The sequence below is a fragment of the Neofelis nebulosa genome, chromosome 1 (assembly GCF_028018385.1).
Source record: "Neofelis nebulosa isolate mNeoNeb1 chromosome 1, mNeoNeb1.pri, whole genome shotgun sequence".
In the NCBI taxonomy this organism is placed as follows: Eukaryota; Metazoa; Chordata; class Mammalia; order Carnivora; family Felidae; genus Neofelis; species Neofelis nebulosa.
In genome coordinates, this window is record NC_080782.1 from 49,254,804 (window position 1) to 49,514,326 (window position 259,523).

At 43.4% G+C, this 259,523-nt stretch overlaps 5 protein-coding genes, 2 long non-coding RNA genes and 1 other non-coding gene across 18 annotated transcripts; 5 read left to right on the forward strand and 3 right to left on the reverse strand.

Annotated features, from left to right (window-relative positions):
• Positions 1 to 1,773: 1,773 nt before the first annotated feature.
• Positions 1,774 to 8,259, reverse strand: MED7 (mediator complex subunit 7). Of its 5 annotated transcripts, XM_058721368.1 has the most exons (3): positions 6,716 to 7,302; positions 5,109 to 5,251; positions 1,774 to 3,086 (listed from the first exon to the last, which is right to left on the reverse strand). In XM_058721368.1, the coding sequence occupies exon 3, from the start codon at positions 3,067 to 3,069 to the stop codon at positions 2,368 to 2,370; it is 702 nt and encodes a 233-aa protein (XP_058577351.1). In that variant the 5' UTR covers positions 3,070 to 3,086; positions 5,109 to 5,251; positions 6,716 to 7,302; the 3' UTR covers positions 1,774 to 2,367. The 5 variants fall into 5 exon arrangements, with proteins under 5 accessions (XP_058577351.1, XP_058577342.1, XP_058577373.1 ...); XM_058721359.1 differs by lacking the exons at positions 5,109 to 5,251; positions 6,716 to 7,302 and adding an exon at positions 8,142 to 8,259; XM_058721390.1 differs by lacking the exons at positions 5,109 to 5,251; positions 6,716 to 7,302 and adding an exon at positions 8,037 to 8,058.
• Positions 8,260 to 22,839: 14,580 nt separating this feature from the next.
• GARIN3 (golgi associated RAB2B interactor family member 3) lies at positions 22,840 to 34,179 on the reverse strand. 2 transcript variants are annotated; one of them, XM_058721401.1, is made up of 5 exons: positions 34,107 to 34,179; positions 30,908 to 30,985; positions 26,209 to 26,384; positions 24,934 to 25,586; positions 22,840 to 24,134 (listed from the first exon to the last, which is right to left on the reverse strand). In XM_058721401.1, the coding sequence occupies exons 3-5, from the start codon at positions 26,210 to 26,212 to the stop codon at positions 22,950 to 22,952; spliced, it is 1,842 nt and encodes a 613-aa protein (XP_058577384.1). In that variant the 5' UTR covers positions 26,213 to 26,384; positions 30,908 to 30,985; positions 34,107 to 34,179; the 3' UTR covers positions 22,840 to 22,949. The 2 variants fall into 2 exon arrangements, with proteins under 2 accessions (XP_058577384.1, XP_058577394.1); XM_058721411.1 differs by lacking the exons at positions 26,209 to 26,384; positions 30,908 to 30,985; positions 34,107 to 34,179 and adding an exon at positions 26,150 to 26,167.
• Positions 34,180 to 38,550: 4,371 nt separating this feature from the next.
• ITK (IL2 inducible T cell kinase) lies at positions 38,551 to 99,428 on the forward strand. Its single transcript, XM_058721423.1, has 17 exons — positions 38,551 to 38,845; positions 58,872 to 58,976; positions 60,689 to 60,770; positions 62,561 to 62,689; positions 65,967 to 66,007; positions 68,310 to 68,461; positions 72,704 to 72,769; positions 77,269 to 77,323; positions 84,608 to 84,690; positions 85,524 to 85,657; positions 86,066 to 86,140; positions 88,491 to 88,662; positions 89,044 to 89,260; positions 90,173 to 90,237; positions 90,328 to 90,446; positions 93,656 to 93,813; positions 96,504 to 99,428. The coding sequence occupies exons 1-17, from the start codon at positions 38,708 to 38,710 to the stop codon at positions 96,573 to 96,575; spliced, it is 1,863 nt and encodes a 620-aa protein (XP_058577406.1). The 5' UTR covers positions 38,551 to 38,707; the 3' UTR covers positions 96,576 to 99,428.
• A 7,802-nt stretch (positions 99,429 to 107,230) lies between these two features.
• Positions 107,231 to 236,797, forward strand: CYFIP2 (cytoplasmic FMR1 interacting protein 2). 6 transcript variants are annotated; one of them, XM_058721446.1, is made up of 32 exons: positions 107,231 to 107,356; positions 128,151 to 128,290; positions 129,795 to 129,884; positions 135,374 to 135,451; positions 137,144 to 137,245; positions 140,641 to 140,822; positions 142,620 to 142,716; positions 144,036 to 144,164; positions 146,604 to 146,708; positions 148,863 to 148,954; positions 150,778 to 150,895; positions 153,216 to 153,335; positions 153,878 to 154,003; positions 157,649 to 157,815; positions 158,487 to 158,634; positions 160,804 to 160,878; positions 161,800 to 161,953; positions 162,915 to 163,071; positions 163,609 to 163,705; positions 167,578 to 167,654; positions 170,766 to 170,874; positions 173,059 to 173,178; positions 179,154 to 179,353; positions 181,167 to 181,254; positions 196,664 to 196,807; positions 198,275 to 198,365; positions 199,729 to 199,859; positions 222,304 to 222,376; positions 222,841 to 222,935; positions 228,863 to 229,101; positions 230,648 to 230,795; positions 233,896 to 236,797. In XM_058721446.1, the coding sequence occupies exons 2-32, from the start codon at positions 128,174 to 128,176 to the stop codon at positions 234,061 to 234,063; spliced, it is 3,837 nt and encodes a 1,278-aa protein (XP_058577429.1). In that variant the 5' UTR covers positions 107,231 to 107,356; positions 128,151 to 128,173; the 3' UTR covers positions 234,064 to 236,797. The 6 variants fall into 6 exon arrangements, with proteins under 6 accessions (XP_058577429.1, XP_058577443.1, XP_058577436.1 ...); XM_058721460.1 differs by having other exon boundaries at positions 107,244 to 107,356; positions 128,156 to 128,290; XM_058721453.1 differs by lacking the exon at positions 107,231 to 107,356 and adding an exon at positions 107,620 to 107,754.
• Positions 154,960 to 155,061, forward strand: LOC131489854 (U6 spliceosomal RNA). The gene has a single exon (XR_009250775.1). It is a non-coding gene; the product is annotated as a U6 spliceosomal RNA (small nuclear RNA).
• LOC131507128 (uncharacterized) lies at positions 163,712 to 167,158 on the forward strand. The gene is made up of 2 exons (XR_009259345.1): positions 163,712 to 166,868; positions 167,114 to 167,158. It is a non-coding gene; the product is annotated as an uncharacterized LOC131507128 (long non-coding RNA).
• FNDC9 (fibronectin type III domain containing 9) lies at positions 181,378 to 186,368 on the reverse strand. Its single transcript, XM_058721484.1, has 2 exons — positions 186,017 to 186,368; positions 181,378 to 183,990 (listed from the first exon to the last, which is right to left on the reverse strand). Exon 2 carries the CDS (start codon positions 183,981 to 183,983, stop codon positions 183,270 to 183,272), a length of 714 nt encoding a protein of 237 aa, XP_058577467.1. The 5' UTR covers positions 183,984 to 183,990; positions 186,017 to 186,368; the 3' UTR covers positions 181,378 to 183,269.
• Positions 222,946 to 226,584, forward strand: LOC131507133 (uncharacterized). Its single transcript, XR_009259352.1, has 2 exons — positions 222,946 to 226,113; positions 226,366 to 226,584. It is a non-coding gene; the product is annotated as an uncharacterized LOC131507133 (long non-coding RNA).
• Positions 236,798 to 259,523: the final 22,726 nt, after the last annotated feature.

Consider the following 259,523-nt stretch of genomic DNA (forward strand, 5'->3'; position numbering starts at 1 on the left):
TATTCATTATAACTAGGAATGCAGAGATATATTTTGACCCTCACAAGATTGAAAGACTGTATTAACTTTTAACCTTGTAACAATTATCAGATCACCACTGCTCCTTCATCTCATTGTAATTGCAGTTCACATTAGAACTCTAATTTAAGAGTTTTGGTCAGGTGCCACCTAGACCTGCAAGATCAGATCCTCCAAAGTCAGAATTTAAGATTCCTCATGGAATTTTAATCCCTAATCCTCCCTAAACACACACACACACACACCCTCATACAAATGATGTTGTGACTCTTATAATGTTATGAGACTCATTTAGTTTTTTCCATGCAAACAATTGCAAAGCAAGCCAAAATTGGTTTAGTACCTCTTGGCCCAACATCTGCAAGGTTAACAAAAGGTTGAGGTCAAAGGAAGATTTCTTTGGAGTTTCTCAAGTGTTATGCACTTCAATTTAAGCTTTAAAGAGCCTGGAATGTGTTCCCTGAGCCCAAACATCTATACCAAACACATAACAGGGAAAAAAAAAAAAAAAATTAGACTGGCCAACTAGCTGTCTAATAGAGAAGTATCTATTTGGCAACAGTCTACATTCCCAAGATTTTTAAAGAAAAGGATGCATGAATGTTCACATACAGAATAGGCTTGTGGCCACATCAAACTGGACTTTGCCAGTTCTAGAACTAGAAACCTTCATAGAGCAAATCCCTGAAGGGTGATATACTGGAAACCAAGAACTGAGGAAAGACTCAAAGGGGACACCTGGGAAAAAGCACTACCTTTATCAGTGATTCTTAAGCTTGAGTGTGTATGAGAACCTGAGAGCTTTTTATTTTTTATTTTTATTTTTTTAATTTTTTTTTCAACGTTTTTTATTTATTTTGGGGACAGAGAGAGACAGAGCATGAACGGGGGAGGGGCAGAGAGAGAGGGAGACACAGAATCGGAAACAGGCTCCAGGCTCCGAGCCATCAGCCCAGAGCCTGACGCGGGGCTCGAACTCACGGACCGCGAGATCGTGACCTGGCTGAAGTCGGACGCTTAACCGACTGCGCCACCCAGGCGCCCCCTGAGAGCTTTTTAGACCACAGCTTTTTGGACCCTACCCATGGAGTTTGATTTAGTAGATTTAGGGTGAGGCCTGAGAATCTGCATTTCTAACAAGTACCCAAGTGATGTAATGCTGCTAGACAACACTTTGAGAACCACTGGCCTACATAAAGAGAAAGACCAGCAGAGAACTTCAGGAACAAAGAAGATTCTTCACCAAGGCCCTGGTGGAAGAGAGGGTGGAGGGCAGAAAAGTGCAGAAATAAAATCTCAGTGCTCAAAACAAGCTGACTTCTTGCTCCTGGTCAAATCAACTAGGGTGGGTGGGTGGATAATAAAAGAAGGGCTTAGTCCTAGTCACTCAAAGACCCAACTGACTGAACCTTTATCATCTTCAAGTGGCTTCCACAGTCATCCGAGGTGCAGCCATCCAACCAGCAGATGAGAAGGGAATGGAGGAACACGCCAAGAAATTTTTATGTAAATGGCCTGAATTTTTGTATCCATACTCCATTGCTAAGAACTTAGTCCCATGTGTAGACCCAAGAGGAGTGAAAAAATGTAGGCCCTGGCAGGGCAGCCACATCTTAAGGGAACAAGAATCTCCAGCACACAATCCAATAGTCTCTGCTATCAAATCCCCTTCCCAATGCAGGCTTCCAGCCTTATCAAGTCTTGAGCATAGCTTTAAGGAAAATGCATAGCTAATTAGACATTTACAAAAATGAATGTTTGTAACTAAAAGCGATCAAAGGATTTATTATCTGAGTAGAAAAAAATTATGAGACCTATCCAGGGTAGGGTCAAGTAGCTCAGATAGTGTGTTTACAGAAGCAGTAGAGAGGAAACACAAAACTGCTGTTTTATAACTCTATGGGGTTCCTCTCTTTTAGCATGTTATACTAAGTTTTTAGAGATTAAGTAAAATAAATCTAAAGATTTTAGAATTTCACATTTATTCAGCTTGTTATCCTTTATTTATCAATCATTCTTAAAGCAAATGACAAATCTACTTTTCAAAGATGAAGGAAGGCCAGCTATTACTGAGGATATCTCCAACATTCTATGCAACTCCAAAACCAGGAATGTTTCACACAACTGCAGCACTCTGCTTTTTAAGGCGATTACCCTTAATGTATGCATACTCATTTGCCTATATTTGTCACAAAGTGAAATGGCCTGTGACATCTCATGATTGATAAGGCTGGAGTCAAGCCATTTACATGACTTCTAGATATACCTCTTTTAAGACTCTCCAAGAGCAAATTAACCAATATACGCCATTTACTGAAAAGGGAAAAGAAAAAAAAGAAGAAACGTCCTTCATGGTCTTTCATTCATTTCATCAATGAGGACACACAAGGCAGCATCTTTCTCTATAATCTGGTCTCTCTTATGACCTGAATTTTCTCTTTGCTGTTCATTCTGTCCAGTACAATTGTTGCTATCATCAGCATCCATTGGTTCAGTTTTTACTCTCATCCCTGCTTCTGAATGGGGCAAATCATCAGGCAAAGAAGCCAAGCAATTCTGAATCATCTCAATGACTCGCTCCAAGTGCTTTTGAAACCGTTCAGCTGTTTCAAGGCGTTGACGTTTCTGCACCTCCATCATGACTCTCAATGTCTCTCTTGCTTGGTGGGGTCGGTATTCATTTATGAGATGATGCACATGCACAAAAAGCAGCTTAAGATCTTCTAGCTTCTCTTCTCGTTTTATACTCCCAGGGCTTCTTATCAAGATATCTAAGAGGTCTAAGAAATTAATAAGAATAGACATATTGAGTTTTCTCAGTTCTTTCTTGTGATCAAACTGCATAGGATGAAGCCGTTCGATGCCCTGACTTTCTAAAGGGCGAATGATAAGATCGTCACATTGAAACTGATTGCCAAACATCATATAACTGTCTTTTATTGGAGGTGGAGGCTTGGGAGCTAGGCCTTCCTGAATATTTTCATCTGTATATTCCTTGATGTACTGCATTGGAGGTGGCGGAAGGGCACTCACTTGTTGTGGCTCACCCATTGCGGAAGATCAAAAATCTATGGAAATAAACCAAAAATTTAGAGTCGAGCTACAAAACAAACCTGTCACATTGTATACTACAGACAGAGTATTTTCTTTTTTTCCTTGGCAGTTTGGGGCCCAGGACAAAATGATCTCCTTAGTTTCTAAAACAACAGGGTAAGGCTGCCATCTTTTTCTAATTAGCATTACATCTTCAATCATCTGATAATTTTTCCTTCTCTGCTTAAGGTTTTCATCAGCACAAAAAAATGTGTAGTATATTTTCATCTATAAATAAAATCTGGATTCCTCACCAGTTATTCCATTTCTCTACTCCTCTCTACAGCCAAATTACACATGCTGCATATTCATTTTTGTCATTATCCAATTTGGCCTCAACCTACTAACTCCACAAAAACCATTCATCAAGGTCATCAGCAATCACCAAACAAGCAAATCCAATGGATATTTTTCAAAGGTGATTTTACTCAATGATTCTTCAGCATTTTCTTCTTTTTCACCACACTTCCCTTCTCCCTTGGCTTCTGTGAGCCTACATTTATGTTTCTCTCCTACCTCGCTGGCCACTCCCTGTCTAGCTCCTTCACTGCCTCTACTTCACCCAAATTTTAATGTTGGCATGCCTCAGAGGGTTTCTCTGGGGCCCTCTTCTCACTCTAAACTAGGGCATCACAAACTCAAGTGCCGAAGGGAGAAGGCAAGCAACGAAAACAGTGAAGCACTCTGGGGCAAGGATTCAGATGAATTAAGCACATGCATGCCAGCCAGATCTCAAAGCCTCCAGCCATTAGATTTCACGTGGGAATGAAAAATCATTGTTCCTCAGTTTCCTGATTTCTGAAACGAGGGCAAAAATCCAGATTTTATGCAGAAACTCTCTATTTTTAAATAGTGGTAACTAATTTCAGAAAGTGTCAAGTTCTGTGGGGTCAAAAAGAATTTATCTACAACAATCTTCGTGGTCTGCAGTTTTAGACCTCTGCTTTACAGTCTCCCTTGCGTAATCTCAGTCAATTCTACAGCCTTAAACACCAATTCTATCACTGGTTCTCAACCAAAGTCAATTTTGCCCACTAGGAGACGTATGGCAAAATCTGGAGACATTTTTACTTGTCACAACTGGGGGATAGAGTGCTACTGGCATCTAATGGGTAGAGGCCAGGGATGCTGCTAAACCCTTACATGACAGCCCCCAACAAAGAACTATCCATCCCCAAATATCAATATATTGTGCCAAAGTGGAGAAACCCTGGTCTATGATTTAGGACTCTGTACTTTCTACCTCCAATGGAGACTGCCTCAGTTTCTTCTGAATGTCTCATAAAGCATTCAAAAAAAGAATTACCTCCTCTCCTCCCTATCACAAATTTATCAAGTCCTGCTGATTCCACACCTTCACTATCTCAAATTCATCAGTTCTGGGCAAACCACCATTCCTTCTTGCCAGAGATATAATGGCTTCCCCCAAGGATCCTTCCGCTTTCACTACTGTTCTTCCACATAATAGCCAGCATTAATTGTTTTCATCCCACATTCCTTCTCCTTCACTATATCCTAGCAGAACTGTCTTTAATCTACTATTTTTACACTATTCTTTAACTATACTATACTATTAACTATAACCTCTTCTTTCAGTCTTTCCACATGCTTTTCTTCCTGCTTCAGGCAGTAGCTTAAAATGTCACCTCTAAAGAAAAACTTACTTAATTATTCATCAAAAGCAGATCCTACCTTCTTTTATTCTCTGAACTGGTATTTGATTTCTCTCCCTGAGCAAACTACAAGCTCCATAAGAGAAAGGACTCTCTATCATAGTTCTATGTCCACAACCTTGTACACAGAAGTTTCATAGGCATTTGTTGAGCAGCTTCATCCATTTCAAAACAACTCCAAATCAATGGGAATTTGGAAGTAGGTACAAGCATCTTTAATGTGTATTCACTCTTTTGGTTGTTTACGGTTTGTCTGATATAGGACAATGAGTATCCAGGGATGACGATTATGACAACAGATAATATATGAGACATACTACGTGCCTTTTCTTGTGGTTGTGAGTACTTTTCTTGTGGTTGTGAGAAAAGCTGCTTCTGTTTTGGAGAGGAGACAATTGTGGCTCAGAAAGGTTGAACCACTTGTATAACGTCACCAAGTAGTAGAGGAAGGATCCAGAACCTAAAGACTTCAAACAGTACACCATACTATCTTTCAATGATAAACAAAAAAAAAACACTACCTCCATTATAGTGTTGCTTACAATCTATCAAGGAAAATAGATTAAAAAAAAAAATAACTAAATAACTAACTACAAGTTTTAAGGCTACTACAAAAGACCAACAGATCAAACTACCAAAAATAAATCTAAAAATTCCACACTGGAAAATATATCATAAGCAAAATTAAAAGATAATCCCATTCTTCTGGGAGAAAAACACAAGTCTAAAAAGGAGCAAATACTAGCAATTTTATTTTGACTTTTTAAAAACATATTTTCTCTGACTCCACCCCCACTAGAAGGAAAGCATTAGGACTTCAGGAACTGCCTGTCTTGTCCACAGCTCTACCTCCAGCACTACAAGACCCTCAATAAAAGTCCAATGAATGAGATTTTTCAAAACCTGTGTTTTTTAAAAAACAGAAAAATAGACAAAAGAGGACAAGGAAAATGCAAATGCCGAATAAAGGCAGGAAAGTATTCAGACTAGTACACTTTTAGAAGCAAATTTTAAGAATTTTCATCTAACAGACTATGAAGATTTCAAATAACCCATCGTTCAACAAATATCAGAACACCTTCTATGTGACAGGCACTGGCTTCCACAGAGGTCATACTCCCTTTCTCTCATTTTCTTCAGTGCCATCCCAGTTTTAGAAGCAGCTCTTAGCTATTCTGGCCCCAGGGAAACCTGTTGGGGTGGAGGGGACCCACCTCAGTTCTCATAGAAGCCATCTTCACAACCACCACATAACACTCGTGGCTGGTGGGCCAGTACCACCCAAGAGAATATGGGGCAATTCTCATACACAAGTAACAGGAAACATACACATTTGGAACTTAATTTGGCAGTATCAAAATTTTAAATGCTGATATTCTCTGAAGCAACAATTCTACTTCTAAAAATTTATTCTACGCAAATATTGGCACAAGTACATAAACTTGTGTGTTAAGGGTGTTTAATGCAGCACTGTTTGAAGAGTATAATCCATGACTTCATCAATATGAGCGGTGGATAAGATATTCCTATGTAATATAAGACAGCCCTAAAGGAAAAAGGGGTGAAACTACACAGGATTGGAAGGTTATAAACACTGTGTACTGGGGGCGCCTGGGTGGCTCAGTCGGTTAAACATCCAATTTCGGCTCAGGTCATGATCTTGCGGTTTGTGAGTTCGAGCCCCGCGTGGGGCTCTGTGCTGACAGCTCAGAGCCTGGAGCCTGTTTTGGATTCTATGTCTCCCTCTCTCTCTCTGCCCCTCCCCTGCTCATGCTGTCTCTCTCTCTTCTCTCTCTCTCTCTCTCAAAAATAAATAAACTTAAAAAAATAAAATAAAACAAAAGACACTGTGTACTGTTTCACTTACAACACATGATAGCTGCAAACAGTAATAATCAACTTTTTAAAAACAAATATAAATTCAGACTTACAGAACGTTGTGTGAAAAGTACAAAGAACTTTCCATATTCTTCACCCAGATTCTCCAAATGTTAGTAACATTTTCCCTCATTTGCCTTATTGGTTTCCCCCAACACTCTACCGCATACCCCCCAAACAAGAATGTTCCCTTATAACAAAATTATTACCAAAATTACAGAATTAGCACTGATCTGGTGCTTCAAAATCAATTTTAGACCGCCCAGGTTTCACCCCACTTAATCCGTTTTCCAAAGGCCAACTACATGACAGGTACGTTTTATATCCTTAGTCTTCCTAACAATTCTAAGAGTTAAGTACTACTGTCAGTTTCATTTTCGAGAGGAAGATCCCGAGTCTCATTGAGGTGAAGTGTTTGCACCAGATCAAAAGGCTAGCAAAAAGCACAGCAGGAATTCTTATCCTAGGTCCTTTTAGCTGCAAAGTAGCAGCTCTCTTAAATCAGTAAACGATGAATCTTCTAAATGTACAAAAGGAAGCTGACATATTACAGACATTATTATTTCCCTATCACTTCTCTAGAATGAACTTTTCAAGGGCAACGTCTTTAGTAAAACCAGCGCCAAGCGTTACACACGGTTATCAGATTTAAGAACCACCTTCTAGTGTTTGATCCACGCTGAGGGCTTGACCAAAAAAAGGAAGGTATTCCAGGGTCCCACCCCCAGACATATGATTCATTTCGTCTACTGTGAATGGCACCGCGGCAATGTAGCTTTTAAAACATCCCCAGATGAGGGGCGCCTGGGTGGCTCAGGCCGTTAAGCGCCGGGCTCCGGCTCAGGTCATGATCTCACGGTTGGTGTGTTCCAGCCCCGCGTCAAACGCAGAACCTGCAGCCTGCTTCGGATTCTGTGTCTCCCTCTCTGTCTCTGCCCCTCCCCCGCGCCCACTCAGGCTCTCTGAGAAATAAAAATATAAACCTCTCCAGATGAATGTGACCATTAGGCTTGGGATCGGCCTCCCTTCTCCAACTCCCCCCCCGCCCCTCGCCATCACACACACACTCCCCCTTAACTCAGCCGATTGGACCGCCTCCCGGAGGAGGAATAGCTGCAAATAATACTGGGATGGTCATTCTCAAATGACACAGGCCGGAGACCAGAGGAGTCTCCAAAGCCACACAGGTTAGCAAAACAGCGGCGAGAGCCTAGAACTCTGGTCTCCCAACCTGCAGTCCGCCTCCACCTCCCCATACGGAGGAAGGGAGCCCTGAGCCCGCCAGGCCCCGGGTATCTTCCTCCCGGCTCCCCACCAGCAGCAGCGAGGCCGCACTCTCCGAGTGACCCGGGAGAGGAAGGGGACAGATAATACTCCGCTCCAGGCCTCCCCCATTCCCAGGCCGCCCAGAGGAAGCCCCGAGGTCCGGAAGAAGAAATGCCCGCGGAATCGAGCCCCAAGCCGCCACCGCCCACTCACCTCAGCCCAGGGTTTACACTGGAGCTGCCTTCGCCTCCGCAATCGAAATCCGGCTTCCGGCCACCTCCTCCAGGAAGAAGCCACTGACACTGTCCCTTGATTGGCTGGAAGCTCTGTCTTTTAGCCGAGGCCCTAATCCCGCCTCAGACCAGTGGCTTGCTAATGCGCCTGCGCATATATCCCCCCGTTCTGTGGTATAGTTGCCCGTGGGTTTCAGAGTGGGGGTGAATGTGTTGGTACTTTCTGCCAGTGAAAGTAGCTGCTGCGAGCTCCATTCCTTTTTTTTCCTTTTCTTTCCCTTTTTTTTTAACATCTGAAATTAAACAACTCATCCATGTGCCTTATATAAAAGTTAGAAAATGCAGATAAGCAGGTATTTTTTAAAATTGTATCTACTGTAACCGCACCGTCGAAAATAATATTAAAAAATTGTGTTTGAACTCTATATGATTAATTATTAATCTGGAAATATTTGTGAACACGATTGGGAATCAATAACATTCTCAATTTTCATTTCCTCACTGTGTATTCACATATGTTTTCATTTATCTAATTATATTTCCAGGTAACAGATTAACAGGTTAAAAAAGATATCAGTTAAAGATTCTTTTGGAGGTTATTTTCATAAGAAGTCACAAATTTATAAGTTTGTGGGACTCTCACAAGAGCAAATTGGACACACACACAAAAGGTTGTTACTCTGATAAAAGTTCTCAACTTTACCTCTTTAAGATTATTTGATTTCATTTTTTACAAAATTAGGGGGTTCCAAGTATATACAAGTGTAGAGAGAGCAGTGTACTGGTCATCCACCCATTAGATCTAGACATTATTTCATTTCAACATGCGTCTCCAAAATAGATGGACTCTTATTTTCTTCCATAACCACAGAACCATTATTTCATCTAAAAATAAATTAGTAACTATTTAAAATCATCAGAATCAAGTTATTATTTGGATACCAATTATTTCAGGATCCAATAAGCCTTCATGACTGGCTGATGTTTCTTTTAATTACCTTTTAATCTAAAGGTTGTGTTAAGTAACAAAAATTCAACCCAGTAAATTTTAAAGATCTAATTGGCTTTATTAATATATTCATGAATTGGACAGAATCCCATCTAGCAAGTAAAGGAGAACTCCAAATATTTGTGTAAAATGGAAAGTTTTTATGCAAAAGAGGGTTGGTACAAGGAAGTTATTAGCAAAAGAGAGGATTGTTTCACACAAGGTCACATTCCCTTAGTGGGAAGAGCAGGGGCCTTATTGTGAAAATTACTTCATCTTTCTTTGGGAGTCTGGGGACAATGGAGAGGGTCCATGTGATAGATTAGCTCATTGCTGCTGACCAGAAAATTCCAGATTGGTTGGATTACCATACCAAAATTCCACTCTTGAAAAGGTTGAAACTGCATTTAAGTCTTGGTTTGCTGTCCTGTGACACCTGACTCCACATTGGGCCTGTGGTTTTCTTTGTAATAGCCTTCCTTATCTCATTTGTCCCCCCATATCAATGTATTTGTTGAAGAAATCCATTCACTTGTGGGCACACCCCAATCAGACTTTCTCCCTGACTAAGGCCAATGTGGCCTACACCAGGGCCTATGGTGGCCATTCTTAGTCCTCATATTCCTCTGCCCTTAGCAACATTTGGCACCTTTGATCCTATGAATTTCCCAGGACTCCATTGTCACTTCTTAGTGGGATCTCATCCAGGTGGTAATATCCAGGTGATATCCAGGCCTTGGCAACACACTCTTCTTTGTACTCAGACCCCCTTATCCAACAGTGTCACACATCTTTACTCAATTGCAAAGACTCAAATCTAAAGAGTTATCTGTTACTCCTCTTTCTCCCATACACCATTGAAACTACCATACCTGACTTTTGTATTAGTTTTACTTAGAATAAGTACAAGTCCCAAATATAACCAATTTGCACCATTCCCACTGCTAGTTCATGCCACAGGACCGGAAACCAGACTTCTGAAATAGCCTCCTAAAGGTTTCCTTTTTCTACTTTTGTCCTCTCTTAGCCTATTTATCACAGTCTTAACATATAAGACAGATCTGACCACTCCTCTATTCAAAATTCTCCAAGGTTTTCTATCACATTTACAGTAAAATATAATGTCCTCACAATGGCCTATATAAAGCTGTGCAAAATCTAGTCCTTGGCTGCTTCCCCAGTATAATCTCCTACCATTTTTTTTCCATGCCCACTCTTCTCCAGTTATAGACCTTATTTCTTACCCTCAAATTGTCACCATAACTCCTGCCTCAGGACCACTGCATTTGCCTGCACCTCTCTTCTGCAGATATTTACATGCCTCACTTTCTCACTTCATTCAGGTCTGTGGTCAAATGTGACCTCAGAGAGGTCTTTCACTGTCTATAAAATAACAGGTTCCCTAATTATTCTCTTGGGGGATGACTCAAATCCCTTTAGTGTGCATTATCCTTTCTTCATAGAACTTATCATCATCTGATAACATATTGCATAGTATATTTATTTATTTTCATTGTCTTTCTTCCCCACCAAAATACAAGTTTCATGAGTGTAAGGCCTTTTTTTCATTCACTGCTACATTCTCAGCCCCTACAATAATGACTGAAATTGACAAGTACTCAATGAACATTTATTGTATAAGTAACAAAATGAACTTAATCCTCATTTTAAAATGAATTCACAGTGTGACATTAATGGATAAACCATTAATGGATAAACATTAATGGATAAACTAGTCCATTTAGCCCCACTGTGTGAAATTACTTTCCTTTAAATTTTTGCTGTTATTAATACATTGGATGAACATCCTGGTGTGCATCTGTTTGTACACATGCTCATTTTTTTCCTTAAGATAAGTTCCTGGAATTGGAATTGCTGGCCCAAAGGTATGGTGTCTTTCAGGTAGTAGCAGGACCAAGGCTAGAATCTAGAACTCTTGACTCTAAGTCTAGTGTTCTTTACAATAAACTACAAATAAATAATAGTATAAAATTCAAATTGTGAAACAGGCTAGTGAAAATATAGCATGTAATAAATATTATTTATGTGGCTATATTTTGAGAATCTGAAAGGAAAGTTTACTCCTTAAAGATGTCTTCTGCAGCTTGATGAGGAATATGTCCATTCAACAAATCTTTACTGTATGTCTACTGGCCCAGGTACTGTTCTAGAAGGTAAAAAAGACAAAGCCTTGCCTTCTAATGGAGAGACGCATAGAGCAACAAGCCAACAAACAAGAATTTCAGATAGTGATAGGGCTATGGAGGAAAAAATTAATCCAAAATAATGTGATAGTTATGTGGTTTTGGGGGTAGTTACTTTATTGAGAGTGATCAGGGAAACCTCTCCCAGTGGTGACTTTGGAGCTAGGACATAAGCGATGACAAGGACACAACCATGCAAAGACTTGCAAGGTAGCAAATACAAAGAGCCCAAGGCTGCTGTGATCTTCCAGAGTTACAGAAACAGCACAAGGGGGCCCACGTGCTGTATAACTAATGGGCATGGAAAGAGTGGTAGGTGAGGGGCGGAAACAGGCAGAGGTCCATGGTACTGGCATCTTGCCTCTAGTAGCTAGGTACATTATAAAAAACATCATTATTTATCATTTGAGCCTAAATGGCAGCAAATATATTTTCTATACCCTGTTGATTTTTTTAAGGTTAGTTTATTTAGAAATAATTTACATACAGTAAAATTAACTTCAGGTCAATTTCAGTTCGATGAGTTTTGATGAATATCTACTGTCATAGAACAACCACCACCAGAATTAAAATATAAAATATTTGTATCACCCCAAGAAATTCTTTTATGCCATGCTTTGTATTCAATCCCCTCTCTTCACCCCCAATGCCTAGTAACCATTGATCTTATTTCTGTTCATATGGCTTTGCCTTTTCCAGAATGTCATATAAATGCAATCATATAATATGGAGATGTTTCATGTAAAAACCTTTGAGGTTCATTAGCATTGTTGAATGTATCAACAGTTTGTTCCTTTTTACAGGTGGAGAGTATTCTATTGTGTGGATGCACCATAATTCATTTATTTGTTTACCAGTTGATGGACATTTGGGCTGTTTTCCTATAAACATTTATTTACACATGCTTTCATTTATTTTGAATAACTACATAGGAATGGGATTGCTAGGCCTTATTATACTTATCTGTTTATCTGTGTGTCAAGCAGTTTTCTAAAGAAGCTGTATCATTTTTCATGTCTGCTAGCAAACTATGAGGTTTACAGTTACCCTACATTTTCAACTGCACTTGGTATTTTCCTTTTAATTGTTATTTTTAATAGCTATGTAGTGTTTTAGTTTGTATTCCCCCAGTGTTGCATATCTTTTGTGCACTTATTTGCCACATGTATCTTCTTTGGTGAACTATCTGTTCAAATTTTTCGCCCATTTTTTAATTGGCTTCTTTGTTTTCTTAGTATTGCATTATAAGATCTCAGGGGCACACACACACGCACCCAAGATACAAATCCTTTATCAGAAATGGGTTTTATAAATATTCCCTAATATTTTTTTCTTAATAGTGTCTTTCAAAGAACAGAAGTTTTTAGTTTTGATGAAGTACTATTTATCAACTGTTTTCTTTTTATGGTTCATACTTTTTCTACTCTATAAAGAAATCTAGTTACCTAACCCAAAGTTACAAAGATTTTCCCATGTTTTCTTTCTTCTTTCTTTCTTTCTTTCTTTCTTTCTTTCTTTCTTTCTTTCTTTCTTTTCTTTTCTTTTCTTTCTTCTTCTTCTTCTTCTTCTTCTTCTTCTTCTTCTTCTCTTTTCCTTTTGTCTCTTTTTTTTTCTTTTTCTTTTCTTTTCTTTTTGCACATGGGAGTCCAACTGTTCCAGCACCACTTACCCTGATTTCCATTTTGTTGGTATTACTACCTCTATCATTAATAGACAAGTTCGTAAATAATAATCTCTGAGCTGATATTAGTCAATTACATTGTATCTTTGCTTGTTAATCAGCCCAAGTAGAAGAAATGGAGGCTAGCAAATTAAATTTTTCATCTCCAGTCCCTTTTGCTTCCTGCCATATGATTTTTATCAGCTCATATATATTGTTTAAACAATGCACTTTGGGTGAGAGTCATTGCTAAAGCATTGTTACCCTACAATCTGCTCTGTAGTTTCAATTTGTAATCACAGTTTTCATGTTGTTGTCTCACGGGTACTACAGACCTTATCACTAACAAGGATCTCAACACCCCAGACCTGCCTGTGACAAATGGGGAGTGGAGGATGCCCGCAGTTTGTTTTGCTTGCTACAACTTTCCATGGCAGCAGGGGGCAGCAGTAACCTTGAAATCTGGGAACTATCCCCAGTTTACACTTCTACAACAGCAAGATTTCAGTGCCACATATGAGGTATCACTGAGGGACAATTTCAGTTAGCTCTTGCAGGCTGAAGAACTTAAAAAGGATTTAGAATCCTGCAAAAAGGCAGGTAAGCCCTTTTGAATTATTTGTTGTAGCTGTTACTGTGGTTAAAGTCTGCATTTACATTATTATGTGAGGTTTCACCAAGGAAAAAGTAGCCCTGCCATTATTGTAACTATTTTTGAATCATCACAAAGTCTACCCATTTCATTGGTTGCTAAATTTATTTCCTACACACTCCCCAAAGAATCTGGGCTATATCCAACCTATTTAAGGTCCTTTTTAAGGTCCATCTCAAAAGTAACCTTCTCCAAAAGGTTTCTCCAAGTTTGCCCAAATAAAAATTACCTCTGTACCCTCGTTATAGCCTTGTTTCTGTACTTACCGCACCTCTACCTTAAGTTGTAATTATCCACCTGCTTTATTTATGTGGTGAGAGCTTAGTTCCTGATTTTTCGGGCATCAGCTCTGACATTCCCAGCATTGTCTCCCACATAGCCAGGGCTAAATACATTTCTGTTGAAAGATGAATATTGAACAAAAGCAGAAGAAAGAAGAAAAACTCCATGCCGTTACACACACATCGCAAGTGTGTAAAATTACAAACTGCCTGCTGGTGTTTTTTATGCGGGGGGGGGGGGGGGGGGGGCGGGAGACCCACAGACAGGCTCCATGCCCAGTATGGAACTGATGTGGGGCTTGATCTCACCGTTGGTGAGACCATGACCTGAGCCCAAATCACAAGTCAGACGCTCAACTGACTGAGCCACCCAGGTGCCCTATGAACTGCCTGCTTTTGATATTACTTCCTATCAGGACTGGGACTAGGGTCAGGTGTGAGGCACTTGCCTCAGATACAACATTAAGGAAGGGGAGCAACACTCAATAATCAAGATAAATAATATTTAAGTGCAATACTTTAAAGATAAAAATTAAGGCAAAAAAATCCATAATGGATAAAATACTATAATTTTAAATAAGGACAAGATCAGTAGTCTACATATTACCATTTTAAAGAGGAGAGGCCTTTCTGTGGGACTCTGTCATTCAAAGATTGGAATTATTTTCCTAATGTCCTCTTAGATTTTTATAGTTTAATGTCGCATCTGTATTCTAATAAATTTGTTCCTTCGCCATTAAATATTGCACATCGACTAAGTGCCAGCTATTCTCCTAGAGGCTGTAGGCATAGTGGTCCAACCCACTGCAAGTCCAGAAGCTGCTTCTCTGCAGTTATCTGAGAAGGTCTTTACCCACTTGATTCTATCTATTTCAGGTACAGAATGAGGTCTTAGAACCTTGGGCCTCCAAAGGACAAATACATATTCTATTACTTCAGACCTCCACAGGGATCCTGTGTCCTATATACAGTAAAACCTTGGATTGTGAATAACTTGCTCTGCGAGTCTTCTGCAAGATGAGCAAACATTTCTAATAAATTTTAACTGGATAAACGACAAATTTTCTTGCAATACAAGTAGTATGTGATGCTGAACATCACATGATCACAACTGAGCCAATGGTTTTCTCTCCCTCTCTCTCTCTCTCTCTCTCTCTCTCTCTCTCTCACTGTGGGATTGTGGGTGATCATCTCCCATGCACAGATGCTCAGTCTCAGGCCATGGTGTTTGGCAGAAATCAGTGATTTTTCAGAATGTTGGAAGGTGCCCACAACCGGCACTAGTGTATTTTTTGACATTTCAAAGCACCTATGGACAGTCCTTTGCTTTTCCACACAGGAATAAGCTTAGGGATGCTTTGCTTCATTCTAGGTCAGGCTGCCTGTAGATAGAGACCCTTTTCTCTGTTGCCTTATTGCCAGTTACATTAAATACAGTTTATGACAAGAGTTTATTAATACTGTATTGTAGTCAATATCTGTTGAGCATATACAATGGCCCCCATGCAGAAAAAGGTTGAAAAGAAAGGTGGTAAGAAGGAGATGATTGCAGTGGAAGTTAAGAAGGAAATCATGGAGAAGTAGGAACAAGGTATGCGAGTGGCCAAAATTGCAAGATTTTGGAAGTCTATGTCTGCATCTCATCTGCAGAAGAGGAGGAGAAAAAGGCAGAGGAATCCTTCACTTCAAATGAGATTGGGGAGATGTGTAAAATGTGGGAAACAGTGCAAAATTTTGTAGAAAAGCACCACCTGAATAAGGCTATACCAGTGTGAGCGATGAATCTGTTTAATGACAATGCAATATCATGTTTCTGCAAAATCCTCAAAAGGATGCAAAAGTAAGTGTCATTTTCCTTATTAAAGTTGCATGAAAAGAAAAAGATTTCATTGAGCCAATAGACAGCAGTGATTCTGTTAGTGATAGTGAAAATCATCCTACATAATAACCCTCCTCTCTCTTGTCTCCCTCACACCAGACATGAAGGTTTTCAAAGGTAAGGGCAGGTTAATTTATTTTTCTTTATATTGTGTATTTTCTTTATTATTTTGTATTATATTACAGTATTGTAATCACTTCTATATTAATATTTTTGGGTTGTGAAACGAATCATCTGAGTTTCCATTATTTCTGATGGGGAAATTCGCTTTAATATACAAATGCTTTGGATTACAAGCATGTTACCAGAATGAATTATGCTTGCAAACCAAGGTTTTACTGTATGCAGATTCCAGTCTTTGTGACTTATGTAGGATTTGGCTATCTTCCTTCTGAATCTACTGTCCTTTGTCCCCTTATCATCTTCCCCCAGCTCTCACACCTGAGTCCCAATTTGTCTTCCGACATATGTTAAACTGGGCTGTGGAACCCTGCAATTGAATCAGAGTCAAGTAGAGTAAACTCTGGCCTGAGAGTCAAAAGACCAGAGCTCAACCAGTCTGGTGGATAACCTGGGGCAAGCCATATCTCCTCTCAGCACAATGAGAATCTCAAGCAGAATCAGTAGCCTCTAAGTCATGGAAATGCTTTCCAGGTGCCCAATGAGGCAATGAGCTCGTTCACTCCAGAGCGCCTCAACATTCATCTCTTTGTTTATGATGTTCCATTTAAGATTTCATATAAAAAAAGATTTTAAAGGACAAATTGTACCAAAAGTTTGGAAATCACTGGATCATATGGTCTCTAGGTTTGTTGTTTTTGTTGTTTATTCTCAAGTTAGTTAACATACAGTGCAGCCTTGGCTTCAGGAGTAGAACCCACTGATTCATATCTTACATCTGACACCCAGTGCTCATCCCAAAAAGTGCTCTCCTTAATGTCCATCACCCATTTAACATCCCCCCATCTGCCCTCATTTTGTTCTGTGTATTTAAGAGTCTCCTATGGTTTTCCTCCCTCTCTGTTTTTATCTTATTTTCCTTCCCTTCCCCATGTTCATCTGTTAAATTTCTGAAATTTCCACATATGAGTGGAAGTTATTTTAAAGATTTGACATTTATTAGTTCTGTTGGTATCACCCTGTGTATGTATCGTTGAGTATATGCAACTTAAAGAAAGCAATCTTACACATTTCAAAGTGCATGTGAAGAGTTGTGTCCAATGAGAAAAAAAGCTTTTCTTTCCAGGGTTCAGGAGAAAGCTCTGTAAGTCCAATTTTGAAATAGACTGTATTTTTTAGAGCTTTCATATTCAAAGGTTTAGAGTTTTAGTCTCATAGCAAAATTGAGTGGAAAGTGTAGAGTTCCTATGTAACCCCTTTCCCCATCCACTCATAGCTTCCCCTACCATCTACATTCCCCACCAGACTGGTACCTCTGTTACAATTGATGAACCAATATTGACACACCATATTACACAAAGTCCATAGCTTACATTGGGGTTCACTCTTGATGTTATAGGTCTATGGGTTTTGATAAATATATAATGACATATATCTACCATTAGAGTATCATATAGAAGTCTTAACTGCCCTAGGGTGCCTGGGTAGATCAGTTGGTTAAGTGTCTGGCTCTTGATTTTGGCCTGGACCATGATCTCACAGTTCATGGGATCAAGCCCCGCATTGGCACTGACAGTGTGGAGCCTGCTTGGGATTCTCTCTCTCACTCTCTGCCTCTGCCCCTCCCCCACTCACATGCATGCACACATGTTCTCTCTCTCTCTCTCTCTCAAAATAAATAAATACACTTAAAAAAGAGAATAAGTTTTGCTGCCCTAAAAATTCCCTGAACTTAACCTATTTATCTCTGCCTCCCCCATACCTCTGGCAACCACTAATCTTTTTACAGTCTCCCTAGTTTCACCTTTTCCAAAGTGTCATATAGTTGGAATCATATATTATGTAGCCTTTTTAGATTGGCTTCTTTCAATTACTAATATGCATTTAAGTTTCCTTCATGTCTTTTCATAGTTTGATAGCTCATTTCCTTCTATTGCTGAATAATATTCCATTGTTTGGATGTACCAGAGTTTATCTCTCCACTTACCTACTGAAGATCACCTTGGTTGCTTCCAAGTTTAGGCAATTATAAATAAAGCTTCTATCCATGTGCAGGTTTGTGTGGACGTGTTTTCAACTCCTTTGGGTAAAACCAAGGAGCACAGTTCTGGATCATACGATAAGAGTATGTTTGGGGCACTTGAGTATCTCAGTCAGTTAAGCGTCCAACTTTGGCTCAGATCATGATCTCATGGTTCATGAGTTCAAGCCCCACGTTGGGCTCTCTGTTGTCATTGTGGAGCCTGCTTGGAATTCTGTCTCCCTCTCTCTGCCCCTTCCCCACTTGCTCTCTCTCTCTCAAAATTAAGTAAATAAAAACTTTTTAAATAAAAACATAAATATATAAATAAATTCAGTGTGAGATCCTTCTGTTTCTCAGCATGACAAGGTATGTTTTGGTGGAAGCCCGGATGCTTTTGTATTATGTTAGGAGACTCTGGGTCTGATTTAAACTTCTTTTAACAGCCTTCCTCTAACACTACTCCAGCAAGGGAATGGTGGGGTGGGAGAGGGGCACCATCTTGTTATGAATATAGAAGTCCAGGTGTCCTACTTGGCCTCAGTTCACATGGCAGAGATAGGAAGTGCTTCTCATTACTTTCTGGCAAGGTGAGATTTCCAGCTCCCTACATGGTCTTCAGTGATATGGGAATGAGTGGGAAGGGGCTTCTTTACCAGCTGGCTGGATAAAAGCCAGAGCTCCTAACTTGCCATTCTCTGACACCACCCAGTGGGAATATTGGATGCTTTGTTACAGCCTCATGAGGATGTTAGTCTAGACTCCCCACTTGATCCTTGCTTGCATGGGTTGTGGGGTGTCAGGGAGCATGGATTTTTCTGTGATGTTTAGCTGAGTAGTTCTTGTCCAAAAGCTGTCTTTCTTGGCTGCACTTTTACTGGTCTTTTGGCTAGAGAGATAAAAGCTTTTGTTGGGACTTTTTTCCAGGATTACCAGCTTCCTCTGCAGCTCTAAACCTGGAATGTATAAGGCAAAAAGAAACACAGGGAACACACCACCATGTTGTTCCTCATTTCCTGCAGTCCTTGGCTGTTCTGTCTTCTTCTCTCCACATTTCAGAGTCTTCAGAGTCTTCATTTCCAATGAAAGGAATGGGGAAAAATGTGTCTACTCCATCTTTCTGGAAGCATAAGTCTAATGGGTCCATTTTTTTAGTAAGCAATGAATTAAGACAATCAATGGGATGTTTCCTTTTTCATATCTACATATTCTATAACTTCTAAAATGGAAACAATTTTGCAATAAGGAAATGTGTTTCATTTTTAAATTATTTAAATTCAAAGCCATGCATAATGTATTATACCCTTATTGGCTATCACCAACCACAAGGTTCGTGGAGTCCGGGAAGGTGATCACAGCACCTGTGTTACACTAACACAGTGTCACAGGCTGTTCTCCAAGAGGCTGATTTGGAAGTGGCATTTTATGAGAGGGATGTTAAGGAGTGACCCTAGGACCAGCACCTGTGGAAGGAAAGGAAGGAAGCAGGAGTGCACCTAGGGTGAAACCAAGCTGCGATGCTGGCTCCATGGGGAGCTCTTGAGCTAGAATAGCCCTTGAGACATGGTCTGCCTTGGGATAAAATGGCCAGATATTCACATTCCATATCAATCGTTTTTTTGCTGTGTGCTCTGGGAAGTGTTACCTTGGGTGAGGGAGTTATTTGAAGGAGAGACAATTTCCAGACCACTAAAGGCTGTCCATGGGCCGGACTACCAGCAGCCAGGGCTACAAGTCCTTCATTGAAGGAATGACTACCGCATGTGGATATTTCAAATGGAAGTGTACCTTTCAAAACACCCCCTCCAATCTCTTCATTTTATGGATCCTGTGGCAGAAGATAGGAAGTGACCTAAGGTCACATATCAACAACCTCCTCCCCCAAAATTTCTCTTCATAGCAACGATAGTGCCCTTTACAAAGTGCAAATTTGATGAAGCCACTTCCTTATTTAAAACATTTCAGTGACTTGCCATTACTCTAAGGTCAGAAGTTAAAATCCTTCACATGACCACAAAGCATTGTGTGTTCTATTCCCACTGTGCTCTCCAGCATCTCTCTTAACACTTTCATCCCGCCAATCATGACACTGCCTTCAATATTTTGAGGCACTTGCTTCTTCCCACTGTAGCACATCTTCTGTCTGGAGGACTCCATTTGATCACAACAACCCCATGAATGACCTTATTCTGCTGTTGGCCAAAGATTCCTTTTCCATCTTTTGTATGTATGTGTAGGTACCAGACTTCTAGTTTGGGATGCTAGTTAGTAATCAACCATCCGCTGCTTCATAGCCCTTGCAGCAGCAGAATTGTCATGGTGATGAATATTGCTATCAAAAATATTGGCTCTATCTGGTAAAATGTATTGACTTGATGTCCCAGTTGATATCTCCCCCAGGAGGAAGAGACCTGTTGCTTTGAAATACGTATTTACGCGTGAGTGTTTTGATGAACCGTCAAGATAGAAAAGGAAATGCAGAGAAAGTGCCTGGCAGAGCACGTTGTGGTGTGCAAGTCCCAGCCTCTACTTTACTTCGGTGGCATTTGTGTAAATCATGGGTTGGCTCAGCTAACACCCTGCATGGTAGACAGATAAGGTTTGTATTAAGAAAGGCTTTGGAGGTGTAGGAGTAGGAATGCGGAATGCAGTCTTGTAGAACAAGACTAAAAGAAGGACAAAAGACAAAGCTATGGTCCACAGAATCATGAGATTAAGACATTTGTATCTACGATAATTCAGCCTCTGGCATAGCATAAATTTGGGACTCTGAGTGCAAGGCTTTGGAATGTGTTCCCCTTTATCTCTCTCCTGTACCCCATACCCTCTCATATTCCTAGGAAGCCTCTCCAAAGCCCTTTTCAGGTCTTTGAGGACATGCTTCTCTCTCTCCTTCTACTTGTACCCACTGCTTCAAGAGTCAATGCCAAGGATACCTTAATCCCCAGCATCTATTGGTTTTAGTATATCAGAAATCACAAGAGCCACCCACCAGAGCGACTGGAGAAGACTAAAGTCGCTGATACTCCCAAGCCACCACTCCTGCCCGAGTACCTTGTTTCTCATTTCCCCCACCTCTGCCACACACATTTGTTCTACATACACTGGGGACAATATCCCCAAGTTTTACTGAAATCCCAGCTTCCAACCTAGTAGACACTATTGTTGGACAGAAGAATGCAAAGGCCGGGTGGATAACCTCCAGGCTTACACCAATATATATGATTCTCAGAATCATTTTTCTCAAATCAAACTTTTATCATTAACAATTTAATTATTTTCATAGGCTTGTGAAATCTATTTACAGCTTTTTTTTTAAATTGAAAAGACAATGTAATTCCTTTTTTACAATAGGCATTTTTTAAATATATACTCTCACTTCTAATGTAAGATGATTTTTTTTTATTTTGAGACTTATTTTCCACTTGCATGCATAATTTACACAGTTCATTTGTACATGGCATTTTAAATTATTCTATTATTTCTTAACAATATAGCTAAACCTTAACGATGCTCCTGAATTTTGAGTATTTGTGTTGCTTAGAATTTTTATTTTATACTGACTGAAAGATATCTTTCAGACTTGGATATTTTGTTGTCTATCTCTCTTGTGTCTATATTAAAAGGAAAGTGTTAATGAAATAAATTTGTTAAGGTATTCCTAAGACAGGGACTGCTACCTAGCTGACAACAATTTAAAAACCATCCTAATTTCAGAGATGTTAAAATAAAAAAAAAGATTCAATAATAAATTACCATGGACACTGTCCTTTGCTTGATAGAACAATCCCCACTCTGTTGAAGCTCTTTGTGCCTCCCAGGTCATCCCTCTCAGCTTTTCACCCTATAGACACCTACTGTTTGGAATGTGGTGTGTAACTGGTTTCTTGTTTTTCTTTACACTTTTAATATGTATTCCCAAACATATTGTTTGATCTTGTTTTTGAACTGTTGTATAAATGGAACTACATCATATGCATTTTTCTATTGCTTCTATTATTCAACGTTGTGTGAGATTCATACATGCTAACATGAATAGATGCTATTCATTTTCACTATTGTATAACATGCACTGTAGTCAGTACCACGATTTATAGATCCTCCTATTTTATAAACATTTGTACTGTTTCCAGGGTTTTGCTATCACAACTTGTTTTACTGTAAACATTTTCCTAGTTGTCTGCTGGAAAACATATTTGAGAGTTTCTCCAAAGTATATACCTAGGAGGAAGAATTGTTAAGATTGGATCTGGGGTGGGCAAAACTTTTCTGTAAGGAGCCAGATATTAAATATTTCAGATTTTTTGGGCCATAAGGTCTCTCTTGTAACTATTCAGATCTGCCATTTTAATGAAAGAGTAGCCATAGGCAATATACAGATGAATGGCTGTGGCTATGTTCCAGTAAAACTTTATTTACAAAACCAGGCGGTTAGCAAGATTTGGCCCTCAGGCTGCCAATTCCAGATCTAGATGATAAACTTCTCATTCTGATTACCTAAAAATGCTGCTATACCCCCTTTTACCTCCCAATTATCCCAAGGAGACAAGAGTTCTGTCTTTAGTCTATGGACTGGACTGAATGTCCATGTTCAGGTACCTGTGGGGAGGAAAAAGAAGGGCATAGGGACATAGTGGTGGTGATGCTTTCCAACCCATAGTCTGTGACTTGTAGCCATAGTCTTGGGGAAACCAAAGGCCAAAAGGGGTTGAGGCAAAGCATGGCTCTCATTTTGGCTCTGCTGGTTATGGGTGAGAGGTCAGGTTCTGTTTGACTGGATGCTGGGGTCTCAGGCTGCAGCATAGTTCACATCACAGAAGCCAATGTGAAGTCACTACCAGGCTAGGGGATATAGACATTCAAATAAGATAGCATTTCTTTTGGAGTTGCATGGTTTCCTTTATTAGAGAAAGCTGGAATTGACTCTCTAGGGATGTTTCCCCGAGGCTGGGTCTCCACTGCAGCTTCCTGTCCGGTCTCCTATTTAAATGGATTTGGCTTCAAAGATTATTGTCTCCATTGTCTCAGATGTCAGGGTACTACAGATATCCTCCTGGCCATCCTGGGCTTTCTCTATCTTGGCCTCTATGTTGCGCTTCTCTACTGTCTTAGCCATGAAGTCTAACTCCCTATTGTGTGTTGTGGCCGCTGCTTTTGAACCAGAAATGACTTTCAAGCTCTTGAAGAAAGAGCCAATTTTACTGGATTTCTTACTTACAGTACCTGAACTGCTTGCAGATTTTATCTTCCCCAATTTGTGAGCTGTCCTTGACTCCTTTGCCACAGAGCTGCCACTCTTGTGAGAGTGGTGTCCTCTCTTTCTTACATGGCTCTGCCCTTTCTCCTTTTTGTCATCTCTTTTGTCATGGCTGGATAAGGACCGGTGGGAGGATGATTTCTGGGTCGACTTGTTCCCTCCCGTCCTGTGGTGACTTTCACCTTTCCTGTGGTGATGGGAACTTTTCCTACTGGAAGTTCTATCTTTCTTTTCTCTTCTTTCTTTTTTTCCCTTCCGGGTTTCAGCACTGGGCTGGGAGACCTTCTGGCTTCCATCCTGTTCACACATGTAGCCTTCACTCTGCAAGGTTGAGACAAGGGGTGCTGCTACTGGGTCTTTCCCAGTAGGTGTGCCAGTCATCACTGCACCTGCAAACACCACACTCATGCTGCTTGCTGAGGTGAGATTGGCAGTTCCTGTCGTTACTGTGGAATCACCTACCGAGGATGTGCTTGCAGCGCCCAAGGCCACGTTCGTACCCTCTGAGGATATATTGACAACACCTGCAATGGCCTTGTTGGATCCACTTTCTCCCAGACATTTGGTGGCAGCTCCAGCCAGGGCCACTGTGTTTACCTGGCCTGGACCTATAGCCTTGGTTGCCGATATGCTCTGAGCACCGGAGGAAGGCCTCGTTCCTGCCCCTGCCACTGCTAAGCCTGTTGTAGCACCCGTTGCTGTCCCTGCTACTGCCATGCCTGTGGCTGACCTGGATGCTGCTCCTTCAGTAGTCCCTGAAGTCTTCAGGACCGCAGGTGAACCAGGCATTCTGTGGTGGGCATGATGGATTCCCTCTCCCCCAGCGTAACCAGAAGAGGTGGCTCTAGACACCTCATGAGGCTTGTGAAGCCTAAACTCATCCTGATCCCCTTCTCCATGGAGCTCTGGGGTCTGTGTCAGGGGAGGAGAAACAGGTAAGAGAGAGATGACAAAGTGAGACTAGAACTTTCTACTTCCTTCTCAACCTGGAACTTAACAACCCAAGGGCTTATAATTGGAAAGACCTTCAAAATTATCAAGTCTATGCTCCCACTTGATGCAAGATCCCATCTACAGCACCCTTGTTAAATGGTCACTTGGTTTTGCTCAACACTCCCAGCACCAGGGGAAACACTCATACAGTTAGTTCCCCATCTTCATGTATTTTTATTTTATATACATGGGTTTATATCTCTGCAGGACAGGTTCCTAGAAGTAGGGTTTCCTGGGCCAAGGAATCCACACATTTCACATTGTAGTGGCTGCTAAAATTGTGCATATGCAGACACACATGGGTTGTCCTGATTTTAATCAGTACATGGTGGTCACAGGGATACAGAAGAAAGGACTTCTTAATTGTTAACAGTGTTCCACAGCTGATGAGACTAACTGGGTTGGGGTAAGTGTTGAAGAAGAAATGAGACAATCAAGATGCTGTGGAAGGAATTAACAACCTAGGGTATGAGACCAGAACAGCTGCTAGCTAAGGTCTCTCTGAAAGTCAGCCCCATGGGACAATTTCGAGATGCGCTCAGGAGCTCCCCCAGTGTGGTAAGTCCTGTAGTGGTGGCTCATTTGACTGTGTGCTTATTCAAGTGGAATGTGTTTCCCAGGTGAGCCTCAGAGAGCACCAGAGGTTTTGTAGGACTAGCTTTCAGCTACTCTGCCAAAGCCCCCTGCCTCATTTGCTTGAGTCTCTGTTGATGCTTACCACTAGGCTTTTGTCATCCTCTAAGGTGGCTGCATCCCCAGTTCGCAGTGTCCGGGTACTGCTGCAGCTATCCACTGGTGGTCTCAGGAGATAGACAAGTTTTTCCCAGTAGCAAAATAGGTCTTCTCGTGCATCTGAAGAGGGACACAGCTGCAGATAGAAAGTGCGGCCAGTGGCCAGCTTTAGGCGCAGCTGCTGTTTCTCGCGATCATGAATGGAGATCTTGACAAACTTTAAAGGAAGTAGCCTGGTGAGCTCTAGGGTCTTCATGGGCTTGCGACCTCTCCCCTTGGTGGTCCGGGCGTGTCTGGCATGCTCCTCACAGACTTTTGTTGGTCGAGCCAGTAGCATGACATCAGGTAAAGGGAGGATGGGGCTGGTGGATGCAATGCCCACAGTCACCATTCGGACACGGTTGTGTACATCAATCACCTCTCCTTTTTTGCTGATCTGAATAAAGTCGCTTTCAAACATAGGTGCGTATTTGAAAATGTCATACTCTCCTCCCTTGTACAGTTGTCGTTGCAGTTCCCCCATGGAGGTATTGAACACGCCCATTGAACAGTAGCTGTGGGCCGTGTAATAAGGTAACAAATACTCGCTGCTCATGGTTCTCTTCATTTGAGACAGCTCCACCAGCCACAAATCGAGTCCTTGAGAGAGAGAGGGAGTGAAGGCAACTGCCCATCTCCCTACAGGGCTCTGCCTAAATCTCTTCCCACCACCGCATTTATCCTCCAGTCCTTTGTGACCTGTCTTCATCACACACCCCTTTGTCCCAGCCTCTAAGCAGTCACCCCCTTGATGCAGGGTCACCAGTCTCCCCCCACCCCCCACTCCCCACCCCAAACTAACCACCACCTCACCAGGGGACAGGCTGACCCTACCAGGATGTAGATGTGCGTAGACCAAATATTCTTTCTAATCAAGATATTGGGATATGTGATTTATGAAACAATTCTGCTTTTGTAAATATCTGGGTGGTTTCCAGTTTCATTGTTGTTACAGATATCCCTATAACGATCATCTTCCTGCAAGTATAGTTATACATCTGCTAAATTATGTCCTAAGAATAAAATCCTGGAAGTGGACCCTGTGCTTGCTAAGGGAAGGGATCTTGTTGGGATTGCCATTCTGCATGTCCCAGTGCATAGCACAGTGCTGACAGACACTGGAAAGTAGTTGCTGAGTAAATGGTCAAAGGGGCTACTGCTACCTGTTAGAACCAGAGTTCCAATTACATGGTGGTTTCCAGGGTATGAAGGGTTTTCTCACCCATTTTCTCATATGAAGGAGGTGAAATTTGAAAACCATTGTTTTACAGTGATGAAGGCTCAGGATTATCTTGCTCAGTGTCAGAATGCAGAGCTGGATTCCATCCCAGTACTTGTGACTCAGGTCAGGACTTTTTCCTCTGCCTCAAGCAGCATGGCTCACCATTAGACTTCATTCTGCACCAAATATGGAATCATTCACAGTTTGCAATATGCGTGGGGACTTACTGGGAACCACAGGAATTCATAGAGGTCTTGAATCACCATAGGGTTTCCCGCACTGGTATGCTTGCTGCTTCACTCTTGATGTCTACCTGATAAACCACTGATGTTTTGTTTCTTTGAAAATCTCTTCAGAGAAATTATGGCAAAGATGCCTTTTTAGAGTTTTTTTTTTTCACTTTGCACAGGTGATAAATCCAAATTCCCCCTCCCCCAGTTAGAAGACTACTTCTAAAATAAAAATGCACCATCCAGAATCACCGATTGCCATGTGGAGGTCTTGAAATAAATTTCAACCCCAAAATATTCTTTTTTGCATCCCCAGTGCCTACCACAGTCCCTGATACATTGTAGCCTTCCAATAAATGTTACTTCCCTTGTAGTCATTGAGATTAATTCTTCTATTTGTTTATTCAACAAAATTGATTGAGCAAATATGAATTTGGGGACCAGCTGGAAAATGGAAATGCAAAGATAAAGGTCTTTACCTCCAAAGAGCCAAACTGTTTTTCTCTAAAGATGTGAAATGACTTCTCAAAAAAAAAAAACAAAACAAAACAAAACAAAAAACAAAACAAAAAACAAAGTGTTTTCTATTCTAAGGAGATAATCACTAAAAGTTGACAATATCAAGTTTAAAAATAAGAAGCTGGGATTTTCTATATTATACTGAACCATATGTTCTCATAAGTTTTTTTTTTCTGATGAATGGTTAATAATTAAAGAAATCATAATCATATTATTAAGAACTTACAAGCCAGGTATGTTACTAACCACTTCACATTCTTTTAAATCTTTAATTCTCACAATAGATCTATAAATTGTAGATACTACTACTCTCCATGTTTTATAAAGAAGTAAATGAGGCAAAGAGAAGTTAAAAGAGCTTCACCAAGGTCACAAGAGATCCAAAGCACATGGAAGCCCCCATTCATTTAGTTAATATTGTTAAGTGCCTACTTTGTTCCAGGCCCTGTTCTAGGTGCTAGGAGTACAGCAGTGGACAACACAGACAAATACCCTTGTTCTTACAGAGTTTGTGTAAAGACAGTAAATGAGTCAAATATATGGTATGCCCACTGATGATAAGTGCAGTGGAGAAAGATAAAGTAGGCACGTGGGATGGGAGTATGTGCAAGGAAAGGCGAGCTGCAGGTGGTGGTCAAGAAAAGCTCAATGAGAAGCAATATTTGAGCAAAAACCAAAAGGAGGTCAAAGAGGAAGCCATGCAGACCTCTAGGGGAGTTGCCTCTCAGTCAGAGGGAAAAGCAAGGGCCAAGATTCTGAGGCAGGAGTATCACTAGTGTGTTAGAGGAACACCAAGGGGGCTACAGTGACAAGAGCAGAAGGAGGGGGAAAGTGGTTGGAGATGAGGCCGAGAGGCAGCCGTGGTGTTGGTAGGGGAGCAGATACCATGGGACAGACCTTGTAAAACATCGTGAGATCTTTGTCTTTGGGAGATGACTGGACTTTCATATACAGAGGATCATTCTTGCCACCATGTTGAAAAGAGATTGTTGGGGCACCTGGGTGGTTCATTCAGTTAAGCATCTGACTTTGGCTCAGGTCATGAGATCATGGTCTGGTTTGAGCCCCGCATCGGGCTCTGTGCTGACAGCTCAGAGCCTGGAGCCTGTTTCAGATTCTGTGTCTCCCTCTCTCTCTGCCCCTCCCCAGCTCATGCTCTGCCTCCCTCTCTCCCTCTCTCTCTCTCCCTCTCTCCGTCTCGCTCTCAAAAATAAATAAACACTAAAAAAATAATTTAAAAAAAAAGAGAGATTGTGGAGGTACCGGGGACAGAAGTGGAGACTGGGTGGCTCCCGCAAGAGACAACAATGGGTAAGAGGTGTGTGGTATCAGTGTCAGTAGTGAAAAGGGAGCAGTTGCAAGACACGTTTTGAATGAGGCAGCTATTATGTATCCTGGTGTCGAACAGTTTTCAATAACTATTAGTAAGTGAAAAAAAGCAAGTTGCAAAAGAGCATACATGGTATGCCATATATTTTGGAATAAAAAGTTTGTGTGTGTATGTGTGTGTGTGTGTGTGTGTGTGTGTGCGCGCGCGCACGCGCACATGCACACAAAGGTGTGCAAAAAACTTGTTGGCTGAGGGAAATGGTGGGATGGGGACTTAGTGCTTCAGGACATTCTCTTTTACACCTTTTGGGTTCTGTTTCCAAATTATGGATTGTGCATACTACTTACACAAAAATAGATAATATTTTAAGATTTATAGATTTATAAAAATGTTATGTCAGGGGTGGCTGCGTGGCTCAGTCAGTTAAGCATCCAGTTCTTGGTTTCTGCTCGGGTGTGATCTCACAGATTTGTGAGATCCCGCTCTGTCAGCGCAGAGCCTGCTTGGGATTCTCTCTCTCTCTCTCTCTCTCTCTCTCTCTGACCCCCCCACTTACTCTCTCTGTCTCTCTCTCAAAATAAATAAACTTAAAAAAAATGTTATGTCAGTAAAGCTCTATTCTTAGAATATTCATTGATTCAGGCCTTGGTCTAGAAAAGAAGTAAATAAATAACTTCATAAAAGTTAACTCTCTATAGCACAAAATCTCACGCAAAATTTATGTTTTTTTCTTTTTTGATAGAGAGAGGGGGAGAGGGAGAGGGGAAGAGAGAATCTCAAGAAGGCTTCATGCCCAGATTGGAACCCAACACAGAACTCAATCCCATGACCGTGAGATCGTTCAACCATGAGATGAGCCACCCAGGCACCTCTCAAAGTTTATTTTTTATTTTTCTTTAGGACCTTTCAAAATTTAATTCTCTCCTCCCAACCTTTAAAAGTCTGACATACCCCCTATCAAAAAAAATGAAGATCAGTAACTTAAGATCTATTTACTTATTGTCCATTCCAATGTTACTTATTGTCCATTGTTGTGCTAAGAGCATTTGGGTTATCACAAAGTTAAGTCTCAAAAATTTTTAAGCATAACTTGCATACAAATATAGAATGAAAACTTAGCAAAGATTTAATTAATCCATCAGTGAAGGAACCAGCAGGATAGTAAAGCTGGTTCAAAGGAAAATCAGAGGAATAGTCATTGGCATTGGAAAAAGAAGTCAGGTGAACATTGTCAGGTTAGATACAAAACTGGTTAAATGTCTACAGGGCAATAAAATCTTAACCTTTGGGGTTATCTTTTTACTAGACAGAAAACATTTGCATCTCTTCTAAACAAATATCTGTAAGTTATTACAGAACTTCACAGAGTCTGAGACTTTAATCAATAATGGATAGTCTTCTTAGGGTACTGAAAATGTTCTCAAATTACATTGTGATAGTTACCAACTCTGACTATACTAAAAATCACTGAACTATATACTCTCAATGGATGAATTTTATGGTATGTGAAATGTATCTCAATAAAGCTGTTAAAAATAATAGATAGCAATACTTCAGTCCTAATTTACAGGTCTAATTCCATTGTCTCTCTTCCTTCTCTTAGATAATCAAATAATCCTTGGGCTGGCGTGTTAAGCAATGCTTTAATATAAAACTGTAAGCACAGGCGCCTGCTTGACAATTCTTTATTTACATGTTTTGGGTAATTTTTCTTAACAAGGAAGATAGTGAAGCATGTGTGAACCCTAACTTCAGAAAAGCTTACAATACAGTAGAAGAACACACTGTAGAAAGGAAGACAGAACAAGAGGGCAATTAAACATACGATAGGGTAATAGTTAATGAATTGAATGAGTGCTGAACCTAATAACACCCATCACAATATTAAAACCAACAGTAGGGGCGCCTGGGTGGCGCAGTCGGTTAAGCGTCCGACTTCAGCCAGGTCACGATCTCGCGGTCCGTGAGTTCGAGCCCCGCGTCAGGCTCTGGGCTGATGGCTCGGAGCCTGGAGCCTGTTTCCGATTCTGTGTCTCCCTCTCTCTCTGCCCCTCCCCCGTTCATGCTCTGTCTCTCTCTGTCCCAAAAATAAATTAAAAAATGTTGAAAAAAAAAAATTTAAAAAATAAAACCAACAGTAATTGTTTTGCAAGAAAAACTGCCAAAGCCACAATTCTAAGCATAACTTTCCATGTATTTCTAATTGGCCTAAGATTGAAGAGACAGGCAGAGTGAAAATGCTGCATATGACATACGGAGTATAGGCAGATATGCAAGATTGTCTACATATTTATCTACATATTTATCATGGGAAGAGGTTTCAAGTCAATAACCTTCGTTCCCCATCTATTATTTTGAAAACCAGGGCAAACAGTGGCTATATATAGCCTTTTCAATGAATATGCCACCTGAGAGGGTATTGTGAGCTAGGGCAGGATGTGAGGGTGGGGAGATTTCCATACTGTACACAATATGTATCTGCCGGGTAAATCCCCAGACCTAAAATACAATCCACAGTACTTTTATGTCAATGCTGCTAAGCGAGGTGGTGGCGTGGGATGAGCTGCGGTTAGCCTTTAGGCACCTAGGACTTCAGGAAGCCAACCTGATACTGTCTTACCTTCTGGCTGTCAAAAAAAGGCCACAGTCACCTTGACTCTTCCCCTGAGGGCCAGTATGCAAATCAGTTTGCTTCTGCCTTGGGTTTAAAAAGAAAATGAGATGGTATGCATAAAAGAAGCCAGACGGACATTCTAAATAGTTTTATTTCTCAGCATTATGATCCAACTAATGTCACCTCTCTTCCCCTCCTACCTTTTTTCTGCTTCCTTCTTTCTTCTGTCCTGCACGTATTTGGCCCCATACTGAGCCAAATTTCTGCCCTGCTCATCACAGTCTTATGAATATTCTCCTCTCAACTTCCAATTTTGCTGTTTATAAGCCATGAGATGTCCTACCTTAGCTTATATATTTGTTTCTTTGATGTTATACTTTCAAAGAAGCTTGCCATCAAACACACACACAAATAATACAACAGTTAACATTAAAGATAAAAACAAAGATTAGAAACTGCATAGAGGTAGAGAGAAATAGCTGATCCAGGAGCTGGGATAAGATGATGATTACAATTAAATATTAAATTTAACTTTGAAAAATACTGGAAAAATGTACGATCAGTGTTAACATTGATTATCTCTGAGGGGTGACACTAGAAGTAATTATTAACTTTGTCTGTTTGCTGGTTTTCCTTTCCCAAAAAGGATATACTTCACTGTTACAACCAGAAATAAACATCTATTTCAGAAAGTTAGCTCTAAGCTTCCTGACCATCTATTATCATTGTCTTCTGCTAATCAAACCAATAATTTCTGTCAAAAGGCTTAGTTATCTTTAGTTGTAAATTGGAGAATAAAAAGAAATTCTCCCATAATGTCATTTTTTAAACTATATAAATTAAAAAGTAACACATTTTTCTACCCTTTCAATTCTGTTTGCTGAAAGTTTGATATGTAAATTCCCTGACACAGTCCTGTGGGGATATATACACACAGTAAAACCTTGGTTTGTGAGCCTAATTCATACTGTATATTTCATAATGTATAATTCATAATGTATATATACACATATATATTACAATAAACACAAAAGGTTTTCATGTAAAAACAGGATTATGCCCTGCACCTTTTCTATATTAACAATATATTGTGTACTTTTTTTAGAATGATACATTACAGATGTACTTCATTGGTTTTCATGACCTTATAGTGTCCTGTTGAATGGATACATCATAGATTATTTAACCACTTTCTCAATGATGCACATATAGACTGTTTCTGTTACAATCAACACTGCAGTGAATACTTTGTGCATTTTATCTATGTGCTCATGCTTTTTCTCCCCTCTAGATAGTTCTAGGAGGAATAAAGGTTTATGAAGTTTTGGATTGTTTTCTTTTTTTTTTTTTTTTTTAAACGTTTTTTATTTATTTTTGGGACAGAGAGAGACAGAGCATGAACGGGGGAGGGGCAGAGAGAGAGGGAGACACAGAATCGGAAACAGGCTCCAGGCTCCGAGCCATCAGCCCAGAGCCTGACGCGGGGCTCGAACTCACGAACCGCGAGATCGTGACCTGGCTGAAGTCGGACGCTTAACCGACTGCGCCACCCAGGCGCCCCTGGATTGTTTTCTTAAGTAGACTTCACACCCAGCACAGAACCCAAAACTGCTCTTGAACTCACGACTCTGAGATCAAGACCTGAACTGAGATCAAGAGTCAGGCACTCAACCAACTAAACCACCCAGGCACCCCAAGGCTTATGAGGTTTTTAAAGAATACCCAAAACATTCTGGGTATCACTATTAAAGAGGTATAAATAAACTTGATCAAGTTCAGATGAGAACCACAAGGAAAATAAAGGGCTTAGAAGCCACATCCTAAGATACAGTTCTTCAAGGATCTCTTTGGCCTGGACACAGGAAGCTCTGGGATTTCATAAGAAGCATCTTTACTTGTCTAAATGGCTATTCCTTAGAACAGAGAAGAGGACCAGAATTGTGGGACCTCAAATGATAAAGCAACACAAATGGACCTTACATTACTGTAAAGGCGGATCATTTATTGACATAGTGGCAACACTCTGGTGTTCCGATGGAGGGCCACCCCACTGTGCTCTTGGTTCCTGTGGTTGGGTAGGGCTGACTGTATCCCACCCCGAAATCCAGGAGAAAGTACAGACCTAGAGATAGACAACAGAACATTCTACTGCCTTGTCTGTGATGTGTGTGAGCGTGTCACCCAAGCCAGGTCAATGACCCACAGTTCTGAGAGTTTTGCTGGAACGGTTAGGGAAAAGAATCCAGTTCCAGTGGTAACGCATGTCAGCCTATAACTCCTGGCATCCGTTTTGCTGCCATGAGGGAAAGTCTGCCTAAGCATGAAGCCCACATAGAACAAAGAAATGAAAATGAACATTTTTGATGTCATTGTTTATATACCTGGATCCAGTAGTGCCAGACTGAATTATTTTTTTTCCTTGTTTATAGGGGGATAAATGAGGTTTTCTAAGTCAGTTTCAGTTGAGGCCACAAAAGCCTGTAATGATATAATTCAAGGAATCACATACCTTCCTATCCTAAAATAAAGTACTATATCATCTGTGACACAATAAGAAGGAACACGGGTTCTACCAGTAATAGTATTTGCCCACCTCCAGCCTTTAGAAAACCAGGGCTTGAAAAGTCAAGAGAAAGAGACTTGGGTACACCATGCATTTTCTCCCACAACCCGCCAAGGGGAAGGAGAGAAGGCGCTTGCGTCCATCAGAAGCCAAGTGACGGAACTTTAAGGGACTACTCAGTGAAATTGACACAAGTCTCATAGCGTTTAGGAGAGATGAGGATTGGTGTCTAAATTGTACTTAGAGAAATGTGATGGTGAAAGTTTGTGGAGGAGCTATTTATTTGGTGTCAAAAGGGGGAAGGGGTGATGCTTGGGGCAAATGGTGTATTCATCAGTTGCAGGGCAAGGGTGCCTGAGTCTTGCAGTAGAACCATATAAGGGAATAAACTGGTATGCAGTCTCTTTTCATGGAAAATTCAAGAGGACAACCAAGATGGACCGAGGGATCCCAACAGAGTTGGAAGGAGCAGGAGGCACACTGGAGGTGAAGCCCAAGACCTGAGGGTTGGCTCATTGGCCAGTCCAAGTGGCATCTCCCACATCAAGAGAACTGCTGCCAGAGCCCTCTGAAAATAATGACAGCCACAAAGCACATGACAACACTTTCCCACGGAAGAAAAAGGAACAATTGTGTACCCACCACAAGCAGAGGGCATCGACCCCAGATTACAGCTGAGCCTTGTTGAATGCTGTGACTTTTTTCCTTCTTCCCCCCAGGCCTGAGCCTGAACAGGTGGATCCGGAGCCAGCCTAGTGGGAGGGGCAAGAGGAAGAGTTTGGAAATGCTGGAAGAGTCAACATGGTCTAAGCTTGAAGCAGACCCATGCTTGGGAAAAACATGTTTTGAGGAAAAGCATTACATTGAATACATGTTTGCACTTTTGATTATTACAATGAACTGGACTGGCCTTGCTTTCCCTTTTCTTAACTTCTCAGTATGGAAATTTTCAAACATGCAGCAACATGAGGAGAACAGAATGAAGAACCCCCACCTACCCAGCACCCAGTTTCAGTAAATGTCAATTCAGGAACAAACATTTTTCATCTCTTCCCCTACCTGTTTCTCCTCCTTCCCTGAATTATAACAAAGAAAATCTCGAGCATTTTATAAGTAGTTATTTCTGTATGTTTCTGTGCAAAATAAGGACTCCTTTAACACAACAGGGCCATTATCACAACTTTAAAAAACTAATAATTAATCATCAAATACACAGTCAGTGTTCATATTTCCCAGTTGTCTCTTAATGACTTTACAAAACATTTGTTTGAACCCAAATCCAAACAAAATCATCACATACTTGATATGCCTCTTAAAGTCTCTTGTAATCTGCAGATTCTCTATCTGATTTATTTGTTGCAGACATAGGGTCATTTGTCTTCAGTGTTTTGTGTTTTCTGGACTCATCCAATTGCATTTTTATGTGTCCTTTGCACTGTTCCTTTATTTCCTATACTTGCTGCCAACTTGGATTTAGATCTAGACGTTTAGTGAGATTTGTGTTTGGTTTTTTCCCCCCTGGGTTAGACTTCTGCGTAGGTGGTTTTGTGTCCTTCCTCTTTCATTACATCAGGAAATACAAAGTGTCTAGTTGTCTCTCTTTTTGTGAGGTTAAGAGTCATCAGTACATTATAGTATCATCAATCTGATATATAAACTATAAATATTTCTGTTGGCTTTTCACATAATGATTTTAGCTGCCGCTGATGACTGCTGCCTAACTCCTTTGTGTCACTTGGATGCCACAATGGTGGTATTCCATCACTCCCTCTTCATTTGTTAGTTAGTATTCTTTTCTAAAGAAGGATTTTCCCTTATTAAGTATTTGATCCCTAAACTGAGCTGTAGCTCTTCAAGAAAGACAGTAGACACGTTTTATTCTTTCCCTTTGTTTCCTAGTTTTCAGAATAGTAAATCGGTTCTCTGGACTCCTCCAAAGGTGATCAGTGGGTTGATTTTTGGGTTTTTTTTTTTAAGCATCTCATGAACTCGTGATTTTAACACTTTGGCTATTCTTCAATTCATCGCAATTACTGTTCTTTTTGACACCCAATTGTTCCATCTTTGACAAGTGGCTCCTATGGATTGGACTTTTTAAAACAAAAACAAAGGGATTATTTATTTTTTATGAGTGTTTTCCTGAAAGCTATGAGAAAATATTGAGCCTTTTAAGGTTACATTTAAGTGAGGACAAAGACAAACCCCAGTGAGTGGGCTTGAAGGTATTATCCAAAAGAGAATAAAATTACTTATGATTGTACTTCATGAAGACTTGGCAAATGAAAGGCACCCAGTACAACAGTTACTGATGATATTTTGATTTCCCAGATGAGAACACTTTGTGAAGTCTGTAAATCTTTCAACCTGAACCAACCAGTTACCCTTTTCAAAGGAGTTTACAGTCTATTATTAAGTATAGTACTATATTATGTATGTTAAGAGTAGGTTTGGTGTTTATGATAGAACTTCAAAATAACAGAGGCTTAGAAAATGTAATTTTATTTCTCTTTATGTTAAAAAAGAAAAAGGTGATGCCAGGCTGGCATGGAGAGTCCAATGTCATTAAGACCTACGGCTTTTTCTATCTTGCATTCCATTGTCCTCAACATGCAATTTTCACCTCATGATATAAAATAGCTGCTCCAGCTCCAACCATCATATCCACATTCTAGCCAGTAGGAAGGGAAAAAAGAGAAGGAGAAGAGTATGATGACTGCTATTAAGGACATCTCCTGGAAGTAAGAGATGCTCATCACATCTGCTGTGTTCCATTGGCTAAAAAATAGTCATGTGACTGAAAAGTAGTCTTTATTCTGGCTAGCCATATGCCCCAGATAACCTTCAGGAGGTCAGTTACCCAGAAAAAAGGGAGGAAGAGATATTTGGAGAAAACAACGCTCCTTGCCTCAAGCCCAGAAAGAAAAAACTACATCGTTTGGGCAGTGTATCTCCACGCATATCTTAAAACCTCAGAATGTAGGAGTGGGAATCATTTAAAGTATCCACTTTTCCCACCTTCTTGAGTGTCTTGACTATGCCAGGGCATCCAGTATATGAAACAAAATTAAGCTGTGGTCTGCTGATTTATGTACAAAACAGAAAATTTTAGATGATTACACTCCTATACAGTAATAACGATTATTTTGTTTCATTATTCATCCCCGCCCAGTATATGCCATCTCTGCTTCCTCTGAGATTTCTTGGTTATTTACTTCATGCCAGAAGTAAGACTTTTACTTTATTTTACTTTAACCATGTACTGTTTCTAAGGCAAGGTACATGACTAGCATCCACCACTCAGAGTTTATGGGATTCAGTTCTCGAAAGGACCCTACAAGGAGACTGAGGATCAGAGAGGGTAAGTGGCTTACTCAAAGAGATACAGCTTAGTAAATGACAGAGGCAGCATTCCAACACAAGTTTCTTTGTCTCAAAGCCCAAACATGCTTTGTTTATTATGCCATTCATACTTCAATATATTTGTCTTAAGTGTTTTATGGTCCTTGTCTCTTTTAACTGTCTAACCCAGTTTGGTGATTATTCATTCAACATATTTAAAAAAATTCTTTTTTTTTAAATTTTTAATGTTTATTTATTTTTGAGAGAGAGAGAGAGAGCAAGCAGGGGAGGAGCAGAGAGAGGAGGAGACACAGAATCAGAAGCAGGGTCCAGGCTCCGAGCTGTCAGCACGGAGTCTGATGCGGGGCTCGAACCCACAAACTGTGACACCGTGACCTGAGCCAAAGTCGGAGGCTTAACCAACTAAGCCACCCAGGTGCCTCTTTTAAAGCATTCTTTCTACACACGAGGCACTGTGATGGTTGCTGAGTATATAACACCGACCAAAAACCACACATAGCCCTTACCATCATGGACCTTCTAGACTACTGAGGAAGACAATCATCAATCCAAAAGTCACCCTCCAAAATGTAAAACGACAACTGTCATAATGGGTATAAAGAGAAAGGTATAAGGTATCATCTGCGTATAATTGGTACATTTGACTTTGGAAAGCCAGGAAGGCTTTCCTGAGGAAGTGACACGCAGAATAAGACTTACAGTGTAATTTAGAGTTAAAGCAGGCAAAGCAGGGGAGAGGAGATGTTGTCAGGCAAAACGAGATGTACAAAGTGGTATAAGGAGAATTTGTGAAGGCTGGAGTGAGAACATGTGAGCAAGCTGGGAGACGAGCCTGGAGGGAAGCCAGAGAGCAGCCCTGCAATGCCTTGTGTAGGGGCACTGCTACCCCAGTTTTTCACAGCTGAAAACTGAGGCTCAGGTCTCTTGAGTAATATGCCTAGAGTCTCACAGCTAGTTAGGTACTGGAGCCAGAATTCAAACTGTGGTAGGTAGAATAATGGATCCCCTAAAGATAGCAAAGCCTAATCCCTGGAACCTATGAATGTGTAGGTTACATGACAAAGGGAAATTAAGGTAGAAGATGTAATTAAAGTTGCTAATAAACTAACCTTAAAATAAGGTGATTATTTTAGGTTATCTAGGCAGGCCCAGAGTAATCTCAAAGTTCTTAAATTTGGAAGAGGGAGACAGAAGAAGAACTTACGTTGTAGAAGATGAGAGAATTTGACCCGCTGTTGTTAGCCCTGTAGATGGAGGAATGCGGGTGGTTCTAGAAGCCGACAGGACAAGGTAACAGATCCTGCCCTTAGGGATCCTCCAGAAAGGATCACAAGCCTGCTGAAGTCCTGATCTTAGCTTGATAAAGCTCATTTTAGACTTTTGAACTACAGAAATGTAAGATAATAAATTTGTGAGCCACTAAATTTATGATGATTTGTTACAGCAGCAACAGGAAACTAAACACAAACTATGCCCATTGGCTCCAGAGCTCATGTGTCTACCCCATGTGCAACATGGCTTAATTGTTAGATCGTCTAAACCAGGAACTATAAAGATTAAACTCTAATGCTTCCTAACATTTTGACTCTCAGAATCTTCAAGTATCATTTCCAAACCATACAGCAAAGGGTATGTGTAGTTTTTACATATGCCTCTTAGTTTTGTGAATTTTGAAAGGATGTGGTTATGGCCTGTGACATCAGAGGAGAAGCTCCACATTGTTGACTGAACACTGATAGAAAGATAACATCGGAGGCAAGAGGCCTTTTAACAGCTCTCTGAAAGTCAACTGCCTCCCCAGTGCATTCCTTGCCCTGAAACTGTGTCCTTTGGCTGTGCTACAGGGTGATGCCCAAGGTGCATCACTTCTCAAGAACTGGATCATGAACAACTTTATCCTCCTAGAAGAACAGCTCATCAAGAAATCGCAACAAAAGAGAAGAACTTCTCCCTCTAACTTTAAAGTCCGCTTCTTTGTTTTAACCAAAACCAGCCTGGCGTACTTTGAGAATCGTCATGGGGTATGTGAACACTTGTGTCTTCTTTTTCTAAACAGTATTTTTTATTTAGACTAGGCTGAAGCATGAAGATATACCTAGAATAAAATAAGGGGACACAGACATGCTGGTTACGACCGCCTAAAAAGTACAATAAGAGTAATCAGAAGAGAATGTGGAGAAAAGTCCAGAGGTAGGGTTGTTATATTAGGTGATTTTAGTTCTAAAATCTGCAAAAGAGTAAGTTTAATATTTATTAATGGTTTTTTTCCTGCAAGTTTAATTTTAAAATTATAATAATTTATGTGGCAAATGCTATGATTGGATAGAATTTGAACTTCATCAGAAATACACTAGATTTTATGGAGCTTAGATGAATAACATATTAGCATTCAATGGGACCTAAGGGATGATCTAGCCCAGTTATCTTAATTTATAATGGAGGAAACTGATACTTTAAGTGACAGTTCAGTGTCAACATTTTTATGAATTTACTTCTATATGTCCCAATGGTCATTATTCACTTAATATCTTGAAATAATATTCCCTAGGCACCTAATTATCTAAAACTTGCAAGGCCCAAAAGTAAACCTCTATACCCCTTGGAAAATTTACCAGGGTTACCATGGTGTTACGCAATACAGACCAGTGGTTCTTACCCAGAAGATTACAGTTGCTTATCTAGGTCAGTCTTTTTGTATATCTAGAGATAGTCTTATATTCTTTCTACAACAGCAGTGATAATAACATCAACATGAATAATCGTAACAATATAGTTGGGTACAAAAAACACTGCATGAGGAGAAAGGAGACCAGACTCTACTTCTCTCTAGGTGATGGAGCCTGGGTAAGCGTCTCTACCTTTTGTGTCAGATTCTTCCTTTACAAAATGAAAGGTCTGGAAGTACTACCTCCTTTCTTGAAAAATTTGAGCCCCTTTTTAGCCCTTTGCAGTACATTTTCAAAGCAGGTGTGTGACATTGTACTAAATCATTGTATTAGTTTTTCTATCATTAGGGAGGTAAGGCAGGGTTTTCACCTATATTTTACTGAAGGGGAAATAACATTAGGTGCTTTATGGTTAGGAACAAAGGCATCCCCATGCCTTGTTAGGATCTGACTTAGTAGGATAAGCATGAGTTTGGGACTTTTTGAGAGCCATGCTTTGAAGTGTTCCATGAAATGGAGCCCTGAAGGAGGCCTGGCTTTGGAGCCTATGGGTGTTGCAGGCGAAATACTATCACTTCTTAGAGATTCAGACATGCTCTTCTTCAGCATTGATATCTTACTGATATCAATCAATAATCAATCAGAAGGCATAGAGAAATACTTACGTAAACGACTTGCACACAAGCATGCACTATGTATCACCTATAAATAACAAGAGCATTACACTTGTGGGAAGAAACCTTTTTAAAAAAATTCTTTAAGCCTCCAGGCACCTGGTTGGGTCAGTCAGTTAAAAGTTTGACTCTTGATTTCGACTCAGGTCATTGATCTCACAGTTAGTAAGTGGAGCCTGCTTAGGATTCTCTCTCTCTCTCTCTCTCTCTCTCTGTTTTTCAAAAATAAATAAATAAATAAATAAATAAATATTAAAAAAATTAAAGCCTCAGTCTTACCATCTGTAAAGCGGGTATGTTAACAGTACCCATGTCATGAGAACGTGGTAAAGACTAACAGAGAGAATGTATTTAGACTGAACTATTTGAAATTACCACTCGGTGGATCAAGACAGGCCAGACAGTGGCGATTTCAAATAGTTCAACTTAATACGTAAAGTACTTAGCATAAGTTCTGTCACCTAGTAAACGCCTAGTAAAAATTAGCCTTTTTTTGTATCATCATCACGTCTCGGAAGGAGCTAGCAGGGTGGCATAACATATTCATTTTCAAATGAAGGAAAACGTTCAAAGTCAAGCTAACATCAGGTTCCTGGATTCCTTCTCTTCTGTGACTAAATACAAGCCTGTGGAGAGAGACATACATTCATGCATTATGAAATGTGTGATGCTGAGGCAACCATTGCCCCTCTCGAGGTCACAGCTTCTTTTTCTCTTTTCTCATTTGGAAAATTATGTTTCTTGCCCTGTCTTAAAATACCGTGGACTTATGACATCATACAGAAAGTAATCCTTCTACCTACTCAGAAAAACATTCCATAATTTTGCAAATTAAGTATGTTTTTTTTTTCTAACTTTAAAATATCCATTTTCTAATTTTAAATATCCATGTCTAAATATCCATCCTGATTGAGCCTGTTATTTTGACACCGATTTCGCTCTGGTGTCTAGTGTTGAAATGTGTGAGTGTTTTCAGGGGAGCCGGGAAGCGCCTCAGCCTGCCGGAGCAGTGGCCCAGAAAGAAGCATAATGTTGGCAGGTGGTGGGTCGCTGGCAGGCATGCTTTCAGACACCACCCTGTGCTTGCCAAATTCGTTGCAAAGTGGTCCCTGATGCCTGGCATTCATTAACAGAGGACAATGAGATTAGGGCCCCCAGTGTGCTGATAAATGTTGAACTAGCCTACAGTGGTAGTGGCAGTGGAGAGCATCAGGCAGCTCTAATCCATAGTGTTTGCTGATTTCTCTGGTGTAAATACTCCCATCACGGCCAATTTCAAACTACTGGTGTGATGTCTACTGGCTCACAAAATTCCTCCAGATTTAGCAATCAGCCCTCATGGCCCACAGCAAGCCAACTCCAACATTCCAATGACAGCTTTGAATACAAATAGTCTCCGGAGAGGGAGTCACCAACCAAGCCACATGCTTAGTTTGCACATGACTGAAATTAGATTATTTCCAGGGGCAAAAGAGAAATGGAGGGAGGGCCTTGGGTAGTTCAAGTGAGCATGGCATGGAAGGGACAGCACAGACGGACACAAGCATCACTGATTGGTGAGGCCAGTATAGCTAGGTAGAGCTGGATTCAACTTCTGGCTTTATCACTTTCTGGATGTGGGGTCTCAGGCAAGGTCTTTGAACCTTTTTAAGCTTCTGTTTGCTATTTGTAAAGTGAGGGCCCCAATGCCTCCAGGCGATGTTGAGTATTTCATAAGGAAGGCATGTCATAAGCTCGGTACTAATGATCTTCTGAAGGACCCTCAGGAGAACTGGAAAGGTTTCCCGGTTTTAATGTCTCTGCACCTTAGGGATCAAGCGTGTTCTTTTCACCATAGTGTGGGAGCCATTACCTGTATGTGGGACAGTCAAGACCACCATTCTACTCTGGGTCTGGTTATGGGTCTCCACTTCACATGGGCTCTCCCCGTTAGCCTGCAGTCGAATCTAGCAGCAGAAACATCTCTTGGAGCATGCATCCTTCTTGAATTAAAGATGACAGGTCAGGAGATGGTCCCCCTTTCCTTGCTTTTCCTTGCACAGCAATCAAAAACACAGCGTCTGGTGTCAGACACATCTGGGTCAAAGACCAACTCCTCACTTAAAAGCTATGTAGCTTTGTGTAAGTTGCCTAAGGCTGTGTGACTCTACATTTTTTGTAATGATTAAACATTCCTGGGGCACTTGGGTGGCTCAGTCAGTGAAGCACCTGACTTCGGCTCAGATCATGATCTCGCGGTTTGTGAGTTCGAGCCCCGCGTCAGGCTCTGCGCTGACAGCTCGGAGCCCGGGGCCTGCTTCAGATTCTGCGTCTCTCCATCTCTCGGCCCCTCCCCTGCTCATGCTCTGCGTCTCTCTGTCTCTCAATAATAAAGAAACATTAAAAAAAATTTTTTTTGTAAAAATGATTAAACATTCCTTCTGGATCTTGCTTCCTTTTAATGAGAGGGAGGTTACCATTATTCTAATAATAATAGGAACTAATATTGCTGTCTACTTCTCCCCATTTTCTATGGTCACTTTCCTCGGGAAAGCCACCAGCAGCTCTCACCTGGGACTGCTACCACCTCCTAATGGTCTCCCTGCACCCACCCACTCTGCCCCAGTTGCCCCCCAACCTATTCCCCACACAGCAGCCAGCATGACACATGGTGACTGTGATCGCTTCCTGACGATCCTGACATGTCCCTGCAGAGGTTCTCCCCTTAGATCTAGAGTGGACACCAGAGTCTGTCACATGCCGTCTTCCCTCTCAGTTCGTGTCCCTTTTTCTCCCATCTCTCTGGGATCCAGCTACATAAGATTTGCTGTGACTTTAAGTCCCTCATTTTGAATGTCGCTTGCCCCGGGAAGCCTTCCTTGATTTCTCCAGACTAGGCCATCTACTCCTGTTATGCTCTGCCTTAGCAATGCCTACCCTCTCTTTGGAGCACATCCCAGACTTGTAATTACCCACTTATTAACGTGATTGCTGTGCTAATGTCACTCCCCCAGCCCACCCTCCATTAGATTATAAGCTTTATGAGAGCCAGCACCCAATTTGGTAAAGATGGCAGCATCAGTGTTTATAACAGCGCCTGGCACATACTACTCACTCATGCATTATTTGTGGAAGGAAGAAAAGGAGGGAAAGAGCAAGGACATGAGGGATAGACATACCTTTGGAGAGGTTAGAGTTTCACAAATGAACTCCTGATAGAACAAGGCTCAATTCCAAGAGTAGAGAACAAAGCAAGTTATATAGGACTTCAAAAGGAAGAGTTCTGGGTGTAAGAGTCAGCAAATAAGACTCCCCGGAGTTAGAAATTCATGTCCCAGCCTTAAAAGAGGAAGAGGAGGATTCAGGAGGTTGGAATTTTAAGAGGTGGGTCAGAGAGGCACATGCAAGAACCAGCAGGTGGGCCAGCCCTCCACCCACACCCCACTACTCTGTTCTCTTTTTTCTTCCTTCTTTCCCTGTTTCTCTTCTACAGTTAAATTCTTTGTCAATAATACTCTTAAAGCTACCTGAGCTTTTTTGCTTGAGACTTGCATCAGCCACAGTCTCTTTCCACCTCATTCCTACGTAATCCTGTTGCCTTCTGGCTGGGTTTTCACTGACACTCAAGGCTCCATACAGTTTATTATCCATGCAACACCTAGAATGAACTTTTAAAATGATCTTACAATAAATGATAAATCAGATCTTACTCTCTACTTTTAAGCCTTCCATGGCTGCTTAGAGTATTTAAGGAAATTCTCAGCTATGGCCTACAAGACTCTTCATCTGGGGGTCCTTATCTGCATTTCCTATTTCATTTCACACCACATTCCCGTTACTCACCAGGCTTCTACCACATCTGCCTTCTTCCTGAACCTTGAGCACTCCAAGCTCATGCTCACTCTAGGGACTTTGGACAGGCCAGGACTAGGGGGAGGCAACTGAGGGATACAGTTAGGGGGTGCTTGCTCTCAGAGCCTGCAAATGCAGGGTCTTTGCATTAGCTGTTCCCACTGCCAGGAACACTTCAGGTGTTTGCAGGACTGATTCTTTTTTTTTTTTTTATTAATGTTTTTTATTTATTTTTGAGACAGAGAGAGACAGAGTGTGAATGGGGGAGGGTCAGAGAGAGGGAGACACAGAATCTGAAATAGGCTCCAGGCTCTGAGCTGTCAGCACAGAGCCCGACGTGGGGCTCGAACTCACGGACCACGAGATCATGACCTGAGCCGAAGTCGGCCACTTAACCCACTGAGCCACCCAGGCGCCCCAGGACTGATTCTTTATTGTTTCCATCTCTTTAAATATTTTCCCAGGATCCTGTTTCTTTCCTTTTCTTCTCCTTTCTTTTCATTTCTTTAGCACACAGATACTTCAATATATCAGTATCTGCATGTACCTATTGGGTTTACTGATGTGCTTCCCTGTTTGTTTTCTGTCTGCGCAGCCCCTGGGATGAGAGCAGGAGGACCTTGCTCATCACTGCATCACCAATACCTAGAACAGTGCAGGGTGCATAGTACGTGGTCGATAAATACCCAATAAATGAACAAAGATCACAAAACTCAAATTGAATTCCAAAGAGCATCTGGGAGCTAAAAATGTGGGCCTTGTCTAGCTAGGCAAAGAGAAGTAAGGATCCAAGGCAAAGTATTTTGCAATTCAGGCCACTCAAGGCCAAAAACATGCGGTTTCAATGTCTACCTTAATGGATTTTCTTTGTGAACTGATTTTTGCCTTTATGATGTGATGTTGATGTTTTATGGAGAAAGCTAGTGGATGGAGAGTTTCTATTTTGGAGGCAAATACTCCCACATTAAAATTAAATTTGATTCCTACTGCTCAGGGGCTGGTGCATCCATCAACCAGCATTTCAGTAAAAATAGGCCACGGAGCAACACTATAAATGTAAGGGCTCGGTTTTTGACTCAGTCTGGGAGAAAGGTTTAACTGTAAAACACAAGAGCTCGGTTTCTTGAACTATGAGGTCTATGTAAAACAAGACATCTTCATAACAAACTCAGAAATGGGCCCCACAGAAAACTGTTTTAAAGCTCTTCTCAAGTTTTCATAGGTCAAATAGGTAAATCCTTATCTCTCCATTTTCTTACCCAACTAGTAATAAGTTATTCCACTTCATAAGTTATTAGGGCCTACTGAAGAAAATAAATCTTCCAGGACCCAATTTTCATCCAGAGGTCCGTCTGGGTTTGACTTCATGACACTATGGGGCTTCACTTAAAGTGATCCAGGGACGGAAACAGAAGCTCTGAAATGGCTTTCCATGTATCTAAAATTCCCTTTTTAGATCCGATGTCTGCTCAGTTCCTTGAAATTTCAGTAAATTTGTCAGGATTTTAATTAAATAAGAACCTGATCGAAAGTCTCGTTTGTCATATAATTCCCATTAATGTTAAGGTATTCATAAGCAAGCTCTTTGCTACATATTCCTATTTTAATATTTACAAAGTCATAGAAATTACACCTACTTGTTATAAAAATTGAAATATAGGACTTTCCCCCCCAACTACATATATTTGTGCTAAAGTTTTATTATTATCATCATCATCATCATTATCATTTTACCATAACAGAAATTCTAATTAAAAAAAAATAGTAACAATAAGTAGAAAATATACACATAAATAGTAGTCTCAAGGCAGTGGCAGTATGGAGAATCAAATCACAGAGCACATCTTTCCACTAATACTGTGGTGCTAGATATAGTTGTGTTTGATAATCAAAGAAACAACATTAGAGAAGCCACTCTCAGCAGCATCCCATTATTTTAAACCTAACACTGTATCAAGGAAATGTTTATTTTTTGGTATGTAAAGTTTCATTCATTTGTTCAGCAAGCATGTCTTGACATCTACTATGTGCCATGCTTCAGGCTACATGCCAAGAATATGGTGATAAATAACAGAGAAAAGGTGTCTGCCCTCACAAGCTTAGCTAGTAGAGAAGGCAGACAACCACAAGTACATAAATATATGGGGCAGATACAGACGGTGGTAGGTTCTGTGGAAAGACTAAGCAGGAGCTGGCGCTGAGTTGGGAAGAAGGGTAGCCAGAGAAGGAATTTATAGCCAGGCTAGGGCCTGGAGGATGAGAAAGATCTAGTGACCTGAAGAAATGAAGAAAAGCATTTCAGGCACAGGGCACGGCCAGTGTGAAGCTTGTGAAGTAGGAAAAGGCTTGGCCTGTGTACGGAACAGACAAGTGAACATACTGAGTTCAAGAGAGGGGTTCTTGCTGACATCCTATAACCTCCCTCTTCTGGGGATACTTTGTCTGGAATCCTCCTCCTACATGTCTTGGTGGAAAGGTGCTCAGGGCCAACCTGGAGCTCAGCCAGCCATTAGCAAGCAGCAAAGACCAAAAACCGATTAGAATCAGGTTGAACCCACTTTGATTAATCACAAGAGACAGAGCAGCAAATGTTCATATACTCACACTATTTTAAAAAATTAATGAAATAGTTATGCAGAAGTATTCTCTGTAACTCTTTTGTCCAAAGGCATCAATTTACAGTCTCTGTGAGAATGACCTGTGCTCTTACGTACACATAAATTTCATGTAGTTCTAATCATAATGCATGACAATTTTATATTCTACTTTTTTCATTTGTTCTTTTATAGATACATTTCTACTTATCTACATGGTCCCAAAGTAATCATTTTTTCATACATATGATTTTTTTCATGATTGAACTAGTTCACTTCATGAGAGATACTTATCTGTTACTTATCTGTTCTTATCTGTTCTACATACTTGAAAAAAATGATGAACTTGTCATCAATTCTTTGTCATCTATTCTTTGACATTCAGGTTGTTTCTGGGTATGAACATGTTTCAGTCAGAATACTGAAAAATGCTAATATACCTAACATAAACCTGTCTCCTTTTAAAAATCAGGTCCTTAGGATAGAATACTACATTTGTCATAAAATAAGATTATTTTATGGCCTCTATCATTTGCTGCTACATCATCTTACAGAGATTGAAGCAACGCATGCAGCCACCAGAAGTGACCAGAACCATTAGGGAAGACTGTGTTTCTAAGAAGGAACTTAGGAAAACCAAAGAATCCCATTGTTGTGGTGATTTTTCAAGTGCACTATTTTTATAGACTTTGAATGTTACGGTGAGAAAGGGGGAAGATACATAATTTTTTATACTATACATGGATCAAATGATTTGATATAAAGTCAGTCATATATATGTACATGAACCCACCATACATGTAGCAGGATTTAACAAGTGCCAAAAAGCTTCCTACTTTGCAAAAGATCCCCATTTTGTTGATGAGAAAGGAGAGGCTTAGAGTAGCTAAGTATCTTTTCCTAGGCCACACATCTGGGACAAACATTAAAAGTTAGATTAAATGTATTTTCAGATCTAAGCTTGTTTGGGTTTGAGGAGTCTTAGCAGCCATGGTGGCTGAGAAGAGAGAGTTGGGCCAAGGGTTCATTGGTGAGTTTCAATGAACAACACTGTATAATAGAGGTCTGGAGCAGGGCCCCCCAAGTTTACCTGAATGACAGCACAACAATATCATTGACAACAATAACTAGCATCACTGCAAGAAGACTGAACACATTCCTATGAATTTTCTCATGTAACCCTCACAGTTCTCTGCAGAAGCTAAAAGTAATATTCTGTTTTAGAGAGGAAGCAATTGAGACATGGAGAAGTTCAGAAATTTGCCCAGGGTCACAGTAGTGGTAGTAAGTGTTAAAAACAGCATCTTGCCTTGGGCTTTGGTAATTCCCTATACTTTGATCCCACTAACATATGCTTTTCTGATATCATTTTGGTTTCCCTAGTAGTATCTCCAAGAATTCTCTGCAAAACTGATACAAGCATCTTGGCCAGTCTGTTTCTCACTGCAAGGTTGTGAATTCGCCAGTCACTTGTGATTTTGCAGAGTGTGTTCCTGTCCACCGGACTCTGTGAGCTGACAAAAATGAGTTCCTGACCTTATAAACCTGAGGCTCTGCTCCTGGGGTGACCTTTGCCAAGGAAAGATGCTGTATGAACCTCAGCTCTGTTTAGTTTACTGGACTAGCCATTCATAAGTACCCCTCATTGGGCACTTTCTGAGAATAACATCCTGGGAATGTTATACCCAGAGTGATAATACAGGAAAAAGACCACCAAACAGGGCTATAAGCCAGGACCAAGGGCCCAGAAAGTGAGATCGAGGGCACTAATACCAAATGTAGCCACTTTCGCAGTCCATGCTATGGCCAATTTCATGTATAGTGACCCAATTAAGTGTTTCCCAAAGTGGGGTACCACTAGGTGCACTCTAGATGGTACATGGACAGATCTGGTTCTGACATTTTTTAATTTAATACTTATATATGTATGTTTTTTATAATTTACTTCAGAAAAAAAAGTATTTTTAAACATATGGTGGTGATTTAAAACTTCCCTTTAGAGTAAATTTGTTGAGGTGAAAAATCAATCCATTTAAATAATAACATTAAGTCCATGGTACCAGTTGGTGGAACTACACAATGGTGGAGAGCGTGTGGGTGGGTTGCAAATGGAAGATTGGAAACACAGAATCCACGGAATAGCAACATGAATCAACATTCATGATTCTTTGCTTTAAAATAGCAGACACTTAGTCTGTTCAGAGAGTGAAATGTAATAATCCCCCAGGACATTTAGAGGCACAGGTGCATCCACAAAGACCAGAGCACTTGGAAAGGTGAACATAGAAGAGACAGGCAAAAGAGATCCTCTCAGACCCCCTGCTCTACCTAGAAAGCTGTGACTCAGGGGCAAGTGAGCCTGCAACCACAAGCTGTCTGACCTCCAAATTTCTCTGAACTCCAGAGAAAGTTATTCTAATTCTTTATAAATCTCAATGACATTAGGTTAGTGCTGTTCACTTTGCTTTCATCTGTGTTGCAAATTAATATTAATGCACAAAACAGAACTGCTGGTGGAATGAACTCTTGCCCCCTTGCCTGTGTGCCTGTTGGACTTCAGCTCTCTTTATTAGTAGCCACTTTTTCAGGTCATCTTCTGCAAAATATAGACTAACTTTTAAAAAAAATTCATGGATAATACATTCACATACAGTTTTTAAAAAAACAGTTACAAAATGTTATGAAATGGCCAACTCCCACCTTTATCCTAAGCCACAGCGCTTCAGTGCCTGAAAGCAGCGAATATAATCAATTTCCTATCAGTTCTTCCAATGATACTTTATGCATACATATGTAAACACAAATCAGTATTCTTCTTGTCCTCCTTTTTATGCAATAGTAGCATACTCTATGTGACATACTTCTTAGCTTTTCTTTTGGTTGGTTAGCAATACTTCTTGAAGATCAAACCATACCTATATGCAAAGAGCTTCTTCATTCTTTTTTTTTTTTTTTAATTTTTTTTCAACGTTTATTTATTTTTTTTGGGACAGAGAGAGACAGAGCATGAACGGGGGAGGGGCAGAGAGAGGGAGACACAGAATCGGAAACAGGCTCCAGGCTCTGAGCCATCAGCCCAGAGCCTGACGCGGGGCTCGAACTCACGGACCGTGAGATCGTGACCTGGCTGAAGTCGGACGCCCAACCGACTGCGCCACCCAGGCGCCCCTCTTCATTCTTTTTTGTGGATGCATAATATTTCACTGAATGGATAAAAAGTTACCTTAATGATGGACATTCAGTCTGTTTCCAATTTTTTTTTTTTTGTCATTGCAAATGACAAGGAATGAATAACCTCATCTTTATGTCACTTTCTGTATGTCTGTAACAGGTGATTTTGCCCATCTTTAGCAATGCCTGGAAATTTTTTCATTTTCATAACTAAGGAGGGGAGTGCTACTGACATTTTTGGGTAGAGTCCAGCATGCTGCTAAGCCTTCTACAAGGCACAGGACAAACTCACAACAAAGGATTATCCAGCCTATGTTGTTAATAGTGCCAAGGTTGGGAAACCTTGGTCTATAGATAACATTTCCAGAAGTAGAATTGCTATGTCAAAGGATATTTGCATCTGTTATCTTATTGAACATGACCAAATTATTCTCCGTAGAGGTTGTGCCAATGAACATTCCCCAGGGCCACATGTGAGATGCTTGCTTTATCAAAACCTCACCAACACCATTACCATACGTTTTGATCTTTGCAAGTCTGACAGGTTTAAAAAATGGTATCTTGGTATCAATTATTTGCATTTCTGTTTTCATAGTAAGTTTGAGCCTTTTTTTCTATATTTAAGAACAATTTATATTCCTTTTCCCATTTCTTCATAATGTTGTTAATATTTTCTTTAATAATTTGTAGGAGCTCTTTATTAGCTCAGCCCTTTGTGCAGACTGGTTTTGACCTATCTTTTCATTGTCAAGAGATTTGTATCCACCTGCCAATCATTCTGGAAATCTTATTCAAATCAATCCTATCAAGAGTTTTGTCATAGGGTTCACACACAACACTTTCTGCTGCACACTTAGTCTAACCTGCTGTTCCTTCAATCAACCAATTAACAAATATTCGTTGATCATCACCTCTGTGCTAGGGTTATTTTCTGAAACGTAATGAGGTTGTTATTAATTTATATGCTTTGGCTACTGACTCTCCAATGTTTGAAAGGCATATAAAAAAATATAGTTTCAAATTCATTAAAAATCTCAAATGGCCTATTCTGGAAAGAAGGAGGGTTTTGAAAAAGCATTCACAGAACAGAGACAAAATGTGCAGAGAACCTTGAAGATTTACTTCAGCACCCACTTCTTGCTCTTGGTTTCTATATAAGTCCTTTTCTCTGCTCACTTTTGAAAACAAATTTAAACAAAAATGCTTTTGAAAGACTAGGACCACTATATCTTTATCTAACATAAACGAGACCTAGAAATTATTCCTGAAGTATTGCTTTACTTCTAAAATAAATATACCCACATAAAAGCATATGGAATCTATGAAGAAAATGGTTATCACCCAAGAAGAAGATGAGAGGGGCGCCTGGGTGGCTTAGTCGGTTGGGCGGCCAACTTCCGCTCAGGTCATGATCTCGCGGTCCGTGAGTTCGAGCCCCGCGTCGGGCTCTGTGCTGGCAGCTCAGAGCCTGGAGCCTGTTTCAGATTCTGTGTCTCCCTCTCTCTGACCCTCCCCCGTTCATGCTTTGTCTCTCTCTGTCTCAAAAATAAACAAACGTTAAAAAAAAATTAAAAAAAAAAAAAAAAGAAGATGAGAGGCCCCATCGTGAACTTGAACCTCCATGGATAAAGAAGAAAGAAGAGCAGGTAACAGGGGCTGCCTGGCTGCCACTGACTGCTAATGGGGTCAGGAGGCTACAAGGGCAAAAAGCTGCATCATTTTGCACACCCAGCATTCGATGTGTACCCCTCAGCCCTCTCCCACAGAAATCTGCAAAGTTGTAGTACAGGGTGGTGTTTTTAAATTTCTGACTGCTTTAAAATATTATTTTCACTTTTCTGCTTAGTAAATTTACATGTTCCCTGCAACAACTTCAAATATTACCGAAACATCACACTTACCCTGTCAAAGTCGGCTACAGTGCCACCCACGAGGGAGAGCCAGTGTTAGCAGGGTTCCTTCTTGTATTATTTGAGTTTTGCATTTACTATTATGCATTTTATTATTTCTCTTTCCAAAAATGCAGTGAGGCTCCATCTTTTGCTCTGCACCTGCTTTTTTCAGTTAATGTATACATTTTTGTTCCTCCATGTAGACCTCTTTGTTAACGGCTACGGGATGGATGAACCATAACTAATTTAACCATTTGTCTATGGATGAATATTTAAGGTTCTCTAGGTTTTTTTTATTGAAATAAATAAGGCCGTTATGAATTCCTTCTCCCTACACCTTGATATATTTTGAACAAATGTTCCTATAGGATAAATCCTATAAGGAAAACACATTTGTTTATATTTCAATTAACTGTTTTTAAATATAATAAATACAAGTTCGTGGTACAAAAGTAAAAGAGTATAGAAAGATATGAGGTTGAAAGAAAGCTCTCTTCCTACTGCCAAACACCAGAACTGTTCCCACAAGTATTTGCTCTTAACAGTCTCTTGTGAGAAAGTCCACTCATACTTTTAAGAAAGATCCCAAATTTCCCTCTGGAAATTGTACAAGAGTATAGTCCATTTTCTTTCTTTCTTTCTCTTTCTTTCTTTCTTTCTTTCTTTCTTTCTTTCTTTCTTTCTTTCTTTCTTTCTTTCTTCTCTCTTCTTGCTTTTTCTTCCCTTTTAGGGTAAAAGCCTCACTTTTGTTTTTCTCTTGGAGAGTCAGGGTGATATACTACGAACAAGATGGACGACTTTAAGGGTAGCTAGAGTGTTTTCCCCACAGCACAACCAGCCTCATTAAAAACCACACTGTGAAAAGCTGAGGTGAGGAAAGCCAGTTGACTCTGGTTTAGCTATGACTAAAAGGTGTTACAGAAAAGAGGAAAGGAAAGAAGGCTGGTGTGGGATGGATCAGAGTTTCCTAACTTTAAGTCAGCCCAGGAGCCTCAAAATATGCTCCCTTAATTTCAGATTCTCCCAGAATTGCAAAGATTCATGGAGGTAGGTCCAGATGAAGACAGGTTGGGATGGGGGTGGGGAGGGGAGAAGAGCCAGCAACAGCGAATCACAAATTGCACTAGTGTTTTAGAAGAAACTGGTGTTTTCCATTGAGATACTAATGATCTTTATTAGGTATTAGGCAACGTGCTGGGTACCTTTCCACACCTCAGGTCACAGTAACCCTGAGAGGCAGCTGTCAACAATCTCATTACACCTTAGGAACTAAAAGAACTAAGCCCAAAGAACTAAGCCAAGTTTGCCCCATGTTACTTGTCACTGCAGAGATTTCAAACCATGATGTTTGTGAGTTCTGAATCTCTGCTCTTCTCCCCTGCAGAGACAAGGTACCCTTTGTCATAAAAGACAGAAAGCTGAGCTGGGAAACTGGGAGCAAATTCAGGGGCTACCTTGAGCATGTGTTGCAGAGAGGATGAAACTAAAACTCAGGAAGACCCCTCAAGTCAAGTTTAGAACTGGCATTCTGCTGTGGGGGAGGCACAGGGGAATAACCCTCAAATCAGTGACTTAAGTTTCATCTCACATGACATCAATTTTAATTTCAATGGTGTCATTGCGCCATTTCACATTTGTACAATATACTACACTCTGGAAGAGGCATTGAGTAAAATATTTGAAATGCCTTGTTCAAATCATCACCAGTAAGACTTTCTAATCATAAAGAAACTCTGATAAAGGCAGTATGTGGCTAATTTTACAGTGTGATCCGGGAAAGTCTTAGATGTCTCACTCCCCCCTTTGAAAAATATTCTCTCCCCTAATGCCCAAAATTCAATTATCAAAGCTCCTTCCTGGCCTCAGTTTCTAATATCTGTCCTAATCCAAACTCCTCTGAAACAAGCCAACCTTTAATCTATCAGTGAGTTAAACCTTTGGAGAATGACCATTTGAGGAAGGTTTTGACAGGCGAGTTTGAAGAAAAGAAGAAAGCAAAAGCCCTGGAAGAGGAAATGCAACACGGTCGGGAGACCAGGAAACAGGCCCCTTTTCATTTTGCAAATAATTTGATTTTACAGATAATTTGCAAATTAAATGACTCCAAAATGTCAAAATCACCAGTATCGCCAGTTAAAAATTAATGTTGCCCTTCCCAAATGGTGGCTCCTGGTTACATATTTGCCCAAAAGAAAATCACTCCTAAAATGTAGACACAAGAGAACAAGGTCTTATTTTGGGGGGAAGCAAAGGAAAGGAAAGCGGGTAACTTAACTTGAGTGATTGGTTTGTTATGTGAATGAAGTTTATTTTGCTAGTAGGTTTATGTGGCTTTTTTATAAGTCCTCTAAGTTAGCCCAATGATTCAGGGACGATTATTATTCTCACTTTAAAAACAACAAGGCAATTGAGAAGTTGAGATACTTGCCTCAGATTGCACAGCTGGTCAGGCAGATGCAGGTCTACCGGACCTGAAAGTTCCAGTCGTCGCCCATTCTGCCTCTCCAAAGCAGAAAGCTGAAGTTCTGCTGTTTTTCAGATACCTTTCTTAGGTATCAGACACATCGCGTCTCACTGTCATACCTGCTGGACTAGCCAAACAGCCAAGGAGCCACTGTCATAGGAGTGAAGTGGAGGGAATTATTCTGAGGAAGCAGAGAATGTGCTCTCCCTCTCAAATCCAGCATAAGCATTGCACAACCAAATAGGGCACAGACAAATGTCTGCTGGGTCACAGCTTGGCGCATCGATCGTGCAATTGATTGTTCCCTGTGGGGAGTTTGGAGAATGAAAATCTCCTGTGGGAAGTTGGGGGAAGAGCAAGAGCCACGAAACACATTAGTTAAGCACTCAGGCTCTGGGGTCCTAGGCTTGGGCTTGTATCCTGCCCTCCTGCTTAGTAAGAGACTTGGCCTCTCTGAACCTCAATTTCCTCACATGCAAGGTGGGGCAATGATACTTTGCAGGATCATGGGATTAAATTGGCTCTGGCCCGTTGAGTGCCCGAGGTATAAGAAGTGCTCAAAAATGTTAATTGACCTTTCTTTTGGTTTTGTTCCCTACCTCTCTCTTTGAAACTCACAATCTAAAATTCTATTTTATACAATATATTAACATAAAAAGAAAGGGGATATAAAAGCTGCTGGCACAAGCTTGCCTTTGTGCAAATATGTGGGCACCAGCATCTTGTTGGATTCTGTTTGACACATGTCAGGTGTCCAGGGAGAAGCTTTGGAATATGAGGACACTGTAGCTTTGAACATGGCTGAGAAAAAAGACCAAGCCAAATGAGGTCCTGTGACTTTCACCCCAAGTGATATAGATGGAATGACAAGAATGAGGGCAGGTTTTACTTGGTGTCTTTCTTTCCCTGCTGGCTCTTATGTGGTTTCCTTGGAAGGGTTACCCTGGAATTTTTTCAGAAATAGCACAGTTGTTTGGGATGATTACAGGCAATCACCATTTCTCAGAGATGAAACTGTGTTTAGCTCACGGACCAGCTACTCCCCAGGACCCAGCTGGGGGGGATGCACAGCCGGTCTCTTGTTTTTCACATATCCGATCTTGAGAGATTTGAGGACAACTGACCTCAGGGCAGCCATTTAGGATGAAGAGTGAGTTTTGATGGTGAAATGTGAAATCCATTCCTACTGAAGAATAAACCTGACCTGACGGTCAGCTTACCTGACAGGCTGTTAATACACAATGCCTCTTAAAATCCTTGTTTAAAGTCAATGAATATTAAGAGATCAAAGGATATAATGTAAGGTTAGAGGAGAACACTTTCTTGGGTATCTTGAAGCTGCACTGTCCGATAATGGGGCCAGAGCCGTGTGTGGCCACTGAGCACTTGAAATGTGGCGAGTCCAAATTGAGATGTCTTGTATAATACACGATTTCAAGGACTTAGCAAAAATTAATGTAGCTCATTAATTTTTTTTATGTTGATTACACATCGAACGAATATTTTAGATATAATGAGGCAAACAAAATATGTTCTTAAAATTAATTTCATGGTTTCTTTTTTTGCTTTCTTTTAAATGTGCTACTAGAAAACTTTAAGTTACACGTATGGTTCACATTCTGCTATTATTAGGCAACACTGCTTTAGAACTCGCACACAGAACTTTTATCCCTACTTACAAATCTGGTTAATACTTACCTCCACTTTATACCCTGGTTATGATGATCCCAGGCTAGCAACAACCATTACATATCCAAAACTTTGCTACCCTGGGACTTTTGCTCTTGTTGTGAACTTTACATAGGGTACTTACCACTTACCACCACCCTCCCCACCAGACTTCATGTCTGGATCCTTTTTCAACTGTTTGATCTTTTCTCAAATGTCCTCTCTCCAGACAGGCCTCCCCTGTCCACAAGTTGGTCACCTCAACCTGTTCCATTCTCTTTATAGCACTTGTTTCATTGCCTGCTTTCTCAACAAGACTGGGAGCTCCTTTACATAGTCTACCAAGTTCATCTATTTCCTGCTCTCAGAACAGCACCTAGTTTGTAGCTGGCTCCCCAGTAAATATTTCCTGAGTAGATAAATGCATTAGCCTTATACCTGACTGAGACTGTTTAAATTGTGTTTCAAAGTGGTGCCCTTTGTTCATATCATTCTGACTGAACATCTGTTGTAGGCTTGTCGCTATGCCTTAAAGATTCGGTGATAGATGTCCTGGTTTCTCTCTCAGGGAGCACAGGACTTAGTGGGTTCCAAGGACAAACATGTCTGCAAACAGAGTTGTCATATTACTGCCATGAGCTTTTTGTTGCATTTCATTATATATACTACTAAGGAAACAATGCAATAAAGGTCAAAAAACAAGATAACCTCAAAACTGAGCCTCCCTGTTTACCCATAGCAACAGAAGGTTGTTGAAAAGGTAACTCCCTTGTGCTCTTCTGTTTTTGAAAAACAGATTAACCATTGCCAACAACTATGATTATGGGCAGGACCAAGGCATGTATTTCTGGCTGTGGAAGACTCTAAATGAGAAGATATTTTGAGCCCAAAGGACACATGTTTTCAGAGGTTTTTAAGGGAAAACTGACCTTTTAATACATCCTTAGGTTACAAAAGCAAGCTGTAGACCACTATGTGAATCAGATGCTTGTTTTTGTTTGTATATATCCTATAAATGTGTGTGGGAAAGACAAATGCATTCCAAATGGTTAAACTTGGGTACCTCAAGGTTGTGGAGAAGAGTGGAATAATATGAGACTATAAATACTTTCTTAACATACTTCCATACTATTTTACACAGATAAGTTTTATACTTGAAGAATTAAGTATTTTTTAGAAAGAAAATTTAAAAAGAAGCACCACAAAGCCTCCTTGTATTTGACAGAGGATGCTTTTCACCTCTTGACTTTTTTTTTAATCTCACTTCTGTGCCTTAGCTGCTAAAGCAAAGGCCAGCAAACAGGCTGGGTATCAAAAATTAGGAAGTGCAGACTGAGCTCTCTTCTGGAGAATTTCACGATGTCATGACTCTCTTACCATAGTTAGGATTTCCTTAACCTCTTTAGTTGGGAGAGTACCCTTTATCGAGGGCACCTATTATAAGCCAAACAATTTGTTTACATACACCCATTTTATTCCCCAAATAATATTTACAAGGTAGGCATTACTATCTTCACTTAGTGGATGTAAAAATTGAAGTACAGGAAGGTGAGATGTGTTGTCCAAGGTCACATTGCTAGTTAGAGGCTGAGCCAACTTTGCAGAGAAGGACTACAAAAACAACTAGAAAACAAGTAACAAGATGGCAATAAGTACATACCTATCAATAATAACTTAAATATAAATGGTCTAAATGCTCCAATCAAGACATAGAGGGACAGAATGGATAAAAAAATAAAACTCATCTGTATGCTGCCTACAACACTCACTTCAAAACCAAAGACACATAAAGACTGAAGGTGAAGGAATGAAAAAAGATATTCTATGCAAATGGACATGCACATACACAAAATTCCGGGGTAGCAATACTTACATTAGTCAAAATAAGACTTTAAAACAAAAATGGTAACAAGAGACAAAGCAGGACATTACACAATGATAAAGGAACCAACAATGAGTGAATATAACAATTGTAAATATCTATGTATTCAACATTGGAGCACCTAAATACATAAAGCAGTTGTTAATAGACATAAAGAGAGAAATTGACAGTAATACAATAATAGTTGGGGACCTTAGCATCCGACTTACATCAATGGATAGATCATCCAGACAGAAAATAAAGAAGAAAACAGAACTTAACTTTGAACCTAGCCCTTTCCAACTTTTGCCCAATTCACCACCATTTTTTACCTTTTTCTAAGAGATAAGGTATAACAAAGTATTTTGCAACAGTTCCATATCTGAATTAAATTCTATTCTCAATGGAAGCCTAATTCCAGGCACTTGAGAAAAGCTTCTGCTCCACAAAAACTTTTCCCTAACTAGCCTTCCTTGGAGCCTGATAGTTCACAATAGAATCTGTCCCATTGGGTAACATCCCCTGGAATCCACTTTCCAAGTACAAGGACCCTTAGAATTGAGTAACATGTTTATAGCATCATTATAAGTCATGACTGTTGCATGACCATAATGTAAATTAATTACCAAGGAAAGAAATCTAGCAAACTTCCAAGGAAATGAGACATGGGACCAGATGATGGGGCTGTGAAGAAGAGGTAGTTATAGAGCAGAGTCAGAAATGTCCTACAGAAGTGTCATTGTGGGATTGTGAATAAATAAAAGGGACCTGGAAAATCCATACGTAGAAAAGAAAGGTGCCACTGAAAGTATACATCACCATGCAGGACATGCCTGAATTCAACTACTGTGCTAATAAGGCACAAAACAGAGAAAACAGGCACATGTATAGTTGGTTTCCTATACTGCACTACCCACCCCAGCTACAAGTTCTACAAATGCCGCTGTTTGTCACAAGGTCACTGAGATATAAATAAGGTGCCTTTGCTCAATGAGTTAAAATCAGTGACCCCATTAGAGACAATTAACAGGGCAGTTTCTCCCAGGAGTTGGCTCAGAGTGTGTCTCTTAGGCACTAAGGGCCAAGAAGTAACTTCTGGATACATGGGGGATTAGTTTACAAAGCTAACGGATCTTATCTATAGAGTAGTGGATTTCTACAACCAACCTGGACAAAAATATGGTCTTCTCTCTTCTTTAAATGGAATGTGCTTTTTTTCCCCACAGAAAAAGCGCACATTGAAGGGCTCCATTGAACTCTCCCGAATCAAATGTGTTGAGATTGTGAAAAGTGACATTAGTATCCCATGCCACTATAAATATCCATTTCAGGTAAGTCCACTATGCCTGAGATTGCTAGTTTCCCATTCCTCGCATGATGGTTGAAAGTCTCAGTCATTGTAATAGAAGGTAGACCAGGGATGACTCTGATCTATAGTTAGGTCTTAGACTAAGCCAGAAGAAAGCTACTGTGTTCCTTCAATTATTGATTCACTCATTCCTCAAATCACAAAATTTTGAAAAGGTGTAATTCCTCATTTCTCTTTCTCTCATGTCTTCCCTGCCTCAACAAAAGTCCCAATTCTCTGCCCCTAAAGCAAAGAAAAAAATATCAAAGGCCCCAAGCCTAATACTCTTAAGCCTAATACCATTTACTTATGATTTGGGGCAACAGATTGCAATACTCGAGTATAATTGTTTGGAGGTTCTGGGACAAAAAGACTCAGATTTTACAATCTGAGAACTGTCTGGAGTTGTATTGTCCAATACAGTAGCCACTAGCTACAGGTGTATGTTTAATATTTAGATGTAAATTAAATTAACCAATATTGAAAATTCAGTTCCTGAGTCACACTAAGCCCACTGAATGGATGAACATTTCACATGTTTAATAGCTATGTGCTGGATAGCACAGATTATAGAATGTTTTCATCAGTGCAAGGAGTTCTACTGGACAGAGTTGGTAAAGGTTATCTCTGGTCTTTAGGTCATGACATTGTCCAAATTTGGCATCACTCTTGGCATCTATGACTCTGAAGGAGTGGATATCTCTTTGTACATTCTAGGGTACGGTTCCTCTTTGCCAATTTGAGGGGTAAATATCGCATTTTTAATGTGATATAGAAAAGGATTCTTTTCCTACTAGAAAGTTGACCTCTGTGAATTGAAATATTTAGTAATTAAAGTGAATAACATGTATTTTCCTGTCATTAAAATTCCAATTAAAAATGAGTTCATGAGAAAAAGCTGGTGAATTTCAAAGAAGATCTATAGTTTAGTTAATCATTTTGGACCAATGTCAACTTCCTGGTTTGGAAACTGCACTATGGTTCTATAATCATTAGGGAGAGGTGGGTGAAAAGAACACAGGGATCCTGTACTATTTTTGGAACTTCTTGGGTGTCTTATATTATTTCAAAATAAGAAGCTTTTAAAGTCTCAATTGCAATTTTTTTTCATCTAATATCTTACTCTTTCATATGACAGAAAGATTTTGTTAATCACTTAAAAATTAATATGAGAGGGGCTCCTGGGTGGCTGAGTCAGTTAAGCATCTGACATTGGCTCAGATCATGATCTCACAGTTTGTGGTTTCCAGTCCTGTGTTGGGCTCTGAACTGACAGCTTGGAGCCTGGGGCCTGCTTCAGACTCTGTGTCTCCTTCTCATTCTCTGTCTCTGCCTGTCCCCTTCTTGTGTTCTCTCTCTTTCTCAAAAATAAATAAATAAACATTTTTTTAAAAAATTAGTATGAGAAATAAATATGTTGTCACATGGAGAGCTTTTTCTCCAGCTATTTTAATTTAGCAATTGCTTACCGGCAACATGGAATCTCAGACAAGTAGTCTGAGCTGTGGAGATTCACCCTGTGTGAATTCAAATATTTGGATAAAAAGGACACCAGTCCCCTAATTGCCCAGATGTTTGCCTTTATGATGACAAACACCTGAGGGCCCACTCTTGACCCAGTAAGCTAGATGGGCCTGCTATCAATCATCCTGCTCTCTGGGCACACTGCTCATCTTGGACTCTGTGTACCTCCAGGTTGTGCATGACAATTACCTCCTGTATGTGTTTGCTCCAGACCGTGAGAGCCGGCAGCGCTGGGTTCTGGCCCTTAAAGAAGGTAATAACTCCCCTATGCAAATCGGTCCCTGAGATCCCTTGATCCTCTAGCAGGCTTGGACTCCGTAGTAAGATCAAGGACAGCTGACGGTCAAATATTTCTCACTTTTGGTGTTGGTGTTGGATCCCAACTTTTCACCCTGGGCCCAAGAGGCAACAATCAGTACCATGTAGGGTCGAACAAATCCAGTCTACCACCTGTTTTTATAAAGCTCCAAGCTAAGGAAGTTTTTTGTATTTTTAAATGGTCGTATGTTAAAGGATTATAGAAGTACCTCCATAATATATCGATTTTGCCTGCTGCTGAACAAAACCTAAAATATTGACCATCTGGCCCTTTAAGAAAAAGTTTGCCAACTCCTGGTCTAGTGGGAATAATAAGAGGATGGGCCCTTGAGTTAGATGACCTGAGTTTGAATCCTGGCTCTGCCACTTACTAGCCATGTGTGCGTAGGCAACTGCCTCAGCTGCTCTATGCTTCAGTTTCCCCATCTATAAAAAAGGAAAGGAGGAGGGAATGATAATAATAGTACCTGCCTCCAGAACTGCTGTGAGTAAAGCCCTCGGAACTAGCCTGGCCCATCGCTGGCACCCCATAAATGTTAGCTAACTTTAAAAGCTTTCAGATCATCAGGAATGGTATTTCTTACGGCTCACCTTGCTGGCAGCATAATTAGAACCAGCACAGCGTTTGGGTATACGTGACATGTGCAGCCAGTCTGCTAAGGTGAAAATCCCAGCTCTGCCAATTATTAGTATGTGACCTTGGGCAAGTTCCCTGACCTTCCAGTGTCTTCATTTCTACATCTACAAATTCTGACTTGTAATAATCAGACACAGGGTTATTGCAAGAAATAAATGAGTTAAGACACGGCAGACACTTAGAATGAAACGCAAAGAAAGAACTCAATTAGTAGTCCTGTTACTTAGCCTGAAGCCCTGGGTTTGCAGGAGAAGTGGGTTCAGATATTAATCTGTCTCTAAGTAGCTATTAGGACTAAGAATAAGCAAGCCATTTGGAATCTTGAGAGCCGTGATGCCTCTATCTGAAAATGAGAATAAAAATACAATTCTTATCTTCTTCCAAGTTTGTTGTCTCAAATAGGATATGAACAGACAAGTGCTGCGTAAGCTGGAGAATATTCTCAAGTCATGAGGCTCAGAATAAACACTGAGTAAAAAGTTATCAAAAGGACCCCAACTATGTTCATTGGCCATTCTCCCTCTGCGTAGGGGTTTACTCACAGGATATTAAAGCTGGAAGGAGCATTTGAGATGGTCTATCGAATTCTCCACTTTTTATATTTCTTTTTTCTTTCAGCAGGAGAACCTCTTTTTTTTTTAATCTTGCCAAAATCTAACTTTAAAGCCACAAATCTAGAAGGGATAAAAGCAAAATTCCTGTGGTTGAAGGGGGGAGAGATGAAGGGGCAGGAATCCCTCCCGCTCAGTCTTCCCATTGCCCCTTGGGCACTTCTGTGGGGCCCACTGATCCAGTCTAAGAATCTCATTGCACCGTGGGGAAAATGAGGCTCAGATGAGGGTGTTGCCCAATCTAGGGACACACAATTAACCCCAGGTCAGACAAGAACCCAGACCTGATGATGACCACATCCAACACATACTCTTCCATAAATGTACATGCTTGGGCAAAAGGCTATTTTTGTGACTATTCCAGGTACTATTCACTCAGGCTCACACATCAGGGTCCAATCTCAAGGAGTTGAGAAGTTGGTTGTCCTTGATAGAATAACCTGAAATAACTCTTCTGCTGGTGCCAATCTCTTTCAGAAACAAGGAACAATAACAGTTTGGTACCCATGTATCATCCTAACTTCTGGATGGATGGGAGGTGGAGGTGCTGTGCTCAGCTGGAGAAGCTCGCAGTGGGCTGTGCCCAGTACGATCCAACCAAGAATGGTAAGAGACTGGGAATTCCCTTTCTTCTTGTAAAATGACCGACCTCTCTAGTAGGAGGAAGTAAAAGCTCTCAGCTTCCCATCATCACGGGTGTCGAGGATTGAATACAAAATTCTGCATCTTCAGAACTGTTGGAGGGAAATCATCCGCCTCTAACACTAGTCTGTTGATCTGTTTCCACTTCAAACCTTATGTCTTTATAGCTCCTTGCTACTAAAAGTGTGGTCCTTGGACCAGTAGTGTCAACATCATCTGGAAGCTAGTTAGAAATGTAAATTCTCTGGCCCCATCCCAGGTGCCAGATCAAAATTTGTGTTTTAACAAGATACCCTGGAGATGTGTGTGCAAAGTTTGGGAAGCACTACTATATAACCCGCAAGTTAGAAAATGTGAATGGCGTGGTCTACTTAAATCTCAAGTTGTAGAGAAAGCCTCAAATGTATAGAATATTATTTATTTGTTACAGTAGCACCACATCACAGACATGCTTAATTATACCAGCTCAACTTTATACACTTGGAGGGGAAGAAAGTAAAATCAAAAGCTGTCTATTGTACTCTGTGGCTTTTCACTGCATCCCCTTCAAATTTGCCGTTTATCTCCATAACCTCAGAAAAGGAGGCCATGGCCTAAATACAAAATGAAAACAAAAGACATTGTTTCTGGTCCTTGGAGGTCCAAGGCTCTGGAACTCACGGTTGGTGTGTAACTCGGTTTTCTCTTCTGTGATGGCTCTGGGACCTGACCTTTCAATGAAGTGTAACTTCACTTGCAAGCACTTTTACACATGATGTGCTCGCATTCCTCACAGTCATCTGGGGTAGATGTGTGAGGTCACAGAAACAGAACGCCTTGAGCAGTTTGGAATGCTCAAGGTCACACAGGGAGAAGTGCTCTGTAAAGGCGTTGTTGAATAGGAATGATGGATTGTGTGAATTGTTTTGCTTCCATTCCCCCCTCTTCTCAACCTCTCTTACCCTAGCCACCTTTTCTCATCTGTCAGTTTCTTTTTTGCACTAAAACCTACTACCTCGGATTGACAACCCAAGGCGGATGTGCTAAATGTAACCCATGGCTGGGTTTTCCGTGGCTTCCTGAGTCACAGCCCCCCTTAGTACCACTTTAAAAACCACCACCTCTCACCCTCCACCTTGGGAGAGAAAGTTTAAAGTTACCAATCCCATGGCCCCAAGGAACAATATATACCTAGTTTTAGAAGTCAGTGATCTTTGGCATTACCCTATGGTCTGTACTCATAAAGAGTATTTCATAAAAAAGAAACAGAAGGGTTTATATGGGTGGAATCCATCATAATAACAAGATGGCTTGGGCTTTCCCCAGTGAGTGAAAGCCATTTCCAGAGCCAGAGATCTGGTCTCCAGATTCCTGCCAGCACTTTGCTGTGGGCTGTTGGATCAGTCACTCAGCCCCCAAGGGCCCTAATGTCCTCATCTCTCAAATGTTAGGGGAAGCTTTAGGGCTCCTAAGATGAAATAATCTCTAAGTCCCTTGTTAATTCTGAAATTCTTTGAATCTGTGTTTCCATTTTTCCATCTTCACCGTGCATTTTGCAGCTGTCCCTCTTCAGGGTACACAGCACTCCCCTCCACTGAGTGGTAGACATATGATTGAGGTGTGAGGAACATCTGAATGATGCACCAAGATGACAGTTGGAGAGAGCTGGTCATGCTGAACTCCTCCCACATGAACTCAGGCCTAACTGCCATACAGTCACTCTGCTAGTGGTCCTGCATTTGTGTTGCGACAATGGGGTTGTGGAAAGCTCTTAGCACATTTGCTGGCACTTTCTTATCTCTCAATAAATGGCAATTGCACCTACTCGTCTTTTTTATTTGTGGACAGAAGAATATGAAGCTGAAATATAGCAGCATGTATGTGTATGTCTGGAAAACAGCAGAGGTGGTTGGGTAAAAAAATGGACCCTGCTATACCCCATTCATTTCTGCAACCAGAACTGGCCCTGATGTCACTACATACCAACTTCACACAGAGGAAGAGGAAAGAAGGGAAGAGCAAGGCTGGAGGAAGAGATACCCTTGCAGAATGTTCAGGGCTGGAAGGAGACCAAGGCCACACAGCTCCTTCCCAGTGGAGCTTGGGTTAGAACATCAGTCTCTTGGTGCCCTGAGTTGAGTGTTGAATAGGAACCATGCTTCCTGTTACGCTTGTTTTCTTCTTCTCAGTTAATCACAAAGCCAAGTCAATACCCGACCCTGCCCGTGCTTAAAGTGTTAGCACAGGGGGTGGGTTCCCATGTCACTGTGTGGGCCTCCTTTACTCGCAATCCTGACAGTTACTGTCCAACTCAGGCAGGGATCAACTTCATGCAATGAGTCAATCTCATGCAGAGATGAGGATCTCACCACCTACTTATGGAGCCTATTCCTGTCTTATCTGTAATTATTAAATAATCCTTGAACTGAGCACAAGCCTATGTGCTGCCTCCCATGCCACACATACTCCCAGATATTTGACCTTGGTCTATTGATTCTAGGCCTGACCTTTTCAGTGCCTCAAAGGAAAAATACTGAAGGACAGAGAGGAAGAGATGAAAGGAAGGCGAGAAGAAAAGAGAGATAAAGAAGATAGGACAAAGGAGAAAAGAAGGCATAGAGGAGAGGTAAAGCGACGGAGACATGGAGACACAAACAGTTAGAGAGAGAGAGAGAGAGAGAGAGAGAGAGAGAGGTGCTGAGTGTGTGTTGTTTGGAGAAGGCAGCAAGAACACATGCTCAGAAGTGTTAATGTAACTAAAAGTAGATTCCAGCCCTCCCAAAAAATAACTCAATGACCCCTCACCTCACCCACCCTCTCCCCAAGCCCACGGCTGCCTCAAGAAGCCAGTGACTCACTGTTACCCTGAGTCACCAATTCCCACTCCGGGGTTGAGCAGGTGGTAGGTGCCTTTGTGGAGGTCTCCTGGCCCACAGAGAAGGACACAAGCCTAATGCCTCTGTAGCAACCTTTGGATTAGGCTTTTCCTGGGAATACTAAATATGAACTTCTAGAAGTTTCTGGAATCTTCTAGAAAATGAAATGGGGAACCAAGAGGCCAAAAGAGATTTAAAAAAAAAAAACTGGCTCTATAAGGCAGGTTTTCGTTTCTCTGTGTCTTATCATCTCCTTCTTTCTTGGCTCTTTTCTTCTGTTGTTCTCCCAAGGGCTGCTTTTCTCTGAAAAGCCCCCTGACTTTTCACCTCCGGTTGGGCACATTCGGTTTCATACTCATTTTCTTTTTATGTTTTTCTCATTTCAGCTTCAAAGAAGCCTCTTCCTCCTACTCCTGAAGACAACAGGGTGAGTGAGGATTTAAGCTCTGGGCATGATGGGCGCCCAGTGCTGCAACTGCCTGAATGCCATGTCCCCTTTGCATTTCCCCCCACCCCCAGATTTCTCATATCCTGGGCAAATACAGCAGGTTGTAGTAATTCAGCCGAAATGAACACCCTGGGTTTCTTGGACCTGTCTCATGGGTCAGTTTATGCGAAAGGACCACTCAGTTACTAAATCCTGAGTTCACTTTATTCACTCAACAAAAATTTATTGTACCAAACTGTGCATCCCCCCACCTGACCACTTTGGGGTACAATAACAGCTATCTATGAAAAATGTGTTCACTCCATACCTTAATTTTGATAATACTTTATATTTTTCTAAGTACTTCCATACTTTTACTATCTATTTCAAAGATATATATCTATATCTATATCTTTATGTGTGTGTGTGAGTGTACTTATATATACAGAGAAGGCCTCCTTCCCTCACTCTCCATTCTAGCCACTTCAGAGGGTTATAGTTTTATTCTCATTTTAAACCTTGGGACATCAAGTCCCAAGGGAGGTTTTGAGGCTTTTCCAAGGCCATTCAGCAACTTAGTAGGTAAGTTACTAGGCAGCAGAGCTTCTGAGATGATGGGCTTTAACTCACATGGTCGTTCTCAAAGTGTGGTTCCTGGACCAGCAGAATCAGCCTCACCTGGGAGCTTATTAGAAATGCACTGTAGATTCTCAGGCCCCACCCCACACCTACTATATTTATAACTCTGGGAGAGGGGCCCAGCCACCTACAATTTAATAAACCTCCAGGTGATTCTGTGGCACACTGAAGTGGGAGAAACACTCCTCTAATCTACTGATTTACAAGACTTAGGTGATACCAAGCCCACTCTAGGGAAGCCAGCTCTGGTTTGCAGATGGTTTTGCCCATAGTCCCACCTATGGGGTGGAGGTAGGATCTAGGCCCAGAGTACTATTGTCCATTATTATTATAAGCAGGTTTCTTACCACATGAATGTCTAACGGGACATTCAAAAGTTTTACAGTATATGGGATACTGCAGAGATTTTTGCATTCTTGGCCCTCTGCCACTAAATGTTAGCAGCACTCCTAAACCTTTGTGACATTCAAATCGCCCCCAAAGCTGTCCAAGATGCCTCCTATAGAAACGTACCACCATGGTTTTTGAACCCTGCTCTGACCTTTCTTTTCATAGTGATTGATCAATCATTTGGTCCTATAATGGGATGAATACCGTGCCATATCCCTCCTTTATCTTCAGGTGCCCTTCAATTTAACTCCTTCCTCCATTAGCTTTTCAGGTGAAAGCCTCAGTCCCAATGATTCTTATCTTCAGTACTGCAATACACCACCTCGTGAGCTCCACAGATATTGAGATTTCAAATCCTAATCTGGGCTCAGCTGGGGTGACATACAACATCACCATGACAAGCTTTTCTTTCTAAATCTCCACGATTTTTATACCATCAAAGGCTTCGATGTGAAAATAGAAACTTTGGCTTCCCAATGCCAAATCTCATCCTAGCCAGTAACCTCAATCTCTTCCATATTTACTGTCTCTCAAGACCTGCCAACCTGTAGCAAGTGTGCCCATCCTGAACTCTCACAACTGTTTGCTTTATAGTCTCTTCTTCACATCTTCACTATGTCGTCTTTTAAAAGGTACTGAGAAGTAGAGACTTAGGCAAGAGAGCCCCTAAATGGAAGAAGGGAGCCCATGTGCTATAGTAGAGAGAGCCTTAAGACTAATTCATGTGGTAACCTGGCCATATCCATTTCTTCATGTGGGCTTCAGTTTCTGCATTCTTAACAAAAGAATGGATTGAGTGATCTCTCAGAGGCATTTCAGCTCTGATAGTCTATGATCCTCCGGATCTGGACAAACCCACAAATCAAATCAGAAAGGCATGGACTGAATAACCTAGTGTTCACTGCATCACTTTCACCAAGAATATGATGCTTCCGGCAGAGAGTCTGCAACGTGCAACCAGCAGACTTGTGTGAAAAGCATGTGACTGCTTGGAATTCACTGTGGTCAGAATTCACCACACAGAATGAGAGGGCAATGAATTCCAGGTACTGAGTGCCTTTGTGTCACATTCAGCACCATAACCCTAACTCATAAAAGAAAGCCAACTAGAGAAGGCAGGTGGTTTCAGCGAATACCCAGTGGATTATAGGAATTCATGTGTTGACCTGGCCTAGATCCAGGAGCAAGTTACCATTTCAGGACTTATTGACCTGGTTCCACAATTGACCTCCTTTCTATGTCATCACTCAATTTTGTTTTCTCCTACCTTCAGCGATCACTCCAGGAACCTGAAGAAACCCTTGTCATTGCCTTGTATGACTACCAAACGAACGACCCACAGGAACTTACGTTACAACGCAATGAGGAATACTACCTGCTGGACAGTTCCGAGATTCACTGGTGGAGAGTGCAGGACAGGAATGGGTAAGGCATCTTTGTGGTTGTTGTCCCAGTGCTTGGGGTGAGGTGGGGATACAGAAAACACTGGGACAATTTGTCCTGCTTCTGTCAGCAGGCCTGCTGCACTGAGTTAGGAGAGGAAAGCAGAGGTAGAAGGAAGGGGAAGGAAGAAGTGGTTGAGAGAGGTTTTTCTACTTCTCAGAAGTGCCAGAGACAGTCACTTGCTATGCTCCCTTATTAAGCACCCCCAGCCCCCAAGCCCATCTAAAAATTCCCCGGGTTTTTTCACTGACATCCACAGAGTAGGAGATTGGCAGCTTGTTCCACATGGAAGCACTATTGTTCTTGAGTGTTCAGATGAGACTGAAGGTACATCCCATTGTGAAGTGTCTGTTTTCGGTGAAAAGAAAAGGCGTATAGAGATGGTACAGATTGGTGGTTATATTAAAAGGCATCAGGAAGAAGATACTAAAGAGTTAGCTACACCAACTGTCTCAACTAGCCATATAAATGATCCATGGAGAAAGTTAAGTTGTGCAAAGACCAAATGCCCACTATGAGACTTTTGAAGGGAAAAAAAACTTATGAGCTCTTCTCTGATCTGAAATACAACAAAATTGCTGTTTTAACCTTCAGAATGCTCTGAGATGTACATGACTTAGATACTAGTGCTTAGTTTTAAGGCATCAGATCCATGCTGCTTTATGAAGGCTTTAGGTTTTCCTTTTAATATGTCAGAGGTACTTACCCAAGCCCTGGAATATTCTCCAGACTATGATTTCAATGATTGCACAAATCCAATACAAAAGTGTACCATAATTTAGCAAATTCCCTTGTTAGGCACTCAGATTGTTTCCAATATTTTGCAAATATTAACTACCCTGCAATGAACATCATTGCATATTAATATCAGGGGTTTATATATTTTTAAAGTACGAAGTTATTACTGACAAAAAATATAGAAAAAGAAAAAGAAAACACTCCATCACTGCAATATTTGGATGGCCTAGATTTATGTTTTATTTTTTTAAATAAAAGTAGAGAGAAATATAGATGAAAAATAAGCCACCCCTCCATTTGTCCCCATGTCAATTCCAAAAGTAACACTATCAACAGTTTCTTGTATATCCCAGACAAAAAAGTTATACATACACAAATGCATCCTTTTTTCATTTGCACTAAGGTGATTGATTCTGCTCTTCACCTTGCTTTTAACCTTCAGTAATATATCTTGGAGATCGTTTCATTTCAGCAGATAGAAATCTACCCTATTTTTAAAATAATCGCATGGTTTTGGAAGGTATGCTTATATGGTAAGTACTTGAATAATCTGAAATGGTGGGACATCTAGTTTCTGGGCATTTGTTTTCTTTGTTATATTTTTTTAAGTTTATTTATTTTTGAGAGAGAGAGAGAGAAACAAAGAAAGAGAGAGGGAGAGAAAGAGAGAATCAGAAGCAGGCTCCATGCTGACCGCGCGGAGCCTGATGTGGGACTCGATCCCACCACTGTGAGATCATGACCTGAGCCAAAACCAAGAGTTGGATGCTCAACCGACTGAGCCACCCAGGTGCCCATCTTTGTTTGTTATCTTAAACAAGTCCTCAGTGAAGAACTCGTATTGCTCATACTCATGTTTCTGGGCAATATTTTGAAAAAAAAAATGCAAATATACGTATTTTTTGAAAATATATTTTTCTTTTGAAAAAATATGTATTTCATATTTCTAATTATGGAACTGTTGACTCAGAGTAGGTCTCAATTTTGATAGATAATTCCCTCAGAAAGGTTGCCCCACTTACATTGCCACTACCCACCAATAGGGTGTGGGAGTGTCAACACTAGGTATCGCTAACCTTAAAAAAAAAAAAAAAAAAAAAAAAAAAAGCTAATCTGATGAGTTCAAAAAGAGGCACACAAATATCTTTAGGGTTAAGGCTTTACTGTTTACATGCACCAAAACTTTCTTTGTCAAAGCACCTTCTCTTTAAGTATCCTTTTTGATGCCACTGCAGGGGGAGTGAGGAAGGGGTGTAAAATATAGTTAGCTCAAGAACTGCGATGTGCCCTGGGAGACAGTGTTGCTTGCTAGCTGGGAAGAGACCCCAAAGCACTTCATGTGGAACCTCCCTCTCTAGCTGACTTGTGTAGGCAAGTGAGGCCCGGCCACAACACCTTCTCTTTGCCTATTATAAGGAGGCTCATATCAGAAACAGGTTTAAGACAGTCCGTTTCTACAGACACTAGAGGAATTTACTCAGAAATTCACTCCCTCAATCAACTGGCATTTATTTAGCACACCTGATGTGCCAGGAAATCTCTTCTCCTAGGTTGCATTTCCCCAAATGACAGCTTACCCTTTGCTCAGTGGCCTTTGGAAATGCTCAGCTCTGCACTTCAAAGGCCATCAAAGAGGACACCCTAGAGTCTAACTGGTGTTTTGGGAATTTCCCCAGTGTGCTTTGTAATAGTGCAGTATAGTGGAAAGTACGCAAGATCGGGAGACAGAAGACTTGGACCTCAGCATCAGCTGGTCTTGCTGTATGTCTTTGGAAAAGGCGCTTAACCTCTGCGGATCCATTTCCTTCTGTGTAAAATGCAGACGATAATGTCAGCTCTGTCTATCTCACATTGTTGAGGAAATTAATGAGATGATAAACGCGAAAGCTGCTTTGCAAATTCTACATCCACATCCACGTGAAGAGAATTATCATTTGGGATACTATTAGCACATAATATTATGTGGCTGGCATATTAGAACACAGTTATTCTATTTCAGAGTAAAAATGGTATTTGACCTATTCATATAATTGTAAACATATGGTGTGGCAAAACCAGACATAATTAAGAGGGATTTGAAAAGATAGATAGAAGAGAAATAGCAAATTTTAGAATGACTTGAATTCCATCAATTGGCCCAGACTGCCTTGAGCACCACATTAAGGATGATTCTGAAGCTGGATGTTCAATTCTCCGAAGGAAGCATGCCATGATTGACTAGCAGTGTCAGCCATGGGCACAAGATATGAGATAATCATCCCATATTTGACATCCCTGTTCTTGATATCTTCACTCCCCAAAACGATTCTGTGAAATAGATTACACATTCCCCAGTAAACATAATCACTAAATTGAAAAATGCCTTTGTTATACAAAAATTAAAATACTTTATGAAGTAAAGAGCAAGAAACTCTTAGGCATCTTTTTATAGACTGTCAGACTCTAGAGGAATTTTATGTGCAATCTAGGTCCCTCATTTTACACTTAGAGAGCCAGAGGCCCAGAGAGTGGAAGAAACATTGTTTTCACCTTGTAGCATTAAATGCAATAATATATGTGAAATTATTTTGAAAAATACAAAGTTATGCACAGATGTAAAGTATTTTGAGGTGCCGATTGGTCTCTTTATCCACCATGTCTTTGTTTATGCACAAATATGTATTCCTGCTCAAAAGAAAGTCCCACCTCCAAATCCAGCGTGACTTTATTCTTTTTTCTCGTGTTTTACCATTTGTGTCTGAAGGAGTTGAATTAACAAAAAAAACATTAGGGAGTCCTTGAATTAAAAGCTTATGATGCTGAGTGGCAGTATCTTTTGGGACCTGTGGTTGGAAAATGATTTTTTATATTTTAATTATTTTGGTTTCCTGACTATATAAAATTGAAGCACTAAAGTGGAAAAAATACTGATTATCACACCCCCCCCCAAAAAAAAACTGTTTCCTTAGAGAAAATAGAGACCTTTTTCCATCAGAGGAAATTTCACAATGAGGAGAGCAACAAACATCTTTTTAAGTAAAATAGCCACTTTTTATTTACTATTGTTCAGGGGAGCCTGTGTGGCTCAGTCCATGAAGCATCTGACTTTGGCTTAGGTCATGATTTTGAGGTTTGTGAGTTCGAGTCCCACATCAGTCTCTGTGCTGACAGCTCAGAGCCTGGAGCTTGCTTCATATTCTGTGTCTCCCTCTCTCTCTCTGCCTCTCTCCTGCTCATGCTCTCTCTCTCTCCTTCAAAAATAAACATAAAAAATTTTTATTTATTATGATTCATATTTTAATGGTGAAATTTATTGCCTTTAACAGATAGCAAATTGTTGGTTTTTTTAGCCATTCTTTTATTCTAAAACTTTAAATTGTCTTATGAATGCCAAATAATGCAAGAATCCCCTACCTTAAAAGACTTTTAGTGGATTGAATAACCTATAAAATGGAGAAGTGAAAATTAGTCCTATAATGGTCTAAACACTAATTTCCCTCTTAACAGGCATGAAGGATATGTACCAAGCAGTTATCTGGTGGAAAAGTCTCCAAATAGCCTGGAAACCTATGAGTAAGATATTTTATTTGTTTTCTAAAAACATGGTACTAAAGTCCTCCTTAGATTAGGAGTAAATTACTAGTTGATTGTAAAAGTACCAGGATTTTTTTCCTTCTTGTACTTTGATCCCTAAATACACAGTAGAGGAACACTCTAAATAGGAGAAGGGGAAGATATATGCACTCACCTCCCCTTTTATCAAAGAGATGATTCTAAGATACCTATGAAGATTGTGGTGAAAGGAAAAGATTCTTCCAGGAATCTTGGTCTTACTTAAGGAGAAAAAAAATACTATGAAGACTGGATCAAATACAAACTTACTTAAAACATGCTCTAAGACAATACTTCCAATACCAAAATAACAGACAAATGGGTATTAAATATCTGCTTAGCTTGTATTGTTTATTTCAAGCCATTGTTTATAGAAGGGTTCACATGAATATAATTTTAACAGAACTACTTGACATTTAATAAAACCCAATTGTAGTGGATACCACGTATGTATATTCCCTTGCTCAGCTGCTGAAAGGCCCAGAAGCAACAGCACTACAGCAACATTGTGTTCACAGATCCTCCTTTCTAAATAACATTGCCCACTAAAATGGAGTTCTTGGAAAAATGGCTGGGGATTCAGAGTTGATGCAGGGAAAGAACAGGATGAACTTGGAACACCTTGCACCCAAAAGTAAAGAATTATTGCCCCCCCCAAATATTTTAATCGTGTGGATGTGTCAAGTGGGCACAGAAGTCAGCTTAAAATTGTTCCTTCTGCACAAATCTGAGACGATTTGAGTATCAAAATAAATAATGACAGTAATAGATTATAATCCATCGATAAAATAAGAATAACAAATAGCTTGATAAGTAAATAAATAAACAAATAAATAAATAGAATGCCAGCTAATGAATGTTCAAGGTAAGATCACGTTTAAAAATCACCATTTGTAACTCAAAGTATCAACTAATTCAGGCAAGAATCATCAATGAATATCACAACTAGGGAGGCGAAAGTTTGATATTTAAATAGTTTCAAAGTATGTTCTCACAAATCACTCATCAGCAATAAAGTGGGAATAGCTGGTAGGCCCTCATTTTAACCAAGTGATCAAAGTTCACATCAACAACAGGGCAAACAGACATCCCGGGTCTCCTGATGTGACGCACTGAGAAGGACACAACATCACTTCTGTGATATTCCCACCCAAACATGCCTAATTTGAATTTCATCACGAAGAAATAAGAGACAACTCCAAATTGCAAGATATTCTACAAAATAACTGGCCTGTGCTCTTCAAAAATGTTAATATCATAAAAGACACAAAAGGCTGAGAAATTGGTTCATATTGAAGGAGCTTAAGGAGATGAGTACTGACTAATGCACTAGTAATCCTGGATTGGATCTTGAGTAATTAAAAAAAAAATGATAGAGACAAAATGTATCATTGGAACATCCAGTGAGATTTGAATAGAGTCTAAAATGAGGTAACAGTAGTGTGCCAATGTTAAATTTCCTGATTTAGGCAATTGTACTATGTTCATATACACATATATTCCACATCTTAGAAATAAATACATACTGAAGTCTTTGTAAAGTTTATTCTCAAGTGGCTCAGAAAAAAATATATATCTATTCACAGGGAATGGTAAAGCAAATATGGAAAATGTCAATATTAGTTCATCTGGGTCAAGTGTATAGGGAGTTCTTTTATAGTATTTTTATAGCTTTTCTATACATTTGAAATCATGTAAAAATAAAAAAAAATGTTGAAGTCCTCACTAAATGTATGATACCAGGGTTGAAGAACATTAGCTAATGAAGACTTCTATTAACACATTTGGGCTCTTATTAGTTCGTATGTGGTCAAGTTATGTGTTGCTGAAATTCTAATAGACTCTGCAATGAAGAGCGATCATTTTCTGAAGAGTCTCTCAACCTGAGACTGGTTTTGATCAAGTATGTGTTAGTAGCCCCTCTCTCAGCCAACAGAAGAGTCATCAGTTCCAAGAACACTTGAGCTGCAATGAAGCATATATGAAATATGCCTAAATAAAATTCTTTCAATTTTTTTATAGTCAATGCCTTTAGGACAAAATAGGTATTCATTTCAAATGATCACTGGGCTGGGAAGTTTTGTTTGTTTTTTGCTTTTAATCAAAATCTCATCCTTTATGATAGAGGGGGCAAACTCAAAATTCCAACAGAGTATAAAGCAATAGGGAATGGTGGAACCCAGGGGAAATAAAAAGGTGTATTCCTCCTCCTGAAGGTATTTTAAGTCATTAAAAAAAAAACAACACTATACTATACAAACAAAACAGTCTGTGAGCCCTATTTATTCTACATACTATCAGTTTGCATTTTCAGATTATGGAATTGCAGCTAGGGAATAAAATGACTCCCAAACATCCAGTCATTTAGAAGTATATATCTGTGTATATTTAAAATACCCAGTATGAGGGTGTTGTATGGAAACCAATTTGACAATAAATTTCATATTAGAAAATAAATAAATAAATAAATATTCTGTCTTCCTGAAAAAAAAGTTCAAATGATCTCAAAAAAATAAAAATAAATAAAAATAAAATACCCAGTATGATAATTTTTTATCCTTGCACTTAATATTGTCTACTTTCAGGGGATATCTGCATAAGAACTCAAAAATGTACCATCTGGGAACATAATCATGGGCTGTGAAATCCATTGATTGGCTTCAGGTTTCCTGCCCTGACTTGAGGGCATGACCTTGGGCAAGTTTCCCCACCAGGCTGGATCTCAGATCCCTTTTTCTTAAAATGAAGGGTCAGACAGATGAAGGAGGCACTCTTGCTGCCCTTCCCTCCCGGTGCCTGAACTCAGGGTAGAAATCCCTTTTAGATAGTGACACACTTACATACTGAGCTCAGGTGCACATCTTTAGGCAGCTGTGATGAACTGATCAGAGCTTGCACATGAGATGAAGCCTATTTGCCATCCCTCAACTAGTTAAGTTACAAGAGCTGATGTATAAAATCAGCTGATGTATAAAATACCATTCTGTTGTATGATATTCAAAAGCTCAAGTAGGGAACCCTGGGTGTCTCAGTGGGTTAAGCATCCCACTCTTCATTTCAGCTCAGGTCATGATCTCACAGTCATGAGATGGAACCTTGTGTCAAGCCCCACATCAAGCCCCACATCCATGCTGGGCATGGACCCTGCTCGAGATTCTCTCTCTCCCTCTTTCTCTGCCCCTCCCCCGTTTGCTCACATGCACATGTGCACACATGTGCTCTCTCTCACTTACTGTATTTTATTTTATTTTTTTTAAACTTTTTTTTTTAACGTTTATTTATGAGACCGAGAGAGACAGAGCATGAACAGGAGAGGGTCAGAGAGAGGGAGACACAGAATCTGAAACAGGCTCCAGGCTCTGAGCTGTCAGCACAGAGCCCGACGCGGGGCTCGAACTCACGGACCACGAGATCATGACCTGAGCCGAAGTTGGCTGCTTAACCAACTGAGCCACCCAGGAGCCCCTCACTTACTGTATTTAAAAAAAAAAAGGCTCAGATGGGTCCACTAATTCCCATATTCTGACTACTTTTTATGTTTTAAATTTTTTAAATGTCTATTTATTTATTTTGAGAGAGAGAGAGAGAGCAGAGGAGGAGGGGAGAGAGAGGGAGAGAGAAAATACCAAGCAGGCTCCATGCTATCGGCACAGAGTCCAATGTAGGGTTAGATCTCACAAATGGTGAGATCATGACCTGAGCTGAAATCACCAACTGAGCCACTCAGGTGCCCCTGTGGCTACTTTCTAGTAGACAAGAAGTTTGGTGAGTAGTGTTCCTTCCCATCTAAAAGTTCTCTCCTCTGAAATTTATACTATTCAAAATTGATTGTTAACTGATGACCATTCTATTTCCTCTTATCTCATAAATGGCCAGAGAGGCCAGGATGTGACTCAAGTATTAACAGCAAAATTCAAAAACTTCATCCCTAAAAATCGTTCATATTCTTTTTACCACTTTTCAGTTTTTTTCACCAGACTCCAAAATTATACAAGTAATTACTTTGCAGAAGATTTTGAAAATAGGTCTAAAAGAGGAAAATATTACAATTATTTTACAAGGCTAAACTTTCAAATTTGTACTCAATTGTTATAGTTGTCCTAGCATCATCCTACTTATAACCATCCACTAACTTATGAAATAGAGAAGATAAAGTTTTTATAAAACTTTCTTATGGAAAATTTCCAACATGCATAAAAATAGAATAATATAATGGACCTCCATTATACCCAAAACCCAGCTTCAAAAATTATCTCTATTTTACCAATTCTAATTCATTTGTTCCCTTCCAGTTAAACATTTTATTACCCAGATATGGTGCATACCTTTGTTTTTAAGTTTGAATGCAGTAGTACAAATAGAAAATGACCAAATCATTTTCTAGAATTAATTATCTTTTACAAGCAAATAATTTTTAAACATTTAAGTGTCATTGACATATGACTTTTTCCTGCTTTCAGGTGGTACAATAAGAGTATCAGCCGAGACAAAGCTGAAAAACTTCTTTTGGACACAGTAAGTCTCCTTGATCTGCCTTTGACTTAAAATAAAATGAATTGTGCTTTTTTTTTCAGCCATACTATAGTTTATGCCAATGTAGTAAGTTGATATATTAGATTAACAGTGATTTTCATGTTCAGTGAAAATATTCTGGGGATTTATAGAAACTAGCATACAACAGGATAAGAAACCTATGGAGGGTCTCATGTCTTGGTATTGACATGCAACTGTCATGACAAATATAGTGGCCTTTCTGTCTGTGATGGGGAGCCATGGGGCTAGTTTTCCTTGCCTGCTTCTCTGGCGAGGTCAGGGGTGGCAGTGACTTACATGCTACTTGGTTGGGCTGTAGCCCAGGAGAAATACATCACTTCTTTTAATTTATTTTTATGCATCAGTTCTTAAGAGCCATGCAGTGTGGATAGCAGGACTGATCTTGCCCAAGGATGTCAGAATCAAGGGAGCAAGAGATGAGAAGAGAGAAAGCATGGTGTGGTGGGAAAAGTAAATGTCCTAATCGCTGTTCTGTCACCAACACAGTCTATGGCTTTGGGAATGTTTCTTCCTCCTGGGTCTTAGCTTCTCAATGAGTACAAAACAAGAGTTGGACTAAATCAGCAATGACTTAGCCAGGATTCATACTGTTACCCTTTGCTCCTGATCTTATGTAACACTGTTGATCACAGTCCATGGCTTTGAGATCCTTCTCAACACAGTGCTCTAGGCAGCTGCCATCAGTTGATTGGCACTCAAGGTGAACCCTCTCTTCCTGGACCAGGAGGTTATTTGTTACTCTGTGCCAGTGCTTCTCAAATACCTGTGTTGATGGATCACTTTTTGCGGTTGTTTTTCAATTTCCAATTTGTCACAGGCTTACATCGTGTAAAATAAATAAAAATGAACTACTAGAAAAAAATAAAGAAGCAAGGACACAAAACCTGCAAGTTTAATTTTTTATTAGTCTTTGATTTATTAGACAAAAAATTAGTCTGAGTGCTGTAAAAAATGTCTAACCGCTTTCTCTCAATTTCCCTTTCTGTCTGGTGGTGGGGCAGCAAATATCTGCCAACTGGCACCCAACTGCAGACCACACTTTGAGTAGCACTTAAAACTGCACATTTATAGCTCTTTCAGAGAAACCAAATGTATGGAAGTATTGAGAAAAAAAGTCTTCCACAGAGCAATCAATTAATTTACCAGCATATATGCCTAAAGCAGTGGTTCTCGGGCCTGTCTGCACATTAGAATCACATGGGAAACATTTTTTTTAAATACCAATGCCCAAGCCCCACACCAGATGGATTAAATCAGAATATCTAGTTGGTAGGATCTAAGCATTAATAATTCAGAGAAAAATCTCTCCAAAAGAGTCTAATATTCAGACATTAATGACCCGTGCCCAACACTAGTCTTACCGATGAGACCAGCAAACTGTAGGTATGTGTTGTTGGAAGCATTAGTCTCCCTGTGCCAAAATGTCAACCCTATCCCTGCCATTGTACCTTATTTTCTAGTTTGTGTTTGAAGGTTTTCCTATCTGTAAGAAATTTAAATTAAACTGCAAATCTCTCCTGCACGGGATGAAGGTGGGGTGACCAACTCATCCTGGTTGGTCCTGGGACCGTCCCAGTTTTAAAACTGAGAGTCCTGTGCCCAGAAATCCCAGCCTCCCCTCAGTCCTGGACAAACTGGGACAGCTGGTTACCCAAACTGGCAGCCACTATTTGCCCAGTTAGTGATGAGACTTAGAGAAGGAGACCTGGGAAGGTGCCAGGAAGGGAATGAAAGTCTGTGATGGGAAGGTGGAGGGTTAATAAATATTGTTAAAGATTAGTTTAAAGGCATGCAGTTTATTATTGGCATGCAATTTACTTTTGTAGAAGGGGAAACTGGTGACAGATTGATTCATTCCATCAAAGGCAAAAATAGAATTTCTGTAAGAGGAAAAGGGGAGGGGAGAAGGAAAAACCCATCGTCATACTGGGGAGCAGTGAACTTCATCTTCTTCGGGTAAGTTGCCGATTAGCAAGCTGCTAGCAAAGAGGACAAGGTGAGATGTTCTGCTCTTGGGCAGCTTGCTCTCATCAAAGAGAGCAAGTTCAGTTGTTTACGGATTTCTCAAAAGACTGTGTGCTTACCAGTGAGGGACACAACAGACAGCCTGCACTATGTCATCTGTCTCCGTTAGCAGCCCTCTCAGCTTCGGCGTGTGTGCACCATTTCCTTCATTAGGATATCTGGCTATAAACTCAAGTACCTTACCATTTTGCTGAGCACAGGACTAAGCACTTAGGGGTGTTTGAGATAGGATCTTTGACCTCGACAAGCTTTAGGCTGTACTGAAAAAGAAGACAAACTGAAGAGTCAGAGGACAATCCAAGATAAACTATGAGCATGAGGCAGGCTGGCAGTGGCCTCAGAGTTCAGAGACGACTCTGAAGAGTCAGATCTCATGGGGGGAAAGAGGAATTGATCTGAGTCATTACTGGACCCTGCTTTCTCCTTGGTTCCACATCAACTCTGCACTTCATGATTTCCTGTGGTCCCCAGTAGACCACGCATTAGAACCACTGGGAAACTTAAAAATCCAGAATCCCAGGCCCCCACCCAGACCTACAGAATCAGAATCACCAGAGTCAGTTCCTGGGAATCCGTATTGTTTTCTAGCCAAACTTATGATGCGTATGCAGCGGGCTCAGCTCCTACTTCAGCCAAGCTATGTTATTGGATAACATAGCAAAACCTGACCGATAAGAACTAATTGAAAGGATTGCAAAATTAATTAAAAACCTGAATTATATGGAGTTTAAAAAAGTGCAGTTTTGTTATTTTCAATCACACATTGGTTAATGAAGTGTTACCCATGGAGCCCTTGAAACAGCCCACATTTAATGACAAGCTGAAGAGGTTTCCTGTTCGACAGCAGTTCCTTGGAGACACTTAAATACATTTTGCTTTCTGGGGCAGTTGAAACATTCCTGCGTGCTAATATTCTGAACTACTTTACCAAATCCTCTTTGCCTTCTTAGGTAATATAAGGGCAAACATCAGTGGGTCCCTGTATTGTCGGCTGCTTGAAACAATAGCAGAATTGTTTCGTGGGTGTGTTTAGTATCTCTGTTATCTGAACACGTGTAGGACCCTTAAGAGATGGATTGATAGATTTTTATCAACTAGAGCTCCTAATGTACTGCCCCATCCACAGTTATCCACTAGAATAGAAAGGCTTTATCTTGTTCCCACTGCACCTAGAAACCCAAACTGTATTTATGACAAAGTAGTTACTCCACAAATATGTGTTGAATAAATAAATACATTAAATGCTTAAAAAAATGTTTTTAAATTAACAACTATGCTTAAAGAGAAACTGGCTGATCAAGAGCATCACTGGGGGTTCTTTATAGAAATACAGATTCCAAACTCTAGGTCTCACCAACCAGAACCTCTGGAGGTGGCACCCAGGTGATTCTGGAAGTTACCCAAGTTTAGGAACTACAGAAAAGCATTTCCTACACCATCCTATCCATTCATCAGATAACACCTCCTCTAAGAAGCTTCTCATGCTTTCCATCTCCCTGGCCATGGAACATGGTTGTCTGTCCTTTGAACCTTTCTGGTGCAATATCATTACTTCTCCAGTGGCACTGTTCTTACTCTCTCTTGGGCCTCAGCAGTTTACCTTCTGTCTTAACCCATTTAGTTAGAGAGTAAATTCCTCGCAAGCAGGGATTTCATGGCTTACAGCATCTCACACGTGTGTTGGAGGAATTAATACCTCCAACAGACAGAATACCATAGCATATGACAACAATGGCTAATGATAGCCCTAATAGTCATTGTTCTGGTATATTCCACGAATGGCTCTATACACTTTAATTCTCCCAACAACCTTACAAAGGGAATCTTACAGATGAGGAAACTGAAGCTTATACATTTAAACAGGAAACAGCTGGAATTCACAGAATTATAGACTGGTAGAGTAAGAATTCCCTTTGAAGAACATCTGTGTTACAAAAGAGTAAACTGAGGCCACGTTCAGAGTGTGAATCAGCGGCATAGTTCTGGACTAGAGGAGGGGTGCGTCTTCACACATATACATGCACACACACACACACACACACAGTTAACAAGAGAATATATGAGCTAAGTTCTATTCTCCCATCCCATAATTCCCATCCATATATTTCACCATCTCCATGGCTTTTTCCCCTATTGTTGCCTCTTTGAAAATTAGTAAAAGGTAAACTGAAACCTTAAAAATGTCCCAAGGGAACAAGGGCCCCTCTTCTGGCTAAACTGTACAAGTCAGTGCCCCCTTTGCATGATGGTGATATGAACAAAGACCCTTTACAGTGTTCTTAGTGGTTGTGACTTCCTTTGAGCCCTTTGCAGGAAGTAAGTGGTAAGGCACATGCTGGATGCCTCATTTTCCTCAGAACTCTAGACTGCCTCAGCCCCAGATGAGAGTTTCCTGTCGCCCTCACTGAATGCCACCTAGAGCAAGTATGATGGGGGAAGAGCTCTGAACCTCCCCTGCTTAGCCGAGCTGCCTGCAAACATTACCTCCCCTTTTTCTCACGTCTATGGATTACTCTTGTTCACAGCTGGGCCCCACTCTGATTAGTTTTGTTTTGTTTTAAAAAAAATAATGGCTTCTTTGGGAGAATAAGAACAACAACAAAACATTACTAATTAAATAGAAGAGATGTTCACGTTCCCCTCTTCACAGACATTTGATAAATGTCTGGGGGTTTTTTGGTCTCTTTCTTCCCCTTTTAGAATAAGATATGCAGATAAAATCTTCCTCTGCTGAAGTTTTGTTCCTTCCTGCCTTGAGTTTAACCCATCCCATTCTAATGAGGCAAGAGCAAAAGCTTCATTATTTGATAAAAGGGGAAATCTCTGAAGATAAGCTATGCTACATGTAATGCATGGACGAATATCACAAACATGATATTGATCAAAAGAAGCCAGACACAGGTGCACCATTCACAGTAGCCGTAAGGTGGACACAGCCCAAATGTCCATCTATTGATGAACAGGTAAACAAAATGTGATACATCCGTACGATGGAATATTATTCAGCCATAAAAAGGAATGGAGGACTGATACATGCTACAACTTGGATAAATCTTGGAAAACAACATGCTACCTGTGAGGATCCAGGCACAAAAGACCACATATTATATTATTTCATTTACATGAAAGGCCTAGAGCAGGCAAATCTATGGAAACAGAAAGCATATTAGTGTGGCCAGGGTGCAAATAGAAGTATATTTTGAGAGTAATGAAAATGTTCTAAAATTGGATTGTAGTGATGGTGACACAACTCTGTAAATTTACTAAATATCATTGGATTGTACACTTGAAACGGGAGAATGTCATGGTATGTAAATTATGCCTCAAAAGCTAGTTTTATTTATTTATTTATTTATTTATTTGTTTATAAAAGATCTTTTATTTATTTTATCTTATTTTTTATTTTAGAGAGAGAGAGAGAGAGAGCAGGAGAGAGAGGCTGAGGGAAAGAGAGAGAATCTTAAGCAGGCTACACACTCAGTTTTACTACTGTTTAAAGATAGAGACTACTCATCAGGATATTACAAATAGGAGCTACAGGTTCAGCTAAGTCAGTGGAGCCCAAACCTGCAAGTCGGTAAGAATTGCACAGCAGGGGCCTTTGGGTGGCTCAGTCATGTAAATGTCTGACTCTTGATTTTAGCTCAAGTCATGATCTCCTGGTTCATGGGATCGATCCCTGCATCAGGCTTGGTGCTGACAGTGTGGAGCCTGCCTGGGATTCTCTCACTCCCTCTCTCTGCCCTTCCCACCCTCCTTCAAAATAAATAAACCTTTTTTTTTTTTTTTTTTTTTTTTTTTTTTTTTTTTTTTTTTTTTTAGAAACACAAGGCAAGCTTCTAAAAAGTTCACAAACCAGGTTGCCAGTCCTGGTAATTCAAAGGTCATACGCATGGGGTGAAGCACGGTTAGGTGTTTGTTGTTTTGTTTTGTCTTGTTCTGTGCTTCAGATTCTTCAGGTGATTGTGATAATCAACAAAGTTTGGGACACAGAAGTATAGGGAGTGAGGCCAGATCAGTAGTTCTCAACCGGGGTGATTTTGTCCCCCAGGGACAACTTGGCAGTGTCTGACATCCAGTTGATAGAAGCCAGGGATGTTGCTAAACATCCTACAATGCTGAGATTCTAGGGTTCAAACAGTTAGCATGGCCATCTGTGTGTATTGCTTTCACAGTGTGTAGACAATCCACTTTGGGGATGGAGGGGATTTGGGGATGGAGGGACTTGCATCGTTCTAAATCGTACATACTGTGCTCCATATGCTACCAGTCTATGTGGCTCACACATGAGGCTCATGTGTTTCTCTGGCCTTCACTTGTGGCCCTCCCTATGTTGAAGTTAAGTAACTCATAGTAATAGCTTTTGCAAATATTACCAGCACGCATTTACAGCTGGGCAGGAACACAGCATTAAACGTGATGTACTCAAAACAGAGTTCAGATTGTAATGTTTCCACCAGGAACGAATAAATTGGCATATCCATTTGCTTGTGCTTGATTCATTAGCACCGGTAAAACTGTCAAGGGGAGTGAAGAGCACAGTCTTGGGGCTTTTCCTTCTCTCTACTTCCCTCATGCAACCAGGAACTTCATGTTTTTTTCTCCTTTGCCCTGCAGCAAAATCAGCACTCTAGAAAGGGCCTGATAAATACGTTCCCATGAAAAAACTGACAAAGCTTCCAGGTCAGAAAGCTTTGTGCCCTTGGAGGGGAATGGAGAAGTGGTTTCTAACATTTGTTGCGCAGAGGTACCCTGGAGCAGCAGAATGAGCATGGCCTTTGCTCACATGCCATGTGCAAGGTTCAAATCCCAGGTCTACCGCGTACTAGTTGCGTATGGTGGGAAAGTCACGGAAACTCTGTGGCACTCAGTGTCCTCATCAGTAAATTGAGGATGTGACGTCTAGACTGCAGTGTTGTGGTGAGGGTTGGACAATATCTGTAATGAGCCTGGTACATGGTGAGCTCCAAAAGGGCAGCCTTGCATTTATCTGTCTTCATGCACTGCTTATGTCATCACCAGAAGTCTCTGATCCATGGTAGGACCTTAAGAAACACCTGTTGCTTGAGCAGGTGAAATGCTAGCCATTATTGCTGAAATTCTGCTCTGTGCAAAGCTGGCCTATAGTATTTTCTCCTTTCACAGACAAGAAAGTAGAGCTGGACGCAGGAGCCGGGTTTCCTGGGATCACTAACCTTCTGTATTTTCTAACCATTCCAGGCCAAAGAAGGAGCCTTCATGGTACGAGATTCCAGGACTCCAGGAACTTACACCGTGTCTGTTTTCACTAAAGCCGCTGTAAGGTACGGTGCTAACTCAGCTCAGCAAAGTGGGGAGAGATAGTCCTGAGGTGGGTGAGCAATAGGCCACACACAGCACCGTCAGACAGGGCGAGAGCTAGAGGGGTGGCTCAAAACAGTGTGCTTTTGCTGATCCCTCTGAGAAAATCAAGGCCAGGGAGATTAAGGACATCGCTGAAGTCATTTTCCTGGAGAGTGACAGAGCTGGGTCCAGACACCACTGTCTCTCCTAAATTAGCATCCCTGCGTGCAGAGCTCTAAAGAAATAAAATACTTGACTCTGCATTTGATGCGTTTATCATTTAACCCACAGCTAACAAAGAAGATACTTTCAGCCAAAAGCGAGAAGATACGTATTTAGTTCTGGCTCTGCTAACAAAGTTACCTAACATTTACTGAGTCCTTACCATGTGTCTGAACCCTACAGACTGTTTCTGATCCTAATCAGCTCTGAAGGCAGGTATTACTTTGCTCCTTTCCATCGAAGACCGAGGCTCAGACAGCTGATGGTGCCTCTCTGAGACAATGGAGCTCAAGTGGCCATGTTCCAGCCAGCTGACTGCAAGACCCTCATGCTGTCTGTCCCGCTCCATACCTCTGTTTCCTCCTCTGTAAAAAAATATCTAAGAGCCAATCCAGGTCTCAAATTCTATTGTAATTAAAAAATAAGTAACAACAAAGCAGTTTGGCAATAAGCAAAGTCCAGTAAGAATTAATGTCTGCCATCCTTCTGAGAGGGTAAAAAACAAAGCTCATACGAAGCTGATACCAGTAGACATTTTGTGTCTACACATTGTTTCTTAATAATCACTGCATTTATGCTTCTTTTGTTTAAGTGAGAACAACCCCTGTATCAAGCATTATCACATCAAGGAAACTAATGATAACCCCAAGCGATATTATGTGGCTGAAAAGTATGTGTTTGATTCCATCCCTCTCCTCATCAATTACCACCAGCACAATGGAGGAGGTAAGTTCTAAAGGACAAGGCCGGGGCGGGGGTGGTGGGGGGGGGGGCACTCACTGGGGAACTTGGGAAAAAAATGACAAATTCCCAGCCGGGTTTCTTCATCGCAGGCAAACTGACCATAAATAATAACTAAATCTACAAATAGAAAAGAATGCCGAATATTTGATCATATTGCATGTTTTCCACTAGCAAATTCTGTGGTTAGACTCATGGGATTTCACCACCTGCCCATCTGTTTTTATGACTCTTGTTGGAGGGAGTGTGATATCAGTGATTGGGCGTTGGGATTTGTTTTCCAGAATAAAAATAGCTTTTGCACTGGGTTATTTTTTTTTTCCTGGTGGTTTAATTTGAACAGTTGCTATAGTAAAGCTCTAACTGCCACCTTTCACTTTTTAATCAACCCAGGTCTGGTCACTCGACTCCGGTATCCAGTTTGTTCCTGGAGGCAGAAAGCCCCAGTCACAGCAGGACTGAGATATGGTGAGCAGTGCATTCAGAACGGTCATATCACATCCCTAAAGGTCTGGGGCAAATTCTGAATGGGCTTTCCATGTACGTAATTCTTCCCCAGACTTAAAAATGACCATTTGGGGCGCCTGGGTGGCTCAGTCAGTTGAGCGGCCAACTTTGGCTCACGTCATGATCTCACAGTTTGTGAGTTCAAGCCCTGCAGAGGGCTCTCTGCTGACAGCTCAGAGCCTAGAGCCTGCTTCAGATTCTGTGTCTCCTTCTCCTCTCTCTGCTCCTCCCCTGCTCATGCTCTCTGTCCCTCTCTCTTGAAAACAAATAAAACATTTTTTTAAAATGACCATTAAAACAGGTATACCATATATCTGGAGACAGTGTACACAAAGGAATATTTGCAAAATGTGTAAGAGAGATGTATATATGAGCACATTTATCCAGGCCAAATCAATGTCCATTGGTTTTGCTGAAGAGTTCATCATTAAAGTGTTTATTAAGCATCTACTTTGTACAGAGAACTCTACTATTAGAGTGCTATTAGAAAAAAATAATAGGAAATAATGCCTTAGGACCACGTTCCCACCTGTCTTCTAGAACTTCTGTATCATCTAGTTTGCTGGGTACGGTCCATTGCAAGGGCTGGAAGATGGAAGCATTCAGAAGTGTTTGTCTTCATAACATGGTAATAATTTTTTTCGATGCCATTAGGAAAGGCTTGCATCTCCAGTGCCATAAGCCCTATTATTCCTTCTTGCCCTTTGGAACTGCTTCTGTCCCTTTTGATTATCTACCTGGAATCTAAAGGTATTTGAGTTTGCATCCCCTGGTCTAAACTGGCTGGTCAAGGAGAAGACTGGAGTGATTTTTATTTTGTATCTCCTAGATGGGAGGTTCTCAAACTTCAGTATGCATCTAAGCCACCTGGGATGCTTATTATGAATGTTGGCTCTGGGGCGCCTGGGTGGTGCAGTCGGTTAAGCGTCCGACTTCAGCCAGGTCACGATCTCGCGGTCTGTGAGTTCAAGCCCCGCGTCAGGCTCTGGGCTGATGGCTCGGAGCCTGGAGCCTGTTTCCGATTCTGTGTCTCCCTCTCTCTCTGCCCCTCCCCCGTTCATGCTCTGTCTCTCTCTGTCCCAAAAATAAATAAAAAACGTTGAAAAAAAATTAAAAAAAAAAAAAAAAGAATGTTGGCTCCTGGACCCTACCCAACACTTACCAAAACACAATCTCTGATAATGGAGTCCTGGAGTCTGCATTTTAAACAAATGCTCTAGTTGATTTTGACACACATGGTTAGAGGGTAATACTTTGAGAAACACTGCCGTGGACTCTTCATTCCTAACTAGCACCATATCTGGCACACAGAAGGAACTCAGTACTATTTTCCACTGAGTCTCTGCCTCAAAGAGGTAGAAATTGAGCTGTTAATGGTACTAGACCAAGTGCCAGGAAAGGGTAATGCCTCTTTAGCCTCCTTATGAAAATAAGGTCATTCTAATAACTGTAGAATCCTAATGTGGTCCATGCTGGATGGGATCTCAGAGATTATTTTATGGACCCGCTCATTTTGTCAGTGTGAAAATTGAGAATCAGATTCCTTTCATTCATTTACTGAACATTTCTTGAGAGCCTACCATGTGCCAGACTGTGCTGGCTGGTACCTCTGTACCAGACCTCTTAGAATCCACCTCCTTACTCCTAAGCCCGGCTAAGGTTGAGCAGAGTGTATAGTGGAAGCTTTGATGGATGAATGACTGAATGAATGATCATCTCAAATGAAATTTGCTCTATGTGAAAAATGACAATAAAACATATTTTTTAATGGTTATTTTTGAGAGAGAGAGAGAGAGAGAGAGCAAGCACACTAGTGGGGGGGGGGGGACAGACAAGGAGGGAGATGCAGGACCAAGAGGGCTCTGCACTGAGAGCTCAATATGGGGCTTAAATTCAGGAGCCATGAGATCATGACCTGAGGCTAAGTGAGACGCTTAACCAACTGAGCCACTCAGGTGCCCCAACAGTAAAACATTTTCAATCAGGTAGAGAAAAATAGTTGAGGCATTGCAAGAACCCTTTCATTTACTTTCTTTGAGATCTTGATTAATGACATTTTCCTTCCTCTTTCCATGTTAATCTCTCCCCACAAACATTTGTCATGGTTTTAAATGCATATCCTATATTATTATTAGCGGGGTGGAAATAACTTTAAGATCTAAGTTCTAAGTCTAAAGCTTATACTATTTGCCATCTTTAGGTTATATTATCAAGAAGATAACATTCTATCTAGGGCTATTAGTCTCCTTGTAGCCCTATACCTCATATCTACTCCTTGCCGACCCTGGAAAACTCTCTTTCTCTCTTCTAGGGAAATGGGTGATTGATCCCTCAGAGCTCACTTTTGTACAGGAAATTGGCAGTGGGCAGTTTGGGTTGGTGCATCTCGGCTACTGGCTCAACAAGGACAAGGTGGCCATCAAAACCATTCAAGAAGGGGCTATGTCGGAAGAGGACTTCATAGAGGAAGCTGAAGTCATGATGTGAGTGGCCAAAACAAGAGTACACAAAGATGTCTTCAGGATGATGTTCTGTGCTGTGTTCTTGTAAATACCATTTTGCTGCCATGTTATGCCATTTTGCTGCTCAAATCTAGCAATGGTTTCCAATGGCATGGAGACTAAAATCAAACTCTTCACCATGGTCTATATGGCCTGTCATGGTCTTCCTCTGTCCACTGCCCAGTCTCATCTCCTACCCATCTCTCCTCTGGTCCATGATGTGCCAGCCACACTGACCACCATTTGTCCTCACACACACCATTTGACTGCTCACCATCCTTCAGGTCATTTTTGTTTAGGGGACGGAGTGTGTTTGGGGGAGACTGACTTTAGACCATCTCACCCCTTGCCTTTTTCCTCCAGGAAACTCTCTCACCCCAAACTGGTGCAGCTGTATGGGGTATGCCTAGAGCAGGCCCCCATCTGCCTGGTGTTTGAGTTCATGGAGCACGGCTGCCTGTCGGATTACCTGCGCAACCAGCGAGGACTCTTTGCTGCAGAAACCCTGCTGGGCATGTGCCTGGACGTGTGTGAGGGCATGGCCTACCTGGAAGAGGCGTGTGTCATCCACAGAGACCTGGTAAGAGGATGCGGGGCAAACAACTATAGGTTCAGGATGAAGGGGTGTGTCCCCCTGAAATGTACAGCTACCCAGACTGGGAATAAATTGATAAATAACAAGTCACAGACCATCTTCCTTCCCCTCTCAATTTCTACCCACTTGGGGATGCCCTAGTAGGACTCAGATCTAGGCTCTAATCCCAGCCCTGCTTCTAACTTGTACCCTCTGAGTCTGAGTTTACATTCTTCCAAAATGAAACATATAGCCTCTCCTTCGTAACCTCTCTGTGCCTCAGTTTCCTCTTGGTAAAATTCTCAAACTATTATCCAAGGATCTACCACAATCACATTGGGGTGATGCTAAAACCATCCTCAGAATCTCTGGGGGTTGGAGCTCAGAAATATTCATTTTAACATATCCCCCTTGGGATTTGTAGGCACATTTAAAATTTGAAAAAAAAGAAAAAATAATAAAATAAAATTTGTAAAGAGAATGGAGTCTTTTATCACTAAGTGCACAATTCTGTGATACTAATTAGAGACTAGGTACTCTCCTTATTGAGGAATAGTTTAAAGAGGATTAGCAACCTCAAAACATTCTTAGTCAAATGGGTGACAGTTTCTTCATTACCGTCCCTAATGTTAACATTTCCTATTGCATCAGGTTGCACTAGAACACATAATAAAACCAACACATATCGTTGGTTAAACAACACCATGGGTTTCTCTTCTAATTAGAATCCCAGGAATAAAACTAAAAGACCAAACTTACTCATCCTGATAAGGGATCTTACACATTTAACTTTTTAGCTAACTCCTCTCAGGTGCTAGTGAAGCTTAATTAGCATCTGTAAAGCTCCTGAGTGCCCTTGTATACTGCTTATCCACCAACCGTTTTCCTTTCTCTTTTGTTTGCCTGTCTTCATTCCAGGCTGCCAGAAATTGTTTAGTGGGAGAAAACCAAGTCATCAAGGTGTCCGACTTTGGGATGACAAGGTAATATGGGGACGTGGTGCCAGCAAAGTCTCAGGAATGAGACCCAGGCCCCCAGAACATTCAGACATTCTTTCTCCACTCTCTACCCAGGTTCGTTCTTGATGACCAATACACCAGTTCCACAGGCACCAAGTTCCCAGTGAAGTGGGCATCACCGGAAGTCTTCTCCTTCAGTCGCTATAGCAGCAAGTCAGATGTGTGGTCATTTGGTGAGTGTCACTCTGTCCCCACACCCACAGGATCCAGGACTGCCAGCCAGCAGTTTTACAGGCAACTGTACTTGCCCAGACTCTGGGTGATGAGGGCATCCCACTGATAGTCTGTGTGTGATAACAGCTCTGAAAAGTATGAAGGAGACTCATTATTGCATTTGGTCTTAGGGATCTTTGAAATGGGGGGTAAAATGAGAACGGAAATGTGAGTTCCGGTGACAGCTTCTGTGAGATCAAAAGCTGGAGGAGTGAGGAGACTAGAATATGAGTTCTTTGAAGACCAGGACCATATTTTGTTCAAAATTATATTTTCACACTTAACCCTCAATAAATATTTTACTCATTTATTCAACAACAATTTATTGAACATCTACTATAAGCCGGGGTTAATCTAGGTACTCACGATGCAGCGGTGCCTGTATACAAAAGGCTCCTATTCTCTTGGAGGTAAATTTTAGAGAGAGACAGATAACAATCATGTAAACAAGCTAATAGTTATGTATGTAAGACAAAGTCACATAGTAATAAATGCTATGAATAAAACAAAACAGTAATGGGATAGAAACTGACTAGGATGGAGGGTCTGTTTTAAACTTTTTTTTAATGTTTACTTATTTTTGAGAGAGAAAGCACAAGCAGGAGAGGGGCAGAGAGAGAGGAAGACAGAATCCCAAGCAGGCTCTGCGCTGTCAGCACAAAGCCCAACATGGGGCTCAAACCCATGAACTGCGAGATTATGAGCCGAGCCAAAGTTGGATGCTCACCCTCCTGAGCCACCCAGGCAAGAGGGTGGGTTTAAATACCATAGTCTGGGAATGCCTCTCCAAGGAAGTGACCCTTGAGCACAGATCTGAATGATGAGAGAGAACCATCTCCATTTGGAGATCCAGGGATCTTCATTGCTTTACAAAAAAACAGCAATTATAGAAATGTGGTGTGTCCAAAGGAAAGAGCGGTGCTGTCTTACTGAGAGAAGAGTAGACAATGAACTTGGCAGTCCATGATAAGGGATCAGAATTCCTGGTAAGTGTAAATGGGCATGAATGAAAGGCCAGAATGAATGATGTCGGTATGGCAGAATGTACTAAATATTCTTGCTGGTTTTGTCATATCCTAAGCCATAGTTTATGTGTACTAAACTATGCACAACTGTACACAAACTATACACAAACTACTAAACTATACGCAAAAACATACCAGACAATCTCTTTGATTTGGATTATAAGGGTTATAGTTTGGAAAGAAATGAGTTGGAGTTTGATTTTGCCATTGTGCATGAAGGGAATGTTTGCCAAGTGTATTGACCTAGAGTACCAGGGAGAAACTGACTAATTAAATCTCTTAAGAGAACTAGTTTTGAAGTCTTCCCAGCATTTTAGAATATCCAGTTCCAACAATCAAGTGGTTTGTTAATTTTTGGTTCTTCTGTTCCTTAAAACAGCTTCCCCGTTCAACAGCCTAGCTAAGACTTTGTTATTCAAATTTAAGTTATAGAATGAACTTGGAAGAAATAAAACTGCACCAGAGCCATCGCAGAAGATTCTTTTTTCCCCAAGTACCTCTACAATGGGGAAAGGTATGGCCGATGTGTAGCCACTATGAGGGATGCAGCTGGTCACGCCGCACCTAGCCACACGTTTGTAGCCATGGCCGCTTTGTCACATCCACCAGCCAACTCTGCATGAGGCCTTTTCTGCCATAGGTTGTCAGTTGTGAATTTTCTGTGGCATCTTATAACTAGAAGGTTGCGCTTCAGTCCATGCCTGCCTGAGATGTGCCCCCTTAGTATCCAAAACTGAGCCTGCTTGATAGAAGCAGGGTGGAGAGGGTAGATCACAGAAGCGGCAAGCCTGAGAGACAGAAACCTGGGTGGACTGAGAACTTGATGCCTGCCTCAAGACCACTGAGATTTGTTATGCGTTTTAATGCTTTTGCCCTAATTAGCTGTGCTATTTTAAGCAAGTCAAGTAAGCTCTTTGGGCCTTCCTCAGTTTCCAATCAATGCATTGCAAGGTTGGCATGAAAGCAATTGTTTTCAAATGAGCTTCCAGCAGCAGGCCTCAATTTTCCAAAGAAATCTCACTTGAAATTCTGGTATCTTAAGGAGCTACACAGTCTTATTCACAGTCAGGTTCCAAATTTCCAGAACTCCTGAGATGCCTCTTTAGACCCCTTAGAAATCCTGATCCAGAGGTCTGGGCTGGGGGCCCAGGATCTGCCATTTGAACAAACTTCTGAGGTGATTTTTATTCAGACGTCTTGGGAATCATAGTTGGGAAAACTCTGCCCTAAGAATCTCTGAAATATGCTCTGAAAACCAAGGAAAGTGGTTATCTGCAAGCTCTCTTCCCACTCTGACATCCTATGAATATATTGGTACATAATAAAACTGGGTGGGACATTTCTTCTGAAGACAGAAGAGGAAAGGGTTTAAATCAGAGGTCAAAAATGGACAACTTGGAGATATTTTTTGTTCTGTCTACACAGTATTTTACTTTTTTTTTTTTTTTTTGGTGTTTATTTTGCGAGAGAAAGAGAGAGCATGAGCAGGGGAGGAGCAGAGACAGACAGGGAGAGAGAGAGAATCCCAAGAAGGCTACATGCTGTCAGTGCATGCCCTGATGGGGGGCTCAACCCCACAAACTGTGAGATCATGACCTGAGCCTAAATCAAGAGTTGGATGCTTAACCGTCTAAGTAACCAGGCACCCTCACAGTATTTTAAAAAATCAAATTGTGTTTCTATTTTAAAACTCTCAATTTATGAGTTCTTTTTAAAAAGACAGAAAATGCTGCAATACTGAACCCTCATCCCCATGTGCCCTATGTTGGCTGGAGCTAAAGCACAACTGTCCTCTGAAGACAGAATTTGACCCTCAGTTCTCTACAGTCTGTCCTAGTCCCCATTCCAGCACATCTCACCCACTCCATTCATTTACATGATGTGTAACATTTCAGTTTGCATCCCCTGCAACTTTTAGTAGTAACATTTGAGTTAGCTATAACAAAGGGCTGAGCTTGAAAGTTCTTCATCACTAGAAAGACCGGGAAATCTCCGTTGTTTAGAAATACAGCTCAGGTGGATTGCTATTATACTTCCTGAAGGTAGGGACTTGAACCTTAATGTCAAGGAAATTGCAATTTCTAGATGTACATTTGGTTGCTGTTTGTGAACTGTAGCTGTGCTGCACTCCCCGTTTCTTGTAGGTGTGCTGATGTGGGAAGTCTTCAGTGAAGGCAAAATCCCGTATGAAAACCGAAGCAACTCAGAGGTGGTGGAAGATATCTCTACTGGATTTCGCTTATACAAGCCCCGGCTGGCCTCCTCAAATATCTACCAGATCATGAATCATTGCTGGAAAGAGGTCAGTAAAGGAAGCGGTTTCCCCCTGCGTCACCATCGACAACGTTAGGGTCTGTCACATTCTCTAGAGAAAGGGAGCCTCTTAGAGGGTAAGAAGCAAGTAAAGCTGAAGTAGAGTAGCAAGAAAGTGGGTTGGAGTGTCTACTAACTAAAGAGGTTGCCCATCCCTCAAAGAGCTGGCAGTGACCTGAAATATTATTTGATCTGCAGTATAATTTCACAAGCCAAAACACTGTTAGAGAGGAAGAGGGGGTCAGACCTGTGCCAATATGCCAATTTTCCGAGAAAAGACGTCCATGACATCATAAAACCATCAAGTACACATGAAGTTAGCTCGTAAATTGGTGAGCAGAAGTTCACATGTGCTGTGCAAATATTAAAATGACTTAATTAGGGGGCCCCTGGGTGGCTCAGTTGGTTGAGTGTCCGACTTCAACTCAGGTTATGATCTCGTGGTCCATGAGTTCAAGCCCCACGTGGGCTCGTTGCTGTCAGCACAGACCCCACTTCAGGTCCTCTGCCCCCCTCTCTCTACCCCTCCCCCACTTGTGCTCTCTCTCTCCCTCTCTCAAAAATAAATAAAACATGTAAAATAAAATAAAATAAAATAAAATAAAGTGACTTAATTCAAGTTCATTTTATTTGTTCAACAATTTAGACTGAAAAACCAATTACTCTGCACCCTCCCAGATGCCTCAGTTATCCCATGCTTGGGTTGCAGGCTATATCTTAAGCCACATCAGCATGAGTCTTAGATGTCCTTTGGAGGAGTTAGAAAGTTTTAAAGTTCAATGACAATTAAAAGCTGCTGAACAGAGAATTAACACAAATTCAGATTGTTGAAGGGTAATAAGGTGGAATTAAGAAAGTATAGGATACTCAGACTTTGTCCTAGCTTTGCCACTCCTTAGTCATTAATCTTGGGCAATTCTCTGAACCTCCTTTTTCTTACTCATAAGAGAATTAAATAATGCTTGATCTGTAAGTTCACAGAGGCTTTGTATTCAGAAACAAACAAACAATGAAGACATAAAGAAAGGCGCAAAACAAATTCAGTCCAACTTCACGAGAATTAAATGCTGTCATAATTATGATAGCTGAAATTTACTTAGCACTTTTTTCTTTTTTTAACTCTTTTATTGATTTTTAAGCTAATAGACTTTATTGTTTAGAAGTTTTTGATTTACAGGAAAAAATGAGCAAATAGTAAAGAGAGTTCCCATATACCTCCCCCCTCCATTAGTAACATTTTGCATTAGTGTGGTACATTTGTTACAATTAATCAACCACTACTTATACATTAACTAAAGATCATGGTTTGCATTAAGATTCATTCTTTGTGTTGTACAGTTCTAGGAGTTCTGACAAATATACAATATTATATATCTACCATTATAGTATCATACAGAATAGTTTCACTGCCTTCAAATCCACTGGGCTTTCATCTATTTATCCATTCCTTTCTTCTGTCCAAACCTTTGGCAACTATTGATCTTACTGACCAAGTTTCACCTTTCCCAGAATGTCATATAGTTGAAGTCATATAATGTGTAGCCTTTTCAGACTGGTTTCATTCACTTAGCAATATGCATTTGTTGATTATTCCATGTCTTTTCTTGGCTTGATAGCTCACTTCCTTTTGTCACTGAATAATATTCCATTGGATGGGTGTACCACAGTTTGGCTATCCATTCACCTATTAAAGGATATCTTGATTGCTTGCAGTTTGGGCAATTGTGAATAAAGCTACTATAAATATCTGTGTGCAGGTTTTTGTATGAACATAAATTTTCAGCTCCATTGGGTAACTATCTAGGAGTATAATCGCTGGATCATATGATACCACTACATTTAGCCTTGTAAGAAACTGCCAGACTCTCTTCCAAAGTGGTTGTACCATTGTGCAATCCCACCAGCAATGAGAATTCCTTTTGTTCCATATCCTCACCAGGATTTAATATTATCAGGTGTTTTTGATTTTAACCATTCTAATAGCTATATAGTGGTATATCATTGTTTCGGTTTGCAGTTTCCTGATGATATACGATGTTGAGCATCTTTTCACATGCTTCTTTGCCATCTGTATCTCTTCTTTAATGAGATGTCTGTTGACATCTTTTGCCCATTTTTAAAATTTTTTTAATGTTTATTAATTTTTGAGAGACAGAGCATGAGCAGGGGAGGAGCAGAGAGAGAGGGAGACACAGAATGTGAAGCAGGCTCCAGGCTCTGAGCTGTCAGCACAGAGCCCAATGCGGGGCTCGAACTCACAAGCTGTGAGATGATGAGAGTGGAAGTCGGACGTTTAACTGACTAAGACACCCAGGTGCCCCAATGGTGCATTTTTAATACATGATTTTATTTAATTCTCACAACAGTCTTAAGAGATAGATACTATTATTATCCCCCTTTTACGGACAACAATACTGAAGTTCAAACAAGTTAAGTAACTTGCTCAATGTCACACAGCTAATGAAAGGAGGAGTTTAGATTCAAAAGCAGGCCGTATGATTCCTGAATACCTGCTGTTAACAACTGAGACACGATAGCTTCAAATACAATAAGTATGGAAACACATTTGAAAATCAGCAGCACATTTTCAAATTCACATTTGAATTCTGGTTTGCTTTGGAATTAACTATTACACACAAGTACGAGGAACTCACAGAGTTCTTTTTTTTCCCCTTCTAGAAACCAGAAGACCGGCCACCTTTCTGCAGACTCTTGAGTCAACTGGCTGAAATTGCAGAATCAGGACTTTAGCAGAGACTCAGCGCCAGGCCACGGGCTGCAGATCCTGAATGGGGGAAGCAGATTCTCCATTCATAGAGCATTAAAAGCTGCCACCAGCCCAGGACTCCCCAGAGGCAGCCGGCCTGTGGCGCCGGTCACTGAGCTGCCACGGAGGCAGCACCCTGGCAGGGGCTGGCACCCAGCCGCAGGCAGGAGGCTCAGCCGCTGAACTGGGAGTGAAGCCAGAGCAGCCGCGATGTCTCTACCCTCCTTCCAGCCTCTTGTGTGTGGTGCACGAACCTCAATCTGACAGCTTTCAGGCAACGTTTCTTGCACTTCTTAGAGAAAAGGAGAGATGGGGTAGGGCTGTGGATTATTATTTTTGTTATTATTTCAAACATGAAATATAAAGTTTATGGTCAAGGGTTTATGAGATCTAAAGCTTATGGTCAAGGGATTTTTACTTGACCTGACAACACAGAATCCCAGGATACGGAGCAAGATAAATGAGGAGTGTGACTCTTTTTCAAGGAGAACCGGCGAACTAATTAAGGTCAGGAGGTGTAAACTCAGCCGCTGTGATGTCGTCAGCCGCAGCCTCCTGCCGTAGAGGATGATGGAACTAATGCTCACATCTGAGGCCGGATAATCTAGAAGCAGCTTAATGCATGTTACTCATCCAGCACAGTGCCACTTTCCTCCTTGAAGGGACACAATGGACTGGGGTGAACGATTTCTATCTCATGGCTGGGGCTGGCATCTGGACAGAAAGAGGGCATCAAACGATGGAGAAACAAATGGTACAGAGAAAGGCCTTGGGCTGTTAGTACTCCAACACCCACCTTTAGTACCAAGCTGGGCAGGTCACTGTGCCTTCCCTTCTGCACAGAATGCTTCTGCAGGCATCTTGGGAGAAGATGTTTCTTCTGAACCCTGACTCCCACTGAGGACTCCACCACCAATTTTTCTGGCCTCTAGGATTAGTCCCCTCTGCACTGTTCCACCCTCATCAGCAGAGGGCAGCATTGTGTCGGGCAGTGTGGTCTTGCAGAGAAATCCAAGCTTGTTTAGGCCCTAGAGGTTTGCAACTTCAAGGTTGAGGCTTCACGCCTCCTGAAAGTCTCTGAGAGGAACGAGGGGTCTATTCTTGCTCAAACCATCTGGATAGAAACAGGCACTGAGTAGGGTGCTTTCAAGGCGCACAAGGCAGCCTACTGTTGATTGAGCACTGAAATCTGCACAGTGAACATGTACTGAGCTACAAGCCTTATCTGCAGAATTTCATTTCATCCTGAGTTCACACCAACCCCATGAGAAACTATTCTTATTCCCATTTTACAGATAATCGAACTGAGGCTTTAAAAAGCCAAGACACCTCCCCAAAGTGACAGAGCTAGGAAGTGTAGAGGCTACATCTGTCTGACACCAGTGCAGTTTCTTTATTTCTATTCAGCACTGTCTCCTACTGATGATAAAAGGGGTTGCAGAGAAGGAGATAAATATAGCTGGGGGAAAGACCTAGAAAGCCATTAAAGAAGTCAACACAGAATGATGTTTCTCCCACGTAGACCACTATGGTTGGCCATGTAAACCTCCAAGTTGGAATAGGATCTTCTTTTTCCTCATCTGTAGCTTCACCTTTGTTAGAATTAATGACTTTGGAGTTGCTCAATTAATTAACCCTTTGATTCACCCACCCCTCCAGAGTCATGTTGCAGGAAGCCATTTATAGATGAGCTTCAAAACAGCTTTGAAAGATCCTCCTGCGGGTATATAAATGCTTCCTTTAATCATCATCTCAACTTTGAGTCAGCTGCACTCTTCTTGGACATTTTGTGTTCACTGATGTAAGAGAGAGTTCGTTTTCCTACAGCATTCAGATGAAACTTGTAGAGAGATTATTGGGTAGTGTAGTCATTCACTCTTCTGTGTGATATTTTGACCAGCTAGAGATGCAGATGCATAGCTTTTAACTGTAACTATTGGTTTTTTTTTTAATTTTTTATGTTTATTTTTGACAGAGAGACAGAGTGTGAGCGGGGAAGGGGCAGAAAGAGAAGGAGATGCAGAATCTGAAGCAGGCTTCAGGCTCTGAGCTGTCAGCACAGAGCCGGATGTGGGGCTCGAACTCATGGACTGTGAGATCGTGACCTGAGCCAAAGTCGGACACTCAACCGACTGAGCCACCCAGGCGCCCCTCAACTATAATTATTGTGAAACTGGTTGCCTCAAGATAAAACTCTATCATTCAGAAGATGACCTTACTCAACATATCCAAAATCATCTCTGTTTACTTTTTGGCCTTTTGTACATTCTCTTGTGGAACCCTTAATTAGAGATGATTTCTGGAACATCCAGCCTAGAAGGAAAACATCAAAATTGACTGATTTCTGTGGTCTGGTTTCAAAAATTACCCCTTGCATGGTATTATCTTGTTCACGCTCAGATTTGCTGGGGCCTTAACTGAACATTTGTCAATAGTTCACTCCCCAGTGTCCTATCCTGCAAAAGGGGCTTCCTGTCTCTCTTTTCCCCTCTCACATGTTGAAAATTGTACCGTGTGTTCACAAAAAATTCCCTTATACAAGGTTTTGGTTCTAGACGCATTTTATAGATTTTGCATTTTGTACCTTTTGAGACTATTTATATTTAGATGTATTGAATATTTATTAGTGTACAGTCCCTGCTAGTATCCATGATAAAAAATGTTACAAATATCTCTAACCATTTATAAAGCACACATAGTTGAAGGTTGGGTCTAGCAAATAAAGCTATATGTTTTAATAAATACAGTATATATGGCCTGGGTTCCATTTGCCCAAATGTCAAACAACCACAAATTTTCCTCAAATAAAAATGATTACATGGCTGTATGTTCCACAAGCAAGTAAAGACTATATATCATTCAACATTTGATATAAATATCTCAAAGGCTTCTTGTGTTCCTATCATATACTCTACCGAGAGCTACAGAAACAAAGATGACAAAGGCAGTCTTTGGTTTTCAGAAACTTCAGGTACAGTTAAGAAGGCAGACATATAAACAAGTAAAATCATCCAGCAATTAGAGCAACAACAGAAATATGGTCTAAGAGGAGAGGAGAGGAGAAAAAAGTTATGGAATCTATCAGGGGAAGGGTGACCTCAGGAAAACTTCCTGGAACCTTGCTACTCAAAGTGTGGTCCCTAGACCAGCAATAGCAGCAAGACCAACTGGTGACAAGTGTGAATTCTCTGGCTTCACCCCGAAACTCACTGAACGAGAATCTGCATTTTCACAAAATCCACAGGTGCTCCTAAGCACATTAAAGTTTGAGACATACCGTCATAGAGGATGTAATGTCCGACTCAGTTTGGAGGATGAATTATGTTTTTTTCTAGCAAGCAAGTGGGCAGAAGTAAGAGAGATAGTTAACAGGTAGAACGATAAAGGAAATAGAATGTATGAGGAAGCTATTATCAGCTTATCCTTGCTGGAGTGGAAGCTGTGGGGATGGCCATGAGGTGTTGGCAAGGGTGAGGATGATTAAGGGGGGAGGCAAATTGAAACTGAATCTGTAAATCTAGATAAGGACCATATTTGAAAAGACAAGAAATGTTGGAACTCTACCTATAGATAGAAAAGATGTCAGCGTGCAAAGAGAGAAGGTCAAATTTCTGTTTAAAAATATATTCTGGCAGCAACACAGTGAGTGTATTTGAGAGAGGTAAAGCCGATAGAAGAGAAGCCAATATGAAGATGAATTTCGCCGTGTTCCAAGAACTAGATTATTGTTCATACCCATTCGCTGTCATCTGCTGTGTGGGTGACACGGGGAAATTGTAATTCGGAGTTCTTCAGTCACAGTTGGACAGCAATGAATAGCTTAGCTATTCCCCTGCCTCTTAAAGTCCCAGCGAAAAACAGGCTGGCTTATGTTTTTGGTGTGTTGAGCTCCCCTGTTGACCAAATGCCCATGTCCACTGCAGGAGCCGGTTCACACACCAGAGGACCACTGGGCACAAGTGAAAAAGCCTGCAACTTCTACTCAGACCTTTGTGGGACTCACCTTTGGGCTTGACTCCCACCGGGAAATGACCCAGATAGCAAACTCCTAAAGCAACTGGATGAACAGCTCTGCTTCTCAGCGTATTTATCCTGTAGACCCTATTCTCCCTGGAATCTCCCAACACAAAAGTCCACTGCCTTGAGGAAGAGGCAGAATGTAACCCATTCAGCAAGATGGGCTGTGTGTATTTGTGTGTGTGTGTCTTCAATGACTGTGAGATTCTCTTCAAGTCATGACGTGTAGTAGGCTTATGGGATCACAGAATCACACAGTGACTATTAGAAGGAGTTTTAGAGATCATTTACTTACTTTATAAATAATAGTTCCCATTCACCTGACATTGCGTGGCACTGTGTCAGGTGTATAAGATGAATGTGATATCTTATCGGTTAGAGACCAAACACTTCACTCAAATTAAGATAATTCAAGGAGGACTTATTTACAGAAGGATTATGTAGAACAGTGTGGGTCAGGTTTAGGAGAACCACAGAGTAGTACAGAGGGAAATAACAGCCAAGGAGCAGTTATCACCTTAAGGCCTGAAGAGACAGACAGGAGGGAGAGTAGTCATTTGAATGTGACAGCAGAGAGTCACTTGGAGAAGGTTGCCTTGAGAGGAGAGGACCTTTAGTAAGGAAGCCCGAGGCAACATCACAAGGAGAAAGCAGGGGAATAAATACAATGGCCCTACTCTCCTCCCTTACCCCATCAACTGCTAGGGTTACTTGTTGGCCAAACCCAACTGAAAGCCAGAGGAGGAGGAAAGTGTAGCAGGGCCATCCGTAGAGGTAAGTCCCCAAGGGAAAGAGCAGGGTGCAAAGAGTGGAGTGGATTTGGAGAAGGAGAAGATATCTAGTATGGACACTAGCCTTCCTATAAGAAGCCCTTCGGCTACTAAAAAAGTCCAACACGTAAACAAACACAGTTGATGTTTATTACTTGCAGATTCTATACTTGCAAATTTGCCTACTCACTGAAATTTATTTGTAACTCCCAAACCAGTCCTTCCATAGCCATCCATGCTATGCCCATGCCAGAGCAGTGAAAAATGTGAGTTGCCCTCTGTGCATATTCCCAGCCCAGGTCAAACAAGGTAGTGCTCTGCCTTCTCATTTCAGCTCTCACACAGTAAACAAGTATCCTTTTCAAGGCTTAGTGCCATGTTTGCACTTGTGTACTTTTTGTTGGTCATTTTGCTGGTTAAAATGGCCCTCGAGCAAAGAGCTGAAATGTTTGTAGTGTTACTAAGAGCAAGAAGGCTGTGACATCCCTTTCAAAGAAGATACGTGTGTTGGATAAGTTTCATTCTATCATGAGTTTTAATGCTGTTGACTGTGACTTTAACGTTAATGAATCCACAAAGTATATTAAATAAGGTGCTTTCTAACAAACATGCATAACATGAGGTTATGTATAGATCAGTTGATGAAAATATTGTGACCAGAAGCTCACAAGAACCTAACCCCATTATTCCCCTAGGAGCCATGGTTCAGTATTCATTCATTCGGTGCCCACGGCAACTTTATGAAACATAAGTACCAAATAATGAGAATCAACTCTGATTGCAAAGGGTTGTTGTGTGCTAACCAATGGAGCAGTGGTCACAATACAGTGAAAACCCCTCAAGGATCAAGGAGGGCTTCACAGAGGAGGTGATATTTGAGCTGTCTTGAAGGGTAAATAGGAGCTCCTAAGGGAGAGGATCTGGAAGAACATTTCAGGAAGAAAAGCCCGAATAAAACAAAAGAATATATCTTATTCCACCTTCTTCCCTTGCATTACTTTTAAATTAGGACTGGGAACCTTGAGGACAAGGTTAGTAGGTGCTAGCCACGGTCAGAGGAGAATCAGTTGAAAAGGTTGAGTGGACTGTGATTTTCTCACCATCCAGGATCACCTCTACCCATACTATCTACATGCATCTACAGCTATGAAGACATTTCTGGCCCCTTTCCATTTTCTCAGATTGATTTTGAGGACAAGTGTCTGTAAGCTGAGACAAACTATGCAAACATTCATTTGTGTTTCTCTTTTGTATATTTCACAGCAGTTTCCCATCTAAGATAATGTTTGCTCTCTCAGCAGCTTTGGGATAGAAGCAGTACAAGGGTCTTACCAGACAGAAAAGGAAAGTGATACCCAGAGAGCATGCCTGAGGTTGTCGACTTACTTAACAAAGGTGAGGTTAGAACACAGATCTTATTCCAAGTCCTACATTCTTCCTAGAGATCACACCAAAATTCAAACCACATTAATAATCATAATAATAACAATATAAGCTTCCATTCTTGACCACTTATGATGACTATGCTTAGCATGTTACATTTATTATTTCATTTAATCTTCTAAGAACCCAAGGGATAGGTACAATGATGATTGTTTCAATTTTACAGATGAGAACAAGGCTTAGTAAATTAGGGAAGCCATTCACGGTCACACAATTAGTGAGTGACAGAATGGGGGCTTGAAGCCATACCTGTCTGTCCCCAAATTCCATGTTCCCAACCATTCTGTGGGGCTGATTATAGGGCCACCTATGCTAACTTCTGAGAACACAGCAGCACTGAGCCCATTGTGCCTTTGGCTATACTGCTGCATTTCAAACCCTGTTCAGTGTATGCTCAGCCCCTCCTTATCAGCTCTTATCTAAAATTATTATAAACAGAATTTGTGTAAGTAAAAATGAAATGTTCTTTGCTATGAAGTTATGTGTGAAAGATCTGACCTTCAAGGGAACCAGTTCCATAGAAGTTGTGAGAAATGAGCAAAGTAAGAGAAAGACAGCGTGATGAGGGGACATGTGTTTCCAAATGGACCAAGATGGAGTCACAATCTTTCAGCAACAAAACAGTCCTCAATATTTCGTTTATAAAGTAACAGGGCTACTTCTTAGGATTTCATGAGGATGAAATTAGCCCATCCATATATAGTACTTAGCACAGAGGCTGGCCCCAAATAAACATTTAACAAATGTTAGTTTAAAACATATCTTTAAAATATAAGATAACAGAGAGGGAAGCAAACCATAAGAGATTCTGAAACATAGAGAACAAACTGAGGGTTGCTGGAGGGGTGTTGGGTGGGAGGATAGACTAGATGGGCGATGGGCATTAAGGAGGACACTTGTTGGGATGAGCACTGGGTATTATATGTAAGTGATAGATCACTAAATTCTACTCCTGAAATAATTATTACATTATATGTTAACTAACTTGGATTTAAATTTAAAAAAATGTTAAAAAATAAGCATAAAACATCTATTTTAACAAACTATTCCAGATTCAAAGAAGGAAATAGGCAACCCAGTGTCCTGTGGAAAGACCTGAGTCTGGGTCCAGCGGACCTTGGGCAACCCTTCCCCTTTCTGGGCCCCAGTTCTTTCATCTGTAAAATGAGGCAATTTTGAGCAAGTGCTCAGGTTTTATCTAATGGACAACGTAAATTGCATAATTGACCATTAAGTTTTTCTTTTCCTGCTAACTACCCAAATGTTAACTACAAGCACCAAGTGGGTGAACCTACTCTGTGTAGCAGTCCCATGGCAGTTAAAGACTTTTTTTTTTTTGTATCAGTTTCTCTCCACCTCATATTCCTTTCCTACATAAAATAGTATTTCTGTTTTCTGTCTCCAGAACCAATTCTTATGCCCATTCCAAATACCCCACTATTGGTTTCTGTGAAGCAATTTTAAATGGAGACCTAGATGTCCTAAGTGACCTGAGACTTTTCTAAAAACAAGGCAAGGTTGCCACACTTGGAACCACATTGTGTGGGCCCCAGCTTGCAGGTGGCAATGCAATTCTCATCTGATAGCTTCAACCCACTCATTGCTGATGGTGCAGCCAGGGATTGAACATGAGGCATATCTGAAGGTAGTAGACAGAAGGCTACACATGTCACTGGCAGCATATGAGCTATGAGTTCACTTTTGATTATTCATTCAACTCATTTTTATTGAACTCCTATTAAGGATGAATCTCTGAGAATGTGATGAGAGGCAAGAAAGACACAGCCCTTCTCTTAGATTTTATGCTCTAATAATGCTATGCAGGCAACGACGTCAGCAATCACAACACAGCACGACAAGGGGTGTGATAGAGGAAGCCAAGGGGGCTCTGGGAGCATAGATGACTAACCCTAGCCTAACCCAGACACGGAGGGAGCTAGAAGAAACAGACAGGTAAGTGGACACCAGAGGGATGCACAGAAGGTAGGCAGCAAACTAGGGGAAAGTGCGGAAGCGGGAGGGAAAAGAGGGTAGATCATTCTAAGCAAAAAGCCCAGCTTGCACAAAGGCCAAACTCAAGCAAGAATACAGCAGATTAGGGAAACTAAAAGATTGCTTTTGGCTAAAACCAAAGAGAGCTTGCTCACAGCAGAGGAGACTGGAGAGGCAGACGCCAGATGGAACACCCTTTGTGGGCCTTGCTAAGGAGTTTGGGCTCCATGCTGAGGACAATGAGAAGCTAGTGAGGTGCTGTAAGCATGGCAGGGGCATGTCCTTCGTTTTAACTCATGTGATTTTCTACATGTAGAAGGCTCTTGGAATGAATCCGCCTTACCTCACCGTCTGGAGGGGGAAACAAGTGCAGTGACTTGTCTAGGATCATTTACTTGCAAAGCTGGGACCAAAAGACAAGCCTCTAGATTGCCAACACAATGCTTTCAACAAGACCATATTGCTTCCCCTTATAAGCAAATGAAATTCAGGGGGCCAGGGAATTATTTTTTCCTAGGATCCAACCAAATATATATCTAATAGTCTTTTTGTTTCTTTTAAACAACTTGATCTTAGAAGGTGAAAAGACAAGGAAGGAACAACAGGGAGAAATACATCTTCCAGAAATCTACGACATCCAACAAAACATGCCCTTTAGAGTGAAAATTCAATCTCTCTTGTTTTTTTAATTCTTTTTTTAAATGTTTATTTATTTTTGAGAGAGAGAGAGAGAGAGAGAGAACGAGCAGGGGAGAGGCAGAAAAAGAGGGAGACAGAATCCGAAGCAGGTTCCAGGCTCTGAGCTGTCAGCACAGAGTCTGATGTGGGGCTCGAACTCCCCAACCACGAGATCATCCCCTGGCCAAAGTCAGCCACTTAACCAACTGAGTCACCCAGATGCCCCCAATTTCTCTTGTTAAGTATTTGTAATCACTGACACTCAAAATCCTAAGGATCACAGTGGAAAATGAAAAATTACAGAAAAAAGAAGGGAAGAAAGAAAGAAAGAAAGAAAGAAAGAAAGAAAGAAAGAAAGAAAAAGAGAGAGAGAAAGAAAGAAAGAAAGAAAGAAAGAAAGAAAGAAAGAAAGAAAGAAAGAAAGAAAGAAAGAAAGAAACTTTGGTGTTTAAAGCCATCCTCCACAAACACCTCCACAAGCTTTCTCACAGGGACAGAAATGTATGTGTGTACATATATATAAGTCATCCTTTCTGAAATAGCAATTTAAATTCGAATGAGTGATGTAACATCAAACCATAAAGGATCATGAATTCTGAGTGCTTGGGAAATAAGAAATGGTGTGAGATCAGTGAGGGTGTAGATCCCCAAGTTCTTTGCCAGAGACTCTGTGCCTCCTCTATAAATAGCCCCTAATAGGAATAGCTGAGTAATTAAGTATACATTTGTGGGCCATAGACAAACTTTTGAGAAAGCTTCCCTTGTAACAGTACTTTATCCTTTACATTTTAAAATGTTTCAAATGCTGTCAAGTGTTTACCTTGTGAGGTAGGAAGGGCAATTATTATCCCTCACATTATAGATATGGTGGCTTCTCAAGAACAGAGTGTTGAAGTGACTTGAGTAGGGGGTCTCAAGGTTGGATCTGAAGCCCCACCAGACTGCTGCTCGGGTGAGGACCATTTCTTTGGGCAGCCCTAAATGGCAGATAAGCCTTGAAGAGAAAGGTGCCCGTCCTCTCAGGTCCTTCCCGGCAAAGCCAGGTGACTTCCTGTCACCATGTATTTTCCTTTTTGTCCATTAGGCAATTCTTCCTCAATGAAGTTGAGGCAGGTCCCTGCTTAAGAGATGGCAGCTTCAGGGATTGGCTCCAAGCGACTGAGAAGATACTCCTGAGCAGAGGAGCACTGGTGCCCAGACTCAACTGGTGGAAGTTCCCTCTCCCCAAACCCCTGGTTTATCTTCCATCACTTCGCCCTGTTTCTTTCCTTCACAGAACTTCTTCTAGCTGTAACTGGACGTTAGCTAGGTTAATTTATGCCCTATCTATCCAGGTAGATAACAAGCTCCAAAAGGGTAGTACACCAGTGCGTACTCAGCTCCTGGCACGAGGCTCGGAACAAAATAGGTGCTCAATAAATATTAGGTAGATAAATGAGCACTTGGAAATAACGTGAGATCGATGAGATCGCAATGGAGCCCAAAGCTTCCGTCCTCCCACTGCTGCAGGTGTGGCTCTCCGGCACGCGGGATCTGGGGGCAAGTCCTCCCTTCCTTCTCCATCCTGAGGGCAAGGCGGCTGGCTGTCCTGGGGCCGGCGCCGGGGTGCAGGTCTGGGATGCGCCCGCCGCGTTGAGGGGCGCACCGAGCGCCCCTCGCCGCAGCCATTTCCTGCTCTTTGTGTGACAGCGGCGGCGGCGAAGGGGCTGGCACCCCGGGCGGGGGAGGAGCCGCGAAGGGCGCGGGGGCGGGGCCGAGGGCGGGGCCGAGCGCGGCGGCCCTCCAGCGGAGCTAAGCGGGGCAGAGCATCCTGCGCCCCGGCGCGGGGCCCCGCGGTAGCTCCCCCGAACCTGCCGCAGACCCAGGTAAGCAGCGTTCGCAGGCCTTGGGGCCAGCGTGGGGACCGGGATGCTGCGGGGGGACGTCGATGCGGCCGTGAGGATGCGCGAGGCGCCGGCGCCCCTTCTCCCCGCCCGAGGGGGGCGCTCGGCCCGGCGCCCCGGCTAGCGCGGCCTGGGGGCCTCCGAAGCCCCTGAACGCCGGGTTCCAGGCCCCGCGCGGCCCCCTTCCCCCTCCGGCCCACCCTGGGCCTCGTTGCGCCGACCCCCCTGCGGGAAAGCGCCGGCACACAACGCAGCTCGGGCGCGGCGGCGGCAGCAGCAGCAGCAGGTGCGCGGCCTGGGCCGGAGCCGCGGGCGGGTGAAGGAGCGGCGCTAACCCCGAGAACCGGAGACACCTGCAGCGGCGACATCCCCGAGCCCAGGTATTGCAGAGCGCCGGCCGCCGCCTCTGCCGCCTCGGCCACCATCACCTCCTCCGGGGTAAGCGAGAGCCGCGTGGGCCCGCCTGGCAGCCGCCTGGGGCACCCGACGCCCTGCAGTGAACGTGAGATGGGTGGGGCGAGGGGCGAAGCGCCAGTGTTTGAAGGTGGGGGTTTTAACGAGGGAGGAGGCAAGTCTGACCCGCTTTGAAGCCTTCTGGCCTACACTAGCATCACTCTCCCTCCTGGCTGCCAGGCAGCGGGGGAGGACAGGGGGGAAGGGGGATGAGTGGGCTGACTCCTGGGGAGGAGGTTGGATTTTCTTGAGCTCCGAAGAATTGGGAAGAGTGCCTACCTGTCTGTTGTGGTTTCTGCTTTTCAGGACACCCTCCCCCTCGATGGATGGGTGAAAAGGAAGAGAAGGGGTTGCTCTCTGTTTAGGGGTGGGGGTGGGGGCAGGAAACGTGATCGGACAGAAGTGTGGTTCTCTGTACTAAGGAGAACCTGGAAGGAAAGGACGCTGGGACTGCCCAGGCCCTCCCCAGCTCAGGGAATCTGACTTTGACCTCTGGTTGCCTAGTTTCTCCAGCACGGCAATGGAGCATTGTGGGCTGATGGGCCATGGGCTTCTCTACCAGTCAGGACAAGAAGGTAGCAAGGATCTTTTCCTGCTAGCTCTCAGGTGCCTTCCTGGCATGGGCGAGGAGACTGGGGCAGTCCTGCGGGCATGAGGGGCAACTCAGGAGAGTGCTGGTTCTCATACTCTTGTTTTCTACCTCGTACCTGTGTCCCGTTTAGGGCAGTGGGTCTCACCTTACTTATTCTTGGACACAGGCCCTGTTGGAAGCAGTGCTGGTAACCTTGGAGATCACAGATATTGGGAGGCAAAATTCTAGGTCCATATCCCTGGGCAGCATTGCGAAGGCCTTGAAGGTGGTTTTCTGCACAGTTAGGCACCTCCTCTGTGACTCTCCCTGAGGCCTCCCACCTCCACCTCCGTGCAGTGCTCTGTGCTTCCCCCATTCTCCTATGTCAAAAATTATTTTCAAGATAGGAGCCAGTGAACATGTTTATCCTTAAAAGCTAAATACAAAAGAATTTCCCATTCAGGGCAGAGCAGGTCCTTTAGAAGTCATTTGACTGGAAAGGAAACGGGCCGAAAGGCATTTTAATGGAAAACAAATCTTTAAGTCAACATATTTGATATCACTAAAGATGGCATTTCAGGCACTGAGCTGGAAGTGGGAACAGGGAACTAGGTAGCAGTTTTGGGGAACAGCTCACTGAAATGACAGTGTCTAGCAGTTGTCAGCTCTGTTTGCTTCAAGAGCAGAAATAATGGAGTAGTGTGTGTGTGTGTGTGTGTGTGTGTGTGTGTGTAACTGATCAGGGGTTGGTTACTGTCACTGGAAGGTATTTGTTGAGCACTCAGTATCCACTTGGGGGAGGTGAAACTTTCCTATAGAGAGTTACTCATTGCCCCTGGATGCCATCTGCCTGGGCAGTTAGTAGGCCACAAGAAGAGCGTGTTGTTGCTTACAAAGCCAGTGCTTCTGCCTGTTTCTGTATGCTGAGCCTCTGACTGGGGGCATTAGCTCTCTGCTCACTAAGCTTCTTTATTATATTTCCTGGCCAGTTCTGACCAGTTCTGTAGCCACCCAAGCCTGCCTTGTTCAGTCCCTGCTGAAGGAAAAACTTGCTTTAGGCATTAGGCCAAGAATGGGGTATCCAATCCAGTAGGGTTGGTGAGTTTTTCTCAAATCAAATCAGAGGCTGGCCCAGAGAAGGAAGTAAACATGAATTTAAAATCTGGAAGAGGGCCCCAGGAGAACACTACCTGTCCCCTCTGATAAATTGTTCCCTGTTGGGCGTTCAGTGGGCCTCCGCTGCTGTCATTGACCAGCAAGCTGAATTAGGTGATGAATAGGCAACAAGCTAATTAGCATTAGAAACGACACTCCTGGAAAACAGTACAGGGCTCCGGTCCCCACATTTGAGGATTGGCCTACACTCTCAAAGAGGTTTCTTTTGGCCGCTGTTGGCCCCAGGGTTCTACCAAGAGCTTCACAAAATGGGCTTTTGTAGCCTCCGTGTGGCCACCATAACAATGAGTCTATTTCTTTAGTGGCAAGTATTAATTATTATTCACTTGTAGTTGACGAAACCAGACATCAGTCACCTCATTGGAGTCTTTGTAAAAGGCCTTTGGTCTTGTCATTTGGGGGAGCAAAACCGTCTAGGGTCTAAAGGATGGACCCTGCTGTGGTAGCAGAAGTGGGGGAGGACGGTGGGGCATGCCGCCGGGCAGTGACTGGGGGGCCAGCGTTGGTGGGGAAGGAGCTGGTTCTTTATGGGATGCTCTTATTAAGTGAGGGATGCATGAAAGTGCCAAGTACAGCAGCTGGCATACATAGTTAAGTGCTATTATATCTATGTATTTATTGTTTTAATGTATTAGTTACATAATCATTAAGAATGTGGCTCACATGTGTAGTCAACCCATGGCTGCCCCCAGAACCTCCCTGGATTTTGCTCTTCCCAGGAGAGTTGGCTCTGTGACCAAGAAACCTAGCCCCAGGTTTACCTGCAAAAGGTAGCCTGTGTTAAGACAGGGCATCAGTAAGGCTTCAGGTAAGAAGTGCTCTTGAGTAGCTCACTGAAGGTAGGTATAACGAGTAGGCAGAAAGGAGAGGGAGTACACTGAGCAGAAACCTGGAGGTAATTCTCACATTTCAACACATAAACAGAGGCCAGGAAGGAACCTCTGTGTGCATTTAGCATTTTGCAATCAACCAAAAATGTTAAGGGCATGCTTCACTTCCTGGGCAGACGGAGCAGTGCAGTGGTCTTAGGACACAGGATTTATCCTTGACTTGCTGTGCGCCTTTAAATTCACCACCACCTCTCCAACTTTAACAATTGGGCAAAGGAAAGTAGCTTGCCCAGCTCGTTACCTACCTGTTGCCACAGGAACCTGCAGATGAGATAATGTCTGTACATCCCAGTCTTAGAAGAAAAGGCCATGGAAACAGAGAAGAGAATGAGGTTTCTGAATGTGTGGCTCTTTTGGACAGCTGCCCTTCATTCCTAAAGGAACAATTTATTAATTATATATTGTGTTTCAATTTAAGAAGACAAATCTGTGGCCTCTCTGTAACATTGAGCCAAAGGGAAACTGAAAGGCACTTTGTAATTCACAGATTCTGTCAAGGCCCCTGGATGGCCTTGTCTGTACAAAGACACTTCAGATTTCAGTCAGTGGGTGTGGGACGCCTCCCAGGATGCAGGGTTTGGATATTGGCTTCCTAGCCATGGCCATTATGCCAAGGGCTGTGTGCGATGTGCCTCAAAGGATGACCATTCAAGCCATACTTCTTGGGCCCTGGCAGCAGAGGAGGAAACCATTTGAGTGCAAATTCTTGAAGGAAATTGTTTTGAGAAGGCAGAGCTTGGGTTCAGGCAGAATTCCTTGCAGGGACCATTCTGGCTGAATGGCATTTTAATAGACATGCAGCAACTCAGAAATTAGTGCAAGGAGAGAGGAAAGTAAACATGACCTTCTGGAGAGATACCCAAGAAGGACCCAGTGATGACTTCATCAATAGGCCTTTTGATTGTGCGTTTGCATCATCGTTAGGTCATCTTGAAGCAGTGGTTCTCTGACTTGAATCACTTCGTGGGACAGAGGGATGTTTAGTATGTCCATGTTGTATGGTCTCTGTCTTCTAAATAAGGCAGGAGACAAGGTCCTCTGCAGAAAGTAAAGGTGGTGGACTGGTTAGGAAAGTTCAGGAGACTTCCGGAGGTTTGGAACAGCTGCCTCTGTGGGTGGAATAAGAAATCAACTGGGGGATGAAAGAGAGAATTGTCTGACTTTACTGATGGCCCAGCTGAGACCAAAGAATCTGCAGGGCTGGACCTCAATAACTCAGTGTTAAGGGAAAGGATACCTGAGAAAGGTATTCAGTTTGTGATTTTATATTGTGATGCCTTAAGACTGCTTTTGACAAGGTATGAATGGTGAGAAGAGAAATCAGAACTAGGGGTGAGCCATCAACCTCCAAGTATGTTACATCTTTGTGGGAAAGAGAAATAAAGACCTGCCTCTTACGAGTTGAGGTGGAAGCTGTGACAGGATTTTCTTCAAAAGTCTCCTCAAATCCTTATGGTAATAAGGCTGACTTATGTGGTGCCTCGGATCAGAATGTTTTAAATGAAAAAAAATTTTTTTACCAGATAACGTGCATTTGGGCCATTGGCTTGTGCCTTCAACAAGTTGTTCATGAAGTGCTAATTAGGTAAATAATGCCTAGCATGTGCCCACATCTGTACTAGGGCTACGGATCAAGCTAAAAAAAGATGATTATTCCTGTCATTTCTGGGTGATCCAAAGAATTAGTGAAATATAAAGCAATTTATAATGCAGAAGGAAACTGTGGACTCTTAGACTGTGAGCACTGTCAGAATCCAGAGAAATGAAGGTTTGGTGGAGTTTGGCTGGTCAGACCTTCGTGGAGGAGGCCTATCTTGACTTGGGCCTTGCCAGTGGTCAAGGGTGGGTGGGATTCGAGAAGAGAAGAGGACAATCTGCTGGGAAGTGCAGAGAGTTGGAGCAAAGGCAAGAATGTCCATGGGCAGGGTAATGGCACCCCATACATCCTGGCCAGAGTGGGTTTGCTTGTTAAGGAATGGTGGTCTTCAAGGAAGCCCTTTGCACGGCGTGTCCGTCTGCTGTCAGTGTCATTTTCTTTCAAGTTGGAAGGGCCCTGAGAGAGTCCAGTGATTCTTAACTGCTTGTTTTTGGTTTTGCTCTTTTTTTTTTTTTTTTTTTTGTACATATTATGGGCAATATTGACGTGCTCAACACACCACACCCACAGCCAGTCCCCTCCCCACTCTACCCCTGTTTTCTCCCTCTCAGGGGAGAAGATGTGTAGGCAAGCAGTGATAGCATGGGAGCGCTTGGAACCTTCCCAAACACATAATAAAAATACCTTGTTTGCAAACCTCACTACTTACGCCATTACTGGTAAAAGTTGCCCACAAGAACCTTCACAACCATATGACATCATGGTTGAGAACCACTGCCTGGCCAGCCTCCATATTTTATAGACTGGGAAATGGCCTTTTTAGAGTGAGTGGAAATGTGACTCCAGGGCCTGAGTCTTCAGACCCAGCCACATTCGAGTTGTAACGTCACATTGATGGTCTGCGTGCTCTGATCTGGTGGCCGAACCTGAAGTCTCGCTCTTTGTTTCCACAGCATATGCGGTGTGGCTGGCTTCTCTTTCTCAGTTTTAGCAGGTGCTTCTGAGAGCTGGCTCCTGTCCCCGGATATAGGTCACACTGGTGCCCCTCACATGGTGACTTGTCACAGGCTGCAGTGGGAACAAATCCGGAAGTCGCCCTTGGTGGCAGGACTCCCCCACCCCCCACAAGAGGATGGATCTGCCTGGTTGGGTTATCAACGGAAAGGTCCCCTCAACCCTGACAACACAGGAAGCAGCTGAGTAAAACGGCAGGCGGGCACCGTGGCCAGGTTTCTAACCCTGTCAGGATCTTTTTCTTTGCTGTAAACAAAGAGGAGGGTAGGCCTTCTCCGGAGGCCCAGGTCATGGACTTCTGTGCCCTGACCTCACGTCCCTTGTGTGGAGAGAAGCTGCTGGTGTGGGGCCTCTCATCCCAGAAGACCCACAGTGAGGGACTTGGGTAGGGAAGACTGCCTGAAGACGGTGCTGGGGACGGGTCAGATGTCAGAAATCCTAGGAAGGAGGCCTTGGGTTGTTTCTTTTTTTTTTTTTTTTTTTAATAATTTTTTTAATGTTTGTTTATTTTTGAGAGAGGGAGAGAGAGACAGTGTGAGCAGGGGAGGGACAGAGAGAAAAGGAGACACAGAATCTGCTGCAGGCTCCAGGCTCCGAGCTGTCAGCACAGAGCCCAACACGGGGCTCCAACCCACGAACTGTGAGATCATGACCTGAGCCAAAGTCAGATGCTTAACTGACTGAGCCATCCAGGTGCCCCTGGCTTGTTGTTTCTTAAAGTAAGTTTAAAAATTTCGATCAAAGCAGTACATGCTTTAAAAAAGATCAAATAGTATTGAAAGACTCGTAGTGAAAACAACCATCCAGCGCCCACCTCCCCATAGAAGCCGTCACCTCTAACTGACTGTTTCTTCCAGCACTTGCCTCCAGATCTCTAAACGATATGCTTACACTGCTGTTTCTTGATTTATCTGTTCTATGCATTATCTATTTACTTCCTGCTGTGATGGATGAAGATTTCACTTTCTTGTACCATCCACCTCCCTCCCCTGCCCCCATCTCCCAATATAGTGACAGCTCTGCTTTAACCTATGTTTAAATTTTTTTTTAAGTTTAATTTTTTAGAGAGAAGGAGAGCAAGCAAGCAGGGGGTGGGGAGGAACAGAGAGAGAGAATCTTAAGCAGGCTCCACACTCAGCGCAAAGCCCTATGCAGGGCTTGATCCCACAACCCTGGGATCATGACCTGAGCCAAAATCAAAAGTTGGACACTCAACCAGCTGAGCCACCCAGGCTCCCCTAACGTAAGTCATGTTTAAAGCATCTACATCATTATTTTTAAATGTTTACTTATTTATTTTAAGAGAGCACAAGCAGAGGAGGGGCAGAGAGAATCTCAAGCAGGATCCCCTGTCAGCACAGAACCCAACCCAGGGCTTGATCTCACAAACCCTGTGCTGAAATCAAGAGTCAGAAACTTAACAAGCTGAAACACCCAGGTGCCTCAAAAGCATCTATGCTATTAAAATCTGTAAATGTGAAATGTGTGTAAATCACAAGAGAGCTAAGTAATGTCCTTTCATTTATCTCCTTTCTTATATGGCTTTTTTGTTTTATTGCAAAATTAGAATTTTCTCCCTTCCTTCCTTTCTATTTAATATTCCTCCTTTTTAATTTTTTTTTTTTTTTTAACAGCTCTATCGTATCTGTTACTGTATTAGATCCTCTTGTCTGCCCAGGAAGTTACAGAGTTAGCCCCAGCTCTATCCCTAACTAGCCAAGTGACCTTGTATAGGTCCATCTTGTCTCTCAGCCTCAGTGTCCTCAGGGAGGAGAACTACAAACCTGGCTTGTTCTCATTCTAAACCTCAAAGCCCATCCCCCCAGCTCAGAGGTGGTTCCTGTCTGAGCAGTCTCTCCTCCAGGGTGTGGCAGCCAGGACCTGACAGATATCTGGCAGTGTAACAGAAACAGGGTTGGGGTGGAAGGCTTGGGAGCAGGTGCTGGTTTGGGTGGTCCAGCTCATCCTGTGGTCTAGGGGCTGCTCCGTGGGGTACTGTGGGTGTGTCCATTGCTTTCTGTTTCTCTCCCACCTCTTCTGGTGATTTCTATTCAACACAGTCTCTGCTTGTCAGGCGCACCATAGTTCCCAGACTCCCCAAGCTCCTACCCCGCCTCCCTCTCTCTTTGTACCACTCCTGCTTATGTTACAGCCAATGTTTCCCCAAGCACTCATGCAAATACTAACACTTTTTTTGTAACGGCTTGAATTATTCACATGTTCTGCAGTTCACCCATGTGAAACATACAGTTCAGTAATTTTTAGTATATTCACAGAGTTATGCAACCATCATTCTGATCAATTTTATAACGTTTTCATCACCCCAGAAAGAAGAGACCTCATGGCCATCAGCAGCACCACCTACTTCCTCCAGTCTCCACCCTAAGCCCAGGCAACCGCTAATTACTTAGTGTCTCTGTTGATTTGCCTACCCTGGACATTTCCTTAAAAAGCATATTATGCTTCTTTCACTTAGCAGATTTTCAAAATCCATCCATGTTGTAGCCCATGCCTTTAGACCCCATTCCTTTTTGCAGCTGAATAATATTCCATAGGGTGGATATACCATATTTTATTTATCTACTCATCGGTTGATGGACATCTGAGTTTTTTTCCACTTTGGGGCTGTTACAAATAATGGTGCAGTGAACATTCATATACAGGTTTTTGTGTGGATGTATGTTTTCAATTCTCGGGCTTATACCTAGGCATGGGATTGCTTAATCTTATGGTAACTCTATATTTATAACTTGTAGGGACTGCCAGACTATTTCCCAAAGTTACTGCACTATTTTATATTCCTAGCAGCAAAATAGGGGGGTTCCAATTTCACATCCTCAGCAATATTTATTATCTGTCTTCTTGATTGTAGCTATTCCAGTGGATGTGAAGTGATAATTCACTGTGATTATGATTTGAATTTCCTCAATGGCTAAAGATATTAATAATTTTTTATGTGTTTTTTGTCCATTTGTATATCTTTTTTGGAGTCTATCCTTTGCCCATTTGGGTTGCTTTTCTATTATTGAATTTTAAAAGTTCTTTATATCCTCTACACATATAACAGGTATATGACTTCCAGATAGTCTCTCCCATCCTGTGGGTTGTCTTTTACTTTCTTGATGCTGTTTTTTGAAGTAACAAAAGTTTTACATTTAATTTTGATAGTGTCTATTAATAGCTAATAAAATCAAATATATGTTTATCTATTTTTTCTTTCAATGCTTGTCCTTTTGATGTCATTATGTATTCCAAAGTCACAAAGATTTACTCTTGTGTTTTCTTCTAAGAGTTTTATTGTTGTAGCTGTTGCATTTAGGTCTTTGGTCCATTTTGAGTTAATTTGTTGTGTGGTATGAGGTCAAAGTCTACCTTCATTCTTTTGCATGTGGATACCCAGTTGTCCAGCACCATTTATTGAAAAGCGTATCCTTTCCCCCTTGAATTGTCTTGGTACCCTTATCAAAAGTCAATTGACCGGGGCGCCTGGGTAGCTCAGTTGGTTAAGCGTCTGACTTCAGCTCAGGTCATGATCTCGCGGTCTGTGAGTTCAAGCCCCGCGTTGGGCTCTGTGCTGACTGCTCAGAGCCTGGAGCCCGTTTCAGATTCTGTGTCTCCCTCTCTCTCTGCCCCTCCCCTGTTCATGCTGTGTCTCTCTCTGTCTCAAAAATAAATAAACGTTAAAAAAAAATTTTAAAAAATCAATTGACCATAAATGTGAGCTTATTTTTAGATTTTCAATTCTGTTCCATATCTTGATACCACTACCACACTGTTTTAATTATTACTGTAGCTTTGTAGTAAGTTTTGAAATTGGGAAATGTGTGTCCCTGGTTTTGTTCTTTTTTAGGGATGTTTTGAATTTCTGTATGAATTTTAGAATCAGCTTGTCAGTTTCTTCCCAGACACCAGCTGGGATTTTGATCGGGATTACATTAGATCTGTATCAATTCAGGGAAGATTGCCATCTTAACAATATTAAGTCTTTCAATCTGTGAAGATGAGAGATCTTTCCATTTATTTGGGTCTTTAATTTTTGTGACAATGTTTTACAGTTTTCAGAGTATACATCATTTTACACTTCTATTTTGCTAAAGTTATTCCTAAACATTATATTATTTTTGATGCTGTTGTAAATAGAATTATTTTTTATTTCATTTTTTTGATTGTGCATTGCTAATGTATAGAGATATAATTGATGTTTGTGTGTTGATCCTCTATCTCGCAACCTTGCTGAACATGTTTATTCATTGTAATCGTTTTTTAGTGGATTTTGTATGTAGAATTTGCCAAATTACCCTGGCTAGGACCTCTAGTACAATGTTGAATAGAAATGGAGAGAGTAGACATCTTGTCTTCTTCCTAATTTTCGGGGGGAAAGTATTCAATCTTTTACCATTAAGTCTGATATTAGCCATGGGATTTTTTGGTAGCTGTCCGTTATCTCGTTGAGGAAGTTCCCTTCTGTTCCTAGTCTGTTGAATGTTTTTGTTGTGAAAGAGTATGAGATTTTTGTCAAATACTTTTTCTGCATGTACTGAGGTGATCCTGTGGGACTTGTCCTTTATTCCATGATATGGCTTATCACATTAATTTATTTTTTAAATGTTTATTCATTTTTGAGAGGGAGAGACACACACACAGAGCGTGAGCGGGGGAGGGGCAGAGAGAGAGAGACACAGAATCTGAAGCAGGTTCCAGGTTTTGAGCTGTCAGCACAGAGCCCAATGGAGGGCTGGAACCCACAGACTGTGAGATCATGACCTGAGCTGAAGTCCGACATTTAACCGACGGAGCCACCCAGGTGCCCCACATTAATTGATTTGAGGATGTTGGTGTTAAACCAGTCTTCCATTCCTGGGATAAGTATCACTTTGTCATGATACATAATCTTTTTTCTATGTTGCTGGATTTGGTTTTGTTGGGAAACTTTTATTGAGCACTCTCTACCTTACCAAGCTGTTTACATGGATTATTGTGCTTTTGTTTTTCAAAGTCTATGAGGTAGGAACTGTTACTATTCCTCGTATCAGAGGTGAAAAAGATGAGGCTCAGAAATGTGCTGTCATCTTCCCAAAATCACACAGCCAATAGTGGCAGACAGGATTCTAACCAGTTCACCATCCCACTCTCAAGTGATAAACCACCTCTCACGAACGTTATCGATGCTGGACATGAGATGATTTCCAGATGACATCCATTGTTTTCATTGTTTTTAGTTTCCCTCTGTTTATGGCAAGTGATACTGGTTCTCTATTAGTGGTTGTAATATGAGCTTCCTTCTAATATATAGAGTAAAAGTGAAAAGTCTTTTTAAAAAAATATTAAGTAAATAATTGTACAGGCTTATATAGGGCATGACTGCATATTCCATTTAAATTATCTGTGTTATCAGTAGGGAAGGAGAAGGAATGGGAAAACTAGAAATGAAGATATGGCCAATTCAGGTCATGTCATTTTGCCAATGTTGTCAGGGGATTCAGGTATGCTCATGCATTCTCTCATCCCATAATTCCTCAGTGCTTAATCTGTCTTCAGCACTCTGCTAAGGTCTCTGAGGTTTTCAGAGATGGGTGAGAAATGGTCTCTAACCTCATGAAGCTTACACATGCATGCATCATTCCACCCTAGGGAGGGCATATATGTTTTCTCTCATGGGTGAACACAGATTGGTTGCTACTGGCCCCCTGGAGTTCTGTATTTCATGAGAAGGATTCTGAGGCTGCCTGTGAACTCTGAGAAATAAAGACATTATCAATTAGTAACAGTTGCCCTGACATGGGAAGAGGAAGTATCTGTACTCGTGACCCTTCTCAGGCAGAAAGCATCACAAGGGAGGTACTGCTGATGTACCTAGGAGTGGAATTGTTGGGTCACATGGCTACTCTAGGTTTTAAAATTTGAGGAACTGCCACACTGTTTCCCAAGTGCTGCACTAGTTTATATTCCTACCAGCAATGTATGAGGGTTCGGATTTCACCGCCTCACCAACGCTTAAGAAGTCCTGGGAGTTCCAGGGAAGGAAGGAACAATCATGTGGTAGAGGGAGAGACCTTGAAGGGTGAGTGAAATCAAGGTCATATGGTGATAGAAGGAAGAGAGTTAATTTCATAGATAAGTGTTTACAAAATATTGAAGCTTTTCACTTTAAGTGCTCAAATGTTAAATATTTGAACCATCAAAATGGAGTTCTTTCTAAAATATAAACAGGTTTTTTTTCCTATTTATGTTCCTTTTTCTGCTCCCCCACTTTTAAAATCCTGGTATCTTCGACATAGCAATGCAATTCTTGATGTTTTGGGCTCAATGGCCAATCTACTCATTGAATAAATCTTTATGTAGCTGCAAGGGTGTGCTTCATACTGTACTGGGAAGCTGGGTGTGAGTTAGACACAGCTCCTGCCCTCGGGGAATTTTTCATTTAGGGCAAGGAGAGAAAATGTGATAAAATGTGTAATAAAGCATTATGGATGCCCTGAAAGTAGGGACACGCTGGGTTTAATGAGGGCCAAAGGAGAAAGTGAATTCCGATAGGGGGTAGGAGAGTCAGAAAGGCCCCTTAAGGAGGTAACCATTCCTTTCAGTCTCCTCCAGCACTAGGATCATTCTGGCAGTGTATGAGGTATTTGGTGACTTCTGTGTACTGTGATATTGATGATGCTTCTATAGGCTATTGAAATATATAGAGTTCTGGGGCACCTGGGTGACTCAGTCGGTTCAGTGACCAACTTCAGCTCAGGTCATGATCTCACAGCTCATGAGTTCCAGCCCTGCATCAGGCTCTGTGCTGACAGCTGAGAGCTTGGAGCCTGCTTTGGATTCTCTCTCTCTCTCTCTCTCTCTCTCTCTCTCTCTACCCCTAACCCACTTGCATTCTGTCTCTGTCTCTGTCAAAAATAAACATTTAAAAAAATTTAAAAAGTATATAGAGAGAGTTTTGCTTCTGTATGTGGCCCAGATTCCCACACCTGTGTGGTCCCTCCCCATCCTGCATAGCTCTGCCTCTCCCTTCCCTCTACCACTGTGAGGCTTCTTGCTCTCAGCATTGTGGCCTCGCTCATGGCTTTATTTTATCCACAGGCAATACACTAAAAGTGCTGTGACGGGGGTTGGAGCCACAAGGTTTGACCACTGGATAAGTGCAGTGTTCTTCTAAAACTCTTCCCTTCCAGCCTGTTCAGGATAAGCCACACAGTCCATTTTGGTGCCATCTATGGAAATCCTGTAAAGTGTGCACAGGTGACTGTGTCCCTGCTTGGCCCCCACACCTGTGAAGAAGCTGACTCTGGCCTGTGAAAGGGTCTCAGCCGCAGGGGAAATACTGACCTGTGGAGCCACATCCTGTCACAGCAAACTTGGGTGCCCCACACAGTCCCCAACACACTTAGCATACACTCATGATGGAAGAGCAGGCTACACTCCAGATTCCTTCTTTGAATTTTTCCTTGCTCCGTGAAATGCTGCTCAAGAATATATTTTTTAAGGGGGACAGTCTAAGCCTCCTTTTTATATTTTTATATTTATTTACATATTTACTTATATAATATCTAAATATAAATATACATATATTTATAGTTCTTTGAAATTATGTATTGTTTGCTTTCTTTTTTAAAAAATTTTTTTAATGTTTATTTATTTTTGAGAGAGGGAGAGAGACAGAGCGTGAGTGGGGGAAGGGCAGAGAGAGAGGGAGACACAGAATCCAGAGCAGGCTCCAGGCTCTGAGCTGTCAGTGCAGAGCCCGATGTGGGGCTGGAACTCACAGACTGCGAGATCATGACCTGAGCTGAAGTCGGACACTCAACCGACTGAGCCACCCAGGCACCCGTGTTGTTTGCTTTCTAACTGGATAGATTTTCAGGGAAAATATTTCCTGGCCTTTTGATATTTATGAGACCCAAAGGTGACAGTTCCCTAATCTTTCTGGGTTGGCAGAATCTTGTTCTTCTTGAGCAGAGAAAAAGCAGCCAAACTGCAGCCAAAGGAAAGTCTTTGGTATGCCTTTTATAAAGGCACAAAAGTAGGTGTGGTCTAGAAGAAAGGGCACAGAACTGGGAGTCAAGATATCCCCTTTCTGCTCTAGCTCAGCCACCAGCTGACCACATGACCTTGAAAGACCGTTTTCACTTCTCAGTAACACCAGGCCCTCCTTAGAAAAACAGCAAAAGCAACACCTGTCCTCTCGAAACTGCAGGGTAGTTGTGACTGAGAAAATCAGTATGAAAGACCTATAGAGTTGCGATGTTGGGAGTGGAGATAATAATAATGCCCTCTTTTCTTACAGAATTGTTGCAAAATTTGATCCATCCATTCACTCTGTTTAAAAAGAGGCCACCCACCTGCTGACATTTACTCTGTGCCTGCTTTGGGCAGCATTCCACATCCTGTAATGTTATATAACCCTCAGAGTAAGTCACTGAGGGCAGGGACTGTTGTTAAGTATCACCCTTTGACAGGTAAGGAGACCGAGGCTTGAGAGGTTAAGTAATATGCTTATGGTCATATAGCTAGTAAATGGCAGATGATGGATTTGAACCCGCAGCTCAAGTGCAACTGCTATACTTAGCCTGGTATTCCGCTTCAGTAAAAATATCTTCCTATGTTTTCCTTTCCCTTCCAGAAAGTCAAATAGAAAATGACAGTGCAACTCTTTCGCTTACAGAGTAGCAGGGTTTAGGGTGTGGTTAGTCAGAACCTGCATTCCCAAAGCCAGGTTCTCCTGGCACCCACTCGGCCTTCGCCCACCCCTCCTGCCCGGCGTCTATCGGTCATCCCAGCCCTGGTGCCCCCAAAGCCCTTCTCAGAAGCAGATGGCCCGTGAGACCAGTGTTCTTACTTCTCGGTGAAACCAGGCCACTGTGTTTGAGCTTGTTAGAAAGATGCTGAGTTTAAATCTGCCATGAATACCCCACCCTGGGAGGTGGTAGCTGTGTGTGGTAAGTGATGCTCCCAGAACGCAGTTAATTTTTAAGTATTTTTATTAATTTCTCTTCCAAAGTAGCAAAAGAGTCACATGTTCATTGACTGACTATGAAGAATTATTCTCACTTAGAAGATTGCATAATAGGCAGAACACTTGAGCCAGAAAACAAGTACTTATTTTCACGTATACATGTTAAAATTTCCAGAATGTTTCCTCTTTCTTTTTTTTTTTTTTAATGTTTATTTATTTTTGAGAGAAAGAGTCAGGGCATGAGCCGGGGAGGGGAAGAGAGAGAGAGAGAGGGAGACACAGAATCTGAAGCAAGCTTAAGCTCCTGGCTGTCAGCACAGACCCCGACATGGAGCTCAAACTCACAAACTTTGGGATCATGACCTGAGCTGAAGTTGGATGTTCCACCGACTGAGCCACCCAGGCACCTCAAGAATGTTTTTTTCTTTCTGACTGATGTGGATGGAGTTGGCAGTGACTTATAGCGGTTGAGTTCAAAATGTCTGATTTCCGGGGTGCCTGGCTGGTTCAGTGGGTTGAGTGTCCAACTTCAGGTCAGGTCATGATCTCACGGTTCGTGGGTTCAAGCCCCACATCGGGCTGTGTGTTGACAGCTCAGAGCCTGAAACCTGCTTCAGAATCTGTCTCCCTCTCTCTCTGTCCCTCCCAGACTTGTGCTCGCTCTCTTTCTCTCAAAAATAATAAACATTTAAAAGAAAATGTCTGATTTCCTCCTCCCTTGGGCAGTGAATGATCTGCAAACAAACCCAGGAATCCAGTAGAGAAGTTTCATTTAGAAGGAGAAAAGAAAGGTTGCATTAACTGAAATAAAGACTCCTAATTCACTGGCTTGTAGGCTGGTCATTTGCTGATTCTCTTCAAGGGAAGTGCAGGCATCTTACGTGTTAAAGGGAAAGCCTTAGGGATTATTCTGGTAGGTGAGTTATTGTGAAGCCTGTGAAAAGTCCAGAAGAAATGCAGGTTGCATGAGAAAGACGAAGGGAAAGACCATGGCAAGTAGGAGTCAGGGAAGGTGAAAGAAGAGACGATGGATGAGAGCTGGTAGTGTATATACACTGAGCCTGAAGTTTCTGTGAAAAATTTCAAACTTCTGTAAAATTGGATACAAAAATATCATAAATCCCTGTGTAAGCATCACATAGCATTACCAATTATTCACTCACGGCCAGTTTTGTTTCTTCTGTTGTTACTCACGTCCTCCTCCTCTAGTATTATTTGGAAGCAAACCCCTGTATCATTTTATCTGTATTTTAGTAGGTATTTCTAGGCGATAACTCTTTTCAAATACAACCTTGATGTTATATCTCAAAAATAATAACACTATTTCCTTAATGTTATCAGATGCCCAGTTACTAGTAAATTTTCTAATTCCCTCAGAAATGGTTTTCTTATGGTGGGTTGTTTGAAAGAGGATCCAAATAAGGTGACAGACACACTGCGATAGTCTGATAATGGGCTATAGCTTCCCTTCCATGTCTTTTTTTCCCCCATGGAATTTATTTGCTGAAGACACTGAGTCATTTGTCCTGCAGAGTTTCCCATAGATTGTATTTTACTATTTATATCACTGTGGTGATATATCAATGTAGTGATATTCTAAGATGTTTTTCTGTCCTATACATTTCTTGTGAATGAGTGTCAAAGACTTGATTAGACTCCAGCGTTTCACTTTGGGTCCAGCGTTTTTCATAAGATGATGGATGGTTTTCCGTCAGGAGGCACCTAATGTCTCATTGTCTTTTAATTTAGTGATGTTAGCAGTTGATGATCAATCAGTGCCTCTCTCCATTTTAGGGGCTGCAATTTGGTTATCCAGTGGTCGGTTTGTATAGGAAAAGCACATTAAATACTTGCCTTTTTCCTTTTATTTACCTACTTTCAACACAAAGTTTGGTTCACTGGCATCTTCCAACAATAACAAAGTAATAAAAACCAAGATGTTATTAGGTATCTTTAGGATCTCATGGATTTAGACATATTTGACACTGCTTCAGGTGCATTGAGTTATGCTAACTGATGCACAGTGTCCCATCCTCGGCCAGCAGAAGCTGCCTCAGGTTGGCTCCTGGGTCCCTCAGACATAGTCATAGATAGAGAGCTGCTTCCTTGCTTTCTGCTGCGACAACTTGTTCTAAGCCTTTCTTACACATTTCCTGTCCCAGACCTGGACTGAGCTGTTTCTCCAAGGAGCATTGATGTTTTTAGCAGGAAATGGTATTTGCAGACCACAGCCTGGCACTCAAGTTGCTCATTGCTCATGGGTTGGTCATTGTGTCTTTGTCTTTTTGGGGCACAGAACTAGGAAATAAACACACATACACATACATACAGATGGACATATGTATGTCTATTTAAAGTTAAAACACGTGATGACTTCTTATTGATAACCTCGAATTCATATTCAGGACTATTTGGTTTACGTGGTCTTATATCTCTTTCTCTCACATCAGGAATGCCAGTTCTCAACACCACCAGGGATGATAGAGCATTCCATAATTACTAATTTATTTTACCTCACACTGCATTCGGACATTCTCACTGCAACAGCACACCAGTATAATTAGTGGAAAAAAGCTCGAGATATTTTTTACAACACTTCATTGTTTTTAGAGTATCTCCTACCAGAAATGTAGGCTCAAATTTCTGAATTTTTAAAATCACTTGGAATAGGTCCTTTCTGTATAGTTATGGCAACAACTAATATAAATATACCTTCATTTGTTTTATTTTACTTTGGCGCGGGGTGGCAGTTGCTTTTTAAATTTAAATTTTATTTTGAATTATATAAAATATATGGTTTCACAGTCAAATCTACAAAACAAGGTATATTCAAAGAATTCTAGCCTCTATCCCCAACTCCTTAACCATGTTCCTGCTTATCGCTCTTCCCCATAGGTAGCCACTTTTTAAAATCAGATGGTTTATCCTTCCATTGTTTGTTTGTTTAATATTTGTGTGTGTATATGCATCACTGATTTCTTATATAAATGACAGTATACTGTATACACCATATCCTGGAGATGACCCCACAGTTGTGGGTAAGATAGATTCCTCATTCCTTTTACTGTTGCCTAGTACCTCACTGTGTGACTGTATCATAGTCTGTTCAGACAGTCTTCTGTTGAGGGACATTTTCATTTTCCAGTCTTTTGCTATTACAGGCAGTTTTGCAGTGAATAGCCTTGTGCATATGCCTTTTTGCGCTTTTATCAAAGTGTCTTTGGGATAGTTTCCTAGAAGTGGGATTGCTGGTCAAAGAATAAAATGCTCGTATAAGTTTGTTAGATATTGCCAGATTTCCTTCCTTGTGCCATTTTACATTTATACCCTTACCAACAATGTTTGAGAGGACCTGGTTCTCCACAGAAGTACATGTCAACAGGTATATGTCGTCAGACTTACGGGGTTTTGCCAAATCTGTCAGTGAGATACGGTATCTCCATGTAGTCTGGACTTCTCTTACTATAAGATAGGGCTATTTTTTTTTTTAATACCATCTTTCAGGTTCTAGGGATGGAGCCCAGGCATTTTATTATTAAGAAGCTGTTCCTTCGGTTCTTTGGCACAAGCAGAATCCAGAACCATTGAGGCATAGTGTTTGAAAAGATCGAGCACAGAGGCCGGTGTGAGATCGATCTTCATCAGGATGAGTAGCCTTGCAATGTTAAGTCTGAGCGCTTGGAAGGCAGCACAAAATCTGGAGCTGGAGAAACCTGGGTTCCAACCCCAGCTCCACACTCACCAGCACTTGACCTTGTGAAATTACTTAAATTCTGAGCTTCTTTTGACTCTTCTGTAAAATGGGAATAATCACAGCACCTACTTTTATAGGGTTGATGCAAGATTCAAATAGTGGAGTGCTTGGCAGAGTGTAAGGGCTAAAGAATTATTATTATTATTATTATTATTATTATTATTTGAGTGAAGAGAATTATTAGGGCTTTGGAACTTGTAGATCATTATGCTCTATAAAGTTACTAATCCCTCCTATAAAATGAACTTAATACTAATGTAAGAGGGGCACCTGGGTGGCTTAGTCGGTTAAGCGTCTGACTCTAGATTTCAGCTCAGGCCTTGATCTCATGGTTCGTGAGCTTGAGCCCCATGCTGGACTCTCTACTCTATAGTCTGCTTGGGATTTCTCTCTCTCTCCCTCTCTCCCTGCGTCTCCCCTGCTCGTGCTCTCGTGGGCACACATGCTCTCTCTCTCTCAAAATAAATAAACTAAAAAAAAAATACTAATGTAAGAAAGAAGACAATTTTTTGCATGTGGATTGGCAAATGGTTTGCTGTGGATGCCACACTTAGAATTCAGGGGAGAGAATAGGAAGAAGCGTAAGTATGGAGAGGACCTGAAACCAACCTCATGAGGCCAAGCGCCTCCAGAGGACAGAGGGGAAGTCACATCTGAGCTCCCTGTGCCCTCACTGGATGTGGCCTTCGCTGTTGCCAGCCTGCACGGCAGGGCGGTGTGTTAGAAAACTCAGTGAAATGGAAGCTTGTGTAGCTGCTCAGCCCTGACCTGCTCCCCCAGCTGTGGGCCTGAAGGAGACGCCAGTGTGGGGCAGCACGCCCTTGGTTACACTCTGCAGCTGGTCAGCATCTCACAGCCCCTGGACCGCCCCCCCTGTCATGTGGGTGGTCCTTTCCGCCCTGGTCTCGGACAGTTCATTTCCGAATGAACTTCCAGCCACTAAGCCCCACTCACACTTGTCTGGGACTGGGGAGGGAAAGGGAGGGCTGCAGGCCTATCAACACAGTGGGCTTTCTCTTTGTTTTCCCTTTCAAGTGTGCTAAAGGGTCAGCTCATTATTAATATGAATCTTCTTAGTAAACTCAGTCTTTAGACTTTTATTCATATGGTCTACTCAGTTTGGTTTGCTCTGTACTTTGCTTCTTTTATTTTTGCTTTTGTAATGAATGGTCCCGGCATTCTCATTTCTTTGGGTTGATTTTTATTCTTTCTTTAGATTTTGGAGTGAAAATTAGGTTCTTTTAGTTTCACTGTTTTATTTTCTACTAAATGCATTTAAGGCATTTATTTATGCTCAATTCTAAATGTTGTATGGTTCTATTTGAATTCCTTTTTAGGTATGAGTAGCCTGGAAGTATGTTTTTATAAATTATCATAGGTATGGGAGGTTTTTTGGCTATGATTTGCATTATCGATTTCTAATTGTATTGCACTCTACTTAGTGAATGTGACGTCTAAGACATCATGTTTGGGGAAACTCATGAGAACCTATTTTATGGCCTAAGTCATGATCTTTTTTTTATCAGTGTTTTACGTATGCTTTTAAAAAATGAGTATTCTGTTTGCTGGGTGCTGAGTTCTTAAAATAGTAGTTAGCTCGAGTTGGGTAACTGTGTTGTTCAGATCCCCATCAGCTGCACTGCCTTGTGAAGCTCTCATCAAAGCCAGTGAGCTCTGCCAGGGCCCAAGACATGGAAATGTCCGTTTAGGGCTTTTTGTTTGGAGTGCCTCACAAAACATCCCCAGGCCAAGGAAGACCATGGCTCTTTGTGTTTGCAAGTAAGGTTAAATTTGCTGGAGTCTGAATTCTTGTAGTCCCAGCTTAATGAGCTTGTAAAACCTAGGCCCTGGTTTCAGGTTGATAATCGTGGCTGTTTCCCTCATGGGTATTTGTGCTGTGTGGTTATTTAGGACTGAAACAGATACATATCCTCCCAAAGACCAGAGCTGGGGGCTGGCCAAGGCCCACGTCTAGCATCAGGCACTATGTGAGGCCCTTTGCCCTTAGCGTGGTTGTGTGGGTGCTACATATAGTTGCTCTGAGTCTTGTTTCTTCATCAGTCACGCAGCTGCCTTACCACCTGCCATGTTGACCACAGAGGGTTGTGGTGAGGCTTAGTCCAGACAATAGACATAAAAAAGTACCCTGTAAACTGTAAAGAGATCCTCAAATATCAGGCACAGGTTGCAGGCACCTTGTGAAGAGGTAGCAAGTGGAAGTGGTCTCAATGCATGTAAATAAACCCCCTTTGTTCTTTGGAAGGAGGCTGAACTGGGTGAGACTGTTCTCACCTCCGACACCCCTGACACCCCTGCACCCCTGACATTCCTGACATTCTCCACCCTATCTTCTCTCCCTTTCCTTCAGTGCAGAATACACAAACTGCAGCCATGACCACCCACGTCACCCTGGAAGATGCCCTGTCCAACGTGGACCTGCTGGAAGAGCTGCCCCTCCCCGACCAGCAGCCATGCATCGAGCCACCACCTTCCTCCATCATGTACCAGGTCAGTCTCCCAGACACCGGGGAGTTCAGAACTCCGGATCCCCTCGGTGGGTGTGCCCTGAAGGCATAGGGAAGGCGGAGGTCTGCATCTGGAAGGTGAAAGGTCCTGAGCTGATGGAGTCCCTTGTGCCCTGGTGGAGCTGAGTATGAGGAATAGATTAGCTAGTAAACGAATACCAGGACTATTTCAACTCCCCAGGGAAGGCTTGTTGATCTGCTCTGACCCCAAATACCTTCCCGGCTGTTCTTGCTGCAGCATCAACCAAGGTTTCGGCAGCTCTGATCTCATGAATTAAATATTACAATTTAGAAACCTCTAGAGCCTGCCTGGGTAATTACTTTTCCTTCATGTATGTGAGAAGAGCTCTTCAGCTCCCCACAGCAGCTAATGGCTCAGGGAAGTCGCTCACCATTGTTTGCTTTTGCCTGAGAGAGGGGAGCTTGAGATAAACTATATCAGATTGTTCAAAACCGTAACCCCCCAGGGTGTGACTGGAAGGGCATCAGGGGAGCCAGAGTGAGCCTTGCAAATAGCCCCTTGTCTGGGCATGTTGGGCGAGTATGCCACGTTAGGAAAGAACAAGTTAATATAAAATTTTTAGCTGTGTTTGACCTTTTCTAGTTCTGGGGCTGCTAAATGAGACTAAATATGAATGCATAATATATTTGTAATTTCATTCGGTAGTTAGATTTTATCAAGCACATTCCTAAAGGTTCAAGTTACAAACTTGGCTCCTTCACGTCTTCTAACCCAGGTTAAATTTTTAATTATGTGCATATCTTTTTATTACAAGCAATACAGAAAAGTATAACAAATAAAAATTTCCCTCTATGACTATACACACACACAGCCCTTTTTACTATACTTATAAGTACGTATTATGTATAGATCTAGATGTTTTTAACCAAAAGGGAACCATACGGTAGATAATTGCTCTGTGGTTTGGCTTTTTAAACTTGAAATCTATTATGGATACTTTTCCATAACAGTACTACAATGCTATCATTTTGTTTTTAACCACCACATAGTACTTATAAGTGCATCGTACAGATATACTATTATTGATTTAGCCTTTTGCTGTTAATGGATGTTGGGATGGTTTCCAGTTTTTTCTATCAGAAAAAAAAAATGTTGCAGTTATTATCCTTGTACATACGTATCTGCAGCCTCAGGTAAGTATTTTGGCAACTGCTGGATGAAAACAACGCGCATCTTAACTTTTCACAGCTCTTTAGGATTATGTAGTTTAAGCATTTGCTTCCAAGCCTCAGCTGGGTGAATCTGGTTAACTACCAATGGGAAGAAGCAGATCCGGGCCCTGTTTAGCCAGCTCCTGCCCAGTGTGAGTCAGAGTTGGATTTTCTCAGGGGAAGATCAAAGCATGATGTAGAGATAGGTTTCCACAGAGTCTGGTGGCATTTTTTGGCAGTGGGGTTCCCTGGACACCCAGCCGCCTTGGACTTGTTTTCCAACCAACAAATGTTTCTTCCTCTAATTCCTACAGGCTAACTTTGACACAAACTTTGAGGACAGGAATGCATTTGTCACAGGAATTGCAAGGTACATTGAGCAGGCTACGGTCCATTCCAGCATGGTAAGTCACTGTGACCCTGCCAGCACAGGAGGGGCAAGTGCTCAGCTATTCCGAGAGCTGCCTGCCTCAGTCAGACCCTTCTCCAGAAGCCTGTTCCCCTGCGCTTCCCCACCCCCTCCCCGTGCCTGGGGCACAATGTTCCCCTGTCTTCTAACCTTGCAAATCCTACTCACAGGAGGGCCCAATTTGATCCCACTCCATCCCTGAACTTCTGTAGCTTTTTGAATCAGCATATCATTAGATCTTGCCTTATCTTATACTTTATAGATTACTGGCTGTGTGGCAGTTTGTCTCTTGACCAAAGCAAAACGTTTCTCAAAAGAGAGAGAGAGAGAGAGAGAGAGAGAGAGATGGTGTCTGTAGAATAACATATTATTGACTCAAGGAAGGTGGTGGCCTAAATCATTCACAAGCGGCATCAATGGTCTGATGGGTCCGTATGTGACCCATCTGTCAGAGGGATCACTCACTTCCCTCTTGGGCTTTCATTGATTTTATTCTAACACAGCACCAGAATTTGAAGAATTCCAGAATCCTCATGCAGCTCAGTGGACCTCTCTCACTGTATCAGTTATATGCTAAAAGTCTTGCCTGACCATACCCAGCCCCATTCGTGCAACAAATATTGTGCACCTGGTACCTGCAGAGACTGTGCTAAATGAGGGGATATGCAAGGTCAGAGAGGGGCCAGTCTTGATTCTCAATGAGGCAAGTGGGATATAGACAAGTTTACCATTTATTGAACACTTTCTGTGCAGATATTTTATTTACATTTTTTTACATTCCAGTGTAGATAACACACGGTGTTATATTAGTTTCAAGTGTACAATGTAGTGATTCAGCAGTTCCGCATATTACCCAGCATTCCTCATACGTGTGCTTTTAATCTCCTTCTCCTATTTCATCCACCCCCCCACCACCCCCCCCACCCCCCACCCCCGCCCCGAGCATCTCCTCTCTGCTAACTATCAGTTTGCTCTCTATAGTTACGAGTCTCTTTTTTGGCTTCTCTCTTTTTTTCCTTTGTTCATTTGTTTTATTTCTTAAATTCCACAAATAAATGAAATCATACGGTATTTGTCTTTCTCTGACTTATTTTACTTAGTAGTATTCTCCCTAGACCCATCCATGGCAAGATTACAAATGGCAAGATTTTGTTCTTTTTTTTTTAAAGATTTATTTTGTTTTTAGAGAGAGAGGGAGGGAGAGTGAGCATGAGTCGGGGGAGGGACAGAGCAGGGAGAGAGAGAGAGAATCTGAAACTGAGCATGGAGCCTGACACAGGGCTCAATCCCATGACCCTGGAATCATGACCTGAGCCAAAATCAAGAGTGGGATGCTCAACCGACTGAGCCACCCAAGTGCCCCTTTTTGTTTTTTATGGCTGAATAATATTCCTTGTCAGTGTGTGTTTGTGTGTGTGTGTACACATGCCACATTTTTATCCATTCATCTATCAATGGATACTTAAGTTGCTTCCATATTTTGGCTATTGTAAATAATGCTGCAATAAATTTATAGAGGTGTATATATCCTTTGGAATTATTGTCCTCATATTCTTTGGGAAAATACCCAGCAGTGTGATTACTGGATCATATAGTATTTCTTTTTTTGATTTTGTCTTCCACAGTGGCTGCACCAGTTTGCATTCCCACCAACAGTCCATGAGGGTTCCTTTTTCTTCACATCTTCACCAACACTTGTTGTTTCATGTGTTTTTGATTTTAGCCATTCTGACAGGTGTGAGGTGATATCTCATTGTGGTTTTAATTTGCATTTCCTTGATGATCCGTGAGGTTGAGCATCTTTTCATGTGTCTGTTGGCCATCTGTATGTCTTCTTTGGAGAAATGTCTGTTCATGTCTTCTCTGTGCAGATATTTTAAATGCACTGTTTGAATTAGTTCTCACCCCACTCTGTGAGACAAGTTTTATTACAATATCCATTTTACAAACAGGAAAAGCTAAAATTCAGAAAAGTTAAGTAACTTACTCAAGGTCCTGCCACTAACAAGTGACATTGCCAAATGCATGTCTGTCTGTCTACCAAACCTGTGCTCTAGATTAGTCTGTGTAGACAAATAGAAATGCACAAAGTTAAAGGTAAATGATACGGTAGAAGTTCCAACCTCTCTGTTTTTGAAGGGTCTTTGAGAGGGTCAGAGAAAGCTTGATGAACGAAGGGACTTTTGAGTAGGCCTTGTATACTCTACGCACACACACACACACACACACACACAAAGTGCACACACACATATGTTAACCATACACGTGATTTAAAATGTATAAGATATTCTCGCGGGGTGCCTGGGTGGCGCAGTCGGTTAAGTGTCCGACTTCAGCCAGGTCACGATCTCGCGGTCCGTGGGTTCGAGCCCCGCGTCAGGCTCTGGGCTGATGGCTCGGAGCCTGGAGCCTGTTTCCGATTCTGTGTCTCCCTTTCTCTCTGCCCCTCCCCCGTTCATGCTCTGTCTCTCTCTGTCCCAAAAATAAATAAAAAACGTTGAAAAAAATAAAAATAAATAAAAAAAATAAAATGTATAAGATATTCTCATACATAGTATCACTGGAGCCTTATAACAGTCTATGACTTGCAAAGGGAGCATTTATATTCACTTTTGAGATGAAAAAAACAGACCTAGGGAAGTTAACAAGCTCATGATCCTGCAACTAGTAAATCACAGGATTGAAACTGGAATTCAAGACTTAGGATTCCCAGTCTGATCTCCTTCCATGCAACTCTGCTGTCCCACATAGTTAGAGGTTTCTCTGTGAGAGATGAGATAGGGAGGGCACACTAGGTTATGGAACCAGCATGAGCAAAGGCACAGAGACAAAAATGTTCAGAGATTTCCTGGGTTAGGGTTTCTCTTTGTGTGCACATGCATGCTATCTCTTTCTGTATCCTAATTTCCTTTTTTGGACTACACACTGGAATTGCCTCGAGAGCATTAAAAAAAATACTAGTGCCTGGGCCCCTACCCTGGGAATAATGATGTAGTTCTGGTGGAGCATGACCTGGGAATCAGGATTTCAAAGTTCTCCAGATGACTAATTGCAGCCAGGTGATTTAGGCCAACCCTTTACCTGCAAATGAGAGATCGGTGCCATTTTCAAGGCAAAAGGTGAACCCAAGCAGAGCCAGGACCAGAACTTAAGTCTCCTGAGGCCCCACTTAGGGCTCTTTCTACCACAGCATCCTGACCTCTGTACTCAGGCATACAAGTCTGGTTGATGGTCACCTGAACTATTCATAGGGAGCCTTGTTTGCTGCCCTGTTCCCAGCACATAGCACAGAGCCTGGGACCTGCAGGTGCTCAGTAAAGCACTCAGTGAGTGAAAGTTGGAATCCTCACCCTGCTGGTGGGCAATTTGGTTCTAATAAGTAAATACATGTTCCCTGTGTTACTGTCATTTCCCTTTTTTGACATCTGTTCTGAAGCAAGAGAGTAGCAGACCCGCAGGCTTGATCTTGGTTTTCTTCGGTCTCAAGGACAACGTGTTATTGATTTTTAAAGTTCTCCGAATTAAGAATTGAAAGTATGACTCGTCAGTGACATTTGCTGTTGAAAACAAAACTACAGTAAGTAATAAACTCCAAATTAAATCTGATCTTGCGCTAGGGAGATGTTATGAAATAGATGTGATACATGGAATAAAAAAATCAGTAAAGGTTCATTTTCATATCAGTGTGAACATTTACAAGAGAGCTGGTCTAGTAATACTTCTTTATTTCTTTTGTGAACGTCATATAGCGTAAAATTCACAATGTCATATAACTGTCACCACCATTTAATTTCTGCAGCACTAAAAGAAACCCCAGGCCCATTAGCAGTCTCTCCCAATTCCTGTCTCTCCCCAGCCCCTGGCAAACACCACTCTACTTTCTCTTGCTACAGATTTGTCTGTTCTGAGCATTTCATCTAAACGGGTCATGACACATGTGGCCTTCTATGGCCGGCACGATGTTTTCAGAGTTGATCCGTGCTGTGGCACGGATAGGCTCTTCACTCCTGTTTATAGACAAACACTGTTCCCTTGTGTGGCTGTACCACATTTCCATGTTTTATTTATCCAGGCATCGGTGAATGGACATTTGGGTTGTTGCGCCTTCTTGATGGTTAGGACAATGCTGCCATGAACAAGTGTGCAAATTTCTGTATAGATATGGGAGCGCCTGGGTGGCTCAGTCGGTTGAGTGACTCTTGATTTCTGCTCAGGTCATGATCTCATGGTCATGGGACCTAGCCCCACGTCAAGCTTTTTGCTGATAGTGAGGAGCCTACTTGGGATTCTCTCTCTCCCTCTCTCTGCACTCCTCCCCTGTTGGCATGTTCTCTCTCTCTCTCTCTCTCTCTCACACACACACACACACACACAATAAATAAACTGTAAAAAAATAAAAAGTTTCTGTGTGGACCTAATGTTTTCATTTGTCTTGACTGTGTGTACCTAGGAATAGAATTGCAGTCATATTGTAACTCTGTATGTAACTCTTTGAGAAACTGCCAGACTGTCTTTTTCCTAGTAATACTCTCACCTCCCTTTACAGATCACCGAGAGAGAGAGAGAGAGTTCCACTGAATTCTCATAAAATTCTCAGAGGTCATTTTTGTCATTGTCATTAAACAGATACTAAATGGAGAATTTTAGGTTAAGTGATTTCTTGAAGATCAAAGGGAAGGGCTAACAAGTGAGGAAGCTGAGATTTGAGCCCAGATATTTGGACCCTGAGTTTAGGACTCTTAGCACTTGCTAGGTGAGGTGAGTCATCGCTGTATTTTTCAGATTCGTTTTCCATGCTGTTATTGGTTTTGCCATCTGCCGTACATTATTTTTAAAAGTTTATCGTACTCATTTTCTTGCTTCTGAAATAGTAGCAAGCGTTCTTATAAAAGGGCAAAGAGTACTCTATAATACGAAAAGTGAAAGCCCCCGTTGATCCAGCCCCACAGACAGCTTGCTATTCCCGGCTTGGGGCGTATTGCACCCAAATATTTGTCAGTACACAACAATATACTTTCATAATTATTGCTCTTTGTTTGGTGTTTGAACCTATCTGCCGTCCACACTGTTTTGCTACTTGCTTGTTTTCTGGCTAACAGTATGCCTGATACAACTTTTGCTGTTGGCACAAACAGACCTGCCTTCTTCTTTCTCAGGTGGCCATCTGTCTTGGAAAGATGTGGCCTGCTGCTAGAGCCCTTGGATGTCTGAGGAGGATAATTTAGGCCAGGGCTTCTCAAGCTCAGTTGCGCACCTTGGGAGTAGGAGTCACCTGGGAGTTTGGTTGAAATGCAGATTCTAATTCCATAGGCCCAGCCGGGGACCCAAGACTCTCTGCATTTCTACTAAGCTTCCCAGGTCGTGCTGTGTGGATGCTGCTGGTCCCCAGACCACTGTGAGTCGTGAGGATCTGGGGCGCCGTGAAGGAGTCTGCTGGCTCTGCTGCGTGTGGTTTCTCCCTGCCAAGTGTGTTTTGCTTTTCAGAATGAAATGCTGGAGGAAGGACATGAGTATGCAGTCATGCTGTATACCTGGCGCAGCTGTTCCCGGGCCATCCCCCAGGTGAGACCGTCCTCGCCGGGTGCCCTCCCGGCCCTCCACCTCACCCCCTCCCAGACAGCTGAGCCTCTCCAGATGGCAGGGAAGGAAGCAGGGCCTCTTACCCAAAGGTGTTTGCTCACGACATCTGGAGTGCTTCCCACAAGACTGAAGACAACTTAAAAAATATCAGTTCAGGGCACCTGGGTGGCTCAGTTGGTTAAGCGTCCGACTTTGGCCCAGGTCATGACCTCGCGCTCACGGGATGGAGCCCCACGCCAGGCTCCGTGCTGACAGCGTAGCACGGGATTCTCTCTCTCCCTCTTTCTCTGCCTCTCCTCTTCTCATTCTGTCTCTCTCAAAATAAATAAATAAACTTAAAAAATTGTCCATTACTTCAAAAGCAGTATGTGCTACCTGTATGACACCCAGACCATTGCAGAGAGAGATAAAGTAAAAAGCAAGATGTCCCCACCTCCTGACCCCCACTGCCTGGACCCACCTCCCACCAAAGCATAGTCACCATGCATACCTTGCTGCATGGATCTTTTCCCTCGAATATCATAAATGTCCCTATGAATATTATTTTGGAAATTATCATTTATAAAAGTGTGTTTTGTATTTGTATTGTCCTGCCACTTGCTTTTTCCACCTAATTCTTTATTACTTTTTCATGTTGACTCATACAGATATTACATTTACTATAATTACCATCATCCTATAATTCATGGGCCCCATTATTATAACAAGGTTAACAAACCACAGGTGTGTAAAGTAAACAGAAACTATTCCTCTCTCTTCCCCTTAATCGTAGCCCCCAGAGTTAACTGCTTATTAACAGTTTGCTTTGAACTCTTAGATTCCCTATGCCTGTATTATATATGGACACACAAACACACACGCAGTTTTGTTTGACAAAAAATGGGATTAAATTACATTTCGTGTCCTGCAAGTTTTTTCACCCATCAGTTTATGGTAGTAATCTTTCCATGTCAGTTCCCGTAGATCTATCTCATTCCTTCTAGCAGCTTTATAATGATACTGTATGAATGCATCATATTGTATCCATTTAATCATTGACTGGTAGATATTTAACTTATTGCTACCATTTTAAGAATCTCTCAGCAACAATGTGAAGAATGTCCTCGTGCTTATCTTTTGCTCACTCTTGTTTCAGTTGACCAGTTAGCAGTCTCGGGTGTGCATGCTGTGAAAACATCTGCCATGTGATACTGATGTGTTGAAAACCACTGGGCAAAGAAAAGGGGTTTCTTGATGGAGCCAAGTTTGGCCAGGGGGCCTCACCCCGGGTACATCTGGAACAGTGGCTGGAACATTTTTCTCTGCTTAGAACCTGGTGGGGCCCCACTGGGGTAGGAGTGGGGAAAGACTGAAGGAAGGAGACCGTGCAGATCGATGTAGGCGTGTGTACAGCTCGAGGCCAGGGCACTGAACAGATTGAAGGGAAGGAGGGTTCCGTTCTCAGGACCAGCTGGTTTCTTGCCTGCAGCCGGTGTCTGGCAGGCAGTTCTGTTCCTCCAAGCCATACCCGACAGTCAGGGCTACCCCGGCCTCTGCTCACTAGGGTGACCACCGCATTTATCATCCTAAACGAGATGCCTATGAGAGTGCAGACGGGCCCTGATAATAAGACAACAGACGTGAACCAGAGCTGCCTTGGCAAGGCAGGATGTGTGATCTCCTCTCTCCCCACAGGTGAAATGCAATGAGCAGCCCAACCGGGTTGAGATCTATGAGAAGACAGTGGAGGTGCTGGAGCCAGAGGTCACCAAGCTCATGAAGTTCATGTACTTTCAGGTGAGGGGTAAGGGTGGGTCTGAATCAGGGGACCTGAGAGGGCCTCACTCTGCCAGATGCTGGGGTCTGGATTTTTGAGCCATGGTATTCATTCCTTGAGCAAATACTTCTAGAGCACCCCTGACGTGCCCCTTGGTGAGCAAGGCAGACAAGCCTCCCTCTCTCCCTGTGATTTACATCCTAGTGAGCACACGAGTGTGTTTCGGGTAGCAGAGACTGACAGTAAACAATATTCAGTCCTTTTCAGGGTGTAGTAAGTGCTGTGAGTAAATAAAACTGAAACAGAATAACTCTGGGGTGCAGGGTGTCTGTGACATAGTGCAGCTTTAGAGATGGGCTGTCAGGAGTGGCATTTGAACACGTGTATCGTGAGAAAGAAGCTGGCGGGTAATGATTGGAGGGAGAGGGTTTCACGTGGAAGGAACAGCAAAGGTAAAGGTCCTGGGGCCTGTAGGAGCACAGCATGTTTAACAAATAGAATGAAACCAGGGAAACTGCAGATTGAGAAGGGACGGGTGACAAAGGTGATGGGGGGAGATAGACAGGCCCTTACAGGGCACTGTGGGCCAGGAAGTAGGACATAAAAAGAATATGTGGATTTTACTCGAGCACCATGGAAGCCACTGGGGGTGTCTTGTGACATGTTCTTATTTGAGGTTTTACAGCAGCATTCTGGCTGCTGTGTGGAAAATGGATGGGAGGTGGGTGGGGGTGGGGGGAGAGAAGAGTGACAGCAGGGAGACCAGCTGGGAAGCCAGGAAGAACTATCATTTAAGGAAGAAAAGAGAAAAGAGAACCAAGGGCCTCCACGAATGGAAGGTAAGAGGGCAAGCTGCTTAAACAGAAGTGGCAAAGGGAAAATCCTGCAGGCAGGTTGATTATCATGGTTGTGTCAGGAATGCAGGATGAACGCTTCAAGACCAGTCTGTACCCTGGGGTGGGAGTCCCACCACACACTCCATGCATACGCATGCTCCGCTGTAGAGCTGAGCTTTGCAAATAGACTTGCAAGCACTGGCCGCACATCTGCCCTGCGCCCAGCTCTGCCCAGGCCAGGATGGGAGACGGGAATGTCTGGGGAAGGTGCAGGTGCATGCCGTCCAGGCCAGGAGGGCCGGCTTCCCAGGCAGAGAAACCCAAGGTTCTACTCTCCTGTCCTTATGTGCCTGTGAGTTATTTAACATCTGGCACCTTCAGTTCTCTCGCCTTGGAAATCATGCCGAATCTCAGGTTTGCAGTGAGGATAAATGAGGTCTGTTTGTAAAGAGCCCAGTAGATCTCTGGTTACAGAGCCAGTTTATCAAATGGCAGCTGCTGTTACTGGCACCCTGGACCTGCCCCTAGGAGCCTAATCTCTTTGAGAAGGCAGGTCCAAGAGAGAAAAAAACTACCCAGAGACTGATTAAGTGCTTAACTAAGGGTTAAGGGTCTTAACTAAGGGTCTTCTGATGAGATATTTAGAAGGGAGGATCTGCAGTAATTTAGAACTATGCTGTTCAACACAGGAGCCATTAGCCATATGGACTCTCTACGTTAAAACTAAATAAAATTTAAAATTCCGTTCCCCCATTGCACCAGCCATTCCATGCTCAGTAGCGTGTGAGTGACTCCTGTGTTGGACAGTGCAGATATGGGACATTCCCATCATGACAAAAAGTTTTATTGGACCTAGACCCTGGAAGGAGCAAGGGTGGCTTGGTCTGGACTTTGGAGGAAAGGAATGATTGGCGGGTAGCGTGTACCAAATCTATGGAGTGAAGCTCACAGTAATTTCCCCCCTTCCCTCTCCTCCCCCTCCTCTCCTTCCTCCACCTCCTCCTCTCTCTGTCTCTCTCTGAATTGCTGCGTTAGCCGTTTTTTGTTATTGATCAGCTGCCTTTTTTGGTAACAGGTTTTTTTAGGTACAATTTACCTACCATACAATTTATCCACTTAAATTGGACAATTCAACAACTTTTGTTAGTATATTCACAGAGTTGTGTATCCACCACCACAATCAACTTGAGAACATTCTCACTTCAAAAAGAAATCCCATAACCCTTTCACCACCACCCATTACACCCTCCGTGTGCCCCCCACCTCCAGCTCTAGGTAACCACTAATCTATCTTGTGTCCCTATGGATTTGCCTGTTCTGGACATCGCATATAAATGGAACCATACGATATGTGACCTTTTGTGACAGACTTCTTTCACTTAGCACGTTGTCTTCAAGATCCATCCATGTTGTAGCACATACCAAAATGTATGATCAAATACTGTTCTGTATGGATCTACCACATTTTATTTATGTACTTATTAGTTATAGACATTTAGGTTATATCCACTTTGGGGCTGTTACAAACAATGCTGCTGTAAATATCCATGCATACATTTTTGAGAGGACATATTTTCATTTCTCTGTTTCTCTATAACTATTCTCCCTGCTTCTACCTTTGCCCCCTACAGTGTATTCTCACTGCAACAGCTACCGTTTTAAAATACAATTCATACCATGTTATCCTGTTTCAGAACCCTCCCACTTCTCCTTGACTCCTTCAATGTGGAAATCCTACCCCTCACGAAGGCCTGCAAGAGCCAGTGGCCCTGGTCCCTCTCCATCTCCAGTTTCTTCCTTCTGCTCACTCCACTTCAACCACTGGCTTTCTCATCCTTCAAACATGCCAGGCACACGCCTGCCTCAGGGCCTTTGCACTGGCCGTCCAGAATGCACTTCTGTCAGTTATCCCTGCCCTTCTCCTTTTCTTCTTTCAAACTTTTTTCTAAAAGTCACATCTTGGTTATTTCTTCTCTGATCTTCCTACTAAAGTGTACAGCTCTCTCTGCCCTCCCTTTTCCCCTTTATTTTTCTCCATAATGTGTATCACATTCTAATATGGAGTATTTGTTTTGTTCTCTGCCTTCCCTAGCATATAAGCCCCTTAGGGTAGAAAGTTTTTTTTTTTTTTTTTTTTTTTTTCTGTTTTGTTCCCTACTTTACTCCAGCACCCAGAATGGTTCCTGGCACATAGTAGATGTTCAATTGGATGCCTTAGCATCTCTCTCTGAATGTCTGTCTCACTCTTGGTCCCTAACCTTCTACCATCTGGTGCCTGACACTGTCCTAGGTACTAGATACAAAACTGAGTAAGACATCATGCTTCTCAGAGAGGTCATGGTGAATGAATTGATTGGTTTGACTCACTTGGCTGCAGGTTCCAGGCTGCTCTCTAGAAACGAGCTCTGGATTTAGGGACTCCCCTGAGAAAGACCTCCCAGCAGATATGACTCCCTCTACATGTCCAGGCACTGACTAGAGCCCCCGGGGAACAAGCCTTGGTCCTGCTCCGCACAGAGAGCACAGTGAGCCAACCCCCCTGGGCTGCCCGTCCTCACCTGCTGCCCCTCTGCCTGCAGCGTAAGGCCATTGAGCGGTTCTGCAGTGAGGTGAAGCGCCTTTGCCATGCCGAGAGGAGGAAGGACTTTGTCTCCGAGGCCTACCTCCTGACCCTGGGCAAATTCATCAACATGTTCGCCGTCTTGGATGAGCTGAAGAATATGAAGTGCAGCGTCAAGAACGACCACTCTGCCTACAAGAGGTCAGGGCACCCTCCCCCCCTCCCCTCTGCCTGGGTAGCCAGCTTAGGGGAGGCAGAGGATAGAGCCCTTCTGCTAGGCTCCTTCTCCAGAACCAAACTGGCCATTCTTCAACACGGCAGGGTTGGGCCTCTATCGGTTTTTGCAGTTTGGGGACTAGGATGCAGAGCTGAGTCCTTGGAGAACTGGCTCTTTGTCAGCGTTCTGTCTCAAGATGGCATCAAATCCTCATTATCCCCTACCTGTGGAGCAGTAGCGGTTTCTGTGGTCCCATGCAGTGTGGGACCAGGAAAATAATCAGAAAATGGTCACATCAGTCGTTTCCTGCAAGATTCAGACAGCCAGTTCAAACTGCTTGTGTAAAAGAAGGAACTGGATTGGCTCCCAGAACTGAAAAATTTCACTGGATCTGGATACTCAGATGATGTTGGTCTGATGCCCTCTACCTCTCTCTTGGGCTCGACTTTCCTTGATAGCAGCTTCTTGCTCAGGCAGACCTGTGCCCGGTGGTGGCCAGCAGCAGCTGTAAGCTTCCCTCTGACCAGCGTAGCTGCCCCAGTTTCAAAGGAAAGAAGGGGAGCCTCTTTCATATATGTTTGCCAAAGTCCCATGGAGGATGGTCATTGCCCCAGTTTGGATAGTGCGTGCCCCCCTCCATCAGTTACTGGTGGGAGTGGGGGCTGCAGCTCAGGGGCTTGTCCTCAGAGTCAGTCGGGGGCCAGTGTCAGCCTGCAAGAAAGAAGGACAGGGTGGGTGAGAGGTTGTCACTCTCCAGAAATTAGGATCCAGCCGCCCCGAAGCAACAGGTATCTTTCCTGTATGTTGTGGAGGTTCAGATGAGCCCTGCAGTGTCTGGACACTGCTTGGGAAGGATTTTCTGTGTCACTGATGAAGAGAGTCCCTCCTCCTTGAGTCACCTCCTCCCAGGGCCCCGGAGCAACTGGAGAATGCAGACAACAGACCTGCTTCTCATGATTTTATCCTCCTGAGCAAACTATGAAACCTAGGGATGCCCGCAGGCAGAGCCCCATCTCCAGCCTGGCTCAGAAATGGCAGCTTTCACAAAGATTCGTAGACAACTCATAGTATAATGTCTCCCACACCCCCACCCCCATTCTTCCCAGTTTTGGTCATGAGTGACATGCTCTGTAGAGCAGCTAGGGTCGTGAGCAAGGCAGGTGTCCTGTCCGTGCCCTCCCAGGCTGCCATAACACAGGCCACACCGACACCAGGTCAGGCTGGAAAAGTCCAGGGTGCCATGGTGTTCCCCCTTCGAGTCCTGTGTGTATTCCCTGTACCCATCATCCCTTCCCCTGTAATCCTGTTAGGTGAAACAGACTTCTGTGTTCCATGCAGTGCTTTGCTTTAGAAACTTGGAGGTTTTCTATAAATAACATAATCCACTCAAAACCACTCAGTGCACCCTGCCTGGGGTTCTTCTCCATGACCGCTGTGCAGCTTCACAGCAGGTCACGGCACAGCGCGAGGATGCTCGTTTCACCCTGCCTTGCCACCTCGGGCTGGTTGATAGGATGCCGGTTGCCCTTAAACTTGCTGACTTTGACGTTCAGTGTAATCTTGCCTCTTAATTTGAGGTACCTTTATCACAAGGGTGTACATGGCCCCAGACGAAATGACCCCAGAAAACACTCTCCTTTGATGTTAGAGTCCCCTGTGATATTCAGAGCTCCTTCACCTCAGGGGGCAGTGAAATTCTGGGTTAGGTAGGAGCAAGAGCCCGTGAGGCCCGGCTTCAGCTGGTTACACTTGAGCATCTTTCTCTGCAACACCGTGTACAGGGCGGCACAGTTCCTGAGGAAGATGGCAGACCCCCAGTCCATCCAGGAGTCGCAGAACCTTTCCATGTTCCTGGCCAACCACAACAGGATCACCCAGGTGGTAGCAAATTCCTTGTTCATCTTGGCCTGGTGTCCCAGGACACAGGCAGGGGCCTGAAGTGTGGGTGGACCATGAGCAGGGGAACTCAGTCCAGATCTAACATCTCCACTTCCTATTCATGAATTAGCAGACTTAAGTCTCGTCTCCCAGCCACAGATGACCCTTTTACCCTCTGCACATTTTGTTCTCTGAAAGCCTTCTCGCCTGTGTTCTGCCCCCACGTGAGTGAGGGTTGAGAGCATGGGTTCTAGAGTTTGACGGCCTTGTTTTCTAATCCTGGACCCTCCACCGACCCATTGTGAGACCTTAAGCAAGGTCTAAGCTTCAGTTTCCTCATCTGTAAGACGGGGCTGTTCTTTGAGAATATGAGACTCCATCTCCTAGGACTGTTGTGAGCCATAAATGAGACCCCGTATTAAACGCCCTTAGTAGGCAGAGTGTGACAAATGGTAAGAGCATGAGCTGCTGCAGCTCTGCTTACTGCCACCACTTTGCCAGGCACTCCCCTCGGCTGCGACTCTCGAGCTCTGCCCGACTTAATGTAACCCATCTTGCTCACCTGTCAGGTCAGCCTAAACGGGCACCAGCAAGAGTGTGAGCAGGACCCTGGCTGAGAGGGGCCGTCCATCTTGGAAGCGTTTTCAGGCTCACATCTGTCTCAGGGATGCTACTGGCTTCACTGGGCCCTTCCTGCTCCCGGTTGACTGCAGAAGGCTGTCAGGGTTGAGGCTCCATGTTTCTTTCCCAAGACTCAACCCCACGTCTCAGCCCCAGGTTGTCTGGGAGGGGCACCAGCAGTGCTGTCCACAGCATCCCCACGGGGGGGGCCAGGTTGCGTCTTTGGAGAGAAAGAGTCTGAGACAAAGACCTCAGACTCTTCTCTTGTGGGAAATGCTTCTGTACTGCTGTGTCCTGCCGGGAGGGGCACACCTGCTGGTCCCCCTCTCCTCCCCTGGGCTGGGTCTTTCTGTCATCGGCTGAGATGTCATGACTAAGTCCACACCCTCAAAACTAAGCCTGGATCACCGCAGGCCTGTTGCTGGAAAGCTGAGCTGCTTTTCAGCTCAGCTCAAGAAAGTACTTTCTAACTGTCACAACTGCCAGGAAATACAATGGAGGACCCAGGGCAGGGGCAAGTTCCTTGCCGTGGGAGATTCACATGGGAGCTCTGACCTGTCACGGGCAGGGCGCATGATGGGGGCATAAGCGGGGATTTGCAGAAGATGCAGGCTCCCTCCACCTGGGATTGTCAGGGGGGTGGTGTGGGTGGGAGGAAGCAGGAGAGGGGCTAACCAGAGGGGGGCGCTGCTGTTCAGTGTCTCCATCAGCAACTGGAAGTGATCCCAGGCTACGAGGAGCTGCTGGCAGACATTGTCAACATCTGCGTGGATTACTACGAGAACAAGATGTATCTGACCCCCAGTGAGAAGCACATGCTCCTCAAGGTACAGCTGCGGTCACCCCACCCCCACCCCCAGGGCTGGGGCTTGCCCCTCACTTCCTTCTTACTTAAAATCATTTTTTAAAAAACATTTATTTTTTTCTTAATTAAATGCTGATACAGATCTTACTGTACATAATTTTTCATAACCTGCCTTATTTCCTTTAATATGTCACATACATCTTTCCAGATGTGGTTATGGATATTTCTGCAGTGTAATTCTTAATGGCTGTTGCGTGTCCCATGGTAGGTGGACATTGCTATTAAACAAATCCCCTGTCATTAGATATTTGTTTGCTAAACGGCACGGAACACTCTTACAGCACAGCTTTTGTGTACGTACTCTTGCCAAGTCAGACGTCCTGGAGGAGAAATTGCCTACTCAAAAGGAAAGCAAAATCTTCAAGCTTTTGCTGTATTTCGCCAAAATGATCACATTTGTTCCGTCAGTTTGCAAGTTTCGTTTTTAATTTATCAAGTACTATCTATTGTAGAAAATCTGGAATGTATAGAAAAGCACAAAAAAATGTTAATCTCTCACAGTCTTTCCATCCAGAGGTACTACTTTTAGCGTTTTGATGTATTTCCTTCTAATTTTTTCTATGCTCGACATGTTTTCAACATCTGCAATATGCATAAGTTATGTGCGCGTATAGTTTGCGTCCCATTTCATTAAATGTATCTGGAATATTGCGCAGCCGCTAAATAATGTGCTCTGGATATGCTTCCATTTCTTTAGCCATCAGTCCACCTCTGGCTGCTTGGGTTGTTCCTGATCTCTCTCGGCAGAGATAGCACTGAGATGAGCCACCTTCCCCATGTTCTTATACACGCCGCACGGTCTTTTTGATTCTGTCTTCCCCAGAGTCTCCCCTTCATTGTTCTCCTGCTGGCTTTATTTTTCCTCCTCTCCTCCAGGCCACCCTCGCTATTCTAATGCCAGCCCTGTGGGAGTTCCCTTCTCTCCATCCCCATGGCACCTCAATGAGGTTTGCAGGACAGTATGGCTCAGTGACTTGTTCACTCCGGCTTCCTCTGCATAATCAGAGGTCCAGCAACTCACCCAGAGCCTAGTGGCCTCTCACCCCCATAACTCTTCCCCAAATAGCTGCTGCCATACCCTGGGAGCACTGAATCCCAGTCTCCCCCCACCCCCACACCGCTCCCCCCAAGCCCTCCTAGATGCTGCCATCAGATTCTCAGGCCCTTGTTTTCTCTTGTTGGCTTTTTTTTTTTTCAATGTTTATTTTATTTATTTATTTTGGGGGAGAGAGAGGGAGAGAGAGGGAGAGAGAATCCCAAGCAGGCTCCATGCTGTCAGCACAGAGCCCGATGAGGGGCTCGAACTCATAGATCATGAGATCCTGACCTGAGCTGAAATCAAGAGCCACCTAACCAACTGAGCCACCCAGGCACCCCCATCACTGACTGACTTTTAATCGGTTTTAGTTCCTCCACACCTCTGCCTCCCAGACTTCTTGCCCTCAGCTCTCTACCTTTTTCCCAGCTCTGCAGTTTGTGGTAGTGAACTCAGATGCCACCAGGGGTGCCACTCCCCTGACAGGGAAAAGTCTGGCGCACACCCTGCAGAGCATGGGGACAGGATAGGACTAAGGGGGATGCGACCTTAATGGTCCTCCAGTCCAGTCCCTTACGTGTCAGATGTGACTTCCCCACGGAAGCTGCTTTCAGCCTCTTCGTTCAGGCCCCCTTCAGCCTCGCTGTGCGTTTGACAAAAGGAGCAGAACATGTCAGCGTTCGAGAGCTATTAGATGGACAGGCATATCCAGAGTCAACCTGCCAACCTGCTCATAGAGCACTGTCAGGCAGGGAAGTCGCCAGTGGCTCTGCGTTGTTTTAGCTTCTTTGAGGAGAGAAGTGAATAGCTGAATGTTCATTCAACACTGAGAAGGTATTCACAAGTACCTGTGATGTGCCAGACCCCAGGGATGCAGGAACACACTGGCTCAGCTCTTTCCTTCAGGAAGGATCTGAATGTGTAAATGTCAGATCTGGGTTCAGACCCTGTCTCTGCGACTTATTAGCTATGTGACCTCAGCAAGCTGGCTAACCTCTCTGTGTCTCCAACGCCTCATCTGTAGAATAAGGTTATTGTGTAAACTTGATTCATGATTGTTGTCAGAATTAAGGAGAATACCTGGTGAAGCCCTATGCACAGACTCTGGCCCACGGTAAGGACTCAACAAGTGGCCACCATAATGAGATACTAAAGGGCAGTCTGAATTTCTTCGTAGAAATAAAATCTGGGGTTGAAATTAGATATATGTCTCCTTTCTTTATGTGAAGACACGTGGGTTTTGAGATAGAACGTGTCACTACATAATGTCCATATGTGCATACCTCCTTTTTTTTATTTATTTATTTTTTTTAACTTTTCCAATGGTTGTGATGGGCTTCTGTGTTCTGCCCCTTCTCACTCTAGGTAATGGGTTTTGGTCTCTACCTGATGGATGGAAATGTCAGTAACATTTACAAACTGGATGCCAAGAAGAGAATCAACCTCAGCAAAATTGATAAGTTCTTTAAGGTCAGAACCTAAGGCTGGGGCTGGACTGAAGGGTGGTCTTTCTGGGGAAAAGAATGAAATCGGCCAGCAAGCAGTGGGGCTTGTTGATTGACACACAAGCTCTACAGACCACAAGAGGAGGAGGAGGAGGATAGAGTGATCAGGCCTCCAGCTGCCCCGGAGAAGGCACTCACTATGGAAGCCTGGCCGGTTAAAGTCAGACATGCTCCTAGTCTCAGGATTTGGCTGGGGTTCGCCTGGGGGGCCTTACAGTTCTTTCTGCATGTGGCTTTTTCTCTTTCCTGAAATCCCTTGCTATCTCAACAAAGAGGTGTATCCCAGAAGATAGTGCCTGCTTTCATTTTCTGTATATATTAGAGCTCACAGAAGCAGGAGGATTAAAGACTGGATTTTAAATTGATCCACATTTGCAAAATCACAGCCTCTTCTGGCCCCGGGGGGGGGGGGGGGGGGGCTCCCTCAGCTTGCCCCTGCCTCTGGGCATAGTGCCTCATCATTGGCCATTATACACTCAGACCTTTGCAATGCCTCCAGGGTTTGATCTTCTGGCCCCAGTTTGTTTTTTTTTTAAATAAAACCTTGGGGTTAAATTAAGCCTTTGGGGTTTTCATGAAGGGATTTTCTGCTTTGGGATTGAATTCCACAGTGTTGGTTCATTCTAGCATTGGGCACTTCAGGCGTTCAGTGGAGCCTCAGGGATCAGACATGGAAAATCCTGGTTTACATTAAAAGCAGAACTCCTCAAAAGTGTGGCATGGGAGACACCAGTCTGGATCCCACTGACTCTTCTAAGTTAAGGGGGAAATAAACCACCAATAGGCATCCTGTGGCTTTGCTTCTTTTCAAGGCTGGAACTTTCACTTTGCTCTGGAGCTGCACCAAATGAAGACAGGGCTCATCACGGAGACCATGCAGAACCCACCTCTGCCCTGAGTCAGCGTGAATGAGATAGGGGTGGGGTTGAGGCATACAGCTTTGCCATAGTCAGGCCTGGGTTTTAGTCTGGCCCTGCCACCTGATAGCTGGATGATTCTGAGAAAGTCACTAAGCCTTTCTGAAATGGAGTTCATCAGCCTGGAAAATATGAATGCCAAGGGTATCTACTTTCTAGGGTTCCCCTTGGGATTTGGTGGGAATTACATAGGTGAGTCACAACCCTGGATTATAATCTTGGCTCCTTGACTTCAAGTTGGTTTGACTTTGTGTGAAAATCACTTCAGCTGTCTAAACCTCAGTTTTGTTGTCTGTGACCTGGGAATGATAATAGTACTGACCTCACAAAGTATTTGTGTGGATTGAGATACTGTTTTGTTGTTGTTGTTGTTTTGTTTAATTGACTAGGTTTTAGAGCAATTTGGGCTCACAGCAAGATTGAGCAGAAAGTGCAGAGTTTTCCTGTTTACCCCCTGACCCCCGCCATGTACAGCCTCCCAGTATCACAATCCCCACCAAAGATACATACTTTTACAGTCAATGAACATACCCTGACACATCATTATCACCAAAGTCCTTAGTTTACATTACGAATCACTCATGCGGTTGTACATTCTGTGTGTTTTGACAAATGCAGCATGACACGTATCTACCACTGTCCTAAAGATCTTCTGGTCTTGAAGTGCTTGACTGCATAGAAGCTAACAATAAATACCAGCCTCCTCTCCATTTGTCTTGGTCTCTAGTTAGGACTTGTCTGCCCTTTAGTGTTCGGTGTTATGGTTTCAGTTGCTTCACATTGTAGAGTTTCTCAGGAAGGCCACACCTAGCCAGTGGCATCCGGGTATCCACTCCTGGCCCAGAGTTTACAGCAGCAAGAATCCACTAACCACTAACCCAGAGAAATTAGAGCAGAACGAACCCTGCCCTGGGAGGCAGGCCTTCTGGTCCTCATCCTTTGTCCATTCTTCTTGCTGTGTGACCTTGGACAAATCACTTTGCTTCTCTGGGCACACTTGCTGGAACACAGGTTGGTTGGAGGCAGGGGAGGACTTGAACGCTGTCTGGGACTCTTTCTGGTTCTGAGGTTCATAGTAGCATTCTCAGAAGCAGAAACTAGGGGTCAGCCCAGAGGTGCACGGAAGCCTGCTTTCCCCTGTGGAGGGCGGCCACCCGGCTCTGCCCTCAGCATCTCACGCCTTGTGTTTGCTTCCTTTGCAGCAGCTGCAGGTGGTGCCCCTTTTCGGCGACATGCAGATAGAGCTGGCCAGATACATTAAGACCAGTGCTCACTATGAAGAGAACAAGTCCAAGTGAGTGCCTGCCATAATGTCTCTTGGCTCCCACGAGGACGCCCAGCCCGGGCAGGGGGCCGAGGGGCCACTTCAGCCCCTCCTCCCTCCCCAGAGCCCTGGGCAGGTGGATTCCATCGGAACACTGGCACCCGGCCGGCCGGAAGGGAACAGCGGAGGGTGCTCTGAGCCCTTTTGTATCTGACCTTTGCTGCCAGGGTTCAAAAGTGCTCAGAGCATAGCCACGCCCCTTCTCTGTCCCAGCCGTGACCCGTGCCTCTCAGAGTGGGAAAGCAGGAGCCTTCCTTCCCTTGAGAAGGGGGTACTGGCTGGCCCTCAGTGGTCGGGTGGAGCAAGATGGTGGTCTTTTTCATCACCTTGGTTCTCTCAGATTTGAGTTCATGCAGTAAGTATGTCATTGAGTATATGGTTTGGATAGTTCCCCCTACGAAATGGGTTGACAGCCTCACCTTAGATTGTTTTATAAACCACCATTCTAGGTAACCTGTGCTGGGATCTGGGGTGTCAATGACTCCTGGAAGGTGGGGGACATCCAGCTACAGCCTTGGCCACTCTGGGGCTGTTAAGAAGGTTTCTTCTGTCTGCATCTTTCCCAAAGCTGAATGAATATGACCATTCATACAGAGAGGAGCTGACTGTCCTTTAGTCAAAAGTGAGGGCTTGTGTCTGAAAATATATAAATGGAGTATCCCTGAACCCCACCAGCCTTGAGCCACTGTGAAGGAGTCTCATCAAGGAAGCCGGTTAGTCTCTTCATAACCTGCTGGCTGCTAGTATGTGAGGAGGTTTTCTAGGAAAATCATGGAATTGAGAAGGCTGCACTCATTTCCTCATGTTTCCTACATGGATTCTCGACCACCTGAAGTTGGCCGGGAGTGGTGACGTGGCCACAGTGGGGTGTTGGAGGTTTGAGAGGTCGAGTCCCCATCCCTGTACAAATAACCCAAAATATGAGTCATGTCGAAGTGTAAATGTGGGGAAATCTGTCACCAGTCCAAGTATTCTTATCAGGGCCACTTCAGAGATCCTTTTGAGATATTACATTTTTCCCAAAATGTTTATCTGCCTCATTTGGTGCCTGTGCTTAGTCTGCCTCCTGGGTCACCCAGCACCAGATGACAGAACAGGGTGGAGGGGGCTGTCTTTTTTCTCTTGGAGAAGGAGAGTGAAGACTTCCATTCATTGGTTTCCTCTCCATTTTAGGATGGTTTTCCCAATGATATCTTTCCAAAGAGTTGAGGAGAAAGAAGAGAGGCAAGGAGAACAAGAAGAGGGGGGGAGAGAGAGGGGGGGGGGGGAGTGAGGGGGAGAGGCAGAGCATGTCAGCAATACCCCTCTCAGAGTGATCATGTTGTCCCTTTCGTGGAGTCCTTCCGTGTTGCCAGGTCACTGCCGAAAAAGAAGGCAGTCCCTTTAGGTTTCCCCAGGCCCACCCCCAGTGGCCCTTCCACACAGCTTCAACCCCAAGATGCCAGTGCTGACAGTCAGTAGGCAGGTTTGGGGACACCCCTCACCTTGCCTTTTCTTTGCTCAGTTTCCAGTTCTATGTAACCCTAGAGAGGCTCCTCACTCATATAACTGGTAAGTACCATGGACACCAGGTATCTGGAAAAGCCTGTGATTGGGTCTTAGAGGAAGAAGAAGACTATTCCACTCAGCCTGTGGCAGGCTCTCTTGCTGGTGGCTGGGAGGCCTCTTGGGTCCACCCAGGGAGGCCAGACACATTTGGCTGAACACCAGGTGTAACCAGTCAGTGGAAGGAGCCTGTCCCACTGAGGCACCTAAGGCCAGAACCTGCTCCAACCCTGTGATTTTCTGCCCAGGTGGACATGTACCCAGAGCAGCATCAGCCCCCAGTACAACATCTGCGAGCAGATGGTTCAGATCCGGGATGACCACATCCGCTTCATCTCCGAACTCGCTCGCTACAGCAACAGTGAGGTGAGCTCACTCTGGCTGCTGGGATGGAGGCCTGTGGGGGCTCAGGGTGTGAAGGAGTAAGGACCAGCCAGGAAGGGAGTGATCACAGGGATGATGGAGAGCAGGGGTGAGGGGATACATTTCGGAGGCAAAAGGGCACAGTGGCCAAGAACATGGAGTTTAGAGCCAGGTAGAACTGGACTTGATTCTGGTTCTGCTACTGACCTTAGCAAGTTATGCACAATCTCTATGCCTCAGTTTCCTCATCTGTAAAATGGGGGTTGTGGTATCTGGGAAGGTTCGTTGAGAGGATTAAACAGTATATTGCATGGAAAACACATCATGCCCAGCAGATAACAGTGGCCCAGTAATGGTTCATCTGCACATGATCCAAACCATCTCCCCCGTGGATGGCAAGAGAACACTCATGCTCAAAGCTCTATCTAAATATTTTTAAACTACACAATAATAAATTATCATTGTAACACCAGAAAATGCAATTAAGGACAGAAGAAGAGTATAAAAATCTCTTATAATCCCACCAATTACATGTTCACTGGTGTTAAATTTTCTTTTCTTTTTTTTTTTAAATATGGAAATACAGTCAATGCACGTACCTCAGAAAAAATACAGATATGCAAAAGAGGAAAAATCCATCACGTAAAATTCTACCAACCATAACCAACTATGGTTAATATTGGGGTTTATATATTCTCCTGGACTCTTCCTATATATACCCTTATAATAGACTTATATATTGGTTTGAGAAACACAGGTCTTCTGATTTGAACCTGGATGACTCTGCACTATCCCACATTTGCTCACTGGTTCCATCATGTGGTTGGCAGCCAAAGTGCACATGCTTTCCAAACCCAAACCCTGAAAATGTCTTTGATCAGAGGACAACATCTTTGAAATGAGGGCAGCCAGACAAGTGCCCACAATGTGATCATTAGACAGCTGGCCCATATTCTTCTGAGGGCTCCAGGAAGACAGGGACCAAGGTCAAGCCCAAATCTTTGGCTTTCTTAACCATATGTGCCAATCATCTGAACTTAAGCTCTGGGAATAATTTCAGTCCTGGGGCCTCCTTCATCCTTGTCAAGTTTTGGTGTGATCTAAGAGTGAATCTGGCTTCAAGTTATTTTTTAAGCTATGTTTTATACATGTGTATATACCGACAATTGTTGTCATTCACAGTAGTTATATTCTGTAAAGTGGGCACAAACACTGGATCCGCAAAATACTGAATGAAGCATTGCTCCTAGACAAAGTACAGAGTTAAGTTCCTGTGAAACTCTGGTCACCACATTTTCATAGACTGATCAACATGTATAACCTTGTTTTTGATATGTGTCTATTTAAAGACACCTTATGTAATTAATATATATTGTTGATTCATTAACAGTAACTCATATCCAACAGCACTATAACTCATGTCCCAACAAAACTTATCCAAAACATGTGTTTTTTCCATAAAGCACATCATAGCCTTCTTACAGTTAGAATCACTAGGCAGAACATCAGCATTAAATTTGGAGGCATTTTTAATAGTGAAATCATCAGCAGAAATGCAAAAATGTGGAAAACATGGCCTTAAATAAACCATGAGAAGGACACTTGTATATGGTATGATTACTGAAATAAGAAGGCAGAGAGTGGCCATTTTTGACCTCAGCTGGGAACACGACTTTCCGATTTTTCACCACTGGGCACATATCTGCAAATGACCGTTAAAGGTACTGCAAGTATTGACTTGGAGATTACAAATAAATTTTAGTGAGTAGGCAAACACAAATACAGAATCCACAAATAATGAGGACTGGCTAGGTATATATGTATATGAACATAGATACCTGTATCCACGTATATCTATGCATATACATGGGCATACATCCATGTGTCACTATGGAATATGTCACACTCAAATAGATGTTTGTCTTCAGTGCTTTTCAATTGGCGAGTCATGTCTAATGAGTTGTGAAATTAATTTAGTGGTTTATGATTAGCATTTTTGTGTGAAATAGGATAGAAAGTCAGAGAAATTCTCATGTGTTCAGGGTAAAGTTGCTTCCTGCAAAGTTGTTGCTTCACATATATGGTTAAGATCTCCTTGCAGGTATGTGTCCCTGAGTTGCTATGTGGTGACTCTGGCATCACACAACCTGAGGTTAAAGCCTCAACCATTTACAAGCCACATGGCCTTCAACAAAGAACTTGTCTGAAAATGAAGGGGGTATAATAATAGCACCTCCCTTGTGTTATTCTTGGGGGAATCAGTGAAATCATGTATAAAAGTGCCAGCACATACATGGTGAGGGTGACGGCCCGTGTTCCCCAGGTGGTGACAGGCTCCGGGCTGGACAGCCAGAAGTCAGACGAGGAATACCGTGAGCTCTTCGACCTGGCCTTGCGGGGCCTGCAGCTTTTATCCAAGTGGAGCGCCCACGTCATGGAGGTGGTAGGTGTCCCTGAGGGCAGACGGCTTGCCCTCCCCTGTCCCATGCAGACTGACCTCTGTTCGCATGGACTCCTGGCTGCCTCTGCCTCTCCCTGAGCACTCTTTTTTTTAACAGCCTTACTGAAATGGAATTCGCATACAATACAGTTCACTCATTTAAAATGTAAAATTCATTGGTTTTTAGTATATTCACAGAAATGTGCAGCCATAGTCATTTTCAGAACATTTTTATCAGTTCCAAAAGAAACCCTGTGCAATCCCCTCCCCCATTCCTTATCCACACAGCCCCAAGCAATCTGTCTTCTGTTTCTGTAGATTTCGCTATTCTGGATGTTTCCCATAAGTAGAATCATATACTCTGTGGTTATTTGTGTCTGGCTTCTCTTACTTCACATCTTCAAGAACCACGACCCATGTTATAGCATGAGTCAGAACTTCATTCCTCTTATGACTGAATTACATTCCCCTCTGCATGCTCACACCACGTCTGACTTTTCCATTCACCTGCTGATGGACGTTTGGGTTTTTCCTCTCCCCACCAGTACTCTTGGAAGCTGGTTCACCCCACAGACAAGTTCTGCAACAAGGACTGCCCAGGCACAGCAGAGGAGTACGAGAGAGCCACGCGCTACAACTACACCAGCGAGGAGAAGTTTGCCTTTGTCGAGGTGGGTGCTGACTCCGCACGCATCCCACCCTCGGCCCTCCCCACCCCCCGCAAGGCTGCTGCTTGGTGTCGACCCTGGTAGCCATGGCAGCCTCCTTGTGTGCATTTGCTTCCCTGACCCCCTCCTCCTGCCCAAATCCATCTCTGGCATAAGCTACCATTCAAAAATGATTAGAAACTCATTCTCCGGGAACTTGGGTGGCTCAGTCGGTTGAGCATTTGACTCTTGATTTTGGCTCAGGTCATGATCTCAGGGTCATAAGATTGAGCCCCGCGACAAGCTCTATGCTGAGACTGGAGCCTGCTTGAGAGATTCTCTCTCTGTCTCTCCCTTTGCCCCTTTCCCCTGCTCATGCTCTCTCTCTCTCTCTCAAATAAAAAATAAAATAAAATAAAATAAATGAAAAAAGAAGGAACTTTTTCTGTTCCTAACGATCCAAAGGAAGGCATTCACTCCACTAGAAAAATGGGCTAAAGGAAGCCAACAGAAGAGACAGGGACAAGTGGCCAAAAGAGATAAGAAAAATGCCCAGACTGATGAGTGATCAAAGAACTATAGGTAGAAACTGAGATACAATGAAATGGCAGATGTTGGACCCCCAGGATTTAGTGTCTGATTTTATCTTTTCTTTCTTACTGTACATCATCTATTTTTGTTCTGCTTTGTGGGCTATTTCCTTAAGATCAGCTTTGTCCTGTGTATTTTTTATCATGCCTGTTACATTTTTAATGTCCGAAAGCTCCATCTTGTTCTCTGAATGTTCCTTTTATAAACGTCCCTGTTCTTGTGTCAGAGTATACAGTACCTTCATGAGGACAGTATAGCTCTTTTTATCATCTTTATTGAGGCATAATTTATATGCAGTAAACTGGATCTATTTAAAGTATATAACTCAAAGACTTTTGACAGTTGTATACACAACTCTGAACCACAAAGATAAGATACAGAACATTTCTGTCCTGGCTTCGACAGCACCCGTACTAGAATTAGAACAGTACAGAGAAGGTTAGCATGGCCCCTGCACAAGCACAACACACAAATTCTCCCCTTAAAGACTTGGTGCCATTTGCAGTCTATCCTCCCGCCATCCTTGTGCCCAGTCACTTTTTTTTTGTCACCACAGATTTGTATTTTCTATCATTTTTCATAGTTTGTAATTTTTTGTGTTTGGGTCTGTTACTCACCATCATAATTTTGAGTTTTATCCACATCGTGTTGTGTATCAGTAGTAGTTTGTTCCTTTTTATTGTTGAGTGTTATTCCATTGTGTGGTTATACTAGGATTTGTTTGCCCGTTCAACTGTTGATAAACGTTGGGCCATTTCCAGCCTTTTGGCCAATATGAAAAAAGTTGCTTTAAAGATTTGAATATAGGGGCACCTGGGTAACTCAGTCGGTTGAGCGTCCGACTTCAACTCAGGTCATGATCTCGCGGTCCGTGAGTTCGAGCCCCGCGTCGGGCTGTGTGCTGACAGCTCAGCACAGCCTGAGCCTGCTTCAGATTCCGTGTCTCCCTCTCCCTCTCTGCCCCTCCCCTGCTCATGCTCTGTCTCTCTCTCTCAAAAATGAATAAACTTAAAAAAAAAAAAAAAGATTTGAGTATAAGGTGTGTAGATATAGGTTTTTATTTCTCTTGGCATGGCCGTATTGTAGGTTTATGCTTAATGTTTTAAGGAATTGCCACACGGTTTTCCAAAGTGTAAGTGCCATTCCATATCGCCACCAACAGTACGTGAGAGTTCTGATACTCCACACCCTCACAGTCCTTGATGTTGTCAATTTGATTTATTTTAGTCATTCTAATGGCTGGTTAGTGAAATCTCATTGAGGTTTTAGTTTGTATTTCCCTGAAGACTGATGATAACGAGCATCTTTTCACGTGTTTATTGGCCATTCTTATATCCTCCTTTGTGAAATGTTGTCTTCTGAAATTTTTTGCCCATTTTTTAAACTGGGTTTCTGTCTTCTTCTTGAATTGTGGGAATTCTTTATATGTTTGGGACTACAAGTCCCTAGTCTTATATATGTTGTAAATATTTTTTCTCATCGCGGACTTTGCCTTTTCACTGTTTTAGGGATACCTTTTGAAGAGCACCTCTTTTTACATTTTGATAAAGTGTAACTTATCAATTATGTTATGGTTTGTGATTTTTGTGTTCTAGCTAAGAAATCTCTGCCTAGCCCGAAGTTGCAAATATTTTCTCTTAAGTCTAAAAGATCTGCACACTCGTCTGTGTTTGGAATTATTCTGAAATATCTTTACTCTCTATCCCTTCTTTTGCCTCACTATTTTAATCCTAATTACATCTCTAGCCGAGAGCCAAGATTTTTTTATGGCATCATGTTCCTTTAAGGCTTCAGTCCCATTGTTTCTCTACACCAAAGCTTCTTTCCAGCAAAACCATCATACGTATTGATTCTAATGAAAATCCTCACCTCCTAAACTTTGTTCTCACCATTTCCCCTAACCTCAGATGTTCTATTTATTCCTTTGAGGTTTAGAGGAAGGAAAAAGATCTTAGCTTCTTAGCTCATTCATTACTTTATTCACTCCTTTTCAACAAAACTTTTCTGACAGCCCACCTCAGGCCCAGGCAGTGGGCACAGGGTGTGGACAGCACTGCTGGGCCCTGTTCCTGCAGCACTTACAGCCTGGTGCAGAGGGAGGAGGTCTTACACATCATGAGTGTTAGACTCATCACAGGTGTGATAAGTGCAGTAGTTGGTAAGAGGCTGATTTGGCATGTGCTATCCCCTCCCCTCCCCTCAATCTAGGTATTAGCGCTTGTGGCTGATAGGGGCCAAAAGATCAGGTTTGTTGCTGGGGAAGCTGGACTAGGGATGTGACTTCCAACCAATGCCACCCGAGACTTCTTGTTCCTCCTCCGTGCCATTTAACTTACCCACTGGGAAACAGACAGAGCAACTGTAGAAATACATGCGTCTCTTCCTTGGGATGGGAAGGGAATGGTTATTGCCAGGAGAAGACAGGAACCCAGGCAGACAGATCTCAGAAGAGATCTCCAAGGCAGGCCAGCATACACTCATCGCAAAACCCGCCCCCACCCCTGCAGATAGATAAGTGAGTTAAAGGTCTAGGGAGGAGGTAAATAGAAGGGCAGAGGCTTTCCCTCACCTGAGACTTCTACAGAGATATTGTGTCCTGGAGGAAGTCCTATGGACTCCACAGCAACCGGCCAAGTTCTTTCGAAAGCAAAGATTGTAAAAATTCTATAGAAAATTTTATGGTCAGAAGAGTTCTACTTGACACAGTCTGTGGCTGCATGGTGTGTAGAGGGGCCTCTAGAAGTCAGAGTGGTCCACAAAATGTGGTCTGTGAATAAGCTGCCATTTGTCACCAGTCAGCAGGAAGATAAGGACCTGGTGCCAGAATGAAAATCAGCTACATCGTGAAGCACACGGTTCCATTTAGCTGATATCTTTGCTGTGTAGCAGGACTTTGTTGATGAAGAAAGCAGAGCACTGATTTTCCATGCAGCACACGTTTCTGACCTAGTTGTGGACGGGCACTTTGAGTAGCACTAGCCCCTTGCTTCCGGACCCTCCCTGCAATGTGGTGAAGGGTACTGGACAGATAAGTGAGCTGAAGCACAGTGAGCCTGATCTTGATCTGTGCCTGGCCAGGTGATTGCCATGATCAAAGGCCTGCAGGTACTCATGGGCAGGATGGAGAGCGTCTTCAACCAGGCCATCAGGAACACCATCTACGCGGCCCTGCAAGACTTTGCCCAGGTGACACTGCGTGAGCCCCTGAGGCAGGCGGTGAGGAAGAAGAAGAATGTCCTTATCAGGTGGGTCTTCAGATGGCCCTTTTCAAGAGCACATCTAAAATCAGGGGGTGCTAGGTGTAGACCACGGAGGATGTTCCTGTCTCAGTCAGCTTCCAGAGCAGCCTCTGAACACACACAGAGCTTACTAGCAAGTTCCAGCAAATTCTAGGAGGCCTTCTTAGGAGTTGGACGTTTGAAATGAAGCCTCAGTCTCTGGGTTTGTAGCCCATATCCACCATTAGCTGTGTGCACTCAGTCAAATAACCTACTTTCTCTGAACCTCAATTTTCCTCGTTTGTAAAATGTGGACGATAACTTACTTCATTGGCTGTTGATAGAGTGAAATAATCAGTGTGTATACTTAAGCACACTGCAGCATGGAGTAAGTATGCAACAAATATAAGCTATCATTAAACTTTTGAACATGCAGAGATGTAACTGGACTAGTGAAACGCCCCTGTAATGAGAAAAAAAAAATTAGGCAGTGGCCCTCAGAGTCACCTGGGCGCTTGTTAAAGTGCAGACTTCTGGACTGTAGCTCAAGCCTGAGAAGCCAGCCCTTCACCCTGGGGTGGTTAGACACAGGAATTCTAAGACAAGTGCTTCTGGGCCATCTCATACTCTAGAAACAGGCTTGCAGGGCTTCCTCCCACCAGTAAAACCTACTCTGAATATTCGTTCTTCCTTCCCAGTGTCCTCCAGGCAATTCGAAAAACCATCTGTGACTGGGAAGGGGGCCGAGAGCCGCCTAATGACCCGTGCTTGAGAGGGGAGAAGGACCCCAAAGGTGGATTTGACATCAAGGTGCCCCGGCGTGCTGTGGGGCCCTCCAGCACACAGGTAAGTGGCTCTGGGCACAGGCCAGCTCTGTTGACTCAGAGGCCAGCCAGGACATGGTAGGTCATCCTGGCTGGACTGTGGGGTGGTGGGGCTGGGTGGTCCTCAGGCAGGAGGGGCAGGGTCCAGCAGGTGTTCTAGTCTTATTCTGCCATCTTGTTTTAATATAGGAGGGAAGGACTACCAGCTTAAGATTCAGGAGACCTGGATTCTAGTCCCAGATACCTGTGTGACCTCGGGCATGTTACACAGTCTCCTTGTGCCTCAGTTGTCTAATCTGGCAAATGGAGGTAATACCAGGACTGGCTATCTCCTAGCCCTGTGAACTTTAGGTTCCAAAGTGTAGGAGGAGTTTAAAGTAGAATCTATATGCATCTATCCTGTCCCTCTGTAGTGAACCCTGGCCCCTTCTCCTGAAGTGACATCCTAGCTTGGGAATTTATAAGTTCTGCTTCTGACTTGCTGTGTGATCTTAGGCAAGCACCTTGACCTGTCTGTACTCTAATTATCTTCTCTATTAAATGAAAATTTTGAATGAGATCATGTTACTGACAAGTATTATCCCCTCAAATGCACTAGTATCAAAAGCCCTTGACCCCTTAGAGAGAGTCTAGTAATCAGAGATATTCAGAGTTGTTAACCAAAGCTTCTGAACAAGAGGTCACCTGGGATTTATCCAAAGTAGTCATATAGTTGTTAAAAACAAAACAAAACAAAAAAAAGTAAAGAATCTGGGCATCTTGGTCAAATCCTTGCCACTTACTTAAGGATAAGCAATTCCTGGTAGGCTTTTTGAGGAATTGGAAAAAAGCATAAGGGTCCGTTGAACTTTCAGGGGTCTTACAGGAACTCCCACTTCACATGACCTTTTAGCCTCTCTCAGCTCTGAAACCCTGAATCTGAATCATCTGAGATGAGCCATGTGAGGCCCACCGCCTCCCCTTCTATGTGTGTGTGTCTGTGTCTGGGCAGGGGCCGGGGACAAAGGATGGGCCAAGACGGGTTCTCAGCCATGTCACTGTAACTTCCTTGGCTTCACAGCCCACGGGCCAGTTTGCACTAATCTTGCTGGTTGTGGAAATCCCAGGGAAGCTTCTACAAATACTTCTATGTAATGTCAAGGACCACAGACATTTCCAGCCTAGGACACACCTCATGGGTGTTTCCATAAGTCCCAGGACATGAGTGAGGGAGACCCGGACAAGGCCAAAGAGAAACTGGAAAGGAGGAAGAGGGCCACACAGGCAGGGAGGGAGGGACAGAGAGGAAGAATATTTATGTAGGTGGTCTGAGAGGGGAGTGTGACCACGAGTTAACCCCCAGCACCACCAAATCATACGAGGCAGCATAGATGCATTTTCAGTAGACTCCCGAAGTCAGAGCTGGAAGAGCCCTTAGAGACAAGCTAGTCCCAGTGCCCTCCCTATTTTACAGATGGGGAAACTGAGGTCCGGAGAGGGGAAGTGACTTGTCTAAGTCACAAGATGAGTCACAGGCGGAGGTGGGACGAGAACCCAGGTCTCCTGACTCCCGCCCCGGGGCTCTGTTAGGGCCTTCAGAGCACAGGAGACAGGGGCATCTAGCAGAGCTGGGCTGCTGACTGATCTGATGAGATAAATAGAAGCAGGTGGGAAGAGTTCCCCCTCTTTTATCGATGAAGTGGATTTTCAAATAGAATTTGATGTAGATCAGTCAATTCCACATGGATGGTACTTGATGAATCCTTTCCTTGATGACTCCAAAGGCCATCATTAGAATAGTGCTTCTCGGTTCTTAGGGATGGTCAGGCCTGCCCAGCAATGGGGTTGCAGAGGGTGGACTGTCCAGTAAACTGGCCACCACGGGGAGCTCTTGCACCACCAAGGGAAGTGCTGTGGCAGGGGCGTGTGCCCCTCCTCTCCGAGGCTGCGTGCCCGGCCCAATGCCAGGGGCATGGTGGGTACGGTCCTAGAGGAGATCCAGAAGCAGCCAGCACAGACATGGTGGCAGAGGGAGGTTGGAGCTTCTGAGAGGTGGTCGGCAAGTGGCCCCTATAGCAGTCGCGGCGGCTTTCCCACCGTATACAATACCTCTTGCTTTTCTCTCTCTCTCTCTCTCTCTCTTCTCTCTCTCCCTCTTCCCTGTCTCTCCTGCCCTCCCACCCCCTCCTCCTTTCTCCTATCTATGTCTTAGGCCTGCCAGTGGTCCCCGCGGGCTTTGTTTCACCCCACTGGTGGCACACAGGGCCGAAGAGGCTGCCGATCCCTGGTATTACACCGCCTGGCTGGGTTGGTTGGGGTATACTTCTCCAGGAGGCAGCAGGAATGGACTAGCCTGGCTCCTCAAGGCCCCTTCCAGCCCTAACATTCAAAGGCATATGATGTGGAAAGATCTAGATTAGCACTTGCACCCTTTGCACTTAAGGCCCTCTGTAAGCGGGAGTTGATTGTCTAGTAGACCTCCTGTGTAAGTACCAATCTTCACCCGCTTTCCTCCCAGGATTTTGGTAGGCTGTGCAATGCAGCTGGTACCACCAGAGGGCGCCATCGCTCAGTCATGGATTCAGAGTGCTAAGGGTCAGAAGCTTGAGGTGGTTGGGTGGGAGGCTTGTTCTGATCATATTCTATTTCGCAGTTCCTCAAAATGTTAGAGCTGAAAGGGACTGATTTGAGAAAGCATCTGGTGCAACCCCTTCGTGTTAGCAGATAAGAAAACTGAGGCCCAGAGCGGGACTTCGCTGCCCAAGGTCACACAGCAAGACAGTAGCAGTGCCTGGCCTTAGACCCAAGTCCACGGCTCCACCCATGGCACCACCATAGCCAACCAGTAAAGCAGAGAGTGACTCCAGAGTGACGTGAACTGAAGTTCTCCTCTGATGCCCATGCCCTTGGCCGAGCAGAGCAGGCAAAAACCTGGGCCTTGAATGACTTGGTATTACCGGGTCTATCTACCCAGGGATGCCGCAGACCCCAGGCAGGACTTCCTCCCGGGCTGGGCAGTCTCCCTCTTGCAGGTTTATATGTTCCAAATTCACTTCTCCAACCCTAAACTGGTGCTTCCTTAAGACAGTGCTTTTTAAGAGCAGACATCTGCAGAAAAAAAAGAAAAATATAAATACAGCACAAAGAAGCCTTTACCCCAGGGTGGAGAGCCAACCCTTGACCTTCTCATCTTTCTTTCTCTTTCAAGCTGTACATGGTGCGGACCATGCTTGAATCACTCATTGCAGACAAAAGTGGCTCCAAGAAGACCCTGAGAAGCAGCCTTGATGGACCCATCGTCCTCGCCATAGAGGACTTCCATAAACAGTCCTTCTTCTTCACGCACCTGCTCAACATCAGTGGTGAGTCGCAGTGGGGAGAGGATGGGGGTCCCAGGTTCCAGACCAACTAAGGCCTTCAGACCAAAAGTCGCAAAGAAACGTGATCATTGACAAAAAGGGACACATTTTGCCACTGAAGAAGAAAATGCAAACTTTTCTGGTGGGCTTGGAAAGGTCAGGCCAGTCCAGCTATTCTGACTCAGCTAAAGTTGTCTGATAGACATTTGCAGTTTATTTGTCATGAAGTTCTTAGAAGAAGGATTAAAACCGGCAACGTACCTGCAGATGTGGCCAGGCACTTGACTATCTTGTTGCTCCTAACAAAGGCAGCTTTCAGGCTATACCACAACCCTGTGTCCCACAACCCTGTTCTCCTGTCAGCAGGATGCCTATGCAGGTGGGACAGGGCAGGGTGGAAGGAGAGCAGCATCCAGGGACATGGGAGTGGTAATGCATATGTTGGTGCTGAGAAGAGTGATCTTAACCAACAATCCAGCTTCTCCATTAGAGCACAGCCTAGGAGCCTTCAAGGCTTCTCAGTATGTGGAAGTTAGAATTACCATGTATAAGGATGCAAGGAGCAATTAAAAGTAGGCACCTGGGGACCTGGCTTGACACCGTGTTTGTATAGCAAGCATGCTTTTCACACTCGGATCGTGGCTTTTCAGGACGGCTTTGCAGGGGATGATGGAAACTGGGGGGGCATCTAAAGCTCTAAAACATTGCTGCTCTCTTCCCCCCAAGGGCTGCTACTGAGAAGCTTAACAAATGGTGTTTTCTAAATAGATGTTAGACTGGCTTTCGGGTATAAGAGAGCAGGATCTACAGACCAAGTCATGTTTTATGAGTACCTGCTGCATACTAGTACAGTGGCAAGAATAGCAATGAAAGCAATAAGAACTAAGTTAATAAAAACGGCAAGAAGAAAGATATTTTGGTGCTTCCTGTGTAGAACCCACGACTCTTTCTGCTATGCTTTCAGAAGCCCTGCAGCAGTGTTGTGATCTGTCTCAGCTCTGGTTCCGAGAATTCTTCCTGGAGTTAACCATGGGCCGGCGAATCCAGTTTCCAATTGAGATGTCCATGCCCTGGATTCTAACAGACCATATCCTGGAAACCAAAGAACCTTCCATGATGGAGTAAGAGGCAGGATTGGGTCAGCAAGGAGGTTCCCCGGGTTCAGATGGTAGTTTTGCTAGTGAGCTATGTTCTTTCCACAACTTTCCAGATTAGGCAGTGTGCCCCACCAGGGAGAATGCTTATGCCAAGGATCACGTGACACCAGGTTTCACTCAGCCTTGCAGATAGGTTCAGGGTTCTACCAGCCCAGCTGTCCTTCCTGTGCTTTGTCAGTCTCAGAACAGCCATGCTTTGAAGGTAGTCATCTCTGGGGATCAGGAAGCTAATATCCTTAACTACCATCTGATTTCTTTTGGTCCCAGACTAATTTTTTCAGACCTTGGATTTACTAACCTCATGGTGTTTTGATTTCTGTGGGAAGACTGTAAAGTAAGTCATCCCTAAAGCAGGCTGGAAACATCAGAATGCTGGAAGGCTCTCTTCTAACCCAGAGCCTGTTCATCTTTTCACCCAACCCTTCATATGTCCCAAGCCGCATCAGTCAGACTGCCTTGAGAGAGATTAGTAAGCTGCTGGCCTCTGTTCTTCTCCCTCAGGTACGTCCTCTATCCTTTGGACCTGTACAATGACAGCGCCTACTATGCTCTGACCAAGTTTAAAAAGCAGTTCCTGTATGATGAGATTGAAGCTGAGGCAAGTGATGTGCTTCCCCTTTCGTTCCTATAATCTTATTCCAAGCGTCTGGACTTTTTAAATCTGGAGCTGTTGGCACAAAGTGGGCTGTCTTCATCTGTTCAGGCTTCTGTACCAAAATACCACAGACTGAGTGGCTTATCAACAACAGACATGTATTTCTCACTGTTGTGGAGGCAGGAAGTCCAGATCAGGGGTCCAGTACCACCCAGTGGGGGCGCCCTCCTGGGTCACAGACTTCTCGTGGTATCCTTGCTAGTGGAAAGGGTGAATGAGCTCTGTGGGGTCTCTTTTATAACAGTACTAATCCCATTTCTGAGGGCTCCACCCTCATGACCTAATCACCTCCCAAAGTGAGGTGATTCCTAATACCATCACCTTTGGGGGTTAGGGTCACAACATAAGAATTTGGGGGGAGCATACGCTTTCAGACCATAGCAGTAGGAGATCAATGACTTGTTCTGGAGAGTGATCTCTTTTTATGACTTTTTTTTTTTTTTTTTTTTTAACATTTATTTATTTTTTTTTTGAGACAGAGAGAGACAGAGCATGAACGGGGGAGGGTCAGAGAGACGGAGACACAGAATCTGAAACAGGCTCCAGGATCTGAGCAGTCAGCACAGAGCCCGACGCGGGGCTCAAACTCACGGACAGTGAGATGGTGACCTGAGCCGAAGTCGGCCGCTCAACCGACTGAGCCACCCAGACGCCCCATGACTTTTTTTTTTTAAATTGCAGGACAGTTGACACCCAATGTGACATTAGTTTCAGGTGTACAACACAGTGATTCTAAAACTTGACATGTTATGTTATGTTTACCACAAGCGTAGCTACCGTCTGTCACTATGCAACACTATTATAATCTCATTCACCGTATGGAGATTGATCTTTACAAACATCATGACCATCGAAAAGGACCCAGACCAGGATGATGGTCTTTCTTTTTCAAATATATTAAGGGATGGCAGATGATAGTAATGCATGGGTAAAATCAATTTTCTGTTGGGTCTGGTCTGGTTGGGTTATTTGGCTAATAATAATAACAACAGCAATACCACCTATCAATTATTATATATCTGCCTTTTGCCAAGGGCAGGGATAAGCACTATAGAGAGAGACTTATCAAATAAACTTTGTAGCAGTTTAAAGAAGTGTGTGCTACTATCTATTTTACAAATAATAAATCTTAGACTTACAGTGGTCAGTTATTACATCAAGGTCACACAGCTTACAGAGTCACTTTCTAGTACTAGTAGGACTGAAGTAACCATCCTCTCAACCATTAAAGCTGTTTATTAGAGAGTCATTCGATAGCTTTATTTCTGTACTGGTCAGGATAAGCTAGGTTATGCTCCAGTAACAAATAATCACAAATTCTTAGTACCTTGAAACCAAAGGTTTATTTCTCCATTATGGATTGATTGGGGGCTCTGCTCCATGTGGTCTTCAAGCTGGGACCCACCTGGAACATTCACTAATTGCCATGCCAGGGGGAAGTGTTACTGGTACTCAAAGCTTCCACCAGGAAGTGACACGTCATTGGTCAAAGCAAGTCACATGACTGCACCTCCTTTTCAAAGAGCAGCGAGGAGGTACAGTCCTGCCCTGTGCAAGGACCAGGAGCCTGAGGGCAATGGCAGTGATGGTTACTGAAATGTAGTTTTGCCTTCTGGAAATGGGAATGATAGTCTGCGCTGTGCTTAACTGCATGGGGCTGTATAAACACAGAATGGGCCAACTAGGGAAAAATGTCATAGAAACATAAGACATTCTTCTTTATAAAGGAAGGACATGACTATTTTAGGATTAGCATCACCACTAACTTAGTTTGAAAGTTTACGTATTTCAGAGAAAATCTAGTAGAGATGCTTCTTGCTTTCTCAACCCTCCGATGTCTATGGGAGTTGAAAACCTTAATGGACCCCAACACAGATCTGTTCTCCTGAGTACGAACTTGGGAAGAAAGATTCCTGGAGACAAGTTAACTGGTTGTACCTCGGCTTTGACAACTCCATCTTCTCACAGATCTTATATACTAGTGTTCTCCAACAGGTTGAAAACAGAACAAACCTAGAGTGTCATGTGGCCAAGTGAGGTTTTTTTTAATATTTATTTATTTATTTATTTATTTATTTATTTATTTATTTAGAGAGCATGCACTCACGAGCAGAGGAGGGGCAGAGAAAGAGGGAGAGAGAGAATCCAAAGCAGGCTCTACACTGTCAGCACAGAGGCAGACGCAGGGTTCAATCCCATGAACCATGAGGTAGTGACCTGAGCAGAAATCAAGAGTCGGATGCTTAACTGACTGAGCCACCCAGGCGCCCCAGAGATTTTTCAAATAAATGTAAAAAAAAAGCACACAGCCAGGCCCTGGGTAACATTTGAGGGCCTAGGGCCAAAGTACAAATTGAGACCCCAGCTTGTAGCCTGCCACATTTCTGTTCCCATCCCCAAGCTCTGTTCTGCCCTATACAGGGCCTTATGTGCATGTGTACGGATATCCAAGCTTTGTCTGCCATCGCTGCCCTCAAACTGCAGCCCTCTTGGCTAACCCACAGCCCTAGGGGTGCACACACCCGAGGTGCGGTCCACCCTCAGGGATGATACCAGAGAAAACATCAAACAGGCCTGAAAGGGGCTTGGGCTTTGGGAGCAAAGGTACTCAAGGCTGGTTCTAGAAGGGGAGCATAGGGTATGAGTGGGGGACACCTTGACCCTGTAGGTTCTTCAGCTGTTGGAACATCCCCTGGAGACCTTTGAAGTGCAAAGTCTGGGGCAGTGGCCTTGGTTACCTGTAAATGAGGACAGAGCTGCACCCAACTCCGTGGTTTATGTTCAGAATAGCATCTGCGGTGTAAGATAAAACCTGAAAGCTCTTCGGATAAAGAATTAACTGTAAGGAGCTGAGAATTTGGGGAGAGAAGAATGGATGAGAAGTCACGTAAATACGCTCTGTTCCCTTTGAAGTCACATGGCGCTCTGCCCCCACTGCAGCTCCAGCTCAGTAAAGTCCCACCTGTGGCTGTTTCTGGCCATCACTGGAGGGTTTGGTTTTGATCCCATGTCTGACATGAACGCCTCACCTGAGCATCACAGTCTGCCACTTATGTGACAAGACACTGAAATGGCAAGATGACCCCATAAGCATTAAGATCCAAAGGTTTTTTTTTTTTTAACTTTTTTTTTTTTTTAACATTTATTTATTTTTGAGACAGATAGAGACAGAGCATGAGCAGGGGAGGGGCAGGGAGAGAGGGAGACACAGAATCTGAAGTAGGCTCCAGGCTCCGAGCTGTCAGCCCAGAGCCCGATGCGGGGCTCGAACTCACGGACCGCGAGATCATGACCTGAGCCGAAGTTGGACGTCCAACCGACTGAGCCACCCAGGCGCCCCAAGATCCAAAGGTTTTTAAGCAAAGTTTGCAAAAAAAAAAAAAAAAATAGATTTTTCAGTTTCCAGTGACCATCAACTTCTTCATTTGTCAAGCAAGGTAAAATAAAGTGAAAGGAAAAGACAAGAAAGTCTACCAGGAAAGAGGATGGGTTGGCTGATACGAGTAATTGCAGGGGATATGAAGATCTGTCTTGCATTGCCTCTGGGCAGGCCACCTCCAAACAGCAAGGAGGGGACCAGAGGCAGGGGCAGTTCCTCCAGAGCTTTTTGGACTTTGCCTTCTCTGTGCCTAGCTAAAAACCTTGAGAGGAAGGGCCAAACTTCTTAACTGAATCACAAAATCTTCTTTTGTTGCTGTTCAAAGTCTCTTGCTCCACAATGTGCACTGCCACCCAAGCACCCCCTTTCGGTCATCTAAGCTTCTGTGATAAAGCCAGACAGACACCACTGACATTTCCTGCTTCCCTTTCACCAGGTGAACCTGTGCTTTGATCAGTTTGTCTACAAGCTGGCGGACCAGATCTTTGCTTACTACAAAGCCATGGCTGGCAGGTACGAGAGTCCCAGGGCTGTGAGCAACAAGCTTTCTTAGACTGCCACCTGTGAGACATAGTTTCCTGTTGTAAAAAACCTCTCTTCTTCTTTAGCACCTAAGGAAATTGGAGCGATCCTGTGGGCCTGGACTGGATGCTAAAATACGGAGAAAGGAAAATAGGCAGACTTGGTGCTGCACCTCATGGAGCTTACAGTCTAGTGGGGGGTAACAGACATTAATAAAAACTGATGAAAGCACAGTGACAAGGGAGGTTACATGCTCCCTGTGAAGGAAAAGTTCATGGGAATTTACGGATCTGTGACAGTTAAACCTGAACTAGTCTTTGGGGTGAGGAACTGGAAAAGCTATCCTGAGAAAGTAACATTTGAGTTCTTATCTGAAATTGGTAGGCATTAATTAAAAGTGAAGGATGGGACAGGAAATTGCAGGCAAAGGAACTGTTTGTGCAAAGTCCCTGTGGCAGAAATATATTGACAGCACACTTACTCCATAGGGCAGTTGAGACAATTAATGTGAATTAGTACATGTAAAGGCCTCGTTCACAGACCACAAGAAGAGGCAGGCTGCATGATGAAACTGAAGAGGTAGGCAGGGCTCAGGTGATGGGGCTTGTAGGCATTTACCTAGGAGGAAGAGAATATCACGGGATGGTTTCAAAAGTATGACAGAGACTTCAGTTTTTACTTTTAAAAATTTGCCCTATTAAAAACAAAAATGTGGAGAATGGATTGGTGGTGAGCAAGTAATGGGTATATAAATATAGGTCAGATAGACCAGTGAGGAAGTTGTGGTAAGATACATGTCAAGTGTTCAAGGCTTGTTGGTGTTAATTGGCAGTGTGTGTTGATTTAGACGCCTGTGAATTCCTGGGTTGCAGGAACCCGTAACAGAACTGGTCGAGAAAATCTCAAAATAGGTGTCTCTCTTCTTATTGGAAATCCAAGTCTATAAACCAGTAATATCAAGAATAGTTACTTAACCAACAGAAATTATTTTTCTTCCTATGCAAGGAATTTGCGTCATTTTGCTTTTGACGGCTAGAGTTGCTCTGACATATTTCAAAGAGAAGCTGATGTACAGAGCACACAAGTTCCTGTTAACAGAGAATGCACATCCAATGAAGTGAGCTGCTCTTAATGATGGAAAATACTTTCTGGGAAAACACACCAAACACATAGTCTTTCACAAAGTAATCACTTAGCACGTGTCTGGGTTGAATGAGAAGTGGTTAGAACAGTGAGTAGGGCTTCCAGTGTCTCTAAAATAATTCTCATTTCAAATATGCTGTGTACACAAACCCAGACTTGTCAAACCCTGATCCTCTGTATATTTAGTTTATAAAACATTCTTATCTAAAATACTGCCCTTAACCTATACTACTTACTCCCTACAAGGTGAATGTTTTCCAAAAATATGGGTGGCTGGGGGAGACTGAGAGAGGTTGGGAGAGTCCAAGAAAGCACGGGAAGGAAAGAATGATCTAAATCAGTATTGTCCATTAGAAATATAGTGCAACCACAAATGTGAGCCGCACATGTAATTTTAAATTTTTTAGTAGCCATATTTTAAAAAGGAAAAATAAACAGGTGAAATTAATTTAAAAAGTGTTTTTAATGTTTATTTATTTTTGAGAGACAGCACGAGCAGGGGAGGGGCAGAGAGGCAGATGCAGAATCCGAAGAAGGTTCCAGGCTCTGAGCTGTCAGCACAGAGCCCGATGCAGGCCTCAAACCCACAAACCGTGATCATGACCTGAGCCCTTGACCTGAGTCAAGACTTAACCGACAGAGCCACCCAGGCACTCCTAATTTTAATAATATATTTTCTATCATCCAATATATCTAAAATACAATTTCAACATGAAATCAATATAAAAACATTTTTTAATGTTTTTTATGTATGTTTGGGAGAGAAAGAGAGTAAGCACACGGTGTGGGGGGTGGAGCAGGGTGCGATAGAGGATCTGAAGTGGGCTCTATGCTGACAGCAGAGCCCGATGCAAGGCTTGAACTCACAAACCGAGATTTCGTGACCTGAGCCGAAGTTGGACGCTTAACTGACTGAATCGCCCAGGCACCCCGATACAAAAATTGTTAAAGAGATAGTTTTCATTGGTTTTTTTCCTAAGCCTTCAAAGTCTAGTGTGTGTTTTACACTTCCAGCACATCTCACCATGTTGCAGGTGGTCTGTGGGCTCCTGTAGTTGGTGGCTGCTCTCCATGCTGGACAGTGTACATTTAAATTATGTCACTTTCCTACCTAAAGCCTTTCAATGGCTGCCACTGACATCTAGAAAATACCTAGCTTTTTTACTGCAGCTGATGTAGTCCCACGTGATCTGGCCCCTAGATTAACTTTGTAAATTCCTTTTTTGCCCATTGGTCTCCAGCATGCCTGCCCTTTATCCATACAGACCAGCTTTTTTTTTTTTTTTTTTCAATGCCAGAAACACTCCTCCCCCAGATCTTTCCATTTTTAGCATTTAGGTGTCCATCCAGCAAAATTGCTTTAGAGATGCTGTCTTTGACCTCCGAATACCAAATGATCCTGTGTTGTTATTTTCAGAGCACGATTACTCTGCATTCTGTACCTCAGTGTGAAAGATAATAATAGCACATCTAACTCATAAGGTTGTCGTGAAATTTAAAATGCCTGTGTACATGCATGTGTGTGCCTGAGAAGTAGTAAATACTATGCAGTATTTTCTCTTGCATGAAATTATTTATCCTCTCCGTTAATTTATTGAGTTGTCAGTGTCTTTACCAGAAGTAAGCTCCGTGAGGACAGGAACCTTGTATCCCCAGTACGAGAATGTTCCCTGGGATATGGCAAGCATGCACTCAGTTGCTTTTTTGGTAAATGAATAAAAGAGGGAGGTGACTCAACTTCTGTGTTGCTTGTCTTTAACCTGGAAGTTCTGCTTTATGTTGAGCTTTTGTGGCTAAAAAGAAATCCGAACTTTGCTCTAAAGCAGAAAATAGTTTTATTTGAAATACATAAAATAACGCTTCATGAGTAGATCCTATGGTCTGAAACAGATGTGGCTGGGTGATTGGAAATCACTCACCATCATGTTTACTGGCCTTATTCAACTTTTATCCCTTCAGTGTCCTGTTGGATAAACGTTTTAGGGCCGAGTGTAAGAATTATGGAGTCATCATTCCATACCCGCCGTCCAACCGCTACGAAACGCTGCTGAAACAGAGACATGTCCAGGTATGGTGTAGAAAGCCGGAGCAGAGGTGGGACAGGTTAGAGAGTAGCTATGAAGTTAGTGGGGAGATCAGAGATCAGGACTAAACACTCTCCACCCTGCGTACTGCCCATGTGGGTTTCTGACCGTGGTGGGCATAGCACAGCCAGAGAATCGTACAAATAACGAAGAGGCATTGGCATCGCGTGGTTCAAGTTCTAGGCTTCTCATTCTGCCCCTAGGACACTTCTGTGGCGTAGTAGCCAGCAGAGTCTTAGTCTTCTTGTCATAAGCTGTGGCTCACTTCTTTCCATCAGGACTGCTGCTCAGAAATGGGCAAATGCTGGTCTAAGGGAAGGCAGGCTACTTCATGCTTGAAATAAATTGTGTCAGCCAAACCCATGCTAGAAATCACAGTTTGGTCTTGTGAGGTTGGTTTCTGTTAACATTTGACTGCAAATGTAGAGGAAATGCTGCCAGGAGCTCAGAAACATCTCCCTGCTTTAAAATGTTAACATGAGCCAGGCAGGCAAAATACAAGATGCTCCAGCCACCCAACTCCTAAGCCCTGCTGTCAGCCAAGCAGCGGTGAAATGGCCTCTAGGCCATGACCTTTGTGTGCTTGGTACACAAGCACACTTGTGGGCCACGGTGTTTGTGGAGTAGACCCAGGTGAAGGGCCATGGCTGAGAAGTACCCCTGGTGGGGAGGAAAGGGTTACCCTGGAAACCCTGGACATTTTCACTGCTCTGAGAAATCAAAGCAAAACAGAATTATGAGAGAAAAAAGAACGAGCTTCACTTCTGTCAACAGCAGGAGCTCAATGCTTTTCCTTCAACCTCTCAGGAAATTACAGCTATTAGTTACTGATGCAGTCAGAATTAGCCACAGGACATTAAATACTGAGGGCTTTTATGTGCACATGATGGCTGTAAGGGGTCTTAGTTGGTAGAAAATCTCCCAAAAGGGAAATCGAAAAAAATAAAATAGTTAAGAATTAAATTTTAAAAAGTTAAGAATAATCCTTGGGCACCTAGTAAAGTGCAATGCACACAGCAGGCACTCAGTAATTGTTTATTGCTGTTCGCATAGCATCTGCAATAATCCCCATGTGTGTGCCCTGATGGAAATTATCCTAAGTTCTGTTTTCCATGCTGTAATCAGCCCTTCATTCTCGTGCTTCTACACTCATCCCCGTAAGGGCACACAGGACAGATGCAGGAAGAACCTCAGGGCTAAATGTAGGAGGCCAGCGTTGCATGGGATGCCAGAGCCTGTCCTGAGCCTTTTCCTACAGTCTGAATGAATCACATTTTCGCTCCACTGTTTATATTTCAAATTGACAGGAAAGTTGAAAGAATAACACCATGAACATATATATATACTCTGCAGACAGATCCATGATTATTAATGTTGTACCACATTTGCTTCACTTTCTCTTATATACTTATTTTTTCTCTCTCACAAATACAGTAAAAGAAATAAAATGGTTAAGAATAATTATTAGGCACCTACCAAAGTGAAATATATGAATATATGTGTTTGTGTATACATACAAACACATATATTCATATATTTCACTTTGGTAGGTGCCTAAGGTGCCTATATATGTGTGTGCGTGCATATATATATATATATATATGCACGCACACACGTACGTACAGATATACAAAGTGTAGATAAATAGTATATAAATATGTGAGTAGTGTATGATATGTATACTATAAATACGGTGTATATATAGTAAGTAGTATATAAATAGTAAATAAATACATAATCTATAAATAGGAAATAAGTATATATAATATATAAATATATAGTATATATAATTTATAAAAATATATTTATATATAACATTAATATATATATGTTTAAATATACATGACCATTCAGCAAAACTGCTTTAGAGAGGCTTTCTCTGACTTCCTTTAAATATATGTACTCTTCTTAGCCATTCGAGAGAGTGATGACACTTCACTCATGAATACTTCAGCATGTATCTCCAAAGAATGAAGACATTGTCTCATAATCAAAATAGAATTGTCATACTCAGGAAATTTGACAATACTCTTTTTTGCATAGAGTCCCCATTTGTCCCAGTAATGTCCTTTATGCTTTCAATCCAATTTTCTATCAGTGCATTGCATTTAGTGGTCATGTGCCTGTGAGAACCTTAAGTAACTTTTCTCTCTGTCTCTTCCATGCAGTTGTTGGGTAGATCAATTGACTTAAACAGACTCATTACCCAGCGTATCTCTGCTGCCATGTATAAATCCTTGGACCAGGCCATCAGCCGTTTTGAGAGTGAGGACCTGACTTCCATCGTGGTAAGGGACAGGGGGCCCATGGGTGTTCTGGTCTGGGATTCCTTAGACGTGAAGCCTAGCTACGAGTGTTGTTAACCTAGTACTGAGCTAGTTAAAGAGAAGCAGTGAGTCTCTTTCCCAAATGAATAGAGCAAGAAATGAATGAGAGTCACCTTACCCTCCTGATTGCCTTGAGATCTCTGAGATGACCAACGCTGGGGCACAGCTGCTTTTCCTTTGGGCTTCTACAGAATCAAGAAAGTAGGGGGGTGGTTCTGAGAGCTAGGGAAGATTGCACAACAGTGAGGGTGTCATGGGTGTGCAGTAGTATAGGTCCCAGAAGGGCTCTGTGCTTGGTTTTTTAATGCTCTGCTGTTGCCATCTTGAAATTCTTAATAATTTTTTTAACAAGGGTCCCACTTTTCCATTTTGCACTGGGACATGCATACTATGTAGTTGGTCCTGATGCACAAGCATGGGACAGACCTACTTTCTTCTATTAAACAGTAATTTGAGCTACTCTCTGCTGACTCTTCTTCTCCAGGAATTAGAATAAACTTGATTGACCAGTCCTGAAGTGAATCAAAGGAGGACTTTAATGCTTTCAAAAGCAGATGAGTGGAAGGAATGAAAGAAATAAAAAATCACCATTAAAGCACCATGGTGACAATTGTTGTGAGCAAAATCCAGCAACGAATGCTGGAATTAGGCAGAGCTTTGAGAAGAATATTTTATGATTCCTCTTATGAAGTCCCTAGAGTAGTAAAATTCATAGAGACAGAAAGTGGGATTTTTATTACTGGGAACTAGGAAATTGGTGTTTAATGGGTACAGAGTTTTGGTTGAGGAAAATTAGTTCTGGAGACAGCTGGTGGTGATGGTTGCAAAATAATGTGAATGTACTTAATGCCACAGAGCTATACACTTAAAAACGTTAAAGTGGGGGCACCTGGGTGGCTCAGTCCATTTGGCATCTGACTCTTCATCTCTGCCCAGGTCATAATCTCACAGGTTCATGAGTTCAAGCCCTGTGTCAGGCTCTACACTGGCAGTGTGGAACCTGCTTGGGATTCTGTCTCTCCCTCTGCCCCTCCACCTGCGTTCTATCTCTCAAAATAAGTAAATAAACATTTTTTTAAAAATGCTTAAGATGGTAAGTTTTATGTTATATGTTTTACTATAATTTTAAAAATTACTTGAAAATTAAAAAAATGAAGAAGCAGGATTCTTGCACACATTATCTTCTTCAAGATATTTATTAACTCCAAAGGGAAGAATAATAACTGTACACTGGGGAAACTTGGCAGATACCATCTTAACCAAGCATCAAAGATTAACATCACCAGTATTAACAGATATTCATGTATTCCCCGTTATGTATTCTTCTGTGGCATTCTTGCCAAAATGCATGCTCTCAACCTAATCATGAGAAAATATCAGATAAATTCCAATCAAATAGCATTTAAAAAAAAAAAAAGCCAACAATACTTTTCAAAAGCATCCAGATCATACAAGACTGAGATGAGAAAATGTGAGTGATTGAAAAAGACTAAGGAGATATGACAATTAAATGCAATGTGAGATTCTGAATTGAATCCTAGAACAAACAAAAGGACCCTCGTGAAGAATCTGATGAAATCTGAATAAGGGGTGTCATTTAGTTAATAGAATTGGACCAATGTTTATTTCCTACTTTTGATAATTATATTATGATTAGGTAAGATGTTAACATGAGGAAATTGGGTCAAGGATACACAGGAGCTCTGCTTTTTCACAACTTTCCTGAAAGTCTAAAATTATTTCAAAATAAAAAAGTTTGCTTTCTTAGGTGGACAAAGTGGTAAAACAAACAAACAAACAAAAAAAAACAACAAACAAACAAACCATTAACAACAACAACAACAACAAAACAGTGACTAGGAATGAGGGTCTAGAGTCAGAAAGACCTAGCTAGGGTCCCAGTCCTGGCCCTGCCACATACTAGCTGGGCAGTCTTGGCGAGTTACTTCACTTCTACCAGCCTGTTTCCCCATCTCATGATGGAGGAATATTAGAATTCACAGTATAGCATTTTTATAAGGATGACTCTTTACAGCCTGGAAGAGCTTTGCATAGTACTTTGCACTTAATAAATTATAACTTCTATAAAAAAAAAAAAAAGAAGAAGAAGAAGAGAGGAGCATAGAAATTTGGGGCTAACAATGAAACATTCTCAGAGTGAATTTTCAGTAGCATTTCTTAAGAGGACTTGCCCCTTAAATGCTCACCTAAGTCCTGGGTCAGTTACTTTAAGAGATCATAATATAGCATATGTTCTTCTGGGAGATCTATCTTAAGAAATGGATTTTACAAAAGAAAGAAAGAAAGAGAGAGAGAGAGAGAAGGAAGGAAGGAAGGAAGGAAAAGAAAAAAGAAAAAAAAAGAAAAGAAAAGAAAGAAAAGGGAGGGAGGGAGAAAGAGAAAGGGAAGGAAGGAAGGAAGGAAGGAAGGAAGGAAGGAAGGAAGGAAGGAAGGAAGGAAGGAAGAAGGAAGGAAGGAAGAAAGAAGGAAGGAGGAGATTATTCTTTGTTTATGCCAAAATGTTAGCAGTGATTATCTCCAGGTGGTGGGATTTTTGTTTTCATCTTTGTTGTTTATCTGTATCTTCTTGTTGTCCAGTAATGAATGAGCCTATCTCATGGAAAATCTGTTTTGGGGTGTCGGTGGGTGTCCATGGCCTCTTCCCACTCCTTGAAGAAAGGCACTGAATGTTCTTTTTTAGCTGGGAACAAAATCAAAACAAGCAGTGCAAGCTGGTGTTTATCAGGTGAGGGCAGCCCCCAGGAGAGTAGCCACTTCCTGTGAAGCCCAGGAAGAAGAGACCCCAGGGATGCTCTCTCCTGTGGGGTCGGGAGACCCTCATTGGCCTTGGCTCAGAAGCTTCTGCCTCTTCTGAGAAACAAACTGAGGAATGTGCTCCCTTCAGCCCTTCCCTCCACCTTAGAAACTCCACTCTGAGATGAGAAGGCGGCTTGATGCCAAGCTGGGAGGGTGGCAGGGATTTCTCAAGCCAGTTGTCCTCATCCTACACAGCTGAGCAAATAGATTCTCGGAGAGTTCTGATGCTGAATTGGAGGGCTGGCAGCTTGCAGGCTGTGTTTTGTTTAGGCTATAGAGCACATTTGAAATTTTGAGCCAACATTTAACATTTGGAAGAATTTGAATAAAACTGCAGAAGCTCTGGCAACATCACACCAGCCTTTCCAGATGGTAACAATTGTCTGGAAATGACTAGACGATCCCATCAGGAGGGTTGTGCTCTCTTTAGCTTGCCCCGAGCCCCACTGGTGCACTTCATTCCTGTGTATGACCTTCCATGCCTTGCTGCACCTGACTTTGAGACCCCTGTTCTTCTCGCCTACCTGGGGCCACAGAGCAGGTCAGCGGTCCAATATGGCTGACACTCAGTCTTTCTGGTTCCCACCAAAGAGCTCTTTCTACTCTTTCACAGAAGTTGTCCCATGATGTGTTTTATTTCTTCAGTTCTGCTGCTCTGCGTTGCTCTCAGTAAACCGGCTTTAAAAATTCAGACCTTCTCAGAAGGCACCTGAGCCACCCACATGGCCTTGTAAACCTCCTGTGCCTTGATGCACTGGGTTCTGCATCCCAGAGGCAGGTGCCCTCCTATGATTTAAAGGCCAGAAGAACATGGCTGATGCCAAAACAGTTTGAACTATATAACAAAAACCTCGGTGCGGTTGCATGATGGAAGAAGTAGATCTACATTTCTAGGAGCCCCCCCATCAGCAGAGCTAAGAACTCCCTCCGTTGGTCTCCCTTGTAAACACTGATACACATTTGTGAGGCTCTTGAAATCACAGAGCATTAGAACAGAAATTGTTCCCTGGTTTTTTAGGCAACTAGGCAGTTGTCTGCCTAGTAACACAGTACCTCAGTGTACCAAGGGACTCAGTGAGCTCGGAAATAAAATCATTAGCATTTACTCCTTTTATTTTATTTTATTTTATTTTATTTTATTTTACCCATTCTAAGTGAATGGGAACAAAAATAATAGTCCAGCTGGCTAGGCCCTAACAGAAGCAGAGAGGTGATTTTCTCTTTCTTCCCTTCATTTGCTTCACGGTGCACAGTGACTGGAAACATATTCTTCCAGTTGCCATTCTAGAACTAAAAATCCAGATTTTGCCCTTCTTTTGAAAGACCCTGGGATCTGTCATCACTGAGCCCATTCTGAAGAGGTAATACCGGTATGGAGTTAAGTGGCAGCTTCACCCTTATCTGGACAGACATTTTGCCACAGAGACCCAGCTTCAGAAATCCCCCCTGCTCCTGCCTGTCTCTCTTGCCTGAGCTGTCTGGCCTCTATAGCCATTTAGGTTTGCAAGCTTTGATGCAGTTCTATACCCCCAATTTAGAGCCATAGAATCTGAGTTTCAGAAAGGCAAATCTCTCAGACTCTAAGCATAGTCTGGGGCCTCTACCTGACCACACTCTGAACCCCAACCAGCATTAGGGAAGTCTTGTGGCTGATGAAAATAAAGTTGATTCCCTGATATGGGGCTGCAGCCTGTGACCATAGACACCTGAACTCCACATCCCAACCAGTAAGGCTGGCCCTCTGGCTGTCCCACTTCTTGGCCACACTCTGGTGAACTGCTCTTGCCAGTGTTCATTGAATTTTTATATTGTAAAACATCTTTACTTTAACCATTGTTACTTTTCAAAGGGCTTTCTTGGCAAACTGCTTCTTTACTCCAGGCAGCTACGTCATAGGGGCCCAAACATGTGATTTGACGTCAGAAGACCTGGGATCACCTACTAAACCATGTTCTATATTCCCTGTGTGACCCCAGGCAAATTACTTCACCCTCTGAGCCTCATTTGTCCCCTCTATGAAACAGGAGCATCTCAAAAAAGCACTTCACCACAGCAATATGGGAGTGTCCTAGAGCATCAAAAAGAAGGATGCCTTCTCTCTGCATAAGACTGTGCTTTGATTCTTTTTGACAGCAGCACAAGGGACCAAGCCAACCCAAAGGGGCCCACTCTCCTTTTACTTGCCAACAAATGCAGTGACCTGTTGTATCTGCATAGTGTCCACTTTGCTCCCATTCTCTGCTTGAAGGTAGGGTTCCAAGCAATCACATGGGCCCTTGGTTCATGGCTTTCAGCTGTACCTTCACCAACATGAAACCAACCCTGTGACTGAGAGACACAAGAGGAACCCAAAGGAGGGGGCATTCTGCCCCCAGCTATTTTTTTAAATTTCTATCGTATACAGTGGTTAAGAATACGGACTTTGGAGCCCAACTTCCTGGATTTGGAGTCAAGCTATTTAACTTCTGAAAACCTCAGTTTCTCTGTGCATAAAGAAAACCATAATGGTAACCATACAGGGTTTTTTGAGCATTAAATGAGTCAACACACATAAAGTGCTTAGGATACTGTTTGGCATATATTAAACTGAACCATATGGGCTCAGTTAACCTGGGTGGCTTAGTCAACTACTAATACTCAACAGTATTTAATAAAAGACCAGTAGCTTCACATGGTCTGACCTAATTGTAAGTACTTAGCGAGTGGTAACTCATGATTGCTTTCTACAGGGCAGAGATAGATTCTCTGGTGACAGCCAGTCGGACCTTTCCTTTTGTTGACTTGCAACACTGAGAGGCGAACTTTTCCCTCACCGATATGGGAACTGGAAAGCAAGCAGGCATGCTTTCCACCCAAGGGACGTACAGACAGGGGACTTGAACCTGGTCTGTGGTCCCCTTCCCAGAGCAGGCATGCAGCTTTCCTCAGCACAGTCTGGCAGTCCCTCCTCCAAAGAAGAGCGTGTTGTCCCATGTCACTGTGGGAGCCTAGTCTCCACGTCAGCAGCTGGGAGGTTGTCTGAGAGGCTCTCCCCTGCTTGAAAGGAATCCATAAGATAAAGTGGTGCAAGTGTAGAGGATACGTGTATGTCCTCAGCAGACATGGGCTCTCTCTGGCAGGAGCTGGAGTGGCTGCTGGAGATCAACCGGCTCACGCACCGGCTGCTGTGTAAGCACATGACCCTGGACAGCTTTGACGCCATGTTCCGGGAGGCTAATCACAACGTGTCTGCCCCCTATGGCCGCATCACCCTGCACGTCTTCTGGGAGCTGAACTTTGACTTCCTCCCCAACTACTGCTACAATGGGTCCACCAACCGGTAAGGGACTCCCTGGGCCAAGGGGGCTGGGGTGGGCTGAGGGTGGGGGAAACAGTTCCTTCCTGCAACAGGCATCTTTTGGAGTCCCTCTTGTGCTGGAGGTAGGGATGCCATGGTGACCAAGCAGGCACCTACCTGCCTCTGAGAGCCTCCAGGCTAGAGGAGGATGCAGGTGATCCAACAATCACACAATAGATGTACTGTTAGAAACAATAAACTTGGAGATGGAAAAGAAGCCCCCAGTCATGAGAGAGAAAATAGCACCACCTAATCCAGTCTGGGAAGTGATGGGAACCTCAAGAGAGGCTTCCTCCTCTGAGGAAGTAATGCTTGAGAAGAGATGTGAAGGATGAGTAGGAATAAATAAGATGAAAAGACAGGAGAAGAATATTTCAGACAAAGTCTCCAAGGAACCTAGAGAGCCTGGTGAGGGTGGAACAGATGGGATGGGGAATGGTGCCTTGAAAGATAGTGCAGGACCCAGGAAGAAGCAGGAACCAGGCCATGCACTACTCCATAGGCCAACATAGGATCCCGCATGGTGCTTTATGATCAGATGGTACCTTTATGAGGACATCCACATGCATGAACACATTCGTGCAAAACAGGCATACATGTGCATGACGAAGTGCCGCGTGTCTCCTGCAAGGTGCACACAGCCCTGGGCCAGGCACCGAGGTGAGGACATAGACCTAATCCCTTATCTCCACAGAGGTTCAAAACCTGACAGAAGAGGTGAGATGTATTCACGCACAATGCAAGTACGTGAGGGGCACCTGGGTGGCTTAGTCAGTTAAGCGTCTGACTCTTGATTTCGGCTTAGGTCATGATCTCATAGTCATGAGAAGAAGCCCCGCGTTTGGCTCCACATTGGGCATGGAGCCTGCTTGGGGTTCTCTCTCCCCCTCTCCTTTTGCCCCACCCGCACTGACACGTACACACACACACTCTCTTTCTTAAGAAAACACAAGGCCATGAGGATACACAAATATGCATGTGTTTACAGGTCTTCTCAGTACTCTCAGGGCCTGGCTCAGAGCCAGTATTAAATTAGTATGTGTTGAATGAATAGAAGGGTCTAGGAGGAAACCACAGATGAGCCTAAATCCACACACTTAGCAAGACAGACTTCCAATTCTGTAAAGATTTGGGACTTTTAATCCTCTTGAGCAGAGATCTGCAGACTATCGCCCACAAACCACATCTTGTTGCCAACTGTTTCTGTACAACCCATGAGCAAAGAATACTATTGACATTTTTGTACGGTTGGGGAAAAAATCCAAAGAAGAATTCTAATTTGATGACAAGTGAAAATTATTTGAAATTCATAAAGTTTTACTGGAACTCAGCCGTGCTCATTCATCTACAATTGTTTTTGGGTGCTTTCACACTACCAGCAGAGTTGAGTAATGGTGACAGAGACCATCTGGCTTGTAAAGCTGAGAATGTTTCCTATCTGGGCCTTCACAGAGTTTGTGGAACCCTGCTCTTAAGAAGCCAAAGTGGGTGGATAGGGAAGGATCAGAGCCCCAAAGAAGGCCGTTTTCAGGCCCAGCCAATTGTCACTTCTTGCCTATGTCCTTGTAAGCGAGCCATAAACCCAGAGTCTAGCCTGGGAATCTGGGCTGCAGTTTTCCCATCTATAGAAAGGAGACAGTAGGGGAATGAATGGGAGCATGGCAGAAGAGTTGTGTCTTTACCTAAGAAACAGTGTGGTTGCACCTGGTCAGGAGGGGCTCTGGCGAGGCTGTGTCCCGTGAAGAATACTCTTTGGGCCTGATTAACGCCCTTCCCCTCTCTTTTCTCCTGCTAGTTTTGTTCGAACTGCCATTCCTTTTACTCAAGAACCGCAAAGAGATAAACCCGCCAACGTCCAGCCTTATTACCTGTATGGATCCAAGGTGAGTAGTCTTGCCTGTGTCCTACTTCGAAGAGGGCTAGTGAGCAAAAGCAAACAGAAAAGTGTTTCCTGAATCAGAAAAGTAAGAAGATGTAGAGATAAAGAGGCAGTAGTGAGAAACAAGTGCGAGCAGATTCATCTTTATTTGTGCACAACTAGCAAGCACGGGGGTGAACGCAGACCTGGCGGGGCTGGATCCTGGGCGGGAATTGTTTGGGGAGCACGTCACAGAGGCGAGCAGGGAAGTAGGTGTGTGGGGCTTCTTGTCTTCACCCCATCTCCTCCTGTTTCTCAGTCGATTCATTGCCATACCATCCTGCAATTCTGGGCTTTTTTGTGTTCCACGAAGACAAGAGATTTGCAGACAGGAAGCAATGGGGAAGGTGGAGTTTGAAGGAAATCCCAGATGGCTCGAGCTAGAGCTGAGACAGGTCTTCTCCCATCTCTTTACTGCTTTGTTCACAATGCACATCCTGACCCTAACTAGACCTCCCATATGGTGTCCTGTTCTAGACCCTCAGTCCTTTGCCATTCATTAAATAGACGTTTATTAAGCGCCCACTATAGGCCAGACACTGGGCTAGATTCTGCATGCTGGGAATATATCAGAGATTAAAACAGATGTCATTTCTGCCCTTCTTGAATTTCCACACCCATGGTAGGGACAGGGGGCAGTGTTCACAAAGTCTCACAACACTGTGGTATGTGTAGGAGATCCATTTCTTACCCTGCGAGTGTGAAGGGGAGAATGACACCGACAGGGTGAAATGTGTCAACCAACAACAACAAAGGCAACATTTTTCTTCGTGATGGAATAGAAATGGCTACCTTTGACCCCGTTTTTTAAAAAGTAAGCACAGATGGACTCAGAAGAAGAACTTGACTGAATATATATGAGAAAAGGTACTCCTCTAAGGTCGGGGACCCCTAGATCAGGAAGTGTGGCAAACCAATGAGCTCCCACCACTTGGGCCTACAGGTGGGTGGGCTTAGAGGCTCTTGGGATGATGCTGGGACAGTGCAGGTACCCTCTCCAAGATGGCCAGTCTGGTCAAAGCAACTTTCTCAAATCAAGGGACATTATAGCCAGCATTTTGGGTAGCTCACAGACATGTCATTGAAAAATGCTGAATTACAAAGTAAGAACAACACCTCCCACTTCAAATCTCTTTCAAACCTTGTAATTATAACAAGGAGAAAGACTTCTGTTGATGCTAGTATGTCTTAATACCTTCTGCTCTCCGATCTCCCTTTTTATCAAAGCTAAGAGAGCAGACCTTAAGCTCAGAGGCTTTAATAGGCAATAGGATCTAAGTCAAACTTAATATTATGTTGTTTTCATTATGTTTATTCTTATATCTCTTCTGTTTATAGAAGGAGGATGCTGGCTTTTCATTTATGGAGTCATAGAAGTCTATCTTTTAAAATAAGTTTAAGTTTGAAAAGTGAGTCAAAAGAAAAATATTGTTAATAACAGTAGAGATAATCTGTGGTTTAAACAAAATGAAGGTGGGGTACGAGGTGTTATGTGATAGCCTGAAAGCTAGAAAACACTGTAGGGCAAGGCTCCTCAACCTTTCCAAAATAATCCCCCCAACAGCAGTAGACACTGGACATCTGCCTCAGCTGACTGGAAGCATAACCCAGAGAGCCCACCATCAACTCGAAAGTTTCCTCAGAGTATTGTGTTTTATTTAAGCCATGCAAAGTTTGCTTTCTCTACCATAATATATTCATGTTTGTTTTAATATTAAGATAACATTTTAAATTCCTAACTGGGTTCCCCTAAATGGATGCTCCTAAGAGACGCCATATTTCTCCTTTGACATACCGTGGGGGTGTATGCTTTCCAGCTTGAGAAGCTTTGTCATGGGGCATCCATCCAACCCAGGTGATCCACAAGAGCACTGACATTTGAGGGGAGACAAATGGGCAGCCTAGAGACGCATTTTTACAAAAGAACTACTGTATAGAGGGCTTTAAGCTACATGATGCAGGCTGCCTCCTCCCTACCTCTCACTCCCCAAAACGAGGCAGTATGGCGGGATGATCACCACCCCCTCCCAGTAAGGCACCCTCATCAGGGGCATCCTCATTGTCGGCATCCTGGTCAGCTGCTGCATCCTGGTTGTCTTCAGCTTCGGCTTCTGGTTCTGCATCAGCTCCAGAGTTCTTGCGTGGCATTTCTACCAGGGGGAGCCCCTGCAGGTCTTCCTCTCTCTGACCAAGAGCTGGGGCCTCCTCCGGCCATCTCACCAAGCCATTGGCTTCCTCCATGTGGCCAGCTCTGTAAGACCATCGAGGCTCATGGCAACGGATACACCAGAACTGGAGGCAGATAAAAGCTAAGACGGCTGTGAAGCAGGCCAGCAGAATGGCCATCAACACCCAAAGGGAAATTTGGGGGTCCACCAGGGAGCTCCCAGCAGCCAGTGGACTCTTATCCAGGGTATGGAACATGGTGCAGTAGTGCCTATAAGGGAAGGCAGCCTTCTTGCAGCTGATGCACAGGAAGTAGAGAGTGGAAGGGGCGAGGTGTTCCAGCACCACAGAACTGATCGTTCGAGGCACTTTCTCCTCGTGGTGAAAGCTGTAGCGAAGATAGCCGGAGAAGATGCTGTTCCAGTTGGGCCTATACATAATATGGTAATAGTCCTCCAGACAGGGCTCTGAGGACGACCAGGAAATGATGGCTCCTGTATAAGAAACGTTCCCAACCTCGATGTTCATCCTGATTCTAGAACCAGAATCAAAGTGAAAAGTGACATCCCCTTGCTTAAGTATTTATGATCATCATACCAGCATATATTACACATTCAAGATGGAGACTAATAATTGTCCCTATTATACAAAGAAATGGAGGACAAGAGGTTACGTTACTCAGCTAAGGTATAGCTAAGAAATGACAGAACAAAATCAGGGCTGTCTCATGTCAAAGCCTGAGGCCTTCAGGCCTGAAAAAGATACACTCGCATCCCCCCAGCCTCATCCTGCCCTGGCTGAGATCTTTTAGGTACAACATTGTTTCCAACCCTTTAAAATAAGAAGAGAGGCAATAAAAGAAATCAGACCACCCGATTAACGTCCCTACATTAGTCACCACACGTTTGCGACCTCCAAGTCAGATAATTATATCACCTACAATATCCCTTCTGGAACTTCTGCTTTTGCTGCAAGTGCTGTGAGCTCAGTCATCTAGAACATTCTGCCCACTGCGATTTTAGCCTCCCAGCTCTGTTGCCCGTGAGAGAGGAGATTTGCGTCATCACTCCTTGGCAGCTGATTTCTCCCCAGTGCCTCTGCTCCTGTTTTATTTCTTTGTTTGTTTGTCCAAAGGCAAACATACCCAGGAAATTAGTTGTGTAGGTCAAGACAATCAGCTCCTAATACCAGCATAATTGCTACTGCTCAGTATCTCTGGTACTGTGAATATCGATGATGATACTAACCACCAGCAGTTAGTGAGTGGTTGCTGTGTCACATCTAGTATGTGTCATGCTGCATGCTCACAGGCCATAATAAATGTCACACCCTCTGAGCTAGGTCCCCATTGTATAGGTGAGCAATCTGAGGTCACTCAGCTGATAAGTAGACTCAAAGCCCCATAATTGCTGGATTTCCAAATGCAAGGCTGCTGGGTTTAGTTACAGGACGTTACCCCAAAATGAGGTGTTGGTACGCAGACCTGGTTGCTGTTTTTCCACAAATCAAATGAGCCCTTTTCAGATTCCCAGCCTTACGGCTTTGGTAAGAGAACACCATCTTCAAGATTTGGGGGTTTCTCTTAAATTCTGTCTGTTTGAGACATAGCGTTTCCCCTCCACTGAATTTTCCCTGATCTACGATTCAGGGACAGCCGTATTCATTCAACCTGTGTATGTTCATGTACAGGTCTTACCCAGCCCTATTCTCTGCCCCTTCTGTCTCACGTGAAATACAGAAGCCTTCGTTTTAGATATTAATGACCTAGTAAAAACCCGTCAACCAGATTTTAACCTGAATTGGCTATGAAGCCAAATTGATTTCTATCACAAGCTGCTTTCTGTCTTCCCTGCCTCCCTCCGACCCTCTATTTTCATGCCCACTCTCCTAGAGGAGGTGGGCAGAGAGAGGCAGAGCATTGAGTGATTTTTCAGTCCTTGTTTTTCTTCTCTAAGGATGACAGTGAACTAAAATGCTCAGGAAGGGGAATAGTTCCCTTCTGTTTGGTTGGAAATTTCATCCCAGAAACGCAGGCAATGAAAGGGACAAGACAGGTGTGCTCAGATCCCTCCCGGGAAGGTCATTGCCAAGGACACTATTTGAGCTCCCTTCATCAGTCTCCTTTCTCATAAGCTCCCCCATTCACTCCACCCCACACATCCCTATAAACACACTTCTGACCACAATGAAAAGAGCTTAATTCATTACTTATAATACAGAGGCTATGGCCTTTGTAAAACCCTTCCATCAGGGGTGATCAGGAATCGCGTTTTTTTGTCATGACTTCTCTGTTGTTTGCCTCACATCTGCTGCTGGCTGTCTTTGCAGACTGAGTTCTCTACAGCAGACATTTTTAAGAGCTTTCTGGCAAGACACTATAGCAGCATCCTCAGCTTTGGGGACCAAATCAGTCTCCCTTATTTGTTTTTCTTTCTCTGCTTCTGTTTCTAAATTCCCCCTATTTTTAGCTATTCATATTACCATGGCCTGGCCCTCCTCCAAGCAGAGTGTGAAAGGAGAAGCCATTTCCATTTCCAAGAAGAGTCATTTATGTCCCTTACCTGATGCTCGCGGTGGATCTGGTTAGAACGCAGCCTGCAGAGGCAGAGACAGAGTGGACCAAAGCTGAAGGAATGGAGCCTTCTCCCCTCCTCTGCTCTGGGCTCTCCTTGATGTCTCTCTCGCCACTGTCTGAGTAATCCCACTGTCGCCCCCAACGCTCACATTATTCATTTCTTCAGATCAGCATCATTCACCATGGCAACCAGCAGGCATCTGTACGCACGATGCTTTCAGGGACCAGTCTGGAAAGGCTTTTGCCCACTGAGAGGAGCTCTCATTCCTTTGGCCGAAAAAAGGCAAACAGTCTCCTGCAAACTGATCCTCAGAATGGTACTGATTCTTCCAAGGCTGCCAGATTTTCTCTGTAATTGGCTGGCGATCATTTTTTGCCCCATCTAGACCCTCTTTGGACAATGGTCAAATACAATTATCAGTTATCCCACAATTTCAACAGCAATTTTATCCCTTGCCCTCCCACCCCCACTCCACCTCCTACCATCTTCTTTCTTTATTCTTGTCTCCTGTGGCAGTCTCATGACATTGGTCAAGACTCTTATTCTCTGGGCCTCAGTTCCATCACCTGTAAAGCAGTAGCCTTGGGCTAGATGGGGATGGCAGATAGAAAGCAGGATTCTACCCCCTGCCCAGTCCTGAACCCATGTCAGCCTTTCTAAACCATCACAGCATATGTACTGGGTTGATTTGAGTCTACCCAGAACCTCAGGGTGTGACCTTATTTGGAAATAGGGTCTTTGTAAATTTAAATTAGTTGAGGATCTTGAAATGATACTGTCCTAGGTTTAGGGGGAACACTGAATCCAATGACTGGTGTCTTTATAAGAGAAAGGAGAGGGAGATTTACACAGAGGGGCACAAGGGGTAGGAGCCATGTGAAGACAGAGGCCAAGGTTGCAGTGATGTCACCAGAACCAGAGAGTGCCAGGCACTGTCAGGGCCTGGAAGATGCAAGGGTGGAATCTTCAGCAGGCACGTGGCCCTGCCAGCACCTTAATTTCAGGTTCCTGGCCTCCAGAACTGTAGGATGTTACAGTGTTCAGGCGCCACGTTTGGGATCATTTGTCACAATGCCATTAGGAAACTAATATAACACTTCTTCCAGTTGGGCTCAGAAACACAGGCATCCCAAGAAGCTGCTTCCCAGTCCATCAGTTGGAGCTGAGACCAGAAATGGAAACCCTTTACTATTCCTGGATTGGATGATCCCCAAAGTTCCTTCTCTTTGAAGAACCCTGACTACTTCCATTTCCCACAAAACTCTATCTGCCTCCGCAATTCTACCCCTTCCTGGTCTCCTCAACCTCAAAAGAATTTGCTGCCAGCACTCTATTGGGGCGAGCACAGAGCACATCTGATATATGAAGAGAATCAAGTTCTGTCATCCTAAGCTACCAAGTTTGTGGAAATTTGTGATAGCAGCCCCGGCTTAGGCAGATTTAGACCTGAATTATTTTACACAAATTACGTGCTTTTAAAAGTCAGGGTTTCTTTCTCTTCTTGGTTCTCGGCCAAAGTATCCAAGTGAACCCATGAAAGTCTCCTTATGATCCACATGAGTGATAATCAAAAAGTTCTGAAGAGTTTCCCGGTGAGTCACAGACCCTCCCCTGGCCAAGGGTCTCTGTGAGCCTTGGAGTCCCGGGATGTCCCTTGATTAGACACTTGCTCTGTGTCTTTCCCATGGCATTAGGTCTTCCCAGGGGCCTGTCTAAACTCTGCCGTAATGTGTGCTAATGGTGACTCCCTGCAGAACATGAAAGTGTCCTCTCCACAGAAAGGCCACCATGGTAGTTTGCAGGTGCCTTTTGAAAAGGTTATTTTGAGGGAAATAAAAATACCAGACTTGGGAGGCCTGTGGAGTGACGAGATAGAACTCAAGCCTTTGCCACAGAAAATGGGAATTTATTTTTAATGCTCCTGGATGCCATTTTTAATGCTGAGCTTCTTATTTGAGAAGTTGAGACACTTAGAGAATGGGAGTGAGGCCTAGAAGCCTTCCTGTTTCACAGATCCCAAGGGAAGGGAGGGCATCCTCAAACCATACGACTGACTAGAGGCAGAGCCAGCAGTGAAAAGCAGGCCCCCGACCCTGAGTCCTGGGTGCGTCCTGCCCCTTTGGCCATCACCATCCACCAGCAGCACCCGGAGGGGCCAACGCAGCCCTCGGTGCTTGAGATAAATCTTCTGGAGGCACTGGCCTCAGGAGATCACATCCCAGGAAGGCTTACTCTTTCTCCACCTTCAGGGAGGCCAGGATGGCCCTGATTGGTTTACACCATTAGTAAATTACTGCTAGAGGAAACCAGCCAGAGTGGGGGTCCCTGTGCCCTTCCTGAAGATGGCAACAAAGGGGTGATGTGAGGTTATCCCCAGTCCCAAAGCTGGCTGGCACCCAGCACAAGGTCGTTGTTCAGGGTACAGACCTTAAAATCCCAAGGCTGGGTTTGAATCCTGCCTCTGTGGCCTTGACGGATTCCCTCATTTTTCTATACCTTGGTTAACTCTTCTATTGATGCAAATATCAAGAATACCTGTCTTACAGTGTTGGAGCAGTGTAATGAACCCATCTCTGTGAGTGCTGGGCTTAGGAACAGTAGTTACTATTCAGAAGAAAAGTCAGTGGGTCACAGCCATTGCCTGAGTTGACTGTAGCTTCTTCATCCAGAGGCTGATATGGACAAGGTTTGCACCCTACATGATCCTTCCTTCCTTCCTTCTAAAAAAGTTTTATTTTAAATATATGTATGTGTGTGTGTGTATGTGCATTGTACATAAATTAAAGAATACAGAAAGACTCAAAGACAACAGTCAAATCCATACAACTCAGAAATAACAAAATGCATTTTGTTGCATTTTACATGTGCTTTATCACTTTACCCAGGTGACGACTCTTTGAAGTAGGACTCTTATCACCATTGTACCCAGGGGGAAACTGAGGCTCAGAGGGGTTAATTAACTTGACCATCAACACAAAGTGAGGTTTGGCAGAGCCGAGCCGTCTCCCGGTCTGGATCCCTAGAGCCGGCGCTCCTGGCCAGCCTCCCTGATGCTCCACTCTTGTGCCTGCCTTATTCTTCAGTCAACAGTAATCAACAGGAATGCTTACCTTTGCTTAGCTTCTCTTGAGCAGTAGAGACAGGACTTCACAGTTTAGTGGATTCCAGAATGATGGGAGCAGACGAGGAATTAAAAGACCTCAGAGAGAACATCCAGCCACCTGAATGTAGCCACAGAAGCAGGGAAACCATTAAATACATCTGGAGAGATGCACTCAGCGAGTGTTTTTCCTCTTCTGAGGTCCCCTGCTGTGGAATCTGGAGTCCACGTACCCGTGACCAAGAGCTCTGTCACTTAGGGTGAGGGGTGATACTAAGTGTAAAAGATGTTTAACAGCCCGGCCAATAATTGAAATTAGTATATGAGCCTAAATTTTAAATGTACTAAGTCAAGTAAATTATACAGAGTCTATCATAAAACTGCCTTCCAAGTGACATAGATTGTCATACAAATCAGCCCTTAAAGTATATCAGTAATTTCCCAATAATTTCAGTCTGTAGAAATTGTCGGTATGACCTTGTGTTTGGTGTGGTTGTCACTAGCTGAATGACGCCCCTGTCCGAGCCATGATTTGACCTCAAGGAAATCCATCATTCTCTTGTGACGCTTTTTCCATTAAGTCATATCCTTGAGATGTAGGACCCAGTGCATTGCTACATCCAGCTGAGACATCTCAGCTGGGCCCATCCCTTGGTGCCAGCGTCCAGCCTGGCCTGCCCAGCGGAGTCTGCATCAGCCCCACTGACGGCCCCACCAGCAGTGCTACTGGCTTTGCTGTGGCTGCCCCCACTTCCGTGGCTGCCCCCGCTCCCGTGGCTGGCCCCGCTCCCGTGGCTGCCTCCGCTCTCGTGGCTGCATGGCACCGCACCCCAGCTACACAACATTATTGACCCACTAGTCCAGAAGAATTTTTTGTTATTTTGCCAATTGGTACACACAGTAGAATATCATCTTGTATTTCACTTCCCTTAGGTTCCTCCTCTGCTGAATGGGGGTGATTGTACCTGCCTTACATGGTATAGGAGGCTGATCATGGCCCCCAAAGATGTCAGGTCCTAATCCTGCCACCTGGAAATATCACTGTATTTGAAAAAAGGGCTTTGTGGATGTGATTAAATGAAGGACCATGAGATGGGAGATTATCCTAGAGTATTAGGATGGGTCTGAAATGCTATCACAAGTGTCCTTATAAGAGGGAGGCAGCGGGAGGTTACACACAAACGGAGGAGGAGCCCACACCTCAAGAGACAACGGAGGAGGCCACAGCCCTTGGAATGCTGGAAGGCACCAAAAGCTGGAAGAGGCAAGGGATGGGTCCTCCCCCAGCCTCTGGAGGCGGTGTGGCCCTGCTGACACCTTGATCTTAGCTCCATCATTCTGATTTTGGATTATGGCTTTCAGAACTGTTAAGATAATTTATTTCTCTTTTTTACCAGATTTGTGGTAATTTGTTATAGCTGCCACAGAAAGCTAACATACCTGGGTATATTTTATATATGAAGGAATTATTCATAAGCTGAGGAACATTACACACTTAGGTGTCATCACATTGGTATAGGTTATTTAAAAAGCGATGACTTTGGCTTCTTCCAAAAATCTTAGCATCTCTAACTGTACATAGCGTTGGTATGGTATCGCCAGAGAGTTCCATTCCTGTTCTCCCTCTTGCCTTCTCCTCTTGCCTTTATTCACGAGACAAGAAAGGGAGGAGCACTGATTCCTGAGGGAGGCCTCTACAGCAACCATCTTGGATTTTTCAACCTCTGAGCTAAGAAGCCCAGGAAAGAAGCCAGACACTGGAGACGCAGCCTGCCTGTGGCTCACGACACATCAGGAAGAGACAGAAATGTCAGCCCTTCCTACCGATGGACTTGAACCTTTAACTTAGGACTCTATCAGTCCTTTAACACATCTTAGCCTGTGGGCTCTCAAGGAGGCTCTCAACCAGGAGGGTGTTGCTGTTATCTCCCCAGTCTTCCTTGCCCTGCGGGGATTTCAGAGAGTTGAGCTGAGCTCTCCACCTGAATTAGGAAGTCATGTTTGTGTCCCTGGACTGATGGGATTCATATTGGTCAAGGAACATTAGAGAAATTGTAACTAAAATGGGAAAATTAGAAACGGTTTTAACTCCTCTTGGGATCTCTGAAAACAGTGATTGTGATTCCAGAAAGCAGAGATGCAGATTGCTTGCAAATTCAGTTTGCCAAATAAGTAGTCCTCAGTGATTGGAGTGGCTGGCCATGTTTACTGTCCGTGAGAGATAGTCGCTTTATACAACACTTAAAAATGGTGAAAATGGGGGGCGCCTGGGTGGCGCAGTCGGTTAAGCGTCCGACTTCAGCCAGGTCACGATCTCGCGGTCCGTGAGTTCGAGCCCCGCGTCAGGCTCTGGGCTGATGGCTCGGAGCCTGGAGCCTGTTTCCAATTCTGTGTCTCCCTCTCTCTCTGCCCCTCCCCCGTTCATGCTCTGTCTCTCTCTGTCCCAAAAATAAATAAAAAAAAACGTTGAAAAAAAAATTTTAAAAAAAAAAAATAAAAATGGTGAAAATGGTAGCTTTTAGGTTATGTATACATCTTACAGGGTTTTTTTTAAGCCCATATTAATAATATTACAGGGCCCCAGCATCTGCCAGATCAAACTCACCTTATTTTCTGTCTTCCTTAAAATACTGTCTTGCCTTCAAAAAAAAAAAAAAAAAAAAAAAGCACGTCTGTGTCACGTATTAAAAATATGGTTCTAATTTCTGAATCAGGATTGTTTACTTCTTGAGATCTCATAAAGTTAGCTATTTTGTGCAGTATGCATTTAAACCAGTGAGGCATCCTAAATAGGATACATAATTAGTTTCTAAGGCAGGCAGCCTGGTAGTTACCTGAGTCAGCAGGATTGGTTCCGTGTAAGAGGTATGTAGCAAGTTTCCAATGTCTCAGGTTATGTTGCCTTCCTGTTTTTCTTTGCTAAACCTCAGAAAATGGCCAGGCTCCCATATTCCCACATTTTCTCAATAGGGCCCAGCCTCCTATTGAGCCAGCAGGTCAGATGGGTGCCCTCCGGGGGTGTGTGTGCATGTACTTTGCAGCATGCATGTGTGTGTGTGTGTGTGTGTGTGTGTATTTCCTCCTGCATGGGTGTGGTGTATTTTGGGGGTGGGGGGGAGTGAGGGGAGCTGACTCACTTATTCACTTAAGAGGACTTGAATTCTGTTCATTTCATGCTGATCCTTCCTGAGCTTGGGCCATCAACCGAGGCCTAAATTTGTGGTCTAGACCAGAATCCAAGACTGGTGTGGGAAGGTCAACAAGAGGCCTCTTGTGTGCACTGAGTGGGTCTGTAGGGGAGTTCTTTACACCCCTGTGTGTGGTAGAAACAATTCCAGAATTATTCTTCTTCTCCACCTAGAACTGGAGAGGCTGCTGAACAGTTTCTATCCCTGAATATGTTTTTATTTGCACTTGCTATGAGTGCTAAGGGCATTTGGTGCTTGGGTGGGAGGGAGGGTCGCGAATGCTAAGGAGGAATGCCCAGGAAGACAGCACTGTAGCTAGGAGCTCAGAAGAAGCGCCCCTGTCCACCCCTGGCTCAGGCAGGGCTCCCTTCTAGCCACACTGTGTTTCACAGCCTCCACCAGGACACTTGGAGCCATGAGGGCCTCTACCCAGCACGGTCTGTTGCTGGACAGCTCCTGTTTTTATAGTGTTGTAAATATTGAGCAAAATCTGCATGTTTGATGTGTTCCGTCGGCTAGTCCCAGCTATGACCTCATGTGGGATATACAGTGTGTCGTGTAAAATCTCACCCCGTTGGGTGCACTCCCCTCTCCACATTCCGAGAATCATGACTGCAACCAAGGCTGCTGGAGGACATTTGGCCAAGAAGTTGTATTTTCTTAGTCTTTACCTACCAGATTCTCAAACAAAGCAATATTAATGGTGGTTATCATGGTGAGTGCTTCCAACGTGCCAAGCACTATGCATCGCGCCTTATATATGTTGCCTCATTTAAACTTCCAACAACCCTATTGGAGTTCTTGGCCTAGAGAGTATAAGTCATTTGCTCAGAATCATCTAGCTAGTAAATTTGTGGACCTAGGATTTAAACTCAGGCACCACACCACCCCCTACACACACCCCCCCCCCGAAAAGTCCATCCTCTAGAATCAGACAAAACAGGAAGAAAAAGTCAGAGAATCAGACAGGAAAAAAAAAAATAAATAAATAAAAGTTGATTGCTTTTGTACCCATCAGGGATATCCATTTGAAAGCTCCCTGCTGCTCAGAAATTCCTTTCATGAGATATTTGTAAAAGGGATGAAGGTGAGCTTCACTGGGTTCAGAGGAGAGGTCCTGAGTGCCTGGTGTGGATGGGGACATGAGAAGGTGGTTCTAGAAGTCAGTAAGCTCTGTCACATGCCCCCAGCACAGCCAGGTCATCATTCCCTTGTTCCTGTGCAGTCTTGAGCTGCAGCCCTTTTCAGGAGAAAATTCAAATCATGGTTTTGTTTTTTAATCTTTGAAAACAAATGTTGGCAAGTAAATCAGCCCAGTGGGTTTTTTTAATTTACATTTATATTGAGTTATAACCATATTGAGTTAAGATGCAGTCTTAATCAGTTCAGGCTGCTACAACAATACCATAGACTGGTTGGTGTACACACTTACTTACTGCCTAGAGCCTGGGAAGTCTGAGACCATGGTATTGGCAGCTAATACCATGTGTTGTCTAGCACAGACCCACTTGCTGGTTTGCAAATAGACTTCTCCTCACTGTATTCCACATGATGGAGAAGGAAGGAAGGAAGGAAGGAAGGAAGGAAGGAAGGAAGGAAGGAAGGAAGGAAGGAAGGAAGGAAGGAAGGAAGAGAAAGAAAGAAAGAAAGAAAGAAAGAAAGAAAGAAAGAAAGAAAGAAAGAAAGAAAAGAAAAGAAAAGAAAAGAAAAGAAAAGAAAAGAAAAGAAAAGAAAAGAGAAAAGAAAAGAAAGAAAGAAAAAAGAAAGAGGAGGAGGGATGGAGGGGGAAGGGAAGAAAGAAAGAAAGAAAGAAAGAAAGAAAGAAAGAAAGAAAGAAAGAAAGAAAGAAAGAAAGAAAGAAAGAAAGAAAAGGAAGAAAGAAAGAGGAAGAGAGAGAGGGTGGGAGGAAGGGAGGAAGAGAGAGAGAGGAAGAAAAGAAAAGAAAACAAGCTCTCTCATTTGTCTTTTTACAAGAGCATTAATCCCATTCATGAGGATTCCACCCTCATGACTTTAATTACCTCCCAAAGGTCCCACCATCACAACAGGAGGTAGGATTTCATATGAATTTTGAGGGGATACAACCATTCAGTCCATAACATCCACAGACCATAAGTGTACATAGTTTCATGAGTTTTCACAAATGTATACATCTGTGTAGTCAGCAACCCAAGCAGCATGTAGGGCATTTCCATCACCTAGATGATTCTCTCCTGCCCCTTTCTCATCAATCTCCCTCCTCAATAGAGGTCAGCCATGGTTTGTTTGGTGTTTGCTGGATGCTCCTCATCCCTAGGCTGGAAACAAGAGAATACAGAATAGGACTTTGATAACAGGGCCAGAGCTAAGATGCACTCACTCAGGAGAATGAATGCCTCCCTCACCTCACCCTGTCCCAACCCTGTTGTACAGGGTGGCCTGTTACAGAGTCACTAAAATAGTTTTTACTTTCATACACAGAAAATTATATGGCCCAACCTGGTTCTGTGGTTGACTGATTCAAACTCAACTCTCAACCATGCATACGAATACTTCCAGTGTTTATTGATCATTGACTTTGGTGAACATCATGCTTTCCAATCAATTATATTTCCCTCCCTACATAAACCATTCCTGCCTCATAACATTTAGAAATCTCTAGTAACTACATAAAAGATCCCTCCCCCAGGTTCCAGTAGAATTTGTGACAGCACATCCATGCTGGGTACAGAGTGCTGCTCCTTCTCACGTTCCAAGCCTCACCGTATGTCGGCATTACCTTACCGAATGAGCTGTTGTATTATTCATCCTGCTGGATGCGGGGGTGTTCTGATTCCTCATGAATTCTTATTATCAGTGGGTACTCTAATGGTGTTCTTCATGTATCTTTGTTATTAGAGAGTACTGTAATTGTGATGCTTGTTGTGTGAAGTTTGGAATTCATTTATGGTAGAACATACTTACTGCAGAGCCTGGGCTGAACATAATTAAATCTTCCTTCAGTGGCTCCAAAGGGAGTTGAGAATCTCGCAGCCCTCCAGAAGCATCACTACAGTTCCTATTTAATTCATGTAGAATTTCTAATTAGCTAACTAATGTTGAATTTCCGCTAATAAAATATCAGATGTGGTCTTTACATAATTGCATGTTCCATGGGTATTAGATTTTTACAATTCCAGGTAGGAGACTACACTCAGAACTAAGCTTTGAAGTGATGTCTTTTCTAAAAAACTGGGTATGGTTTCTAATAGAACTCAGCCTCCAAAGTCCATGATTATATATAGAGGTGAAGGACATGGGCTTTGGAATCAGATCTATCTGGATTCGGGTCACAGCTCAGTTACCTCAGGACCGTGTGACCTTGAGCAAGCTCCTTACCCCCTTGAACCTCAGTCCCGTCATCTGTGAAACAGGGCTACGAACTGTATGTTTGTTGTGAAGGTTAATCAAGAATGCACATGGAGGGCTTCATAAAGCCTGGCATGAGGCATACCACAGGTCGTGGCATTTCAAGAACAAAGTCAACAACAACTCTGCAGTCTCACCAACCGAGTGAGACCAATTGGAAGCCCTATATATATTTGGTCACATATTCCCAGACAGAAAGAGATCTTAAACAAATTGCACTAATTCAGTGAAGGTGTCTCTTGGAGTCCAGAGGGCGGAGGCAGCCGGTCAGTGGCTAGGACTCTGGGCCCCCCACCCAGCAGCCAAACAGAGCGACTCTGTGTTGGTCTGTTTCACACACTGGCCCCCGTGACACTTTTCATTTGGACTGCCACTTGAAAAGTTATGAAACCACTGATTTAATCCAACACTCTAATTTTGTAGATGAAGAAACTGAGGTTCCAAAAAGGGTAGGTGATCCCCATGCATTCAACACAGGTGTCCTGACCCCAGGATTGTCTGTTCCCAAGACCCCACCCCATTATAAATGGAGACAACAAAGAGTAGAAAACAACGGGAAGATGCTACTGAGTTTCCACACAGTTCTTCCAGCCAGTTTCAAGGACCAGAAATATCCCTAGAAAAACAAAACCATCTGTTGTATCCCCACCCCATGGCTGTTTGTCAGAGTCCTTCCTGGTTTGTGAGTGGCAGGAGCGTCTGTAAAAAAAGGTTCTCGCCTGAAAGCCCTTTCTCCACTTCTGCTGGGGAACCACTGCTCACCTAGTGGCCTTCATGCCACCCTGTGGTCTCTCCGTGACCATCTTCTTGCAGACATATTCACAGGGGTCCCCAGTGAGAGATCACAGATGATGTCAGGTTTTCATCCCTTTCAGCAGCAAAACATCTCTCTCCAGGACTCATGCCAGCATCTTTTATTTCCCAGCCTCTTACTCTGCCACATCCTCTGTTTTCCAGCCTCTCAACATTGCCTACAGCCACATCTACAGCTCCTACAGGAACTTCGTTGGGCCCCCCCATTTCAAGACCATCTGTAGACTCCTGGGTTACCAGGGCATTGCCGTGGTCATGGAGGAACTGCTGAAGATCGTCAAGAGTTTGGTAAGGAGGGGCCTCCATGAGTCCTGGTACATGCCTTCAGCTCTGTCTGTAGGAATAACCCCGGGGAATCCTGTGCCCTTATCCCTGGGTTCCTCTTACGTAGCACTCTGTAACATTTCTGTGTACCTTCTGACGCCATGGCTTTCCCTCTCACTTTCTGACCCAGAGCTTACTCACTGTACTTGATAAATGAACTCAGCAATCCTGATGTTGACCTTTAGGGCCTACTAATTACTGCTCACACACTCTGCCTATGCAGTGTTTTTGAACTTGAGCGTGAAAACTCCATGGCACATGTGCTGCCATTTTCCCCTCCTGTGCTCACGGCACATATCTCTAATCAATCACCACACTTCTTCCCCTTGGGATTTCTTGCTAAACACTTGCAACACTGCGCTAACCTCAAGGGAATTCTGTATCCCATTTCAAGTGTGATCATCCAAAGCTCCATTTACTTCCCCATGACATGCCAAAGTAAAGCTGAAACACTTAAACAAGATTTTCCTGAAATTTTGAGATGACAAGAGAGAAGTAGCTAAAGTAATGAGTAGCCACACCAGAAATAGGAAGCAGGATTCGCCTGCTCACCGCTCCTCTGCTAACAGCTGTGTAGAGCCACGAGTTGTTACAGATTGTGACGCTAAATCCAGAGTTAAACAGGAAAATGTAATGGGTTAAAGATGTCTGCCTTGGACATAGGAGGGATAAATGTGCAATGTATTTTCTGTGTTTAAATTAGCTAATGTGTCTGTCTCTACAGCTCCTTGGCCCATAACATTTTAGCTCTTAATCTGGATCTCATATAAGCACCTCAATCCCAGGAAAGGCTCATACCTTGAAATTGCCCTCCTGGAAGTGTATATTCCCAAGGGACTAATGAGACAGCTCCCTTTTCTGTCTCATAAAGGCCTATTTTTTGTTATTAAAGAGAATAGGGCTGTGCCCCCACATTTAGGAGAGAACCTACTCCCTCCTCTCAGGGAGCAGTGCCTTACTGGCCTAGGCAGCTCCAACTGCTATAACAAAATAACACAGACCAGGTGGCTTAAACAACAAATGTTGATTTTTCACAGTTCTGGAGGCTGGAAGTCCAAGGTCAGGGTGCCAGCATGGGCGGGTTCTAGCAAGGACCCTCCTCCTAGTGTTCAGATGCCTGCCTTCTCATTGTGTCCCTACATGACAGAGAACAAGCTCACCTGTCTCTTGTCTCTTCTTATAAGGGCACTAATCCCATCATGAAGCTCCACTCCCAAGACTTCATTACCTCCCAAAGGCCCCAACACCACACGCCATCACACTGGGGGATGGAGTTTCAATATATGAACTTTGGGGAGACACATTCAGTCCATAGCACTTACCCACAGGCCGCAACAGAACCCTGTACACCCCCAGAGCCCAGCATTTAGTCCAGAGTTACACATAGACAGCAGTGATGGATTATTCACTCATTTTGCCCTCTTTTGTCAGCTCCAAGGAACCATTCTCCAGTACGTGAAGACACTGATCGAGGTGATGCCTAAGATATGCCGCTTGCCCCGACACGAGTATGGCTCCCCAGGTTGGTGACGGGGAGCCAGGGGCAGGGGGTAGTGATAGGAGAGTAATCCAGGCCCACCCTGTGGTGGTCAGGGGCCCTGACCATCTACCTGGAAAGGTTTGCTTCTCTAACAGGCCCACAAGCTGGCCCAGCACTGGGTTAGCATCCTACCTCCTCCATTAGCTAGATAGCCTTGAAGCATCTATAATCCCTCTGAGCGGTAGCATCATCTTCCCCAGTGAAGGTAAAGGATGCCTATTGGGCCTGCCTCCACAGGACTGCTGGGGAGCTAGGGAGGACAGCAGCTGTAGAGCATTTACAGCCTACTTGTAAAGGTCTTTTCTAACTCAGCACCTCCAGGATCCCTTCCTCCATTTGCCCATTGGAGGACGCAGGTGCTGCAGGTGGTGATACAAGTGACATTTCTAAGGTGAGTCAGGAAACAGGAGTTTTGCCAGTCTGCCTCTGAGCAGAGAAATCATTCTTTCCTTCCCTAATAGTGAATGGCACAGGGACTGAATCTGGGGAATGGGAATTGGGAAAGGTGGAGACTGTGAGTTTGGCACCTGGTGTTTTTTCCTAAAAACCAAGCTGTCAGGTGCTGAGTGTGTGTGATTCAGAGTAGAAAAGGGCTTGGGGACACCTAGGTGGCTCAGTCAGTTAAGCGTCTGATTCTTGATTTCGGCTCAGGTCATGATCTCGTGGTTCTTGAGTTCGAGCCCCGCGTTGGGCTCTGCTCTGACAGTGTAGAGTCAGCTTGAGATTTCCTCTCTCTCTCTCTCTCTCAAAAAATAAATAAACCTAAAAGAAAGAAAGAAAGAAAGGAAAGAAAGAAAGAAAGAAAGAAAGAAAGAAAGAAAGAAAGAAGAAAGAAAGAAAAGAAAGAAAGAAAGAGAAAAGGGCTTGCCCTTGGAAGCTCTGGTTTTCAATCATAGGTGCCCCACTTACTAGCTGTGTGACTATGGGCCTGCCACTTACCCTCTCTGACCATAATCTAAAAATAAAAGTAATAGTGCCCTTCATGGTATTGTTGTATTAAATGAGATGTTGTAGATAAAGTGCTTAGCATAATACCTAGCCCTTATAAATAGTGTTAATTCCTGTTATTAAGAATTCATACAACTTTTTGGAGGGACTGGGAGAGATTCAGGGATGCTGTATTTGCATATGTTTGTTTTGTTCCAAAAAAGATTTGAGCCAGCCTCCTGAGTTTTCTTTAGTACTGAGCCCTGAAAGAAGTCTCTCCCCTGGCCCACATGTAGAGAGGTAGGGGTTTGGTTTTTCACCATCCCACTCAGGTCTGGGCTGTTGCTCTGTTGGCCCTTCCCATCATCCTGCCTGAGCAGGGTCAGTTTCCCACTAACTGTCTGCCTTCATTCCCCAGGGATCCTGGAGTTCTTCCACCACCAGCTGAAGGACATCATTGAGTATGCAGAGCTCAAAACAGATGTGTTCCAGAGCCTGAGGGAGGTGGGCAATGCCATCCTGTTCTGCCTGCTCATAGAGCAAGCTCTGGTGAGTCCTGAGCCCAAAGAAATTGGAGCGTCTCCAGGCTGGAAGGGACCCCCAGCCCAGCCAGAGACTCGAGGCCCCCCAGGGTATCCTGCTCAGCAAGCCCTGCAGCATAGACTCGTGTTGTCCCGTGTGGGGTATGTGCTACAGATCTGTTCTGCTCTCAGGCAGCTCCGACCATTTGAACCCTGGGAAGAACACAGGCTCTGGCGTTAGACAGACCTGGGTTCCTGTCCCAGCCCCACTAGCCACAGGATCCCAGCAATTCATCCGAGGCTTAGTTTTCCATCTACTCATTAAACAAATAACAACTGCTTGGCTGCCACAGGCCGGGCACTGCACTGGGGGGTGGAGTCATCGTCAGCCCCTGCCCTGTGTCCTGGACAGTGGCGGGGAGACTCACACTGAGCCATGTATTCACACAGAAATGCTGTGCGTACATTACAGCAATGCTCGGAGGGAGGAGTGCAGGGTTTTGTGGGAACACAAAACAGAACCTGGTGTGGTCTTGGTGAGAAAGGGAGGACTTCCCTCAGGGGGTGACCAGGAGAAGCATCAGGAATTGGCCTGCTGAAGAACCAGGAATCGTGGTCCAGGCTGAGGGGAGAGCACATAATGCTCTCTTCCTTTGGTGTGATGGGAGACGGCCACGCTAATCCTCAGGGTAGTTTAGAGGCTGAAAGGAGACAAAACGTGCAAAGTGCACACAGTAAGAACTAAATAACTGGTGGTAGTTAGCAGGATGAGCACAGGCTCGCCTCCCCATACTCCCACTTCCCAGGACCACACAGACCCAGGGCACCTTTTAGCTGCCTGACCATTCGGCAGTCCCCACCGGCCCTTGTGGCTTGGTCACAGAGGCTGCCTACCTCCTTCCCATTCTCACCAACACTCCGTGCTACCTGCTCCTCTGTGTGTGGGGTCCACAGCCCTCCAGCCACGGGGCCACAGATGCAGTGGAGTAGTGGAAGGAAAGGGAGAGGAGTGTCGCTCTGAGGATGCATCATCTCAGCCTGGGAAGATCTCTCAGCCTCTGTGCACTCATACAGCACAGGGGTATGGAGAGCCCGTTCATTGCTGACTGCAGTTCTAGGTTGTGTGTGAATAGCCTTCATTAAGAGAGGCAGATTATGACCATCCAAAGATCGTGAAGGCAGAGGGTGGTACATGCTGTGAGGGCATAAAAGGGAAACCGGGATAGAGCGTGATGGTGGTCGGGAGGGATATGCTGATTTCAGAGAGGGTAGAGCTTGATATTTGTAAGAAAGAAAAAAACCTGGAATGAGCTGGAATAGAGGGGCACAGGGGACAAGATAGGAGCAGAGGAGGGAGGAACAGGTGGCAGTCCTGGGTAGGAATTCGTTGGAGTGTTGTGAAATGGAGAGGGAGGCAGAGGGTCTGATTTACTCTTGGGAAAGGCCCTTTGGGCCTTGGGAGAAGAACCAGCCATAAACACGCTGCGGCTGTTTGCAGCTGCCCAGCTGAGGGTTTGTCCTGGAGGCAGAAGCACATGGAGAGGGGAGGGAAAGGAAGGCACTAGGGAGGAGACGTAACAGGGGTAGAGTGAGATGAAAAGCTCGGAATAAGAACCCTAGTGATCCCTGCCTCTAACAGTCCCGTGTGACCCAGAGCGAGCCAGTTCACTCCACGTCTGAGGTCCCCACCTCTACAACGAGGACGTGTCCTATCTGTTCTCTCAGACCCTTCCCCGCGGAGAGGCTCAGAAATGCACACGGTTTTGCTCTCCCTCCATGAGGAGTAACTGCCTCTCTGTTCCCCTTTAAATAGACTCTTGAGACAGCTAAGTGTTCCTCTTTATGGTAACAGGTTTTGAACACGGTTCAGTGGCCTGTGTTGCCATGGCAACTTAGCCTTCAGAAGTCACAGGGATGAGTAGGAAACACAGTTCTGTTCAAGGCTTCAGAAAGATGAGGAGAGGCTCCAGGGGCACCAGGAGGGGTGGAGGTGGGGGAGGGGTGGCCCCTGAAGCCTCAGGCCTACGTGTCTCCTGTTAGCACCTTCTTTCATGAGGAGTTGTGACCCGAGAGCACCAATTAAGTTTCCCCTAAGAAGCAGACTATTGATGGGACTATAAGGACAGGGAAAATTTTTCTCAGGCAGCCATGCCAAGGTGGTCACTTGCATATATCACTGAAGACAAGAGGATACTCAGGATAAAAGACCTTCAGAGCTGAGAGAGACCTTAACAGTATATGTCCCCACCCCTCTATTCATGAGGGAGGAAGTGGGGAACCAGAGAGGGGAGCTGGTCTCCTGAGGTCTCATGGCACATCAGCAGCAGAGGTGGAAGAAGGAAAGCACAGGTTTCCAGCACCGACTCCAGTCTTGGCAGAGGCCAACAGAGCAAGAATCAGGGCCCCCACAAAGCTCTGTGCTACGCTTTCTACTTAGACAACTGGGGGAATCCCCAGGCCAACATAGTACTTTCTGAGATTAGAATGAGGCATGAGCTTTCTGGAGCCTTTGTGTTTACAGAACTGAAATAAAATAAATATTTAAATGACATATCAGTTGTTCTAATTAAAGAATAATTAGCAAAAAAAGAAAGGGAGGGAAGTTGGAAGGGAGGGCCCTTAATGGCCATCCACAGAGGACCTTCTCCTGGAGGACTCTGAAGAGTTACAAAGAATAAGGTGTATGTACCCACATAGAAAATGTTGAAAGACACAATGCTGAGTGAGAAAAAGCAAGTCCCAGCACAAGACACATATTATGATGCCATATATATAAAATAAGCAAAAAAGAGGGTGGTGCCTGGGTGGGTCAGTCAGTTAAGCTTCTGCCTCTTGACCTCAGCTCAGGTCTTGATTTCAGGGTTGTAAGTTCAAGCCCTGCATTGGCTTAAAAAAAATTAAAATAAACAAAAAAATAAAACCCACAAAATATACTGCATTGAAAAAAAAATCTAGGGAAAAAAAGCATATCAGATAGTTCAGCTATTTTCTCCATTTATCAGGGAGTAAACTAGGATTAGGGGTCAACAGGGACTTTAATTTTATCTGGAATGTCTAATGTTTTGCAAGGAAAGTATTTTCAAGTATTACTATTGAACTAAAAATTAATTTAAAGAATACAAATAGTACCTAATAGTTGTAGGTTAATAATAACAGAAAAACTGGAAGAATATTGAAAAATACAAAGTAGGAAGTCTTTTGCTTGTTTATCTTGTGTTGTCTTTTTCTGATAGATTTGCAGTTTCTGGCTGTGGGTTCCATGTTGAAATATATGCTGCAAATACCTTCTTTCATTCTGTGGCTTGTGTTTTTGTTTTTAACAGGTTATTAATATATCATTAATGTGTAGGAAGAGAGGATATAAATTGAAAAGATTAATTACTTGTCTAAAGGTATACCTTTTCTCTTTAAGTTAGGTGCTTATAAATATTTCTCCAAATTCAGGGTGCAATATTAGTATAGAAACCCCTACACCTGTGGAGCAGGTTGCTTGCTTGGTGTTTTTAATTAAGGTCTAACATACATGGAGTAACATACAGAATATGCAGAATTCTCACCATATAGACAAAGTGAATCATCCATGTTACTGTGGGTGGGCATTTGGGTTGTTTACAACATGATGCTGTAACAAATGAAGACACCATGAACGTTCTTGCACATTTCTGTTGGTGGATCTGTGTTCTTATTTTTATTAGGTAAATTTACTAGTAGTAGAGTAGCTAGGTCAACGTGTAGATCAATGTTTAGTTTCAGGAGCTACTGCCAAACTGTTTTACAAAGTGGTTGTGAGAGTTTATTCACTCATTCAGCAGTGTAGGAGAGTTTTAATTTCTTGACATCCTCAGGAACATTTGGAGTTGTCTTTTCAATGAAAGCCGTTCCATCATGGTATCTCATTATGGTTTTGATCTCCCTGCTGACCACTGATGCTTGGGCCTCTTTCCATAAGGTAGAGCCATTTGGACAGCCTCTTTTGCAAAAGGTGGTTCAATATTTTTGCCTGTTTTTAAATTAAGCCCTCTTTTCCATATTTATGTGTACTTATTATTGATATATTGTGGATCCATAAATGGCAAATACATTTCTTTGGCTTGTCTTTTGGTAAACAGAAGTTCTTAAGGCTTGGTGTATTTATCATTTCTTCCCCCATGTGGTTGGTGCTTTTGTGACTTGTCTTAAAAAATCTTTCCTACTCTACAGTCATGAAGATGTATTATCTTCTAAAAGTTTAGAGTTTTAGCCTTTTGAGGCTTAAGAGACCATTAAGTCTGTTGTTCACTTGGAGTTGATGTGTGTGTTTAGTGGGAGGTAGAAATCCATTTTCATTTCTTCCCGATTATCCCAGCAGCAGTGACTGAAAAGACCTTCTTCTCCCTGCTCTGCAATGGCAATGCCACATGTGTCATTGATCAAGTGCCCACAAAGGGTCTAGTGGTGGCAGGCTCTTAAATATTTGTTGAGTCTACCCTGAAATGAATCGGCATTCGTTAGGCACCTATTTATAAGTCCTGTTATGGTTTTTTTTTCATTTTTTTAATGTTTATTTATTTTTGGGAGACAGAGAAAGACAGAATGCGAGCAGGGGAGGGGCAGAGAGAGAGGGAGACACAGACTCCAAAGCAGACTACAGTCTCTGAGCTGTCAGCACAGAGCCTGGTGCAGGGCTCGAACTGACAAACCGTGAGATCATGACCTGAGCTGAAGTCAGACGCTCACCTGACTGAGCCACCCAGGCACCCCAGTCCTGTTATGTTTTTAAAGGAAATTCTGTTAGTATCTCCTACCTAGTATCTAGCAACTAGTGTCACCTACCCTGGGAAATCAGAAGATTGTCATTAAGGAAATATTCCATAGTCACCAAGTTTTTTCTCAAATTTTGTATGGTGTTTGAGCCATCAGCCTATTGTTCATTATGCTGACACACACCAGAAGAGGGCCCTGTTTGTTCATGTGAAAGAGGGAAAGCCCGGTTCCTGGGAAGAAGACAGCCTGTCTGTCTGCCTCTCTGCCTTTTATGGCAGGACCTCCCATCGTCTGGGACTTAAGAGTATTCCCTGCCTTGAGCTCTGTTTATTTCTTCTTTCCTCCTTATAGTCAGAGTGGACCACAGTCAGAGTCTGGGCAGTCATTGCTCCTCTTACAGGAGGCCTTGGGCCCAAACTCATAGAACCGGGTGCCATGCAGAGTGAGTTTCACAATCTCAGCACCACTGGGATTACCCTTTGTTGTAGGGGCCAGATAACCCTTTGTTGTAGGGGCCCGTCCTATGCATTGTAGGGTGTTGAGCGGCACCTCTGGGCTCTAGCCTGTCTCTAGATGCTAGTAACACCCTTCCCAGTTGTGACAACCAAAAAAGGTCTCCAGATACTGCCTCATATTCCTTGAGAGGACGAAACCTCCCCCTATTGAGAAACACTGATCTAGTGCAATCCCACATTTTGCAGATAGGAAGCCAAGGCCCCAAGAGGGAGATGACTTTCCCAGGGTTAAACTAGTGCAGGAGCTGGGGTGAGAACCCAGGATCCTTACAGTTAGCACGCTCAGGGACAGAGGACTGCTCTACAAAGCCTCACAGATGATGCTGTTGGCTTTGGTTTGGGTTTTAGTTCCAGCTCCACGTCTGATCCCTCTGTCTCCTGCTTCCACTTTATAGTCCTTTCTCTTTCATTTTGTTTTTCTTATTGCATAACTTAAATAAATTCATTGCCAGAAAACCCAGAGAAGCAGAAAGAAGAAAACAAAAACCACATTGCTGCACGAAGAGAGCCACTGTTCATGTTCTGAAGGACATCCTTGCAGATGTTTGTATGTTCCAGCATATCAATATTAAATTTTTTCATTTTTTTTTTTACTTTGTTTAGTTATAAAAGTCATGCTCACCAAGCTGAGAAGAGTGGTGATCCATATGGAGTGTGGTGGGGGCAGGCGATCTTCCACTTTTTACTTTACGTTCTAAATTATTGTACAAATTTAGTGCACTAAACACTTTTTGCTTTTTTTCCCCCCCTGGAGAGGAGGTCCTCACACACTTAGCAGATGTACACAATCCTGATACATGAGAAGTAAAAAAGCAAATGCCTGCCCTTCACTGTCCATCTTAGACCTTGGCTCCATATCCCCACCTGTTCTTGATCCAGAGTTCTTTTTGCCATCACCCTGACTAACGACCCCTCCGGCTACTCAGGAGTCACGATCTGTCCCTACATCCAGGCACCGCTGAGCAGCACTCCTTGGCCTTTCTGCAAGCAGCATGTCCTCCAACCCAGACCCAGAACCCAGTGGTGTTCCAGATTGAAAATGAGTCAAGCTTTGTGGAAAGAGGGCACCTCGACTCCCAGTAATACCTCTACATGCTTTTTGGTTTTTAAGTATTTTTACATCCTTTCAGACACATCCCAGCCTGGAAACCAAACCTGCTACCCTCATCAATATATGAGGTACGGAGCAAACGTGTTCTGACTGCTGAGAGTCAGGGAGTCTGCAGACCTGACTGAGAGCCCCCCACGGGCCAGGCGGTCAGTGTGTGGGACTCCAAGATCATTGGACACAATCCCTTCCCTGATGACACTGTTCACAATCAATACCCTCAGTCTGCAGCGGAGGAGTGTTAGCCCTCCAGGGGGTAGGCAGAATGATCGCATAGCTTTTAACTATTTACTTACTCAAAAAATGAGAAAGGAACTAAGCCCTCCTGTTTATTAACACAGTGTTCCAGAGTTAATCACATAAATACATGTCAGTGGAGATGTTTGCTCAAAATTATACAAATGGAAGCTTATGGTCCAAAAGGTTTGGAGACCACCAGCCGAGATCCACAACAACAGAGTGAAAAGGGGTATAAAATAATGGAATCAGAGAGGAGGGGATGACAGGACAGATTTCCTGGTTGAGGGTCATTTTTGTATCCTCAGCACATCAATACAGGCCTATCACCTATGTCCTATATGATGAGGGGAGGGACATATCAGCTCAGTTCTAGGTGAGGATTAGAAACATACCTGTTTATTCTCTAAAATCTTCCAAGATGATGCCATTCCATTTGAGCAAGAGGCTGCCAGTCACCTTAATCCAAAGCCACCTCAGTCCTGGAAACATGTGGCACTTGTATCATCAGCCTGGGCCAGTAATTGCCCAGAAACCAGAGCCTTGGCTTTTCAGTTCTGCACTGATGACTCTCCCAAGAGGAGACCCCAGTGGACGGAAGGCCTAGATGCTGAGGGTTTGGGAGTCAAAATGCAGTTTGCTCTCCTGGGTGTTACTGGAGGGCAGACACCTGCAGACATCTGGGAGGTAGTGTAGTGGTCCCAGCCGCAGCCGCTCATTGCAGTCACTCAGAAAACTCCTGAAACATCCATGCTGGTACTTCACCCGGCCCCAAGGTGGCCCTGGCTAAAATACCAGGCCAAAAGCTCCACCCCTGATTCCAGTGTGCTGCCAGGGTGGAGAGCCCCTGATCTAGAAGGAGTCTTCTTAACTAGTGCTTCCAGAGGCTAGTCACTGATGTGTTGTCATATTTCTTGCTGTATCTACAGACCACTGGTTGTATTGTTTACAAAATATTTTTAATTAACTTACTTTTTAACTTAAATTTATTTTTAAAGTGGGGCACCTGGGTGGCGCAGCCGGTTAAGCATCTGACTTCGGCTCAGGTCAGGATCTCATGGTTTGTGGGTTCAAGTCCCGCATCAGGCTCTATGCTGAAAGCTCAGAGCCTGGAGCCTGCTTCAGATTCTGTGTCTCCCTCTCTCTCTGCTCCTCCCCCACTCATGCTCTGTCTCTCTCTCCTTCAAAAATAAATAAACATTAAAAAAAAGTTTTAATTATTTTAAAAGGAAACTGTATATCACTTCCATTAAACAAAATCATTATCTCTTGCCATCATTGGAAAGCAACCAGAGGGACACCTGGGTGGCTGAATCGGTTAAGCGTCAGACATTTGATTTCAGCTCAGAGAGTGATCTTGCAGTTTGCGAGTTCAAGCCCCACATCAGGCTCCGTGCTAACAGCTTGGGATTCTCTCCCTCTCTCTCTGCTCCTCACCCGCTCATGCACATGCTCGCTCTCTCAATCTCTCTCTCTCTCTTTCAAAATAAATAAACTTAAAGAAAAAAAAAAGCAACCAGAATAATAAATTCAACCAAAATACAACAAAGTAATGTAATCCCAGCTGCTGTCTGCCCAGACATCTGAGCCCGGGGCCTGCCGTGTTAAAAATGGAGTTTAGCAAATGTTAGACAGGTTTGAGATATGCTGGATCTAAATGAGAGACTTTCTTACAAAGTTGTCAAAAAGACTGCTAGGGAACTAAGAGGAGAGTAAGTTTCCCTCCGTGACCCACTATTGTTAAATATCACTTCCCTGCCTCTACAATTCCCACCTTTTAGGAAATGCCTGCCTTGGGAAACGTTGATGTGCACTTGAGGGTAAGGGAAAACTACTTTTTAAGCTAGTTTCTTGGCTGTAGATCTTTCCCAGCTGACCAGACATGGTTCTGGTCCGGAATAATGATCATTTTTCCCCCTGACAATTCAGGGGGCAGGGGAAAGAGTTGAGGTGAGACAGGGTGATATATAGCATTGTTCAAGTGAGGCTCAGATTGGTGGGGAAGGACCACACACACGTGCAGACCCAGACACGCAGAATCAGATAAGATTACGGATTTATTTAGGCAGGTTTACAAAGAACTCCTGGAAGTGAGGGCCCCACGGCACAAGAGCAGTTGGAATATGTCACAGTTGAACTTTCCACTGTTCACTGGAATCCCAGACGAGAGGCTGGAAGGCTGCTGCTCGTACTTTCTGCACAAAGCTGGGTGTGGGAAGCCTAACCTGCTCCACAGGCCCTGTATCTTTGGGGCTTAACATCAGTATGCAGGAAACACTTCACTAACGGGCTACGTGTGTCCATATAAGGAAATGTTTAGAATGCTGCACTCTCTGGTTAGGCCCTGTAACCACCCTCCCTCCGGCACCCTCCCACCAGAACATCAGAGTGGGGGTTCCCGGGGGTCCTCAGCCTCCAGTTCCCAGCTTATTCTCCACGCTCACTTGACAAAGACAAAAACATAAAATACTAGTGTTAGTGCTACTGCCTTTTGGTCGCCTCAGAACTTCGAATGTTAAGAAAATATTGTTTTCAGATTGGTTTGATGGTTCCCTTCAGGAGATCAGCTAAAACTGGTACGTAGTTTTTCATCCAGAGATGGAGCCTAAAGGTAGCATCTAATGCTGTTGTATGTGGATCTGACGTGTGTGTATCACATGACCCTAGTTTTTTTAAATATGTATCCTGAATCTGTATGGTATCCTTTATTTTTGTGTGGGTGCTTTAAAAATTTTTTTTCAATGTGTATTTATTTTTGAGAGACAGTTGAGTAGAGAAGGGGCAGAGAGGGAGGGAGACACAAAATCCAAAGCAGGCTACAGGCTTTGAGCTTTCAGCACAGAGCCTGACACGGGACTCGAACCCACGAGCTATGAGGTCATGACCTGAGCCAAAGTCAGACACTTAACCGACTGAACCACCCAGGCGCCCCAAGAATGTTTTTTTTTTAATTTTTTTTTAACGTTTATTTATTTTTGAAACAAAGACAGAGCATGAATGGGGGAGGGGCAGAGAGAGAGGGAGACACAGAATCGGAAGCAGGCTCCAGGCTCTGAGCCATCAACCCAGAGCCCGACGCGGGGCTCGAACTCACAGACCGTGAGAACGTGACCTGAGCCGAAGTCGGACACTTAACCGACTGAGCCACCCAGGCGCCCCCCAAGAATGTTTTTTAATGTAGATGCTTACAATACTGAGGTTACACAGGAGGATAATCTTGGTTTTAGGAGTTGCATGCTGAGGTATTTAAGGCTGAGTAATGCAATGACTTCAACTTGTTTTCAGTGATTCAGTAAAACATATAGAGTCACAACAGAAATAGTAAAAGAAAAGGTCATTGTGATTCTACGTCAGGAGTATAAGGATGTGCATTGTTCTTTCAAATATTTTATATGTTCAGTATTTTTCATAACACAAGTTTGAAGAGGGGAAAAGGAAACTTCATTATGGAATCCAGAAAGTTAAGAAGAAAAAGGGTCACTAAGCAGACAAGGTCACAGTGTATAAGGAGGAAGACAAGTTATGAGGGTTTTGTTTTTTCCAGCTACTTCTTTCTGTTAGTTGGTGAGATTTATTTTTGGTAACATATGCTTAGGAGCCACTTCTGACCTCATTTTTTAATTTATAGAGGCATCTTCTAGTGCTGAACACAGCCACGACTCTCATGCTGTCCATCTATTTGATTTCTAAGCAGGAAATATCAGTGTAGAATCATGGAAAGGCAGATGAAGCCAGGAAAGCTGTCCAGTCCAAACTAGAAAAAGACCCCACGGGACTTGTCAGTGGCCCTGAGAGAACTCCCAGAATGCTTCTTTCGACTGCCCTCTTCCTGTGGGCCATGGTGGGGAGATTTTCCCCGTGCTTCAGGGTCTTCAGGAAAGAAAACAAGAATGCCTTTCCCCTGTGTGCAATTTAAGAGAAATGTCTCAAACCCAGCTTCTTTGAGGGTCACTGCCTATCCATTCTTGTTAAAGGTGAAATTTACTGGTAGGTAAAGCATTGGGGGGTAAAATGACAGCTGATTTTCTACGTAACAGCAGAGGACCTTCATACAGTTATAAATCAGATCATGCTACTCCTCTGCTTAAAACTGACAGGTGGCTTCTCATTGTACTTCAAGTTCTAGCTCCCAGCTGTGACCCACGAGGCCCCAGAAAATTCAGCCATGCCTACCCCTCTAGCGTCATTCATCTTTTATTACACTCTTTGCCTGGGTGCACAGTCCAGCCACACAGCAGACTTTGAAGGTCAGAGTACAGCTGAATCCTACCATCCTTGGCTTCTACCCAAATGCTTGTTGACATTTAGCCCCTTTGTGTTATAGTCAAGGGGCACCAAGAGGACTTCCCCCGACCCAAACAAAAGCATCTCTTCCCATCAGTGTCTGAAGTTCTCCTATTAGGGACTTTTCTTGATTTGAAATGTTACCTAATGTTTAAAAGCCCCAGGGGCACCTGGGTGGCTCAGTTGGTTAAGCATCCAACTTTGGCTCAGGTCATAATCTCACAGTTTGTGAGTTTGAGCCCCTCTGTGCTGACAGTTCCAGAGCCTGGAGACTGCTCTGGATTCTGTGTCTCCCTCTCTCTCTCTCTGCCCGTCTCCTGCCTGTGCTCTGTCTCTCTTTGTCTCTCAAAAATAAATAAATGTTAAAAAAAAATTTAAGCCCCAGTAAAATACAAAGCCTGCTGAGATGGGTTTAGAGATAGATAGAGTCAGTACTTTAGTAGGTAATCATTTATCAAATAATTTTGAGAAGTAAGATGGTCACCCGGAAAAGGGTGCAGGGAAACCAAAAGATTCCTCCAGGCCAAAACAAAGACAAAGACAAACATTAAAAGAGAAACTCTGTTCTGTACATAGGAAGATGTGGATAGTGTATGCTAAGTGATTAAAAATAGATTACAAAAGAGTAGATATTTTATGTCCCATCATTTAAAAGCATATACTTGAATGTTATATGTATAGAAGAACCAGGCAGGATAAACCCCCACAAGAGTATCTGTGATGACCCCTGGGTGGTAGGATTATAAATTTCTTCCCTTTAAAAAAAAATGCATCTGCATTTTCTCTTTTTTTTTTTTTTTTCAAAAATGAGCATAAATACTTAAACAACAAAAAGAAAGGGGCTAGAGTAGCAGTTTTAAAAACCCACCTCCTGTGATGAAACATACAGCCTGGTGTCTAGAGTTAACAGTGCTATGTTGTCCGCTTGAAAATTACCAAGAGTAGATCTTAAATGATCTCCCCACAAAAAATGGTAATTGTATGAGGTGAAAGATGTATTAACTGGTAATCATTTCACAGTCGTCAAATTGGCAGTGTGTCCAGCCATCACACTGTACATCTTAAACCAACACAGTGTTATAGGTCAGTTGTATCCAGGTAAAGCCAAGGGGAAAATCTGACAAATTAATCATTGTTCACGGGACAACCCTTGCCTGAATTAAGTATTGGGTGAACTTCCAGGAGAAAATGACAAATAGCAGGTCAGCTAACACTTAATATAAGGTAACTAAAATGTTGGTGGTGGTGGTTTTTGGAGATCAAGGATAACAAATATGTACCTTAAGTGCCTTTGCCCCTCTTCTAACCCAAGGCACACATTGATAATCGATCCTGCTGAGCGTGAATCTGTTGTCGAAATTGCCTCCAAAAGCAGCCACTGCCTCAGTCATGAATGGTGACCCCAGTGCCACTGCTGGCACATGTGTTGCCCACACTCAAATCATGAAAAGATAGCCTTCCTCAAGATGTTTCATTCCTTTCTTTTGAACTATGACCATAATACGTCGATTTTTAAACAACAAAGTGTATCTGCTAGGAAAGGATCCTCGTAAACAGTCAATCTCCTGGCAGCCCTTAGGATGGAATGCTCTTGGACAAAATACTGTCTTCAGAAACCATTTATAGCAGACCTGGGTTTTTGTCAACTCTGCTGGAAATCGTTAACCCCCTCCCAAAAAATAAACACAGACCCTGACAAGATGGCATTATCTCCCAATAAAAGCAAAGTGGTCGGAGACCCCTGGCAACTCGTCCTGACATTCTAGGCACTGGAATCTGCCCTACTTTGGTATTGAGGAGGCAACTGAAATGCCCACTTCCTGTTAGTCAGATGTATGGTCCGTATAGCAAGGCAGTATGGCAAGGCATTGGACACTAACTGGGTATCCTTAACCAGTCAGCTGTTTCTGTTTCAAGGCAGCATGATTCAGGGAGGACTGTGGGTCTATGTTCCAATTAAAACTCAGACTTAATTCCATTTTTTCCATGAATTTGCTGACTTCTCATTCCAGTGATTTGCAATGAACATCATTCCCTGGGGCCTTTGCTGTTGCATTGGCCGCATTACAAGGCCAGCCCCTCCCTCCCAACACCCAGGGCTTTGGGTGTGCAGTCCAGTGGTTGGGAAGGAGATGTGTTCTGGTGGGCAGGGTCCACGGGACCTAATGATGAGTAAGGGAAACTCAGTGAGGAGATTTGGCACCTAGTAGGTTCTAACAGGCCACTTGCAGTTTAAAAACCGGCATTCCCATTTGGAGACTTGCCACAGGCACTTGCCCCTCCTGAGAAGCTAGAGGCCTTTTCCTCTCCCTTTGATGCATTTCTGGTCTTATACTGTGCAATGGTCTCCAGACTTAGTGACACTGCCTCTTTAATTGTAAGGTGCTGTATATTCCTCTGGGTATAGACAGAGTATAAGCGAAAGAGCAGAGATCTCTCAGAATTCTCTTGCTGACCTCGGCCTGGCCACTGGGCCACCTTCCTAAACCAGCCATGCCCTGTTCTTTCATTCTGCTCCACTGCTGAGTTACACAGCCTTGAATGAGGCAGGAATCTTTCTGCAGAGGAACAAAGGCAGGATGTGGCCAGTGCTTGACTCCCGGGTGTTCTCCTCGAAAGGGCCTATCAGAGAGCCTGGGTTCAAGTTTTGCCCCTGTACTTAATAGCTATGAGACTCCAGGAAAGTGATTAAAATCCTCTGAGCCTTAGTTTCCACACCCCAAAAATACTGGGGCTAAGTGTAAGTCTCCCCTGCTTTTTCCAAGTTTGCGTTCTGCCTTGCTTTCCCAGAAGACCTTACAACAGTACCTGTTTTCACTAACCACAAGAAATCCAAGGAGGATTTTGCTTTCAGGAAAAAAGGTGAAAAGCAAAAATAGCATTCACCCTTTGTTTTGCAGCAAGTGGCTCCAGAGCCATCATGAGTGGCCCCGCCAGACTCCTTCCCAGCAGCTACACTCAGCATCTCAGCACCAAGCTGCCAGAGCTTTGGACTGTGCTTCATCTGTGATTTATCTCAACTTATTTGGCACACCCCTTAGAAAGATGCGTCCTGAGGTGTCAACGAAGCCAAAGAGAGGTTGTTTTTGGGGGTCTGGGAATGTTCAAAACATTTTCCATATAAATTCATGGTAATTGCTTCTTTGCTTTATGCCATTTGGCCTTAGGAAAGGTTTCGTTAGGAACGCTCTGCCTTCAGATAGTGGGGGAAACCTATTCCCAGTCCCCAGTCTTTGTGTTGAGTGAAGTGAGGAATGTAAAGTCACCGGAGCTTCATAAGCAGGCCCTCAGCTACCATGAGTCCCTTCTCTCCTCTTCCCGGAGCTTCCCAGAGGCTTTGACTCAGCCTCGGTCCCCCAACTGAGAGCCTGGCTCCAGCCTGCCTGCAGCCCTGTCAGCTCACCCCTCCCTCTCAAGCCCCAGCAAATGGTTTCCTGCTCTCTTCACACTGATCTTCATCTTGTCTCCCCTCTGTCTGCAGTTGCACTTTTCCTGCCAATTCAAAAACTGGCGCATTCTCCCCAGCCACCTCGAAGCCATCACCGTTTCCCGTCTCCTGTCTTGTCTCGTTCCTCCCAGTTCTATCCAGCCTGGGGGGATAGAACTTATCCAATGCCTGTTCTCTGAAGGAACTTTGTGTCGTTTCTCCCTCCTCCCAGTCTTCAGAGCCTTTTGTTTTATTTTCCCGAGCACAGGTGTCCTGGACTGTCTTCCCCCACTACATCGTAAACTTCGTTTAAATCTAGTTTTTCCAGTCTTACCTGTCATCGTGTTTCCTGCAGCATCCAGACCCCTCTTCACCCTGTGCCCTTGGGGTGTGTGTCAGATCACAGAGCAAGCACTCAGTGGATGTTCAGTGAAGGAAAGGAAGGAAGGGAGAGAAGGGAGGAAGGAAAGAAGGAAGGGGCAGCACCAAGTGTAGAAGAGTAGCTGTCTTCCCCGTTAGGTGGTTTGTTGGTAGACAAGGAAGTACCCAGAATTTATCAGTGTCTCCTTGATCTCAGGTGCCACTGTGCACCTTCTCTTTCTTTGTTTCCATAGAGTCAGAGGAACTGAAGTGTGTGGAAGGGTCTGGTCACCTTGAGAAACACCCACCCTTACCTCCCCTTGCATTCATGTCATTCCCTCTCCTGGAGTCCATTTTTATCCTCATGCTGATGATTCCTAAGTTTGGATCCACTCCCCAGATTCTGGGGCCCCATAGCTTACCTCTAGTTGCCTGTTAGACATCTTCTCTTGGACATCTACAGACATCAGATAATCCACCTTACCCAGATCTGATCTCAGCTTCCCTGCCGCCCACAAACCCACTGTGTCCTTGGACCCTGTGAACAGGTGGTGGGTGTCATTTCCCTGTCTGTACCTGTATCCCAATCTGTCACCAGGTGTCCGATGTCTGCTCCCTCCTCTCCATCTCCAGGCCCTAATCTGTCTTAATCCCAACACCTCTTTGTCCCCCACTGCCCCAATCTCTTCTCTCTCTTGCAGCCACAAAGTGAAACTGCAGATTTCCCTGATGGAAACCATCAAGGTGGCATTAAGATGCCTGAGCGAGGCTTACAAGATCCTTCCCCAGCACTGAAAGCTTCAGTCTAATTTAGCTGACAGCCCCTTACCAGCTGTGGTCCCTCTTGGTCTTGGGCCTTTGCAGGAGATGTTCTCCCTCACCTGTCCAGTACTTACCCCCGTTCAGGTCTCAGCTTAGCATTCATTTTTGTGGAAAGCCTTCCCTGTCATCTTCCCCGAAAGTCTGGGTTGGTTGCCCCTCTTAATGTATTACCATAGCCCCATGCACACCCCCACTGCAGCACTTCCCACAATTTTCCATTTACTTATTTTCCTCATCATTTTGAGAAACGCCATGCATCAGGTCTGCCTCATTTAATGTTGTGTCTCCAGCACCTTGCAGTGAAACTTGTGTATAATCAATGCCTATTATTTGTCGAATGACTGAATGAATGACTTCTTTTCTGCTCAGGCTATATCTGAGTCAGAATGAAAGTGTCCAGATCTTGCTTGATCTCTAGACAATAGTATGCCCATGTTCTGTATATGCTTCTTGTTGGCCTCTCATGTCTGATCAAACGTGGGTCTTCAGTATAACTGGTCCTTCCAAGAAGACTCTCTCAGTCAGTATTTGCATGGGATATGAAACACTGCTCGGATTCTCCATCAGGACCACAGACTTGAGGGCCCTGGACTGGGGCTAGATTAGACAGCTCAACCCACAGACAGCTTGGTGGGGGTCCTGAATGAAGAAGAACTCTGATAAGTTTTTAAAAAGAAAACACCTATAGACTGGAGGGTTTTGGAAGACTCCTAGGAGGTGAAGCTTGAATGGGGCTCTGAGGGATGGATAAGGATGAGGGAGGTTTGGGAGGGTGGGGAAAGAAGGAATTTATAGGTGTAAATTGACCAAATGAGTGGTCGGTCCAGTTTTTTACCTTAGTATCAAACCAGCAGATCTTTAAAAACTAGTGGCCTGCAAAGAAATTATTTACACAAATCCAGGATAGAGGTTACCTCTGGGGTTGGAGGAAGAGAAGTTTCAATAATTTCCTGTTTCTTCAGCCGGAAGCTGGCTCTTGACTCTTCATTTTTCAAGCTGCCTGTATATGTCACAATTCTTTCAGTTTAAAGAATGTCCGTAGCTATGACTAAAAACCCAGTAAATAAAGCAACAAATGATGTGATCCTATCAGATATGAGTGAGGCTAAAATGTTGCTCACGTGGTGAGATTTTAAGTAATCTTCTCCTGTTTCTATGTTTGATCATTTTACTTTTTTTTTTTTTTTTCCATCCTGTATATGCATCATGAGGGGGAGAACGTTCCACACTTCCTCAGGCTTTGGCCACCTGCACTACCATGGAGAAACAATGGTGTGAAAGTGAATTGGCCCTGGGTCTTAACCCTGTCAACCCTACTGCTTCTTTATTGTCGTGTGGACCTAGCTAGGAAATGTCACCTCCCTGAGAATCTCAACGTCCTGGCATGTAGGATGGAGATCGAAAGAGCCACCTCGGGGCGCCTGGGTGGCTCAGTCGGTTAAGCAGCCGACTTCGGCTCAGGTCATGATCTCGCGGTCCGTGAGTTCAAGCCCCGCGTCGGGCTCTGTGCTGACAGCTCAGAGCCTGGAGCCTGTTTCAGATTCTGTATCTCCCTCTCTCTGACCCTCCCCTGTTCATGCTTTGTCTCTCTCTGTCTCAAAAATAAATAAACGTTAAAAAAAAAATTAAAAAAAAAAAAAAGAAAGAGCCACCTCATAGGATATCCTGAAGTGCAAAGCGGATGACGGGTACAGAGCACCTGGCACATAGTGTTCAGTAAATGCTCACTGACTCTCCTTCCCTGAAGAACAAAGCCATTATGTTGGCATAGATTCTCAGTTCTAGGGAGAAACCCTTAGAGACCATTTAACCCAACCTCTTCATTTTGTTCCATTTAAATTATTCTTAATTGCACATGATGAATCAAATAATACAGATGAGCTTATGATGAAAAACATCATTCTTGGCTCTGCTGCACCTCGCCCCACCTGTACCCCAGTCCCCAAGGCAACTTGTTTTAATCATTTCTATTTCTAGTTGTTCTCACTGTTCTCTCCATAAGGCTTAATTATATGAGGATAGCTTCTATTTCTTAATTGGCACCTTTAGACAATACCTACTGACTCCCTAGTTGGAAAGATGAGATTTTAGCTCATTTACATCTCTCCTCTCTCTTCTTTAATATTTGATTATGTCACTTGTTGCTTCTGTTGCTTCCCTTGTAATCAGAGATAATATACTCACACCACCATTGCTTCTCTTTGTAACATTATTTAATATCTTGACTCCTTTCTGTGAAAGATTAGGAAATTAACACCCCCCAACTTGCACTTCTAACACTTCTGCCTCCTACCCCATGTCAGCTACTTTTGCTTTTATATGATCAAAGCTGTATTTTTGTAACACTTGTATTTCCTTCTGCAACTTGTCCTTAAGTGTAGCCTAAACAAAACAAAATCATATACTAGTTACATTGTTAAATCTGCACAGACGTTTTTCCTTGCTAGGCCAGGTGGCATGCTAGGATTTTGTTTCCTTCCCTCTAATTCCAGCTCAAATCCCCCAAAGCTCTTTATTTTAAAGTTAAAAAAATTACTTTCAGAGTTTTGTTTCAGATCAGTTTTTTAAAATGATATATGTACAATATAGAAAATTCAGGAAGTGCATACAAGTTGGGAAAAAAAACAGGGAGAAAGAAAGGGATAGAAAATTAAGAACACCTGAAAATCTCATCACATGGAGTACTTCTTAAAAATGTGTCATGTAATTCATACAGAGTAATCAGTAAAATTGAAGAGAAAATACTTTCCTTAGTAATAAGGGGAAGCATCCAGGCCCATATAAGAAAACCCAAAACAGGAGAGATTCTGTCCTAAGTCTCAATTCCCTTTTATGCCACAGACATTCAACTTTTATTGCACATACTTACTGAGCATTTATTATCTATCGGACACTCACTGTGCTCCCTATTGGGAATAAAATACAGTTAAAAATGGACATTGTGCCTACCTTCATGAAGATGACATCCCAGTGGGGGAAGGTAGACATTAACCAGACATATAATCAGGCAAGTATAAATTCTAAAACAGGTTGCGCTCAGATGTTGAAAGGAAAAGGATGTGATTCTTTGAGGGCACATAACAAGGGAACCTGCCCGAGGCGGGGAGGTATTGAGGGGGGTCAAGAAAGTCTCCCCTGAGGGAATGATGGTTGAATTGAGATCTGAAAGAAGAGTGGCAGTTGACTAAGCAAAGGGAGTATGGGCAAGAGAGGGTCAGGGAACGTTTCAGAGAGAAGGCAAAAATTCAGTGATGAGTGCACAGATGGTGCATTCAAATAACAAACGCTGCTGTGGCTGGAGCAGAAGGAGCACAGGCTGAGTGGGTAAGAAACCTACTACTCTCAAGGCGCTTCACAAGCCAGGGGCTGGGGGGTTCCTGGACAGAGTGGAAGGCCGAGTGTGGATCCTTCAAGATAGAGATTAGATAAGGAGGAGATCGACCGTTAGCATGGGCGCCCACAGTGGAGGCTGGTTTGGCTCCCTGACACAAGCCTTTGTGTGCTCGACACTGGACGTTTTTATCCGTCGCAATGGCCTCAGCTAAGGAATGCCAGACAAATGCCTTGTGAAAGGTGTTGTGAGGTATGTAGCCGCCTCATTATGCAAATGGCCATGTAGCTCATCCTCTGGGACTTTGCAGGCAAATGCTTTCCCACCTCTATTAGGAAACCACATCCTTCTGTCTTTCCTCACCTTCATTAACAGATTGCATGAGGAGGTAGAAAACACACAGGAAGCATGCCAGCAGGAGGTTCCCCTTGCCCTAGAGAACCCCTGACACTGCAGTTGTGGATGGGGGGGGGGGGGGGGAGGGGAGTATGCAGAGAGGGGGACGGAACATTCCTGTCCCCCAAGGAAATCTGAAGTGGAAGCTCATTATGTGAAAGTAATAAAGCAGCAACATTGCTCTTGTTGTAGAGGATCCAGAACCTTCTTCCTCTTCCTCTCTCCCCTAAGGTGGCACCCAAGGTCAATTTTACCCACCTAAATTTAATAAAATAGAAAGCTAACGGTTCATGCAATGGTCAGCTTTTCTAGTAAGAAGACATACCTAGGAGCCACGGAATTTTTTGGAAGAAAAGAAAACAAGAAAGATAGGAAAACTTGGCAGTGGAGCTATTGTAACCAACCATCTGCTTAGAATACTCCCATAGTTCCTCATAGCACTTAAGATAATATCCAGACTTCATACCATGCCTATGAACCCCTACATGATCTGGTCCCTCCCTACCATTAGGGCCTCAGTGTATACTGTGATTCCCAGCATGGCATCACTAGGCTCCAGCTTACCTTCTGCCCCAGGGCCTTTGCACTGGAATGCTCTTACTTCATATCTGTATGGCTGGCTCCCTCACTTCATTCCATCTTCTCTTCACATGTCTCTCTCTCAAAAAGGTTTTCCCTAACCACCCACCCTTCCTCAAGTAGACCCTTCCCCACTCCCAGTCACTCTCTAGCCTATTACCCTATTTTGTTTTATCACCATCTGAAATTTTCTGATTTGTTTGTTTTTATCTGTCTCTATCAACTAGAACATAAATTCCATGAGGGCAGAGATCTAGTCTAACTCGTTCAATGTCTTATCTGCAAAGCCTAGAACAGTACCAGGCACTCCACCAATATTTGTTGGGTGAATGGATGTAATGGTATTCTCATGCTTGGAGGTTAAGTCATGTGGATAAATACATTTATGTATTCATCTAAGACAAATATGAGATAACAAATATGCATTCGTTTATCAATAGTTATTGAGAAACCATTACGTCCTAGGCACTGGGGAGAAGATACAGAACTAGAGACCACACCCCCACCCGTAAGGACCTCAGAGTGTTGTGGTGGCCAACGGGAAGAAATGTGGAAAGAAGCAAGAGACATGAGGATGTGGGGTGCCTGCATGCCTCAGTTGGTTAAGTGTCTGAATCTTGATTTTGGCTCAGGTCATGACCTCACAGTTCGTGAGACCCAGCCCTATGTTGGGCTCTGTGCTAACAGTGCAAAGCCTGCTTAGGATTCTCTCTCTCCCTCTCTCTCTCTGCCCCTCCCCCGCTTGTGCGCTCGCTAGCCCTCTCTCTCTCTCTCTTTCAAAATAAATAAATGTTTAAAAAAAGAGAGAGAGACATGAGGATTTAATGATCATGGGAAGTGAAGAGAAGGAAAACGAGCCCCAGGTTTTGGGCTTGGGCACATGAGGAGATGAATGTGACATTCGGTGAGCAAAGCGGGGAGGAAGGGGAAAGTCAGCCTTAGAAATGTGGAGGTGTGGAATATCCAAGCAGTGATATTTAGCAAGGAGCTGGACGTCCAAGTGGGGAGCCTGGGAGAGGTGAAAGGAGCCGCCATGGCCTTGACACATGCAAACCCCCAAAACACATGCAAGGAAAACATTGGTAACCTGAATAGTCAATCCTATGTCTATTAAGAAAATTTTATTTCTAATTAAAAAAAAAAAAACTTGCAACAAAGAAAACTCCACATGCAGATGGTTTCACTTGTGAATTCTACCAAGCGTCTCAGGAAGAAATAATACCAATTCTGCTCAGTTGCTTCCAGAATACAGAAAAGAGGAGAACTCGTCCCAAATCATCTTACAAGGTCAGCATTATCCTAATACCAAAACCAAAGACATTTAAAAAAGAAAACAGCAAATCAGTGCTCCTCATTAAAAAAGTGTAAGAATCCTCGATAAAATATTGGCAAATAATATCCAGCAGTACATAAAAAGGATCATGCATCACATCCAATTGAGGTTTATGCCCAGAATGCAAGGCTCGTTTATCACTGAAAAAAATCAATGTAATTCACCATATTAATAAATTGTAGCCTGAATGATCAATAAGCCAAGTTTTAGATTGATACGATGAAGCCGAGGACCTAAGTTTACAAATAGCAATCAAGACTAGGTGATTTGATCTAGTGGTTATGGGAGAAAATAACTTAATTAAGAAAGAGGGAAATTTTCCCCTTTGGCTAAGACACTGAGATCAGAGTCCTTTTGAAGGATTCACTTGTCTTTCCTCTGTTAGCTCGCTTCAAGGACTGACCTATAGTGAGAAAGGAGTTTGGGGGTTCCCCTCTTGAGCAGCCAGCCTTCCAGATTTCCAAGACAGCATATTCCACCCATGCTTGGGTAAGGAAAGCCAAGGGCACTCATACTCCTCATTTTCTCAGATGTTCAGGATCCAAGAGTGCCAGAGTTGAATGAAGCCTGGGTCTTACCCAGTCCAAATCCCCACAGTTTAAAGAAGAGCCATGGGGGGCGTGGCTTCTCTTGGTCCTCTTATGCCATCCTCTGTTCTGAGATCCAGTGATTGTACACTGGTCCCGGGACAGCAAGCTCATTAGACCCTGTCCTCCAGGCCTGTCCTCCGCCGACTCTTCCCTCTTTTTAAGCCTTTCTAAAGCTCACGTTTATGCATAATAAGTCACCATCACAACGGATCTGTCCTAGATTCTAGTTTCTCTGATCTCACTGTTTGGTGTCTGGTGTGGAGAAAACCAAACAGACACAGGCCTTTGCATAGAATCATACGTGTCGGTGGGTGGGCAGATTGGCCAAGCCACCTGCTTTGAGCTTGCAAGCCTCATAACCAATCAGACAGACACAGGCTCTGGGGCCCATCATCTCTGTTTGATTCCTCTGTCACTCGTTTGAAATCCTCAACAAATTTCTTATAAGATTATAATGAAAAATGTATTGCACACTCATTATGTGCCCAGGACTATCCTATAAGGTTATGCTTTCTCTCAGTCCTTACAAAAACTCATTAAATAGTAGTATTCTGGTCCTCATTTTATAGGTAAATAAATAGGCTCAAAGAGATTAAGCAACTTGCCTAAGATGCCACAGCTAGTCAGTAGAAGAGCCAAAATTTAACCCTGGCTGCCTGTGGTGCTCAAGTTTTTAGAAATGAAAATTCTTCGTGGTTTAAAATGAATGTTATTTTCCCTTTTCTTTCCTTCCATCTCTGTTTGCAGTCTCAGGAGGAAGTCTGTGATTTGCTCCATGCTGCACCCTTCCAAAACATCTTGCCTAGAGTCTACATCAAAGGTAAGAAATCACTAACAGCTGCTAAATAGCCAACTTGCATTTGAACTTCATGCCCACTTAATCACAATAAACTCAGATCTGCAGTCAGAAAAGATAAATAAAGCTTTGGGCCGCTATTTGATATTCATAGAATCACAGAATTGGAAGTGACACTCCAGGCCCTGTTCCTTGGTCCTTCTAGATCATCCCCAATGTGTTCCTGTCTAGCCTTCTTTTAATTTGTTTGAATGATGGGGAACTCACTGCCGCACAGGGCAGATAATTCTATTGTTGGACAGAGATAATAGAACGTTTTCCTTGTAGTGAGTCCCGATCACACTTTCCAGAACGAAGGAGAGCAATTCGACACAGTCCGTCCAAGTTTTGGAACACAGATACGTCACCAGTCCTCTGGGAGTTTTTCGTTCCTCAGGTCCCCCAGGGTGCCCTGAGTCTCATTTCCTGCTCTGCTGCTCCTTTTGCAGAAGGGGAGCGTCTGGAGGTCCGGATGAAACGCCTGGAGGCCAAGTATGCCCCTCTTCACCTGGTCCCTCTGATAGAGCGGCTGGGGACCCCTCAGGTACGATCCTTCTTTTTTTTTTAAGATTTATTTTTATTTATTTTGAGAGAGATAGAGAGCAAGCAGGGGAGGAACAGAGAAAGAGAGGGAGACAGAATCCCAAGCAGGCTCCACGCCATCAGCGCAGAGTCTGACATGGGGGTCGAACCCACAGACTGTGAGATGATGACCTGAGCTGAAATCAAGAATCGGACGCCTAACCGACTGAACCACCCAGGTGCCCCAGGTACCATACTTGTATCGTGGACTCTGAGAACCAAAAGGAACTTTAGAAGGAGAGCCTTTGGTCTAACCCCCTCATTTGACAGGCAGGGAGACTGAGGCACAGAGAGAGGAATGTCTACAAAGCCTGTTAGTGGCAGGGTCAGGTCTGGAATGAGATTTGCTATTTCTCAGGCCTGAGTTCTTTCTTCTACACCGTATATCAGCTATTCCACCCAGAAAGAAGGAAGTCAGACAAGTATCTATTGTGCTTCTATTAGCATCAGGAATTCTGTTAGTATCAGGAGTAAGTTGCCTCTCAGAATTCAACCTCCACACACCCTGAGAACCAGTGATTCACTTCTGGATATCTTTGCTAGAAAAACACAGGAACACGGATGTTGACTGTAACATTGTTTGTTAAAGCAAAAACTAGAAACAACCAACAGAGGGTTGACTAAACAAAATGTGGTAAAGTTCATTGAATGCTCAATACTTTCTATATAATAATGAAAAGGAAAAATGAGATCTAGGTGCATCAATGTGTATCGATCATAAGAGCACAGTTAGGTGAAGAATGAGTACAACAAAACCATATCAGTGAAGCTTTTCCTGAAAGATGGTATACTTGTAGTTCATAAGAGCAGCACCCTCTGAAGAGAGATGAAAGAGACAGAGACGGGGCAGTGATCACAGGACACGTCAGCTTTATCTGTAATGCTCTAATCTTTTCAAAAGTGAATAAGCTCATGTGTTAATGCTGTAATTAAAACCAGTTTTTGCAGGGGCGCCTGGCTGGCTCAGCCAATAGAGCATGCGACTCTTGATCTCGGGGTTGTGAGTTCGAGCCCCACTTCGGGTGTAGAGACTACTTAAAAATAAAATCTTTGAAACAAAAATAAATTTTTATACACCAGTGCCAGTTGTTCTGCACATGAGGATGAGTGGGGCAGGACCCCTGCCTCAGAGAACTCAAGACAGTGGCAGGAATCAGGAAGAGAAAAGGGGAGGGATACAACAAGGATCTCGTGCTGTCTCCTCCCAAGTTGATTTGAGTGATCTGCACATTTTCAGGAGGCCAGGGGAGGAATTCCGCAGGTAGAGGAATGGGGCGCCCTGGTGAGACGAGCCAGGGTGGGTGTGTGTTGTTCGCCTTTGCCAACTGTTCAAAAGGTTTGGGGTTCCAGTGTGTACTCGGACTTGCATTCCATGGGTCCTCTGTGCTTGTACCACCAAAGCTGATGAGTCTGAAGGACTCACATCCTCAGCGAGGGGGCAGAAGGCAGCCTCTTCTCTCAAAAATCAGGGCAAGTATTTGGAGCACACGGCAGGACCCGATCTGCTCCGTCCTCAGGCTCCTGAGCAGCCATCACCAGACCACCTGTGTGCCACCCACCTCCTACTGAAAACCGTGACTCAGTGTTCAGTGGCATCTGGGTCCTTGGAGTCACCATGGGGAGAATTCAGATCCTGTGGAGTATGCACACTTTTTTTTTTTTTTTTTTTTTTTTTTTTTGGCCTTCAGAGGCTGAGCAGAGGAGTCCTCTAAAGATTTCCTTTTAGGGAGAAATCCCCCAAGCCGGCGACATAGAAATGTGTCTGCTCCACTGTTGGTGTCATCCTACAAGAATCTGGCCTCTCACATCCAGGGTTTGGCATGTGTTTCCACTTAGAAGACTGTAAATTCCTTCCCTGTTCTGGTGAACACCATTTCCTTGGGACTGTTAGAAATCTCAATTTGTCAAATGCTGAGTATTTGACCAACAAATGCCTAGACATTCTGGAGGCTGGAGAGGAAGTGCCAGTTTTCTGTCTCCCAGCCCTCAAGGAATAGTCCAAAATTTAGTCATCCCATAGACCGAAGAAAAGTTAACAAAATATGACCTTCCAGGCTAGCTGGGGTTCAGGGGACTCACATAATATCTAAGTGAGCAACAAGGGAGATCCTGCCACATGTTTAAAGTCAAGAGGTTTTGATGGTGTCACTGTTTGCATTGATTTCTGGGACATAGTCAGGTGACCTGATTTGATCTCTGGTGCTACCATGGAAAGCACACTAGCCAGGGGTCCTTGTTCCAGCTTCACACCTGAATTGATGCATAATCTACTGCTAGACATTGAATATCTCAGTCTTTGTTTCCCCGCCTGTTAAATGAGCTAATGGGTGTTTGGCTGCCATAGTTGAGCCGTCTTTCATGATTGTTGTGATGAACAAAAATAAGTTAAAAGACTTTCAAAAAACACAAAGGATGATACCAAGGATATCGAGATACCATTCTCCTCCAAAGGGCACTAAACGTAATCAAAGTGTTCCATGAAGAAATTTATTTCCACATTTATTTTCACAGATGCTTTTTCTGTTCCCTTGTTAACTCAGAAAAGAACGGCAGGAAGAGAGAGAAAAATCCACCCCCCCCCCCACGTTGAGTTAGGATAGAAAAGAACTGGATGAAATGTATATGAAACACATCCCATATATATGTACATAAAACCAAGTCACAAATTGAGGGCCTTTGCTGCAAACAATCATTAGTGCACTTTTTTCAAAGCAAAAAGGAAAAAGGACATGAAAGAAAACTCACACCCTGAAAAGTATAAATGCCAACAAAAAGTGAAAGTGTTCAACCTTACCTGTAATCACTGAAATGGAAATTAAAAGACTAGGGTACAATTTTTCATCTCTCAAGTTGGCAAAGAACTTTGCTTACTGAGAACAGAGTGCTAATGAGGGTAAAAGGTGCGGACTTCATGGAGAGGGTACAGAGTGCTTCTGCCTGTCTGCAGACCAGTGTGCTGCTAGGTAGCAAAAGCCTTTTAAAATATGTACACACTTCAACTGCATCGTCCTACTCCTCCTTCTAGGATTTTATCCTAAGAAAGTGATCAGAGATAAGCTTAAAAAGTATTACATAGGAGGACAGTTGCTTAAGAATTGTCTGCAATAATGAAAATTTGTAAACACTTTAAAATAATCAGAGTAGGGGCGCCTGGGTGGCGCAGTCGGTTAAGCGTCCGACTTCAGCCAGGTCACGATCTCGCGGTCCGTGAGTTCGAGCCCCGCGTCAGGCTCTGAGCTGATGGCTCAGAGCCTGGAGCCTGTTTCCGATTCTGTGTCTCCCTCTCTCTCTGCCCCTCCCCCGTTCATGCTCTGTCTCTCTCTGTCCCAAAAATAAATAAAAAACGTTGAAAAAAAAAAAATTTATAAAAAAAAAAAATAAAATAATCAGAGTAGAAGACTCAAGGGGCGCCTGGGTGGCTCAGTCGGTCAAGTGTTCCGACTTTGGCTCAGGTCATGATCTCACAATTCGTGAGTTCAAGCCCCGTGTCAGGCTCTGTGCTGACAGCTCCGAGCCTGGAGCTTTCTTCCGATTCTGTGTCTCCCTCCCTCTGCCCATCCCTTGTTCATGCTCACTCTCTCTCTCTCTCTTTCTGTTTCTCTCTCTCTCTCTCTCAAAAATAAATAAACATAAAAAATATAAAAATAAAAAAGTGTAGAAGACTCGATAAATGATGATATATCAATGGCCATTTTATGTAACCATTAAAAATTAGAGTACTGAAAATATTGAAGGAAATAGTTTTCTTAGATTGCTGCTATCTGAAGAGAAAAAAAGCAAGATAAACAAATTCTGTTAAATATAGATGCATACACACACTCACATACATAAACACAAATCATATATCCATGCTCTAGGAAACCTCATTTCTTAGACGTGACGTGTTACACATTTCTAGGTAATGGGGTTCATGGGAGATTTTTATTTTATAATGTTTTGAAAATGTTTTTCCGTATTTATCCAAGTGACTGTGTGTTACAGCTCCCTCCCAGGAGAAACTGTAAGGGTAAACGCTTCTCCAAGGCAAAGGGACAAAGCCCCTAAACCATTTCAGTCTCGGGCCCTTTGGTTGGTTGTAGCGGGGAGGTCACCAGAGTTCAAAGTCTGTCTACAGATTTATAAACCCATTGCTGATTTTTCCCCAACACGATTGTCAGGCCCTGGGGATTGATTCAGACTACCTAGATGCCCAGGAGATTAATTAGTGAACCAGAATTCTCTGTGTTAACTGATGAAGAGGAATATCCATGACTTGAGAACAAATATGGGCCCTTTATTTATTTACTGAGCACCTTCCCTGTACTAGGCCCTCTCTTTCTGAGTGGAGAGCCCTTTCAGGGTCCAAATACCAGTCTAGAGTGTTGCCTGGTAAGAACAGAATGAAACACCAGGTTCAGGATTCTTTTGAAGACACTTCTAGCCAACTGTGACAAATTAAATGGTCTCTTCTCTGCTCAGGAGCTTTCTCTGCCTATAGAATCAATATGAGTCAGCCTGAATCAGGGTTCCCTCTCCTTCATGTTTGAAACACAAATTTGTCTTCCCTGATTTACGGGTTTTTTTGTGCTAGACTTCTTTCAGTTTATAGTTGTCATGACAACTAAGCCCATAGCCCATTTTCCTAATGGGATCCAGCATTGTGTTTCCTGATTTATTTCCTTCTGTGGATTAATTTAGAGATTGCTCTCCTTCTAGGGGCTCCAGCATGATAGCTTAAAGGGAGAAGTCAGGTAGGCCCCTTCCAGGCACTCTGTCAAATGAGCTCTCTGGGGAGACTTCCTTCTGGAGAGCTGACCCCGTGAGTGCCATGTGGACCTCTCCATCTCAGAGACCAGTACTCTTTAGCCTTGTCCCAAGATTTGGAGACCTTACTTTGACCTTAAATGTTAATGTCTATCTACCATTTGCAGATGGTTTTGAGATCTCCCCCCCTAGACATTTTTACTCATAATGCAGACAGTAATGTATTTTGATGTGCTTGTCTAGCCGGCTGATTATTAGAGATGCAGTAACCAGGACCTACATGTGAAGCCAGTTTAAATTATTAATAGAGATAGTTTACAATGGTTAGAGGATTTCTAATAGGAGATGATCCTGTAAAATCAGTGGCAAATGTTTAAAGAGTAACATATGCTTTTTGTAGAACATTCAACTGTACAGAAGTATTTAAAGTAAAAAGTGAAAATCCTGTGTGCTTTGCCAAGCCTATCTGCTCCCACAGTTGACATTTCCTTCTAAACTATCTTACACACACACACACACATACACACACACACACTCACACACCACATATAGTTTTGTTTGTCTTTGGGATTGTATGTTGTTGATGTGTTTAATAGGATTATAGTATACATCCTTTTTTGAAACTTGCTGTGTATTCACGTAATAATTTAAGCCATAGATCTAGACTAGGGTTCAAATCCAAGCTTTTACCGCTCACTGGCTGCCTCTCTGAACATCAGTTTCTTCATCTGTACAACGGGGATAACAGTGTCAGTGTTTCATGGGATCGTTCCCTCTTTCATGGGGTTGATGTGAGGTATAAGTAGCTTAGAACAGGCCTGACGTGTTACACACACACTCAGTGAGTGTGAACTAGTAGTAGTTTCATCTCAGTCTTTGCAGTGGATGCATGACATTCCATGATGTGATAGACCTGGATTTTTTTAATGGACTCTTCCTCTTTGATGGCTCCTAGATTTTACTTACCACAAGTAAGTCCTGCCACAAGACCCCCTACTATTGCACTAAGGTTTACAAAGTTAGTGCCCTGCTGTGGGTAAATGAATCCCAGGTACAGCCAGCTGTAGGGTTCGGGAATCCCCCATGAGAGGTGGAAGACAGGGTCCGAGGTAAGGCTAAAAGGTTTATGCACTCTTCTGTTCCCAGCAAATCGCCATCGCCCGGGAGGGCGACCTGCTGACCAAGGAGCGGTTGTGCTGCGGCCTGTCCATGTTTGAGGTCATCCTGACACGCATCCGGAGCTACCTACAGGACCCCATCTGGCGGGGCCCACCGCCCACCAATGGCGTCATGCACGTTGATGAGTGTGTAGAGTTCCACCGGCTCTGGAGTGCCATGCAGTTCGTCTACTGCATCCCTGTGGGGACCAACGAGTTCACAGCCGAGTGAGTACCCTCCGGGAAGGCTGGGTCACCACCTGACGTGTGTGTCTCCCCCGACCAAGAGTCACCAGGCTACCAGAGCTCACCCAGAAAGGTGGGCAGGGGCAGATTGTCCAATAGCTGCTCGCTGAATACATAGATGTGCCAGGTGCTGGACAGACACCAGTACTGAGCAAAAGTAGATGGTTCCTGGCCTCATGGAGTTTACAGGGCTGAGCAGAGACAACATGCATAGACATAAGGCACATTGAATGAGGTTGCTTGGCAGGAAGGGCAGGAAGGGTGACAGGTGCCTGAGAAGAGAGCGGAGTGAGTTTTTGGAATGTAAATCACACAGTAGATCTGAGCCTTGAACATTGCCTGGGATTCAACCCTTAGAGGGGAGGAGAGGACATTCCAGGAAGAGCAACAAGTGGTTGGAGGCAGAGGAGTGTGTGCGTGAGCATGTGCCCTGGGGTCGAGGACCCCTCAGGGCCTGGTTTTTCCGAGACCGGAAGCTGCCCTGATCATGTGGGCAGGAGGGAGCCCTGCTGAGGCTTTGTCACTGAGAAGCCCAGTGTCCACCTCACCCCTCACAAAATTCCAGGATTCATAGAAAAGAGAGCAAGGCCTCCCCAGCTGAGGTTCATGCCCTAACTTGCTCACACAGTCCTGCCTCATGAGGCCTACACTCCTGAAAACCAGGAAGCCTTCTAGAGTAACCCAGTCCTACCCCCAGAGAAGACAGAAGCAGATTCCAGTTCTTCCTTCCCTCACCCAGCTACACACACCAAGAACAGAGTGGTGAAGAAGACAAGTCCTGTCCTCCTGGAGAACAAGCAAGTGAGAGGCAGAGAATCCTGGAGGCAGTGGTGCTGGGAGTGGGCCGGGAAAGCTGTTTTCAGAGCAGCTGCTGGGCCTTCCCTTTAGCCACGGTGATGGAGAAGCAGGGAAACCTGCCCATCAGGCTGCAGCTGCTGCTTGAGGACAAGAAAACAGCAGAGAGACGACCCCACGGCCTCCAAAATCGCCCAAGATGCTGCTGCGTGCAGGAGGCATGCAGGCTGAGCCTCACCAGCCCAGGAGGACTCACAGCTCCCCCCCGCCCCACACCAATAGTGTCTGCTCGTCCACACACCGTGCCCCATCCCTGCCCTCTGAGCCTGCGTGGGCCACTTGGTCCCCTGGTTTGAGATGGTCCTTCGCCTCACAAGCATTCCTGTAGCTCCTTTACAGAGAGGTCAGACACATTCTCATCTGAATTCTAATCAGCCACGTAAATCTCAAGGACTGGTTGAATTTTTTTCCCTGCAAATTTGTTTTCCGCAAAGGTGATTTTTCCATCAGTGGCGAATAGGCTGACACCTCTTTGTGGTTAGGAGGATTTATAACGTAACCACGGTCCCTGGAACAAGTGAACGTATGCTCACATCTTCCCTTGTACCCACTTTACAGATGAAGAGGATTGACCCAGGGACGGGCTTGCTCACTGTCTGTACTCCTGGCCCCAGAGCCCTCCCCCTGCCCTTCCCTGCCCCTCACTCTAGCTGCTTCCTCTCCCCACTCCCAGGCAGTGTTTTGGTGATGGTCTGAACTGGGCCGGCTGCTCCATCATCGTCCTGCTGGGCCAGCAGCGTCGCTTCGACCTGTTTGACTTCTGTTACCACCTGCTAAAAGTACAGAGGCAGGACGGGAAGGATGAGGTCATTAAGAATGTGGTAAGCAGCTCATGGTTGGGGCCAGGGAGGCGGGGCCGGGCCTGACAGGCAGGCTTTCATCTGAAAAGGAGGGTGAGCTGCTTGTGGAGGCCAAGTCCCCACACCACAGGTAGGTACAAAGATGCTCAGTGGCCGGGGACCTTCTTATAGGAAGCCATGAGTCACTTGCTCATAACCTGCTGGGATGAATCAGGTCACCCCGCAGGGCTGGGCCGGGCTCCAGACCTGAATTACCCCTTCCCTGTGCCAGTCAGACTGCTGATACCGGTGCCTCATCCACACAAACTCTCACTGAACACGGAAGTCGTACAGGCACGGGGATGGGAGAAACGCGGCCGTGGAGTAAGCGGGGCCGCTGGGGCGCACTGACAAGGGCTGTCTAAATTGGGCTGAGGGGACAGGTGGGGAGGGGTGGCCAGAGAAGGCGTCTCATGGAGACAGCACTTGAGCTGAGTCCAGAATGACCAGCAGCCAATAACCAGGCAAAAAATGGGGTGCAGCGTGGGGAGGATGTTCCAGGCAGAGGGAACAGTCATAGCGAATGCACAGAGACATGAAGATGTGTGGCTGGAACAGAGCGTGGGTCTCTAGGACTAGCTGAAAGGAGAAGGAAACAAGAGCTACCTCATAAAGGGTGTTTGTTTTATTTGTGTTTGTTTTTTGCCATTGTGGTAGAACATACATAAAACATCAAAGTTGCCATCTTAACGTTCTCTAAATGCGTGGTGCTGTGGCATTAGGTACGCTCACTCTGTCACGCAGCCGTCACCACCTTCCATCTCCAGAACTTTTTCAGCTTCCCAAACTGAAGCACTATTCCCATTAAACTCTAACTCCCTAGTCTCCCCTCCTCCAAGACTCTGGTAACCACCTTTCCACCTTCTGTCTCTAGGATCTGACTACGCCAGGGACTCACATAGGAGGAATCATACAGTATTTGTCCTTTTGTGACTGGATTATTGCATGTGCTCCCGGTTTACCACGTTGTAGCTTGTATCAAAATTTTCTTCATTTTTAAGGCTGAATAATATTCTAGTGTATGCATATACCACATTTTGTTTATCCATTCATCACTGATGAACCCTTGAGTTGCTTCCACTTTTTGGCTATTGTGAACATGCTGCTGTGGTCATGAGTGCACAGATATCTGTTCAGGTTCCTGCTTTCATTTCTTTTGTATATACCTAGGAAGTGGAATTGCTGGGTCATATGCTAACTCCATTTTTTTTTAAGTTTATTTATTTATTTTGAGAGAGAGAAAGAGAGAGCATGGGCCAGGGGTTGGGGGCAGAGAGAGAGGGAAAGAGAGAATCCCAATCAGGCTCCACACTGTCAGCACAGAGCCCAGTGTGGGGCTCAGTCCCACGAACTGTGAGCTCATGACCTGAGCCAAAATCAAAAGTTGGACACTTGACCAACTGAGCCACCCAGGCACCCCGCTAATTCTATTTTTAATGTTTGAGGAACTGCCATACCATTTTCAGTAGTGGCTGCACCATTTTACATTCCCACCAGCAATGCACAAGTTCCAGTTTTCCCCCATCCTTCCTAGCCTTTGTTATTCTCTGGGGTTTTTGGTAATAGCCATCATAATGGATGTGGAGGGGTATCTCATTCTGGTTTTGATTCCCATTTCCTAATGACTAGTAATGTTGAGAATCTTTTCATGTGCTTATCAGCTGTTTGTTTATCCTCTTTGGAGAAATGGCTATTCAAGTCCTTTGCTCACTTCTTTTTTTAAGATGTATTTTATTTTTACAGAGAGAGCATGCATGCAAGTGGGAGAGAGTGGCAGAGAGAGGGGGAGAAAGAGAAAGAGAAAGAGAGAGAGAGAGAGAGAGAGAGAGAGAGAGAGAGAGAATCTTAAGCAGACTCCATGCTCAACATAGAGCCCAACACAGGGGCTCGATCCCATGACCCTGGGATCACTACCTGAGCCAAAATCAAGAGTCAGACGCTCAACTGACTGAGCTACCCAGGTGCCCCTTTCGCTCACTTTTTAATTGGATTGTTTTTTGTTGTGTATATATATACATTTATATTTATATATTCTGGATATTATATATATTTATATGTTCTGGATATATATTCTGGATATGTTTATATATTCTGGATATATTTATATATTCTGAATATTAGTCCCTTATCAGATACTGAGTTGCAGATACTTTCTCCCATTCCATGGGTTGCCTGTTCACTCTGTGAATAGTGTCCTTTGATGCAAACAAGTTTTTAATTTTGATGTAGTTCAGTTTATGTTTTCTTTTTTTTTTAATTGTTTTTAATGTTTATTTATTTTTGAGACAGAGAGAGACAGAGCATAAATGGGGGAGGGTCAGAGAGAGAGGGAGACAGAGAATCTGAAGCAGGCTCCAGGCTCTGAGCTATCAGCACAGAGCCCAACGTGGGGCTCGAACTCACGGACCGCAAGATCACGACCTGAGCCAAAGTCGGACGCTTAACCAACTGAGCCACCCAAGCACCCCTATGTTTTCTTTTATTACTTGTGCTTTTGGTGTCACATTGAAGAAATAATTGCCAAAGTCAGTTTCATGAAGCTTTTCCTCCATGTTTTCTTCTGAGTTTTATAGTTTCAGCTCCTATGTTTAGGTCTTTAAACCATTTCAACGTTTGTTTTTGGTTTTTGTTTTTATGTTGTGTAAGGTAAAGATCCAGCTTCATTCTTTACATGTGAATATCCAGTTTTCCCAGCACCATTTATTGAAAACACCATACTGTCTCAATTGAATGTTTTTTTGTACCCTTGTTAAAAATCCTTTGACCATATATGGAGGAGTTTATTTCTTGGCTGTCTATTCCATTGATCTGTGTATCTGTCTTCATTCCAGTGCCGTACTATTTTGATGACTCTAGCTTTGTAGTAAGTTTCAAAACTCACAAAGGGTTTTATGGCCAAGTTAAGATTTGATTGCTAAGTTCTGGAAACCCCTACAAGGCCCTTAAGCAAGAGAGTGACGTGATCATTGAAGCATCAAGACCTTGGAGCCCAACCTCACTGAACTCTTCTCTTGCTCTTCCTTTTTTTTCCCCTCTGTCCCTTCCTCCTGCCCCTAACCTGCACATCCCTGTCCTTCTGCAGCCACTGAAGAAGATGGCAGACAGAATTAGGAAGTACCAGATCTTGAACAATGAGGTTTTTGCCATCCTGAACAAGTACATGAAGTCCGTGGAGACGGACAGCTCCACCGTAGAGCACGTACGTTGCTTCCAGCCACCCATCCACCAGTCCTTGGCCACCACCTGCTAGGCGGAAGGTCCTGCAGACCCTCGACCTGGAGGAGAAGAAGCAGGAGAGAGAAAGCCATGGCCAGCCTGCAACAGGGTCCTCCTGGACAGCATATGGGATAGGCCTGGACACAAACAAGAACCTCCCCAAACACATCTACACCTCCCAAGGGCTGGGCCTGTGCATGCTCTCCCATGACATCTCCATGGTGGTTTCTCCATAGCGTAAATGAAAAAAAAAAAATCAAAAGAAACAGGGCAGTATGTGCTTTTTCTTTTCTTTTTTCCCCTCAGCTGTATTAAGAGCCCTAGTCTCACCCCTTCTCCATCTCACAGCCCCACCCCACATCCATGGTTGCTTCTCAAGACCTCCTCCCAAATGGTGACCTCCTACCCAGTGCCCACATGTGACCTCAGAAGTGAAGTCTCAGAGCTGGAGAAAAGAGCATGGCCGTACCCCGAGATACCAGTCTGAGCTGACAGGACTATGTCCATGTACCGACTCCCTCTCCTCTGGCTCCCTCCCCGCATTTTCCGAGGTGACATCTCCACCTGCTCTGGGTGCCAAGGATTCTAGCACCCACAGCAGTCATGGACCAGACACTGAGAGCCATGGGAAACAGAAGACGAGGTTCCTGGTACTGACACCATGATAGATGGTGGTGGCCCTGGATGTCCCTGGACTCCCCAAACCCCACTCCCCTCTCAGGGTGCTCCTAGAGAGAACTCAAAAGTGCATTCATAATCGTATCTTACTTAGTGAAGTTATGGTAGGAAGATGGTCAGGCTTGTTGTGCAGAAACAGTATTTATTAAAATAATACAGCCAGGAATTTTATAGCCCCAAACAGAAAGCCATTAGACCATCTCAGCTTGGTGAGGAGGCGGTTCCTTTATTCATCAAGCAAATACTGTGAGCACCAAGCTGCACAGGGCAGTGGACACTGGGGATGCAGCATGGAACAAGTCAGTCATGCATTAGCCAGTGACCAAATTAGGGACAGCTTCTCTGCACAGACTCTTTCATCAAGGAACACTCCCATGAGAAAGAAAATATTAAGGGGTTATTTCAACAGAAGCCCAAAACATATTGGAGTCAGGGAGGTGAGAAATATAAATAACACTTGTCAATGAGCTTTTAATACCAGGATGCACTCCCAGAAAAGGAGTCCTGTTCTACTGAATCAGTACTTCCATTGTCCTAGAAGCTGAAAGATTCCTAGGACATTTTATCTTTTACTCTCAACATCCTTAGTTCTCTTTAACTTAGATTTTGAGGCCTGGGGCATATCTATGTGCATTTCTCAGACTCAACCAAAAGTCTGCAGAATCTCCCAGTGAGCATAGGGAGACTAGTTAGAAGGATGGAAAGCTTTGGGAATGAATGTCTCATTACAGAGCACCTCTTTGCTCAAAGAAGCCTGGGACCCTGAGCTTGTAAGAAAATAAAAGTGAGACATTTGATATCTCATCCCCAACCCAGGGAAGAAAGAAAAGTGAGAAAAATAGAACAATAATGATCCCCTCCCTTAGGGTGGATGAATGGAAATGGTTACCATTAACAGATGGCCCATTTTAACCCCATGGAAAGAGCAAAACAGTCCATAGCAAGAGGTTGTGTGATACACTGTGCCCACCAGGGAGGAAAGAAGGGCTCATCAAATGTGGTCCAAAGGCCTATATCAACATGTCCTGAGATTAGCACATTGGATGCAGATTCCTGGGCCGTACCTCAAACCAATTAACCAGAGTAAGGGAAATCTGCACTATCCACAAGCCCTCTTTGTTGTACTGTTGCACAAGGAAATCTGAGGACCACTGCTGTAGAGGGTCTTTCCACCACTAACTTGGGCTTTGAGCTCCTTCTGAGCCATGAAAGAAAATATCTGTAGGGTAGGAAAGTGATTCAGGGTGGACCGGCAGATCCTCTCATCCTTAGATGCGACTTCCTATTCTGATTTTTTAATTTTTTTCTTCTTGGTGACCATAGATGCGCCAAAGGCAAAAGGGAGAGGCTACACACACCACATGATAGAACTACATGGGGAACACACCTTCAAAATGCACCAAAAAAAAATCTCTAAGCTGCAGAGAATCTTCAGTCCTGTCTGGGGACAGTGGCTCTTTCAGATAGGTGACTAGCTATTAAGTCCTAGAGATTATTCCAAATCCATGATCATTGCCTTTGTGGAGATTTGGGTCATCCATTTGAGAAGACTGCTATTTCAATAACCTGTCCTTCCAATTCTGCATCTGTAACCCTGAATTTGACCCCTTGGGTAGAATCCTATTATCCTCAAGAGACTTGATCCTGGTAAATTGAGGTCTTCACCTAAATGAAAGACATTTCATTTCCCTGGCTCGCCAGCAACATTTATTTATGAATACCAAACAGCTTTAACATTCTTTCCTCCCTGGTATTACTGCCTCCTTTTGATTTGATTTTTTTGTGTGTCTAAGAAGCAGGAAAAAAAAATCTTAGGTTTTAAAAAGTTTAAAAAAAATTGTTTCAAAAACTGTCAAATGTACCATATTTGTATTAAGAGTTGTTGGGAATTTTTGTACAATGAATTTACATTTATTTATGGTGACTTATATTTACGCTTGTGATCAAATCATGATGTTCAATTCTTAAATCATATTTGCTATGCAGCTGAAGATGATATTTTGCTTTGTATTTTGGGGTACCTGTGTTGAGTTGATAAACATTTCCATCTCTACATCTCCATTAAAACTGCTTCCAAACCAGCATCTTGGTCTTGATTCCTGGTCCTGTTCCAGGGCTCCTTGATCTGTGGAAGGCCACATGAACACCGATGACTGAGGAAACAGTCTGAAAGAGAATGGAAGGTGATAAAGGTATAGCTGGTCATTGTGCCCTAAACTAATGGCTGGCTTTGCTTTCTCGCTGGAGGCATTACCTTTACAAATTGGTTTATGCTAGATAAGATACTGGCAATAGTTGCTGCTCTTCAGAATTCCATAGTCTCACTGAGTGATCTCTATTTTAAGAGGAAGGATGGGAACTAATGTGTGCAGGCAGCATGCTAAGTCCTATTCTTCCATTCCTTTGAATCAGCCACAGTCGCTTTATGTGCTGTATCCCACCTTGGACAGACAGGCTGTGCAGTGTGTTCACTTTCACACCGTTGCTAAGTGACCACTCTGATTTGAACCCAGCTTCAAAGCCTGGGCTTTTGCTGTCATGCTAATGTACTGGTCAACCAGTCCCGACCCCAAAACTAGACTTCAGGCCACTGGACTTTGCAGGGCTTTGGGTGAGGGAGATTGAACAGAGCCTGGGATCAGGAGGAGGCCCAGCATGGTGGCAAGGGAGTTACCAGGCTGAAGGTACCTCTCACACTCCTCAGAAAGGATGACACCAGAAGAACACTACAAAGTTGTGTGTGAAAACTGACACCAGTGTGTGGAGTCTCATGTTTTTCACAGCAGCAGCTTTCCCAAAGGCCACTCACAAAGATGAGTCCTAGGTCATTGGTGTCTCCCCCTCGCCTGTGGCCTGGGGTAACCCTCTAATCTCTCAGGGCCTCCATTTCCTTATCTTCAAATTGGACAAAATGATCTGAGGTCCTTTCCAGGTCTAATATCCTGATTTCAGGTAATGTCCCAGTGGCCTACATTGAGGGGCCTACTTCACAAACTTGAAGACTTTCTCAGCTATGTGTTGCCACTTCCAAGGATTCTCATCATTAGAGGTTGTACATTTGAGCTGGTGTAGTTGGGGCACGGTTGGTATTAGTCCTGAAAGATGCTCAGTGGTAAGAGGGTTCTGTGGTCACATGCACGTGGGGAACGGCTCATGCTGTTTCCCTTCTCGAAGATCTGCAATGCTCTGAGTCCTGCAGCCTAATCAGCCTGGAATAACACCACATCACACAGTGACCATGACTTCGGAAACCCCTTTCTCTGCAACACGAATGATCCTCTCATGGAACATACCTTGAAAACTACTGGGCTAAGAACATGGAAGTCTGTGTTAGATGCAAACAAAACAACAAGCACCAAAAACTCCCACAGGAGGGGTGCGTGGGTGACTCAGGCGACAGACTCTTGGTCTCAGCTCAGGTCATGATCTCACAGTTTGTGAGTTCGAGTCCCACATCGGGCTCTGTGCTGATAGTGCTGAGCTTGCTTGGGATTCTCTTTCTCCCTCTTTCTCTATGCCCCTACCCTATTTGCACTCTCTCTGTCAATAAATAAACTCAAAAAACAAAAGACTCCCACAAGAGAAGGACCACTGACTTCACAATTTGTGAAGCAGGGACCTGCCAAAGTACTGAAGGGTTTCAGATGGAAAGGGGAAGCATTTTCACGATGGGAGAGAATAGGGCAGAGGAGTGTATTCATTTGCTAGGGCCGCCATAACAAAACACCACAGACCACGTGGCTTAAACAACAGAGATTTACTTTCTCACAGTTCTGGAGGCTAGAAATCCATGAGCAAGGTAACATCAGAGTCAGTTTCTTCTTTTTTTAATTTTTTTTTTTAAGTTTATTTATCTTTGGGGGGAAGGGGCAGAGAGAGAGGGAGAGAGAATCGCAAGCAGTTTCTGCACCATCAGCACAGAGCAGGGCTGGTTTCTTCTAAGCCTCTCTCCTTGGCTTTTAGATGCCGACTTCTCCCTTGGTCTTCACATGGTCTTCCCTCCGGGTGTGTTTGGGTCCTGATTTCCTCTTCTTAGCAGGACGCCAGGCATATTGCATTAGGATGCATTCATGTGACCTCATTTTACCTAAACGACCTTGTTAAATAAAGGCTCTGTTGTCAAGTACAGTCCCATTCCGAGGTACTGGGGGTTAGGATTTTAACATAGGAATTTGGGAGTAGGGGACACAATTTGGTTTATAACACCAGAGAAGAGGAAGGCTAGATCTGAAAAAGCCGTTGCCTCTGGGGACCCTGAACTTGTTCGAAGGCTGGGATGCCATTGCTTTGAGAAACACATCTTGAATACTATTTGCAAAACTATATAATCAATTATGGCCACAGACCTAAAGGAACTTCTGGAGTTGTAGAAAGGATTTTTAAAAATGCACATAGTGAACAAGAATGTAAAGGAGAATATGTTGATTCTAATAATCACTAGATTATTTATTTATTGAGTTTTCTCATGCCAGGCATCAGAAAAAGTGCTCTTAGGGGTGCCTGGGTGGCTCAGTCAGTTAAGGATCTGACTCTCGATTTTGGCTCTGGTCACGATCTCACGATTCATGGGTTCAAGCCCCCATCAGGCTTCATGCTGGCAGTGTGGAGCCTGCTTGGGATTCATTCTCTCTCTCTTTCTCTCTCTCTCCCTTTATCTGTCTCTCTCTCTCTCAAAGTACATAAATAAACATTTAAAAAACACAAAAAATAAGTTTTTATTCACTTAAATATCACAACTTATAGGAGGTAGGCACTATTATTTGCACCCACTTTACAGATACAGATACTGAGGCACAGATCTCAAAGGTGCTAAGGGAGGGAGCTCTAGAATTCAAAGTCCAGTAAGTCTGGATCCAGGTCCAAGGTGTTAACCCCTAACCATATAACAATATACTTCACAGCACTTCTATCCTAAGGGATCTCGAGAGACAGGCACACCAAATATTTCTCAAGATCAGAGGAAAGAGAGTGTTTTTCCAGCTGGGGCTAAGATGGAAAGGGTAAGGGCAATATCAAGGAGGACTTCATGGAAGAGGTTCCATATCTTCCTAAACTTGAAAAATGAGAATCTGAACACAAGGAGATGCACCAAGAGATTGAAGGGAAAGAATCTACCCACATCAAATATTGGCCAAGAAAAGGCCCTGACCCTTAATGGCTTAAATTAGGCTAAACACGCCACTGTCCCTAGCTCTACACTTGACCAGGCCCTGAATGTCAAAGTCCTACAAAACGATGCATTTATTGAGTAGATTCATGCATCATGCGTCTCTGTCACTGGCAATCTGATACTCAGTGCTGCTTCAGCACTGGTAGCCCTAAACATCCACTCTGTGCCCAATGCCTTTCAGGCCTCAGAAGAACCTTTCCCTCATTGCTTGCCCATGTCCTAAAATGCAGAAGCCTACAAGTGTAATAAAGTTTTGTGCATTGTGCTGCCACTGATACCAGGGATGCGTCCTGCTTGGAAAGTGGGGAAGCTTGAGGCCCCTAGGTGAGGAAAGAGGGCAAGCCAATGAGAATGGCAATTTTAACCGAAAATCCAGGAGCATTTTTGTGCCACATATATGAGCACACACAGCTTGAATTTATTACTAGAGAACATGGCTACAACTGTGCCTCTGATGATGTCCCCTTTTTTGAAACAAAAAAGATTATGTACACTAGTTTATGGAGCTGTTGTTCAAAGCTAGAATATTTGATGAAACACATATCAGATTTCACATTATAAACCACTCGCAGACACTCAATGGAACTGCTGACAAAATGCTATTAAAGTAATTGGATTTTTTTTTTAATTTTTTTTTAACGTTTATTTATTTTTTGAGACAGAGAGAGACAGAGCATGAACAGGGGAGGGTCAGAGAGAGGGAGACACAGAATCTGAAACAGGCTCCAGGCTCTGAGCTGTCAGCACAGAGCCTGACGCGGGGCTCGAACTCACGGACCGCGAGATCATGACCTGAGCCGAAGTCGGCCGCTTAACCGACTGAGCCACCCAGGCGCCCCAAAGTAATTGGATTTAGTTTAGACAAAGGTAAAAGATGCACTAAAACTTTACATAAAGGCCCAGAAGATCCTCAAAGAGTGAGTTGTGTTCTTAAGGGAAAATAAAATTCATTGTGAATTTACGTATCTATAGTTATTTGGTCTGAACAATTGCTTACTATTGTTAACATTACAAAAAAAAAAGGCATCTAGGTTTGCTGAATTTGCTTCAAGGGGACTAAAATATATTTTTATAAATTTTAGAGAAATTGGCTTTCCTAAATGAAAATGCATGTGAAGAATGCAACAAAAAATGCCATTCCAATGAAATATAAAGAAATCAAAACAGTGAAACAAAAAATATTTTGCATGATTAAGAAGATTCACATGCAAATAATGTCAAACTAACTTGTTTACAAACTATTTTTTGGCCATTATAGGTCAGAGTATAGTCCTGAGGAAGATCAGAACAAACCGAGCCACATACTGCTTTTAGGGAGGTTTCCTTATAATATCCCAGAACTGAAAAACTTGAAATAACAGAAATACTATATGCTCCAGAAGTTGCTTTAAGAGACAGTGAAAATCATTTCATAAGGAACGCTTATATAATAAAATTTATATAATAAAATGAAAATGTTTTGCAATATTTTCTGTTACAATAATTATACGTGACCCCCTATTTACAGTAGTTGAATGTAATATGTAAAATACCTGGCCTAATTTTTCATCTAAGTATTGCTTTAAAAATCCTACTGATGGGGGCACCTGGATGGTGCCCCTGATCAGTCAGTTAAGCTTCCAACTTCGCTTGGCTCAGGTCACAATCCCAGGTCTGTGGGTTTGAGCCCTGCATCAGGCTCTCCACTGGCTGTGTGGAGCCTGCTTGGGATTCCCTCTCTCCCTGTGCCCCTCTTCCTGTGTGCTCTCTCTCTCTCTCTCTCTCTCTCTCTGTCTCTCTCTCTCTCTCTCAAATAAATAAACTTAAAAAAAATAAAAGAAGCCACACCCTAAAAAAATCCCATTGATGATTTCAGGTGCCACCCCTTATCAGAGCAGAATTTCTTCAAATTGAAATTAATAAAAAAACAAAGAGTTATAGTGACTTAAGAAAGGTGGTCTAATTTGAAAATCTTGATCATAGTGTTCTCACCACACCAAAATGGAAAGCTAACTATGTGAGGTGATGAATGAGTCAATTAACTTGGTTGTGACAATTATTTCACAGTGTACACATATATCCACACATCACATCGTACACCTTAAATATATACGATTTTTATTTGTCAATTATATCTCAAGAAAGCCAGGTGGTGGGGATCTTGATCATAATATATAATGTTGCTAAAATGAAGGCAAGAAAGATAAAATTTCTAGCATAAATGCATATTGACTTATGGATGACCTATTTGTTTTATCCATTCACACATCATTGGCCCAACAACAAAACACCCAGGAATATGAAAATGATAATTCAGTCATCTTAGATAGTTGTGCCAGCTTCCAGTCGTATAAAACCCACGATGTGACATATAACTTCTTTTGTGTTATAAAAGTATATTTCATTGTTAGAAAGAGAGAGCATATTTTCTAATAGTTCAATAGTGTGATTTAGAACTTTTAATTATTTAGAGACATATGATATTTGGCGCTTTTGACCCAGACCCTGCAGATGGTTGGAGGCAGTCAGTTCTGACTCTCCCTTCAGTTCGCCTAATGTGAATAAAGATGGAGGGAGAAAGGGACAAAGACCCATTTGCTTCCCTCTAGGCAAGGAGGAGAATAACCAGCCCCCCAAACCAGTCCCCACATCCCCATCTGGTTTGATTTACCCTGATTTCCTCGGTCCACTCCCCTCTCAGCCCACCCCCTCGCTCCCAGATGTGGCACTGTCTCACTTGAGCTTCCGGCAGAATGGGGAGAGTGGAGGGTTTCCCTGGGAAAATATGCTGTGAGATGCTATCAGAGCTAAAAATATGCAGGCCTTAAGCTCCGCCTTCATTAGTCAGAATAAAACCCAGGGATTTCTGCCTTCTGGAGTTTCAGACCAACGAAAAAGGGGGAAATCAAAGAGCCTCCTCATTGGGGCTTGGGGCTTTTCTCAAACACTTTCTACCAAGGAGCCAGACCCTGAGCTGGACCCGTAGGTGGCTGCCCTGGGCAAGGGGCTGGCTCTCAGCAGGACGGCCTAGGGTGCACCCATCCCTGGCTACCACATACTCTCATTTAATCGGCATTCCCATTTTATACGTGAGGACTCAGACTCAGAAAACAATAGAAGTTAACCACACCACTGGCCTTTTTCAGTTCATCCTGGACTCAGGCTCTCCCTTGTCCTCCCGATGCTCACACTGCCCCTGCCTGCCAGGAATGCTTGCCCCTTCCCCACCCCGCCTCCCTGTCTTCCCAGACTAAGGCTCTCTGTCACCCTTCAAGTCAGGCTTCACATGCCCTTCCTCTTGGAAACCTAAGTCCCAGGTGCTCTGTTAGATACTCTCTGTGCATTCTGTACTTGACCTTCTTGCCATTTATCAAAATTGTGATTCAATGTGAACTGCGTGACAATTTAATGAATACGGTCCATGAGTGGGGGGATTGAGTCAGTCTTGCTCACCCTCATGATGCCTGTGCTTTTCACAGCAGGCAACAGACACATTGAACGTGTGGCATCTTTGTCTGATGAATGACTCAATTCCCCTGCCCCCTCAGAAAAGCTTGCCATGTAATCGGTGTCAACAAGTTAGCCCGCCTTAAGACAGCAACTATGGTAAAATGGAAGAGAATAAAGCACTAATTGTCTGGTGTGGGCGGTAAGCATTATAGTTGTCCTATACAGGGTCGTAGCGTCGACTGTGGAGGTGGACTAGAAGCAGGGGGGACAGGGACAGACACAAGAAAGAAACAGAGTAGTGGATGGGCATGAGGCGTAGGGCATAGCCTGCAGGCAGAACCTGCTGGTGGTTATTTTCTCCCTCTTTCTCCCTTCTCAGCCAAGAATGAGGATGAAAGAGACTAGTTAAATTCTGGTTGTTGAGGGGCGCCTGGGCGGCTCAGTCGGTTAAGTGTCTGACTTTTGATTTCAGCTCAGGTCATGATCTCACAGTTCATGAGTTCGAACCCCACATCAGTCTCTGCGCTGACAGAGCACAGCCTGCTTGGGATTTTCTGTCTCCTTCTCTTTTCTCTGTCCTTTCCTCGTTCACTCTCTCTCTGTCTCTCAAAAATCATATAAACATTAAAAAAAAAAAAAAAGCTCAGTGGTTGAAAACCCAGCTCTGCCAGGAACTAGCAGATTCTTAATCTCTCTAAATATTAGTTTCCCTATGGATTAAGAATAGTAACAATGGTAATACCTACTTCTGTGGTTGTTGCAAGGATAGAATAATATTACAGTATTTCCCCCTTATCTGCCATTTTGTTTTCCATGGTTTCAGCTACCTGTGGTCAACTATGGTCTGGAAGCAAATGAGTGTCAGGAAGTCAATAGGAGCCTAACACTACCCCACAGTGCCTACGTCATTCACCCCACTTCATCTCATCACATAGGCACGTTATCATCTCACATCATCACAAGAAGAAGGGTATGTACAATGCAAGAAAGTATTTTGAGAGAGATCACATCCATATTTATTATAGTATATTGTTATAATTGTTACATTTAATTATCGTTACTCTCTTACTGTTTGATTTATAAATTAAACATTATCATAGGTATGTACTAGGAGAAAACATAGTGTATATATATAGATACTGGGTTCAGTACTACCGGTGGTTTCAGGCATCCACTGGGGGTCTTGAAACATGTCCCCTGTGGTTAGTGGGGGACTGCTGTATGCACAAATCAACTAGCACAGCTCCTGGCACATTGTCAGTGCTCAGTGACTGGCACTGATTCGGAAAAGAGGGCTCAGCCAGCCAGGGTCATTCATTTTTTCCTCTGTAGCCAGGGCCCTATTTCCCTCTCTCCAACCTGGGTTTCCACTCAGGACTCCCCAGGGAAGGTCAAAGCATACCTTGGAAGATCTCATTACCCCTTCTCCTCACTCAGTCCAACGTTATTTTCCAACAGATTCAAGAACGAAAAACCTAGAGGAGGGAGAAAAAAATCAGTTGGAGGATACTATCCCAGAAATCATGAAGCCAGGAAATCAGATTGGGTTATTCCTAAAAACCAAAGGAGAGAAGGCAGGACCTATTTTCCCATCCCAGCCCTTTTTTTGAAAGGCCCATTCACTTAAAGAAACCCAGAATTAATTCATAGGACCTGGAGCCTGTGGCCAGGGGTCCCTGAATTGACCATTTCCCACCCCAACAGAGGGGAAGGCCAGCTTTTGGGAGGCCTTTACTGTCTGCGGTTGATTAGTTAACTGTCCTCACCTGCAACTTGAAGTGTTCCCAACACCCCAGCTAAGCCCAGGAATGCTTCCCATACTTCCTCCTCCCTTGCTGACAAAGAATATGCAGACCAAAGAGTACATAGGACCAGGTATCATGAGACCTGGGTCTAGTCTTAGTTTTTCTACCTCGGGCCTCATTTTCTCCATCTTTAAAATGAGTATGATACCCCAGATGACCTCTAAGGACTCCTCCTGCCCCAACAATCTGATGTTTTCCAAACTGAGACCACAGATGGGAATCTCCGCCTGCCTTGGGGGAACTGGCAAGGGAAGAGGATGCCGAGGTTCTATAAGGACTGCTCTAACCTCAGGAAGTTCAGGGACAAGCTTTGGGGGTTCATGGTTGCCCTGAAATAGTAGACACACATCTAGGTGCATTTTATTTTCCTTCTCAGAGAGAGTGGTTCATAGATAGTCTCAAACTCTCAAAGGAATCTAAACAGGTTAACAACTTCTGGCCTAAGAGGATGCAGCCCTGTATTAGTCTCATATTGCTGCTTTAGCAGATTACCACCAATTTAATGGCTTAAAGCAATATAAATGTGTTATCTTACAATTACAGACCTCAGAATACCAACGTCTTCCAGCATGGTCACTAGGCTCAAGTCAAGATGTCAGAGCCAGTTCCACCTGGAGACCGCAGAGAACAATCCTTGCCTCTTGCAGCTTCTAGAGGCTGCAGCTCATAGCCACATCACTTCTGTCTCTGCTTCCCTCCTCACATGCCCTTCTCCTCTGACTCAACCCCCCTGCACCCTCTTAAAAGGACTCTAGTAATTACATCGGGCCTACTCGGATAATCCAGTATAATCTGCCCACCTCAAGATTCTTAAATTAATCACATCTGTAAAGTCCCTTTTATGATGTAAGGTAACAAATTCACAGATTCCAGAGATTAGATGTGGCTATGGGAGGAGGGGTAAACTAATATTCAGCCTAGCACAAACCCTTTGGGAGGAAACATTTTATTTTATTTAAATTTTTTAACACTTTTATTATTTATTTTTGAGACAGAGAGAGAGCATGAGCAGGGGAGGGGCAGAGAGAGAGGGAGACACAGGATCTGAAGCAGGCTCCAGGCTCTGATTTGTTAGCACAGAGCCCGACACGGGGCCCAAACTCACGAACTCCGAGATCATGACCTGAGCCGAAGTCCGATGCTTAACCGACTGAACCACCCAGGCGCCCCAGGAGGAAACATTTTAAATAATCAAACCCTTTGCCCCAGCAATTTCACTTCCAGAATTTCTCCTACAGGTGTAACTGTCACATGTGTAAAACCCCATGTTCAAGAAAGTCTATTATAGCAGAGTTTATAATACTGAAACCTGAAAGCAACCTGTCCTACTGATAATCAGTAAAAATATAACTAAATAAGTTATGAAATATTCATATATTAGGATATTCTAAAAAGCCGCATTTTAAAAATAAAGTATATTCATATATACTAATAAGGAAAAGTCTGCCAGATACATTGTAAGGTGAAAACAGAAACTTGAAATCCAATCTGTATAATGTGATCCCCTTTTTAAAAAGGGTTTGTATGTGCGTGTCATTTCTGGATAGATGCTGAAGAATCTGTTAGTGGTGGTGACTGACTCTTGACTACAGAACAGCCAGAGGGGGGCACCTGAGTGGCTCAGTCTGTTAAGTGTGGGACTTTGGTTCAGATCATGTGCTCATGGCTTGTGAGTTCGAGCCCCGCGTCAGGCGTTGTGCTGACAGCTCAGAGCCTGGATCCTGAATCGGACTCTGTGTCTCCCTCTCTCTCTGCCCTCCCTTCCCCATGTTCTGTCTCTCTCTCTTTCTCAAAAATAAACATTCTTAAAAAAATTTGTAAAGAAAGAAAAAAGAATAGCCAATGGACTTTTATCCTTTATTTTATACCCTTCTGAACTGCAATTTTTTTTAATTAAAAGTTATTATGAGTTGTACAATTTAAAACCATACATTTAGGGGTGGGGTGCCTGGCTGGCTCAGTCAGTAGAACATGCAACTCTTGACCTCAGGGTTGTAAGTTCAAGCCCCACATTGGGTGTAGAGAGTACTTTTAAAAATAAAATCTTTCAAGAAAAAAAAAATGACATACATGTCAATTGAAACTCAGCACTTTGAGCAAAAAAAAAGGGGGTAGGAGCAGGGTCACAGCTCTGAGGTCATCCTTAGGAAGTTAGGATCAGGATGCATAAGAGAGAGCACTAATCAATGTCCCCTTCCTGTAACTTCGACTCCCATCCCCCTCCTGCCCCTACCCTCTCCTGCTACTGGAGCTAAAAGGAAAGTTAGTATACAATGGTGGAGCCTTGGTGTCACACGGGCCCGGGGTTGCATTCCAGTGCCTCCACTGACCAACTTTGTGGTCTTGGTCTTAGCCTAAGTAAACCTCTGTGTGCAATGTTAGTACCAATAACCTCATAGAGCTGATGTGAGAGGTTAAGTTAGGTATTTAAGTGCAGCACAGGGATTAGCACTCAAAGACTTGAAGCTGTGATTATTAGTAAGACTGACTTAATCAGAGAAGGCAGTAAGAGCTAGAGAAAGAACTTCAATTTATCTTTTGACTTTTTTTTTTTTTTAAAGAGAGAGAGAGAGAGAGAGCAGGGGAGAGGGGCAGAGGGAAAGAGAAAGAAAACCTTGAGCAGGCTCCATGCTAGCATAGAGCCTGACGCCGGGCACAATCCCACCACCACGCGATCATGACTTGAACCAAAATCAGGAATCGGAGGCTTAACCAACCGATATACCCAGGAGCCCTGGGACGTCAGTTTAGTTCAGCGTGCCCATCTTGCGTGTCTTGGTGCCTCATGTCATCAGCATTGGGGGTGCCAGAATTAATAAAACAAGACTGTTTCCAAGTTGCCTGCGTGTGGTATGAGAGATGGCCACCTAAACAAATAGCTCCCATACAAAGCAATAGGTGTGACCACATTGTGTGTCCGCGATGGTGGTAACATTGAGAGCAGTTATCTCTGCCTTGGTTAGGAAAGGTATTGTGAAGAACTCCAGAGAGTCTTGGCAAAATTTCCCTGGGTCATTGTGAAGGCTGGAAACGTTCTATGTGGTATCTGGATGACAGCTTCGAGGTTGTACGCACATGTAAAAATCCATTGATCTTCACACAACATTTTAGCATTTGCTCACTATTCTTTATGAAGGGCAGCCTCAATAAAAGTGTACAATTAAAAAAATTAGGATTTTTCCCCCTTTAGCCAAAAGCTAAGGGTTATTAACCTGAGTCCCCGTGAAATTCAGTGAAGAGTATGTATAGATAGGTGGGGGCGTCTTTCTGGGGCAATTTTTGTCAGATTCTTAAAGGGATGTGGGGGCCTTTAAAAAGTTAAAAATCACCAGTCAGAACCTTCCCTAAAATGAGGACCACTCACTGGTGGTTCTGCTAGGGTGTGTGACTAAAGGTCTGACCACTCCGTACAGACCAGGTTTTCTGGGAATGCAGGACACGAGATGGAGAGGCACATATTTATTGGACTGATCGCAAAACAAACATCTACATATTTCTTTGTAGAACTAAATGCAGGTAATTATCACCAGTAGATCTTTAGCTCAACTGGGAAAAAAAAAAAAAAAAAAAGGTGTGGCTTTTTATTGACCCAGCGCCTTGGTCTGCAGCCAATCCGGAGGCGAGTGGCTCTGCTCACACCCCAACCCCCAGCCCCCATCACCATCCCCATCCCCATCCCCATGGGGCAGAGGTCCTCTGGTGGAGGGGTAACTTAGCCTCCGACCCCCGACCCCTTACAAGCAGTGAAGAAACCTTAACCCACGCTCTGGATTCCTTTGGGGCTCTTCATCCAGTCCTGCCTCACAAACCAGAATTTCCAGTGTGACTGTGTTGGCAGAAAGTTAACATGCAGCCGAGGCGGAGGCCTGGGTGCCCACTGCGATGGATCTGCCCATGGGGACAGGCCAAGTCTCCTGGTCATTGGTCTTTCTCTTGGAAGGAGACAGATGGGAGAGGTGCGGCTCAGTAAGTGGAGGCCAGCAATGAGAGCCCTGGAGTGGCAAGAATTTGGAAACTGAAACCTCAGCCCCTAAATATATTCATCAGTTGCCTATATTGAGTGCTTATAGGATGTTACTAGGCCTTAGGCTATGCAAAACCTTTACGTAAAAGACTGGGATCTGAACCAGAAAGCTGAGGTGTGAGTAGCAGGTTGGCCATGTTGTAGCTGTTTGCCCTGGGCCAGTTGTGTACTCTTTCAGGATGTAAGACCCTCCTCTGTAATAATGGGCTTAACAACAGTACCAACCCTAAACTCAAGTGCAGCTTCAAGCTAGCCCCTATCCAGACTTCTGATTTTTTAGAAAATTGAGATACAATCCATTTACCATAAAATTCATCCTTTACAAGTATACAATTTAGCAGTTTTTCTTATACTCACAAAGTTGTGTGACAATCATCATCTAATTCTAGAACATTTTCATCACACCAAAAAGAAACCCCATATCCATTAACAATCACTCAACATTTCTGTCTCCCCACCCCCCACCCCCCAGTCCCCACCACTCCAGCCTCTGGAAGCCATTAATATACTTTTTGCTTCTATAGATTTACCCATTCTGGATCTTTCATATCTTATGTGGCCTTTTATGTCTGACCGGTTTGAGCATAACGTTTTCAAAGTTAATGTATGTTGTGGCATGATTAATCACCTTATTCCTCTGTATGGCCAAATAATACTCCATTGAATGAATGTGCCAAACTGTGTCTATTTATCAGTTGGTGGACATATAGGGTGTTTCCACTTTGGGGACATTGTGAATAATGCTGCTATGAACATCTGTGTACAAGTTTTTGTGGGGCAAGTTTTGTGGGACAAGTTTTTGTGTTTTCACTCCTCTTGGGTATATACCAGGAGTGGATGATTTCATCTTGTATCACTCCCCCGTCCTCATCAAAAGGGCTTTCCTTCTGTCCCTCAAACAAGCCAAGCTTGCTTGCACCTCGGGGACTTTGCACTAGCTGTTACCCCTCTCTGGAAGGCTCTTCCCCCAGATTTTTTAATGGTTCACTCTTTGTCAATTGGATCTCAGTTTAAATATCACCACCTCAGTAAAGCCTTCCCCAACCATTTTATCAATCATTCTCTGCCCCTTACTCTATTTTCTTTATACTGATTATCATACTCTGATTCGTTATTTATTTGTTTGCTTGTTTGTAGCAAGTCTAGCCCTTCTGGAATGGAGGCTCCACGAGAGCAGGACCTTGTCTATTATGACATTAGTTATCCCAGGCTGTGAGAACAATGCCTGATATGTAGTAAGCACCTGTCAAACATTAGTTATTACTATTTGCTACCTCACAGCAGAATCAGAAAGTAGGCACCCTTATTATCTCCATGTTACAAATGAAGAAATGCAGTCTGAGAGGAGTTAAGTGGCTAAAATCAGGAAAGTAGAAAGGGTCAGAGCCTGACTCAAAAGGATCGTCTGGCTCAAAAGCCGGTGTCCATTGCACGAAGCTTGCTGCTTACCCCAGCTTTTCTTCCTGGACCTGTCTTAGCTTTCCAAAGTGACAATTCCAGCAAGGATTCCTCTGAGCTTAGACATGAGACAGGGAGAGAAGGCAGACATGTGGAGACTGTTGGGTCGGGCAGCACTAAGAGGACTGTCCTCAGGGGAAGGTGGGTAGGAGCACCCCCCCACCCCAACTCACACCTTATGGGAACTTCAGTTGGAGAAAGGGCTCCCAAGAGCTGCAACCCCTGGCCTCCCTCCTGCAAGGCCCTGGTCAGTCCTGGCAGCCAGAAACAGTCTCTCTAAAGTAGCAGACCCCACCTGCAGTGCAATGAATACCCGGGTGAACTTGATTTATGCAAATTCTAGTAGGAACAGTGGTAATTAACTACCTGCTTTATGCCAGATGCTTTTCTTATATTAACCCACTGAATCTCCCAGTTTGCCTGATGAGGTATATGCCATGTTGTCCCCATATACTGATGAGGAAATTGAGGCCCAGGGAGGTTAAGTAACCTGCTCAAGGACACTTGACTAGGGAATGGTAGAGGCAGGAAATAAGCCCAGTCTGCCCAACTCCAGGTTCTGCTTTTAACCACTCTACCTTGCCTGTGTCTCAGTGGGGAGTTTGAGAATAAGGCTTCTACCCTTACAGCTGTATGATTTTGCATAATCCACATAAGGTCTCTGGTCTTCAGTTACCTTATCTGAACAAATGGAAAAGAATCAGCTTCCTTCCCAAGTGTGTTCTTTAGAACTAGATGTTAACAGGTGTTATGTGGGGTGGGGCATGGGAATTCTATGATCAGTGGGATTTGGAACACTATGGGTTAAACTAAATTGAGCAGGATTCTTTACAGCAGGACTTCTCAGTGCCTTTAACGTGTCAATATGCAATGAGTATCTCCAAGAGGAGGGTTGAGAATGTGGCATTTCCCAAAGTTTATTGAACACGAGACAATGTGGAGTGGTGTTTCATGGATCACAGTTTGAGAAACACTGATTAAAGAAGATTTTTTCAGGAGAAAAGTAATTTTTCCTGAAAGGTAGAATTCTCTTTCCCTTCCCTACTTGTACTAGGTGGGAAGAAAGCGACTTATAGACAGACACTCACCAACTCCTTCAGGCTGGTAGAGAAGCTTTGGGGCATTTAGCAGGAGATGAACCCATTTACTGAGCACCTACAACACGTCAGCTCTGGGATTATGACTTAGGTTGTCTTTTGTGATTCTCAAAACAGACCTCCGAGGTAAGTTTAATTTAAGAAGGCAAGGGCATCTGGGTGGATCAGTCAGCTAAGTATCTGACTTTGGCTCAGGTCACCATCTTGTAGTTCATGAGTTCGAGCCCCACATTGGGCTCTCTGCTGTCAACATAGAGCCCACTTCAGATTTTCTGTCCCCCTCCTCTCTCTGCCTCTTCTCCACTTGTTCTTGCTGTCCCTCTCAAGATAAATAATTTTGTTTTAAAGGCAGTATAATGTTGCAAGTGAAAATGTTGGCTTTGGGCTTGGATAAACAAGAGTTTGTGTCTTAGCTCTGCCATTTGATAGCTGGAGCTGTGCAAACTTGTGCAAGCCACCTAACTTTTCTGTGCCTCACTTTCTGTAGCTGTAAAACGGATAATACAGCACCTACCTCATATGGTAATGTGAAGGTCTGCTGTTATAGCATACAGAAGCACTTACATAGTATCTGCACATAGCAAGTATTCAGTAGGAGGTAATTTTATTATCATTGTCATCATCATTATCCCTGTTTCACAAATAAGACAGATGAGGCCCAGGAAAGGTAAATAACTTGCCTAAGGCCACACAACCATTGTGTGTGGGGAAGCTGAGACCCATATACAGCCCAAATCTGCTTTTCCTCCCCAGAAGCACTGAAAGAGGCTGAGCTAGTCACAGGCTTGCAAATAAAACACTCTCCCACCAGCCGTCTCACGTGGAGTGCCACTCGGGAGTGTGTGGGAGTTTCCCCCTTGGACACAGATGGTATCACCATGCAGGAGTATTCAGACCCACTTGCAACAGTGTAACTGTGCCTCAGGACCCTTACAAAGGAGCCTGGAGAACTAGGGTCCTGAGCCCACAGGCGTCCCTTCAACAGCCTCCCCATACAAGAGCCTCTTCTGGCCTTTCTTCTGAACCCCAACCAGTTCTGTGGGAGCATCCGTGAGAAGAATGACTGATGTGAACATTGTGTGCTCAAGAGGCCACACAGCCACCCCTCCCCCCCCCCCCCCGCCCCATCAAGCTGGGATCTTCCAAGTCCTATCGTGGGTGGAGGATGTCTCAGTGGCTGCTACAGGGAAGGGGCCAGCAGGGAGACAACACGGAGGCCAAGGTGACAAGTTTCCAGGCTCCTGCCCTGAATCAATGAAAGAAACACCTCTTGAGAGACATTTTTTATATTGTCCTTCCATGTAACTTTCTGTTGGGGAAAAAAGTTTGGTACCCACCCCATCTCATTTAAAAAAAATAAGCTTTTAAATAAAAGCTTTACATTTTTTTTTATTTTTTAAGTTTATTTATTTATTTTGGGAGAGAGAGCACAAGCACAAGTGGGGAAGGGACAGAGAGAGAGGGAGACACAGAATCCAAAGCAGGCTCCAGGCTCTGAGCTGTCAGCACAGAGCCTGATGCAGGGCTCAGACTCAGATCATGACCTGAGCCAAACTTGGACACTTAACCGACTGAACCACCCAGGCACCCCTAAATGAAAGCTTTAAAAACCACTGATCTGGTCCATCATTTTCATTGCACTTATTGGGGAAACGGAGACCCAGATTGGAAGGACCTGCCTCTGGTCCCAGTGTATTCATGGCAGAATGGGGTCTAGAACTCACATCACCTGACCCTTTAATCCTAACCTCTCAGATATCAAAGTCTGAGATGGGTTAATTTATTAAAACTCAAAAGGAAAAACAGAGGCTGTCTGTCCTTCCTTTTCAAGTTGGCTCTTCCCACTTTAAAAACAGTTTTCCCTCTGTGCCCTTGTCCTCCCTGTTCCCTCATACCGAATGCTGCGGGTCCAAACAGGCACAGGAGAGGAGCATCACTACAGTCCCCCTGCCCCCATCCCCTACCTTGAGTTGCTGGCCTGAGCAGTGACTCAGAGGATCAAAAGGCAGAGAATGAGGAAGAGACTGAAGTAGAGCTTTGAGGACCTACTCAAATCCCAGCCTAGCCACTTATTAACTGCATGACCTTGAGCAAGTCACCAAACCTCCCAGTGTCTCACTGTCATCAGGTGCAAAACTACAATAGCTCCATTGCCTCGTGGGGCTGCCATGAGGATTAGACTTAATTTGTACAACAGATGTTGGTGAGGATGTGGAGACGTGGGAACCCTCTTGCACTGTTGGTGGGAATGCAAACTGGTGCAGCCACTCTGCAAAACAGTGTGGAGGTTCCTCAAAAAATTAAAAATAGATCTACCCTACAACCCAGCAATTGCATTACTAGGAATTTACCCAAGGGATACAGGAGTGCTGATGCATAGGGGCACTTGTACCCCAATGTTTATAGCAGCACTATCAACAATAGCCAAATTATGGAAAGAGCCCAAATGTCCATCAACTGATGAATGCATAAAGAAGATGTGCTTTATATGTACAATGGAATTCTACTTGGCAATGAGAAAGAATGAAATTCTGCCATTTGCAACAATGTGGATGGCACTGGAGGGTATTATGCTAAATGAAATAAGTCAGTCAGAGAAAGACAGACACCATATGTTTTCACTCATATGTGGAACTTGAGAAACTTAACAGAAGACCATGGGGGAAGGGAAGGGGAAAAAATAGTTTCAAACAAAGAGGGAGGCAAACCATAAGAGACTCTTAAATACAAAGAACAAACTGAGGGTTGATGGGGAATGAGGGAAAGGGGAAAATGGGTGATGGGCATTGAGGAGGGCACTTGTTGGGACGAGCACTGGGTGTTGCAGGTAAGCAGTGAATCACAGGAATCTACCCCTGAAACCAAGAGCACACTGTATACACTGTATGTTGGCTAACTTGACAATAAATTACATTATAAATAAACAAACAAATAAATAAAAATAAAATCAAGACGTAACATTAAAAAAATACGTGAAAAGAACCTGCAACATAGAAGTTGTGTAGCAAGTAATGGTTCATTTCAGTATTATTATGTTAACTATATTTTGATAAGATCTGCAGTTCTTTGCCATGAATTAAGTGCAGTAGGCTCTCTGCGCACCCACACCAAGGCCAAGCAATGCTGCACTCTGACATATATTCTTCATGGGGAGCTCTGCCCTATATAGGAATTTGAAACCTCTTCCACCTGTAGGCATACGCTGAGAGGGGATCCCATAAACACAGTGTGACCAGCCTTGACTGAGAAGAGCAGTCAAGAAATGGCTCTAGAATCAGCATGCTGGGTTTTATCTTGGCCCCCACTGTTTAACTGCAGACAACTTGGCCTTTCTGAGCCTCCATTTTCTCATCTCTAAAACAGGAATCATAGCAGCACCTGACTCATAGGCTTATTGAGAGGAGCAAATGGGACAATGTATATGAAATCCTGGCTCGTCCTTAAAAAGTGGCCAAAAAATAATAGCTCGTATTATATTCCCTAGGCTTAGCCTTTTCTGCTCATGAAGAAAGTGTTGTAGGAGATAAAAGTGGTGGATCCGGGTTTGAGTGACTATTGGTAAAGTTCTGGTTCTGCCACAAGTTAGCACCTTTCCCCTCTTCAGGCCTCAGTTTCCCCACCTGCAGACTAAGAGGGTTGGATTAGTTCAGCTCTAACTCCGAAGGTGAGCTGATGAGAAGGTGGCATGGCTGTCCATGTGGTTTCTGGATGGTCTCAGTCTTCCAAGATACCCATATGGAGAAGGACCAAGAAGACTACTGGAAAGAATGCTCTGTCCTTCCCAAACCAGGGCCTTGGTTATGAGAGCTGCCCTGGGGACACACAAGCCCAGCTTGAAGTTCTGTCCTTACCATTGTGTGTGACCTTGGTAAAGTCACTTCACTCTCTGAGCCTTAGTTCCTTCATCTGTAAAATGGGACCTGAAATGGTACCCAGAGTAAGGGACTGCAATGACCATGTGAGCCAAAGCCTACAAAGTGCTTGGCACACAAGAAGTCAGTAATGGTGTGTTGTTTAATAATCATTATTGATGCCAGTTGCATCAATTGGACTCATCCCTGGGCATGGCGCTCTTCTTAGAGCCAGTCTGAGTGCACCTGTGTCCATTCCAAGTATTATTTCTAGTGGCATTAAAGCTTTTTATGAGAATAGAAGCCATCCTGGGGACCCACCTAAAGAAGAGGAGTTGGCCGGTTTCTGCATGACGACAGTTGAGATTCCCATGATTCCAGGTCAGCCTGAAGGAAGCGACAGCCATCAGTCCTTCCCCACCCTGCCAAGAAGACCAGCTCTGCAGGGTTGGAAAGGACCACAAGCTACATCTTGCCCAACCCTTCTACCTGGGGTAAGATGCCAGGAGGGGAAGTGACCTACCCAAGTGTCATGGCATGTTACTAAACCTAAGGCACTTAGTATATGCAGTATTGGAAAGCGTATCTGTGTTTGATTCTTGGCCTTTTGACTTACAGGCTCAGTGACCTCACTGAACTTCATTCCTCATCTGGAAAATGGGGATAATAATAAAACCTGTTTCCCAGAATTGCTGCAAAGATTAAACGAGCATGCATATACATATATGCATATAGGTAACTAACATGCATATAACATATAGCAAGCCCTCTATAAATCACAATGTCCAGCAGAAATATAATGTGAGCCACTACGTTTTAAATCGTTTTGTAGCCACCTTTACAAAAAGCAAAAAGAAGTAGAGAAAATTAATTTTGATAACGTATTTTATTTAACCCAATGTATCCAAGATATTATCATTTCAACATGTAACTAATAATAAAAGTTATTAATAGTTTACATTTTTTTTCTTACTGAGTCTTTGAAATCTGGATGGGGTGCAACCTGGGGAGAATTTGGCAACCGGTTGTCACAACTAGGGGAGCCCGGAGATGGGCAGCAGTGTATACAACTGGCATGAGACCAAGGATACTACCGAAAATCCTACAGTGCATAGGACGGCCTCCCCTGCCAAACAATTATGTGGCCCGAAATGTTAACAGTGTCTGTTTTATGTGTCTACTTCATGACTACTTCACATTAGCCCCTTTCCACATTCTCAATAGTCACATGGAGCTAGGGCCTACCATACTGGACAGTGCAGCTCTGTAACAGAACATTTGGACATGCACTTAGACGGTCCAAATTTTTAGGGATTTGGATTTTCGTAAATTAGTCTTCCTGTTCATCCTGGAATAACCGGCCAAATGAGATGTGACTGGTTCACTAGTGCCTGGCTGGCTAAGGACAGAGCCCATCTGTCTCTGGCTGGTCAGACCCTTCCAAAGTCACCGCCCTTCCCTGGTAGACGAGCCTGGGACAGACAGTGAGCCCTGTTGTTCTTTTCTGGGGAGACAATGCTACAGGCCCTGCTACCTGCCTGACAGTGCTATTGTGGCTCAGGGAGAAAAGGGCTTTGTCAGGACAGCAGGCGGGGAGACTGCGGTTCAATGGGGCTCATTATATCTGCACTCCCGGGATGCTGATGCCAGCCCTGGGGAAGCCACGCCTCCTTCTAGAACAAATGGGGAGCCTGAGGCCCTGACAGGGTTTAGAAGAACCATCAGTAGATCCCAGCTCCCTCCACCTCAGCCCACTGCCCTAAGACATGAAACTCACCTAACTCTGAAAAGCCTTGTCTCAAAGCACAGGGTGAACACAGGGCAAGGGAGCCCCTGCCCTGGACCACAAAATTTAGCAGCTCCACAAATCACAAACATATCCAAAAATATATGTATTAGGGAACATATGTGTGTACCTACCTCTCAAGATCTGGGTTCAGCTCTGGCACAATGAGACCATAACTGAAATATCCTCTCTTGTGATTAAAAAAGCCCAGGTCAGAAAGAAAGACCACAAATCTCTTGTTCCATGTCCTTGGAACAAATGCAATCAGGGTTTGAAGGCAATAAGAGTTTGAGGGTCATATTTCCACCAGCCTCAGAAATGGGCACTGTTTAGTAGCACACGTTAAATCTAAGCAGCAGAAATGCTTAGCTAAGAGAAAAGACCAGTTAAATTCTCTTGTCCAATCCTCCCTCTCAGGTAGTGTAGATGTTGCTATAATGAACTATTATTTCCTAGTAGGACCAATCATCCAGTTTCCAGCTTCTCTGTGTTCCAATTTATACTGGACTTGGAGGTACTCACCTCCATTTGAACTCTGATGCCGCATCCCTCCAAGGTGAGGGGTAGGTCTGGGTGCATTACCTTGAACTCGGATGTGTAATGTTACTAATACCTGTGATTTCCCACTCCCTTCTACACTCTACCTTAACCACCTTGCCCCCAACCCCATGGTGATACAGACACACACACACACACACACACACACACACACACAGAAAGCTGGAAGGACTGTCTTATTTGACAGATGAGGAAACCATTTCTCCTCAAGAGTAAGTGATTTGTTTAAAATCACCTGAAAGTTAGGGGAAGCCACATGCTGGGAGAACCCATCCCTTGGGGCCCAGCTAGAAGGTCACGTGTAGAATGTAGAAAATGATGTTGGAGAGGACAGGCTGGGGGAGAGCTCTGTTTACTCCTGGTGCCTTCACTAGTTGTGGGACCTTGGGGGCAAGTTTCTCACAGTATTTAAAATATGGCTTCTTCTATTCCTATACAAAATATTAACATTAAGGGAAGCTGGTGACAGGTATATGGGAACTTTCTGGACTATTTTTGTAATTCTTCTGTAAATCTAAAATTATCTTATAACCAAAAAAAATTTTTTTAAGTACAGTTTTCTCTCATCTGTACCATGGAGATAGTAATGATACCTACCTTACAAGAGGCTCAAATAAGATAATATCTGGATAGGGATTAGCCCCGGGGCCTGTCCCATAGCGAAGACTCCATAACTATTTTTAAAAGCTACCTCCTCCAGGAGGCCAGTGACCAACATTGCCAGAACTGACCACCTGCTTTCTTGGAGGTCCCACGTCTTCAGTTCTCAGGAGCCAGAGTGTATTTGAGTCTAAAATGCCAAGCATGTCCGTGCGGCCACTGGGAGCATGTATTTGATCTGGGCTCTTCCACTTTCTAGCTGGGAACCCCAGCAAGTTCCTTGATCACTCTGTGCTTCAGTTTCCTTTCTGAAAGTGATAAAAGTATGTCCTGTATATGGCTGTCATGAGGACTGAATGAACGGGAGTTTTTCAGCATTAACATTGCCTGCCCTGCGGCAAACACTGCACAAGTGTTCTTATGGTTCAAATCAGTGTTTCTCTAATTTATGTTTACTATTACCCATGGATGACAAGCATACTTTCCATAACCACAGTTTTTTGAGTTTTTTGGTTTTTTTTTTAAGCTTATTTATTTATTCCGAGGGGGAGAGAATTCCAGGCAGGCTCTGCACTGCCAGCACAGAGCCCAGCTTGGAGCCCCAACTCAGGAGCAGGGAGATCATGACTTGAGCAAAATCGAGAGCCAGACACTCAACCGAATAAGCTACCCCAGGCACCCCATCCAGTTTTTTTTTTTAAATGCTGATTTGGAAGACACCAGTTTCTAGGTAGTAGTAAGTCCCGTTTTGTTCCTCTCATTAATACATAAGGTTCTCCAGGGACAGAGAATATGTCTGCCTCCTTTTGGTCCCCAGTCACTTTGAAGAAGAGATATACTTCTTTCATTGAATTTACCAAGCTTCTATCATCCATTCATTCCACAGACAAGTATGGGTCATTTATCGGGCACCTACTTACTGTGTGCCTGTTGTGTGCTAGTGCCCAGCACAGATCAGACCTATGTTGAATGAATGAACCAGGCAGGGAGGCAGGGAAGGAGGAAGCCAAGAAGGAAGACAGGAAGGGAGAAACCCAG

Coding starts and splice junctions, on each gene's coding strand:
- GARIN3 (XM_058721401.1), bottom strand. Junction 24,135..24,933: donor AGGATGACAAAAGCCTAGTG/GTAAGCATCAAC, acceptor CCCCTGACACAG/ACCCCAGAGCTCCATGGAGA.
- FNDC9 (XM_058721484.1), bottom strand. CDS start 183,983: ATGAACATCGAGGTTGGGAACGTTTCTTATACAGGAGCCATCATTTCC.
- ITK (XM_058721423.1), top strand. CDS start 38,708: ATGAACAACTTTATCCTCCTAGAAGAACAGCTCATCAAGAAATCGCAA. Junction 60,771..62,560: donor GGTTCTGGCCCTTAAAGAAG/GTAATAACTCCC, acceptor AATCTCTTTCAG/AAACAAGGAACAATAACAGT. Junction 84,691..85,523: donor TTCACTAAAGCCGCTGTAAG/GTACGGTGCTAA, acceptor CTTTTGTTTAAG/TGAGAACAACCCCTGTATCA.
- MED7 (XM_058721359.1), bottom strand. CDS start 3,069: ATGGGTGAGCCACAACAAGTGAGTGCCCTTCCGCCACCTCCAATGCAG.
- CYFIP2 (XM_058721431.1), top strand. CDS start 121,465: ATGTTATATAACCCTCAGAGTAAGTCACTGAGGGCAGGGACTGTTGTT. Junction 158,635..160,803: donor TGGGGCCCTCCAGCACACAG/GTAAGTGGCTCT, acceptor TCTATGTCTTAG/GCCTGCCAGTGGTCCCCGCG. Junction 161,954..162,914: donor GCACCTGCTCAACATCAGTG/GTGAGTCGCAGT, acceptor CTATGCTTTCAG/AAGCCCTGCAGCAGTGTTGT.